Source organism: Haemaphysalis longicornis, unplaced genomic scaffold, assembly GCF_048455015.1.
Source record: "Haemaphysalis longicornis isolate Haplotype H1 unplaced genomic scaffold, Haemaphysalis longicornis Haplotype H1 scaffold_7, whole genome shotgun sequence".
NCBI classification, from domain to species: Eukaryota; Metazoa; Arthropoda; class Arachnida; order Ixodida; family Ixodidae; genus Haemaphysalis; species Haemaphysalis longicornis.
In genome coordinates, this window is record NW_027526422.1 from 107,685,562 (window position 1) to 107,965,641 (window position 280,080).

A 280,080-nucleotide genomic window follows, 5' to 3' on the forward strand; every position below is an offset into this window, starting at 1 on the left:
CAAAAGAACGGCACTTAGCTTTTCTTCCGCACTACGCGTGGTTCAGCGCGCAAAGAAGCTGAAATCAAACCGCCCACTCGCAAGGCAGGTAAGCGTCGAAAAGGTCTGAAATGTTTTGGCTCAGGAAGAAAGATTAGATCCCTACGTAGCCATACCGATTGCACACGCAGCGATTGCTTGATGGTGTTGGACGTTACTTTGGGTACCCACAATCGATGGTGGCCGTACCCAGGAACCAAGACCATTCGCGATAAAGCGTTCAGCACAGATATGTGGTACGAGAAGCGAGACGACCTCGACCACCGAATGCAAGACCACAGGCGCCATAATCCTTTTATTCGCATGTTGCAAAAAAAATGGACTTTAACGACTCCTCATAGTCCCACTTTACCCACTATTATTACCGGTGTTTTTTTTTTATTCATCCCTTCCTTTTTATCTCCTATGCGTTTCTCTCCTTCCCTCGTTTTAATTTTTTTTTTCTCACCGCAGTTTTCTCATGTGCGATGTGATTTGCATTTGGAGCATTTGTATATTGAGGGGATTTGTTTTAGCAAAGCGGGCTCCAGCGCAAGCATCGGCGCCACCCAACGTCACGGCATACGCGAAGATGCTTCGTATTGAATAGAGAAGCAAATGAATTGATCGTGAAGCTGTGGTTTTATATTGTCTGCGAACGTGTAGACGATCACGAGAAAGTGACACTTCCACGCATGCTTAGGGGCACATGATTCATTGAACTGGTCATCGCAGGCTCTAGCTTCGTCTTGACCTTTACCCGAACGACGCCGAGTAACGCATCTTTCCTGGACATTACCCTACTCACGACCTGCTGCTAGTGGCGCTATAAGCTAATAATAGCTGCTCTTTCTCTCTGCTCTCTCTTGACAAGAACCCGGACGCAGAGAATCCCCGTTTTGTTGATGTACTCAAGAATTTCCGGTGTGTTTACTTTATTGCTCCAACAATCAAAGAATGCCTCGCGTTACTAGCAGTCACAGGAGTGTGTACACGCGTTGCTAGAACGGAAGGGCCACATTTGTGCATAAATCAACACATTGTTTGCAGAGCACAGTAGACGGGCATTCATTTCGCTTTCAGTACAATATTTGGGACGTAGACCATTTCAGAAAATTTCGGACGCAGAAAATATTCATTTCGGACGCAGAATATATTCATTTCTTTGCTATAGCTTATACAGTTGTATTGTCCAGGTCCAGATATCTTCTGTGCGGTGTCGAGCTGTAATAAAAATAAACAGGGGAGGGGGGAGGGAGTGGTAGCGTAGGGCGCATACTTAAGTGGGTTGAATTTCACAATAATGAAAGTGCCGCTTTTAACCAATTTCTTTCAAGACAATCTTGAACACTTTCATGCTCTGACTAAATCAACCATGTTTACAAGAGTCGCTTGACCAGATTAGTTGTATATAAAAGCAGCACGAATGCCTTTACGAAGCGTCATGGCGCTATGAAGAACACTCAGGAACATTCCATATGATTTCCTTCACACGAGAAGTATGTCTAATTTTCGACCATTTTTCTTAGAAATTTTATACTCTATAAACTTCTGATCGATTGTAGGGTTTCATGCGCTGACGCAACGCAGGTGATGAGGCGTGCCGTAGTGGAGGGCTCCGAAATTATTTGGACCACCTGGGGATCTTGAACGTGCGCCGAAATCTCGTGCACACGGGCGTTTCTGCTTTTCGCCTCCATCAGAAAAGCGGCCGCCGCGTCCGGGAATCGAACCCGCGACCTCGTGCAATCCGAACGTTTTCGACCATGCCGGAATGACGCAATCAGATAGACGGCGGCTTCTTAACGCGAGGGACCCCGGTTCGAGGTTGACCACGGGAAGCATTTACATTTTTGTTCACCTTACATACGATTATCGCCATCTTCAGCAAAAGTTGGTTTTCTTGCAGAGCATTTTGGGTATAGTAAATATGACGTCAGGGAGGGCGCAATGCTTCACGTCAAAAAAAGACGGCCGCTGAGGAGCCTGTCCTGAAACCACCAAGGTTAAGGAAGGTGGTACGAGCTGCGGCGAAACTTATCAGGCCATGCCCAGTTCCCTGTTGCCATTCGTAGCCTCACGGAGAGAATGCTTCGCAGGTAATTGTAATCGCCAATATAAAAGGTATGGCAAAACGACTTCGATTGATGCCCATTGAGTAAAGGTACCTTAAAGCTTTGATAACGACTAGACGTGCCTGGGAGCTCAACTACATGGCAATACTTGCGTTAATTATCACTATATCGTCCTGCTTTTTCGTTACGCCTTACAGGTTTAGAGTAGGTTCACAGCGCAACTGATGAAACGCTAGGATATAAGAGTTAGCAACTGGTGCTTCTAAATTGATTCAGCTTTAAAGCAAGTCTTGTGGTGCAGTTTCAACTTCCCACCGTGCCCATAGCGGTGTAAATTCCCGTTTGGCTGTTCGGCGCTGCTCTAAGTCAAGGAATAGGAAGAGGAGTGCGCTCCAAAGGGTAAGAAAGAGGAGAGGAAGAAGACCGGGAAACAATTGAGGCTAGCAGGAGCTCATTTCTTGTAGGTAAAAGTTTGCCTTGTTAAATAAACGGCGTTTACCATTTACTTGTGGCCACCGTTGCAGCCGAGGAACGAGACACAGCTCGTGCTTGCCGACGTGCACACATACTCCTCGAACAATGATGCCCCGAAGGCTATGAGCGGTTTTGCTACAGAGAGTATAAAAACCTCTTCGATGCAAAGCTACGAGTAACATCGCTGGGCACATGTGTGTGTTCAATGATGTGATATATCTTTCGTAACGCCGTTTTGAAGTTCCGGTGTTACGTGAGAGACCAGTGATCGTAAGCCAACATGTCTCTTATCTGTTACTGGAGTAAGGACGTTGTGGTAGGTTGTTTCATTTGTCACAAGCCTTTACTGTTACTCACACCTAAATTTCATCTGTTGATTTAACTTTAAATTATTTCGATTTCTGCCGTATTTTGACCGAGTAGTGAGCGAAGGTAAGCAGCTTTCGCCTCGGATCGGGACAATTGCTGTTGCATACCCTTCGTATCCAGTCCAACTCTGCGAAAGTACGCCATCCCCCAGAACATTCCTGCTGAAAAGAGCACAAAGGTTCTGAAGGGTGCCCTTCAGCCGGGGCCGAGCATCAGATGCGCAAGGGAGTCAAGCCGGCCCCGTTCGACGTGATGGGCGTCCGCCTCGTGGACGTTGTTCGCGCCAAGAACGAGGAGCTCACGACCATTCAGTGTCTAAAGATCCAACTAGACGAAAGACCCAACGATTGATCTGCTGTCCGGGTGGATCTTTCATCTCGTTGGATATTCAAGCTCGGTTCGATCTTCAGTTTTGGTGGATCTTTCATCTAATTGGATATTCCGGCTCTTCGTATTAAATGAACATCCGAAGCTCTCTACAGTTGCTTTAAATGCCTAATTCAGCAACCTAGTCGCAGGAAAGTCTGTGTTTTTTGCTTAATATGGTGCTAATTTAAATGAAATATACTCCAGGCACGTACATGTTTTTGTGAAAAACGTTCCACGTATTCAGGAATGCTATGTTTCGAACAGAAGCTTAACGGAGAGGAAACGACTAGCTCAGGATAAAATCGGACGTCACCCTCGTCCTGACTAGAGAGCGCCCAATACGGACATTTTGTTGCGGATGTGCTAAGTGCTGCTTTATGCTTGGGTGTGCGTGTGCATGTGTGTGCGAGCGAGATGTTATTTTCTTCTTACCAAGATGCCCCAACCGTATTCACAATATGAATATGTTTCTAAGAACGAACACATATTTCTTCTAGTCGCACGCAAAATGAAGCCAGTGGGGTACAAGATGGAGACTAAGGGGGCAGCACCCCCGAGCTTCCGTTTTCAGGAGCCCCCAGAACCATGACCATTAAAAATCCTGAGAATTGTTTCTGCTCACGTTGGCATCGGAAACCTCCTGCGGGGCCTCAACCTTGAATTCTCCTATACGGAAGCAGGCAGTTTCGCACCTTAAACTTGACATCTTTGGCATTTATTTAGGCGAAAGACTCGCGTTTGGCTCCCGTCATTACGGTGCAGTGCGTTTCCTGCGTGTTTCGTCACTGCATGCAGGGAGATCCATGAGAGATTCGCTGCATTTGTTTCTATGGAATCGAGTAAACGTTTGAGTATCTGCCTTCCACCGTGCTATTTCTTGTTGATGGGAGTGCTATTTCCAGTTGCATATCGACTCTTACAGGGTTCGCTCCAATGACAATGTAAGCAACGTGGCAAATCAATACAAGGGCCTTCACGATGGCATAAAAGATAAGAAATATTTGGCATCTGTGTATTGTTGCCTGTAGTCATTTGTTGCGTGAAGTGTTGATTACCCTGTTGAGGCAGTGAAATTCTTCAGTCTAATGTACAAACACTGTGCTTTATTTTCTGAATTGCCAAAAAGCAAAAGTTGCTTTCTAAACAGCCTCGGTCGAGGGGGCAACCTTGCGTTTTCAAAAGCCTATCGCACAAAAGTAGGTTTGGGCAGGTAGATACTTCCAAACAAACTGCGGCCGATTCCAGACGCATCGAGACATGTGTGCGTTGACTAGCCCACGAGGACGGAAAAACATGCTACACTGGCATTGAAGCACCGTTCATACAAAACAAGCTGTCCACGCTGATTAGGTTATTCATGGCAACACTGTGTCATCAGATTTTTATGTGGTTGGATAAGCCGATTGTTTCGCTCCGTAGACGTCTGAATTGGGCGACTGGTTGATTAAGAAGAAGGGGATGAGGATAAGTACGCAAAACAGAAATCGCACAGCTGCCAGAGGAGGTAAACTTTGCACAAACGCCAACTTGGCAGCGAGATTGACATCTTACTCCTAATGGCAAAATCCCCAAAAAGACGGATACGTAAAAAATGTATGGGGCGCAGCTTAGCCTGCACCGACGTTACAAGTTTGGCATAGGAGCATGACACGGTGTGCACTGCTGCAGCCTCGTCGTAGACTGTGCGCGTTACCATAATCAGAATGACTGGACAGGTCGCAGAGGCTTTCTCTCTCTGACGACGTGCAAAGCCGCTAGGTGGCAGCATGACGTAATAAAGCTGTAACCATACGAAGCCCTGCCACCCGATACTCACTACTAGTGGCCACGATAGGTTACCCACGACGTGAGAGATTGGATATTCCGACTCGGTGGATCTTCCGTCGCGGTGGAGTTTCAGCCTCGGTGGATGTGAGGACTAGATTGGAGCTTCTGAATCAGTGGAGCTTCCGCCTGGTTTGATCACGTTACCGATTGCGTATTCCGATTCGGTGGATTCTCCGTCTCGTCGGATCTTAGGGCCACAAGCGCTCGTTGACGAGCAATAACTTCGCTCACAGCAAGCCTGCGCCCAGTCCTTCCAGACTACCAAAAAGAGGCCACATGTACCTCCATCTGTGTGGTCACTTCCCCAGATATTACGAAGTATTACCGAACCGAACGACATCGGTTCCATCACCCCCACCCTATACTCCCAAAAAACGCAGAATCACTGCCCCACCGACTACAACGCAATACTTTCCGTCAACCACTACACGTCAATGCTTTGTTCCCTACTCAATTGCCTACCACACGCAAGTTCTGTTTTCAATCTGGCACTCTTCCTTGTGACATTATAGAGTGCAAGGACAACCCTTACCTCCTCCTCTTATAGCCCCCTCCCACCCTTGAGCAATGGGCTGGTGAGCAGCAGCGGTCTAGACGTCCACATACATTTGGATACCAGAGCAGAGGCGGCCCGCTAATAAAGTGGATTACCCGCCGCGATGGCTCAGTGGCTGCTAAGCTCAAGGGTGCGGGTTCGATCCCAATCGCGGTGGCTGCTTTACAGATGGGGGCGAAAAGCGAAAGCCTCCGTATGTCAAAACGTCCGCGCATCATAAAGATCCCGAGAATGTCCAAATTATTCCGGAGCCCTCCCCTACGGCGCGCGCCATATCCAAACATAGGTATAGCGCGTTAAGCCTCCTAATCAAATAATCCCATGAATCCCTAGAATAGGGACCCCTCCCACTGCTCCACTTGAATAAACCGTATTTTACTTCAATTTACTACTACTAACAACTGAGGATCATAAAAATCGAAGCCCCATTCTCAAGATAAAGATGGTTAAAACGCGAACCGTTCTCTCTGGCTGTTCTGTTACCAAAGTCAAAGCCAAATATATAAACGGCTTCGAATGCGTCAGAATGGCGGAAACAGATAGACGTAGGCTTCATGACGCGAAAGACGGAGGTCCGGTTCTGACTTCGGGAAGCACGTTTTTTTTTTTTTTTTCTGAGGCAGTTGATGTGCCTTCGCTTATCACGATCATCGTTTTGTGACAATCATTGTGTCCATTTGACTTTCCTGCAGTGCGTCCTGTGCGACATCGAACGCCAGCACTGAGGCATAGCAAGTTTTGATTTCCAAAAAAAATTGAAGTGAAATGAGAAAAGGCCTAGCAAATTAATGAAGTGGGTAGCCTAAATGATGAACACAACACAGCCCTCAAAAAAGCCTTGTGGCTGTTGGTTTGCAACGTAGTCCCCCGTTTAGGGTATTTTCTCGGCTATCGCGTGGTCCTTCTCAAAGAATCATGACACTTACTGAACCAGCCAATGAGCCCAGTGGCCTCCTGCTCTCTGAGCTGCCAAGGCAAAGTGCCGAGTAGACGCCCTACTCCTTCGCAATGTGAAGGTGGAAGGTTCATTTCAATTATTTACAAATTGCAATAACCCAGTTTTTCTATTTTTCAGCCGTCGGGCATCAATGTGTCATCCGTTGTGTGCCTGCTGTGGGCCATGGTCGCTTGATTTTCAACACACCGCGGTAACCTTGCCTCATGCAAATTGCGGACGTGGCGCACTGATGGAAAGTGCAGAGGTAGCTTTACGTTGTTGCCCAGTGCTCCCGCCACTCATGATCACGTGTGGCGGTACACGGGAATGAAGAGGATTCGCTATTGGGCGTTTCGCAAGTACACCTGTGGTATGATAGTTGGAACTGCGACGACCGCTACGTGCACGACCAGATATGCGAGAAGCGTTTTCCGTAATCGTCGCAAGAAACTGAGATTAAAAGCGATGTAGAGCCCCGCCCCGCCCACCACCCCAATGACTATTTTTCTTCCTGTCTTCCTTTTCTCCTCTTCCTCCTTTTGTTTCAGCCGCCGCTGCGCTTTTCTTGCATTGCCTTAGGGTACTTATTTTGTAATTTGACAGCATATCCAGCGGCAGAACAGGTCCAGCACGCCACCTCCGCCGTCATGAGCGTGTACACATAGAGCACCGCAAAGGGATATCAAGCAAGGGTCTTCCTAGAGTGCCGTCCGATGGCACCGTAAGAACGCGCCACTACAGCGACATCCATCGGCGTTTCGATGAAAAAATGACATATCTGGGACTACTTCGCCCTCCATTAACGTAACGTAACGTCAACTAATCTAACAGAACCTAATGAACTGAATAAAAATTAGTCACAAAACTGAAAACTAAATTAAGCCATGAAAATTATAAATGAAACTCAACTCAAATTTGTGCACAGCGCGAAATGCAGTCGTCTCGGTCACACCGCATAGCTGCTGCGTCTAAGACGTGATCGGGTTATGAACGAACGCACGGCGGCGTGGGCTTCTCTGCCCTTGTCTCGCATCGCATCGACGCCGGCGAGCGTATTGCTGTAATTCTTGTTTGAACCTGCCGCGCAAATGTCAGCGATCGTAAGCCTGTGCGTCGGCGGTGCGAACTGTGGGCCTCCGCGATTATCAGTCCCGGACCGTCCGCTGACTGCCCAGGACGCGATCCGGTGCTCAATTTTTCTATGTATTCCTACGGGACCTCGGTCCGAAGGCAGTCCTCGGACTGCTCGCGGGCCGTCCAGGACTGGTAAATCGAGGAGGTCCTGTGTCGCAGGAAGTGAACGCGTCATCGTCGTGAGCACGACGACAAGCGTTGCTTTGGCGTCATCTCCGAGCGCGTCACCATCACCCCGCATGTCTCACTCCCTCCCCTCACATTTTCTCCGCACTTTCCTCCTGGTTTTAGGGGCGAAGCTCCTTAAGGCGTGGGTCTGTCCATTCTCGACGTATGTATGTAGCCACCTCTAGTTTAGTTCTTGGATTGTTTACTAGATGGCGTGGCTACCTCTAGTTTAGTTCTAGGATTGTTTACTAGATGGCGTGGCTACCTCTAGTTTAGTTCTTGGATTGTTTACTAGATGGCGGGGAGCGTTGTAATAAAATCCGTTCGCTGTTGGCGCGCGCTCGGAGTCGCCCGATGGATAAGGCTGCAGATGTGCGAGCCCGCGAGGCAGAAGCGCTCCGTGAAGCTGCGCGACGCCGCCGCCAAGATCCTGCCGTACGAGAGCGGGAGGCCGAAGCGTGTCGTCTGGCTGCGCGACGACGCCGCCAAGATCCCAGCGTTCGAGAACGAGAGGCCCAAGCGTCACGGCAACGGCGCGAGGACCCTGCCGTACGCGAAGCGGCACGGCTGCGGCGCGAAGAGGATCTCCAAAACGTCAGAGAACGGGAAGCGGCGAGAAAGCGCGCGTATCGGCAGGCAGACCCCGATGCAGTGAGAGCTCGTGAGGCGTCTGCAAAACGCATCAGGCGAGCTCAGCCCCAAGGTGCCGACGCGCGGTTTAAGCGAGACGTTCTAGACGTTACGTTCGGACACAGATGTAGTGGGCGAACTTTCACTGAAGAGTCACGGTTTTACCGATGATTTCCCCTCAGGAGCTTCGCCCACTCATCATCATTCACCCCGTGGATATGCTGTGAATTTGTTTTATTTTTCGTCTGTTCTCGTTTGGTTCGCTCGATAACGCGCACAACACCGCTTTCGCACTACAGCAGCAAGTGCCAAAGTGCTGTGCACTATAATGTAAAAAAAATTTAAAGGAGGCAAGATAGGGACTCGAACCACAGCCGTTTAGAGGAAGAAGATAAGGTGGAATCTCTACACCACAACGGATTTTTTTTCTTTGTTGTATGCCACAATGGCAGACCATCTAGCTTTTTCAGCCCAGTCATAAATATTCGAATGCATTTGGACTGCCCTCTAGACATCACTGTAACTCTGAGCTGGAGTGCCGTCAGAGACCACTGCAGACATTGGGATAAAGCAATTACTCATGCAGCATGTCGCATTTGCGCCTCCTCAAATTTGCAGCTCACATAACCTGGCAATCAATTTAACGGATGCCTCAGGAAATATTCATCAATGAATTTGTCACCCCATACCTCTGGTTGCATCTGATTCCTGACCGCACTCGGCCAACGAAGAGTAAAAAACGTTACCTGGCAATTTCCCTCGGCAAGAGACTGTAAACAGCCATTTCCAGCCTGTATATTTTAATACACGTGCAACCAAGGGCCTCTACGCGTTATCTAAGGAGAACGCGTTTTTGCACACTCTTTCGTAGAACGTTACCGTTAGGTCAGTCGGGCCAAAATTTCCGTGCAGTCTCAGATATGACTTCAGTCAATCGTATAATACGAACGATGTTAAAAGATACAGCCAACACTGCCGCGAATCGAACCCCCCCGAGAAACATGTGCTGATCGAATATTCATTCACTCACACGTTACCTCCAATTTATTGGTCGCCCCATCTATTTCAGGTACAATTTTGTTTGTTTATAAAGTTTGGCTGAACTGATTCCTATGGTCATTGCAACTGAAGTGCTAATACAATACAGATTGAAATGGGGCATGAATGAAACTCTAGCATCCCTTCTTAAAAAAACTTTTATAAGCAAATCCATGTACGAACGATCTAAATGTATACCGATACATATTTCATGAGATACAGGTACAATATTGCACTCCTTCGTGATCTATGCGTGTATTGCGTTATTTAGAACCCTTACGTTTTCACGATTTTCAAGTAAATCTTGCTACACAAATTAAGTCATGGTTTCCCGCGCGCGCCGTGTGCCCACAGATCTTATCGTAGCTTTTTGGTCGACCAACCGTTCTAAGGGCAAATGAATTAGCTTTTTGACAGCACGCCATCGGTCCAACTACTATAAGAAAGCTTTCCCTTTAAAAATGCTCGCTTTGGGCTTTGAAGAATGGTTGCGGGTGTTTGGGTACTGTGGCTCAGAAATTAACGTCCGGGCTCACAGATTTATATGAACGCCTCTAGTTCTGTCCGTACGAAACTTTTGGTCTAAAATTCCAAAGCATATCTCCGCGCACGCGCCCAGGGCGTGCTTTCTTGGCGTGCCTTGAGCAAAGCATTAGTCGACCACCGTCGCCCATGCCATCCAAGTCGCCATTAAGCTCTTCAGCGGCCTCATGACACCGAAATCGTGCATCGCACACTGCGAAAAAGGGTCGTAGCTCTAGTGACGTCGCGAAGTGCACAAGACTCGAGCGCCGTGGCCTTGGTTTTTGTTACCACAGTCCACGGATTTCTAATGTACTTTCTCCCCTGTAATGTAGAAACTACCCGGAGTTCTACCCCTTGAGTACCTTGTGTCTGGAGTGCGGCAAACAAAGACGGGAAAGATTTTCTTACTTTATTTTTTGTTCTACTCAACACGCACCACGCATTCATAGCCAACGTCAGCCTGGTACATACGAACTGAGCAATGTCTTGTTTCAGAACAACCGTATTACCTGTATTACCTGTGAAATACGCAAAACTGAACAGAGATTGTAAGCAACACTACAGCGATATCGGGGAATGTTATCATTCGTGAGACGGAGATCCAGCATGTGTAATTCACTACTTAACGAATTTGTGTATTATACGGCGATGTTCACTGGAGAGCAACCTTGTGTGTGACCACGTTAGATACGAACGACTGTCAGTACCGCATCACCCCCTCCCCTCGGCACAATCACACTGTTTGGCACAGCTGACAAGACGCGTACGTCCCGGCTACTGGCGCAGCACTCCGCTTTCTATACTTTCCGCCTGTCAAGACCAACCTTCGAGGTCACACCTCAAGGTTACAATAGCAAGGCATCTAAAACGAATAAGTCCTTTCCAGCTTGCAAATGCCGCAGCGCACGCAGCAAGTGCCTCTTGAAAGCCACAAAGACGGGGTTGATTCGCCAACGTAATCACAGTCCAGGCCTGGCAGAATGGGCACTCCAAGCAGGCAGCCTGCTTGACGCCGGCCGCAGCAGTTGCTTCTCCCTAGTGCCTCCTATAGGTCGGGCTCGGTGTACCCGAAGCCGAAGCCATGGGGCGCTTTTTGTGATGGCGTCGTTCCCTATGCGGATTGTCCGAACTACCCGCGTGGGAGCTGAAAGAGGACGCCCCGGGGTCATCCTTGTCACGACCGGACTTCCCGGATGGTTCGTTGGTCGGCGGGCTCTCCTCGAACACTTTGATCGAAATCGACACCATCAACTGCGAGAGGCATTTGAGAAAATCTCTTACTTGAAGCACTAGGGTGTTCAAATTTTACGGGCTTTGAACCGGGAACTTTTCACAATGGCGAACGGAGGGGGTGTGGAACTTTTAGTAACCGTTACAGAAGTTAACTACCTTCCTCAGTTGTGGACGCGCAACCGCTACCGACAATAGGTGTGAGAGTGCCGTGCTTATTTAGTAATCACTGTAGCCGATTTACTTTACGGTTACCTATATCCACCATCGCTCGCCAAACGGGACATAGTCGTGTTTTCGCCGAAATGTTTAGCGCACGTCGTCTTCGCATGCAGCGCAACCATTGAAGATGTTCTAGGTCAATGATACCCTTAAGCCTGGTAGGGACGGCTACGGCTTTTGGAAGCGATCGCGGGACCACCGTCATGACTATGGCAAAGCGCTGTTATATACTGAGGTAGAGAATTTGCGGGGGGAGCGCTGTTGCCATAGTAACTCGGAGTAACTGATCTTTGAAGTCACCGTCGGTGCGTGCTCCGCGAAGGGAGTTTCTTTGGTTCACGAGAAGCTGCGATGCAATGATGCATCCCAGCATATAGCGGTACCTATTTACGGGTTCTGTAACTATTGAACGTAGCGTCTTAGTAGTCGCAACAGCGTAATGTTGTCACAATATTAATTGAAGTAAATAGCAAAAGTGAAGCAATATCGTCACTTTACTTTCGTATCAACAATATTACCGTATTATCAACGCACGTGTGAACAATATCACCATAACCCTTATAATCTTTATCGTCCTTACATTAATCTTTCATAGCGAGCTAGTCCTCTTTAGTCGGCTGACGTCATCAGTCACGTTAATGATGTTCTCTACCGTTACAGGAGGAGACGTGTCTGGTTTCTTATAGTGAACACTTTCTCTTCCATTGCCGTATGTTCGCGTGCCCGTGTGTTCACGCACTGCGCGAAGTTTCCTTACTTTTGCGCTGACCAACTGAAGCCTTCACTTTAGTTGGCGTATTTCAGTTATGTTCATCAGTGTCTACAACTGCAGCTAAGGCAGATGTAACTGCGTTGTAACGGAACACAAGAATTACAACTGTGGAAACATTTTTTTTTTCCAAGGGCTTTGCCATTAATGACATCGTTTATGGCAAAACTGATCTCGTGGTATGTTATTGGTACAAAGTCGCAAGTCTGAAAATTACTGAGTGGCGGTGTTTCGCGCAACTAAAAAACGGAAGAAATGTCCTACGATGTAATCTTTGGACCAACTAACATAAGCTCATACAACTACAATGAGCACAAGGGGCGCAAATCGTATATGTACAATACGCCCACTGAATCCAGTGTTTGAGTAACCCTAACGAACGAATTAATAAATAAGGGGCCTTAATTTTATCTAATTTCTTCGTGCGGTTTGGCCATCAGTTGTAGGTTGACATCCAAACCATAAGGTGTGAACGAAGTTCAATTTTATGCGTATACTTACCGCGAACAACTTTTCCCAGGCCGTGATTACAAGCGGTGTCATAACCTTCCCCTCCTCTTCCTTCAAGACCTCGATGACGGCGTGGCCTAGAGACTGCGCGGGACAAGTCGGTGTTACAAGATTGACGGGGGCAGCGTCACAATAGCAGCCCACGAAAGAAACGCCTCAGCCAGGCTCCTCGTAGAATCGCTTTTGATACAAACGACAGCAGATATGAACAGCCGGGCAGAGGTATACTTGCCCCGGTATCTACGCACGATCACTGCGACATATCTTGACAGCATCAAGACGACGACGTCTTGACTCGCCTTACTGTGATCAAGAACCCCGTATGGGACATCAAACATAAAAATTGCTCATTTGACTTGGTCGGTGAAGGCACCTTTACGCAGCGGCCGAATAACGTTCCTGAAGCGATCCATTGCGCGTGTAAGCTTTGGATATTGAATTCAAATCTTCAAATTCTAAAACCACTTTTTTACTTGGATGATTCATATAGGTACAAAGTTTATGTTTATATGCGAAAACATTGTATCTCCAACAAGTCGAGGAACTTTCATATATTTAGACGTCAGCTCGCCAGTCTCGTCTATGACAGCACCGCAGTGGAGGACCTGGGTTTGAAAGGTGGTGGTATATTATTACTGAGCAAGCAAAGATCCCTGTTCGTGTACTTGTTTCCCGTATACCGGTATTACTATCCTCTAGATGTCTCCCCCATGCTAGAACGGTTACTATTCTGTCGCCCACAGTGCATCTAGTTTATAAAAGGGGTTAACAAAAACATGTTTCTTGGAACTGCATTGTCATCATGGGCCGAAATCTGGTTGAAACAATCATTGCGCAATACAACACAAAAAAACGCGCCTCACCATCTCAGTGTTAAAAAAAAAAATTCGGGGCATAAATGAGTGGCGGGCACTTCCAAGCCACTTTTATCTCGCCCGTGCTTTTTCAGCTCTTCACATCCGAAAGCTAGTGCGCTGCTGAACATCCCCGTACCGTAGCTTCCACAATCGCGAAATGCCTGATTCGGCCAGTACGTGGAAGCAAGAATTCCAGGTCCTCAGCAGAAAAGACGCCGGGAAATCGCTGAAAGTTGCCAGAAAAGTCGTCACCCTAAGTGAGTATTTGAAAAGGAGCCACAGAAGTCGCCATTTCATGCAAGGGGAGGTACTTTTTAACTACCCTCGGGGTAAAAAGGCAGAAATCATGAGAAGCGGAAAACCATTATAACGAATTTAATTCGTTTGCGGTGGGGAAACAAAGCGACACTCTACAAAAAAGCTAAAATATGCAATTTTACGTAAAGAATTATAATATTAATGTCTTAGAACGGGCGTTCACTCCACACCATGTCTAACCACTTTCGCTTCCTCTTTACATTCCCGTGCTTAATATACATCGTCATGAACGCTTCCCACCACTCTGCATGAAATATCATTTCCTCTTAGACTACTGAAGTATTACACTCCAATCGGATGGTGTTACTTGAAGGCTTTGACGCTATTAATAAGTCACACATGAGGTGCCAAATATTAAAAAGAGCAGGGCATATTGGGATTTTTGTCGGTAGATAGCGTTGCACTGTGCTGTGTTTGAGTGACTGATTCGTTTCGACTTTGCCAGATCACCGCCATCTGCCGAAACGTTTGTTCAGTTGTGTCTTTTCAGTTTGTCTCAATGGCTGAAGTGCACTGAGAGGTCATGTAAGGCACTTTTTTGCGAAGTTTGGCGTCGGAAGGGTCGGAAAATATATGAAATCATCAATCCTCCAAGGCACCAGAAAGCAGCCAAGTCGCCGCAGTGAAATGTCCGTCGCCACGAGTCTCAACGAGTCGCCAGTTTGGCGACAAATCCCCAGACCTGGCAACACAGCGTGGAAGCTATAGGGTTTGAAGCAAGACCAGAAAACAAGACCCACCAGATTAAGTGAAAGCCCAATTGACAAATAAATTGGCTGATCCGACAACCTGTTGGATGATCACATGCCCTAGGCTTGTTCCGGAAGTACCTTACAGTTGTCTCAATCGTGATGCAGAACTTGTAGAATAAAACCAACAGCCGCAAGAAACAAGCACATAGAGAAGACGGCAAGGACAGCGCTGAAGTCAGTGGAGTCCTCGTTGTCCTCCGTATGCCCTTGTATCTTTTTTGCGCTGCTTTTTCTCCGATCGTGTATTAATAAGCCCAGTCTTTCACGTCAAACTTATTTCTTGGTAGCCCGTGGAAACGTTCAACTACGACTACGCTCATCGCAAAGTAAAAAATTGGCTCCAATCCACTCTGTGGAGGTGGTTGTGAAGAGAAGCTTTAAACGACACCCACAACAATTGCCCATCCGGCGTCACTTGAATTCACACACGTAGCTATACAAACAGTGACACGAGAGATTCTGCCAGCCGTTACTTGGAATCCGCGGGGGCGGCTTCCCGAACGCAGCAGCATCGGCCACGGCCGGGCTAGAGCGGTGGACGGCAACGCCATAGGCCGGCCGTGCGTCGGCAGAAAGAAAACGGAGAGGAGCTTCTTTCGAAGGGTGAGGCAGCGGAACCTAGCCAACCTGATGTGCTAACTCTGGGCTAGACAACCACGCGACACAAGCGCGGACACCGAAACAATTCGGCATGTGAGCTTAGTGATTCCCATTGATACCCATTTAAATTAGTTTAGTAAGTTTGAGAATGGCGAGAGTGCTGAGGGAACTTTTATAATAGCTCATTATCAGGACCAGTTGCACCTTTCGCCTTTTGTAATACCTCTTAAAGCACAACCGAATTGCTGTTCCTAAATTTACAAAACGGAGACCCATTCGTGGCAAGCCGTGCGCAAAATTCAGCGTTTTTCTAGCGGCCAGATGTCTATATGTGGTTTTACACTTTGTTTTCCTGCCCTTCAAACCACTCCTTAATGTATCTTTGCCGTACGACGACTAAATACCATTGGGTCCGTGTTACCGAGGAGGTGCTGTCGAACAAGTTAAGCCGTGCGAATGAAGCGCGGAATGGACACGAAGCTGCGCCAAAACAGGTCCAAAACAACCGTCGCTAAAGCAGACGACAAAGCCGTGCCGCCGATGCACCCACCGGAAAACAGGCACATCTGCGCGGGGAACGCCGGGTAAATTCACCGCGCCTCAGTGTATTTTAGCTTGCATTTTGTGTGTATATACCCGGTCTTTAATTCTTCGTGTTCCGATAGCACGAGACGGCCGCTTGAAAGGAAACAGGCGTAAAGCGAGTGGAAAATGAAGACTCGCGTAAAACAAGGGGGTTGCATCATAGAAAACATCAAACGTCAACGCATTGACCCAGTACAGCGTTTCACCTCCAGTTGCATCGGATGAGCCAAGCTTTCCGATACCGTTCACGTCTGCTGCCAACGCAAGTGAGCTCGCCGCTCCCTGCGGCTGGACCTAGTTCGTGCGCAAACCGCGTTGACACTGTTCTGCACTAAAGAAGAGCTGGTGGCACGCCAAGCTTTTGCCGATAACGACAATGCTTCCTTGGCGAAGACGCCTGCTACTTCGCGAATGTTTTATTTTCTCAGTGTCGGCCTTGAAAGCGGTGACGGCGATCGTCGTACCGAGTTTCTTCATCGTGGGAATGGACGTTCTCCGCAACCCTATTGTGTGCGCTACGGCACCAAGTGCGGAACGGCGTTTTTAACACTTTCGAAAGGCAAATCAGTATGGCTTTGAAGCGAAGCTTCTTCTGTGAATGTTGGAAGTCATGCATCGTGATGCAGTGAATCCCTTCACATTTGTTTTTTGAGGACAACTCTGGTATGAACGTTTTTGTCATGTTTGGATAACCCGATTTCAGTGAACGTGGTGTCAATATATTGAGGAAAAAGTAACCTGCGATGTTCTTTTAAACGGATCTTGACAAACTTGGTGTGGTTCTTTTCAAGAAGAAATTATTTGCTGGCGAAAGCTGTTCTTCTTTTGATAAACATGATAGTTGATTATTTAGGCGACATGTCGGCTAATTCCTGTTTTGAATCTTGCCAAATTTTAACATTCTTGCTGATCAATAGAATAAGTATATAAGGATTTTCTCAGCTTTTTTTTGTGCATCGAACCTTTAGGAAGAATGACACACTATAAATCAAACTTTTATAATAAAAAATTTCCACAAACCCCTGTAAGGAATGGCATATTTAAATATTTTATTTATGCCATATATTTTGTCAAGACAACATATCTGAAATGTGGGCGCAGATTTGGGATCACATGCTTATGATACACCTACACACTGATTGTTATCAAACTAGGCCTGTAATTTAAAAAATCTAATTTTAAGACCAATATGTCAGCTCGCTAACAACCGTTTTTAAGAAATCGCTGGTACTTCAGTCCACACCAGAACAGGAGGGCATCGTTACCAAATACGCTACACGGCTTAAAGCCCTCCACCTTTAGGGGCAATGCTAGGGGAAAACCTTTCCGAATTTGGAACGACGGGCCTTACTTTCCACCCCCACAGTGCGGTCTCATGGAGCTGCTTCAATAAGTAAGAAAAGTAATCGCACTAGGAGAGCAAGTTCTTCATCCAGAGGTCGACATCAGCACGCAAGATTATGCCCGTCGCACTTTTGCAAGGTCTGTCTCTCGTGCGTCTGTCACGCATGCCAGTGGCGCATTAGGGAAAGTTTACCGTTAACGGACGTGTATAAGTGTACACAATGATATTTCTCAAAGAGGTAAAGAGCTCGACATTTATGGCTTGAAGATCACCTCAGAGCCTCAAGTGAGATATCAAAAGTTTTATAACTAATTGTAGATCATGTGATGGTTTGATGAGGGTTCAGGCATAATTTAAGATCACGAAACTGCTTTTGCTGATAAGATGTAGAGCTATTTGTAGCTAGAGTACAGTGTACTCTAAAAAAATTCTGTATGTTTACGTACAAAACCTACGTAAAAAAACGTAAGCTGAGTCAGTGTTTCGGAAAACGGAGTGTCCGTAATTCGGCACAAATCATTTGTACGAAAACGTAGACAGTTTCCGTTTTAAGACAACGCAGGAAGTTTCCTTAATACACCAAAAAGAGTGAGGAAAACCAAACTAAATCTGGCTTAACTGAGATAAGAAGTTAGCAGAACGTAATTGCGTAATCTGCAGTCGTGATGGGGACCTCCTAAAATATTGTCTGTGGTCGCCGGACACCACCGCTTGCTTCTTATAAAGTTCTACCCAAAATGTGCTTTTTGGTTTGACCGTGAAGTGAACGGGGCGAGTGATCCAACAGCATGCTAAGCGACGCCGACGCCCTGTTAGCATTGTATCCTTTCTGGCCGCGATTTCCTTCGCTCCTTACCTGGAAGTGGAACGGAGACACTCCCCGCCTCTCGAGGTGTGCGATGGCATTCTTGCGGATGAGGGCTTCGAGGAGCTCCGGGTCGCCCAAGCTGTCCACCATGGAGCTAAGCTGGTAGCCGACCGCGCAGCCATGGGCGCGGAATTTGGGGTCGTCGGCGAGCTCCTTCGTTGATTTGCCGCGGAACAGCGGGAACAAGTTCAGGTACTCGGGGTATCGATCGAACATTGCCCCGAACACGACCACGCCGTACTCGTGGTTGGATTTGGTGAACTGCTTCCAGGTCTCCTGGACGGCGCGGCGCTCGCGTTCTGTCATGCCTGTCCGAGGGTCCGGGACATCTTTTCCCAGGACTGCCCCCATGGCGTGCCTCTTCGGGATCTTCTTCTTCTTCTTCTTCTTTTCTTCTTCTTCTTCATCTTCTCTTTCTCACCCAACGTTCTTCGCCACAGAGACTGCGTTCGCGTTTTCCCCGCCGTCAAGGAAGTGATGATGACCGCGGCTATGACATTTATGATGAAAGGTCTGACGCTGCATATTTGCGGCATATATACCAAACTGTATGATTTTATGGCAGTGATAAAGGACGGGAAAGTGCAAAGGCAGCGTTGTAGCCGGGTTAGCTATTAGGTTCGGCTCACGAAACAAAACTACTCGACGACAGAAAAATAGTGCTTGGCTGTTATATGGGCGGTCACAATGTTCACACCCTACCTGTATGGTCGGCCATTTCGAGTTGTGACCACCCCTGCTTGTGCTGGCCCAAATCTTAACGACCCTTCCGGCCGCCTTGCATGGTGAAGCCTAAAGCTTGAGGACTTCAACGTTACCATCGCGTATAAATCCAAGAATCGGCACAGCGACGAGCACTGTTTGTCGCGTGCTCCTGTCGAGAGGACTCCTATTGATTCTGGAGACGGCGGTGCGTTCCTCGGTGCCACTGATGCTTCGGACCTTGCTCAGAAACATCAAAACGAATCCGAGCTTCAGCCACTCATCGAGTACCTCGAGAGACGTAACTCGATTTTCCGAGAAGCTTCAAGTGCTCTCCTTCGACATTCTTTCTCCATGGCGGAGGCTAGGGCTGCCCGATAAGGTTCACGAACCTCGATGATTGCGCCGTGGCCGATGAGGTGCGAAGCTGGGGCCAGGACGGGGATAGACACGCACACTCCCTCAAATGTTGCGTAGTGCCAGAAGCTATGTGACGACCCATGGTTAAGGATGATGGATGATCTATTTACACATGATCTGCGTGACAGACAGATAGAGAGAGAGAGAGAGAGAGAGAGAGAGAGAGAGAGAGAGAGAGAGAGAGAGAGAGAGAGAGAGAGACAGAGACACAGAGAGAGAGAGAGACAGAGAGAGAGAGAGAGACAGAGAGAGAGAGAGAGAGAGAGAGAGAGAGAGAGAGAGAGACACAGAGAGAGAGAGAGAGACAGAGACACACACACAGAGAGAGAGAGAGAGAGAGAGAGAGAGAGAGAGACACAGAGAGAGAAGAGAGAGACAGAGACACACACACAGAGAGAGAGAGAGAGAGAGTGACCAAACCGGTAAAATAAATACCAAGAAGTCATCGTGAGCAAGTGCTGTGGACAGCGACTCTGCGTTCAGTGAAGGGGAGAAAAGAGTAAAGGTGGAGGAAAGGAACTTCCACAGTCGTCTAACCAGAACAGGACGCAGCATGTGTGAAGGCCAGTAACCGATATACGTCTCTATCCGTCATGCTGCGCAGCGCCAGCTCATTGCCGAAAGTTAACGCATCAAAAGGTTCAAAAATGTTGTACCGGTCAGGAGGATGTAAAGGTACCCCGTAAAACATAATATTGGCACACAATATTTGTAAAAAATGAGCACCAGGACCGGTGAATTAAAGCAAAGTTGGTATTGCGTTCGCAGTAATCCTGGTCATCTTCCTCGCGAAATAAATTTGTCACGCGGATCGATCAGGACGGCTTGGGCCAACGTTCAGTCTCTGCCTCCCTTCGACTCCCGAGAAGGGGCTGACAGTTATCGCTTTGACCGGGGCTATAAATCAACGTTCGGTTAGCGGCGCCGTTCTCAGGAAACTTAGCAGCATAACTGCTTGTGGTCGATTGCATCACGGACGGCAGGTAAAGGGCTCGAAATGTTCTACAGGAATTGTGCAGCAGATTAATATGGCACGGCTTCCCCCCCCCCCCCCCCCCCCCCCCCTAGCATTACAGCGTATGCTCTCTACTTTGTCATTACAGAGCTAACAGCGGCCACTCCGGCGACGAAACGGGGAACGTAGTGCGGCCACTTATTAGCGCTTTAAAACACGTCGCCGCAAAAGTGGCACCAAAACTAAATCTTGCGGTTACACAAAAGAAGAACATTTAAAAGTTTAAAATGATCGCGGAACAGCTCACTCGTAAGCAAGTCTTATTATAGCTGTTATATACCCGGTGCGACAAGCGAAGGTACCCCGCTGGGCGGGCAGAAGGTGCCACCACATCAACGGCCGTGCAGTTGGCGATTTCGGCTCGGGGCACGCGGTGTACACTCATCTTCTACACCGTAAAATACCGCTCAAACGACCCCCCCCCCCCCCTTCCCATATGCAAGCGCCCTCCCCGCATTATCCTTTCAACAGTGATTACTCCATAGTTTTCTTGTGAAATGTAATTTTTTGTTTTTGCTCAGCTAATATTGGTGGTGAAAACTGGGTTTGTGCACAGTTTCAAGTATCGCACGTTGTGCGACTAAGTTCCTGAGCCACGGAAACTATCCCATACAAATGCATGGGGAGTAAGATTTGACAGCGAATTACACCAAAAATATTCAGAATACTCGACAATCCTTTTGGCGTTTCATCTTCACGTTGACTTCTTGCTTTATGCCAAATATCACTTTCCTGGAGTGGTTTTGCGAGGTTCCTGAGAGGTCGAAATTTTGAGCGAGAAAGCTGGGAAACCACTTCCCAGCGACTCTCTTATGGTCCAAACCAGCGAAACCGAAACCGCCCAGGAACACTTCTGACTGCGCTCTTGTCTACTCCAAAATACTATCACAAGGACACATTGCCTAAGTAAATTCTGCCCATGCTCGCTATTTTGTTGCCATCTGACAGTGCAGAATCTGCTCGTGATTTCATGAAAACGGTGGTTCGTGACATGCATTCGTATACAAAGAAAAAAGTGAAGTCGTGGAATGGCATCGCCACGCCGAAAAAAAAAAACATGCACGCGACATCTCGCTGCTTCGGTTGAGATCGAAAGATGATCTGCGAGCGGAACAAAAAGCCGCCCGCCCACATCTTACCACGGTGGAACTCGAGTAAATGCGTCGCATAGGGGGGATTGTATTGCGTGAACGTTGCGTAATTGGGTAGTTTGTGGTTACCGTTCGGCTGTGGGGAGGGTTTCGTCTTTATTATTCTTATTTAATGTTTCGTGATTTTGGGACACAGGAAGGACAGGTGAAGGTATTTTGGTCATTATTATTTCTTTTATTCGTTGGTGCTGTCGTTGTATTGAACGGAGAGAACGACTGCTTTATGGTCGCTAAAGTGGACTGTCAAGGGATCGTTGAGCAGCGGTCGTGCGTTGGAGTAACTGGTGAAGACGAGGTCGATGCAACTGCCGTGGATGGTGGTGGGTTGCTTGTTGTTGTTGTTGTTGTTGTTGGCGGTGGTGGAGACGCAGTGCAGGCCGTGGCGGGTCCCCATGTACTTGACCAACCACTCGTCCTTGCGTATGTCAACGACGGAGCTCCGTGGTGGGACACGAGTAACGTGGATCGAGCATCAACCAAGGATCGCAGTTGACTGAATTCCGAGCGCGCGCTCCGCCTCTTATATAAACAGGGCGCGCAGTAGAGGGGGAGGAGTACGGGAGAGAGACGCGCATGCGCACACTTCCGTACACAAGCGCGCGACCTTTCCACGCCCCCCCCCCCCCTCCCCGCGCCTTTATCACGCAGCTGGCACGCCGCTAGCACGCCGCTATCACGTGTACACCTGCCGCCGTTGCTGCTGAGCGCGACGGAGCGCACGGGGTAACTACTGCGGATGCGCGCACACTCGCGCGCTCCCTGCCGCACCGCCGCAGCTGTTGTTCAGAGCGACGAGGCGCACGGGGTAGCTACGGCGCATGCGCGCGCAGACGCGCTCCTCCCGCACCGCCGCAGCTGTTGCTGAGAGCGAGGAGGGTACGGGGGAGAGACGCGCACCTGCGGAGTGAGCGTGTGGACGGCGCCGCCATCAACGACGGAGGACCAGGCGAGCCTAAGAAATGCTCCGCATTTAAAAGTGCGAGAGTCTGCTGCAGCAAAACAAGCTTTGGCGAAAGTTGAGCTAGGGAGAGCTGGTGTCCAGTGAAGAAGTGGATGGCACTCTTTTTAAATTTCGTTAACGACAAAGAAGCGCAGGGCGTGCTGTGAGTAACAGGCTTCTGACTGAAGAAGCTGTTTAAATAGCGCACAGCTTGCAGCTCGCAAATTTTGTTCTGTCGAACCGGTACATCAAGCGATAGAAACAGTGGTTTGGCGTTAGAATGCGTCGTGCCACCAACGGAAGCCAGAGAACGCGAAGATTTCTCGGAGGCAACAAAGGCATTTCGTTCCGCCATCAACGCCCTTTGAACACGCTACGGGTACACCGCGTGTTCAACATATCAAAACTGTACCGTGCAGTTTTTAGAATGGATTGTCTGGCTTACACGACCAACAATGGGGTTGGCGAGAACACCGTGAGAATTGCCAACACTGGTTGCAGTAACGGATACTTCGCAGTCTCCGCCGTCTTTTTAAAAATGTATTTCTCTCCAATGCACTGCATTATTTTTTTTCCGGGGGTAGGGGGTAATGGGGGTTAACATTTCCGCCCCTCCAGTTTGAATCACGGGGCAGCTCCGAACAAGGATCTCCTCCCCAAGATTCCTTGAACTATCCCCATGTCGAGGGGGCGGAGTAGGGCACTTGCTCGGTATTTTACGGTATATGCACCGATAAACTATCACGTTTCCACGGGGAGCTGTGGATTCCCTTGCCACGGTTGTGCAACACCGCCCCCCCCCCTCCCCCCCCCCCCCCCCCCCCTCCGGCCGGCCCGTTATAATCGACTCATGGCTACCTCTATCAAATGCTCCGTTAAGTCAGGGCCATGTCATCTCTTCCCCTCTGGTGGTTACAGTTTTTAGTACTTTCTCTTCCAGTTGGAGGAGTACGTCCTGTGCGTAGAGCTTTGCTCTAAATCCGAAGGCGGTGTGTGGGAAAACGGTATTTTCTGCATGCCGTTCTGGTGTTATTCTACTTGTATTCATGTATATTTGGTGAGGCAAGACGGGGACTAAGTTTGTCTGAAATGTTCGACCTCGACCTCCTTTCCTGGCTTGGAAATATCTACTCGCACGTAGCTAGAAGGTTCAAAGCATTTTTTTGGCCTAAGGCACTATGAAGCAGTGTTGCGGAGTTACCATTCCGGAATGGGAATGACTCCGGATTCATTCCACCTTTTCGAGACGCCAGAATGGAATGGGAATGGAATGTGGACAACGCTTTGAGGAATGGAGTGGGAATGGAATTAGGCTCCTTTTGCCCGGAATGGAATGGGATTGGAATGGTGATTTTCAGACGACGGTGTTACCATCGCTGGAGCCTTCTGGCTACTTAAGTAGTCTGTGGCGACGACTGCGTTGGTATATCTCAAAGGGAGCAGCGGCGACGAAAACGAGAACGCATACCCGGCATCTAAAGAAACTGAATCCGCGCAGCCTGCCTCAGCGCGTTTGAAAATGAACTTCCAGTCGCGCAGGTATAGTGCCTATAAGTATATTTTAGGCACTATAGCGCAAGCGCGCATGGCCGGTGGCTCCGCTAGGTCGGCTCTTCGTGCTTCGGAAGGCTTTTTGAGGCATAGCTTTCTCTTTACAACACTCCGTGGCGCCAATGGCAGACGGGCGTCTCAATGGCAGGCGCACTGTGGCCAGGCCAGTAGGCGGGGAATAGCATCCAGAAGCAGAAGCCGCGGTGTTTCTCACCGCAAGGTGATGCTGCGAAATCCTGGAGCTAACAATACAAAGCGTTCGCGTATGAAACATGAAACAGCGAGTCTGCTTGGCGTTCTCCTTCCACCCTCCATACCTAGCGCGCAGTGAGTAGCATTGCAGCTTGCAAGCCGACCTGGTAGGCATGTCGCGGGAATACGGGCCAAATTGTCGACCAAATTTCCGTGCCCGACACCAGCCAATGTGAGCGTAAGAAGCGGGCTTCGGATATGTTACTGAGCTTTCTACCTCCAAGCTCTGGTAGTGGGCAGCTGGGATATAACATTGCACTAGATATTTTTAGACAATTGATTGATTGATTGATTGATTGATTGATTGATTGATTGATTGATTGATTGATTGATTGATTGATTGATTGATTGATTGATTGATTGATTGATTGATTGATTGATTGTCAGGTTTAACGCGCTGACGCAACGCAGGTGATGAGGCGCGCCGTAGCGGAGGACTCCGGATTAATTTTGACCACCTGGGGATCTTCAACGTGTTCCGAAATCTCGTACACACGCGTGCGTTTTTGCTTTTCGCCTGCACCAGAAAAGCTGCCACCGCGGCCGTATACCGCATACCGGCCGTATACGTATACCGCAAAAGGGCAAGGCCAGGCCGCACACATGCGGCCAGGTCTTACGTTCGCTTTTCCAGCTTTGAGCGGAGTGCGGGATCCATGTCCGTGGTGTCAACAATGATGGAAAAGCTTTACGATGCTTAACATGAAACCTACGGTTTCATGTTTTTGTAGTTTCTGTTTTTGTAGCGTGCTGATCCACGAGTATAATTACGCATTGTCCATCGTACTTTTGTTGAATATTCCCGAAATTAACGCAGACTGGCTTTTAACTGGTGGTGTTCAATATCTGAGGTATAATGGCAAACGTAACTGGCGTGCTGTCAAGTATGAGTGCTCCGCTGATTATGTAAGCTCACAAAACTGATTTACAGCGTAGTGTGTAGCCATAACATGAACATCTGAGGAACCGGTGGTTATGGAGACACTGCTACTAAACTCAAGGCAGTGTAACTACAATCGGCTCCATGCATACGCCGGTTCCGCGACGCTGGCCTGTCCAAAACACCTGGCGCTTATACAGACCGAATATACCACACTAAAATCGCGTCAGACACATTTACATTCTCGTAAACACACCCCATTTGCGAACAGAGTGACTTCTCCACATAAACATGGATTTCAAATGCCCACAAACGGTAAATCTCGGTCGTCAACGTGCCCCAAAAGCCGCGGCGACAGTGCGAGCGGGACGCGGACTCCCGCGGCTGCTTTCTAAACGGGCCGCTAGGGGGATTTCAGTGGCGCCCCTACAGGCCGCGCTCGAGGCGTATAAACGTAGTAGTAGAGTGCCTCGAGTTACGCGCGTCTCCGCCGTTCGGAAGCGCTGGCATCGAGGCACCAGGCACGGCCGCTCGATGGAAACTAGACCTAGTTTCCATCGAGCGGCCGTGCACCAGGCCTGGAGAAGTGGAACGCGATAAATTTAAAATGACTTGAGGAAACTTCATATTATCAAGCGTGTTTGATAACCAGTTCGGTTAGTTAAATATTAGCCAAGTACGAAAACATGTTTCGTAGCTTATGGGGACAATAAAAGTGAATCCAAATCTGCGGCATTGCAATACGGGCTTTCCCAATAAATATGCATTTTAAAGAAAACAGTAAGCAATTATGGCCAAAATTAAGAAAAACATGAAGTAGTCACGATTTCGTAGTGCTTTGAAATGGTGTTTCGAAATTCACGCCGATCTTTTCCTTAGTTCTGACCCTGCATTTTCTCCACTACCTTTGCGGAAAGGTTATTTCTGTAATACTGCGCTTGTCTTGCAACTCCTTCTTCGTCTTTGCAAGCCTGCAGTATTGCATATGAATGAAATAAAATGATTTACGAAGTGTTTTCCCGCCCAGCCCTTATGTTGTTTCATACACTGCCTAAAAAAGCAACACCAAGAGCCATATTATCGGTAACATGTACTTTCTCCAACTTCCTTTTTGTCCTTGACGAAATCGCAATCTTTTCTCTGTAATAACCTATCGCCCGAGTGTTAAACTCCTAGAGTTAGGTCTGCGTGCCGGGGAGCTAACTTGTACATTACAAGGCGACATGCTTAAATACTAGCTGATCAGCTAGTATCAGTACTCGAGTACTGCTTTTTATTAGTTATAAGGAAAAATTCTACAGCAGCCAGGTAAATGCTACCTATGAATGAGACTGTTTGGCTGCATAGGGTAATTTGCTAGCAAGCTCCTTCTCGACCTTGTGAGCGAAACGTTTGTGAAAACTGAGCTTTAGTTAACGTTCACTCGTGCATTATTGCTCTTATCACTAATATTGGATCTTAGGATAGCTATCACGGATTTGTGCGTCACCATGAATACGTCTTCGTTCTACTTGACCACCGCATTCCCCGTCCGCTAAGTTGCGGAATCTTAAAGCAAATTACGCGATTACCAACGAAAAGGGAGATTGGACGCGTGAAACACGAGATGGGACACTTTTGGGAAGGCGCTCTTTTATTCGTTGACAGCAGTAGTCTCCCTCCGGAACGAGTAACAAGAACGCTAGAGTAACAAGTTAGACCAGCCACTGAAAGTATATTTTCCAAGGCAAAGCGGTGTTGAAGGAAACAAAACAGCAGAACAAGCCGCAAGGATCAGTCCTGGGCACGATGGGACAGTACGGAAGGGGCCAGCCTTTCCGCATGTCTCATCAAAAATTGGTGCTGTTTTTTGCAAGACAAGATACTTAGTCCCTGAAAGATTGAGGATACAGCTTATCGCACAACGATAAAGTACCTACTATTGGCTAACAGCTTTTTCCTCTACATCCATTATTACAGTTTGAATCCATTAAAAATACGCTACATTGTCCGTTCTGCGCGTCCAGAAATAGCGACGATTACATAAGGCAACACTGCGCTCGAGGCCTTTCTGTGATAACTAGTTCGGTTGTAAAAGGTCTGACAAAGGAAGGAATGTCTAGAGCAAAAACAATATTTTGGAGCCTGCTTATTACGCGGCTGAAGACGGCAAAAAAGCAGAAATTGTTATTGTGAGGACTGGACGGGAATAATTTAAAAACACATAGTGGGTCATCTCTTTTTTGTTTTCCCGTAGAAACGCACTTAAAAAATTCGCTCCAATCCACCCTGTGAAGGTGGTTGGAAAGCGAAGCTTTAAACGGCACCGACAACAATTGCCCATGCGAAGTCACTTGAATTCACCCACGTGGCTCTAAAAAAGTGAAACGGGAGATTATGCAAGCCGTTACTTGGAATTCGCCGGGCGGAGTCCCGAACGCAGCAGCGCCGACCACGGGCGGGCGAGAGCGGTGGACGCCGCCACTGTAGGCCGGCCGTGCTTCGGCAGAAAGAAAAGAAAGAAGAGTGTCATTCGAAGGCTGAGACAGCGGAACCTAGCCATCCGCATGTGCTAGCTCGGGGATACATCACCCCGTGACACAAGCGTGGACACCGAAACAATTCGGCGTGTGAGCTTAGTGATTCCCATTTATACCGATTTAAACTAGTTAATTTAGTAAGTTTGATAATGCCGAAAAATCTGAGGGAACTTACAGTCGCTATTGATCAGAACCAGTTTCTCCCTTCGCCTTTTGTAATACTTCGTTAAAACGCAACCGAATTGGTATTCACCAAATTAAAAACGGAGTCCCATTCGTGGCAAGGAGTGCATAAAAGGTAGTGCTTGTATAGCGGTCACATGTCTGTATGTGGTCTCAACATTATGTTTTCGTTCCCTGCAAACCAATCTTTAACGTATCTTTGGCGTACGACCACTTAATTCGGTCGTGTCCATGTTACCGAGGAGGGGCTGTCAAACAATTTAATCAAGCCGTGCGAAGGAAGCGCGCAGTAAATGCGAAGCTGCGCCTAAACAATCCCAAAACAACCGTCGCTACCCGGGTCGCGCCGATGCGCCCGCTGGCGTGAGATCGCGGGTAACGCTGGATAAATTCCCGGCGCCATCTAAACTGTGCTCTTTGAGTGAAAACCGCCCTTCCATCCGCAGCCGTGCTGGGAGTTTCTTGTCCCGCACGCCACGAAAGAACCGTTGGCTGGTATAGGTAGAAAGCTTTGCTTTAAAACTGACCAGCCCTTCCACTTTCTCAAGGACGACGATCAGCGAAACTTTAGCGCTGACCGGGGCCCAAGTAGTGCACGAAACAAAACACGCTTATAATTTCTGATTGAGCATATGTCCTAGTTAATTAACTGAATAAAACTTGCAAGGGCTAGTGTGCGGCCGTCCATTCGCATCCCGTGGAAGCCCATGCTCTGACACCAGACCGCAATTAGACATTAACAACTTAACTGCGAACCACATAATTCTGAGAAGTGAATGCAACTGTTAAACCGTTTTCTCCTCTAATTGTCTTAAATTTGGGGGAGGGGCGTAGTTTTAACAAAGCAAGGGGTACGGCCGTTTCCTACAATCACACTTTCTCTATATACGGCCACGTATTGAGAACATACCGGAGTTCGGTAACATTTAAAACTACACTGTAAACAAATCATGCAAATTACACTCGGTGAAATGACACAGCCATCTCAGCGAACTATTTCGGTATGATATTAGAGCTGTGCATAAGTATCTTCGACAACGGCCGATGTCAGTCTGTCTGTGCGGCGCGTCTACACGAAAAGAATTATCTCTAGCTTTTCGTGAATGCTCTGTATACCCGTCAAGCCAGTATAGATATCTTGGAAAAACTCACACTTAGTATAAGCTAGCTGCGAACCTTAAGAGGTAGTTCCGAACGTGGTTGCAATTCGTTTGTGCTGTTCGCTTCTAGATCACTTAGAATCGCATACTGTATGTTACTGCAAATCTGAACTGTGAATGTTTAAATTAATCATTGTTTTCTTTATTACATTTCCAGAGAGTGAGTTATAATTTCCGTCCTGTCTCGATTGTAAGCGCACAATGCACTGCCAATTTTTCCTAGCATTGAAGAGACATTTTTTTGTTGAGTAAAGGCTCCAGATCACTCTGTAAGCCACCACCCGTAAAATCTCAAGCACCAGAGGCCAACCACCCGTCGCGAGTCACTTGTGGAAAATTATCTCCTCCCACTCATATAACATGTAAACGTAACCGGGATCACAAACGATGCGTGCACCATCCGAGCATTGAAATTTACTTCGATAAAAACTGCTCACAGTTGGCGCCTATGAGAGAAAATTCTAAGATTAATAGAGATATTGACGGCAGATGCCCCACCCGCAAAATGTTGAGGCGCTAAATTCACGCCATCTGGCAGCTCAGTGTCTACGTGGCAGCCTGTTCTTTTTGCTGCACCCAGGCCTCGAGTTCATCTTTCTGCCCCTTGTTGGGTGCCATCTTGCCACACGTATGCCTCGAATGCACGTCCTGGTGTGCAGGTTTCCCGTGGGCGCCCTTTCCACATTCCGCCTTCTCGTCAGGGCCGTTCTCTTGCGACGATTTGCAATCAGACGCCATCGCAGCATCCTTATTTGGCGTCACGGCTGCTAGCCGGTTGGCCGCCTTGAGTGCAACGGAGCATTCGGTCTGTTCGGTAGCTGGCTCCTGGGGGGCGTAAGGCTGCTTCTTGGAAGAGCCAACATGGGTACCGGAGGCCGTGGCAGCTGTAGTACTTCCGGTGTCCAGTGCAACCTCTTCGGCGCGGGTCGACACCGTGGAGCTGGCATCAGCGCCCTGGGTAGCCGCCTCTTCGTACACGTCCTTAATGACGGCCACGAGATACTGCTTGGAAAAACGGGCAGGATGAATAGAAAGGGCAGGGCAGATTACCCGTCATACGTACTGTAAGTACCGCTCCTGGAGTTGTAGCCAGAAAGCACGAAATCAGGAATATACGCTCCGATGAATCTTTAAATATACGATTGCAATCAACAGGGTCCTTGAGTAATGAACTCGGTGGCATCATGCATCGGTTGCAGGCTGTGAGTGCTCTCTGAAAGCTACACAATGGTACGTTCCTCGAGCAGGCCTGGCTCCTCCGGCCGCTTTTTGGCTCCGATTTTGGCTCCGATTTTCCCTATACAATTTCTGAGAATGACGTCTGCCATGACGGTGTCCGCATAGGACCGAGGCTTTAGAGATGTTGTGTCGTTTTACTTCAGCATCGCGTGCTACCCGAAAGAAGCTTTAAATTTCAAGTGTTTAAATACTTCTATGATTAGACGGTTTCCGTGTACCAACCACGTAACATTTTGAGAAAGCTGCTCATACTCCTCGTTCTAAGATGTTTTTCAGTACCCTTATGTGTCGGCTTTCAAATTACGGGGCATTCTGATAACTCCCCAAGAATTCGAAGGCGATAGCTTAGTTGGATCTTCTGTTGGTCTGCTGCTGACGTTCGTGTTTCTGTCTTCGGGCTGATTCCGTATGTTTACCCATAGCCCGCGCTCCCTCCTGACAGCGGTTATGATGAGTGGCATTTCGAGTGGTTCTAGCCTTTTTTTGCTTTGGCGTACTTTCTCGGTCTTCGCCGGCCGTGACTAGGGTATGGTCCATCGTCACCGATATCGACATCAAATTATTCGCTCATCCCAGGCAGCGATGTTTACAAAGCGCGTCTAGAATCTTCTGCGCATTGTCGCATTTTGTCAGAACCCTCCCCTGGTGCTGCTGTGGGAATGTATGTGCAAACGAACTCTTCAGAGCTCAGAATCCACTTTCTGCGGCACTATTTTTTATCTTGGTTTGTATTTTTGCGCTGTAATCAGGATTTCGTTCTACCACCTAGTAGTAGCTTTGCACGTGCGAGAACTACGCTACTATTTAAAATCCGTAATAATAGCGTGCCGATTTCTCAAGCGTGCAGTGTATTCTGCATTTCGAAGAGAGGGTTTACATGACATCCTTCTCAAGGAAATAAAAAACTGATGAGCGAGTCGTTAATGAGACGAAGGGCCAAAGGCTGTTAAGTTATTTACTGCCGAAGCAATATTCTTCCATAACTAAATCTCTAGCCTCTGAAGTTACGAGCTTGGCGGGTTCTTGGCTTTCTTGTAAGACTGTACTGCTACCACGGAGCAAGAATTACTGCTACGCAACAAAGCCTACTAAGTTTTAGGGAGAAGAAAGAACTACGTGCATGCTTTGCAGCATAACAAACATATAAATGCCTAGAAATCTTTGCCTCCGTGCGCTGTTGCCGTGAGTCTGAAGCTAGGGGCCAACGGCTGCTCTATTTGAAAGCACGCAGTGGAATCCGCGCTTCGAAAGGCAGACAGACGGGCGCCACAGACTCCTTCCAAAGCAACCCCTCCCTCAGTGGGGGGGGCTCAAGTTCTTTCAGGTGTAGCTTTGCCTATTGCTTTTATTTATGTTTCTGTGCTTTATCCACTTCACCATGCATGCAGCGTCGTGAACGCAACACGTCTTAAATAAAGCAGCAGTTGGCACCTACTGTCAGACGCACAGCCTGAGCGCCCAGTGGAATGTGCGCTTCGAGACTGAGACGGATGGGCGCCACGGATTTCTTCCAAAGCAAACATTACCGCAGTGCACAGGGGCTCACGTTCTTCCAGGTATAGCTCTGTCTATTGCTTTTACTTATGTTTTTGTGCTTTATTAGCGCCCACGGCATGCAGCGTCGTAAACATAATACTAGTCTTAAATAGAGCAGCCGTTGGCTCCTAGTGCCAGATGCACGGCCGGAGCGCACAGTAGAATCTGCGCCTTGAGACGCAGACAGACAGGCACCACAGCTTCCTCCCAAAACAACCGTTACCGCTGTACGGGGGTTTAAGTCCTTCCAGGTATAGCTAGGTGTATTGCTCTTATTTATGTTGTTGCGCTTTATCGAGTGCACACTGCATGCAGCGTCGTGAACGTAACAGTAGGCCTGGCCCACGTCGAAGCAACACCTCATCGTATCCAACGTCGACCCAGACAGAACTTTCGTGTCTTTCATATACATCGAGCTGTTTTTCTTCTTATAACTCCTCTGCTTTGAAAACAGCTCTTGTTAACGCTTCTCGCTTTAATCAATCTGTAGCAGTGAACTTTCGCATTTATACTAGATATTTTGCTAAACCTGCCAATGTTCATGCCCACAAGTCTGTACCCTATCTTTCCTGTTCAAATACAAGTCTGTCTTTGTGATTGTTTCATTCAATGCTCTGTCTCATTCTTTCCGCTCTTCTCGGCAAAAACCGCGCGTCAGACGGCCACCCCCTCGCCTCGGGTGCCCTGTAGGTTCGGTGTAGTAGTTTGCTCGCCCGAGTTGACCACCCACGTCTTGACAGCGCATGCTCGTAAGGAAATTGTGACAGAGACAAAGTCTAAAATCAGTGGGCAACCAAGGATTCCCTTACAATAAAGCTTCACGTTCAACGATCGTAGTCGTTAGACAGAGGAGTGCGTGATTATCTCAACGTTGTGAGTGAACTGAGGGGCATTCTATAAAGGATAAAACCTCCACATCCAACAATGTATCCCACGCAAGGCGTATGCCTTCTTGGATTCCGTACGGCACGTAAAAAGATAAACACAGAGAACGTGCACAAACAATCAGAACACTAACCTCAGTGAACATCCACCAGGCTTTGACAACATCTGCCGTCATGGGCCGGACATCCTTGGCCCGCATGGCGTCCACGATGCAGTTACCCATCACCTCAAAATGGGCCGGAAGGACGCCATTGCGCTTGAGGTGCTTTAATGCGTTCCGCCATGCCAGGACCTTCAAGGCTGCAGCATCCTCGAGACTGGCCACCATCGAAGTGAGGTGGTAGCCGACGGCGCAGCCGTGTGCTCGGAAGAGAAGATCGTCCTTCAGGGCCCTCAACGGCTTGTCGCGGAATTTTGGAAACAGCTCCTGAAGCTCGGGCTGCTGTGCGAACATGTATGAGAACAGGAGCGCGCCGTACTCGCGTTCACTGGTGCAGAAGGTCTGCCAGGTGCTCTGTACAAGTTTTACCTGGCGCGGCGTCAGACCCGTCTGGGTATCTGGGGCGTCTGCTTTGAGCGAAATGTTTCCCATTGCCTGGTGTATTGATCTAGCGGGACCCCAATGTCACCGGTTTCCCTTCTCTGTCTAGCTGGACGGTGGGCGTTGCAGGGCAGTTATGGTGATGATGATTATGAATGTTGGCAGCACGGGGATGACATCGCGTTTCCCTTCGGTTAGAAGCCCACCACTTCCTGTGCGCACCCAGCGCCGTCTAGCGGTTCCCTTGAAGCACTCCGCCTATTGTATTGAGCAACTGGTAAATGAAGATTGGTGCTCGACCCCGGTTCCCAATAGGTACAATCCAGGTTTTTCAAACTAACGGTATGGGATATAGACTCTGGTTTAACCCAACGTGTCAACAAGAACATAATTTATTCAATGTAAAATTTTCTATTGGCTAATTTTACGCACCTTTTCTGCAAATAAGGGTGTTTTGCAATCTTTTATGTCGGTTTCGGCGCAGGGCCGGGCATATTAACACGTTCATCTAACCTCCTGCATTTTACCGGCAGTGCCTGGCTTGTACCTATCTCGCAACGAAAAAACTGCGGCTTCCTACCTTCTAGTCTTGTCTCGCCGGAATAGAAAACTCTGGTTATTTGTGATCCCCTCATTAATGGAGTGTGCGCGCTTACACTCAAAGCTCGCTGGGCTACACGATTATATTAGACCTTGTACCTTGTGTAATGCCATTAAAAGCCTCTGCCTGCTCGCGAAATCCTGCGCAACTTCTACTCTCACTTCCAGGAAAATGAAGTGCATGATAAAGACCGGCGACTGTGTTGTGAAGCATTAGGGCCAATTCACTACAGGGCTCGGCATGGTTGTAAGTCCATCGTTATCTTTGCGAGTTGAGCACATTCTAGATCATCCCCGAATATGTTTCTTCGTGGCCAATAGTCGTGGCGTATATGAAAATGCCGCAGGCGGCATCGTGTGGCAGTTATGTGAGATCAATGTAAGTTCTGGTGTCATGGTAAGGAAGAGTGAATATATTACAGTGAGTAAATTTTTCGCAGTGCCAAATGAGGTGGTTGAAATCGGCTGTGATGGGGTCATGACTATAGAGACATAGGTGCCGTTTTGTGGATAATACAATCTTCGAATCGTCTCTGGCGCCGAACAGGCGCCGGTGAAGAACCTGTTCAGGAAACTCTCTTCTGGTCAGGTTACGCTGGGGAAGGAGCTGACGTGACCTAGAGGTGTGAGAGGCTCGAGGCGTAGTTGTTTCAGTTTTTTTGCGTTAACGGAGTCTTATGGCGAGTGCGAGAGTAAGCTCTTCATAGGGACAGTTAGGACAGGGATGGTCCAATGAGGATGGCACCGGGGGCCACCGGAGTCCGTTGGGAAGAACTCCTTCAGTGCAGACATGTGGACGTCTCGCTTTTCATGGCGGTTGGTACATGTCTGGTGGCCAATCAACGCTAACCTGACAGCCTGATGCGTGTAGCGCAGAGATTTAAGTATAATGGGCTGAACATAAGAGTAAGTGGGCCTTGGATGAGAAGGCCCACTTGGGAAGCTTTATAGCAGTTAATAGGGATGCAAAATTTGTAGAACGGAGACGCTGTGTACCTGGTCGCGAGGCCGTCCGCTTGAGGGTGTATTTGACAAACCTGTTCGCCTAGACGCCCCCCTGCGTTCGCTTCGTTTTCGCGTTGTACTAGAAGAATCAGACAACTAATAAACGACGTGTATAGGTTGAACCAGCACGAAAGATACCGAACTATCCTTATTTTCGACAACATTGGTTAGACTTGACCTAGAAGAACATGTTGCAGGAAAAAGTTTTCGGTTTTACGCAAACATTGCAATCACTGGGGCTCAAAACCAGGCCGTCAGAGTGAAAACCTATGACTTCATTCCTATGCCATTGAGGCTGAAAAGTGAAGCCTGTTAAGCAGTTGCTCAGGAGAATAGAAACACTGGACCAAAAGAACGACTAGATGGCGCTATTCGATTTCAGTTCGCCTTCCTGAATGCACTGCAGTGTCTCGTATCGCCGTGAGGGCGAACGCATACTCCGAAGGCATACTGTACCCTCTAAACTGGTTCATCCACTGCAACACGGGAGCTTCAAAAAGGTTTTATGTCCAACAAATTTATTCTCGAAATTCAGGTTATAGTAGACATTTACCCCTGCCGTGTTCGCGTGTCGTGGCTCCAACGAAACTGCCACGCCTTAAAGGGGCCGAGCAGACAAAATACAAGTTTGTTTTATTCGAAATACTAAGTGTTTTATAGTGCCCCCAACGCTTGCCCGGCAGCATGCGATGCCGTATTCAGTGAGTAATTAATCAATTTAGGTTAAGAGTTTGATTCTCCCGCAGGAAGACGATAGGTCAAGGGGGGGAAGCGGGATTAGAAGGTTTGCAGTTTGGGACATCTTCCAAACTGGGTTATTAGACGGGCGTCGCAAGCTAAGGATGCACGCTTAGTAGTGCCCCAGGTCAGGTCTAACTCGCAGGAGTATAGCCTAGTGTAAAATCATTCCGCTACTTCCATTACCTCGTCCAAGTTGTGTGTAATTTTGCCCTGCTCGTATCTGAATGCGGACCTTCCTCTGTCTTTGCATATAGCTAGCTTCTTTTTAGTTACTCTTAAGCTTCCTCATATTTCCAGCGTTTCTCCCATCCCTTCCATGTTGTAAGCATGAATTTCATTCGCCTTCTGTTAATTAATTTCGAGAGCTCAGCTAATTCAGTCTGATCCGCCATGCTTAACAGTTTCATGTTCTAACGCTTCGAAAGAATTCCTTCGTTGTCTGAGTTAGTTTTCCAGTTTGTTTCCTGCAGTCTACTTTTTTCACATCTGCTGCTGATTCTATAATTGCCATTGTTAGGTCCTCCCAGGTTAAAAGCTCCAATTTGTTGTGAAGGGTTATTTTAAAATCCTGCGTCCAGGCTCTCCTTGACTACATGTGGATTTCTTACTTTTCACAAGAGTCGTTCTTTCTCTTTTCAGACTTACTTTGCGTCTTACCATCCTGTGGTCGCTGCTGCGAATCTTCTTTAGCACCTCCTCGTCATTTACAATACCTGGGCTGTAACTTAAAATAAAGTGAATTTTGTTTTTAACAGAAAAATTGTTGAAGTTTGAGCTTCGCCCATTAGGGTGCGCAAAAAAAAAATACCAAGAAAAGCCCCTCCGGCACGGGTAGGCGGTGAAAAGCCTCGACCATGTATGACGTCATCGCGCGCGCCGGCACCGCTCGACCTTCGAGAACACTCTGCCCAGCGTTCGTGGTGTGATCTTTAGCGTGCTCTTCGCTTCGCTGGTTCGAGTAAGTTCACGTCTGAGGTGGTAAGCAAAGAAAAGCTCGCGCTACAGACGGTGAGTTTACGAAGCCAGTTGCCACCGGTTCTAGTGCGTACTAACGCTGTCCGCTTCGTAAGAGATGTGAAAGGATCCGGGACTACCAGTCATGGAAAACGTCAAGCGACAGGATTTGAAATTCATCAGCCGGGTCTCTTATGAAGGGATAGACGGGATGACAGAAGAAGAGAGTCACTCCCAAAGAAGACAAAGCGCGGCACGAAAGCCGCCGCGCCGCTATTCGAGAACAGATGCGACTACTTTGGTGCAATTCAGAATATCGCGTCGGTGAAGCGGCGCCGACACGTCAGCGAGTTGCCGAAGATCCAGAGATACGCGCTGGCATACTTTGTACATACTTTAATGGCCGAGTGTTCATTGCTCCTTGTGGGGCTAACGACAAAGCCAAGCAGAAAACTTGACCGAGTCTCGAAGCGAAACCACGCAGAAAACTTGGTTGAGCCTCCGAGAACACAAACTCAGCCGAACCAAGAATAAGCTAGGTGGGGCCGCCGGCACCGCTGCTTCTCCATCCTTGCACCACTAGAGCCAGCTGCGCCAATTCTTTTTTGACTATTTTTATCCTTTCATTACTTAAGTAGCCATTCTTAAGCCCTGCCCAATCCCGCTGTGCGGGTGCGAGCCACTACATTAAGAAGAAGAAGAACAAGAATAACAAGAACCAAGAACAAGAACAAGAACCAAGAAGAAGAAGAAGAAGAAGAAGAAGAAGAAGAAGAAGAAGAAGAAGAAGAAGAAGAAGAAGAAGAAGAAGAAGAAAAAGAAGAAGAACAAGAAGAAGAAGAACAAGAATAACAAGAACCAAGAAGAAGAACGAGAACCAAGAAGAAGAAGAAGAAGAACAAGAAGAAGAACAACAACAACAAGAACAAGAACAAGAACAAAAACAAGAAGAACAAGAAGAAGAACAAGATGATGATGATGATGGTGATGATGATGATGATGATGATTATGATGATGATGATGAGAAAACCATCTCTACTACGGAGGTCTTAAATTTGATTACCGATGCAGCGGTACGATCCAAATTCACAGCCTCTTCAGTTAGGGTTGGTCCTTGCAGTTTCTGGTGGAATGATGAATGCACGCGAGAGTACAGACGTAGAAATTCTACGTGGAAAAGGCTGCTTCGCAATCAATGCCCTGAGAATTGGAGTAGTTTAAAATTTATTCGTGCAATTTTTAAACGAACTATTGCTGAGGCTAAAGACTAATATAAGTCACATCGGTTTTTTCTTCTATCAGGCCCACGGAAAAAAAAAGCACCCTGTTTAAATTGTTACGCAGTTGGAAAGTGGCTCCTCCAGATCAGAATTATGATTTTGTTATCAATTCTCCCGATGAAGCACAATATTTTCTCAACCGGATCGCTCTAGGACTGTATACACGCTTTACATCAGCGGTGCCATCAATTTTTGCTGGATATGGTCAGGATGACTTTGAGGAAGCCACTCTGGAAGATCTCTAGAAGGGATTGCGTCTAGCCCCTGACTCGGCTGCAGGACCTGATAACATTGCAGTTGGCATTCTGAAACTCCTCTTCAGCGAATCCCCCGCCTGCCTACTACACGTAGTTAATCACTCTACGGCATTCTTGGGCTCCACCTGAATGGCGGGCGGCTAAGATTGTTCCCCTCCTTAAAAAACAAGGTTTGGGTTTTGCAATTGATAATATTAGACACATTGCCCTCACATCGAATTTAGTAAAACTGGTAGAAAGAATTCTACTCACTCGAATTGAAAATATCCTGGAATGTCACATCTTAAGCCCCAAACAGGTAGGTTTCAGTTCGGGCTGTTCAATAAGGTCTGCCCACATTGTTTTGGAGAGCCGTATTCATTTAGCACGCTCACGAAGAGAAGTTGCCGTCCTGGTCACCTTGGATGTCGCCAAGGCTTACGACAGCGCTGAATACCCAAATTCTGTTTAATACGCTTAAGTGTTATCCTTTCCCGAAATACATTATCTCATGGATTATCAATTTTCTGTCTAATAGAAATTTTTTTGTCCACAGCAAGGTGTGTCCTCTCCAGTATGCAGTCAAACCCGCGGCGTTCCTCAGGGCTCTGTTTTATCCCCAGTGCTTTTTAACGTTCTGATGAGCTCTATCCCAATACACCCAGACGTTCCGCTGTACGTTTACGCCGGCGACATCGCTTTCTTTGCATCAGCCAAAGACATTCACTCATTGTATCAACGTCTCCAGACCTATCTATGAGCCCTACAGGCTTGGCTAGATGGTCTATGCTTGAACTTGAATGTAGACAAATGTGCTGTCCTTGTCTTTTCGGTGGATGGCCCAGTCTCCATTTCTCTTATTTACCACCAGCAAACCATTCGCCAGGTCAATTCCCTAAACTACCTAGGAATAATATACGAATACACTTTAAATTGACCCGCCGCGGTAGCTCAGTGGCTAAGGCGTTGCGCTGCTGAGCACGAGGTAGCGGGTTCGATTCCCGGCCGCGGCGGCCGCTTTCTGATGGAGGCGAAAAGCAAAAACGCCCGTGTGTACGAGATTTCGGCGCACGTTAAAGATCCCCAGGTGGTCGAAATTAATCCGGAGCCCTCCACTACGGCGCGCCTCATCGCCCGCGTCGCGTCGGCGCGTTAAACCCTACAATCAATCAATCAATCAATCAATCAATCAATCAATCAATCAATCAATCAATCAATCACTTTAAATTGGCGTCCGCACATTGACTACATTCAGAGTCCTTCAATGCTCTGCTACATTGCTTCTATAGGTTCGCGGTCTATTTCACTATTGGGAGGCCTCAGTCACAGGAAATTTAGTATGCGCCGTGACACCTTATTAATGATTTACCGAATGTACGTCCCTAGAGAAGGCAAGCGTTGCAGGGGGCGGCAGAAAGTTAGATGGGCAGATGAGATCAAGAAGTTTGCGGGGGATAAATTGGTCACAGTTGGCACAGGACCGAGGTAATTGGAGAATAATGGGAGAGGTCTTTGCCCTGCAGTCGGCGTAGATAGGCTGGTGATTATGATGATGATGATGATGAATGTACGTCCGACTAATTCTTCAGTTTGGATGTGTGCTGTTCTCAGGAAGCGCACATTACAAACTTCGGCCGCTGGTAACGCTAGAACGGCAAGCCCTCAGACTATGTCTGGGTCTTCCACGATGTGTGCCAATAAACGTTTTATACATGGAAGCTGGAATTTCAACACTAGCCTCCCGCCTGCACGCCCTCACTGTTGATGCATTCCTAAGAGTTATGGCGTCGTCCTTATCCAGACCGCAGACTGCCTTTGTAACATGGCCGCCGTTGTTTTTCAGCAGCCCATGGCCCCGGTTCAAACGCCCACAAGTGATATTGGTACAATTCTTACTAGATCCGTTACGTGTGGCCCTATTATCTGTTGCCGTACGTAATCGTTATTTCTCATCTTTAAATGTAGCTTTCGATGAAATTTTGCCCAGGAATGCTAAATTGCTCTCGTCGAATCTCTTATCCGGCCTTTTGCAGGATCACCTTACAGGTTTCCCTTCTCATGTCATTATTGCCACTGATGCCCTCCATCCGAAATGAAAAGGCAGGCGTGGGTATTGTTTCTCCCTATTTAGATTGGGCCTTTTCCCTCCGCCTACCTAACTTCACTAGTTCTTTTTATGCAGAATACTTGGCAATTATCTTAGCCCTTCGAAAGTTAGATTCTGCTTAACAACATGTAATAGGGATTACTGACTCTCAGTTTGCACTGCTCTTTCGTCCCGAAATACATCTCCTCTACGTCGAGCCCGCAATTATTTATTGCCTGCATCAGTACGAGAACTTCGTTTGGTGTGGGTTCCTGGACACGCTAGCATATGGATTAACGAATCGGCAGATACGTTGGCGGGACTTGCATTGGGTGGCCCAGTGGTGGAAACCCTGCCACCCATACATTTCCTCACTTCGGCACGTTTTCGTAGATTAGGCCTCCTACAAAGCATGGCTGAAACGGCATGCGTAGGTTCAGAGCGTGAGCACCTCCGGTACTCATGGTAGTGCCGGATTAGTCAATCATGAGAATGTGAAGTTAGCCTAAATAACTTTCGCTGTGGCGTACCAAATTTAAAGTATTATTTGCACCGCTGTGATCTGGCCCCCTCACCCGTTTGCGCATTTTGTAATGAATTAGAGACAATAGAACATTTTTTTTCCTCTTCTGCATAAGATATCTGAAAAGATTCCGAAAAAGATATCTGGAAAGCACTTCTAATCAATTGGCCTACCCAATCTCTGTTCCTCTATAATATTATCATTCGAGGCGAAAGTCCTGGGTTTTTGCCGCGGGGATCTTTACCGCGCTGTACAAACATTCATTTCGGAATCTCGCCGTCTTTCGTGCTAGCCATTAGATCAAGATGGCGGGCTGCTCTATAAAACACGCCAGCGCCTGTACTCACTGCCTTCCCGCTCACTTCCTCTCCTTCACTGCCGTATCTTGCTTTATTTCTTTACGTACTTTTCACGACTGTCTTTCTGTATATCTTTTCCTCATTCATTAGTGTTAATTTTATAGTTGGTGCGTCCTCTCTGCTGCCGCACCTCATTATATCTGGCAGTCTGCTTATTATCTTTTTTTTATTCCTGTTTATATACACTCCTTTCCTAACCGAGTACTTCGACCATTCACTTTATTTCTTTTATTCTCGAGTCCAGTTTTTTTTTCCCTCAGTTAGCACCCCTTTCCTGGCCAATCCCCCTGAGTGGGTATGCCCGTGCCCCGCTGTGAGAGGGAAGTGAAGAGAAAGTAAAGAGAATTTGTTATAACCCACATATCATGGCGCAGCGACAAGTGATAACAGCGCTGCCCTAAAAACAGAAAATTGTCCAATCAGTTTTCTTGTAACATGATCATTCTGCACACTGCACAAAAATGTTTGGTGTAGGCAACAAGCTATTACAAATCAAGTCACACGAAGTTCACCAGCGTTCAAGGAAAGAGTTCATAAACTGTGCTGAACACAGGGGGGTAAAGAGAATTTATTGTAACCCGCGAGAAGAGAATTTATTATAAAACCACATATCAGCACACAGCGACTAGTGGTAACAGGGCTGCCCGAAAAACAGAAAAACAAAATCCAATCAGTTTCCAAGTTCTCCGGGCAGTCAACACTTTGCACGACAAACCCACATACCGGTGATCAACGAGGCCATGGCACCATGTAAATGTGCCTTTTCTTGCTTCAACCCAACTCCTGACCCGATCAGGTCCAGCGTAGAGAGCCGGTGGGTACTTGAGTGTCACGCAAATTATGACACGTCTACAAACAGCTTCTCCTTGTGCATGAAGACGGCTGAAGCGGATAAGGATCGTTCCACAAATCTTTGAATCATGTTAGTTTATTTTGAACCGGTTTTATTCATTATACACTTGGTCTGCTCCAAGTTTCAATCGCCACCGCACTTTCACAGCCCCAAGCCCTCAATCAGACCCAACTCCACTAGACACGTGCTCCTTACACGCGCAAATAGCAACGTATTCTCTAAAGACTGGCCTAGCACGACTAGTATGAGAGCGCCATCGGTGACTCTCGTGCTGGCATCATTTAGCAATGGAAACAATTCAGACCCCGACCTACGACTGCCTCTACCAAATGACATCGAGGAGACATCAATATGAAGAAGTGCTTAAGGGATTGGCTTTCATTTTCATCCTTTCTCCCCTTACCCACGCTAGGACCTCTCGTCTCTATGTCTTAATAAATGTTTTTGGCTTAATCAATCACTGAGGTCATACCCAGCTTTCTCGCTCAAAATTACAACCTCTCGGGAACCTAGTAAAACCACTGTAGGAAAATGATATTTGGCATAAAGCTAGAAGCCAACGTGAAGATTAAAACGCTAAAAGAACATTTCATTCTGGCGATTTGTTTGTGTAATTCGCTGTCAAATCTAACTCCCCATGCATTTCTATGGGATAGTTCCCATGGCTCAGGAACCCAGTCGCGCAACGCGCGCGACTTGAAACTGTGCACAAAGCAAGTATTCACCCAGAATATTAGCTGTGCAAAAGAACTTTTCATTTCGCTAAAAAATTGCAGAGTAATCACTGTTGAAAGGACTTTCATGAGCGGGAAAGCTGCACATGTTTTACCTTTTGGCAAAAATGGAGTTTTGTGCCGATCGTCAGACAAGAGCTGTGTCGCTGGCCTTCTGAAATGCACAATTTTCGCCTCTCATCAGGTGAGCGAGTTTATCCCCCACCCCCCGCACACACCTTGCGTGCGCGAAGGCCATCATTCGAGGTGTTGATGTCCAGATGACAGCTCAGGAGGTACTTGGGCAGTTTCAGGTTACAGGAGTGACCTCAGTTTACCGTTTCAGCCGTGTTGTAGAAAAAATCAGGGTCCCAACAAAATCTGTCATCGCTACATTTGTTGGGATCGCATGTCAGATTAAAGTATGCCCGCTCATTTACCGTGCGGAGCCTCTCTCTCCCCGGCTCCGTCAGTTCCACAGCTGTTGGCGTTCTGGCCACATAACGAAGGCTTGCAAATCGTCTCCCCGGCGTCGTGCATGCGGTGGCCGTCATTCTGTCGGCCTGTTCTCTGCCCAAGATGACAAATGTTGGTTATGTGTAAGGGCTCAAGAAGTCAAAGTTATTGAACTCATGGATAGACGTCGCGGCTTGCGCGAGGATGCTGTGACCATTTTCAAAGAAAGGGCACATGGTTACACTCGAGTTGCAGCCAAACATTCTTCATCACTCACTGATCCACACGTAGGAAGCACCGTTGTTGCGGTGGTGGAAAAACCAGTAGCCAAGCTCCAACAGCCTTCCCTCGCTACCCAACTTTTGCTTCTCTTGATGCAGCGGCTGCTGAGAAGGGGATGCATTCAGTAATCACCCAGTTATCTGCAACCCGCTCCGCTCCTGTGTACGTCTTCACCCCAAGTGATTTCACAAGTGTCCACCATCCTCGACAGGCCGCTGCTCACAGCGGCAATTAGCACCTCGGATTCTGTTAAGAAAGTATCGCCTACTCTCACTACTTTCGCGCGTAGATCAGAACCTCTCACTTGCTCTGAGGCTGGCACCTCGTCTGTTCATTGTCCTACGGTTGACACAGAGTATTTGCGCCCCCCACCCCCCATTCCACCTTCTTCAGATTCGTACATAGAGCTTCAGGCTTCAGCTGTTCCTCAGTCTAGTACACGTTCGGGATCCCCTGGTGCAAAAGCCCTAGAAGTGCAGCCATAAGCGAAATACAAAAAAGGTAACTCTGTTTTAAAGCCCGAGGATCAGATATTGGAGGCTTCAGTTGCTGCAGCGAGTCGCTCCGAATCATAGGGGCTCTCAAAGTTCTTCAGTGGAATTGCCACTCTGCTTCAGCCGGATTTGCGGATTTACTTTGTTTATACTCCCAATTTTTCCCAGACGGGATTTGCTACAAGAAACCTGGCTGAGTCGAAACCAAGTATTTGGTCTTTATAATCCCTGCACCTTCAGACTAGACAGACCAAACCGAGGAGTCGGTCTGTTAAATTTTATTTCGACAAAGTTTGTGCTTAACGCGAAACTGTCATTCCAACTTCAGCCCCCATACTGTAAAATTTTAGTGCTGGAGTCTAAGCTACCTGCTGGTCTCCCCTTCCCATAAGCCAACGCTTACTTTCCTACAGGTATCATTTATTCGAACCACTTGATTTGGCTATTGCTTCGGCTGTACCTCCAATTATTTTTTCGGGAGACTAATTCTCACCACGTTACTTGTGGCTTCCGGATAGATTCTTGTGGTAATCGCTTGTTGGATTGGATTACAAATAACCATTTAACATGCATAAATTCGGATTCTCTAACCTACATCAAGGACGTAACGCAATCTGTTTGGATTTAGCTATATCTTCTCGGGGTGTTGCAGTGTCTTCTTGGTCGACTGTTGACGGCAGGTCTAGTAAGGACAACATCCCAATAGTTTTTGGCATCGTGGGTCCCGTCGGCTCAATTAATCGCCAGAGCCGATCTTTTGTTAACTATATGAGGTTTCAAATCTATCTTAATGAGTGGTGGTGGTAAAAACTTTATTTATCCAAAGCTGTTGAGAAAGAGGCACCGGCTGGGAGCACCGGCACACTACAGTCGGCCAGGAGCCCGTGGGCCCTAGCGGCGAGTTCGGCCAGCTGAATCACACACTCTTGAACTTGTCGGTCGGACCTGAGCAGAGTAGCCTCCCATTGCTTTACCGTGGTAAAGGGCAGGGACAGAGTAGGATGGAGGGGAGGGGGGAGGGGGGGGGGGGGGTTTCGAGGGGCACGCGCCCACTATGTTGTGGAGGGAAGCAAAAGGCGCGCCGCACCACGTGCCCGTGTGGCAGTATCGCGTGGGGAAGTGTAGGTGGCACCATGCGGGATGCGGGAAGATGTTAGTCTGCAGTCGACGCCACTGCAAAATTTTCTCTGGCCACAGAAAAGCAAGCTCAATGTTCGACAGGTCAGTCTGCACAACACTATTGTCATGTAAAGTCAGTTTGTGGAATTGGAGGTGAGAAACCGCCATACAATAATTTAGTAGAATTGGAGGAAAACTATACATTGATGTCACTGTTATGAGAATAGGCGCTGGACCAATCTTTATACGGGTTAACAGGGCAAGTGCCTAGCCTCCGAAATGTACGCGTGAATGACCGCAACCACACCTCCCCGACAATCCCCGGGATGTGGCCCCAAACTAAAGCAAAAATATTTTCACGTGAGAACTGGGGGTGCCACTCAGGTGTTGCGGGTTACTAATAAAAAAAGAAAAAAGAGTATCGATAGTCCCTGTTTGATGCATACTTCACAAGCCTATTTTTTGGATGTCCTAACTGCATACGCGCCAGTTCCCGTGGTACCACCGGAGAGGGACATTATTCAAGGAAGAAGAGCACGAAATGAGACGGGCCCGCTTTTCTCGTGAAAGAAGAAGAAGCCATGCGCCATGGCTGTGAACATCACCGGAACGCTGATCGTAGTGTTCTATTATATCGCCATTGTCTCCGTGGGGGTGTGGAAAGGACGGAAGGCACGACCACCAGTGTCCTTGACTCGCAAGAAATCGGATGTCCCAGACGACTATCTACCTACTCTATACGCCGCCAACCGCTCCGTGTACTTTTCGCTGGGCCTAGCATCCATGACCGCGACGTCGGTCGGGGGCGGCTACATCAACGGGACGGCCGAAGCCGTGTTCAACTACGGCCTCATCTGGGGCCATGCCTCCCTGGGATCTGCGCTCAGCCTGGTTGTCGGTGGATCCCTTTTCGCGGGAAAGATGCGTGCCACCAACGCGCTCACCATGTTGGACCCTCTGCAGCAGCGCTACGGGACATGGATCGCTGTTCCGCTCATCGTGCCCGCCATTTTGGGGGAGTTGTTCCGGACAGCTTCAGCCCTGGCCGCGCTGGGCGACACGATGTCCCTCGTGATACAGGTCAACTCCAACATAACTATAGTGCTAACCGCCTGCATCATTATTTTGTACACGTCGCTGGGAAGCCTGTTCTCGGTGCTTTACACCGACGTCCTTCAAGTGACCACTACTGTCATCGGTCTGTGGATTTGCGTTCCATTCGTCATGAGGAATAGCGCTGGGGCACGCGTTGAAGTCCCATTCAAGGACTTCATGGGGAGAGTGGGCGCCACGGACGTGAGCCAAATCCTGGATCAATTCTCTACGGCCATCTTCGGCGGGATTTCTTGGCAGGTGTACTTCCAGATAGTCCTCAGCGCGCAGACCGCTTTCACGGCCAAGATGCTGTCGTATCTGTCCGCTGTTGGTTGCTTGGTCCTCGCCGTCCCTCCGGTGGTCATCGGGGCAACTGGCAAGAAAACCAACTTCACCGCTTTTGGCTACCCCGGCCCTTTCAACCTGCTCGAGGAGCACCGAAAGGACGTGCTCCCGTACGCGATTTTTCACATGACTCCACAACTCGTGTCCGTTATGGGACAGCTGGGGATCACGGCCGCCGTCATGTCGTCCGTCGACTCGTCCATGCTTAGCGCATCATCTCTGATCTCCCGCAACATCTTCCACCTCATTTTCAAACCTAGCGCGACCGATTCCCAGGTTTCCTTAGTGCTTCGCCTAATGTTAATATTGGTGGGAACTGTGGCAACACTACTGGCGCTCAGCGTTCGTTCAGTGTTCACTCTTTGGACGCTGTCTTCGGACCTCGCCTACGTGCTTCTGTTCCCGCAGTTTGTCGCTTTCTTCCACCTCAACTCCTTCACGAATGCGTACGGTGCCGTATCTGGCTTCGTCGTCGGTTTTGCTACGCGTGCGCTGTGTGGTGAGCCGGGGCTTGGAGTTCCCGCGCTAGTCCGGCTACCGATGTACGACGCCCAGAGGGGCCAGCAGTTCCCCTTTCGAACTCTTTGCATGCTTCTGGGTCTGGGAAGCCTGGTCTTCACGTCTCAGCTCACCTTTTCGCCTTCCGCGCTAATCTGCTGCCGAGAAGCCTGGACATTTGGCAGTGTTGCAGTGATGCGCCCTCGCAGGGGATTCGAGTCGAAGGCGAAGCAGCCAACCTACCAGGTTCAGCACAGCGTACAACTCCGGTTGCTAGGACGCCCAAAACTGCCCCCTCCATGTCGATGACACCAAACCAGGACGCTTTGTCTAGAACGCCTCCTGATGCTGCTCTTCCGGAGGCACTTGCGGACGGCGGCAAAGGGAACGTCAAGAAAAATATGGAACTGACGGAATCGTGCCCGGGTTCGGCGGTGCTGGCGGTCGGCGGAACTATTGGTGCGAGTACCCCGGTAACCGGTGCGAGCACTGCGGCAACTGGAGCGGGTACACCAGCAACAATTGGAGGCACCTCGGCAACCATCGCGACAAGCTCTGGAAAAACAACGCCCCTGGGAAAGGCGCTATCGAAAGCAATTCTCAAGTCGCCGGCACGCACAGATCTGTCGCAAGGGTCCAGTGGTAGCACCGCCGTCAAGAGGGACAGGAATCGCAAGCGGTCCATTTCCAGCAAGCAACGTCGCAAGAACAGCAGAGTTTTTCTTGGATTGTAGTGCAGTTACCTCTGCTATTTTATTCCCGTTCGTTTGACCTCGGTTCGGTGCCGTTTCCTGAGGGGCACACGCAAAGACTTTTTCTAGTTGGAAGTCAGAAAAGGTTTCGGTTTTCCAATTTTACTTCCATTTGTCGGTATTGCCTTTTTTAATAAATTTTGTATTGTTACTGTGCACAAAACGGAATGTATGAAGCGTTATGGAGCTAGATGCACTAACTAGTTTCACTAACTATGGTAATGAAACTTTCTTGCGCGCATTTTTTAACTTGAGCTGTGGCTGGCGCAAATACGGGTAATGCTTTTTACGTGTTCGCATTGAGCAACCCACCAACGCGAGCGTTTAAAAAAAGCTGACGGTGAAAACATCTATCGCTCGCCAATAGTGATTTGGATACCTTTGTGTGGGGACACCTTATCTGTCACTCGTATGTATTATCGTTCTCGTGACGGAATGAGAACAGGTTTGATGCAGCACGCTAGGATGTGTATTAGTTCGGGCCCGACGATAGAGAGACAGAGAAGCGTTTATTTGAGCTTGCTCAATCCACGAGGTTGAGCAAAGAGCCTTCGCTATGGATGCCAGGAGTTGCTGCACGTCCAGATGGCCACTGGCTAGCAGGTTCTCCCACAGCTCAGGGATGGGATGAGGGGATCGGAGAGGTGGAAGTTTGGGATTGCGCTCATACTGTATTACTATATAAGGTAGAGCTCCGGGTTGGGAACAAAACTGGCATTCAGTAAAGTATTGCGTTGAAAATATACCATGCAGGCGAACTGGATGAGGAAAGGTATTGGTTTGTAGTCTGCGGAGCAGCGATTCTTCCTTGGAGAGTGCAAGGTGAGGGGGAGGAAAGTTCTGTCTGTCGGACCGGTAATATTGCGTTATGTCTTGATATGTTACGAGCGCGATTGACGATGCGGTCTCCTCGGAAGCCTGGAGAGACAGGGCGCGGGCTTGCTGATGAGCAAAGTTGTTGCCCGTCAGTGAGGAATGGCCAGGAATCCAGATATTAACTTTCCGGCGGGGTTAATGTGGTGATAGTAACTTTAAAGTATAAGGGGCCAACCTCCCGGCTAAGAAGCTTCTGCAGGCAGCTTGAGAATCCGTAATAGTGATTAAGTACTTCGTACGTATGAGGGCTAAGGCGATAGCTAACTCTTCGGCAACCCAGGTTGACGATGGGAACTGGTGACTTTTAGGGGCGAAGCTCCTCTTGCTCGGGCCCTGTCCCGTCCCTCGTTGCTGCTGTACACGGCAAAATGATGATGATTGTGGCAAGATCCCCCTAGGGATTGGCCAACCAAAGATTGGCCGAAGAGGTCAAAACGTTCAACGCGTTCGTTGCTACCCAACAAGGAGGAGAGGAAGAAGAGGTTGTCGTTCGTCGCCTGCGAGCTCAAGACACGTACCGGGGGTACGCGACACAAGACGCTCTGCAGAAGGCGACGGCCAAGGTGGCTAAAATGTCACACACCGAATTCGCCAACTTACCCATGGAGATTCTCAACGTCCCAAACAAGCCCTACATAATCACCACAAACATCGACGTCGTCGACGGGCTTGTCAGCGGAGCGGTGGAAAGCTTGACGTGCCGAGTCTTTATATGATGTGTGGGCGAATGTTTCGCGGTTTTACCGATAAGCATTTTAGCTTCGCCCCTCTCATCATCATTCACTTCGTGGAGATGGCGGGATTTTTTGCTTGCCGCTGTGTCCCCCTTGAACACCCCTTGGCTGATATGGCGGGAAAATTATCGTCTTCAGATCCGTCATGGGGAAGAACGTGGGCTGAACATTTGTAAATTGGCTCCACGTAACCCAAACGAAATTCTCTTTGGTTGGGATAGCTTAACCTGCCCACTTAGGTCAATTAGCCAGTGATGCGGCTTCCCTACAGTGAACATAGGCGGCTGTTTATGATGATGATGATATTATAGTGATGACGGTGGCTGCAGATTTCGTAAGCTCGCAGCCTATTCAAAAAGCGTTAGCCCTAATGCTGCGTTTTGGCGCTTAACGTCGCCATTCTGAACATGCGTCTTGCCGTACTACGCATTCGACATAGCTTGGCATGTCGTTATGGTCCACCAACTTTAAGGTAAAGGGTTTTACCAAGTCCTACTTGGCTGACGTTAACATGGCCACCCACTATTCCCTCAAACTTACGCAAAAGGATTGGCCAAAGACAACGACAAACCGCTCGGTGCTCATCACCAATTCCCAAGTTGCACTTTGACTGCCATGTCAACATAACAACGCCGCTTACAGATTAAATGTATAGTTCATTTCACAGCTCGCGTGCAGCACAGGGGATGCCACATTGTTATCATTAATCCCCGCGCATCAGCCCATCGAATAAACCGTGAAAAAGCGACAATAGGCGTTCGGGTTTAGGAAAGGGGGGGGGGGGGAAAGAAGGGGGCGGGGCTTGTGTGATCCTATGTTTGGCAGTTGGAACGTACAGGGCGCTATTCCGTTGCAAGGCAGGTACATGCCCGGTTGTTCAAATGCGATGCAAAACGTTGAAAAAACGCTTTGATATGCCGCGCCCAACATCTAAACCGACATAAAAGATACCAAACCATTTTAACTAGTAAAAGAAAAAGCAGAATTTGGTCAAAACAACATTTTACAAGAAACATTGCTGCATCTTGCAATTGTCGTGCGAGGCTGGAGAAACAACAGCCACCGACCGAGTCTAGCCCGCTTACGTCGCCTCCCTCCGACCCACCCAAGGTGGAATACCCCGTCTCAACGGCCCCACCCCATAATTCCATTTCTCAACCGACCAAAAACATCACGTGGGCAACACAACAGCTTCTGGCTCTCCGGAAAGGCCCTATAGCGACCGGCGAGCCACGGGTACGCGGCACCGAAGACGACAACGATGAAGGCGGGAGTTCCGCATGGGGTGGGAGCCCACGCGCATGCCTGGACGACCCTGGGCTCTCGTTGTTGTTTTTGTTGTTCCTGGTGACTTGGCACATACCCACGTGAGGGATTGGCCAGGAATCGGACGGGAGAAGGGCTATTGCGCCCGATTAAAATACCGGAAAATTATAAAGCTAGCGATTTATACGAAGAAAGAGAAAATAGAATTGATCGACCAGATTTAGGGGAAATCCCCAAGGTGGAGTAAGTTTCTGTGAAGGAAAGTTTGACATCCACCTAAATGCAGCCGTACGGCTACGAAGGAAAGCTATACAGCTTTCTCGGAAACTTCGCAGTTGAAGAAAAATTCGTCCTGGTCCAGGATTGGTTGAATGTTGTAACTAGAGTTGGTTGAATTGGTTGAATTGGTTTAATGTTAGAATTGGTTGAATGTTGTAACTAGAGTTTGGGATAGAACAACTGAGCTTTTTGGACCGGAAAAAGTACATGCAAGTATCAAAGCTAACAGGGCAGGCGCCTGGTCTCGGAAACGTATGGGCTCTCCTGGGGATGGGCATTCTCACGTGACCTGGGTATTTCGTTAGCTAACGCCGCTGCGAGAAGGTCGTGCTGGGCGCATGGCGTCGCGGGAGCTTTTTTCTTGGCATTTTTAACAGCAGAGCTGCTTGAGCTTGAGCTTGGTCCATCGGCGTCAGTCAAAAAATTTCCCCGCATTTCCCCGAGGGGAAGAATGTGAAAGTGCGAATGCACGAATTGAATTTGCGCGGTTCGGTAATGTTCGCGAAAGAGAGATCACACACACACACACACACAACTACAAAGAAAGAAAGATGCATTTATTCACAGACACCTATTTGTGTTGTCGTTGTACTTGATTGCTAGAGCGGATCTCAGCTTTGAAATTTCGTGTCAGTACTCCTTTAAGCGGGTGCATTAGCCCTTCTCACGCCCAATTCCTGGCCAATCCCCCACGTGGGTATGTGCCATGCACAGACACCTATTTGTGTTGTCGTTGTACTTGATTGCTAGAGCGGATCTCAGCTTTGAAATTTCGTGTCAGTACTCTAGCCCTTCTCACGCCCGATTCCTGGCCAATCCCCCACGTGGGTATGTGCCATGTCAGCGGCCAGGCAGCGCGCGCCCATCTCCCCCCGTTGCCAAGGATGACGAGGAGATTCCTGGCCAATCCCCCACGTGGGTATGTGCCATCTCCCCCGTTGCCAAGGAAGACGAGGAGCGCGCGCACCCGCAGCTGTTGCTATGTGGACGGACGGCGGTCAACGGAATTCAGGGTCGCTTATAAAGTGCATTTGCACTTAAAAATCCCGTCATTGCAAAACGAGTTGTGATGACGGAGTTTCACGGGTAGACGGTTACTTTTCCGCAAAATTTCCCAAGCCGAGGTGTTTCAGCTGGTTTGTTTGCTTCACTTATCCTACGATGGAACTCGACGAGCTCATTTTTAGCCGTCAAGCTTTAATTCTCTTGTTGTTAGAGCTCCTTTACCACTCCCCTGCGCCTCAGTTGATTTTACGCGTGTTTCTTCAGCGGAAGCCATGTTGCAACCTGAAAAAACAGAATGGGAATCAATCGGCGCTCTGTGCGTTTGTTCGTTTATTTATTTATTTATTTATTTATTTATTTATTTATTTATTTATTTATTTATTTATTTATTTATTTATTTATTTATTTATTTATTTATTTATTTGCATACTCTCAGAATCATTATGGCGTTACAGAGAGGACAGGGTACATGCTACATAAAATAACAATAAAATAACACGCAAGTAGTGGGCGAAAATGGCAAACAACCTCAGGTTATACAGCCAAGAAGTGCAGTTCTGAAAGTGAATGATCCCTGATTGAAACAACACAGGCAGGAAGGTGGTTCCAATCCCTTCTGGTTCTCTGTACAAAAGAATCATAAAAAAGGTTAGACCTGCATTGGCGTAAGCCAACTTTGAAGTCGTGGTCTATGCGAGATGATAGGTAGCTAGGACGAGTGGAAAGACTTCCTTTTAACATTACATTTGTATAAACAAATTTATGATAGAGTCATAAACCAGATAACTGCTGACGGGCCGAAAGACCTGGAATATGTAAAGAAGATTTCATTTGTGTGACACTAGCAAAACGGGAATAATTTGAAAGTATAAGTCGTGCTGCGCGATTCTGGAGTTATTCAAGTGTGGAAATGAGAGTGTTAGTTGGTGTATCCTAAACAGATGATGCGTATTCTACTTTTGACCGCACCAGCGTTTTACAGAGCAACAGTTTGAGTGCGGTAGGTGCGAGAGAAAAGTTTCGACGCATAAAACCAAGCATCCGGTTGGCATTGTTGGTTATGTGCTGCATGTGAGGGTGCCAATTCAGGGGATTAGTAATGTAGACACCAAGGTATTTATAAGACCTGACGGGTGATAAAGGCAACTTATTTAGGAAATAATCGGGGTCTTGGGGATTAGTCTTCCGTAAAATTCGCATTGATTTGCAATTGTTAGTATTACGTTTCATCATCCATCGGTCACACCATGCAGAGATGTTGTCAACGTCGGATTGGAGGCAAGAAACATCGGATTGGTTAGTCATTTTTCTATATACCACGCAGTCATGGTCGAATAGCCGTATGGAAGAAAAAACAGCTTCAGGAAGGAAATTATCTATATAAGAAATAGGAGAGGGGATAAAACTGACCCCTGTGGCACACCGGGGGTAAATGGGTGAAGGTCGGATTGGTAACCATTGATACTGACATATTGGGTACTGTTATGTAGGAAACATTCAATCCAATTCAGTCCGTTGGCGTCTAGGTCAAGTTTGCTCAGCTTGAAGAGAAGAAGTTGGTGGGATACGGTGTCAAAAGCTTTCGCAAAATCGATAAAGATGGAGTCAATAGGCAATGAGTGATCTAACGCTGAAAATAAGTCATTGGTAAATGCTATTAATTGGGTTTCACAGGAATGATATTTGCGATATCCGTGTTGGTATGGCGCAAAAAAGAAATTTGATTCAAGGAAACTAATAAGGCTAGAATAGATTATATGTTCCAGGCGTTTACACGGAACATAAGTGAGACTAATTGGTCTGCAGTTAAAGGGAGAATCAACTTCACCAGACTTGTCCACTGGGACCACCACTCTTGCCGATGCCCCACTCTAAAGGGAGGTTGCCACTTCGTCAAGAATGAGACAGGCCCGTAGCCAGGAATTTTTTTCGAAGGGGGGGGGGGGGGGGGGGGGGAGGGCGGGGCCCAGGGGGGCTCACTCGCTGTAGGCCTTGACTATGTCAAGAAAGTACCCATTTTCAGAAATTATTTTCCGTAAAAATAGCAGTATGTAAATTATTTGAGTTTTTAAGTACTATTTACTCTTTTATATCTTTAGTATGGAAAGTAATCTACCAAATAGTACTATATTTGCATACGAACAATATGTCTCAAGAAATGCCGCTAATAAAAAAATACTACGTTACTCTGGGCCAAAAATAAAACTACGAATAGCCGAAATATTTTTTGTACGTTTTTATTTCTGCATATAACAGGGTAAAACCACTGCGGCACAAATAAAGTGGGTTGAGGCGGTGGAAGACGGGGACCATGTCCACTCCTTTGAGGTGGGGTGGTCTTGAGGCGGCTTTGGGAAGAAGTGGCCAGGTCCTTCTTCCTTAAAGCACTAAAGAAAGGCCTGCCAGAGCGGAAGTGCGTACGATGGGTCGATGTGCGGTCGCAGATCGATGTGCGATCGCGGAGCAAACTCGACATAAGAAATGCTGATGCATTGTATACGCGTTCTATTACGCTCTCGCACTTATGTAAAATTGCACAAATCTAGAAAGCTTACCTTCGGAAGCTTGTTGAAGTAGTTCATCAGTGTTGAACCTTGCCGCTTCTTTTTTGTGCTCATAATGAGGAACGCAGGGAACACCACACAAAGGAGGGCAGATACGCGATATATTCCGTCCCAAACACGGGCTGAACTGCAGTGCGTCTTGGCCTCTATTGCAAAGGATCTCGCCACTGAATTTGAGCCGGGGGCGCCCTGTGTCGCTCCGTGCCGCGGATTTTCCTTGGTGGGGGCGGAGAGAGAGAGAGAGAGAGAGAGAGAGAGAGAGAGAGAGAGAGAGAGAGAGAGAGAGAACAACATTGTTTAAACTCAGGGATCAAGGGAAGGGGGAGGGGTGGGCCAGAAGGCCGCCGCGATTGCCAGTGCCTGGGTGGTCACTGTTGTGAACCGGGGTAGCATGGTTGAAGTTGACCGCGGTTGGTGTCGTTCCGGAGCATGAGGACCAAGTTGAGGGAGAAAGAAAACTTTATGTAGAAGTATTTACATTCTTGACCAGCGTGAACAGGCAGTGCCGTAGTTCCGTCCACTTTCTCCCGCTGTTATTAGGAACGCACCAATCACAAAAATCCATGGCGCTCATACTCTCGCCCGCACTCTCACACAGAGAGGGAACGTTTCCCTCTCGCACACGTGAAGGTCTGGTTGACTCCGGTGAGGCAATCTGCCTAAGGTCGAAGCCCTTCGGACCACCGATGTTGAAGCGTCGGGAGGACATCTGGGATCCCTTCTGGTATTCTGGCATTGGCGGCTCATTGAACAACGGCCTTTACAGAGTCATCAGCCACACCGCAAAGTCCTGGAGAACGATGCGCGGCACGTCCCCAAAGAAGCAGACAGGAATGTCAAGCCTGCCGCCAAAAGTGAGGTGCCGCATGAAGCCTTTGTCGCCACCTCTTCGGAACGTTTCCGGTCATTAAGGGGGCATTCGAGGGCGCTTGGGTGGCCGAGAGGGCCGCCGAAAGCGGATCATGTCCAGCAGCCGCGGCACGGGTCGTCGACGCGTCATTGTGTAAACGACGGGATGCTCCTCGCCGATGAGTGGGGTGAGGGGAGGGAGCACTCGGTCGATGGCAGGCTTGGGTGGTCGACCCCAGGACGGCGAAGACTGCTTTTGCGATATCACCTAGACCTGGCTTGATGCCTCCGGATCACGCAGCGCCTGCTGCCAGGTGGATTGGGAGGGAAGGGGTCTGCTGCACCCTCGCACAGAGAGTGAAGTGCTCGTCGTGGGCGCCGCAGGCTGGGCATGTTTGGGGGTGAAATTAATGGTGTGGGTGGTCCGAGCGGGAGAGCCGCACGGGCAGTAAAGTCGGTATCGCCCGCCCTACTCTGTTTATCAGGCGCCGACTGTCGCATGCGGCTTCCTGTACTCTTTTCTGATGCTCCGGGTTGCTTACGCGGCTTACGCTGAGCATATCACGGAAAGATATGCTCAGTTTTGCACATGGTAATCTGCTGTAGACAAATTTCTTGATGCAGCGGGGTGCCGAAAGCCCTGCTGCTGAAGAACACCCTCGCTCCCCTTTCCTCACAAAAATTTCGGGGGGGGGGGGGGGTGGGGGGGGGGGGGGCCGGGCCCCTAGGGCCCCCCCTCTGGCTACGGTCCTGCTGTGAGAATATGTAATACAAGATAATGGTTGAGTAGGCTTCCATGCTTTTTATAAACTGGTATAGTTAAGTGCGTCGACACCGGAGGAGGATGAGAATTTGGCGTTACGAATGAGGTTAGCGATACCTTCTTATTCAATTGTAATAGCATTCATTTGTTCAAAGAGTACGGTGCACGAAGAAGGAAATGTTGTTAGTGTAGAATCTGTAAACGATAGGGAAAATGTGTTATTTAGTACGTCAGAACATCGGGGACAGGGCACAGGTGTATCATCCGGAAACGGAAAAAATGGTCCCGGAAAAAATGGTCCCGGAAAAAATGGTCCCGGAGAAAATGGTCTCGGAAAAAATGGTCCCGGAAAAAATGGTCCCAGTGACCATCTAGGAAAAAATGGTCCCATGGCCCAGCCAACGTGTTTCCCTTCAAGTTAGTCCGATCTGAACCGATCTGATGTTGCGGTTTAATTTTGTCCCTTTGCGTTTTAGGTAAAGGTTTGAGAAAGATCGAATGCTTTAATATTCCTATTAGGGGCCGAAATTAAAGCCTTTGGAGGCTAAAATCTAACAAAGAAAATTGGGTGACCAGACAGACGGACGGACGGACGCTTTGATGGATGGATGGATGGATGGATGGATGGATGGATGGATGGATGGATGGATGGATGGATGGATGGATGGATGGATGGATGGATGGATGGTAGGGCTGAGCGTGGATTAAATATTTTAATGCAAGTGATTGGATTAAAACCACACAACCGACTCCGAGGCCTGGAACCGTCGGTTTAGTAGCTTAGTCGAACACAGCCATCTCAGTGTCTGGAAGGTCATAGAAGCTCTACGCTGCAAGGTTTCGTCAGTATCGGTGAAAATTGCACAAAAAGCCGTGGGAGCTCCATCAAAGAAGCGGACAGCGTCGTCTTGGGTCTAGGACATTTCGGTGCAAGGCATATCGGTGTAGGACGTTTCGGTGCAGACATTTCGGTGTACGTACATATCGGTGTATGGATACCGTTTCGCTGCACGGGCACCTCCGTGCGCAAACATTTCGGCGACCGAATTATCGTGTGCTTGCTTGTTTGAAACAGCCATTATATTTTTATTTTCGCTTAACATGGGTAATAGACAACAATCTAGCGCAGCGCTTGCATTTTTAGATTGGGGCCGTCTTCAATTTTTTCCGGATATTTTTAGAAACTGAACATTCCTATATTTTTCTTTAATACCTCGTCCATTTTAGCAAGACAAACGTTCTTGGTTCGATTAACCGGCTTTACTCGAACAAGACTTTTTTCGTGCCTTGGCTTCGGGACCAATTTTTCCGGGACCATGTTTTCCTACCTTGGATTTGGGACCATTTTTTCCGGGACCATTTCTTCCGGGACCATTTTTTCCCGGACCATTTTTTCCGGGACCATTTTTTCCTACACCCACATCATCGGGTAGTCTTAATTGTACGTCATTGGTTCGGCGCATGGTAATCACGTTCCGAAATTTCCGTGGATTAGTCTTTAATAGATCAGGAAGGGTTTGCGTAAAAAACGCGTGTTTCGCGCTGCAGACAGCCCGTTTGTATTCTGAAGCTGTGGAGAGATAAGATGATAGTCTGTTGCTCGACATGAAATGCTTGTAGCTGTGAAAGAGGCGCTTTTTTTTATTAAGAAGGCATTTAAGCGGTGGGTTAAACCATGGTGACTTGTGCTGTGCCAACCGACGCAGTGGGATGTATTTGTCCGTTGGTGTTTTAACTATATCTTTGAATAAGCACCAATTATCGTCAATGCTACTCTCCCAGAATTGCGGGAAATATGAATTGTCAAAGTTCGTTAATTGCGTCAAAATCAACCTTACTGTAATCTCTAATCATTTTATAACACTTAATTGGACGTGGTATAGCGGAAGGAATATTGAAGTGTATAACCGCGTGGTTGCTTAAACGGGGCAAAACAGTTAGTGACGAGATGGAATCCGGTACCGTAGTCAAAATTAGGTCTAGGACATTGGATGAGGAAGTGGTTACGCGCGTAGGTGTTTTTACAATTTGTGACAGATGGAACGTGTTACACAAATCAATAAATCCTAGACATTCCGAGGAACCACTGGTTACTGTAGGCTGATCTTCTCTCTAAATTGCGGAAAAATTAAAGTCTCCCCAGAGGAAAATTGGAGCACTAGGATATCTCATAATAATTTTGTTGAAACGAGCAGGTCAGCACAAAAGGTATCAGCGTTGTTAGGTGCCCGATAGCATGTGCAGAACACCGCGGTCTCTGTGGTTCACAGTGATGCTAACTGAAATGAATTATAAAGATGCGGGGACGGTGATAGGAATGGAAAATGATACTAGGTCATTTGATACAGCAATCAGGGTTCCTCCGCCGACGCACTCGCACCGACGGTCACTTCTGTACACGTTGTAGCCTTTTTTGCAAGTAAACAACTCGCAGTTGGCCAATTTACTGGAAAGCCACGTTTCAGTTAATATGACTACGTCGGCTGATCAAGTATCTATCAAGGAGGACAAAGAATCACGTTTATTTACAATACTTCTGATGTTGGTGAAAAGAAATGAATAGTCGTGTTTGCGTTGCGCCTGAACAGCCGAGGTTTCCTAGGACAATGATGAGGGTGGTACAGTGGCAGGAGAGGGTGGTACAGCTGCAGAAGAGCGTGCATTATAGCCTAGCGAATGGCAGACGAGAATTCGATATGGCCAGTGGTTCCGGGTATGTTTTGAGCTGTCACTTCACACACAGTGTCAGTTTGCACTACATGTACATAACACTTTTTGTTAATGTAAAGTTTGTCGTACTTTAGGTTAAACTTCTGTCCACTAGAGTTACCAAGCTCAAGGAGCTGCGTTCTTGAAAGCCTCGTTGACTTGCAAAAATCCTCTCGAAAGGTTACACCACTGCCTTTCAGTTTGGATCGCTGGGACATAACTTTATCCCTTGTTTTGAATGCAGCAAAATTAACAACGACAGGGCGGCATTTGTTCGGGACGTATCCACCTAGCCTATGTGCTCGCGCATGCCTTCGTCATTCAGCTGCAGCGAAAATGTGTTCGAGAGAAGGGTCCGCAGTTTTTCTTCTGTTTAGGACCATGTCTCGGCAGGCGTGTCAGTTATACCATGAAAAATAAGATTATCTCGTCGAGACCTATCCTCGTGATCCTCCAAGCGGGACTGAATGGCGGCATTCTCGCTACTCACGTGTTTTGCAACAAGGCGTTGAATATCGGTTGGAGCAGGAAAGCTCTCTAGCGAGCTTCCTTTAACTCTACAGCAGCTAGTCTGGTGTTAATATTTGAGACCCGTTCTTCGAGCAGTTTCTGACTATCCTTGACTTCATTCAAGGAGGAAACCACTTTTAAGTGCCTTTATTCCATGGTTCGAGCGAGGGACTTTATGGTAGCTGGTACCTCAGTATTGCTTCCATTTCTTTCATCGGAACTATCGTTAGAAGGGCCCGGATTTTGCTCCACATCATAGAGACTTGGTCACCCGAACGCAATCGCGGGCCAACAACAAGAGCGTATTAGGGCATAGGACAAGCAGCAAACACCGGTTACTATTGCGCTTATAATTCAGTGAAAAGGAAGAACTAACCCGTGGTGTAATCAAAAAGAACGGTTTGAGCCACGTTCGCTCCATCGCTGCTTGCCCATGCCCAGTCTATGTTCCGCATTCCGTTGCCACCGTCAGAAGGTCAATCCGTAACGCCTAGCACATGCCGCTTTTCTTGTCCAATTCACCGCTTAAGCACCGAAGCGTCTCTGTGTTCCTCTCTATGAGTTCCATGTGGACACTCGAACGTCGAGGGGGAACCCATGAAGCTAGTCACCACGACGTAGCCTTGTATTACGCCGATTCCCGTTTGAGGGAAGCGCGTTCCAAGAAGGCGCGACTAGGGCGTGGCGCGTTTTAGATGCGACGCTGAGGGGAGCATCTCTTGCCGGCGGCCCTGTCCTGCGTCCGTCGTCGTCGGCGTCCCCGTCCGCGTCCGCACAGCTGCGTCTCTCCTCCGCTCACCCCTCTCCTCTCGCCGTGATAGCGCGCCCTCTCCCCCAATATCTGTGGCTCGCGCAGTGTGGCGCGCTCTCTCACTCCGCCGGTGGGCGGCGCTGCGCGCGGCGGAAGCGCGCTGTGCGCATGTGCAGCGCCCTCTCTCTCCGTGGTCTCCTCTCCTTCGGGCGCGCTGCGCATTAAGCGGAGTGCCGCGCTCCGGCCGGTCTATCAGTCGACGGTCGTCCGCGCTACTCTCTCTCTCTCTCTCTCTCTCTCTCTCTCTCTCTCTCTCTCTCTCTCTCTCACTCTCTCTCTCTCGCATTACCCGACGATTGCTCACGCAATTCAAGTAATCGACCCAACAGAAACGCACAATGGAACCCCCTTCAGCGTCGCATCACACCAGGGTTCCCGCTAGGGGAGGTGGGCGTAATTTTTTCACTGCTGTCTCTCGTTCCACTGCTGCACCGGTGGCTACTAGGGGGCAAGCAAATCCAACTACATTACTTCATCGCGCTTTTATTTTATTAATCTGTATTTCACTACAAAATTCATTTATTTTTCATTTTAGGCTTTCTTATGAGCTTTTTGTTTGAAATTTGCCTTCCTAAATAGCAATTTCTGCCCATTTCTGACATCGGTGGCAGACAATGCAATCACGTTAATAAGGCCGACTGGCAAAAAAAGAAAGCGGGTGATGGAAACGCGCCACGCTCAAAGTAATTGCTGCTCGGTGCTGTCGAAACCCTCCGTCCGCTTTCAGATACCAAATATCCTAGAACCACTTCAGCCTGCTTACGTGATTTGAAGGCGAAATCTTGGCGATTCTTAATAACAACTGACACATTGTACCTGCGATACTTATGAACAACTCGTAATTGTACTAGCGATAATTCTGAACAGATATATTGCACTTGCGTTTTTTTTCCTCGCTTTCATTTCTTTGTCTTTCCACATGAATTTTGGCATTACTACGACCGGCTTCTTTTCTGCGATACCGTGTTTGCGTCAGTTTCTTCCCTTTCATTTCGTAGTGAACTCGTCAATAAGAAGACTGGCACACCCCACCTGTAATTGCGGTTCTGCGCGGCTGGTGTGCACCTGACCTTCTCATGTGCCATCACGTCCATGTGTCATGCGGCACACATTATTCTACAACTTTTACTTTTCGACTTCATAGTTTTATGAATTTGCAAAAACCCGAGCCCATTCGCCCCTCAAAGCTCCAAATTGAAGGCAAGTCACCCAATTGGGCATGTGCTCAGAAGAAAGAAAGAGTAACAACCACAGCTTTTAAAATTTGTTGCCTTCATTTCACTTTGCTCTTCACAGCTCTTGTTCGACGAAGCTTTTTACAGTCGGTCGTTTTTCTTGTTTTTTTTTTACTTTATACCTTCACCCTCCTTCTGGCGTCACGCTGTTTCTTTCTGTAGCAATCGTCCCTTCACAAGCTTTGCATGTTCCGCCCCCTGCCAGACGACAAAGATGTCGGACAAAACCCGTTCAAATGCCTAAAGATCCTCTCCGATAATAGGCACACGCCGTTCATTAGATACCATCATGCGAATAAAGTTTTCGCTAGAATGGCGCAACACACAACGCCTCAAGAGAAACCGTCTGCCGCGCTGACAATAAATGAAGCACGCGGTCATCCAACGCACATTGGAAAGTTTTGCTAGCGGACGATAACTGAAGAAAACTGAAGGAAGGATAACTCGATGGAAACCTCCTTTTCATTAAGTGGTCGCGACTGAAGCGTACGCTCCGGCTGCAGACGGATAAACGCATGGTAGAACCTGCGGAAGCCATGACCGGCTTACCCACTAAGAAAAGGCGAAAAACATATCTTGAGTAATCCTATTTCACACACATCGGCTGACTGTCGACTGGGGGCGGTCGCTGGTGTGGTCGCTACCAACGCGTCCGTAGAAGGTGTCCGTCGCGTAAAACCGCAGCGCACGCAACACTTGCTCGTCGGCAGTCATGGAGGAAAAACCCCCTCAAAGTCGCCGCAAAGGGGGTCAGGCGCCAGATGGCTGCACAGCCAATGCATAGTACTTTCGAGAGGCGAAAAAGGGCATGAAATTCCTCTTCCGCTAAAGAAAAAACTCTCTTAGGATAGATATATGCCTGTTTGGCAACCCTGAACAATGAACCATGCCGAAGCAACGCCAACGCGAGCGTCACGAGTTCAACTCGGCCGTGCAATATCTCTCCCGTGTTTCCTCCGAGTTCTCGTGTCAATCACACACACACCCAGCCCATTCGTGGCGCGGAGTAGCGACCGAAGCCCCACCCAACCATGGCTGCCATGGCGTTCACTTTGCCGGTGGGGTAGCGTCGCAGCCGCGAAGTCACGTGCATTTGATGCTCCGGTAATAAAGCTTAGCAGCAAAAAATGAACGAATGAAGTCCTCAGGTCACCGTCAGTCAAATGCTGCCACAGTCGCAGAAGGGGGGGCTGGTTCGAACGAAGAGTTCGTTCGGACCGATAGGCGACACCGAAAAAATGGTGTCACCTATCGTTGAATTCTGCTGTAGACTCCAAGAGTTGCAAAATGTATTTTTGTATAGCCTATTTTATTTCTCAGTCTGAATTTCTGAATTTCGGTGAGGATTTTGCGAATGCCAATTATAAACTTGCTAACTGTTATTGTGAAGCGATTAATAATTGGTGATACTGCTTGACATTTTTGTTAAAAACTCGAGACATGTTCGCCTCAGAATAAAAGTACATTCCTTCTTCACATCCTTCTCTCCACTCACCGAAATAGAATTATGCTTATTTATTATGACGGAACCTACACTAGCCTTCGTCTATTGGCCCACTGCAAATGTGAAAAAGCATTGCACGTCGTTTCTAAATAAATCTTAAACAACCTTGAACAAGAGTAAGGCTTGGTTAATAAGCAGTTTTTGGAGCGCAAAAGGTATACACAGTGATATTCCGCACGGGGATTTTCTCCTTTTTCGGGAAATTTCTGGCTCTAATTCTGGCTAGAAGGGGAAAAGGGAATGTTTAATAGAGGCGGAGAATTTTATGAGTCGTGGCGTAAAAATAAAAAGAAAACAATGCCAGTAAACCGGACCTCCCATCATTTATGACTTTGTTTTCTTTTCAATTTAAAAGGTGCCTTCACACTTCGTCGGATTTAGGTTCAAATATCTGTAGTCGTGTTCCCGCAAGCCAAAAGTATCCAAGACCACTTCCAATCCAGTTCATACAACACGAGGGTATGATAGCTATAGAATACTCCAGCTAGTAAAACGTGAAGCGGAGGCGCCTGAAGGGATGAAACCTGTTCGCATGTATTGCTGCGCAATATGCAAAAAGTATTTCGGGTGCGCCTTGGTCTGTATGCTGTCAACAGGAGATGGCGCCAGCAGTCCCGGCGCTAATCTAAAATTTCTTCCGTTGCCCAACAATGTCTCGTTTGTTTTTCTGTTTTGTTTTGTTTTTTCATACGGGCAGTTCTAACTTAGAGCTTGATCATGCAAAGTAAGCATGCTGTTTACTACAAAACGTGAGAGGCAAAGTCATGTGCTGCTCTGCGGCAGATGCAGTGGAATTTATTTCATGCTGAAGCTCTCATTCTCTGAACGGCACCTGCAACCGGACAGCGAAATAACGTAGGCACAGGTGGCACTGGCTAAAAAGGAATCCACGTAAAGACCTATCATCTGCAAAAAGAGAAGGCCGGGAAATTCGCAGAAAATTCTTGAGAGACCTTGAGAGAGAGAAACAGGGAAGTTGTGAACCTTGAAATGAGAATTTTTTCCCCGGTACGTATCCTCACTAGGTATAGACGGTTTTTTCAGTGCAGTAGATTGCGGACACCAGCTCGCAAACACAAAAATAACAAAACAAAGCAAAATAAAAAAGATAAGTCAAGGATAAAAAGACGTCAAGAAACAAAAAATATGCCATGTTCAGTAAATGGATATCAGTGCACTCGGAAAAAAGATATGATCCATTTAATCACTGAACTTCGTTTTCCACGTTGACTGTTAGCGTTTTCTTGAACTTAATGGGGTCACGTTCAATAACTATTAATTCGGGCACATTATTCCACTTCTCTATAGCAACAGGCACAAACACTTGGTTGAAATCATTGGTCGAACCATGCAGTTCGTGTTCCCTCATTGAGTTGAATGGGTGGGGTGGGGTGCGCGTTGGTGGTAATTGTAATGAGTTGGGCAAGTAGGAAAACTGAAATACAATTTATAAACCAGACAGAGTCGTGCGATTTTCCGCATATAAAAGTGTGGGGAGGGAGACAGGGGAACTATATGATGCCTGAGATGCTCGAAGGAACGCCTTCGGAATAGAACGCCTCACGGGAATAGAACAGACCGCCTGGTGCTTAACCGATACAAGAGCATTTGAAGTTTCTTGGGCTTTCCAAGTTACACAAGCGCATGCGAGTTTAGCGCGTACAAAAGTTGCCTATGCCATTTGGCAAACTGTATAGTAGGTGCATGAGGGTCTTCTAATCTATGCATGCTGCAAGTTTTTGACTGTGATTAGACCGAGGTACTTTGATGTCGATGAGGGCGCCGAGGTGCCTGTAAACCGCCATTCGTGGCGAGTCGGTTACATTTCGTGGCAATCGGTTTGTGGCAAGTCGGTTTAGCGAGAATTAAATAGTTGGCTTAGTGTGTTTTCGGCGAACGGTTGAGTTTAGTCAGAGATGTGTCAGTACATCTCTACTCGTTATAAGTCAGTTGAGTTTAGCGAGCATTAAAAAGTCAAGTTAGTGTGTTTTCGGGTAACGCGCATAAATGTACACCTAGAAACGTTAGGTTTCACCATTCATACCGAGCACCAGTATTCAGATAGGTTCAGGTTATTCTGGAGAAGAAACCGAACTTGTTCATTGGAACTGCGTCCGTAGAGAACTAAGTCATCTGCGAATAGCCGGATCCATGAAGAAATTCTGCACGCAAATTTAATCATGTGAACTAGAAATAGAGGTGGGCCGAAAAATAAACCTTGCGGTACACCGGAAATCAGTGCAGTAGTGCGTGTATGAAGTCTGGCGAGAATAGTAAACTGAGGCGTATTTGTTAAAAACTAACCTACTCCATGATAACATCGACGAATGCAAGCCAAGGCACGAAAGTTTACTGACCGGTCCTTGGTGTGGTACGCGGTCAAATGCTCTTGGAAATTTTGTGTAGGTGGCAATTACCAGGCTCAAAATAAAGTTTTCAAACAACAACTGTTTGAAAAAAACGAAAGTATAAAATTCAGCCTGTACTGAGATGTTAACGCGAATGGTTTCGCTTGGAAGAACGCCGGCGAATTCTTCGATGGTTTCCGAAAAAGAAATTTTTGGGATCCAATGGAGCGGCCTTGCTTGAATAAAATATGTGCTTGCATGGAATGCAAGGTTAGCTCGCCGGAGCGATCGTTGTATGGGACAGGTTTGTCGGCAGCTTTGTACACTAAAACAACTTTGCTCAGTTTTCGATTGTCTGAAATGCTGTCTTGAGAAATAGGGCGAGCGAAAATCATTTACGAAATGTGGCACAAAAACCGCGTTGGGAGCTTTCGGTATCGGTGCTGGGACATTGTCAAGACGGGATGCACTAGATGGCTTCAGGTCATTGTAGCGTAAGCTACATTGGCCGAGGTTGAGCAGTTTCGCGTGGACCTTGAAAGGCCGTGCTGCGCAAGCGCGAGGAGCATTGGATTGGATTGGATTGGATTGGACTGAAAATGGATTAAATTGAATTGAATTAAATTGAAATGTATTTGATTGGATTGTAAATCCAATCCAATTGGAGTACGGGTGTGTAGAGAATTGGGTCTGCACATTCGCCGGTCTGCACATTCCAGAGGAGTGACGTCATAGTCGCTGCAAACGCACTGGCGCCGGTGCTTGCCAAGCTCTGCGCCGTCGTTGCGCAGTAGCAAAGTCTGACGGTGCACCGGAGCCGCTTCATAGTCGTTTCGCGTGGCTCCTGGAGAGCCGTGCGGCGCATGCGCGAGGAGCAGTGACTGGACTGGACTGGACTGGACTGGACTGGAATGTATTGGATTGGATTGGATTGGGTTGGATTGGTTTGGAATGGAAATCGTTTTAGCAGCAGTAGGCATGATAATCAGCTAATCCTAGACAACCAGGAAACCTAAGAATAACCAGCTGAAACTTAGCTCACGCTACGTCTATCCTCGCATAGCCGAGCTAAGCCACTGCTAACTTTTGATAAACTTTATGGTACTTCCTGTAGTTATTCCTAAGGGGAGAATTTCGCATAAACTGATTCTCAGTGGTAACGCAGGGTATTGTGGCAGGAATCACAAGTGAAGACAGGTGAGAGGTGTGGTTTAAGATGTTTGGAAACTGATAAGTGGAATGAGCGAGCCGTCCGAGTTACCGAGACAAATACTATGGGTATGGCTTTTTTGCATAAAGTATAGTTCCAACACTTCCTTGGGTTTGTGCAAAGCATGATGAAAATGTCTTCAAAAGTTTTCTTTTTCTTTTGAGCGCCTGAGCCATCCGGTGTATTCACGCATTCTTGCAAAATATCTTTCCATTTTAAGAAATAGGGCGAATATTGGCCGGCCCAAATAGGCGCTGGTAGCTATAAAGAATCGTTCGTGTCCACTGCTGCAGCATCAAGCACTTCGCACGGGCGCGCATCACAATAGGTCGTATTCTTTTGCATAACAAAAAAAAGTTGGGTCTTGCGTGCCGCAGGAACACCTGGCGTGTGCGACGTACTTTAGCAACGGCTGCGGATTCAGCCGTCCGCGGTTCCTTACGTGTTCCGAAATCTCCTACGCACAAAAATGTCTTCCTTTTGTTTTTGTTTTTCTTTTTACCCCACATCAGAAAAGCAATTTTCCCCGCGGCCAGTCATCCTACCCCTGACTACGTATTCAGAGGCAAGCCGTTTAAACCTCTGCCGTCACTGCAAGTTTGCGTTCCTGTTCATTGATGTGTGTCCTTTGTCTGTGCAGAACCTATTTCGCCCATGTATAGCGACGCACAGAATCCTTTCTGTCCAACGAGATAAAGTGAAGGTGAACGACAAAGGAATACAAAGTTTACGGAGAATACCACTGCGCATGACTTACAAACCCACAGTTCAATGTCTGCCTGAATTTCAAGGTAGAGTGTGGACAGAGCTATAGTGTCTCCGACCATGTCAATAGCGTAGTTGGCCAGCTGCGTTTCCCAGAAGCAGAAGTATTTTTCTTATTTAGTCGCGCTTGTATTTTTCGTAGGCGTCGTGACAAGTCCCCTCACAAGCCCAGTAGGTGGTTTGGTGCAACGTTAAGTCGCTCATTTCAAAAGCGAAGCGTGGTTTGTAGCTCAAAAATAGATCTGTTGGCCGTTTTGTTTGTTCTTTGTACGGAGGCACGACAGAAATATATCCTTAGATCATGCGTGCTCAAGTGAAAAAGCTACTAACAGTGCCAACACAGTTAATATCTATACTCGCCCAGAAAGAAAAAAATGACAGATGGCCCTATAAGGCTGCGTACAATACTGCATTAAAATATAAATCCGCAGGCGGGTCTACGATTGCGCACGAACGTGTTCACCACCGATAGGCTGGAAAGCCTTGAGGTCGTCTGCCCTCGTTATTTCCACTTCTCCTGCCCTAAATTTCTTGCGAATCATAATTTTTTTCATGCCTCGATCTTCGCCAGGAGCGCAATCAATCGGTACTTACTGAATTAAAACGATGGAGCAACCTCAGTACTGCCCTATTTTCGCACCATAGGTGACGGCACCGTTGGAGAGTGAAAATGATCACGGCGTTACCTACGCTCTCGCTCTAGAGCGAAGTAATTCAGTCCGCTAAGGCGAGCCCAGGTAGTTGCCATGAAAACCAGAGTGAAGTTTACACCTCTCTTCTTTTTTGTGTGCTGCGTGAGAACGGGAACCCTCGTTTGCGCCAGAAAAGGAGATTGGGAAGAGAATCACGAACGTCATGACGACGTGTCTTGCAAGAATGCCAACGGGGAAGACGTCGACTGGTGAATATCCCGCGCTCACAACTCAGTCAAAACTCGCTGAGATCCTCATCGCCGTACGCTTTTGGTCTCAAAGTGCTTGCCCGTAGGTTTGACGGCGAATTTCAGTGTTCATCTGTTCAGTACCCCGACCAATTTGTCTCGTTTTGAGCAATTTTACAGCAGAGCAGTACGCCACTGCTACTCTCGATTGCTGCATTGTGTCCGTTGTCCGCACATCAAAAATCTTTGCGGCAGAGCCAACTTTCTCACGGATGTCGTGTGTAACCCTCGTGGAAAAGATTATACTGTAATTGACCGGTAAAACGACTCCAACATCTCGCGGATTTGTTCACTTATAATTATTTAGCTCTAAACTAAACTAATAATTAAACTAAGCGTTTAAAAATTCAGTCTGCAGTCAGTGCCGGGTTTCGACTGGAAAGAGAGAGGGAGAATGAGCAAACTTTATTTAGGAAGTCAAGTCCGAGCCGCTAGGATATTATAAGCCCTAGGAGGAAGGGGGTGTTCCACGGCCCCAAAACACTAAGCGGGATTGGCGGAAGTGCACAGAGAGTTACAATGTGGACAGCCAACAGACACCACAGGGTGGCCTGTAGATTCTTGAATGGAGAGGCCTGCAGCTTGACCACAAGTAGGGAATATCAGGGTGGAAGGGGTTGGTGGAAAGAAATGTGGGAGACGAGATGGCCCGTACACAGCGCCAATATGTGTGTTCATTGTCCGGATAGCCACCGCATACCTGACAGTGCGGACGAACTGGAGACTTCTGTATGTAGTGGAGAAAGAGATCACAGGGGAGGGACAATGCATGCGCCTGTCCTATGCATGTAGCGTGTCTTCGTGACATGAACTTAGATGGGGAGGGAAGTGGAATTCTTGCAGTCTGGAGGTTAGCGAGGTGTTCTCAGCGCCTTGTATGATGCAGTGCTCTATCCTCTTTTGGATTGTATTCCTCAGGCCCCGGCTGACGGCTGCCCGGGGAATGAGCGTCGCGGGTCAGAGCGTGAGCTTGTTCATTACCCTCTATGCCTTTGATGGCCAGTGATCCATTCGAGGAAAACGTGTAGGTGGGGATAAGCTTGCATGTATGTTGTCAGGTTAGTGTGGACAGGGAATGAATGACATTCATGGCGAAACTTCGTAGTTGTCCCTGACTGTCCGTGCGGACTGTAATATTCTCGGTCCGATGCTGGTGGTGTATAATGGCTTCTGCGATGGCTTGAGTCTCTGATGCTATGGCAGAGGGGAAGTTGACGTGTTTCACGAAATGGTATGTTCCGCGAAACAAACGTCCGTGTATGTCATTGGGGAGAGAGGGGAGGAGGTCTGATAAGTTGAGCGCGAGATGCTCTGCGTTCTTGATCTGTGGTTGGACTCATGTGTTTTGGTATGGATAGCACTTTGATACTTGGTGTGCTTTCCTAGGGTGGCGGCGGGGGGTTACAGGAGATCGGTGGGGTACCCGAAGGCTCTAAGAATTTTCCGCCCTTGTATTGAATTTGTCAGACGGTGGTGATGAGATTCATCATAAACTGAGGCTTTTTGTTCAAGAGTGTTCTGGAGGGCAGCGTTCGTAATTAATGCTGTGGGGGCGTAGACAGGCACTCCCATTTTTATGCGGATGCATTTTCCGATGGCCGTTTATATTCTTTGGCTAGTTTTATAGAAATTTTCCGGAAACAAATTTATGTCATTGGACTGCTCACGTCACTACATATCTGTGGGAGAGAGAGAGAGAACAAACTTTGCTTTCCGCAGGACCCAGGTCCAGGTGCTGATTTCAGTCTTCAATTCACCGGGTCCACGTAGTACTGCAGAGTGTCCGGAAGGATCCGGTGCACATGACCATACAGAGCTTCCTGGGCAGCCTGGATGTTTACTGCCGACGGTGGAGACAGCCAGAGCTCCCAGGAAGTGATGGAGGCGAGGGATGGGGCAAGAGATGGCGGGGTGCAGTCCCAATAAGAATGAGGGACGGATGGGTAGGAAGAACAAGTGAGACAGGAACGATGGCCAGGGCGCCGATAGATACTGTGAAGAATGTGATGGGACGGGAATGAAGAGGTTTGAGCCTGCCGAATGAAGCACGCAGCGTCACGAGTTAGACGGGAACTGGGAGTGGATACAGGGTATACGTGATAGGCTCTGGGAGTGCAATTGATAACGGCGGGAAAAGCGGGGCTGAGAACTGTCCGGGAACCTTGGACAACACACCTCGGCGAGTATGTGTGAAAGTCCTTGTTAGGCTTGACATTGGGTAGCCGTAATTGAGCGATAAAACAGCGCCGAAAAACAGGACGACAGGAGAGCACACGGACACAGCTCTGCTAACAGATTGAAGAGTCTTGAAGATACAATGGAAAGGAAAGAGAAGAGAAGCCCGATGTAGAAAAAATTGACTGCAACACGGATTGTAGGCTGGCCAGTGCTCTCCTGATGTCCTGGTTTTTGCGCTCCTTATCGCTATTTGCGTTGCAGTCAATTGCAGTTAAAAACTGCGTGATTTCCGTTTACTGCTTTCCCACGAGCATAGTCACTACACGGCACTCCAAAGAGTCAAGGTCATTTACCCTCGTGTTCAAAAACGTCACTTAAGTATGACTTTTGCTCCTGACACTTTTCGGGGCCTTAACGCGTTTCAAGGACCAAACTTATGCCTAAAAGATGCCTTCTCAGCAACTTTATGCTCTTTTCAGCACTCAAAATTCGCAAGAGGGTGCTAGCTGGGATACTGTACCGGGCGACAACGTTCTTATCTCTCGCCGGCGAAGACGGCATTTAAAATTGCTAGCTTGTCTGGGAAAGACAAAACTTTTCGGTTTCTGGCAGCATAAATAATCACCGACAAACGGACGCTATAGATAGCACCGGAGACGCGCCACTACACGCCGGCAGGCAGGCCTAGCACTTAACCGACACCGCACTCACACGTGGAAACGCACGGTAGTTCATCATCATCATAATCATCACCACCATCACCAGCCTATCTACGCCCACTGCAGGGCAAAGCCCTCTCCCATTATTCTCCAATTACCCCGGTCATGTGCCAACTGTGACCAATTTATCCCCACAAACTTCTTGATCTCATCTGCCCACCTCACCTTCTGCGCTCCCTGCCACGCTTGCCTTCTCTAGGGATCCACTCTGTTACCCTTAATGACCAACGGTTATCTTGCCTGCGCATTACATACCCTGCTCACGTCCATTTCTTCTTCTTAATTTCTACTAGTATGTCCTTAACACGCGTTTGTTCCCTGACCAACTCCGCTCTCTTCTTGTCCCTTAATGTTACACCTATCATTTTCCGCTCCATTGCCCTCTGAGTGGTTCTCAATTTAAGTTGAACCCTCTTAGTGAGCCTGCAAGTTTCTGCCCCGTAGGGGAGTACCGGTAAGATGCAGCTGTCATACACTTTTTTCTTCAGGGACAATGGTAGGCTGCTATTCATTATCTGAGAATGTCTGCCGTATGCACGCCATCCCATTCTGATCCATCTCTGCCTCATGGTTGGGATCCGGGGTCACAACTTGGATAGGTATATATATTCATTTACCACTTCCACTACCTCGCCCCCTATCCCAAACTGTTGTGCTGTCCCAAGGTTATTGATCATTTCTCAGCACGGTAGTTAGCAGTGCGCAAAGAATTCACCAAATTAATACACTTCTCCAGCCGAATTTTCAGAAAAAGGGCAAAAAACATTAGTTCATCAGCGTAGCGAATTCGTTACATCAAGGTAAACCATTGCAACGCATTCGGTACATAGAGGTCGTAAACACGTGAGTTTCAATGAGGATGGCAATGGGGAATTGAAAAACTTCTTTAAATTCAGGAATTCGTTACATAGAGGTTCCTTACATCCAGGTTTAACTGTATGTGTGCGCTGGTCTTCTAGGCACCCCTGGTCACATTCGACGTATAGGCATTGCGCGGCACTTGTTCGGAAGGCTCCTGACGAAAGGGGAAGCCCCAGGTGCAAAACTTAGTCGAGCATTTTTGAGGTGGTTTTTGAAGCTGACCCATATACAACGCTCCCATAGGCCAACCACGACTTCACGAAGCTGTTATAAAGACGCAGCAGGCACATCTTGTCTGCGCCGTAGGAGTGATGGGAGATGACTTTTAGAATATTCATTGCCTCTATACATTTTCTTTTGAGTAACTTTATATGTGGAATAAATAAGAGCTTTTCATCTAGCACAATGCCTAAAATCTTCTGCTCCTTTTTCACAGGCACAGCTATTCATCAACTAAACTGGACGGTGCCACTCTCATGGAGAATACTCCTCCTCTTGGAAAATAAGACGCGTGCTTTTAGATTTAGCTTAAAGCCATTTTCGTCTGCCCATTTTACAGGGTTGTTTGAGGCGAGTTGTACCGCCGTTCACAAATAGACAGGTTACAGGACCTGAAAGTGATATGAACATCGTCTACATGAATGGAGTGAAAGATCGCATGGGGCAGGGCTTTTGCAAGTGCGTTCACCTTAATTATGGGAAGTGTACAACTAAGTACTCCACCCTGAAAAACACCGTTTTCTTGCATATGCAGTGCACATACTGCAGCCCCGACCCTTATTCTAAATGTTCGTTTAGACAGATATCTTTCAAGGGTGTTAGCATATTTCCACAAATACAAAAATATTTTAGGTCCCGCAGGATGCCGTAGCGCCAAGCAGTGTCATGCGCTTTTTCTAGATAAAAAAGTATGGACATACAATACTGCTTGTTGAGAAAGGCATTTCGTAAATAAGATTCAACAGCGACAAGTTGGTCCGTTGTTTATCTGCCCGACCGAAAGCCTGCCTGGCAGCTGTCGAGAATACCATTACATTCCAGAAAGTATAATAACCTTCTGTTGATCTTTTTTTTCGAACATCTCACACAAGCGGCTGGTCGATTGATTGATTGATTGTAGGGTTTAACGCGCCGACGCAACGCAGGCGATGAGGCGCGCCGTAGTGGAGGGCTCCGGATTAATTTTGACCACCTGGGGATCTTTAACGTGCGCCGAAATATCGTACACACGGGCGTTTTTGCTTTTCGCCTCCATCAGAAAAGCGGCCGCCGCGGCCGGGAATCGAACCCGCGACCTCGTGCTCAGCAGCGCAACGCCTTAGCCACTGAGCCACCGCGGCGGGTCACAAGCGGCTGGTCAGGGTAATCGGACAATCCTTTCAACACAGAAGGCACCTTTTCCCTGTTTCAGCAGTAGCACCTTGATAGCCGGTTTCCATGGCTTAGTAAAGTGTTCAGCATGCCATATTCTGCTAAATAAAAAGAGCAGAGTATGGGTTGTGTCTTTATGAAGGTGTTTGATCATGGTATACGTAATGTTATCTGCACCTGGCGCCGAAGTCTCGCAACCAGCCAACGCATTCACGGGCTTGTAAAGTGAGAATGGAGAGTTGTAAGAGTCATTTGATTGCTTGTTGTTACGTATGGCCTTCCGCTCAGCCGCCTTTTTGTAGTGTATAAATAAATGTGCTTGTGTAGTGGGAAGAGCTTGAGACGTGTTCGAAGTGTTGTGCCAACGCATTTTCCTGGTCCTCTAAAATGTCCCCACTGCTGTTACTAAGGGGTCAGCTATATGCACTTTGTCCCTTTGGTTTTTTTATCCGGTTCCAAACCTTTCGAGTATCTCTAAAGGAATCTATTGCAATTAAAAATGGCCTCCAGCTATTGCTTTTGGTCTGACGGCGCATACGCCTTCCCATGGCTTTGGTGCGCTTTAACGATACAAGGTTGTCCGCAGTGGGGTACCTGCGGAGAATGACCCACGCCTTAGGCCGCGTTCAGACTACCGTAGCATCCGCAGTAAGTGGCGTATTTATCGTAATCTGTGCAGCCGCCAGAACTTCCGTATACGCAGCTAGCAACCCATTATGTTCATATTGAGCCCTTCGGTAAGATACGTATTTTGCGACCTGTCGCGGGTTCGATTCCCGGCCGCGGCGGCCGCTTTTCTGATGGAGGCGAAAAGCAAAAACGCCCGTGTGTACGAGATTTCGGCGCACGTTAAAGATCCCCAGGTGGTCAAAATTAATCCGGAGCCCTCCACTACAGGGCGCCTAATCGCCTGCGTTGCGTCGGCGCGTTAAACCCTACAATCAATCAATCAATCAATTTTGCGACCAGCCAATCACCACTCTGGGGCAACTGCGTTTCGCATTTTTAATCATGGCGCCGATCAGCAAGTGGCTGTTAGCGGGGATCGAGGCTCTTAAAGCCCAAAATGAGCTTATCATTGTCTACGCGCTAACCGACGCAGATGCAGGCGTTGTAGAACAATGTGGGCTCGTCAAATCTTCCTCGATAGAGTCGTTGATGAAGATTTCCACAATCTTTTTGCGCAGCTGAGGACTGGCGATAGTGCGTTGTTCTACAACGTTGCATCGGCGCATGCCTGCGATGGTGGTCACCGGATGAAAAATAATCTGGGGTGGCCGGAAGGCCCGTGACCGGAAAGTGAAAACCGAAACTGCTCTGCCCATTGGCTCCGCCGTAACAGTCGCATCTGAGCTTGTCGTAGAAGTTGCGGACCCTTCAACATTTACGCCCCTGCTGGCAACAAACGTTGCGTACTTTACGCTCAATGCATCGATAATCTGAACAAACTCATTGCATTTTTGAGTTCACGCTTACGATCCGTACGAACGATGCGTACGTAGCGAACCGTAGTCTGAACGCGGCCTTATTCTGTGCCTGGCGCGATCATCGACACTCTTCATTCCACCAGGGCGACCTTAGGCTACTTGTGTTACCAGAAGTCCCGGTGATGGAGTTCTCTGCAGCGTCAAATATACGTGCTGTGACAAGGCTACAGGCTTCGTCAGCACCCAAATGTTTTATAGAAGTGCGTGAGAGTTGAGATTTCTGATTAAGGTTCTCCCAGTGCGCAGCGGTTTCTTTAAACCTTTTAGTTGCGCTGAGTGTGTACGGGTCTTCGTCTAAGCACTTCAAGATTACTGGGAAATGGTCACTTCCTAACGGGTTTTTATCCACCCGCAACTCAATGACTGAAAAAAGGACGGCAGAATCGATTGCCAAGTCTATGTGTGAGTACGTGTTGTGTGTGGTGTTATAATATGTTGGTTGTTCTTATTAAAGAGGCAAGCACCAGAAGATACTAGGAAATTTTCTATTATAGGGGCACGGGCATCAGTTCTCCCAGAGCCCCAGAGTTTGTTATGTACATTTAAATATCCAACTAAAATAAAGGTTTCAGAAAACTCATCCACCAAGGACTCGAATTCCGAGGTAGACAAATGATAATCCGGGGAAAGTATAAAGAACATTTAGTAATCAGCAGATTAAAGATGATCACGAGAGCAGCAACCGCCTCAAGGCTGGTGAGAAGCCTAATGAAATGAAATGGGGTGGATTTTTGGGCCGCAATGGCTGCCCCGCCAGACGAATGAGCAAAAGCCTCTCTATCTTTCCTAAGGAGAGTGTATTGTTTGAGAAAGTTACTTTGCTTGAAATTCAGGTGTGTCTCTTGGAGTCAAACAATACTGAATTGATGTTTGTAAAGAAGTTCATATAAATCATCTAAGTTTTTCATGAGACCTCTAAAGTTTCATTGAACTATGCTTTAAACAGCAATTGTGGGTTAGAAATAATAAAAATGTAGTTGTGTAGTTGCCTGTTTTGGTTCATGTCAGTAAGTCTTATTTAGGTCCTGTGATACGAAGAGCTGCCAAGAGTGCTGCGGCGTTCATTTCATGCCTGCTGTGCAGGTTGAGACGCCGAGGCACCCATATTCTCGTCTGACATTTCAGGTGTCATTCGAGTGGTATCCTTCCGACATCCACCTCGTGGATTGGTCCCTGAAGTGGTCGCAGGCTTCGCAGGTGGAACCCGTAGTGTGGGAGGGGAAGGATTCTTTGTGGGGCCCCCTGTGTTCACTGTCTCAATGCCCTCAGATGTCGTGGCGTCCAACAAAGCTGGACTGGAATGGCGGGACCAGGCCCAGCTGTGCCCGTCGCCACACCCTCCACAAGCTCCGCAGAAGTTGCGGTGGGGTGCTGGGCTGTGGATGGCAACCAGGCAGGAGAAGGAACCACCAGGGACTCTGCTGTTGAGGCAGAAGGGGGTGGTGGCCCCTCTGAGGGGATTAAGGACAGCGACGCATCAGCTGGGCTGCACAGTGTCGCAGCACCAACCAAACGATGCCCAACTCCCGGCGGGTGGTGTCTACATAAGATGCGGCCGAAAACGTGCTTTTGGCGTGCCTCTGGGAAATATGTTTTCGGTTACTTTGATATGTATGATCTCCTTTTCTTTCTTGAAATATGGGCAAGATCGTGAGTATTCAAAGTGTGAGACACTGCAATTTCGACATTTCATGAGTGCATTTTAGCAGTCTTCAGAAGAGTGATCGTCTTGGCCGCATTTAGCACATACGAGCTTCCCACGGCAAGCTTGTGTGCCATGGCCGTAGTGTTGACACTTAAACCATGACCTAGGGTTCGGAATTGCCAATTTGTTCTTGCTTTAGGAGGTTCACGCTTTGTTTTTTTTTTCTTTCTTTTTCGCATTACCTCAACAAGGTATCAAGAGGGCATATTTTTGGCATTGCAATCTTTACCAACAATGTTTTCAATGCACTTGGCAATGAAGAATACTGACAAGACAGCGATTGGGGATTTTTTGTCCGCTGAGTGTACTTGCTGATGTTTACTGAAAGTTGCCTAAGGTGGTTCGATTCGGAGTACTTCCATGCGACCCCTTTTAGGAGGTCGATCAGGGGTTTTTGGTGGAATGGAGAAAGTAGCCATAGATGATGGAATCAATTCAGTGGCAAGGCCAGTCGCCTACCTCCGAGCACAACAAAGGAACGTGGCTTTGCAGCACACGCTAACTGTACGTTGCCACTATAACCCTTTGCTTGGAATATGAGGTATCTTTGCACATGTAGGGTTAACCCTCGCCGCATGGAAAAACGTAGAATAAGGAAGGAGGGAGATGACAGGACAGGGCTAGGAAAGGATTTAGGGAAGAAAAAGAACTAAGATGAGGACAGGAAAAGGCGACTGGCTGGTTCCCAAAAACAACCCAGGAAAATCACACTGTACGTTAAGGTGTGGGCGTTACACTTCAACGCTTTATGTTTGACCTAACGTAATGCCGGTCGCATAGCGATCTTCTAGTGACGCGCCAAACAACGTTATACTCATTGTTTACATCATCATTATCATTATCAAACATCGGGTACGGGCTTAGTAACGTCAAATTCATTGCACGTCAAGCTGCGAATAACGGTTAACTTCTTTGGGCGTCAATGTTTTACGTTGAGCCTGACGTCAGGCCGTCGTATACCCGCGCCACCTTTCCCTTTTTCTGCAAGCCCGGAATTAAAAAAACCTTGGCTATTACCATGAAGCGCATTCTGGGTAAGCAGACTCACAGCATTCATAAATCAGCAACGTTAAGGGCGCATTCCCTTGAGTGAACAATTTGTACTGGGATAATTTTCGTACTCGCAATTTTTCGGACTCGCACGAAACGAGAAATTCGTGGGTGTGAGCTGTAAACCGTTAACGCAGTGAAAAGTGGGGACGGTGCCTGCACTACTTCCGGTGTTGGAAGAGAGGGATTCGCTGACACTAAACACCAGCTACCTTAAACAAAACAATTACCCTTTTAAACTTTGCGAGATTCCGTTCCCCTGTTGGTACACGCCCGCCGCTTCCTGCTCGCACCCAGCGCCACCTACTGGTTCGCTTGTAATATTTCTATTGGTTTGAGCAACTGCCACAAAGAACTCCCCAGTTCTGCCTCAGTAGCCGAACCGCCAAAAAAAATTTTGCAAGTACCGTGACTTTTTACTATGAAATGTTCTCTGGGCTCAGTATACACATTCTTTTCGTAAATTATGGTGGTTTGATATCTTTTAGGACGGTTGAGGGGTGTGGCGCGGTATATCAACACATTTAACCCTCTGCATTGTACCGGAACTGCTAGGCTTGTACCTATGTCGCAACAGCTTATCGCTTAACCTTAGCGACAACTTTCTGGACATGAAAGCAAAATGCCGAAGCGCACTGGAATGTTAAAGCAAAGCATATGACTGTCGTGCGGCGGTTTCGCGGAGGATGCGCAAGTTAGCCTTTTGACCGGAGACACACCCCCGGCGACACACCACTCGAAGCTCATCGCGTGATTCGCCGGGTCCGCTGTCGGAACTGCGCCGAGGGCGTCTTTTTCAGTCGTTCTGCCCATATGAGCGGCGGCCGCCCCCGCGGTAGCGCCAGATCAACCGATCGTCAGCCGACCACCCCCGCAGTCTCCCACGCATGCGCCGCTCGGTCGTCTCGGGCTACGTGACTCGTCTCGCGCCTGGTAAAGAGGAACGGCGTCGCCGTGAATGAACGCCGCGTTCGCCCTGGAGAACTATGCGCTCGCTGGGCCTCCTTCTGTGAGCGTTGCACGATACCGAACGGATTTGAGCTGTGGTCGGCAGTACAGCTACATCAAAGATTAACCGAGCGAGACCAAGACTCAACCAGACTAAGCCAAGCTTTTGCTTTGCATATCCAAGATTATCTGAGCTAAGCAGCAGCCATTTTCTTTTTTTTTTTCATTTTGAATTCGAAGTGCTTGGGTGACATCCTTTCGTTGGTGTCCAATGACCAAGGTGGCAGCGACCTGGCCCGAAGCCATAGAATAGTAGAGGAGTCCAAAGAAAGAGCGAAAATGTTGGAAGAGTAGCAAGCGCAAATGCGGTCCCACAGAGAGTTTGCACCGGTCCGAGTGAGCCGTCAGCTGATGCACGTCGCCCCAGGTCAGGTCGGGATGCAATGCCTCTATACGGCGTCCTGCGGAGCTATACAGAGGAATTCTAGGCGTGGACATGGTGGCGTGTTTCGATTGCCTCGTTAGTTTGCATCCGGTGTTGGGTAGTTAAAGAAAACAAGGGACGCCGCACCTTCTACTGGTGATAGAAGTGATTTTGTACAACAGCGTCGTCGGAAGATTGTCGGCACTATGACGGAGACTGGCGGCCAAAATAGATGAGCAGCATTTGCGCGAAGATTAGTTTCAAACCTTTATTCCAAAACAAAGCGGGGGGGGGGGGAACTCACTGTTTAATCACTGTTTGTCTCTCTGGTGTTTCGCGTAAAAACGGGAAACCTCGGAAGGGACAGGAGTGGGGAAAACTGAAGCTGAGGAACTACTTCCCCATGTATCCTGTTGAAAACCCATCTAACGGTTATTCTCTGAAATGCCAAATGGTGGCGACGAGACTCAGCGCGATGTCATAAAATTAGCCTTCCAATGTGGAAGCGAATACCAGAACGTCGAAAGCTATCCATTTTCTTGGCAGCCAGCCTCGAAATTGGCTCGGACGAGATCACACCTCTATCAACGGGGTACACCCTGTGGCATTCATCTTATGTGGGTGCATTTTATAACATTAACTAGTCTCGTGCAATAAGTATAAACTTCATTGTTAAACTTGCAACGAACACTGGTGATCTGTAGGGCGACGAAGCATGAAGACAACTTATTAGTAACAGGTGACAGACGATAGAAAGCCAAAGTTTTTTAGCATAGACCGGCGAAGCTCCCGTGAGCTCCCCATATACGGTCAATGTATCGAAAAAAGACCCCAGCTTATTTGCTCCCTTACTGTAGGAATTACGGGTTTTCTTGGCATGCGTCAAGAGGCAGGCGACGCACCACGGCATCTAATGCAATACTAAGTCGCTAAAAGCATTTTCAATGTACCTTTTTTTATTTCAGAACAAGTTTTATGATGCTGAAATAAGTCCTCAAAAATTTTTATGCACCTTTATACTGTCATTCTTCCCCCAGTACACGCCGGGAAATTGACATTGATCATTACCACTTGGGTGGGCGGAATAGCATACGGGCATCACATTCTGAGACTGAAGTTCGCAACTGCTATGTAATGTAGAATTCTGACAGCAGCTGTATACGTATACGTGAGCCGCACACGTCACGGTTGTCAATGACTGGGGAAACAAGCCATTAAACTGCACTGACCCGCTGATGCTAGCAATACAAAAAATGACCTCCTTTATTCATATTACTGCCAGGTTTATTGCCTACAAACCGCCAAAGACGAAGCACGGAGATGAAAACTTCATCGCCACTGAAGGTGACGAACTGGCGTATGTCGACTCAGTGAGTGGCGCTGCAAAGTATTGGACTTTTTTAGACGAACCCGTCGATAGCAGTGGCAATCCTGTCAGCCGTACTTTGGCACCGATCTACGGACCACGTAAGGATGAGGTGAGCAGGGCAACTCTATCGGCTTTCGATAGGGGCATCTTTGTGGCGGATCACAGTCGCTATTAGAGCTTCTCTTATTACAGCTTACCTAAATGCTTGCAATGTAACAAGTTCACTAAATGGCAATGCGTGTCGTGCCATTTTGGATGAAATCTCCGCCTGCTCTGTGGAACCCTGCAGTGCAGAACGTGATGCTCCCTTTGCCTAATTGCAACGCGCAGGCTACGGTTTCAAGGGGCATCGCCTCTGTCAGTGGCATAATATGGTCAGTTGGGCGCCCGGATTTTTCTTTCTTGTGCACTGCCGCAAAGAAAACCCCTGAAAGTATTTACAGTCACTGCTCCAAGGGTGTCTGTCAGAAAGATCACACCTATCTCAGGGCGATATAAAGTTTGGGCGGTTACCTACGACTGTGGCTTATTGTGCCTTTTGCGGCAAAAACTACTAAGGAGATCAATCAGTGAGCCAGCCAGTCTACGAAGTAACTCTTTTTTTCTTTTGCATAAAGTGAAGCCTGATCGGTAGGCTACCTTAGATAATTTGTAGGTGCAGTGAAACTGTCACAAAGTCTGTAACAAAAAAAAATAGAATTTTTATGCCTCTTCTGGAACCCATGCCTTTATGTAATTTAAGCATTGAGGTTGATGATGTAAGTGTGCCACCTGTATAGCTGTTTTTTTATACCTCAGGGTGAGTCATTCTTTGACATTCAACGCAGCCAGTCAGACAGACCAGGAAAGAAATGACAGAACCAGCGTGTCCCCTCTAAAATTTCCTCTTTTCTATAGCAGTTCATACCCGCTCTTAGACTTGGAGATATGAACCAACTTAACTGTAAGACACCGCGTTTTTCTGAACAGTGTTTACAAATCACTATTCAGCCGGGCTCATGCAGGACGCTCTGGAGCAAAAAAGCGGGGCTATAGTACTTGCACACAATTCAAGCGCGTGCGGACCTGGCATGAAAGGCGATGAAAGTGGATGCTCAACGCTGGGACAGTAAAAAGAAAGAGGGGACTGTATGCGCTCTGGGTGCGCCGACAACACGCTGTTCCAACTTAACACAGTACCCCTCCGCGCGATGCCACCTTTGTCGTATAGTGCTCGGAGGGACTTTATCATGAATGGTTGGAATGAATGAGCATAGATGAGGAAAGGGGTCCCAGTCTGGGCAGTGACCACAAGCGTGCCACCTGAGTTTTCGGAAACCGGAGGGTGAAAAGGCGGGGGTGAAGGGGGGGGGGGGGGGCAAAACCGGACCGTGCGGGGCAGTACCCAAAGTTAAGCAGTAAACAAATTGCGTCTATAGCCAAAAGCATAGCAGCTGACATAGAAAGAAATCCTAGAGAAATATGGGAGTGCGACAGGCTCATCAAAACTATGCAGGAAAAAATGATCTAGGCAGAAAGGCCAAACCAATGGAAAGGGAAAAAACGCCAAGGAGCTGGTGGAATGTTAAAATTAAGGAGGCTGTAGAGAAGCGTAAAAAGGCGTCTAGGGAGCACAGGCAAGCCAAAAGGGCAGGGAGGCAGCAGGACGAGGCGGACCTCAGATGAGAGCAATACAGCCAAAGAAAAGTGAAAGTGCAACTGTTGGTGCAAGAGAAAATAAAGGGTAACAGCGAGCGATGGGTGGTCCGAATACGAGGGAAGGGCGGAGATGCACCGAAAAAGTTTTGGAACCATGTGCTGGCGTTAGGAAAACGCACGGTATCCATATAGAAAACGGAGAGGGGCAGATGCTCAAGGTAGAGCAGGCGTTGGCATTTCTTAATGAAATCATCATGGAGAAATTCTGTATGGTGGATGAAGCGGGCCCGCAGCATCACAGAGATGTCACGGTGGAGAGGCCGGAGTGTCTGGAGATAGATGGGGACAAGCTCAAGTGGAAAAAATCACGAAAAAAGGTCCCCAAAATTACCGCAGTACGCACGAATGGAATGCCGATGGAGTTGATCAACCAATTGATCAACCAAGGCAACACCGGACACGGGGAAAACGAGCAGGATGAACTTAATGTACAAGGGCAAAGGAGACAGTACTAAGCTGAGCTCATATACAGACCAGTGACCGTCAGGTCAGTACTGTACAGGTTAGGAATGCAGGCAATGAAATTTGAGCTAAAGCAGTAGCTAGAAGAAAATAGGATACTAGGGGAACTTCAAAATGGGTTTCGAAAGAAAATAAGACGAGACGACAACCTATTTGTCGTAAGCCAATGCATAGAGGTGGCGGAGATGCAAAACCGACCTTTTGTGATGAGCCTTTGTGGACATTAAAGCGCCGTATGATAACGTAAACAGGGAGCGGCTATGAAATATCCTGGAGGACGAAGTAATGGGGGTAGAATTGATTAACTTATTCAGGGAACTATACCGGAAGAACCAAGTGCAAGTAGTGTGGCAGGGGGTAAAATACAACAGGCCTGTATACACCTACAATGGTTTGAAACAAGGATGTGTAATCTCTGTAATGCTGTTAATCATCTACATTGCGAATTTATAAAGGGAGCTAGAGGGAAGTAGGCTGGAGTTCGATTTATCATACATAAAAAATGAACAGGTGGTCGAACGAGTTCCAGGATTAATGTATGCAGACGACATACTCGTGATGGCGAACAACCGGATAGGTATGCAGGGCTCGATGGATATGTGCGGTGAAGAAGCGACGCACGTAGGGCTATCCTTTGGGAGAGAAATATCGGGCGTCGTGGTCTTTAACAACTACATGGAGCACCAAACAGTATCAGTGAAACAAGTAGAAATACCATGAGTAAAAGAGCATAAACATTTGGGAGTATGGCTTAACGACGGCGAAGACTACACGCATGCGCATGAGGCTCACCTTAAGACGAAGACGGAACGCGGCTATAGTGAAGCAAAAAGCACTGGGGGTCTACAACAAATACGAGGTGGTAAGAGGAGTCTGGAAAGGGGTCATGGTACCAGGACTGACTTTCGGAAATTTGGTTACCTGCATGAAACCAGAGACCCAAGCGGGTACGGGGGTAAATCAGAGCGCGGTAGGCAGACTGGCCGTAAGGGCCCACAGGAAAACTACGAACGAAGCGGTACAGGGGGATACGGGCTGGTCGTCCTTCGAGGCAAGGGAAGCGCAAAGCAAGATAGTGCTTGAGGAGAGAATACGTGACATGGAGGGCGAAAAATGGGCCGTGAGAGGGTTTAGGTCCCTCTATATCCCTGTATGTGAGAAGCATGGACACGTGGTGGAGAGGGAGGACCAGACAGCTGACCAAGCTGTACGGAAAGTCGGTATAGGGGAAAGCGGGGTATTCACAACAGGTGAAAAGCAGGTAAAGCCAGCAGAGACGACGAATTGGGCGCAGAGAATGGAAGCGGAAAAAAACTGTGTTCGGGCGCTTATAAGACGGAGAAACTGGTAATCAGGGAGGAAGGTTTCTATGGCAATACGAGAGGCAATGCATCGCTCTTCGAAGCACGGGCGGGGTTTGAGAACACGAGCATACACGGCTATCTACAGGCAACCGGATGAAATATGTGTCCATATTCCGGTAGAGATCTGGAAACTATAGAACACATTGCCAGGAACTGCACAGAGATACCACCGCCGCGGGGCGATAGGGGAAACGACGTCGGCGGAGGCTTTGGGATTTGGGGTGAGGGGGAGCAGCCTCAACTTCAGGGCCATAGAGATGACGAAGAGGCGGCTGGAATGGTGGTGGAGGAAAAGTAGGGAAGAGATGGGTATGCAGGCGGAGTAATCATACGGATGAGAATTTAGAACGGCGAGGAGTGTGAGAGGAGACCATATTCACACGATCAATCAGGTGATAGAGAAGTGCGCTGAGTATACTCAACCCCTATATATAGCCTTCATAGATTATGAGAAAGCATTTGACTCGGTCGAAACCCTAGCAGTCATTCAGGCATTACGGAACCAGGGGGTAGATGAGCATTATGTAAGAATACTAGAGGATATCTACAATGGGTCTTCAGCGACCATCATCCTCCATAGGGAGAGCCGTAAAATACCTATAAGGAAGGGTGTCAGACAAGGAGACACAATCTCTCCAATGTTATTCACAGCATGCTTACAAGAAGTATTCAGAACGTTGGATTGGGAACAGGTGGGAGTAAGGGTTAATGGAGAATACCTCAGTAACCTCAGATTTGCTGATGACGTTGCCTTGCTAAGTAACTCGGGGGACGAATTGCAAAGCATGCTTTCCGCACTGGGCGAACAGAGTAGAACCGTGGGCCTGAAAATTAATATGCAGAAAACTAAAGTAATGATCAATAACCTCGGGACAGCACAGCAGTTTGAGATAGATGGCGAGGCAGTGGAAGTGGTAAGCGAATATATATACTTAGGCCAAGTTGTGACCCCAGATCCCAACCATGAGGCAGAGATAATTAGAAGGATCAGAATGGGGTGGGGTGCATATGGCAGACATTTTGAGATAATGAATAGCAGCAGCCTACCATTGTCGTTGAAGAAGAAAGTGTATGACAGCTGCATCTTACCGGTACTCACCTACGGGGCAGAAACTTGGAGGCTCACTAAGAGGGTTCAACTTAAATTGAGAACGACTCAGCGGGCAATGGAGCGGAAAATGATAGGTGTAACATTAAGGGACAAGAAGAGAGCGGAGTGGGTCAGGGAGCAAACTGGTGTTAAAGACATATTAGTAGAAATTAAGAAGAAGAAATGGACTTGGGCAGGGCATGTAATGCGAAGGCAAGATAACCGCTGGTCATTAAGGGTAACAGAGTGGATCCCTAGAGAAGGCAAGCGCTGCAGGGGGCGGCAGAAAGTTAGATGGGCAGATGAGATCAAGAAGTTTGCGGGGATAAATTGGTCACAGTTGGCACAGGACCGAGGTAATTGGAGAATAATGGGAGAGGCCTTTGCCCTGCAGTGGGCGTAGACAGGCTGGTGATGATGATGATGATGATGATGATGAGAGGAAAGAGAGGGGGAGGGAGCGATGGGAGTTTAAAATAAGGGGGGGGGGGAGCTGGGGTAAGGCAAATCTATTAGGTTAGCTAAGAGTAGGGCAAGTAAGTGGAATAAAGCAGACAAGTCGGTTGCTGACAACCGACGCCCCGATTCAAAGCGAGAGCCACTAATCATCATCATCATCATCATCAGCTATGGCCCTCACTGCGTTTGAGCAAACCAACCGGTAGGCCGCACCATATTCGCTTGCATCTTCCGCCGTTCGGGCAGTGGGGGAATGAGCTTCTCCTTGGTGTGACTGACGGTTTCCAAGCTCGTTCAGACGGAGGGTTCGAGAGCCCTCAATCAGCGCGCCTTTTCAAAAATCATGCGCAGATCGCGCGTCGTGCAGTGACGTCTAGCGCCTCGTGTGCACTGCGGAATGCCGCTGCGTTATAGTGCTTAGCTGAAAGGAAGCATAACTTAACAGATGGTGCTTTTATAACGTGCATCCCACATTTCTTGCGTTAACCGCACGTGGCCAAAGAAACCATACTTCCAGAAGGCTACCACCTGCGTTCTCGCCTGACGCTATCTGGCCAGCATCTGTCCCACTGAGGACGACTTTTGGGCGCACGTGTGTCAGAGTGCACGAGACAGTATCCAAATACGACCCTTCGGGTTATGTCCCTATATTCTCCAATACCGCTGTCAGCTAGCCAATTTTAATTACTTTTAGTAGACAATACTTGACTTGGCGACGCTCAGCTGTACTGTAAAAGCCTAAGCCTACACCATGTTCAACCGCATACCTTCACAACTGACTGACTCGTGCGACAGGCAATCGCGATATTTGATCGCCACTAGAAGCAATTAATTTGTAGGGGTGAATGAAAAGCGAAGAAGACAATAGCTATCACCAAATGTTTATTGAAATCGCTCTTGTGACATCGGTGAACGAAAGAATCTCTTAAGCTTGAAGGGCGTTTTTTTGTTTACCTTATTGACCGAACGCAGCAAATGGAGAATATAAAGTTTGCTTCGACACTGGATGCATGCGCATTTTTCAGGAACGTCCTACGTCGCTGCCCACCTAAGCCGTGTTCGTTACGCCATGCTTCATTTTATCAAATGTTGAAATGTTCTTACTTAAAATGCGTAAGTAAAACATATTGAATATTTTTACCTATTACAGAGGATTGCTTACGCAGTTTATAATGACCAACCTCCGCATCGCTCTCCGGGAACCAAAAAGGGTCACTCGAAAGGTACACTTTTGCGCTCTTATTTTTCAATGTGCTCACGGTTTCTACCTATTCACATGACTTGCATGTGTGACTGCAGTAGTTTAAAGGTGCATTTCAGTTGTTTCTGTCATTGCGTTGCGACTATGAAGAAATGAGGAAGGCCCAATTTCAATTACATCTGTCTTGTGGGGATGCTAATGTAGGCCATTGTGCAAACAGCAATGTTAGACTATTTTTTTGTGACAAAGTATTCGGTTTCATCTACAGCGAGTGAGTGTGTTGCCATAGAAGCTGCGTTGCGCCAACTGTCATCGTTTGAAAGGCAAAAAGTCACAATATTCAGCGATTCAAAGTCAGCCCTTCACCTATTGCAGCGGGGTATACCTGTTGAAAAGACCTGTCAGCGATCCCTACTTCTACTAAAGCGGATTAAGCATGAAGGCTTCACCATGCAATTCCAGTGGATCCCGTCGCACGTCGGTGTAGCGGGAAACGAACATGCTGACAGCTTAGCCAAGGACGCCTTATCTTCTACAAGGACGGTGCAAACGCGGTGCGATTTCCAACGCATACAGAAACAGACCGTTCGCGAGCACTTCAGGCAGCTGTGGCGACCAGTACATCAACCAGTCGTGACGAAGGGCCTGAAAAGAGCCGAAGCCTGTCTGCTCCACCGCGTAAGAACAGACTCAGCCCGTACACCAGCTTGGCTACATAAAATCAACATTGTTTCATCCCCTTTGTGCCCCTCGTGCAGTGTGGCTGGTGACATTGATCCCTTCATTATGAACTGCTCCAAACCCAACCCTGAGCGGACGAACTTTTTTCGTGATCTCCAGAAGTTAGGAGTGCCCCATGCTACATCGGAGGACATTATTTTTCCTCGGGACCACTGGATTGTGCGAAGAGATGTGTCTCATCTCCTACTCAGATTCTTGCAGTCCACAGGACTAAGTGAGGTGTGGTGACATTGCGTGTCTGTTATTTTAGGACTAAGTGATGTGTTATGACTTTGAGAGATTTGATATGGTATTGGGGACGATTAGGCGGAGCAATTGCCGGCAGCTATGCAAGGCTAAGTCCGCCTTATTCAACAATACTTACTACTACTACTTCGGGCCAAAGCTCTAACTGAGCTCACTAGACAAAAATTTCAACCCTCTTCCCTTTTGAAACTCAACTACCTGTGAGTGTATTTGCTTGCGATAAAATTTTTGGTGTAGTCAAATTCGACTGTATAATCTTTCCGTCATGCCCATCGTATACAATTCCGCCGACACATGCCCGATTTAAACCGAAGCTATCTATGCCTCACTGATGAAGACCGTCCCGTCATCAAAATGCACTGCAGGAAAGCCAACTCTTCATGTGGGTTTCACAAAACGATAATGATGATTAGAGAAGGCACATCAATCGCTTCAAGAGAAAAAATTATCAGTGCCTTAGCTCGGCTATGCCAGGATATACGTAGCGTGATTATTCTTAGCTTGCCTGGTTGTCTAGGATTAGCTTGATTATGATGCTATACTGCTGCTTCAATGACACACACATGGTATACACATTATGTGACACATTTATATTTATCAAGCGCCACCAATCGCCCCAGAACTAAGCTGGTTCCACAGGCGCACGCCGGTGTTGCTGCGACGCACGAGCCAGAGCCATCGGTTCGACATCCGGCCACCCCTCGCATGATCTTCAAGTGGACCGGGCCGCCACGTGCGAAACGGAGGTCGGCGAAGACGCTGGGCTCGCGGGGTGTGTGAGAGACGGCGGGCAGCGAGAAATGTCCGTGTGACGTCACTGCTCCTCGCGCATGCGCAGCACGGCTCTCCAGGAGACACGCGATACTTCTCAGTCTCGGTCAGTGTAGCTCACGCTACAAAACAATTCCCGCTCTCGGTGTCTAGCCCCGATCTCTCGCGTTGTAAATCCGACGTCTATCCGATCGCGCCATTCCGCCACGGTCGAAGCAATTTGATTTTTCAACTTTGACTTTGACTCAGGTTTCATAAGGGAAAACCTCGCGTTTAAACCATCTTTCCCTTAAGAAAGGGGCTTTGGTTTCTTGTCCCTTTTCCCTCACTCATAATTTCGAGGCCCTTGATGGCAGGAATAACGGAGTTATTTCCCCCGTTATGACTGCCGGCTGTCAGGAAAACACAGTTGAAGACCGAGTTGAAAATTGATAAGATTAGCTAGCCAAAGGCACGAACTCATCCAAACAAATTACAAGCCCTTCATATTGTTACGCATAGTTACAAACAAATGACAAGCGAACACTAAAATATGAATTGGAACACACGAAGTCGAAGAATATGTGGTTCGTGGAGATCACATAATGACGCGGTTGTGGTACATGTATTTGGAAAGTCCCACTTCGAAACTTGCTTGCTCTTATGAAGCGATGCGACCATTTGACTTGGACAGAAAGGACTTGCGCTATTTGTGCGTTCCGGTTTATATTTTCCCGTTTGCATTTCACGTGTCCATGGCTGTACGTCCCAGATATCTTTTCAAGAAGCCAAGATACTTGACATTTCTTAAATTTGTGAAATGTTGCATGCTAAAAACAATGTTTTTGTTGCTGATTGCAACGCATAATGTTTTTATTTTGCTAATAAGTGCACTTAAAATGGACATGAAAGCGACAAGTTGGGTTTATTGAAGAGAATTTTTCACCAGAATAACAAGTATGTCGATTTTAGTGCAAAGTTCGCACAGTTAACATAGATAAGAAAGAAAACAGACAAGGTGGTATCGGCTCGCCTGGCAAAATTTCTCTCACTACCCATGTAACATCACAGGGACCGTTATGTGCGACTGGCGGAGGCCGACAAAAGCTCTCGCCGATATATAGATGGTATTCGTTGAAAAGTTTAGCGGTCAATTTCTTCGCTTGGCAACACTGAAAACGGCCACAGACATGGCCGATGCGCCACGGACATGGACAAGTACCGCCATCCCGCGGAGCCCGACGTAACGAGTGACGGCGCACTCACACGGTTGCATGGAGGAGAAGAGGGGTGCCTGATCTGGGGGCCGTGCGCACAACGTCGCCTCGCTCGGCCACAGATATGGCGGCGCACTCGCGTGGTTGCCTGCATGCATTCCACGCCATTGAATACCGGCCATAGCACATATTTGTCAAATTAGTGCATCTGCTTTAGTTTGATCGCGCCATTTGAAAGATTGCGTGGAGTTAACGCACACATCACTCCGCTTTTGGTAACTTTTCTATTGTCTTCGCCACTGACCTTGTGAAGCGCGGGATTTGAATATTCGTCAATATTCGTGTTTTTTTTTATGAGAACCACCTCTTAAAGGGCGACAAGTGAGTGGAGCGAGTCATTAAAGTCTAGTTCTTTCGAATAACACGAAGTTGCATGCTGTCTTCATCGTCCAGTTAATGCGATGCCAGATTTTTACACTTCGTGTCAGCAAAGTATTTACGCTCCGTTAAAGTGGCCATGGAGATAAAATACAACCGTGTTCACTATGAAAGCGCTAGCCTCTGGTATCTTACTCGACTGAGTCAGCTGCCGTACTGGAGCCGCAAAAAAGGTTTCCTAACCGAAAAAACGCGAGAAAGATAGCAAAATGTACAGGTTTAATTTGGGCTACGTGATGTCAGCAGTGACACAAATGGCGGGAAATATTTTAAAAAATAATTATCAGTGTGTTAAATGCCCGTACGAGTCCAAGTTAGGCAATAAAACAGTACTACAAGTCTCACTACAATAGCACAATCATGTTTCTTAGCGGTGGCTTTGATCGGCGGCCGCCAATCACACGAACTAGATGCTGTGACGTCATAGAGGTCTCGCCAAAAAAGGATAGGGAGTCGCCACAGCTTCAATTGTTTCCCTTAATATCTTCATTATTTGTTGGAAGTTCGCGACAAAATGTGCACCGGTGTTATCGGGTTATCGGGGCGAATCAGTCTTTCTAATGAAACAAACTTGTATCTATTTATCACAGCCCCTTTGAACTGAAAGCTCGGAAGACGTTGAAGTAGGAGAAATTCGTATACGCCGTATAGTTTGTGATCGGCTTTATTTTTACTATGGTACGTTTTGAGGTAGAACCCACGTCCTTCACTTTTTCAGGCATCCTGATGGTCACCCAAAACGGAGGCGTCGTTTGGCTTCAGCACAGCGTGCCACGGTTTCCGTCTGACCTGGATGATGGGTACGAGTATCCGTCAAGTGGACGCAAGAACGGCCAAATGTTCTTCTGCATAAGCTTTCCCCGCAATGCGTCTGAAACCATCGGTGCGTTGGCTGCCATGACATCAATGTTTCAGTTAATGATAACGCGATTTCACATCTCCAGGATCTTTTTATTGCGTGAGCAATAACGACGTGACGACAAAAGTTTCGTGTCGATCCGCGTCGCTCTGTAACAGAGCGACGGACAAAGGAGCACAGAGAGATAGAGTGGATAGAGAACGTCTAGAGAGTCGCCTTCGGCGCCATCGCCAGCGAGACGACAAGTCGAAGCGCGCCTTGCCACCTGACATCTGCATCGACGGGTCTTGTGAATCCCGCCACCATTTGAAAGCGTTGTAGAATCGACTCAGGATCGATTGATTGATTGTCTGATCGACTGATTGATTGTCTGATTGATCGACTGATTGATTGTCTGATTGATTGATTGATTGATTGATTGATTGATTGATTGATTGATTGATTGATTGATTGATTGATTGATTGATTGATTGATTGATTGTAGGGTTTAAGGCACCGAGGCATCGCAGGCGATGAGGCGCGCGCCGTAGTGGAGGGCTCCGGATTAATCTTGGCCACCTGGGGATGTTTACGTGCGCCAAAATCTCGTACGCACGGGCGTTTTTGGCTTTTCGCCTCCATCAGAAAAGCGGCCGCCGCGGCCGGGAAGCGAACAATCGACTCAGGAGCCAGTGAGGGCGGCAAAAAAAAAAAACAGGAATGCCAATGACTGCGACGAAATGCGGATACTCGTGGGCAATAAAATGAGCGACAAGCCACCAATTCCGCTGCTAAAGTGAGCACAGGTGATTACCGCTGAAACGGTAATAGCGCTCAGCACGGTATTGGCACTCAGCCTACGAGTATTGGCATACAAGGGATGGACGAAAACGCCGCGTTGCGGCCTCCTGAAGCAAAAGCAAAATGTGCGCATCAGACCGAGCCTTACATTTGCGAGGAAGAGGAACAAGATGCTCACGCGTTCCTAATAATCCACCCATGAACATTCAATTACAGTAGACTCTCGATAAACGGAACTTCAAGGGACCGGAAAAATTAGTTCCGTTTAACAGGAGTTCCGTTTACTGAGATAGATGTGTAAAGATAGAGATAGATGCACTCCTGAGATAGAGATAGATGCACTCCTGCCTTGGCAGCTGGCAGTATTGACCAAATAAATAAATAAAAGTGCACATTTGTGTGCGTACGCACTCTTCATACCATTTCATGGAACTCTAAGCACTAGGAGGTGAATGTAGCTGATAGGTTTTTAGAAAGCACGAAAAAAAAGGTTTAGGCACAGCTTTCACAAAGTTGATTTGGCAACAGTTAGTCGCTGTGCACTACAAAATGCATCAATTATCTTTGTTTGAGTCCTTGAAACTGCGTCTTCACCGAGGTTAGAGGCGTCAACTTCGCGAGTATTATGAGCCACCGAATGTAGAATACGGCAACGCGGCAACGCGGCAACGCGGAAGGGCGAATAGCACCACGATGGCACTAACAAGGCATAAGGAGCTGAGCCCTATAACCTCAGCGTGTTGAATCGAGAACAAACGACTGGAACGAGAACTGCGATGTTGCATTCGTTGCGCTAACACGGCTGACCACTAACGAGACGAGGCTTGCGAGGCCAACGAGGTAAAAAAACATGGAGGAAGAAAAAAAACGAAAACGAAACAGCCGGAACCGTGAAAAGCTGATTCTCATCCCGATGGGTTTCACAAGAAATTCCATTTCTAGTTCCGTTTATACGGTGACGCCGAAATTTTAGTTCCGATTACCGGGAGTTTTTTTTACGTTATCTGAATACAAAACCAACCAACTTACAGTCTACTGTTCCGTTTAAGCTGCAATTCCGTTTAAGCGATTTCCGTTTATCGAGTTTCTAATTGGGTTTTTTTTCTGATTTTCATACGCTAAGTGAAAAAGCATTCACAAACGACCTTCCCCCGGGTATGCCAGGTAAAGTGCAAGCTGTTGACGCGCAGCTGTGCGATTACGACTCTGGTGAAAATATTTCCTGCCCTAACCTTTGCCATTTAAATTTAAAAGATGAAAACAGAGCATGGTCATGCCATGCGTGACTGTGCGCGCATAGGTCTGGGCAGGACGTCGACAATCAATTTTCCTGACCGTATACAAAACCGTCAATGTGCAGAGAGTCAATTAAATCGGAGATAGGGCACCCACTGCACCTGTAAAGCAGGTTAAAACAAATCGAGTCATCGTTGCTTACGAAAAGATGTGTAAAATTGATATAGACATTTTACGCAAAATCACTTGACCTTCACACTCACTGCGCAGTTTTTTATAGCGGCCTCGTACGAGCAGTCTAGAGCTGCATGTCTGCTGCCCCAGCAAGCCCCAGCCAACTGAGCCAACCCGTACGGCCCCCCAATTTACCGGGGTGCACACATCCAGCTCTTTTGACTTGAAACCACCGCAAAGCCCTACTCCCTCCCCATCGCCCTTCTCTCCAAACTATGGCTTTGAGCCTTTACTCCTGATAAAAATGTTGTTTCTCCTCCTATGGCAGTACCCCATAGCCACGGAAGTTGAACGGCGAGTCACTTGGTCGAAAGAGTGTTGCCGATGTTGCAAGCCAACCAGTCTATTCCGCTATGTACTTGCAGGAAGAGCCAGTTCTGCGCCTATTAGGAAGCTGAATGTCGCGGGGAATAATACTACATTCCCGTCATACTATACAGTGAGGCACTTCCTGGGCCAGTGCTGGTTAATCTCTATGCATATATGTGCCTCATGTGCGTGGCCGTGCATGGGTCTAGAGCAGCCACGACACATATTTGTGGGTTTCTATTTCCAGCTGCGGCGAAATCTGCCACTCGTGATGCACTTCGCTTGTGTCTCTTACGCCCTTGAATTCGAATAGAATTGAATCTTGAATTTGAATCGAAATGAAATCGAGATTGAATTGAATCTTGAATTCAAAATCCGAAATTGTAACCGGTTATCAACGTGTACTGGCGGCCCAGAAGTTATTACTCCCGCTTCAGAAGCAGAAGAGCCTGGAGCGGAGTTCTCAGTTCTGTCTGACGTATCACATAAAGGCCCACTTCTGGTTGGCTGCGAGCACACCACAAGTACGTGACGCAAGACAAGAAAAGCTGGGTTTTGGTGTCTGCACAGTGAGGCAGGTTAAAAGCCTCGCAAGTGCCACTATATGTCATTATGAAAGGAACGCGAAATGCTGATCTTTAAAATGGACACAACTCTGTATTGCTCCGGTGGTTTCAATCCCACGAACTTCCGAAATTCCCGAACAACCTTCTTTTCTAAATCCGTTCTCGACAGCGCAATTTCCCGTCATATATTGGCGATGGACACGTGGCGACGCGCAGGACCACACGCTGTGGAGACACTTACCGAGAAAAAGAACTCCCTATGGAAATTCTCACCTTATTCGTCCCGGCAGAACCCGTTTATTCATTGAGCTGTTGTGATGCCAGCTGCAAGCATTCTTTTCGCGCAAGAATGGCGGCGATTGCACGCACAAAATGGGTCTGTCGGGGCTGATTTCTACAATTTCAAGCTGTCCTGTGAACTTTTGCACGTGCACAGACGAGCAATACGCAAAAAGAAAGCTTCTATTGTTAAATTCAAAGCCGATGAAGTTTCCGAATATGTAAATGAAAGGAAACGCTCGATACTCAAAAATGCTAGTCGAGCAGGCGGATATGGTAGCAGCGTACGCTGGTTTACTTGTGTAGGTTGAAGTCTGCGTAGCTAATAGGCGGGTGTAGACTGAACCGTATATTCTGTGCCCTACCCGTAACATACGTACTGACTAATGTACTAACATACGTACATACGTACCGCACATACGTACGAACGCTATATTTTATGCGAGCAGTACCACCTTCCCTATCCCTGAGACCTTGAGTCACCCCCCCCCCCCCCCCCCCTGAATAAGGAATCATAATAATAATAAGGCGAGCAGTCGCAGGTCGCACTGCGAGAGCAGCGAAACTCCATGGCGAGTTCGGGAATTAACTTAGCACCAGGAGCGCGCCGTCTCTACCTAGCGAATTTTCGCCACGCTGGCGCCCATTGTCGCTGGCTGTGATGGCCAAATGGCCATTTATAAGCCGATCGTGCTTTTGGAGGCTAGTGAAGCGGCTTTCGCAGATAAGAATAGCAGGTGGTGCGTCGGTCTACGGAGAACAACGTAGGAGACGCCACTCATATAGCAGATATTTTTATGCGCCTGCGCGTAGCATGTTTCGCCGCAGGACACCACGATAATGCGCTGACATGCCTATCGGTCATCGCTCGCGTGACATTATTGAAATTTTGGGAGTATGTACAGGTGCACCATGACCCACAGTCCAGAACTCAACATGGGGTTATCAAAACTCAAAGAAATGCGCCCCGTAAAATAGTCGATTGACAGCCCGTGCTGCGAAACGTCCGTCTGTCCAGATTTCGGCGCACGTTAAAGATTGCCAGGTGGTGAAAATTAATCCGCAGCCCTCCACTAAGGTGATCCTCATAGCCCAAGTGTAGCTTCGACGCATTAAACACCACAATCAATCAAAGTGAGATAGTAGTGTATTGACAGCCCTCGCTGTAAATGACACCATGTCATCGTGAGCACCACGCCATTCTTATAACCTTACGGGAATATCACGTCAAGCGAACACGAAATTTATTCAAACTGACGTCACATCTATACCCTGGGGTTTAGCCCCCTGGTTGAAGAACCACCGACATCGAAACCGAAACTGAATCCCCGGACACTACATTCTTCCTCGTGGCATGATTAATCCGTCCTTAAAGAGCGCTTGTAGCGTATAAGTGCAGGGCCATTTTGAATTCTCTTAACGCTAAGTTTGAGCCTTACTTTGCAGCTCACCATCTTCGAGTCCAGGCTGCCAACGTGTACCAGGTGCACAAGCCAAAGTGGATGGATCTAAAGCAACTGTATGGCACGCAGCTCGGTCTTCTACTCCTGGGGAAAGCGATCAGGAGCGCTCCACGAGTGATAATCAACAGACTGAAAAGCAGGGCAAACAAGGACGTCCTGGCCATTGCCAAGTCTCCTTTCTGGCAGCACGGTATGCGCCTGCACATTTATCCAGCGTGTTCCCCACAGTTATCCACTCTGTGCCTACATCTTGTAATTGCGAACAGAACTCTTTAACTGACCGCTCTTTGAACAAAAGAATGCAAATTGTCATAGGGAGTCATTTTCCGCGTGCATGTACAGTACAGCAACAGGAACGAGCCTTGAGTTAGTTCATTGGAACCAGTTGCACTTCCAATTGGTTCAATGGTGTTTTGGACAGGTCCAATTGGACTTCCAGTGGTTTTTCTGGCTGTGAAATTTGAATGCACCCGCGCGTGCTGCCAATTCCTTTTTATGGGTTACTTTTCATGAACCAAACTTCTGATAAGGCGAACAAGTTTCCACGGCCCCTTCAAGTTTGTGTTAAAGGTCAACTGCACTCAAAATTTTAACCTCTTGAAAACTTTATTTTAGTATAGTCTGCTTAAAAATGCTGAAAGATACAAAATATGACAGCTGAAATACGCGTATCCTCCGGGCAAACGACCACCAAAAATAGGCGATTTTGAAACCAAAATTGGGAAGAGCGCGGTCATTACGGGTATAAGCTGGAGTGACGTTGCAGCCAGCCCATCCGTTGGAGCCGGCTGCGGAGCGGCTACAAGCGGCCGACAGACCGGAGCAAACCTACGCGCAACGCTTCGCCCTCGCAAGAGCCCTAGGAGAAGCGCGCCGAGCTGAGTTTGGCCAGTTCTCCTGGCTGGCCGCAGGAAAAAGCGCAGGGCCGGCCGCAATGTCACTTACGCTTCATGGCTGTTCGCGCTATCCGCCGACAGGTGCAGCGTCGCCTGCGACGGAGCTATTTTAAACGTTTGTAACTGATCAACACCGCATTTCACGGGGCTACCAGTCATGTACCAGTGGATTTGGTGGTACGTACTGTACGTTCAAAGTAAATTTTTCCGAGGTGAAATTTCAATGGAGTTAGCCTTTAAAGATAGTTTTCTGTATTTGTATTCACCTGCGCTGTGTGACACATGGCTCAAAAAATATGCCACGAAGCCACACGAAGCCACAAAAATGTGCCATGAAGCCACACGACAGGTGAACGCCGAAATCTCAAGTGGGCGCGTTAGACTGGACCGACGGTCTGTGGCCGCACATTTCGTATTTTCTTCGCCTTGCAGATATCTACAAGCACAAGGCGAGCAAGCTGGTGTACGATGACATCGCCGTCCAGTCGTGGCAGAGCGGTGCCGGCGGCGCTCAAGACAAGGACTGCCGGGGAGATTATGACGTCACGAACGTGGATGAACTCAGGCTCCAGTTCGGTGACGGCAGAGTTATCGCCTTCGGGGCACGCCAGGACCACAGCAAGTGGCACGTGGCGCTCAGAAGAGGTCTTTTCTGCTTCTCCACCCTCAACAGAATGGTGCGTAAAGCGATATGTGGGATAAAGTATGAAGCTCTTTTGTCATCTCTCCCATACGGACTTGCCAACTAAGCATTTTAATGGCCGGAGTAGAAGCTTAGATCCCGGCTAAGTTTCCAGCGCCCGCTAACCATCTGCAAACAGAAGAGCGCGCTGTCAATATCGCATTGGGTGAGCACTGAATGGGCGCTGAGGATGCCACCACTTTGCAGATGTTATAACAATAGCCTTTTTTAATAAACTGAAGCAGTTTTGTATACGCAGGATTTATTTTCGGGTACCAGCCTACCCCCCCCCCCCAAACAAAAAAAAAAAAAACAAGTGGGCATTAAAAAAGATCTGAATATTCGCAAAAATCCAAAACGAATTTGAAAGCACAAAATACGTTGGGATGTCGAAGGTCCTTCCACGCGTTTTTCCCAGTGAAATTGTAAATAATCCGAGCCTCATGGTTGAAGTAGATGCCCGATATACTTCAACTTCACCCATCGCTTGCCACAAAGCTGTAATTCTGGCGGCCTCTATTGCCTTATTTCGAATAAGGCAGTCAGTAGCCCAGCAGGAAAAACTCAAAGCCAATCCGCCCGACGCAGTTGGATGACCAGCGAAGCCGTGACCGCCGTGGAAACAAAATTGCCCCATTCATTCTTCTTTACCAACGATGGTCATGTTGTCCTAGTTGTCGCGCTACTCGCAACTGCGGACACATTCTTGGATGTCAAATCGAGGCGAATGTGTCCGTAGGTGGTCCAGTAGGTTGGATCGGTGCTGCACAGCAAGCTAAATGTCTGCAACAGAATTTTTTTTTTTTTTTTTTTGAGGGGAGGGGGTATGGGAATCGTCGGAATGGCGGAGTCCGAAGGAACACAAGTCTCGCTCAAGCCCTAACTAGAAAATTATCGGAGGGGGATATATGGCTACGTCCCTGGTCTCCAACAAAAAACGCAAAAAAGCTCTCCTTTTTGGGTGCCGCCACATCCACATCTGCAATCCCAGCGGTAGTGTCACTGCAACTACCCACAGTAAAAGGACACTTGAGCGGCCTGGGAGTAGTGGGTGACAGGGACACGCCTGCCGCGGAGAGAAGGCGCGTCGTATGCGATTGGCCGAGACGGGTGATGATGTAAGCTTTGACGAGCAGGTGTCGTCCTGGAAGAGAGGCGAGGAGGGCGCCGGCGCCGTCAGGCACGCGAGGAGCGCAAACGGCTCTGGTGTTTCATCAGTATTCGCGGCGTTAAGTCTGATTGATTGATTGTAGGGTACGTTATAACGCGCCGACGCAACGCAGGCGATGAGGCGCGCCGTATTGGGGGGTTCCGGGTTAATTTTGATCACCTGGGGATCTTTAACGTGTGCCGAAATCTAGTACACACGGGCGTTTTTGCTTTTCGCCTCCATCAGAAAAGCGGCCGCCGCGGCCGGGAATCGACCCCGCGTCCCCGCGCTCAGCAGCACAACGACGTTAAGTCTGCGATGCTGGCCCAGTTTTTAGCAGCACATGTCTGTTTAGGCCGACACATATCCGCCCGGCGGATACAGAAAACCCAGAGCGCACGTGCGGGCGTGCTTCGGGGCGACCGCCCGGCGTCGTCCAGGCTTCCGCGTGTGCTTATGCCACATTAGGAGCTCCCGCCTTCGTCGTCGTCGTGTAGCGACCGGCGCGCTACGGGTCCGCCGCGCCGAAGATGACGGCGATGACGAATCTTTCAAGTCATCCCTTCACAATCCCCACGTGGAGAAGGATACCGCACCAGCTGACGAAGAAGTGGGAGAAAAAGTGGAGTGGAGGACGCGCTACAAGAGTATTTGCCCAACGCGGCTGTGCCGACGGAAGACGACGACGAAAGGGATGCCGACGATCGCTACTGAATAAAACGCTGTGCGTACTTTAATGGTATTTGCTTTACAGTGCCGTCCAAAATGGCTTTCTCCTGGGATCCGCTGCTGTCAGTGTGGGGAGAAGCGAGGTCGGTCCCCAGCTCTGCTGTTTCTCCAGCCTTGCACCACAAGTGCAAGCTGCGCCATTTTTTTTTTTTTACTAGTTCTTTTAAGGCGAAAGCCCTACATGGCCCATTAAGCAAAAAATGGCGTCCGGCGTAGGCGTGACTGTAAAATGGTCCGAAAAATGGCCGAGAGCGCAAAGGGAATAAAATTAAAGCAAATAAAATTTGGTGGCTTCGGATTTTAACCGAAAGTTTTCGGAAAGAACATCCGACATGCATCTTGAGCACGATAGCCGATCCATGGCCGCAACTAACATTAGGTGGACCTAGTTTACGCGTTGTAGCATTCGATTTAAAAACATCTTAGAGACAGGTCTACCGGAATAAATTGGTCATGCTAATTACACGAGATAAAGCACAGCTACGCTGATAGCGTGCATGTAAGGCTGGTTAGGGCGATTGGCTCTCGAGAACATGAAAACGATGCAAATGGAAAAGGATGAATACGAGGATGATGACAGAACACGATATTTTCACCGGTGCAGCGTCCACTGCAATGTAATCTCGTCACTACGTCGTCGTGATTGTGTATATTGACAATGCTTTCCTCTGGGCTGTACCTACTTGGTCTATCGACGACAGGTCATGGTAGTAAAGTGACCATGTGCTTTATTGCTTTCACAATACAATTAATACCCCATATAACGAAGTCACCAGGGACCGTGAATTATTTCGTTAAATCGAGAACTTCGTACAATCGAGGCTGTCATTTTAAAAGCGGTTGATTCCATAAATTCGATGTCTAAAGGGAGGTGCATCCCAGCAGCTACCATATACATCGTAATTTCGCCGGCCGCGGCGATAATTTAGCAGTGCGCTAAAAGTCCGCGGTGAATATATAATATAAGCCAGGCGGGGCTTGCCCTGAAGTCGTCGCAACCCAGCAAACGCTCCTAACAAAGCGCCTTTGATGCGTAGCATTCTTTGCCGAGTACCCTCACAGCCAGGACCGTGTAACGCTCTGCATTTCCACATTAATGCCAGATTTCACGCAAGTTCCACTTCTAATCGTTATAATCGCGTAAATAGAGATGATTTGTTGGGCAGGATTTAGAAAAACCAAAAAATTTGGCTGGAAAAAACTCACACTGAAGAGAAGCGGCATAATGCAACGCATTAGTAGATAATTCTCTGAATTTCTGGAGAATTTTTTTTTTGTTGTACCACTTCCCCACTGAGCGGAACGTTCTCTTTCCACAACTTCTCGCTCGAGGTAGGCTTTATTCAACTCAAGTCCGCCGAATTGGCATATGGCGTGATTTCCCTTGAAGATTGTGGAAAACGTGCTGACCGGGAGTGCGTTGGCTGCGGCTGCGGGACTGCGGAGTTTATCTCTTAGAGCTCCTGTAGAAAGTAAACTAGATGCCACGTTTCTTTTTTTTTTTTTTTTTCCCGACGTGGCGCAGTAATTATTTTGGCGTCCTCAAGAAACACATTTGAAATTGGCCCTTCTTTAAATGTGTCTGTTTCTCGAAATACTTCGTTAAATCGGGAATGGCACGGAATCCCTTTCGTTTTTTCCAGTTCTAAACGCATTGAGCCGTATAGGCACCTGGGGGGGAATCCGAATTTGTTCGTTAGATCGGGTTTCGTTAGATCGAGTTTTGACTGTATAACCAATGAACAGTCCTAGGTGTATCTCCTAATTTTTTGTGCACATGGCCAGTTGCCTCCTTGTAGTATTTTTAACCTTCTCCTCCTCTTGGTTAAGCTAACGCGCAGCGCCTCGCGACAATAGGCGTGCGCGGAAGGTGCTTTGCTGCAGTAAAACAGCTCACTGGCTGGACTATCTGTAGTGCAGCGGAGAGTTTTTGTGCGCAACTTGAGCGGCTGTTGAGGGCTGTCTCTTCAGCGTACATCGTCAGCCGCTTCCCATTGTTTCTCGCCTTTTCCACGTCCGATCCTTAGCCTGGTACGGACACACCCGGAGTCTCGCACTACGGTCAGGCAGCATGAAGGACGGAGTGCATACACACAGGAGATGCAGGCTAGACTATCTGCAGTCACAGTTGACAGTTCAATTCAGTGCACAGGTTGGGCTGCTAAAGGGGTCAATCTCTTGTGCCCAATCGGTTGAGGCTGAATAATTGCTTCTACTCTTGCTCTCTACCCTATTTCGGGTACGCGCGGTGTCTCGCGCTAAAGGCGGAGCATGGCTGCAAGTATGCACACAGGAGATACAGACGGAACTTAACGCAACCAGAGATGAGTTTTAGGATCAACAGCTTAGCGGCTATGGGCGGCAAATGTGTACATTGCCGGTCACTTCCTGACTTTTCTCTGTCCAGATTGATGCCCAACTTCCTTCTCGTGTAGCGCTCGAGACGCCCATTCGGCCTGCACGGCTGCAAGAGAACACTTGAGACGCTAATTGCGAACTATCAGTATAGTCACCGTTGAAAGTTTTAACTGCGAAAGACGAGACTTTTCCGGGTGCTCTTCCCAATAAATTATTCGCACCCGCTTCGGCGGCTATCTGTCCCCTTATAAGATCGCGGGAAGAGCTAAAGCTCCTGGTGGATGTTGAAAATCGAGGGAGGCAAACTTAATTCCTAGCACGCTGCTTTAACGCATCATAGTTTAGGAGTAGTTCATGTATATAGTTCCGACGAATCAGAGCCCCCATTTAGACATTTTAAAAAAAGTTTTTCGCTGCGTGGATGTACAAAGCTGTCGCAATTCTGGAAAACGCGTTTCCACATTGAGGTTGAGATTTTAGCAATTACAACTGCTTTGGAATGCACAGATGCACTTCAGGCCGCTGTCTTAATCTTATAACCTTATCCACAAATTTTTTTGCGTGCAGCCTGTTCCAACTAGTCGTTTTTAAGCTGATGTATGTGTTCGTAGAGAGGCACGAAGTGGTTACAATATTCCTGACTCAGTACACTGCACATATTTGCACACTCTGCAAAACTGCATTCTTGTGCACTACCCACTATTTGAATTTGACAGCACAATGTGCTTAAACAACAGGTTGTGCATAGATTCCAGACTCTCCGAACTTCATTTTGGTCCCTTACCCTGTGACTTGGCATGCATTAATTCTAGTTTCTCCAGGGGCGGTATTCTCGTAACTGTCCCTTTTGAAAACGTCCCTTTTGCGTCCCTTTCATCGTGACATACTTCCGGTTAAGCAGTGGATGTTGGCAGCATGAAGGGAGGTTGGCAGCAGGTTTGCCGCGCTTGTGTTACGTCACTTCCGGTTGTTTGCTTTTAGCCAATCAGGGCTCGCCGAAAGGGACACTTTTGAAAGGGACACAAAAGGGACAAAACTCGAGAATACCACCCCAGTTCTTACCTCCCAAGTTTTTGTTCTTGTCACGGACGAAAACAGTGCAGTATTCTGACGCCAGGGCTCCATCACATAACGACTAGGACAGCTGCTACACTTCACTTATACTATGACCATACTTATACAAGGCAATTTTACGCATGCCTGCGTACGCCATTTGGCTTTAGACAGACGCACGTACAATCAAACTGCAAATCCAGGCACAACTGCTCTACCGGGACCAGAGGTAAAGCTTTAGCTTTATTCACTTGTAAGTGAATAACCACGGAAACACCATGTGGAGAGATAGCGGAAAGGGCAGTTGTTGATGTTTCAGGTTTAGTCTTCTGGAAGTGTGAATGTCTTGTTCACCAAAAATTTTTTGCTTAAATCCTTCTCCCCTCCAAAATACAAACATCGCTGAACTTAAGGGCGTATCTCTCCCTATTACGCATCTGCAAGCAGAGGAATTGCTTCCAAATCTGTGATTTGCCTAAGAGTGAATGTAGTTCCTTTTCAGCACAGAAAAAAAAAACTGTTGTCATTACAAAAAAAAAGGTACAACCCCGGCTCCTATGGCATCAAGCTTCTCTACATCCCAAGTAGCAATCAAGGCAACAATGTATATTTAGTCTCAAAACCCACCTGTGGACTACGCATTTTTTTTTGTTCGTCTGTGAATGTTCCCTCTCAAGATTGACCAAAATTTTTTTCTCTTTTCCAGCGGTCGCAGTTTAAGCGAGGAGGTGAAATCACTTGCCTCTGGGATGAGGCCGTGGCTCAGCTTTTCAGAAACAGCATCGGAAGTCGGAGCGAGTGCAGCTTGAATGAGTAGCTGCTTAAAAAAAAAAAAACATAAACGTTGCAACAGCCTCCGTGTCTGCATTTACTGTCTGCTTTGCTATTAGGTCTCCCCACACAAGGTCTTGTGCGGTGCAGTATTCATTGTAGCAGCATAAACTTCTCGTTGTGAGATTCTGGAAATTTTTAATGAACATCCAATGTACATCCAATTTCGGATGTCCGAGCGGACGTACGAAATTGTTAAATCCGGACGTCCCACGGACGTACGTGGTACGTTCATTGGCGCTGAAATGGACAGCCTACAGACGTCCGCTAGAGCCTGAATGGACGTACAGTAGACGGCCGACGAACAACCAGTGGTTGCTTGGGAAGATGCCAACGCGCGTTGTAACATATTCCCGTTGCTTGCGATAGGTGCTGGAACAAGCTACAGAAGGCATCTGTTCTCATTCAATCCAACCCAGTCTAGACACAGTGTGACTTCAGCATGTCCATTTTATTTCCCAATGGTTACCCCTGCTTCATGGCCAACAGAAAATTAGTGGGGGCGACAAAAATGAGGTGCGCCACACGACATGATCCACTGTATTTAATGATGATGTGAAATAGCTCCTGTACAGAGATTCTTCATGAGTGACAAAGACGTAGGAGCCTGGAAGTCAGAGAAACATGGGTCTACATCTGCCAGCGACCTACCATAGCTGTGCAAGCAGCAATACTTTGAACCAATGCACTTCCTGCACACGCTACATTCCAAATGCTACTTTTAACCACCAGTGAAGTTAATTACGTAAACTACTGTCAGGGCCACGGGTGAAAGATTTCACCCCAGGCGGTGTATTTCCTTTGCAGTTATGCACCGGTTAATCCTGTAGTACTCATTATGCGAGCAAAACAGATACAATGCGCTTCTGTATAACCATTACTGCAGAGAAGCTGCTCTTAAGGGGGGACATTGGTCTTGAGGACATTTTTGTTAACGTGCTTCAGATTTACACATTCAGTGTATTTCAACATCCTGAGCACAAATATGCAGTCAGTTTTCGTCTACAGGCTGCAAGTTCAGAGCTGTGCAACATATTATTCCATTCCGTTTCGGGCAATTTTTCCATTATTTGCCTATAAATTACTCGGAACACTTTTTGTCCCTTCGTGCTCTAGATGGACCAGGGAGTGCAACTATACCACAGCAGTAATTTTAGCACTGTTTCTGCAATTTCCGTAAAATTATTAAATGTCGGGTGATCAAGTACCTATGTATTTGTAAAACAAACAATAAAAAATTGTGCTAGTAAAAGGAAATATTTTTGTAGCTTTATTGCACTGTTCAGTTTATAGGCTTTCGAATAGAGCAAGGATGATAGAAATCTGATCAGTACATCCAGAGGTATTGTACCCAACAATTGACCTCGAGGGAAAAAATTTGGCTCTGAGAAAACAAGGCACGAAATTTGGAAACACAGGCAAAAATGGTCATTTAGGAGACTTCAAAGAGCGACAGCTTTGTAAATGCTTATAGTACAGCCATAAAATTTTGCGGGTACATTCTTTGGGACCTGTAGACGGCAAATAAAATTACTACAGAAAATTGTTATGGGAAAATTTTTGTTCCTCAAGACCAGTGTCCCTCCTTAAGAACCAGCTGAATTAGAAACTGATTCCTCGACTTTTACATTTTGTTTTTCCTAATTGGATAAAGTGGAATAAAAAATTCCCAGACATGAACACCCACTCTTTGTTCAGTAACAGAAAAAATTTTAGGCACATGTCCGAAGAATTTTTAGCCAAGGTAGGGAACGGCTCATTTAGAATGAATGGCTGGTATATATGTCAAGTTGCATGGCCCAAAATAGCTGTAGCAACTAGGGGTGTGCGAATAGCTATTTTTGGTTTTTGAAGCAAACAATGATTGTCTGCATAGTTGTAAATTGAAGTGAATATCTTCTAATCGAAGAAAATATTTTGCCAATCTTAAAAAGAAAAGTGGAATTTATATTTCTATGAAGTGGTTATTGAAGCCTGCTTGAGAAACTGCAGAATGCTCGCTTTAAAGGAATCGTATAATTTTTCTACTATAAAATGCACATACCAAGTGGTACTATGACATTTTATATGGGGTCAACTTTCATCTCATGCGGTAATCTCAACAACAAGTGTTTCAGTATTAGTGAAATGAGTGTACATATTCTCAAAAGCCCCCATTAACAGGTTTTACTGGGAAAAAAAACCTAATTAGTAGACGCATTAACGTTCATGTCACTTCTAGGAAGGACACAACACACAGGGCAGAGTGGGAGATGTAAAATATTTGTCCGATGTGTAAAACACCCACCGCGATGGCTCAGTCGCTAGGTGTGCTACTAAGCCCAAGGACGCGAGTTTCATCTGACGTCGGTGGTTGCTTGTCAGATAAAGGCACAAAGTGAAAATTCCCCTGTATCGAGATTGCGGTGAACTTTAAAGATCCCCAGGTGGTGGAAATTAATCCGGAGCCCTCCACTATGGCGTGCCTCATAGTGCCTCGCGTGTATTCAGCACGTTAAACACCTAAAAACAGGAAGCTGAATCTGATTTTTTACAACCTCATAGGGATGCCCTAAGGGCACTGTGGTATCCTTCACTTTGCAAACGGGTCAATTTCATCTTTGTAAAAAAAAATGCACCAGAAATGTCCTCGCGTGCGTACAAAAGAATCTTTAACATGGGTTCCATAAAGGCCATGTCACGCTCAATATAGCCAGAACTGAAAATTCAAGAAGACTTAAGACAAATTGGCACGAGTGCATGATAGTGACAAACATGCACGGTCCCCAAACTAGCTTCACAAGTGCCATGGTGTCAAAGCCTTGTTGTCCTGACAACTTTATCTCTGTGTAGAGGAGCACAACAAGCTCCCCCGTCTTGCCTACGTCCCATACAGGAAAAAAAACAAAAACATTACAGGCCTTAAAAACTTTCTGACAATACTCCCTAACGTGAAATTTGTGCGCAGGGCAAACTGCAGTCTTTTGGGTGACCTGAGGCGTCTCAGGAAGTGACTGTCGCATCAGCAAACGCATGAAGGCACACGATATACTCCAGCATTGTCTCGTACCACGTCGCCAGGACGATCGCAGCACGGGAGACGATGTCTTGCGCCTTTCACCATACTTTCATTCTCCACTTTCCCACTCACTCTATCCTCGGTGTCCCCTTCATTCTCTCAGTTATCTCGCAGCAAACCGTTACCGGAGAGAACGTCGTGCGTCGCTTCAGCATACCACCCTCCCCCTCACACTTTCGCCGTACTTCACTCCTCTGCTTTCCTGCCTGTTCTATCTCGTTTGTGTTCTGTGCCCCCTTCGTTCACTCGGTAACAACGGGGACGATGGTGCCGCGAAAACACAGGAGAGGGCGCTTAAGTGCTGCACTTCAAAAACTGTCAGCTTTGAGCACTTAGAAAACTGGGCAATTGGACAGTACGTAGCTAGGCTATCTCATCTAGAGAGCATTGACGAGCACAGCTGGACGTGGCTATGCTATTCAGATGTGAAAAGAGAAGCACGAAGGCGGCATTCGCCCTACGCCAAGGAGATAGCAGGAACTCAATGAGTGCCTTCCTCTCAACCGTTAGCTGAACGTTACTGGTGCCTTGTTGGAAAGCCTGTCGATGCTATCGCAGGTGCTCAAAAAAGTGCGATACATTCGATGTCCAGCTAGTTCGGATTTAACTTGTTGTAGAGTATATTTTCACCGAGTTTGTATCAGGGCATTTCCGGTCAACGAAAAAAAATCACATGTATACAGGTTAACCGAAACATGTGTCTCTGCATTTTCAAATAAGGCTATTCGATTCAATGTCGAATGAAATATCGCATTATTCGCGTCAATATTTAAAGGTTTCAAATATTCGCACACCCCTAGTTGCAACAGTAGGTCAGTGCCACAGAGAAAGTCAAGCCAGCGCACCAAAGGCAACCATTTTTTAAACGAGCAAGAGTAAAACATTTTGCAGTCTCACCACAAGACTTCAAGACAATTGTAATTTGCAAAATGACAATGAAGGCCAACTCACCGATGCTACAAGTGCCCTTGAATTCACAGGATCTAAAAATGGAACCGCTCAAAGGTAGGCTCTCGCAATGCGTGTAAAACTTCTGTGATTGTGCAAAAATGTTTGAACCTTTTCCCTTTTATCAAATGCTAACTCCTTCTCTATGTGATAATGTTACTCCCTAATTACGTCTGAGCTAAACCACATACCATTAATTATGCTGATCGTACATCACCACTGTGCCTTACAACTGAACCCCAACTACGGTCACCTATTTTGTACCGCTGCTATCACTGATAACTTAGAACAGGAAGGATTCTATCCTGTTACCTTGACTCCAGCTAAACCCACTCATCAAACACTACAGCTGTGAATCATGTCTGATCCTCTAACTCAAGTTTTCCTTTTCTACGTTTAATTGCACATCACCGGACTGAAGACACAAAGAAAAAAAAAACACTAGCACTTTGCTGACACTGCTCCACTATTCATATGAGCAGCAAAAAACAGTGTTCGACACTGTCATTCCATAAAGGCACTTCATTACCCAGCCCCGAAATATAGGGGCACAAGCACTCCCTTTAAACGCTCTGTGAACACCTGCAAAATCACAGTACCACATCTCATCTACAATAAAGCTCTCAATTCCTGTGCACATACTAGAAGTTGCTCATCCAGTATTCGCAAAATACGTCGTACGTCGCACAGAAATATTGAAAAATGATGACGTGCATCAAATAGGCACATTCAATATATACACAGTTTCATCATGACCTATTTCATTTCAACAACAAAAAAAGGGGGGAGTAATGACCAGACAAGAATGACACAAAGCAAAAAAAAAAAGGACAATATATATTGGCAAACTAGTCCCATCACCGAGAAAGGGTCACGTACACTGAGAGAATTTTACACAGCTAACCTAGAGCCCTGCCGATACAAGAAAAGCCATTTATAAGTTCGTGCGATTTGCAACGACCTGTGCTGATTCAACAATGTGGCATGGCAGTGGCAACTTGTGCTATGGGGTCGATATAAATGTTTGATCTTAGTCAGTTTCACGCAACTTTCAGTAAAGTCTATTGCCAGCGCAAAAAACAATCTCTAAAGTGTTCTGCATGACTCCATCCCTTCTCATTCAATTTGTAACCAGCGCCAATGCAGATATCAGCAACCCGCCAACGTATTAACAGTACACAAACCCAATTCTCCACCGATAGCTATTCTGAGAACAACCAGGTAGGTGAAAACAGCCCCCATGCTCCCCAACGTTTGCAATGACGATGAAAAGCAAGAAAGCCTTAAATAATGCATGAAACGTGGCTTTCATGCAAAACGTGCTGACCCAGTTATGTTCAACATGGCTGACGTCGAAGATTAGAGCGAGAGCTTAGAAGCATGAAGAATATCTCTGCCATGGGCTAGTTATCCAACTACAAGCAGGCCCCAGAACATAAGAATGAAACGGACCTGTCACAACAATGCCAACAGCATTCAGCCCATAAATTGCAGCACCGCTCTCAAGTACTCTCACCCACAGTCAATGTAGTCAAAAAAAAACAAAAACAAAACAATATCAAAAAACCTTCAACAAAAACCGTCACGCAATACATTGCCAAAAAAAGGAAATAATAAATGGTCCATTTAGCAGGCACGTGACAAAAAAACATGTATGCAACAGCACTGGGTTTTTTTTCTTTTGCACAGCAACCCGTGACTATACGCCGACACAAGGTACTCATTTGACAGACAAGCACTCTGCCCACATCTCGCACTACACACATCTGCATACTGTAAACCTCATTAGACTATCGCCCCCACCCCTGCGCTGACCACACAATGACATATAAAATACAATTGACCCCTTTGAGGGTCGCAACAAACTTACGACAGATGCACCGGACAAAGATCGTGTATATGTAAAAAGAAGTCTCAGTAAAAAACGACATCCCAACACCCTAGTGACAACAACAGCTACAACACAGTAATGACTTTCATCCTTGCTTCCCCTGTCAACGGCCCAGTCTCTGAAGGAAACAAAAAAAAGGTATTCGTTCTTTGGCATGTGTCTTGCATAACGACGATGGAAGACCGTGGAGTGTGTGCGCTTGCAGCAGCTGCAGTCCCTCAGGTCGCAAGCTCTGGAAAAGCAAAGCACGCGCATTCAGGCTTGCATCAATGTTTACCTAATGTGGCCGACACACTTTTAAAATCTAACTCCTGACGGTTGTCATGAAGTTCTAAAGATTTCGGGGGAAGCTTAAATTAAACCCGACATCAATATCACCTTCCTGCTCATATTTTTCACTCGTTTGTTTGCTTTTTTTCCCGGCCCCAATGTTGCCAACGACCCCTACCTGTCTTGGGCATCTCCACATTCTGTCGGATCTGGCTTTGCAGAGTGTTGAGGTCTTGCTTCAGGGAGTCTAGGCACACCTGAAGGCTCCCAAGGGGCCTGAAAGGCAAAAGCTGCATTCGGGAAACTGCACGCACGCACGCACACACACACATGCAACTGATACAGGTGATCAGGCTCCGGAGGACATTACATGCCGTATTTTCGCGCGTATAACCCGCCCCTGCATATAATCCGCGCCCCTACTTTCAGCCCGCTGGAAAAGAAAAAAAAATCCTTGCGTATTGCCTGCACAATTGACTCAAGAAAAGCTGCACCAAGGCTACTGCTTAAAAGCAACACATCACATACTACGTAGACAGAAAAGGCGTACTTTTAGCAAGTAGAATACAATGACAGCAAGGCGAAAGTCACAATTCACTAATAAAATTCAGTTGTTAGAGTGCGCTCGTCCTTGTTTTTTCCTCCTTGTCCTTGTATGTATTGCGCAATCGCTGCCATGGAAGGCCGAGCTTCACGACACAACGCACACTGCCGTGACGCTGCACTAAAACCCTGCGTATTATCCGCACCAATACTCGCCCACTGCAATTTTCGCATTTTTGGTGCGGGTTATAAGCGCGAAAATACGGTATCTGCTGGCCACTTTTATCTTTCTGGTGCCTCTGCTATCATCGCACAAGGGAAGCAAGAAGGCAGTTGCATGCAAGGCCAACCTGGATCTTTCCCAAATTGGTCATCATAAAGTGAAGGAGTAAAAAGGCTGTACCTGTTCTCGTTATTTTAAAATATACGCACTTGAAGTTTCCACCGTGGTAATATTTTGGCACGCTCACAAACTACTCAATTCCCACCCTTGTGGTTCTGATCACATGATAGGCCGCACCACTGCACAAAAGTTTTTGATAGCCTATGACCTAAGTACCACTTCACTTTATAGGGCTTCCCAATCTAGGGGGATCAGACGGTGAAACTTCACCACAGCTTAAGTTTAGCTTTGTCGCTACAAGAATAGCAGCCATATGACGTTGCTGCTTCAAAGCACCAACATTCTGTTTAAAAAAAAAACCTCTAAATATGTGTTTCTTTTAAGGCTTCGCATTTTCAGAGTTTGATTGCACTAGACTAGTGATAAGCTATCGAACTGCTGCCAGAATTGTGAGTACAGCCTTAATTGTGTCAATCTGACCAGTACGCCGCAAAATATTGAGGGTGACAGCTCTATACGCGTCAAGACAGTTTCCGAAAAAAAAACAGGGAAAGTCGCCTGGAAACGTAGGTGAAAGTGGCAGCTAAGAAAATTTCATAGTGGGACAGTAAAGCGAAATATTTAAAATGGGACTTCCATGTTTTTATTCGTTGTCATAACTTGTTGATTATAAATCAATATCAGACACACAATTTTTTTTTGTTTTGCATTGTTTTTTGCGAAGTGAGCGAAGGGTAATTCAGGCCTACCTGCTGGTGGGTTGCACCGAGCACTGCTGGAGCAGTTCCGTAATGTACGAGTCGTCGTATTCCGGCGTGGCGTTGGGAAGGGCAAACTCCGTGGTCTCTGCCAGCTCCGTCAACTGCCTCTGCAGCTCCTGCAACCAGATCACGCAACAATGTCAATACGAGGGGAAAATTTTGGACTGCTCTCAGGTAAAAGCAAACTAACAACTTAGATACCGCTTACAGGCTTGCAACTTTTTCTTTTCAATTTCGTTTTTGGCCCCTGTAGTATTTTCCCATGATAAATTCATTGCAGTATGCAAGGCTTGTCGAAAAATGAATACAGGTTGCTACTAGACTAGCTGGATGACCAAATTGTAGCTGTTCAATCTTTTGAGTTTTAGTTGAACCTCCTGATGTAATAAATGTGGTCCTCGGACTTAACATGCAGCTATATTAGTCCCCATGAAAAACCACTCTAGCAAATGAACAAAAATACAATAACGAAAACTTCCTTTTACCTGGAATTGAACACCACGAACAATAAGATGAACGAATCTAGGCGATTGGGTTGGTTTTTCAAACTAACTTCAATCAGAATGAAAGCCAGTATTTTATTTCGGACTTCAGCTCATTTGAGCCTGCCTCGAAATAGGTTAACCTGGCATGCAGTTATTACATGCTAAAGGAAATTTTTGCACAACTTTCCTACCTAACCACTTTCTTGAGGACAAAGAACTGCTTGTGCATGCACGCACCTAGTCCACAGCCAAATTTATGCATACCACTTCTCAGTGCCAGCTATGATGACAGGACCCTGGCAACGTGAGGTGCACATGTTACGTTGCTACAACTTTGCACTTGCAGTTTATCCCGTACTTATGTGTAACATGGTAGCTCTGAGAAATCGCTGGTAGAAATCATGGAATTAACATCCTTTTCAAAACACATTTTGCTTGATTGGCCGTCGAGCGGGGTGGAGCTCTCATAGAATGCCAAGTTGTCATAAAGCTGGCACCGTACTTCCATAACCTAATTTGTTGTAGCAAGAATTCCTTTCCTGTACCGGTTTCAAGCACATTGAAAACAGTGGCCTTCAGGTGTAACGATCCAGATAAAATAGTTGTAAGGTAACAAACAATCCCTGCATATTGTGTTTCTTTTCTTTTCCTGCCACTTCAAAAAACAAAGTTGCTTACTTGCCCGCAGTGGCTGGGAGCCATTAACAATCAAATCCTAGGAACCGACCCTGATATTCACTATCAAGCTTGAATTTAAGGTGAGCTTTGTTTGATGATGCTCTCTTTAATATAGGCCAGCTGGCAGCTTTTTTAAGGCACACAGATGTCCTGCAATGACTTTGACCAATCACACACAAGAAAGAAAAAAAGAAAAAAAAAATCAAATCCCTTCTATCTATAGATGACAATGGTCGAAACGCCCAGCTTTCACGCGTGCGAAAACCAAATGGTGAAGTGCTGAAGTCAAAGCTGCTGCAATCCAAGTCAAAGCGTCAACAATCAAAGCGCAAACCACCCGAGAGTCAAAGCCAAAGTCAAGACGTCAGCAATAAAAGTGCGAACCGCCTGACAGTCAAAGTCCAAACTCAAGACGACAGCAAACAAATCCCTCACAAAAAAAGCGAAGCCGCCCCCCATCGCAGACCATGTCGGAATGGCACAATCGGATAGACGCCAGCTTCGTGACGCGACGGACCCAGCTTTGATTCTGACCACAGGAAGCGTGTGTCATCACCGTCATCATCATCATCAAGGGCCCTCCCGCTATCTAAAGTTGGCTTTCCTGCAATGCGTCTTGGTTATGACACTGCGATCAGCGAGACCGAGAAAGGTTCGCTTTAAAAGAAAGAAAGACAGAAAGAGAGAATCAACAGTAGCCCACCTTGCACTGCGCCATGCGCGAGCGCACGACATTCTTGAGCTCCTGCACGCGGGCCTGTAGGGTGAACTTCTCCTTGCGCACGGCCATCAGCTCTGCCGACAGGCCCGACAGCTGCTGCTGCGATTCCTGAGGGGAGGGGAAGAAGGCAGGGCTGAGGATTACTGGATGATGTTGCTTGACCAGAACAACTGCACAGGAGCGTGCAAAACTTGCTCCGTGCAGTCTGTGCTAGGAAACGTCACACCCAAAGGCCTAACTACAGAGAAGCACATTTTTGGGGATGTCGTCTCATGACCTGGCATAAATGCCAAAATGCATGTAGACCTGTACGCTTGCTGGCAATATGCAGATGTCTGTTTTCTTGGCAGATCCCATCAGGGTCAAAGCAGTGCGGCCATCAAGCATGCTGGACTTTGTTGGACGCCCTCGTTAACAAAGCAGGGATGGGTGCTTAGGATCAAAAGGAGGCTAGGATGGGGAGAATGCGGCATTGACGGTGACCAAGGGCTCCAAGAAGGCGCATACCTCGAGTTGTCGACGCAGTCCCGAGACCTCGGTCGCGTGAGTGTTTTCAACCAGCTGGGCTTGCTCTTTGAGGGCCGACACTTCCTGCGTCTTCTCCTTCACGTTCCAGCTCAGAAGCTGCAGGCAGGAGGAGGAGGGGGGGACAACATGACACATAGGCAGTGGCGTAAATCCAGAAAAATCACAAGGGGGGACACATATCTTGCCAAGGCGGCCATTTTGTTTTGTGCTTTATTTTCATTTATATACAAATTACTATCGTGATTTGAATTAAAATAAGAAAAACGAGCATGCTTTCATACCTCACGTAATTGCACTGTGCTATTGCAGACGTTAAAAAAAGATCAATAAGAAATACTCTGTACAATATGAGTACTGATCACCTATGACATGTTTCCTAGCTTTCGACACTTCTAGAGGGTCCAAAAACGAGAGCGCGGTTTTTGCACGCACTGACAAAGTTTTTCAACAACCCTGGCAACGTTATGAGGTCTATAATGTCTTGATGAACGTGTGCCAAAGCCATGCAGTTGAGGCGTTCCTCCCCCATCGTACTACGCAGCCATGTTTTCAGTCTTCTCAAGGCACTGAACGATCTCTCTGCTTCACAGGAAGAGACCGGCATCACTAAGATACTCCTGAGAACACTCTCCACTTCCTTGAAATACTTATTAGTGACAAGCAGTACTTATAAGTATAAGCAGTACTTATTAGTGACAAAAACAACAGTTGTTTTAGCTTTCAAAGGTAAATGAAAGATGAATCTCAAGGGGGGGACACTTGCAAGGGGTGTCCCCCCCAGCCCAAACACAAGGGGGGTCAGGACCCCCCTGACCCCCCCATGATTTACGCCACTGCACATAGGCACAGGATTACTGTGCTTCCAATTCCCAGAGACCAGCAGAAAAATAAAATTGAAGGTACATTTCAACCTGCCAAAAGCACAATTGCTTCAATTGGAACCCATTTGAAATGCCATTGGTCCCAATTGATGGCAGGTCCAATTGGGTCTCCAATTGTTTTTTTTCGCTGGGAGGGAGGGTCAAACAGAATTACAGGCACAAAGCTGCAATAGCAGCTACATGTTTTTTTTGTGGTTGTTTTGGTAGGAGGCTGCTAGGTGATTGTGCCAACAAGATCCTGTGACGTAAGAAGACTGCGGTGACAAACTTGCCAGTGAGTCGCCACTGGTTTATCCGTTTATCAGCTGCTTCCCTTTCAACGTCTTGCTTAGTTATTGGAAGCTTGCAATAAAGTTAGTGTCTTTGCTACTAGGACAAAGCAGTCCTTTAATTAAGCAAAACTTGAATTTTGTCACCATGGCCCCTTCAAAGCCCCCGAGGATGTTTCAACATGCGGTAGTGGCTTGCACACACTGGCGTCCTCGTTTTCTGCCTCAACTAGGAAAAGAAGGCATCATGAATGGGATAGGAACGCCGCAGCTTTTTAAACCAAAACACCTAAACCCAGTAAACCTCTAAAAAAATGGTGAAACCCAGCATTTCAAGGTGCGTACACAAAAGGAAGAGATGCAAAACCCACACTTGCCGTGTGTGTGTTTTGCATATCTTTCCTTTGCCGAGAACGTACCAACGTTACGTAGTAACGGGTACCAAGAAAGTGTAGCTTTGGGCAAAATTGTGTAGGCCACCCTACAAGTGTCTCTCCGCAAAGAATTTGTAGCACAAGAGTAATGTTCAAATGTAATGGAAATATTTTATGACAGCAAAAAAAAATTTCCCCGCATTTCCCCGAGGGGAAGAATGTGAAAGTGCGAATGCAGGAGTTGAATTTGCGCGGTTCGGTAATGTTCGCGAAAGAGAGATCACACACACACACACAACTACAAAGAAAGAAAGATGCATTTATTCACAGACACCTATTTGTGTTGTCGTTGTACCTGATTGCTAGAGCGGATCTCAGCTTTGAAATTTCGTGTCAGTACTCCTTTAAGCGGGTGCATTAGCCCTTCTCACGCCCGATTCTTGGCCAATCGCCCTAAGTGGGTATGTGCTAAAGAAATTAGGAACTCTTCTTGGCCAATCGCCCTAAGTGGGTATGTGGTGCCGACGGACGGACGGCGGTGGACGCGTGATTCAGATTACTTGGCCAATCGCCCTAAGTGGGTATGTGCTAAAGAAATTAGGAACTCTTCTTGGCCAATCGCCCTAAGTGGGTATGTGGTGCGGACGGACGGACGGCGGTGGACGCGTGATTCAGGGTCGCTTAAGAAGTGCATTCGCACTTAATAAAGGTTCTTTCGCTGGCCTTCTGGCATAAAACATTTCAGTCTCCCTCAAGCCATAAGAAAGTATTTTGAACACTTTGTGGCATAGTAATTTTACAAAGTTTTGACAAAGACTGTACACAGAGACCCACCACCAGAGTCCTGGGCTCAGCACTGCAGCCAAGTACGTACCCACAGGCCTGGCACTGAACTCTTCTATGTACATTCTTTAACTACTCCAGCCAGGTATGTACCTGCACCCTTTGTGGTGGCTCAGTGGCTAAGGCATTGAGCTGCTAAGCACAATGCCTTACCACTGGCTAAGCCTTAGTTTAGGCAGTCTTAGCTGAGGCAGTGGCTTAGCCTTAGCCACTGAGCCCAAGGATGCGAGATCAATTCCGGCCGTGGTGGCTGCCTTTCAAATGAAAGTGAAAGCAACAACGCTTGTGTATTGAGATTTTGGTGCACGCTAGAGACCCCCAGGTGGTCGAAATTAATCCGGAGGGGCCCTCCACTATGGTGTGCCTTGTAGCCCAGGTGTGGCTTTGGCGTGCTGAACCTCACCACCAATCGATCCCCCACGTATGTACTCCCAGCCCCGAGACCATTCCCCCAGCGTTACCTTCATCTGCTGCTCGAGTGCGGGGTCCCGCTCGTGGGCGTTGCGCAGCTGCGCCTCCAGCTGGTGCCGCACAGCCTGCGAGGTGGCCAGGTCACCACGCAGGCCTTCCAGCTTGGCCCTCACGTCGGCCAGCTGGGCCTCCAGGGCCTGGGCCCGCTCCGCCTGCGCCTGGGCCTCTACACGACGCGCGTCCGCCGACTGGCTTGCCTCAGACAGGCCCTGCTTCAGGCTGGCAAGCTGCCGCTGGAGCTGGCCACCTTTCCGCTTCTCCTCAAAGATCTGCAAGGGTGTGCCAAAACACAACCGCTGAATACGCACGCCTGCTTATTTGTATCAAAAGTGGGCATCTCAGATCAGTGGGCCGCATTTAGGCAGCCCTGTCGTAAGCTGTACGGACAAGACCAATGTTTTGTATGTCCTTTCTTCCCCTCCCCGCTAGAGTCAAAGCAAAAGGTGTGTGCATTGTATTCCAGCTGAATAATTTGATTAAAAGTATAGGTGCACATGGTGCCACAATGTGACCACTTGGTAGGTGCACCCACCTGTATAGTTGAAAAGTGGCTATTTGGGATCGATGAGCCTGCGCTTGTGCAACGCTGGTGTAGTAAGCAAAGTTGCACCAATGTATTGCATAGCCCTTCCCTCTCCTCTCTTTTGATTTTAAAAAAGGATGTGAAAATATTTACAGATTTGTATTCCAGCTGAATAATTTGATACAAAGTTCAAATTTTCAATTTCGCAAATAATTAGAAACTCCAAAAAGTTCACTGTTTCTCTGAACTTGTGCCACAGTCCTGCAAGCCTAACCTTCTTGTTTCAAGCCAACCTTACTTGCAGAGACTCCTTTAGTAAAACCTACATTCTCTGTAAAACCTACATTCTCTACAGGAATTACTGGGACACCTAAGAACTCTTTATGATGCAGTGAATGCGATACCCCTACACAGTCGAATTTCCAAACATGTCCCCTTATTAATATGCTCGTCCTTTTTCTCTCTGTTCCCTTTTCTTATTCTCTCCGTTACTATGACCCAGTGCATCAACAAGCAATAAGGACACTTAACCCAAACAAGCTTTGCTCCTCTCTCTTTGCTACTTCTGTGGATAGTATGCTCAAACCACTTGTGCAGGCCTCAGAACACGTCTCTTATACATGTTTCGAAGTCCACTTCCACAACACATTTACCACGACCACCATTAGTCAGCTAATGTTAATGACCTGCGGTGGTGTTGGAAATGCATGCTCATCTTGAACTCTGAAGCCCTGGGCTCAAATCCTATTCAGACAGAAATTTACCAAAGTTAATTCTCAACTCAATTAGTTTACTTTTATTCTCCTTTCACCGTCGACCACTTTGTACGTAGTCTCAATGTCATACATCGCTTTATATTTGAAGCGCAGTGCTTCGAATATAAGGCAGGGTATGACATACATATGCGGCGATTTTTTCTTTATAATCGAATAAATATGGTAATGCTTTCACTTCAAAAACATCAGTTTCCTTGCCTCCCCCTCCCTGCCACCTTGTTGTTATCGACTACGACGACACACCTGCCCGTCTGCCGGCGAAATTCACAAGACTGAGAACGCGTTTAATGCACGTGACACACATGAACCAACAAGAAGTTGAAATACAGTTGAACCTTGATATAACGAACCTCGATTTAACGAAATTCGCGATATAACGAATTTTTTCAAGTTTTCTATCAAAATTTTGCTAAATCCATGTATTTTATCTCGATTTTACGAAGTAATTTCGTGCGGCGCTTTCGATTTAACGAAGTCATGGCAAGAAAGGAAGAACGAAATTCCGGTCGAGGCACATTTTATTTTGCCTCTCAGAGCCTACATTGAAAACATTCAGTACTCACATTAACTCTTAAAAGGCTAAAATGAAAGAAAAGCGGTGAATTATGCGGTTGACAACAATTAAAAGCGATGAAAAAAGCTGCTCATTAACCGTTAGCGGTCATGGACGGTTTAATAGTGCGGCCACCATTTTAACGTCTCCATCATTGCCTACGCCAGCGCCCTCTATGCTTAGGCTGCCGAAGCCTACTTCAAGTGTTTTTTTCATCGCCTCCAGTATTTTTACAGGAGGCGATGGTTTTTTTCTACGCATCCTTGCTCACGGTGCTGCTGCTCTAGGTTGTGCTCGCTGATAACCACATTATATTTTGTTCGTCCATCAATCGATGAGTCTTATAAGCAGCATGAGCACTCTAAGAGAAAGAAAAGTGTTCCGAACAAGAGCCCGAGGAAGTGTTGGTGAAACCGAAGGCCACCGAAGTGATGGGTGCCATCGACGTTCTGCGGAGGCACGGGGGCGCACGCGAATGTTTAAGAGCAAGCCTTGTTAACGCTGTCAGCATGCGAGTGTCACGTAGCCCACCCTGGTCAAGAAACGCCAAGCACTGCTTACGGACTTCTTCACTACGGCTTGAACATCGAGTGCTGGTGGCAATAAATTGCTCTCCGAACGTGGTCAAAACGTGTTCCTTAGACAGCTGCGATGTGGAGAAATCGGTTTCTTTAGGGCTCAGCGGGCATAAAAGTAATTGCTTAATCAAATTTGGCCAGAAGATATTTAATGTAAGCTTTCCGCTTTTGCGGGAGCACGTAAGCACTACTCCACAAAGTGAAGCGGTCCGTGTGTACTCCGCTCAACTCTCAATGATGGCTTTATCTCTAGTGTCGTGGTTGCATCACGCGCCCATACTGCAGAGCCTTTGTGCATGAAAAAAGTCTTTCGAAAGCTTCTTCCGCTGTTGGCCCGCCGCACCCCTCAACGCCTCGCCTAAGCCTACCACTGAACGGACGAAAAGAGGCGTAACTTCGAACCAGCACCTCGCCTGGGTGAAGTTCACGGGGCATGGACGCAGGTTCAATTTACTAACAGCGGCGTTTAGTAGTGACCGAAATGAAAAAAGAAAAAGTGGAAACCTAGTGTTCTATCATATTTAATGAGGCGTTGCAGAAAAAGCACCGGTTTTACGATGACACGAACTACTGTCGGCTATCCGAATTCCATTGCCTAAGTGTTGAAGCTCTTCAGTCACACAATTTTCGCAGCCAGTTTTAGTACAAATTTCGGTTTAAGTGGAGAGGTAACTACATAGTCGTTGTTTCTGAGCGATGGGCAAGGTTTTGAAACCTCAATAACTGGTTAAATTAACTGTAAAATCAAAACCTCGATTTTACGAAATTTTCGCCCGCAAGTACGACTTCGTTATATCGAGGTTTAACTGTATACTGCATCAAGCTGCTAGATATCAAAATTTCACAGACTGAGCACCAAACCAGCCTGCACCAGACTAATGCAACATCCCCGCTGCACTAGTTCATTAGGTCGCCACCAGGGAGTGCACACAGTTTTCTCTTCTTCCAAGCGTTAAAGATCAACCAAAGGCCCTACATGTCACCTAACTGGCTAAGCAAGGAAGCGTTTGAGTGGGTCAAGCTGAAAGCCTCTCCCGCTCACCCTCTGCCGGAGCTCCTTGCTGAGGGTGCGCTCCTTCTCCAGCTCCCTCTGCAGGTCGGCCACCGTGGACTCGTGCAGTTCCCCAGCCCTCTGCGCCCTCTCCTGCACCTGCTCCAGCTGGCACTGCAGCTGGGCCGCCTGGGCCCCCTGCTCGGCCAGCCGCCGCTCCAGCTGCTCCACGCACGCACCCAGCTCCTCCTGGGCTCGCACCGAGCCTGCATTCCATCAATCCATGGAGGTCAGGTAAGAGCCTCGCCTCACAAGTACTATGGTTCAGTCGTTCAGTTCCCTTTAGAAGCTTGCACAAGAGTGCATAAGAACGAGCACAGGCTGTTACAGGTAACTTCTTCATGATGAGTGCCTTCTCGAAGTAAAAATGGAGACACCGACCATAAAAAACTTAAAAACTTAAAAAAAAAACTAAAAACTTTAAAAACAACAAACAAGACGTTTCGGCTTCGCTACGGAAGCCTTGTTCACAATAAAGCATCTTGTTTGTTGTTTTTTAAAGTTTTTAGTTTTTTTACTTCAACGTTCCCCTGACCACACGGGCTTCCGTCAAAGCATCGACTTGATGAGTGCTTTTCACACTCGCTTTTTACACTCTTCACACTCACCCTACTGTTTCTGCCAGTGGGTTTTTAGGTTTACACCATATAACATGTTTTATAAAACTTGTCTGGTATCAGAGAAATGTCTAAAGAGACCAACCAATGCCATCGCTTCTACTGGCAGTTTCGTGTAGCGATTCACAGCGCCACTACAACAGGGCAGCGTCTTCTCCTGCCACTCTTCCCTCACTGGATGTGACCACGTTTATGGTTCTACTTTTATAACAGAAAGCATCCCTCTATACAGCAAACTTGTGTGACAATGTTTCACAGATGAGAGGGTGAACTTGTCTCCACTTCATCAGGGAGGCCATCCTTTACAAATATGTCTGTCCCCTCATTTCACGGAGGGCATAGATTGTGAAACAAAGCCTAGTGATCAAAGGCCTCAGCAACAACTTTATTCTACTTAACTTGGATTGCAACACTCACTTCGTGTCGCACTTCGTGGCACATTCCATTCTTTCTGCCATATTGGTTACAAATACAGGGATGCTCACACTAAGCACAAAGCAATTAAACACATGGAAACGGGACGAAGAAGCTTACAAAGGCAAGTTTTACATTTTTAACTCTACTCGAGGCTCCCAAATGGTGACCTGAGAACCTGTAAGGGTACACGGGGCCCTCAATTTTTTTTTTTTTTTCACCGCATTTCTGGTCAGCTCTCGGCAGCACTGAAAGGACTCCACTTAGCTAACAAGCGTGCGCATCTTCCTGGTTTCAGCACACAGCGCACGCTCTCATGTTGGCTTTCCCATGCGGCAGTAAAACCTAAACACTTATAAAATGTTTCTAAAAAACTAGCTGCGAGAAAAACCCTAGTGATGCAAGAAACGCTCTTCAACACCAAGTCACGCATTGACAGCCCCCGGCCCTTTACTTCACTGCCTCCCTCCCTTGCAGGCATGCTGATCCAATTTTTGCCAGTTTGTAAAAAGACCTAAAGGGTCGATGAAGACAAAACACAGCTTTGCTCAATTTGACAGAATTAGAATTTGGTAACTCACTCAGGGTCATTACAGAGATGAAAAATGTTTTTTTTGCCGAAAAACATGGAGGAAATGTTTAAAAATTTTCGAATTAGGTGCTGCACTGATGTATTATGGGCAAGAATAACAATTTCTGTGAGCACTAACAGCATTCAAGCGATACAATCAAATGGAACTGAAGTCCTCTCCATTACAATCACCCAATCGTGTTTCTTGGCGGTGGCCTTAGGTCGGCTGCCACCAATCGCACAAACAAGATTCTGCAACGTCCCAGCAACCTGGCCAGAAAAGGCTTGGGAGTCACCACTGCCTCATCGGTTTCTCTTTAACATCTCGGTTATTTGTTTAAAGTTTGTGACAAAATTGGTATTACTGACCACCGGTACAAAGGAGTCTTTCTAACGAACCAAACTTCATGGCCAAGACCAGTAGAGTAGACAGCATGCAGCCCTCACCAGCGAGCTTCCCTTGCAGCTTCTCCAGCTGTAGCTGCAGCCTCTGCACCTCCTCCACCCTTTCGTCTTCTTCCTCCGTGCTGCCGTCCTCGGTCTGGACCTCGGCGCACACCCGCTCTGGCTCTTCCTTGGAGGCGGCATCCCTGCCGGAGGAGGCGTGGCCGTTCTGCAGCGCCTCCGTCGCGCTGGCCAGCTGCAGGTGGGCCAGCTTGAGCTCCTTCATCTTCTCCCGCAGCTTGCGCGTCAGCAGACGGATGTTCGACTTGTGCATGCGCTCCTGCTCCCTGCACGCACGGGGGGGGGGGAAGGCGCATTCAAAGACATCGAAAGATGCTCTTGATTAAAACACTGCCGCTTGACATTGACACTACCTCTTGATTCAAAGACACTACCCCTTCATTAAAACACTACCTCTGGGTTAAAACACTACCTCTTGGTTCAAAGACACTACCGTTTGATTAAACACGAACACGTCACCAGGCACAAGAGAGAGTGTGCGATAGATGTAGCGGGGCAGTACTGGTCCCACTGCCAGCACTACTGTTTATTTGGAGTCCCCTTCTTTCGAGGACTTCATCTTGATAATTCTCAGTCATCACACCTTCCCATCGGTGCACTGCCCAGCAATACACAAACAAAAAAAAAAAAAAAAACGGCTCCGGCTTAGCTCGGCTATGCCCAGTTATGAAAGCAAAAACAAATGAATGAAGCCCAGTTTGCCAACTGAATGATAAGGCTGGTCGAACTTTCCGTACTGCGAGCACTCACTACTGTCATTTCGTCAGTTTCCAAAGCCGTTGTCGAAGGTGAGGCGGCCATTGCCACCTCTAAAGCTTGTCGGCGACATCTTTGCATCCTCTCGAGGAACCACCCCATCACACAACTCCTGACCTGAAGCACTGACCCGGCTATAGCGAGAAACCACAAGGTGGCATTGAGAGTGGTGCAATCTCCCTTTGAAGCGATCAGTGAGTAACGTGGTTAGTCACATGGAGACAGGCTCATGGCTGCGAATCGCGTGGTGTCGCTTGAAGGTCATACTGTCATGGCGAAACTCGGTGGACTATGCCAACATGGCTTTCGTCGTAAAAATATCTCGTGGAACATGTCAGCTCAACAGATCCTCCCATAACGCCTGTGTATTTTGGGTGAAATGCCTAAGAAACGACTGATTACCATTGCTTGGGGCTACCCCAACCTTGCCGAAATCTTGCCTTGCACAATCACGCTGAAAATTCGGGGTACTTTTACTCCAAATGGGATTGGTAAGAACACAGAATACAATGACAGGTGATGCAGGTATTCACAAACGTGCCTGTGCATGCCCACAGTGCAAGAAACCCTCCTCCGCATGTTTGCGCTAACAGTAGAAATCCCCCTCACTTCAAGTTATCTTCACTCCTCAATACCACCCACACTGTATTATTGAAGAGGCATACCGTATCTTTGCGCATATAACCCACCCCTGCATATAATCCGCACCCCCACTTTCAGCCCGCTGGAAAATTTTAAAAAATCCTCGCATATTGCCCGCACATTTGATACAGGAAAGGCTGCACCAAAGCTATTGCTCAAGCAACCCATCACATACTGTGCAGACAGAAAAAGCGCACATTTAGCAAGTATAGAATACAATGACTGCAAGGCGAAAGTCACAATTCACTCAGTGTAACTGCACAATTCACTCAGTGTAACTGCTCTCGCTAGAGCTATCACTTAAGCCGCAGTCCTCACTCTTGCACACAAGGTCATCTTCATGGCACAACGCACAGTGCAGCTTCACGGCACAATGCGCGTTGCCATGAAATTGAACTAAAGGAAAAACTCCACGTATTATCCGCACCCCTACTTTGCCACTGAATTTTTTGCATTTTTGGTGTGGGTTATACATGCGAAAATACAGTAATCACGCAACATCCCCTCCCCCAATGACAATGAAGCTTTCATCATCATCACCCATCATCATGTTGCTAGCACCTACAATGTATTTTGACATGCATACATCATGACATCGCCACCTCCAAAAACACCTCTTTTTTGTGAACAATGATTCGATTACGATGATGATGATGATGACATGGCACACACACGGCTCACCTTTATTATAGAGCATGATGCAGGCCTGGTTCAAAGCATATATTTTCTACTAATGTATGAATATCACAGCCTTCCCATCCCCACCGCGATGATCATTGCAATATGCTTGTCATTGATTCTGTGAAAATGATTTCAAGTGAGCCGACTACCCTACCCCTAGCAAGAGACAGTGGCACACGAGTACGTGGCAAGGTAGAACAACTCACCACTATTACCCTCGAGGAGCAGCATCCCAAAAGATGCGCCCATGCACTCCGTACAGATGGTTAACCAACGAAGCTGTAACGTGTGCCGGTGTTTAGGCGTGTGTTACTCCTCAAACGATTCAATAAAGTCTTCCTCATTATACGTTACAAGTCTGGTTCTTTCCTTCATTTCCGTACCAGTTGTGGTGCCACTCATTGTGAGCTGCCTGCTCCTCCGCAGTAAATATGACACATAGCTTTCCCATTTTAAAGAAACGTGTGGCCGGTGTTTGCCACTGCCACGTTGACACTGCTATTGCTTCAGCCGTGATTCCCACAGTAGCTAGCTGTGCGGGTGCCCTGCTGTGACAGAAATGAACCCATCCACACTCGCTACCTTTACTTCTAACTCCTCTCTGATGGGTTTTTTTTTTACATGTCTCGCCGAAGGAGTTTTCTGCGTACACCGGACCACCATATTTTCCCTTTCAGCTAGCCATATCGTCACACAGCCAAGAACGATGGAGGGTTCTTTCGGTAAACAATGTTTATTGGAGCGAACTCGTGTTCTGCAAAGAATTTAAACAAAGCACAGACGTAGAGCAGCAGTCGGCGAGTGACGTGCAAAGACTGCATCGGCGAATCGAACGCTGCGGTGGTTCCCTGCGGCCATTTATCTTTCTGCAGCAATCTTTTGGGAACAGACTAACTAGATTGAAAATACTCGCGATCAAAGAAGAACATTCTAGTCTAACAAGGACAGGGTGAAGCTATCCCCCTATCAAATGATAGCCCATGCAAAATACAAAAGAAAAGGAAGAAAATGCGCTTTACTTCGAACTTATATGCGCAGACAGACGCTGGCAACAAAACGGAAGGCATAGTTTGTGGCAACATAAAGCTCCGCCTTAAAAAGGCGGCCGTGTGGCCCTCCCACCTGGCGGCCATGTCCCGGGTGGCCAGGGTCTGCTCCAGCTCTCGGACGCGTGTCTCCCAGGTGGACTGGTCGTGCATGCGTGGGGAGGCGCCCTGGACGGCCTCCTGCAGGCTGGCTGCCCAGCGGGTCTCCTCGCGCAGCAGCCGCTGCTGCGAATCCTGCAGCTGGCTCTGCAGCACGGCGTTGCGCTGGGACAGGGTCTCCGCATCCGACTCCACGCGCTCCAGCTGGGACTCCGCCTGCCGCAGCGCCTCCTGCAGCGACGAGTAGCACCACAGAGAAGGGTGAAAAACGGGTGAGGTTTACCACCTGTGAAAGCAGTTACCACGAGCGAAAGGTCTGGTTGGCTTGGTTTTACAAAGACTATGCACATCATTGTTTAATGAAAGTTGAGCTAATACAGTCTAGTTCCCGTATAACAATATTCAAGTGCCAAGGAAATCCCATCATTATAGTCGAAAAAGACGAAACAGAGCTCAAAACATTTTATTCGCATGCAAGCAAAGTCGTACTACTACTTATTTGCGGAAAAGATGCCGTAGTTAGTCAGCTTTGTTTGCTTCACGCGAAGCTGGCACACATCTTTTCCAAGAGCATCTACACGTGCTTCACCTAGCTGAGCGAGCGCAGTGGAAGGCCCTTGGCGGAAATGAAATCCCTGACTGACTATATCATGCGTTGGGCCTCCTGCAAAGACACTACCTGAATAAGCTGCGCAACCACGTCGCCAGATTTATCACTGTCACCGCCGTCCATAGCACATATCCGCGCAACCATCACCCCTTCAGTGACACCTCTGCAAGCATCACTGCCCAGCATACAGCGCGCATGTTTCTTCTCCGCAACTTACGCTGTGTACGAACAAGACAGCATGGGCTTCTCTTGGTTTCCTCCTCGCCCAACAGATTCTTCTCTCCCACAGGGCTACAGAACCAAAGTGTGCCCCCCTCACTTTTTGCTTGATGATCTGCTGCACACTGATTACAAGGAGATTCCTTTTGTTCATCTAGGCCGTTCAAAGCCTGTAATGGTCCCATTGGTAAGTTTTGCAGTGTCTACGCAAAACTAGTACAAACTCTACAATGAATGTTTAGCAACTGTAACTAGCTAGCTAGCCAAGATATTCAGCTCTCTATAGATCCTAGAGTTCAGAAGTTATTCCTCAGTGCCTTATTAACGCTTCCAAGCTTTGAGATCTCAGATTCTGGGAATTGGCAAGCCTGAAAGAGAGCTTGTATCTCACCTTGTCAGCCTTGTGCCGCGCGGCTGCTTCCCGGGCGTCGGCCACGGCCTTCTTGAGGTCGGCCTCGAGCACCCGTACCACCCCCTGGAGGTCGGCGCACTGCTTGCGCAGCTGGTTCAGTTCCAGGGACTGCGCCTGGAAGCGGGAGCTCGACTGCGACTCAAACTCTTGGCGGGCACGGGACAGGGACTCCTCGGCTTCCGACAGGCGCTCACTCAGGGAGGCCTTCTCCCGCTCAAGCTGCTCCACCTAGGAGAAGAGAAGAGGGCAATGGGGGGGGGGTTTAGGGAGAGCCTAAGTTGGATTTCACTGTGTCCCGAAACTAAGTTGGGTTTCACTGGGCACATGGTGTATGGCGGAAATATGTTGTGGTAACGCCAACTCTACAGTAAAAGCTAACCTTGGCACAGAGCCAGCTCAAGCGAATGATGGCCTGATCCACCTGCTTCCGGTCTCAGCATTTGTGTAACCAGACTAGACCCTGTTCATCATGACGTCACGTGATTTGTACTGGGTCGCGCAAGAAGAAATGTCACGGCTACCTTGCGGACATTGTGAGGTTGCTAGCTTTGAAAAGTTTCCACTATGGGCTACTAGAAAAGGGGAGGGGGGTAGTGTCTAACAAAAGAGAGTGACGTCACTCCCGGTGCAGTGCAATGAAGCAGTAGTGGTTGCAGAACAAGTGAATTCTGAAAGTGTGAGGGTGCTGGCTGGTTGGTAAACAGTAATGTTCACAGCGCAAGAAATAGACAGTAAACAGAGAAAAGGGCAACGAACAAGCATTGTTTGGCGTCCTTTTTTCTCTGTGTTGTCTGTTTTTTGCACCATCCTAGTTAATTCTGGGCGGAAACAAGTAGAGAATGCACTAGTACTTAAAAAATCGTACAGCACAAACAAACGGGACAGAGAACTAGAAGAAAACATGTAGGAAACAGACAGCCACCGACTTACACCTGTGTATTTTTCAAATGTCCAAGAAAATTTATATGAGGTATCAGCAGCGAATGTGCACAGTTACAAAATTAAAGGAACCCATCTAAAAATTTTGATCTGTTTATCAAACAGTGACAATGCTGGTGTGCTTGTGCATTTTTCCCTCGCTTTGTTTACGTAAAAGGCTCCTATTATCTCTTTTGTTTTTATCAGAGGCTTGCTTCAGGAACGTTGTTTTTTGTAGTTGTGGGGCACGACCACACCTTTCACAACGGTTGCACACGTGACCGCCTACACTGCTGTGTACTGCAAGTCGATGCTTGCGTGCTCAGTCGTCGAAGCATCATTCTGTCTGTGTGACATAGGAATGCCTGTGTGAGACAGAAGTGGTATCTCGTGTAAACAAGGCTGCACGTTTACACAAAGGTGTCCTATATTTTGCCTTCAAGTCAAACTATGGGCCCACTGTGGTGGCTCAGGACCTATGCTGTGACGCTGAAGTTCACTGCAGCCCGGCTTCAATTCCCGGCCATAACAGCGGTTTTTCTTACAAAGGCGTCAAACAAAAACATCCGCACTAAGGATCTCCAGGCACTACATATTAATCTCTCGCCCTCCGCCGCGGCCCACCTCATAGCCAAGGTGCAGCTTTGACTCATAATGCTGTAATTTCAAGTTTCTGAAACATTCAAACTGTGGTTCCTGTATGGGGACTCGCATCGAAAGCTTTCAACACTTGTGCTTAGCAGTCACAGCCCCAGCCTCTTATCAAATATTTGACTTTGACCTTGAATTGACTTTTATCTGACTTTACTGTGATTCGACTGCAATTTAAATTTAATTTAAATTGAACGACCCTCCCAACCCCACCATGCCTAACCCAACCGACCAGCCCCAGTGCAAATCTCTTTCCCCCTTCCCCCAACTAAACCTGTTGATTGACTGACTGATTGATTTATTGTAGTGTTTAATGCGCTGACGCTATGCAGGCGATTAGGCGCACCGTAGTGGAGGGCTCCGGATTAATTTTGACCACCTGGGGATCTTTAACGTGCGCCGAAATCTCGAACAAGCTAGCGTTTCTGCTTTTTGCCTTCATCAGAAAAGCAGCCACTGCGGCTGGGAGTTGAACCCACGTCCCTGTGCCAGTGCTCAGCAGCGCAACGCCATAGCCACTGAGCCATCGCGGTGGGTCCCCAACTGACCTGTGCCGCCTTGGCTGCCTGCTCGGTGCGTATCATCTTGAAGTTCCCTTCGAGGCGCGCCAGGTTCTCCGTGAGGGCACCCAGCGACTCGCCCACCACCCGCTTGTCCTCATTGGCCGCAGCCAAAGCCACTTCCAAAGCCGCCTGGGCTCCACGCAGCTCCGTCGCCCGCTCCTCGCTGGCCGCCAGCTCTGCCTGCAGCCGCCGCGTCTTCTGCGTCTCTTCCCGGAGCAGCTCATCCTGGTTGCGCCGGCCCAGCTCCGAGTCGCTCAGCCGTAGCCGCAGCCGCTGCACCTCCGACACCAGCTCCGACCGCTCCCGCTCCAGCGCCGACAGGGCCGACAAGCGCTCCGACAAGGTGGACTCGGCCGCCCGCAGCTGCTCTTCCAGCTCAGCGACGCGCAGCTTGACGGACAGGTCACCACTGCTTTCAGAGGGCGCGGCCTGCACGTTTTGGAAAGGGGGCGACAGAAGATGGCTACAGGCACTGGTCACAAGAAAGAGTGGTAACATGACCACGTTGAGCTTAGTCAAAGTAACGGAGTGGACACGACAAGTACACCTTTTAACTTCCCTACAATTTTACTGGTTGAAACTTGGAATGCTGTGCATCCCAAAGAATAGTTTAGGATATGGTGCTGAATCAAATGCTTTCTAGAGATGAGGACGAACAAAAAATTACACCATCTTCCCGAGGGGAACCCTGAGGTGATGCAAAGCATTGCAGAGTTCCAATCCAATCCAAGCCAAGCCAATCCAATCCAATCCAATCCAATCCAATGCCCCTCGCAAGAGAGTGTTCGCTATCGGAGAGGAGAGGGGGTGAGCAGCTGGCGCGGCGAGGAGAATGGGGGAGAAGTGGACGCCAACAACGCCGGATGGATGCAGGGACAAGGCAAGTGAATGAGACATTGCGTCGCATCTAAAAATATCCAACCTGACTTCACTTGCCGAATCATAATGCAAGATGGTGCACAGATTCCACTAATTGCAGCTTTGCCAACAAATCACTCCTAAAGCTGCGCTGGCTGGCATTTGCCACATCTTTGTGAAAAGTTACAATGCGTTTAGTATCATCCGCCCTGATAAATGGAATTCAATAGTAGCCAGGACGGTTTGCAGCAGGTGACAATTTGTAAACAAAAACGTCATTAAATCTTTCACTCTCCAGGAATTTGAAAGTTTGAATTATAAGTGCTTGTGCACACAAAAGTGTTTGGCACTATACGCATTCACTTCAGGTCCAGTTGTCAGACAACAAAGCAACTGGAAGTAATACCCCTGTCACACGGCAGATCTAATGTCATTTAGAGCAGATGTCATTCCCTCTAAATGTCATTAAGTCGGCGCTACACGAGATACCGAATGACATCTGAGGCGAATGATATTTAGTGGCTAACTGATGTCCGGAAGCTTATTCAGCAGCCAAGTGAGTAGCCTTGACAGCAGTGGCATGTCACTAGACAACAAAGTTCAGTTATAAACCAAGAAATACCGTTTCTAAAAACTGTTAGCAAAGTTATGTTGTCCCCTTCACGTTGTTTTCCAAGTAGAGAAAGACAAACAAGTACTGACAAAAAAGAAAATCTCGTCCCCAATGCGCGCGCTACCCTAATACAAATTTTTTGCCGAGTCGTCTCAGCTTGTGATGTCAACCGATCTCACCTAAACCGGAGATTTTCTTATTTTTACCTAAAAGAAATAATCCTTTGTTATGTTTTTAAAAAATATTACGAGTTAAATCATTATAGATGCACTTGAAATATAATTTTGCAATTTTGAGAGCTCGCTGATCATCACCGCAGCCACTATCAAATGACATTTGTTTCGCCGTGTAGACCTGCACGGCGAAACCGAATGTCATTAACAGCTAATGTCATTCACTTTGAATGACATTAGACTTGCCGTGTGACAGGGGTATAACTAGACTAGCCACATCGGCTTATCTTACCCTCTGAGACTGCTGAGCGGAGACAGCTGCCGCAGCCTCAGTGGCCTCCCGACTTAGCGCAGCCTCCCTCTCCAACAAATCGGCTTCGATCTCCTCCAGCCTCTTCATCAAACTCTCCTTGTCTCGGACCGAACGCTGCCGCGACTCCGTCAGCTCCTGCTGCAGCCGCGCGTTCTCTGCCCTCAGGGCTTCCGCAGCACTCTCGAGGGCGATGCGCTCCGCCTGCACGGTCACGTGCTCCTTGTGCAGCTGGTTTCTCCCCTGCTGGCTCTCGTGAAGCTGCTCGCGGAACCACTCCTTGGACTTCTCCAGCACCTGGAGCTCGTTGAGCAAAGTCGCCCGCTCCGCCTCCATCTGGGCTCGGGCGCGCACCGCCGACTGCCCCTCCACGTGCATCTCGGCGATCTTCCGCTTGAGGCCCTCAATCGCGCCGCACCGCGACTCCAGGTCCACTTTGAGCTCCTCCAAGGCCACCTTGAGCTCGCGGTTTTCCGTGGCCAGCACGGACGCCTCGTCGTGCAAGAAGCCCGCCTCCGACTCCTTCGAGTGGATCAGGCTGTCGTAGTCGCCGACCACGCGTCCGTACCGCACCGACTCCATCTTCAGTGTCTGCAGCTCCTGCGCTAGGTTGGACTCCCGCAGCGCGGCCGCTTCTTTTTCCTCGGCCAGTTTTTGGCACCGCGCCTCGGCTGCGGCGGCCCGTGTCTTGAACTCCGACTTGGCGTCGACGAGCCGCCCCAGCTCTCCCTGGAGAGTTTCAAGCTCCCCCTCGAGGTGCGCTTTCTCCTTGAGGAGCGTGAAGAGGTCCAAGTCGTCCGTCTCGACACCGACATGCATCACGGGGGTGCCAGTCGTCACCGACACCGGGTCCGTCTGCGTCGCGGCTGCCGCCTTCTCCGCGACGACAGTGAGCTGAGAGAGTCGCGGCACCATCATGGACTTGAGCAGGCGGATCTCGTCGTCAACGTCGCTGACCCACGACAGGTTCGACTCCGTCTCGGAGCAGACGGATGCGGAGTCAAGGTTGTCGGCGTCGAAGGCCTGGTCTTCGCTGGGTGGCGGCCGCCGCCAGTAGTGCACCGACGGGATTTCCCGCCTGCTGATGGTTGCAGGGCTACGCGGCAAGAACGTGGGTGGCTTGCTAGGGCCGTTCGTAGGGGCTGGTGACCCTTGGTGGTTGCTGGTGGCGGGTGAGCTGTTCAGGACGGTGCGAAGCCAAGAGGCACGTTCGTCCACGGAGGTCACTATGCTCTCGGGAGGGTACTCGACCAGTTCTTGATAAATAGCTTCAGTCGGTGGTGTCGGCTTTCGGGGAATACCTGGAAGGATGTTTTGAGGCAAGCAGAACAAAAACATGAGTAGAAACTCCAAAATGGGAATTGGAAATGGGAAATGAGTAGAAACTCCAAAGGGTTTTACTTAGCAGCTTACCCCTGCACATACACTCCATACCGGGAGCGAGGGCTATACATATTGCATCACTCCACATCCATAAACTGCTCTCTCCTAGGAGAAGACATCACACAACTAGACAACTGTGCCCCTCCCTGCACCACACTATTTCACAATGAACCACCCTTGTGTGACCAGGCGTGGTACAACGTAGGATGCTGTCTATGTATACCTATGGAACATATCATGTTGCACATTAAGGGCAGGCAAATGACAGACAGATTTTGGGAGTACGTAGCCTAAGAATACTTGCACACTGAAATACAATGAGCAAGGATGGCCCCACTCACTCACGCGTTAATGAGAGATGGCCTACATTTCAATGAGCGTGACCAGAAGGATCTGTGCACGGCATAATTAGATGATGCACTTCTTGCAGTGGATTCGAATACTAGGACAGCTGATGTGACAAAGTGCAAAAGAATAAAGTGAATACAATGAATAAAATAAAAAACCCAAGAGCCCTTAAAAAATCAGACATGCCCAGAGATGAGAAAGGGATGTGCCAGTAATAACAATAAGGATGACAAAGTAGGCAAGACCAAAAATGCGTGGTTTATAGCCGGAGAGACTGCAACTTGATGGCATATACAAAACTCCAAAAACATTGATGCTCTAAGGCACATAAGGGAACCATGCCTAGTCTAAATGAACATCAAACTCATCTATATGAAGGCTGCATTTTCACTTTTTAGAAGCTTTGCTATTAGTGATGCTCAAAACAATAGTACATCGAGGGGAAGGTAAAAAGTAGCAGCATCAACTAGTATACTCAGCATGCTCACATTTCCTGATTACAAACTAAAAAAGAAGTCTTTGCCCATGCTGACAAACAAAATAAAGACAATGACGCCAGTGCTTATTTTGAACTTTCGTTTTATCTGCTCTGAAAAGCCTGGAGAAGCAACAGTGCACGAAGTCCTGCCTGAAACTGATGACTACCTTACAGGCATACAGGTTTGGATAGGCAGGCATGGTTTTGTCAACTGCAGACTACCGTATTTGCACAATTCTAACGCACCCCCAATGGTAACGCGCAGGTAAGTTTACGCAGGAAAATTAAAAAAAAAATTACTTCACACTGATTCTACCGTGCAGATTTAGAACTGGATTTTGGGAGGAGCTCGTTTCCTTGGCAGCACTGCTGGCCGCTTTGAAGCCCATTTTGGCTTTGCGCCTGATTGTAATGCACACACACATTTCAAGGGTAATTTTAGCAAAAAAGGGTGTGTGTTAGAATCACGTAAATACGGTAATCGAGCCGGCAAGTAGGCAGCCAGCCTCCCCCAGACGTGGCCACCTCCAGAGCCGCCGCCAGGACTCACCAATGGTGGACTGCCGCACAGCGAGGGCGTCGGCTGCCTGGGCCATGCACTTCAGGGGTGACGGGGGCACCACCGCCGTGGTGGCGGAGGAACGGGAGGAGGCGGCCACCGGGTGGGCTCCCGCCCGATGCTGTGACGACCAGTGCACCCGCGAGTGCTCCTCGATGGACTGCGCCAGCTGGCTGCACAGCTCGGGGTGCTCAGTGGCCACATACTCCGCCACCTGCCGCCACGGGGGGGGGGGAGCGGGCAACAGGCAACCGGGAACGTGTTCCGTCAGCGAAATTTCGTGAGAGAACCGATATGAAAGAGCGCCATGTTCCGCAACGCGTTAGATCAACACACAAGCTTCACTGCAATACCACGACAAAAACTAATAACGGTCCAGCGAGATAAGATCTTGCAAGATCTTCTCAGTCCTGAAACAGTGCACTACTACTTGACTACCCAGTGATGTTCCATACTGCAATGTAACTGAACACCTCCTACAGCCGCGCTGGCATGGCAAAGCACTTTCTGCAATTGTATCCCAACATTTTTAAGTGTAGGGCACTTTAGGGGCTCGCCTTGTTGTCGTAGCTCGCTCGTTGGACCCAAGTAGAGCCACACGGCATTCCGTTGTAGTGGCTGTTGTCACGGCGTAACCCAGAGGCTTTGAAAGCCAAGCGGTTTATATAGTCATAAGTGTTCGAACCCCATGAACCGCTCACGCTTGTCATACATCTCTCTGTTGTTCAGCGCAAAGAAAACTGTAGGTACATTTGAGGCAAAATATACGCAATTAACCGGCAGCGCCCGCATTCATTTAGTTAGGAACGCTGGTTGGGTTGGTTTTTACCATAGCAAGCGAAAAAAAGTGGCAGTGCAATGCCGGCACGTGTGGGAGAAAAAGCAATCACAAAAAGAACAGAACTCCCACGCGCACAGTTTCAGGCAGGGGGTGCGCGAGCACTGTGAAAACGGGAAACTTGAAATGTGTTGGGTGGAAGCAGTGAGCAGATTAACAGCCCATTATGGCGAATCGCTGCTCTGAACTTCCGACAGCTTTCACATTGAATGGAACAAGTTTAATTTTACTTTTTTCAGCCAAACCGAGATAAAGCCAACCCACAAACACCTGCACTTTCCACACTTAGTTTATGGACATTCCCAAGATGTAAGCGAACTATCACGTGGAAGCTGGAGTAGCATGCTTGTTGCAATACACACTGCATTTCACAGCAACACCTGACCCAGCACTACAGTGTCAGTGCTAACAGTGCACTATGATTATTTATGACTAGAAAATTATAAGTACACTAGTCAATCTCACCCCTACTATAGCAATCCTGCCACAGTCAGTAACACTGTAAGTGGCGCTGTCAGTTTTCATTTTTGTCAGCGTCGTAAGTAGTGCATCAATGATCCTACACCAATTATACATTAGCAAGGTTCCACTGGGGAAAACAAAATCATCATGCACCCCTCCATGAAACGACGACGATGGTTGAACGCAAAGCTTTCTTTGGTTGTCACCTACGTTTTCCAAACCACTTCGACCATTTCAAAACCAAGCAATCGGATAGATGCCGGCTTCAAACGCAAGGGACCCAGGTCCGATTCCGGCCACTGGAAGTGTGTTTTCCTTTCACTTTGTCATTTTTGCATTACAGACACCATTAGTGAGAACTATAAAGCTTTGTTTGAATACCAGCTGGCCTGGTTTGCTAAATTCGATAGTAGGAAGACCTAGAACCTGCCACTTTATTGCGCATCTCACAGCTTCCCCTCTGTAACACATCGTCTCACAGGCTCCCCTTCATACCAATACTATTTGCACTCTTGCACTCTTGTTGCACATGCTCCACTTTTTCACCCCTGTTGCACACCACTGGCTAAATGTCGAGTCATGCTTAACACCATTTTCTATGACTGCCAATCGAAATGCACAAGGCCCCCGCTGAATACCACAGTACTTCAACAACTGGCCACAATTAGGTTGCAGGTCAGGTTGAGTAGGGCAAATCAAAATTAAGGGACGGCAGCTCTACACAGGGGCTAGCTAAAGAGAAAATGTGCTCTGAAATGTGTGCCACACAGTAGCTTTAAAAGGTGGGTCTGAAGCTGCACACCTTTTGATAACAAATGCCTCAGTTTTGTCTGTGCTAATTTGGTCCTAAAATATCCACTTATAAACAATGAGTAGTTCACGAAAGAGTGCAGGCAGGGCATTCATTGGAAAAAAGCCTGGCCACCTCCACTAACACGAAACCTGGGGAGAGGCAAAGCATGCAGTGTATAGTAAGTGTATGATGCAGTTTTGATGATGCAGTTTCGAAGTTATGATGAAGTGTGTAATGCGGTTTTGATGCTGAGCGCTAGGCGTCTTAGTCCTTGGCGCTTTGGCATTTTTGCTCACGGAGACGAAATCGTTGGGTGGTAGAGGTATACAGCTTTGCTATAAAAGTCTCGTGACTTTGAAGCAAGTAGCATTGTAGCACAAGGCATTGGAAAACAAGTGTGTTGGTGTGTTCTTTTAGTACGCGTTTTTGCCTATGGAGATAAAGCATTCTAGCGCGGGGCATTGAAAACAAATTTCCTGTGTGTTCCTTTAGTACGTGTTAAGTTCTAGCATGAGGCATTGGAAAACGAGTGTTCCGGGGTTTTAGAGCTGCGACCACACAAGACACCGACAGCCCGAGCACCTAAGGCGCATTCACCGAATAACACTTGGCCCACCCACAAGCTGCCAGCGCTAACGGCTTCCCGTCTCCCCGAGAAAGAGCAAAGAGAAGAGGGCTGTTATATGCAGGGTGCAAGAATGAAGATGCGGCAGCTAGTGGAGGATGCTGCTGCAAGTGCATCGCAGCACTTCCCCAGCAGGGGGCCACAGTCATGCGAGGAAGCAGTTAGTCAAGAGGCCCACACGAGGTGAGATGTCGGGGTAGACTGGATCATCCAGCCGCGGTGGCCCTGCCCCGGTGTCACTGGTCAGGCTCGCTGCGGCCACCGTGGGCGGTGGGGGTGGCCCCGGTGGCACCCGTGCCCTGCCCATGCTGCCCACCGAGCTGGCCACGCTAGACCGACGGCTCTGCTCCGACTCAGCTGAGGAGAAGGAGGAGGGGACAGGAAGAGAGGGGGAGGGAGAGAGAAAGAGGAAGGACAACCAAGGCCACCTGTTAGTGGCAGTTGCAATCAAGCAGCATTCCGAGAAACTGCAATCGTGAAACAGAACTTGCAGTGAAAACACAGCCATTCAAAGGAAGCATTCAAGTCACCCGAGCTTTAGGTAAGATGTCAGTCATCAAGCGAGCTGCCACGGTTTCATGCTATGCAGCCCTAACCTGGCAGCAAGTTGCGAAATGAACAACACATGGTGAAGGCGATGGGGGTTTTTGCTCCTCTGTATGGTACTGCCGCCCACTTCACCTCTCCGCACACAGTGCAGGTGCAGAAGTATACAGGACACTGAGGAGGATGTTAGCACATCCCTTCCTCTTTGCGTACACCTGCACTTCCTCAAACAACACCCAATCAGCAACAGATGTGACCATCCCACACAGCCCACAAATGCCGCACCACTTAGGACTACTTCAGCATGAAGCATCTACATCGTCTGAAGCGTCATCATCTTCAGCGTCAGCATCTACATCATCTGAAGTCTGAAGCATCTACATCAACAACAGCCACAGCCTCAGTATAGCGAAAGGTGGCTGCCCACACGAGTACACCACAGTCACCCGGCCACAAAATTCTACAACACTACTAGGCACTCAGCAGCATTCGATTGGACATTACTGTTTTTGTATTAATGACTCATAGGAGGCACTGAGGTGTCCTCAAACTTTTAAAGCGACAGCTTCCTCAGTGTGACTGAATAGACTGGCTGGTTGACCGAAAAGCTCTGGCAACATCTCTGGACACACGGCACGTGCATGAAACTGGGCTTCCATTGTGTCAAACCCCTTACTTGAAAATTGCGAAAAAAGAATGGTTCTAGATAAGACAGTGCATGCATTAATCATGAAGAAGGAGTACAATAGTATATTTTCATCTCATAAACCACGTATCAGTATACATTTAGATCATTTGTAGACGCGTTTACTTAGTGCGCAAAAACTCGTTGCATGGGTTCATTCTTTGTTTGCGATTTGGGTCTTTGAACGTTTGACGGTCAATTGGACGCACTTTGAGCGAAGGCTTCGACGCACTTTTAACGCAGTTTCGATGTTAGAAAACTTTCACTCTTCTTTCAACTTTCTTTCTGAAGGCATGGTAAAGTTTTTTTTCATTGGTCTTTCGTTTCGTATCTTCCATTCGTCTCGCTGACCAGCAGTGCCACAATCCCAGCGCACTACTTCGGGGTGCAAAGCTATTTCCAGGGCCACATGGACACGGGAAAGCACATGAAGGAAAGAGTAAGCGGAACAGTAAGTCCCCATAACATTACAATCATGGCAGAAGCAGCTGCTTTGACAAGTAAAAAAAGTGAGACAGCAGACGAGGTAACGCAGAACGGAAGCAATGCCGTGGGCAACATTTTTCTTCTTATTGAGCACAAAATGAAGCACTACCGAGCACGAAGGGTGATGGACGATGAGTAACAAAACAAAACATCTAATTCAAATGTATATTTCGTTTTGTTGCCCTTCTCGTCCATCGTCCTAGTGTTCGGTGGCGCTTCATTATCGCCTCAACATAGAGTACCAACTGACCTCCTTTGCTGCTTCATTCATTTTCTTGTTTGTGTTGCATGCAGCGTTTAAAAATTCCTGACGGACAAATTTTATAATGGCCGTATAGCTTTTTATTGATAAAGCAACTTTAAATAATCTTATAATAAAAATATTACTTTTTTCACAGCAACAGGCAACTTTTGAGCATGTTCAAGAGCGACGCCATCTAGGGTTGGCACACTTCCCAGCGTACTAATGATGTCGCGCTTGTGTGGCAGAAACTTATATAGTATACACATTAGCGCCGTACTATTCCCCTCTAGAATATTCTAGCACGAAACTCCATGGTTCAAACAGCACAGTGTCTGTGGTTACGCCACCACATTTAAAAGCAACTGCAAGACTGTTTCAAGTTCCGATGGTTCGTGGTATTGGTTTTGTCATCGATTTCACCTTCTCTACCCCATCTGTTGCACCGTGATTAGCCACACACACTTCAGAGAAATAGATAAAAAGTACAGTGGAATCTCGTTAAGCCGTACCTGCACTAACCGTAGTTTCTTTTTATACGCAGTTAAGCCGAATCCCTGACTCTGTTTCCCTTTAACCTAACGCACTCGGATAAACCGTAGTGCCGGTTAGTACGTACTTTCTTCGCTTCCCCGTCAGGTACGGTTTAAACGTACATGTTCAAACGTAGAGTGCCAAAATTTACTAGACAAACACACAGTAAAGGGACGAACAGAACAGTTGACTTGCAGTAAAGCTTTTCTGAAGGTAAAAAGGTGGCCTCCATTGCTCACCGAGAAAGGACGAACCAGACGTAGCCGAGGTGGACTTGGCTGAGCGCATGTCGAGGCGCGGGTCGACCACGCTGGCCAGAGGGTCCATGTCCTGGGCGTGGTAAGGCAGCGACTCTGCCGCCTGGTTCACTTGCTCCACGTTGAGCTCCAGGTAAGCCATGGTGGCGCGCACAAACGAGCCAAGCCCAAGCCGGCCCAAGCCAAGCCGGCGCCCCCGCTGTGCAGGCCGCTTCACTCACGAGCTGCTGCCACGCGCTGCATGCTGAGCTGCCGTGCAGCGATATCCTCAAGCCTGTTCCCAGCACCTGCGCCCTGGAAGATGAATGTATTGCAGAGTCAATTTTGCCTTCAAAAAACACACACTGAGCCACACTGTAGTGGAGGGCTCCGGATTAATTTCGACCACTTGAGGATCGTGTGCTGAAATCTTGGCACACGGGTGTTTTCGTTTTTCGCCTCAACCAGAAAAGTAGCCACCGAGGCCGCGATCGAACCCGCAGTGTTCTTGGGCTCAGCAGCCCAAACGCCTCAGCCACTGAGCCATCATGGCGGGTGGATTCCACCTTTGGAACCCAGGCGAATAAAGCTGTTACGCCGATATAGGGCGATGCCTGCCTAATGTAGACAAATGGGTGTGAGGTCTCTACAAAGCTTAAAATGCCAGCAAGTTTATTTAGTAAAACCCTTGAATGAAACTGCTCAAACTCGGTGACTCAAATGGCGCTGACGTAATGCATACTAAATTTTTGCAGCTCGATCTTTGAGAATTGTACAGCGCACATTTCTTCATTAGTTTTTTTTTTTTTCCTACCAGGGTGTTTGAAAAGTTTTAATTTGAAAGAATTAAATTTCTCCTTAAAATTCAGCATCGGTGTGTGGTACCTGCATTCTGGGCGATTTTTATTGACACTTTGATAAACATACAAGGAAGCTTAGAAAAGTGGCAAAAATTTGTCATGGTGTCAGGCTGCAGTGGGTACTGTCATAATGTTATAGATACATCATATCTTTATGCATATCGCAATCATTTCAGTAGATGCCTGGGGTGCTCCACAGAAAGATGCAAGGGTAACCAACGGAGGCATTATCCCTGCCTCACAGAAAATCTAACGGCATTCAGTCTGTTAATGACTTTCCAGGCGAGTGAAATTCGGTGATCAAATCCATTAGGGCAACACACTCACATTAACTTCTGGCACAAATCCGCATTCCCAAAGTAGAGCACTATAGTACAGCAGGTATGATGGCATTTACCGATAATATAAAGAATCGTGAAAATACTGAATTGTCCAAGTAGTGTGATACAAGCAATTCAAAGAAGAAATTAATTTTTCTTCCCCATTTGTATGCTGTTTAAAGCATGGTGACCGTGACCACATTTCCCATAGTTCCAGCATGGTAGTGTTGTTGCCTCAACGATGGCAGATAGTTCCTGTCGTAGTCTGGTGGTCGATGACAGTGGTGATAACTATGGGCCGTTTGGTGTTTCAAGCTTTCAATATGTATCATAAAAGTATGGCGACCATGATTGAATAAGTTATGCAGGACTCAAAGTAAGTCCTTGCCTTCGATCCTCTCACATGCGAAAAAGTGCTTCTTGCTTTCACTGCTGGCTTCTTACTTGGGCACGTATATTTCGCAATATACTTCTAATATATATATAAAATTTATAATAGTATATTTAATATAATACAAAATAATATATTTAATATATTTCATTTATATACATGTAGAAAGGCATGCCCATTTTTAATGACATCAAGTGTGAATGTTATTTGCTTGGAATGACAATAAACCTCCTGCTAGACAGAAATGTAACCGTACCCGAAAGAGAACCTTGGCTGAGGCATTCTCTGTCACCACGTTCAACTCCCGGCAAAACACACAACTAAAATTAAAACTAAAACAATGACGACTACTGGTAGCACTTAGGCAATGCAGGTTTTTGGATTATGACATCAAAAGATTGAACCGAAAGGATATGTTTCTAAAAAGCTTCCACATATATTACTGTACATTTCAATGCCGTTTGCTAACTGTTAACTTAAGACAAACGTTTAACTTCCACTGACCCCTTTCAGTTTTTTTTTCGTGACATCACAAGCAATAAGGCACGATAGATTGTATGGAAAGCAATCATTGTTTTGCCGCTTTTGGTATTTTTTGAGTTAGCAATCAACTTCTGCTTCTGAAAGTTGTACATTTCTACTCTCAGCACTGCAACTTACTGGACCAAGCCAACTTGTTTTTACACTTTGGCGTCAACCCTTGGTCATGTTTATCCGATGAAGGAAAAACTCTCAGTAATTTGAAATGATCTTTATTAATTTATTATAAATATTTGCTCATGCTCAATCTTCACAGGGACCTCGCAAGCCATGCTTTGTTGTGTTTCACATCACGGCGATAGCAGTACTCGCTCGTATAGTTCAAAATATCTGCCCTCATCTCTCTGACATAATCGGTGTTGACATTTTGGAGGTTGCAGGCGGATACAAATTTTCATTTGTTCCACCTATATTGATTCCCATTCTGTCTTTCACATAGCTGGTCCCAGGAGCAATTTCAATGATTTCGAACCCTCAACCTATACCAGCTCCGAATGGCAACTGAAAGGTCAACAACCTCGTGGTCTTTCCTCTGCCTGTGTGGCCAGGATACACAAACAAAAAGAATAGATATAGCTTCTATGCACAATATTGTTACCGGAAAGAGGTGCAAGGTATGCACTACGTATTTACAAGGCAGCAGCGAGTGCCGCAAGAGCAAACGTAGAGGCCACTGACATGAACTGCTCAGGCCCAGTCAACAACGTCTTCCTTTTTGTCAATCATCACCTTGACATCGACATGGGAGAGGGATATTCAAATCAACTTTCATTCAAATTCAGATTCAAATCAGCTTTCAAAATCAACTTCTTTATTTCTTTGTAGATTTTGATGAAAATTGGCACAGCAACTGGAAATGCTCCTGCGATAACAACATAAAAATTTCGAAGTAATATTTTGAAAACTTCCTCATTTATAAAATTTTCTTTCAGTTCAGCATGTACCGAGCTTGAGCGGCGAATAAAACACGATAGAAAACTTGTTAGAAGTGCTTTGCATTCCCAAATAAACAGACGAGGTCGTCACAGTCTTAGTTTTTTTTTTTTTTTTTACAGCGCAATGTTTTTCAGTTTTCAGTTCGTTAGAGGTCAATGCACAACAAGCATGTTGACTGTGAACGACTACTTGAATAAAAAAAATTACTTTACAGGTAATTACAGATGGGCTTTACAGGAGGGCTTCACAGGTGGGAGATAGTTTCTTTGCTATTGTGGGAGCTCGATACTGCTAAAATTCATTCAGGGGCTCCAAATTAAGGGAAAACCAAAGACTGAATAACTCCTTGTTTTAATTGAAAGATCACACTATTCAAAAATACTTTGGCTTTTGTTTGACAGAAAGCGACACTTCCATTGTTCAGAAATAAACAAAGCTGTTTCGTGTTTCTGCTCCTTTATAATGTCTCTTGAAGTGTCCATGAGGTTGGTAACTTGTTGCACGAATGCAAGTTGATCTCTTGGTGATTCATGACCCAGCTAGGCATGTCTTGAGAGGGAGGAGTTTCGGTATTGAGTCACTGACAGGCAAAGGGAGCATCTAAGGCTGGCTTAGATCAAGGAACAGGTGGGGTCCGACTGGAGTTTCGTATGGAAGACATGTTTGACTTAAGCAGGGTGTACGTAGGTTTGAATTTGGGGGGGGGGTATCTCAGATGAGGCGCGCCGTAGTGGAGGGCTTCGGATTAATTTTGACCACCTGGGAATCTTTATAACAGGCGCCGAAATCTCGAACACACGGGTGTTTTTGCTTTCCGCCTCCTTCAGAAAAGCGGCCGCCACGGCCAGGAATTGAACTCGCATCCTTGGGCTGAACAACACAACGCCTTAGCCACTGAGCCACCGCAGCGGGTGTTTATAGTACAACTGAAGGGAGAAATTGAGCATGAGTGCCCTCTTGCTTGTTGGAGGGCTGATTTGGGGATTGCCGCAAGTTTGTAGCTGGCAACTCCGAAGAGATCGGGGTTTCCACTTCAAAGTGACCGTGGCAGGGCTTAGGACATAGGGTGTTTCATCAGACACTTAATCGAGCGTGTGGAGCACTTGGAATTAATCATAGGGCAGCCTGGAAGTCTGCGTATTTTGTTGGTGAACGGGGAAAGTTGTGGGAAAGATTTGAAAAGAACGTGCAACTTGGACAATTTGAAATGACGTGTAATAGTGGGGTTACAGAAACTGCATGAATTCTTGTTGAGAATTGTAACTGAAGAATAATTTGCGACGAAATAGACACTTTGCTTCACCTACCAGTGCCGCACCTCTGCGTTAAGTTGGCAATGTTTGCATAACGTTGCGAGGTGCAATCTCCACACCTTAAAGTGGGAATATTTATTATAGCGCGAGCGCGAACATCGAATGTCTATAGAAGGAGAATAAAATAAAAGGCGCGCTATAAGCACTCATCACACTTAATTTCACCAACTGTCGTGCACGCCTTTTTTTTTTTCTTGAGAAGCACGCGGGAATCAGCAATAAATACGCAATTTGTCAAACAGGAGACAAAACTACGTTAAACTGCAACGATCAAGCTCGAATACGCCACTGGCATCAAAGCGCGCGGTTAACGGACGATCCAGTGAAGTCGAGATAGTTTAGGATCGCGGAAACATGTCTCGGGAAAACCAATTCTCTATGTTACGTTTCAGGCGATAGTGCTACTGCAACAGCGCACACACACCGCTGGCGCTAGGGAGGTGTTGAATGCACACGCATTCGGTAGATCACTGAAAGTACGCCTATCTCGCTGTCGTTTACACTATCGGCCGTGGCAATGAGTTGCTGGTTACGAGTTGAAGCCGATCGGGAAGGAATTTGTTCGATTCGGGAGAATTGGCACGCGGTAAAAATTTCTGTACAAGTAGCGCGTCTTGCCTTACGCTGCCATCTGCTCGTGACATGCCACAGCCGGTCGTAAATTATGGCATCACATCGGGTCTTGCCGTTTTTCTTTTTCTTTTTTTTGTTATCCCTACGCCTGTCTCGGGTCCAACGGGCTTGCCTCCCACAGCCGCTGCGTGCCGCATTTGGTCGCGGCGATGAAAACGGTAATTAAGACGTAAATACAGGACTCGTTACCTTCAGCGTGTGTGCGCGCGGCACCCCATACTGGGAGCCCAGCGTATCCTTGGCCGCGCCTCGCCGTAGGCGACGTGGATCAGAGCAGCATTTGGCAGCCGTCGTTGAGTGGCTTACGCACCTTGATCGCACTCGCAGATTGCTTGGAAAAGTGTGACGGAACGTCCACAATCCTCGCGATGACGGATCCAACACCGGCGGCCGTGCTTTAGGGCGAAAGAATGACTTCGCCCCGTTGTTCCATAACACAGGATATGACAGACGACATTATGGAGGCCGACGGCTGTTGCGCTTGTAGCGCCGCCTGGGGTAAAACTAAACCTTAGCTACGCAAAAGTTAACACAAAAACGAAACACCTGGGGTGATCATTTTTAGTTCATGAACAATAAATGCATCATTAATTTATTAAAAATAAGAAATAATAGCCCACTTTGTTAATTTTTGAGAAATTTTAAATATGGTCTATCACATTCAACCCACTCTTTCTGAACATGAAGGAAAGAACCTCGGAGGAAATGAACTGTGGAAAGAGCAGATATTTCTCTGGATCTTTCTTCCACGCTCCTGAACCAGTTCACAGCAGTTCAGTGCATTAGTATGCCCAGCTGCCCGGAACTTTTTTCGCCTGCTAAAGTCTGTACCATTTACCTTGGTGTGCACCCCCTGCAGCAAAAGTATATTGAACTAGAAGTATTCTAGTTCACTATAGCAAAAGTCTGGAACAAGCCGAGCACTCGTTCGCACCGCCGGCTAAAGTTCACACGCCGCGTGCTGCGCTACTGTTGTCTACTGAAAGTGTTCACTGAAAGCTCTCCTCGTGTTCGAGCGATATCGAGGATACTACGTACACTAGTAGACACGCGCGGTGATTTATACGCGTCATTGGTCCTTTTTGCAGAGCTAAGGTCAGCAATTTGTCATCCAGTGAGGTAGAGCCATGGCCCATGAGTAGAAACAACGCCGCTGTTGCTTCTTCACTGATGGCGCATACCCACGTGCGGAAGCAGGCAGAACACGGGGAGAAAATTCTGACCGTCCTCTTCAAAGTTACATGGTGTGCCATCCGCTCTTCTTTAGCAAAACTACGAGCTGATGGAAGAGCTTGATTGCATTGTTTTTACGTTCTTACTGTCCTTACCAAGTTCTCCGAAAGGATTACAAATGCATGCATGTAAAACCCTGTGCATGTTTCCAGCTGCAATGATCGATCGAGTCAGGTTTTATGCGACCCTGCTGGAAAATCATTTGATGTTCTTTTTTTTATTTTCAAACCAATGTATTTGATGACGGTTGTTTTCAATCATGGTAAAACTGCGCAGCTAGAGGCAGGACGCAAAGGAAGAAACACGCATACAGGACATGGTAAAACAGCGCAGCTAGAGACCGTCATGTCTCCAGCCCGCGCTGTTTTACCATGATTCATTGCTCCAACCAACGAGCCCTCATTCAAGCACTGACAAGTTTGTTTTCATTACCGAGATACTTGGAAATTTCTGACGGGCTGAGATTGTGGCTTGTGCTGGCCATGGTGGTGGCTATCGCTTCTGGCTACGGCTTTGGCTATCATTTTGTCTCCTTTCTGTCGACCGTCGGGCAGCGCTAAGCCTAATTATAGCCGGCGAGACGCCAGCTATGCACCGCTAAAAAGAAACACATTTCTCGGAGGCATGCCGCGGGGCAAGCCCAGAGGCCGGCGGGAGACCGGCGACGTAGTCAAGTGGCAGATCATCGAGCTCTGGGAGGCGGGCGTTAAGAACAAGAGCGAGATCGCGCGCAGATTGCACTTGTCGTGGACGGCCGTCAACCTCTGGGTGCAGCGCTGGGAGAGCGAGGGCCACCTGAACGTGCGTCCCCGCTCGGGCCGGCCGCGCACGACGTCCGGCGACGACGAGACGACCGTGAACACGTACACGGCCTTCTACGGCACCGGCACCCCCAAGACGGCCGTGCAAGTCAAGATGGAGCGCGCAGACGATCGGCTCGCCCCGCCTCCGGCGTTCCCGGCCGTCACGCCAGCCTGCGGGGACAACAACAACGCCGCTCCTTCCGGGAACGGCCCGTTGCCGCTGCTGCCCTTGCGGCAGCTTTCGGATCCCAGCTGCTTCGTGAACCACCAGAGCGCCTTCAAGCGCAGCTTCGAGAACGGCGCCGATCCCCACCACCCGGCCGAGAGGCACGAAGAAGTGGTCGGTCTCGACCCGCCGCCTCCCCAGCGGCTCAGCCTCGCCACCCAAACGGACGGCGTCAGCACGACGCCGCCGTCCGAAGTCGCCGGGTAACGAGGCCCCAGGAAGTGCGATCAACTTAACTTATTGTGGGAATTTCATTGTTGCGTCCGCGCTGTGATTGGTGCGGGAACGAACGAAATGACGCGCGCATCGCTAGTCGCGAGTAATCTCGCATTTGCACGACGACATCGTGTCACTCGATCAAGGGACGGTGAAAGTGGTAGAGGTGGCGAAGCCGCTGAAATGCTGACTGCACGTCGGATTGAGTGGCCGTAGATAGCGACACATTCCAAAGTGCTGAGTTTCGTGGTTTGTACTACAGTCCCCGTCGAATGCCGAGTAGTATTGTGTAAATAGTGTGCATGCTTGAAGCAAACTTGTCAGAATTGAACGTTTTTCTTTTTTTGTGGTGGCCAGTCATTTTAGAATGGTGTTCCTCGGTGCGAACAATGTAGGTCTTTTTTTGAGACATAAGTACAGTCGGGGACTTAATTTTGCAGACCACGCGAGCGCGTGGCAAAAGCCACCGATGCGCGCTCTGGAGGCCCGGCGCCTGTTGTCGAGACCGCCGCGGCGCGCATGCGCGTCCTGTTTTACTCGCAGGCACGCCGATTTTCTCGCTTCCTGCAGGGGTGCTGCAACGGTCACTCAAGCACCGCATAGCGACGCCTTTGTAGCATTCCTTCTTCCAGATGTCACATTTGGGGCCTGACGTGACGATTGCGAGTGCTTTGGCGCAAGTGCGGCTCGCGTGCTGATAAACACTTGCGCGTGATGTTTTATTTGTTTGTTTTGTGCTTTATCGTTTATAGACGATGAGACTAGCGGCTTGCGAACGGCGTCCCCGAATGAAGCTCGTACGAAGCACAGCCTCACGGTACCGCGCTACTGACGACGAAATGCCAGCTATATGAATAGCGAACCTTTATTCACCTTGTTTATTGTGTAATTTGGCCGTTGAACAAATATTCCAGCTCGATCTCCGCTGCCCAGTAAGTAGGCGAATTGCAAGTTTGATTAAAGAAATCCTCTGTTTTATTTTAATGTCTACTTCCTTACTTAAAAATGATTGTAAGGCATACCCATATGTATTGTCTGTTCGTTCGGCGCGTCGGCATTATTCAAAACGGCACCTCGGGTTCCCGTCGAAGAACGCCATAACCTTATTCGTTACTTTTCGCCGTAATAATAATGGCTACTTAGGGCCTTTCGAATGTGTTGTCAATAATGAACGGGTGTTTAACCACTGAAAAACAATCAGCTTGTCCTCCTGCTTTCTTGCTGACCTTGTCCTTCCGCTCCGCTGGGCATCTGAAAGGTGGATTTTTTCTGATGGAGGCGAAAAGAGAAAATGCTCAAGTGTGTTCGGGATTTCGGCGCATGTTACACATGCCAGGTAATCAAAATTAATCCGGAGCTTTCAACTACGATGCGCCTTATCGGCTTTGTAGCATCGGAGCGTTAAAACCTAATAATCAATCAATGGAAGCCGACCTTGAAGAATTGCTCCGGCCTTGAAGCAATTCATCCCCGTAGGAATGAATTCCTCGGCTAACAGCATCTCTTGGCCTATTAGTAAGCCGGCAAAGGTCCCTTTGAAAAACAGCTTCTTAAAAGTAGCGAATAATTTTACGGCATTCAATGTGAGGCCGAGGTGCCATTTTTACAGATGTAACGGGCAGAGCGAACAGACAATTTATGTGAGTACGTATTTCTATCATTTTTAAGTAATGAAGTAGTAAGCAAAAACATCGAAATAATTTTTTCATCAAACTTGCAAATCGCCTACTTTATGGGCAGCGGAGAGCGAGCTGGAATATTTGTTCAGTGGCCAAATTACACAATAAACAAGGTGAATAAAGGTTCGCTATTCATATAGCTAGCATTTCGTCATCGGTAGCGCGGTACCGTGAGACGGTGCTTCGTACGCGCTTCATTCGGGGACGCCGTTCGCAAGCCGCTAGTCTCATCGTCTATAAACGATAAAGCACAAAACAAACAAATAAAACATGACGCGCAAGTGTTTATCAGGACGCGAGCAGCACTTGCGCCAAAGTCCTCGCAATCGTCACGTTAGGCCCCAAATGTGCCATCGGGAAGAAAGGAATGCTACAAAGGCGTCGCTATGCGGTGCTTGAGTGACCGTTGCATCACCCCTGCAGGAAGCGAGAAAATCGGCGTGCCTGCGAGTAAAACAGGACGCGCATGCGCGCCGCGGCGGTCTCGACAACAGGCGCCGGGCCTCCAGAGCGCGCATCGGTGGCTTTTGCCACGCGCTCGCGTGGTCTGCAAAATTAAGTCCCCCACTGTACACTATACGTGCGTGTGTTCGTGTGCGGCGTCCCGCTTATTGCGGCTTTTATTTATACAGTACATTTTTAGCGCGCCGTTGCTTAATTGCTATGGAATTTAGATTGTATTGTACGTCATTGCCTGTGCTGTACTCCTACTATATACCCGGTGATTTTAATATATTTACACAGCATTGTCAAATAAATGTGATACCTGCTCAGATCTACGTTCATCGCAAATTGCCTAACGCAAAGAACTCCAATTCAGCAATAAACGCGCCCAAACTTTGTAAGTGGGCAACTAAGTGACACTGCGTAGGTTAAAAAGAATCGCAAACTTTGTTTTTTAAGCTATTACCAGCTATTAATCAGTATTACTTAGTTTGCAAACTGTTACTCCATGCAGAAGACGTAAAGCTCCTGCTTTACTAGCACGTTGAAGCAGGCAAAATAAAATCAGTCCAGCGAGCCACAGGAAAGCTTGCTGTATAGTTTCATTTGTGTGGAGATATTCCAGGTCGTCGGGCCGATGCAGTGAGGTCATTGAAACAGACAATGGAAATTTTTTTTTTTGTAACACATTTGGAAGAACACGTCAACGTGGACAATTTATTGAACGAGTAAACACACCATTCAAGCAAACATCAACAACAACTTATTTAGGTCCACTGCAGGACGAAGATCTATCCCACTGACCTCCCTCCAACCGCTCCTGTCCTGGGCTGCTTGAGACCATCCTTTATTCGTCCTTTCATCGAGTTATTGGCCTTCCCATTCTTCTAGTCCTGTCTCTTGGTACACTGATGGTCGTCAAACATGGTAGCCCACGCCCATTTTTTTTTTTTTCATTTATTCCAGCTATTGTTTTTATTTATTTATTTATTCATACTGCAAGCCTGTTCAAATGCTCATACAGGAGTGGTACAGTGCAAAAAATACGACACATCTCTTCGAAGTTGTTTAGCATGCAAGGGCTAATGGCGATGTATATTTCTATTTCACAGGTCAACACACTTTCATTAATAATCAGAGTTAAACAATATTTCAACTTTTGCAACAAACATGTCCACAGAACGCACTTCAACAACTTTACTAGGTAATTTATTCCATGTGTAGTAAATCCAAGCATAATAAACATGAAAACACAATTGCATTTTATGTTTGGCAAATTTAAACGAGCTCGAGTCGATTGCTGCAGACAACTTATTTTAGGAATAAATACCACGATAAAATTAACATATAATGAAGGAGTCGGTAATTATACACGGACTTCCATGTTTAATTTTGCCACAAGAATTAAAAGTATTAGGAGTTTCAATACTTAGCGAAATTTTGCATATTTGGGCCGGCAACAGAAACGGGAAGCCGCAGAACACGAGCGAAAATCGTCTGCTGCGAGCCGCTGAGCAAGACTGGGACAAACAAACAAGCAAAAATGACACAATCAAGGCCTGACAAAATGCAAAACACTCGTGTAAATAATAATGTTTACATCGAGCCCTTTCCTTCCGCCAAACTGAGATTCCGCGCTAGGCAATTATTTTCACGAAAAGAAAGCGGAAGACATCAGAAGCGGAAGAGGTCAGAAAACGCCGCCGGAGCGTTTACGGGTGGCGCTGGCGTCGACACGGCCAGCGGCTCCGTCTGCGAGGCTTTCCACGTGCCGGCGGTTCAGTGCAGACGATATGACTCTTGTGGGTACCCTTGAAAACGATCATGCAGCCAAGTTACTGGCCGGGCCGGCCCTCCAAGAAACGGCCGTTAACGGTGTAGACTTGTGCGTCTCCGTTGGATGTGACAACGCGTCAGGTGAGGCCCTTTTTTGCTCGGCTTCTCGCGTGAAGTGACTCGGTGTTCAGCGCAGATCACATGTGCCTAGGCCGCGTTCTCAGCGCTATCCGTCGCGCGACCGTTTTGTTCTTTTGCTCGTGCGGGCGAAAAAGAAGCGAGTCTACGTTGCAGGGAAGGGAGGAAGGTTTGCGACTGTTGCGTCGGCTGTCAGACGCAATTGCGGGCTTAACTGCTTCTCGAAGCCGAGCCGTCGTGCTGGGCTACCTTTATTTGACCTTTTCCTCCGAAGGTTAGGCCTAGGCATGTCGGCACTTGCGCCGTGCTTTCGTTTGAACCTCGCGCTGCACATTTGCCCGATTCTCGAGATCGGCTGCTCGTGTGCGCAGGTAAGGTCAGTCCGAGTGCGGCCCGACTCATTGCGGACCCTGCAGACCAGCGGGAAAATCGGGATGCGGGCTGTGTTTGGGGCGATCGTACAAACTTTTTTTTCCGGAGCCTCTCCTTCCTCTCACTCCTCCGTCTTCTCTCAGCTGTTCCGCGACTCTCTTTCCACGGCGTTGGTTTCCAACTCTTCTCTTCCCCTCCGCGCGCCGCACCTCGCTTTTAAATGTCGCGGATATATTTTGGTGGCTGGCCCATCAAACGGTGCGCGCCGGTTGTTTCGGCCCACGAGAGGTGCGCCAGGCGCAGCATGTTCCCGAATGAATCAGCGACAAAACTGCGCTATCGAGTCGCGTGATTTTGCGTCAACTGGACGACGGTCGCACGGTGTTCAAACCCGCGGCCGCCCGTTTGTCCGCCACGAGGTTTTGCGGAAGAGCAGGTACGACGCGGTCGTGCTTATCTCCGTGTCGCCGCGATTGGCGTCATAATCTCCCGTCTAGCGCGCTTCGAATAAGAGAGAGAAGGAAAAAAAAAGGGAAAAAAGCGAAAGGCGGCGGCGAAGCGAGGGGGATAACCAGCGTCTTTGAACGCCCTGATGCAACGCTGAAAGCCAGTGGTCGTTTCCTGGCACTTTCTATTGCTCCGGGACGATTGCGTGGTGGTCTCCGAAGGCCGCGAGTAATATACTACGTACGCGCGTACGCGCTGTTACTTTAGTTTCGCCCAGTGATTGTGGCAAGGTGCAATGGTTTCGCCCGGAATCAAAGGCGCGTGACTGCGCGTATTGCGTCGATTCGGGCGCTAGCGAGGAGAGGAAAGTTCGGGTGACGCTGAGGCCGTCGATCATCCAGTCTCAACTTTTTGTTTTTCCCCGAACTCGCGCCGGTAGATAGACTCCGTCCCGTGAAATATTAATCCAGTACGAGTCGGCAAGCAAGCTTCGATCGCGGTCATTTCCTTGCGGCTTGTTATTTCCGCGTCGAGTTACGGTAAGAACAGCCCGTGCGGCATTGCTTTCGGCCAACGGGAAACTGAAACTGTTGGGAGGCGGGGATTCGGAGAGCGGGGCTCTAATTCACGTTGAAGCGCAGTAGGGAAACAGTGAACTAGAACTGATTTGATTGATTGTGGGGTTTAAAGGAGCCATGAAGAGAAAATACAACTTCGTTTAATTTGAAAGAACAACGATTCAGTATCTCACTCAGCTCCATCACAGCCACAAAAGATGTTTTTTAACGAAAAAAAAGCAAAAAGTACTTGAAAACTTTCAAATTTTGCGCCAAAGTGATGTGTTATTAGCAATAATGACGTCATATGGGCCACAAATAAAACACAATTTGCAGTGCGTTAACTGCACGTTAGCATTCAAGTGATGCGGTCAAATGGAACTAGATGCCCCATTACAGACGTCCAGTCATGTGTCGTCGCGACAGGTCAGTTAGGGGGCCGCCAATCGCACAAACAAGGTTCTGTGACGTCATAGAAAAGTTACGGGAAATTGGCTAGGGGGTCGCGACTGCTTCACACGTTTTCTTTAATATCTCCGTTATTTGTTCGAAGATTGCGATGATATTGGTAATATTGTTATCGGGAATAAGCAGTCTTTCTAATAAACCCAACTTGTATTTTGTCTTCATGGCTCCTTTAACACGCCGACGCAACGCAGGCGATGAGGTGTGCCGTAGTGGAGGGCTCCGGATTAATTTTGACCACCTGGGGATCTTTATGAACTAGAACTCACTGTAAGTAGGGCTGTTTTGCCGAGTTTTTGATTTGACGCGATGTTCTGTCTTTATTGTAGCGTGGTTTCGTTTAACAAGGCTGTTTATTTCGCACAGTTCTAAACCTATACGCTCTGCTTCAGCGGAACAAATAAGTTTTGTTTTTTTCCTTTCGCAAATTTTTCAGTGGAGTTTGCTTGTGTTCTCTTAATAGCTTGCGAGCTAGCGGGTTTTAAAGGACGAAAAACTGCTGATGTGCATGGCTTCTTGAAGCTGCAGTTGCGTAGCAAAAACCAAACTTGCACGTGTCTGTGTTTGGTGAAGGACAATGTTTGTGCTAATTGGTTAAGTTTTTATAAGGATAATGTTCCAGGTGATCGACCGTGTTTTCAGAAGGGTAAATTTTGGATAATCAATACTGTTCTCACAAGGAAAATGTGCTGCATAACCGATCCTGTGTTTTCACGAAGATCATGTTCCGCCGAATGGATCCTGGTTTCATGAGTATAATGTTCCGATGTTCCGCCTACATGATCCTTTTTATGCAACCGTAAAGAATGTTCCGCCTACATGATCCTTTTTATGCAACCGTAAAGAGCGAGGAGTTCTTTAATGGACGGGCGAGGTCAGCCGGGCTAGCCATCCAACTTGCTAAATCAGGGGGGGGAGGGGGGGGGGGGGGGGGTGAAGTTGATATGAATATATATGAAAAGATCTCTCACGTATACATGACTGTTCAAACACAGAGGCGCACATGAAAAGCACTCGCACAGTCAGGCGAAACAGGTAATATGTTCTGCCTACTTGATCCTGTTCTCACAGTGACAATTTTCTGCCTAATCAATCCTCTTCAGGTTCATGTGTATAAAAGGAGCCTAACTGAGGCTTATGAGGAACTTGGGTAGCAGCATGGCATTTAAATAAAGTAGGCTCTCGATAAACAGAACTTCAAGGGACCGAAAACGTTAGTTCCATTTAACAGGAGTTCCGTTTACTGCGAGAGATGTGCTGTAGCGCAAATTTATGTGCGTATACACACTCTTAATACCGTTTCATAAAACTCTAAGCACTAGGAGGTGAATGTAGCAGATAGTTTTTCAGAAAGCAAGGAAACTACAAGAGATTTAGGCACAACATCCACAAGGTTTATTTGGCAACAATTAATCACTGTACACAAAAAAATGCATCAGTTTGTTTTGTTTTGTTTGAGTCCTTGCATATTCAGGATCAGGATCTTCAGCAGCTGATGCTCATGGCAATGGGTCTGACAAGAAGTTCCATTTTCGGTTCCAAATACACGGTGACGTAGAAAGTTTAATTCTGATTACCGAAAGTGTTTTACCTACAAAACCGACTGACTTACAGGCTACTGTTACGTTTGAGCTGCGATTTTTTTTAGTGATTTCTCCGTTTATCGAGATTCTACTGTACTCTCGGTGCTCTTTTAACTTGGCTGCAGTGCATTAGCCGGTTGGCCTATTCATGTAGGATGGAATTGAGTGAAGGTACCTTGGGACGTACAGGTAAATAGGCGTACAGGTACCGTCAAAACTAAGTGGAACACAGGCTCATACATTTGCTGGAATTTATCGTTCCGGAAACTGCCTTGCTGCAATGTAGTGCATTTAATGGAGTCCTCCCTACAGGAAAATGCTTTCTGTAAGCCGGTAATGGCTTTCATGAAGCCAGTAAGACAAATATTTTGCAATATTCGGAGGTCCTTGTTCCAGTTACTTATGATGGCACATGTACATGTGGACAAATTTGCCCTGGCACCTCAGATAGTGCAGAAAATTATTTCGTGGAGGATATCTGAAGTTTGCTGGTTTTTCTGGTTGAGGTAAATTGAAATTCACATCATAGGGAGGGTGCAATTTTCAAACATCGTAATTTAAGCATTTTTTTATAACGACAATTTAGAACAGCCTGTTATATTTTTACTAACCAACTTTATGGCTTTTGAAAAACAGTGAAGAGCTTTGCAAACTTTTAGGATTTCACTGAAACAAAAAGGGAACTACAGAACGGCTAAAACTAAACCAGGTATTTGGTCTGGGCACACAGAGACACATTATATACTTCAAGCTGCAAAAATTAAAAAAAAAGGTAAATACAATGGGCACATGGCAATGAAAATAATACAAGTGCACATACGAGAATAGGATAGCAGAGTGCAAGGACATAGGGAAAACTTTATGGTGCATTAAATGGTATGCAAGATTAGTGTTTTGAGGTACAAGCTCAACCACAGTACACCAGTTGTGGCCATCATCATCATCATCATCATTAAGGGCCCCTTGCGGGGTATTACTTAAGGGGAGGTCTAGTTCGAAATTCCACAATGGGTGATGGTCGATGGTGCAGGCAGGTTCAGAATGAAATGGCAGCAACATTTGCAAATACATATATACGTGAAGGAACTGTAACAACAACAAAAAAAGAAACTAACAACTGAAATTATCTGTGATTAAATGTCTGAATACTAAGGGGTCACGTTTGTTGACTGGTTTTGGGCAGGTTATTCCCATCTTCTATGGCTCAGGCTTTTTGGCTTTTTAATCTTCTATGGCTCTTAGGCTTTCGCAGCTGAGGCTGTTTGCCACGTAATGTCATCAAGTTCATTTATTCTTGGGCCGCGGGAAATGTAATTTCTGTGATGGGGGAATCATAAAATGGCCGTGTACAATGTGTTTGTGTGCCTCATTGAAAAAAACGTGGAACTGTAGGTGGTATCCTTTCCACTGTGGTGCTGCCCTACAACCAGATGTTACTCCTGCGTTTTAAATTGCCGGCTGTAGTTTTTCTTATTGAACGTTTGTTACAGGGCGCTTTTATTTCAAGTTTTCTCCCTAGCTTCCGCTCATAAATTTGATTTTTCAGAAATATCAAACTAAAATGTCATGAAGTAGTGTTGGCATTGCATCATTATGTGTTTTCTCTCTTTTTTTTTTCTTCTATTCTTTGACCGTTGCTAAGGTAAAGACTGTGCTGACTTCCATCCTCATGGGCTGAGTGGTCGTTCTGTGCAGCAGCAGATAAGAGTTACCCCCTGACGAGCTACTTTTTGACGTTGTTTCAACGGGGCGGATGCCGTGGCAAGATACCTTGCGGTCTGCCTTGAAATGTTTCCCTGGGGTTGAACTTGCATGAAGCCTGATGATCCTAGCGTACTCCTTGGTTCCTTCACGCTGCTTATCCTTATCTGGGGGGACATTGATGTCATTTTATATAGATGAGGGAAGACTGTGTTCTACATTCTCGAGGCGTGTTCTCTCGGTTCGTCGCATAGTTTATTGGTGGGGGGTTGCCTTCTGAGATAAGTGAGGAGGTGGAGGGTGATGCCCTCCTTGAGGGCGGTATCTTGCACAGAGGTGGTGAATCTGCCAGGGCTTTAGGGGGACTCACCTGTTGCCATTCCTACGAAACTTACTTCCCGAACCACAAGCTTAGAAACAGTCGTGCACCAATACGAAACGTTTTGCACATATGTAGAAATATTCGCGATGGCCTAGCTTGCTTATTTTGTCACTAGTGCACTGGAATAAAAACTTAAAATTTCGCTTGCTAGACAGCTATCGCCTTCTAGTGGAAACTCTATAAACCTAAATATATTTCGAAAAGAAGCAAACCAGGCCAGGCTGTTATGAACATTTGTATAAATTTGTAGGAGTTTTTGAATGGGTACACAACGCTTTTTAAGCCCATGGTTCATAAATGCATGATTCCCATAAAAATGTGATCAGTCGGGTCCCCTTAAGCAGGCCGCTTCTGTCTGTCTGTCGACATCCTGCAAAATTTGTTATGGTAAGGCGTGTGTGTAAAAAATACATTTTTGTATTTTTAGTAATTATATAGCTTATTTGAGCGAAGCGTGCATTAAAAGTGGTGTCAGTGTGATTCTCACGAGGCAACCTTTCGAGTGAACCAAACTTGTGTTTTGTCTGCGTGGCCCTTTTAAGGTGTGTCTGTCCCTGAATATCCTTTGGCCTCACGTCAACATCTGACTAGGACACAGTAATACGCACTTGGGCAGCTTGGGCGCTGCCATGATCAATGAATGACAAGGGTGTCAGTCAGTATCTGAGGTGTGATGGCACTTGATTGCGTAAGTGCATTGCTATAATATGGGCACGTGCATAAACGTGGCTTACTAAGGCATCGTTGGAATGGTTTGGGGCCGGGGAATTGCAGTCTGTGTAAGAGGACAAGAGGGCATGTTGGGTTTGCAGCACTGGTCTCTGACACACCTGGTGCACATAAAAACTGGCTGCGTCACACTAGATAGAGATGCAGAGAACCTCATTAACTCGGACCTCTAGAAAGCGCAAAAAAAAAGTGCAAATTGTCTGAATGTCGAATTATCGAATGAATGACAAAAACAGCTCATTTACAATTCTATGCATACCTTTACTTTGCGAATAACTGAGCGATGCCCGTTTGTCTTTTGACGGGTAGCTGGATGGAAGTAACAAGCTTTCGGACGTACAACAATTCAAGCAGAGAAAGAGTATTGGATGGATCATCGTAGCAGAATTGTTCCAGAACACCAAGAGCATCTGCAGCTTTTTTTGCAGCACAGTATCGCACGGCGGGTCCTCCTTATCGCGCGCGCCCAAATTTTCCACACTGAGGGCACCGTTGATGATCTTGTCAACGGGAGTGCAGTCAGCATGGTGAACTTTGGAGGGGAGCAGGGGAGGTGTTTGCTGGCCACAATGTAAGCTCGCATCCTGCCTACCACGAGGGAGAGAAGGTGTTTCGAGAAGGTGTTGGTCTGAACTGAGCCGTGCGCACTTAAACTTGTGCAAATTAACGAAGGTCCGCGGCCATAGGGCAGTGTGCATTTTCGAAGGAAGGGAGTAGGAATGCCGAATTATATGAATTCCAAAGTTAACGGGCAAAATTAACGAGGTTTTCCTGTATAATATTTGCATCCACCGTAAATCACATTTTTAACAAGAATTGCCACTGCCTCACACGAGTATTAATCTCCGGTGCATGCAAATGGGAAATCACTGCCGTAAATGTGGCGAATAGCTACAGTGGCGAGGCGACACGCAGCTTCTTGTCAAACGTGCCGCTAGAGGAGGGCTTTTACTCCTGCCCCTCTATAGAAGCAGCGCTCACGTCAGCGAGTGTGTTGAACTCTATGTAGGTGAGCACTGGTTGCGTAATGTTCCCCGTAAGCCCCCCCCCTGCCTTGCTCGACACAGTGGCAGCTGTTTCCTGGTGCGCATGCATTGTGGATTTTTTCCCGGCCAGGCGTTAGCTGATGAGCGTCGCGCATCGGTGAAACTGGGCCGTCGGCAGCAGGTGTGTAACGTGCGGGCAGGTGGAGGATGCCGTAATTTTTTTTGTGCGCGTTCTGCCAAGAAAGTGTTTCTAACCCCTCGACTAATCCGACTGATTTTGTCACCCCTTTCGTTTTGGTAGTGCTTTCCACTTTGGCAGTGCAGTACCTTTCTGACGTTTGTTCAAATTGGGTTTTCTTGTCATCTTCGGGTGATGTGATCTTTTTCTTCTTCTTCTTTTCACTCTTTGCTTTCAAACTGCGACTTACCTGCTGTCAGCGTGTGGCCGCTGCTTGCACGTTGCTTGTGTGGGCAGTTTTGATAGGGAGCGGCTTCAGGGCTGTCCTCCTGCTAATTGTCTTTCCTCCACCCTCAGGGTATGGGCAGTCGATCGCTTTCCAAACAGTGGAGCAGTGGCTGTTAAAATGAAATCAAGCCTTAAGACTGCAGGAATGTTTAGGCAAAAAAAAACTTGGAATTTTTAGGTAGTCCAAATAAGCAACCTAAAATTGTGTGTGGGCATAAGGGTGGATTGGCCAACTGCATGAATAAGAGGAAGCCCTTTTTTTGGTTTTTTTGTCGCTTTTTTGTGTGTGTGAAAAGCACTGGCAGAGCCCCATGGCACACATTTATGCTTGAGAGAGCACTGCTTTTTTTGTTTTTTGTTTTGGCTTAAAAAGAGGGTACTCACACTGGAGGAATGCAATGCACATGTCAATAACAGCTCACCACTGCCCCTTATCCTCGTGGTAGTCAGTGGTGGATATGTGATGGGGGTAGACGGGGGTAGATCTGGTAGACAGTTGTTGAAGTGCAGACGATGCAAGTTTAGTTTGTTCAAGAGGCTGCCGTGGCCCAATTATGACACCAGTTTTATTGCAAACTTAAGACAGATAACCGAGATATTACGGAAAAGCAGACCAAGCAGTGGCAACTCCCCAGTCATTCTCTAGCTATGCTTAGTCTAGCTCTGTTTTTAGTCTCAGTGCTGGCCTCTGAGTCACTCTTGCCCATATTACGTCACTGTAGCGAAAAGTTATTCAATATTTCTCGCGTTCTTTCTTTTTCCGTGGCTTGATTTTAGCTGAGTGAGAGCCACCGTAGCCTAGTTCTTTCAAATTGAACAAAGCTTTGTCGAACAAAGTCGTGGCCAAAATACACCTTTCTTTCGTTTGAAAGAACTAGGCTTCAGTCCTTCACTCAGCTCCATTCCAGTCACAAAAGACGTTTCTTAACCGATGAAACGCAAGAAACATCGAAAAACATTCAAATTTCCCACTACGGGTAAGCGTGATGTCATATGGGGACAGCACTAAAAACAATTGGATCAGTGTGTTGAACGCACGTTAGCACTCAAGTGATGTGATCAAGTCGAACTAGAGGCCCCACTGCAATTGTCCAGTCATTTCTTAGCGGTGGTTTAGGTCGTTCACCACCAAGCACTCAAACAAGATTCTGTGATAATGTCATAGCAAGGTTGTCGGAAAGTTGCTTGGGAGTTGCCACTGCTTCACATGTCTTTAATATCTCCACTACTTGTTTGAAGCTTGCAGTAAAATTTTTGTTATTGGGACAAACCAGTCTTCTTAATGATCCAAACTTGTACCGTATTTTTGCGCATATAGCCTGCCCCTGCATATAACCCGCACCCTTACTTTCCGTCGACGAATAAAATATATATATATCCCCACGTATTGGCCCGCATATTTTATACATGAAAGGATGGAGCAGTGCTGCTACTCAAGCAACATTGCACATTTGTTTATGCAAAAGAACTTACCTAGCTGATTACGTAACTAGAGGACTTGCCGCATACATTTGTTCACGTTGGTATATTGCTGAGCTGTGGGTGCAAAAAAAGCGCTGTCAATGGGATAACAGTGGCTTAGTCGCTACTGCTGCTGTAGAGGCCTCATGGCCCAATGCACATTGCGGTGAAGCTGCACTAAAGGAAATACCTCGCATGTAATCTGCACCTCTACTTCGTCCCTGAAATTTTCGCATTTCTGGTGCGGGTTATACGTGTGAAAATGCGGTATTTTGTCTTCATGGCCCTTTGGAGCATCCCTTCAAAGTGTCACCCCTTTGCATCCGCTACACATAGCACAGGTAGGCTAGTAAGTATACGTCTCTAAGACAAATACAGACTGGAGGGTAAGCAGGTCGAGAGGGGGGAGCGGTAGAAGGAGGTGACCAAAAGATGCCATTGTCTTTGGGGTCTACTCAAGCGTGGCTGATGGACCTGGGAAGCCGGCAAGGTGTCTGGGAGCAGCAGCGGTCATGCGTGAACATCTATCATTCAGCAAAGCCAGGACACCTGACAGAGCAGTTTTGTTCAGATGCACCTCCTTTTGTATACACCTCCTTTGTTTAGTTTTTATTTTATTTACTTTTATTTAGTGCTGAGAAAAAATAAAATAGGAAATTGACCCTGTTTGTTGTTCTGTTTTTGGTATAGAAAACGAAATAAAGTATCCTTCCTCGTATTTGCACAACAGCAAACAAAATTCGCCATCATCACCTTGGTTTCAGTTTAGCTGGAGCTTCCTGTAAGCAGTGCGTGAAAATTAGGTAGCATGGCCGTGGCTGGCATGGAGTGCCCCAGGTGTTCTGCTTTATTGCCCATTTGTGATGAAGCAGAACGGCATCGTGTAATAGCTTTTTAATTGGCAGCCTTCTTTTTCTTGTGTGCGGGCACTTGGAACTCTGTAATCAGAGGATTCGTCTTTATGCCACAATTATGGTTCTTTCTCTCGCACATTTTAATAGGGGCTCGGGTAAGGAGCTGTTTTACGGCTGGGCCTCACCGGGAAACATCTGTTCCGGTTGCTTGCTGGCTGGCTTCCGATAGAATTTCATCTCCACCTTGCATTGTCATTTTCTTTTAATTTTTTTTAAGTTCACGGTTGTGCATCCAGCTTTTGCACAGGCCTTTTTTGTTTCTGACAAGCTCTGTGGAAAGCAACTAAAGAGAGGCTTAGCTGCTGTTGAACAGACACAATTTATGAATGCTCAGCGGCCCAGTTTAATTTGAGTCGTTATTCAAAGTGCTTGTGGTGTGTAAATGCAGGAAAGGTTTTGCAACACGGCATCCAGTGCTGAGGTGAAGGGGTATCTATTTTATCTCTCCTTTTTAGGTTTTTGTTTTAGTGTATAATGTGCATTTGCCAGGGGACCATCGTTGCTAAGGTACCCATCCTCTTCTTCGAATCACTACTTGTGGACAGTGCAGGTGAAATGCTTCGCTTTTCAAATTCGGTCACTAAACTCCTGGGCTTCTTTGGGAAGGGTGGCTGCCACGTTTGTGTGTGTCTCCTCTGACCCTCCTTCCTGCCTTCTGTTTTTATTTACCCGCAGCAGAGTAGCCAGGGCAGATAATGCCCATTTGACTCTCGATTGCAGCATCCATTGTAAGTGGGAGACAAGCAATTTTGAATGCTTGAATGGCATGGACAGCCGGGCAGGATGCATTAACCTGTAACCATACACATCTCTCTCATAGCCGAACAATTGTTTCATAAAAAGAAAATTGGGAAAAAATTTGTGCTGTAATTTCGGAAATGCAGTAATGCCTTGTTATAACAAAATCGCTTTACTTGAAATATCGCTTTATTCGAAATTTCTTCTTGTCCCAACCAAAACGCATGTGTTTTAGGCCGCATTACTCGAAGCGTACGAAGAGCTGGACCTGCTTAGAGCGAAGTGGCGACACAGCGGCGAGTGAGGCACTTGGCGGGTTAACAAGCTGGTGTTTCCCCGGCGATTTTCTCGAGTCAGTCATGCTCGATTCGCGCCATCCGACTTTAGACAAGCGGTCCAAATGCGTGGTAGGGGGATTTAATTTAGTTTTACACTGGTCAATGGCGTGGATGCGACGGTGCGCAAACAACTCGAAGCATAGAATTAGCAGTGTCGGCCGACAGCGGGGTGCCGAAAAACTCTTGTTTTCAAACTTCACGGCTGCACACCTCAGAAAAAAAATTGCCCGGTGATCATGCAAAACCCTAGTGCAAAACCAGTCGGTTTTCATGACTGCGCTGTGTACCCACAATGAGCGTTAATCATTGTTGTAATTGAGCTCAACAAAAACAACTTCGGACTCGAGCCACGGAATATGCAACCCTTTCCAGCTCGAAACTCTGGTAGTGGCCACTGCCTTCTCTTCTTCATTTGCTCTGCAGTCTGCGAAGCGTTCGGACGCCACTGCTTGGTCAAATTAGAGAAGGGGTTGCTCGTGCCCTGCAAGAACATGAAACAGCCAAATTTTTCTGCCTTTTTTGCAGTTGAATAAAGTTTTGCTTCACAGAATGCATTGTGTTTGATTCCTCCTAGTTGTGGCACAGTTAAAGTTTAACTACTTTAGCTTTTCTCGAGTGGTTGTTTATATCGAAATATCGCTTATAACGAAATTTTTTGCTGTCCTGCTGTCTTTGTTATAACGAGAGATTACCGTATATGTGTTGGTCCTTGTAGCCTCACGCAATGATTTCAAATGTATGGCGATGGATCTTGGGGAGAAAAAAAAAATTAGAACGGACAACACTCGCAGCACAAGTGCTGTGTTGTGTATTTTTTATCTGTCCTGTCTGTTTGCAGGCTGGTTTTTTTTTTTTTTTTTTTTTTTCTAAAACGAACTAGCCCAACTTTCAGTGCTGCTTCAATGGAGGAAATGCTCTTTACTGGGTTATTATTTTCGTTATAAAGAGACATTGGTGTTGCTTGTTTGTGGTGACTTCATGGGACGTTTAATTTGCGAGTGCTACATTTTTCAAGTGTAACCATACTTCAGGGTGAGTCTCCTGACACCAAATTTCACGTGGTACTGTGGAGAAGAAACGAACAACGCGACTTGTTTCCATCAGTTTGTGCTGCTATTCAGAGGCTTTGGGAGTGTTTTGTGAATGGGGGGGGGGCTCAAGACAAGTGACAACGATGATTTCATGGTTCTAGAAACCAGCGTACATTTTTTCACCATCTGAAATACATAGTTCTTTTCGCGTAGGTGTTTCACGTAGGCCCCAGATTTCCCAACTCAATCTTGCATCAAAGCCCATATATTTTTGATAACAGCTCCTTATATACTTCAAACTTCCTATGGAATGCCATTGTTACGGTTATTATTTGTTTGGTTAGGGAAAGGTAATCGTACTGTCTGCGTGGCCTTGTATCACACCTTCACGCTTGATACAATCGACATGTTGAATAAAATTATGGAAAGGAGATCATTTACTCCTCCTTACTGGAACAGTAAAACTCTAGTGATAGTAATGTGACAGTAACAAGTTACAACAAGAAAGGAATTATGTAGTGATTAGCCTTTGCAGATAGGTCGTAAGCTGTGGTTACAATAGTATTCAGCATCGCACCTTGGACCTCTCCAGCGAGTTTTTTTTATTGATTTTAGAGCCGTGATGTGTGCCAGAACCAGGGGGACTGAGCCCCTTCTTTTTGGCAACAGGGGTGTCGAGGCCTTCCTGAATCCCCTCCTCCTCCCCCTTCCCCCCCCCTCTTTTTTTTTTAGTCCTGCTCACATAGCACTGTGTGCTGTCTTCAGCTGCTGGATTGGAATAGTGCGTTGCTGTACAGAAAGTGATAGCCGTCATGAGCGTACGTGAGTTGGTGTGGTGGTATGATAATTGTGCCCAGACTTGGTAATCTACAGCTAGTGGGGGGTCCGTAGTGATCGTTTGATACGGGGGAGTGGGGGTGCAAGTCACTCTATCTGTAGAAGGATGGCAAGTTCTGCTTGTTGGTGCAAGTAGGGCCAGTTGGACAGCTAGTTCTCTGCCCTTTCTTGAAGCCAGCTCACTGCCATGGACTTCGCGGCGATCGCGTGACGACTGACTTGTCCACTTTTGCCGCCTGGCCGTCTAAGTCGCGTCTGTAGACAGGCGTGAACGCAAACGCTGCAGGTTTTGACCTCGTTAGCGGCTCCTCACCGAGAGAAACAATTTCCTTTACGCACAAAAAGAACACAAGTGCCGGCTCAGACCCTGCTGACTGAGCCGGGACTTCGGTACTATCTTGCGCGCCTGTATACATGTCCACTTGTTTGACGGGGCGGACGCGGCAATCTCCGAGAGTCATATAAGGGTTCGTGGTCCCCCTGGAGCGAGTAGTCGAAAGAGGGGAAGGGCAACGGCTTTTTAATTGCCGAGAGCGCCCACAATCTGGACCAGGGGAGTGGGCCTCAGCAGGATAAGTGCGACTGCTGCGGTGACGGCGGGCAGCTCGCGCGGGCATATCTCCTGTCGTCCTCTTAGAGCCGGCTCCTGTCTCGGGCGCTGTTCGCGCCTTATCTCTGGTCTGGCAACCCCCCTTCCTTCCCCGGTAGCCCTCGTTCGATGCTCTTCGCCCCTCCCCCCGTCTTGTCAGATTGTGCCTGGAAGTCCTTATCTGCGTCGTCGACGAGAAGCGGCTTGGTGGTTGTGTAGTAGCGTCGGGGCGTCCGCGGCCTGGAATAGTCGAGCGTGGTGCATCTCCCAGTGGATGCTTCGGAGAGGAGAGCCCAGGATGCTCTTGCTGGTGCCGCTCGAGGATGGCACGAGGAAGGCAGTCTACCTGACTCAGGGATGCCTCTTGAAGCTGGCGGCCGCGGGCGACTCGACACCCGGCGGTGAGGGGGAACGGCGCCAGGGGTCGGAGCTGTGGGCTTTAGTGACGAGGCTTGCGTGGATGTGAGCTTGGTAGTATCGTGCACCCGAGAGTGAACTGTGTGGGGTTGTGTCCGCTGGTCTCTCTTTATTTGCCTGCCCAGAGCAGTTCCTGGACAGCCCGAAACTGCTCCCGCCATAGAAATTTTATGGGAAAATAAAATCCGAAGCTGCTTGGAGCTGCTCAGAACTGCTCTGAGCAGGCAAATTAAAGAGACTAGAAGTGTGTGAGTTTGATTCAGAAGGCCGCTGCGGGAGTTTGGTTGCTCCTCGAGCATCTGCTTGCCGCGTCTGTGGATGTTTGTTAGATTGTATGGTAAAGGAGGACTTGCGTTTGGTGTGGCGTGTCTATCCTAGTGAGTAGGGTGGATTGAGGCAGCACCAAGAGCTCTTGTTGTAGGGCCCGTCTAAACGGATGTACAATATTATCTTGACGGAAAAAAAAAAAAAAAATGGGGCGGGCGTCTATATTATCTCGATGGCGGGCAGCCAGTGTTTTTTGGCGTTTTCTTATCTGCTGCTCTTGTATACTTGTGTGGAGTGCTAGAAAGTACAATTGTGGGGTCTTCATTGTTCAGTTCTCGTCGGACTCGGTGGTTGCCTTATTGTTGCTGTGGGGTTGAAACTTCAAGAGCTTAAAGTGCCTTATCTTCAGTGATTTATACGACAGATGTAAATAAGGGCTTTAACCTTATGAGTTCTGTGTGGCATCAAATATTTTATTGACAGACTTGCGTGTGTAGATTGCTTGATGTTACGCGTGTAAAGGTGCGATTTTCTGACTTTTTTCCTTAGTCTAATGTGTGGTCCGCCCAGCATTTTCAAATCCTGGAATGCTCAGGATTTTGGAAAGAGTGGTTCTGAAGGATCTGTGAGAGTTCTTAATCGTGGAAATAACCTTTTGCCTTTGATGAAAATTTGTGGGGAACAACATAAGGTATATGTAAGCTGCCCCGGTTCAAAAAGATTGGGGGGCCAAGCAGTGTTTGCCTAAAAAGACACCAGATTTCCAAATTTAAAATGCAGTAATGTTTGCTTGTAGCAAACATTGTTGCATTGTTGTCCATGTGCACAGTAACGGGAAACTTGAAGATTCCCATCGTCTTGGACGAAGTTTGGTCAGTCAGGGGCGTGTGCCATTGGAAAATGAACGCGCCGGTGCTTCAAGCCTAGGACAGTGTTGTACACCCACAGAGTAGTAAATAGCTGTAAAGGCATTTTTGGCAATGCTTTACAAACTGGCTGATCAGTTCAGCCAGTGAACAAGCTCAATTATTCACTGAAAGAAATTGAAAGGCACTGACAATCGTTATTTGTCATGTGTATGTTCTCTGACCCAAATGAATGAAACGTTACTTCAAATGCGGTTTGTCAGAGGGGCTTTCCTGGAAGCGTGATACATTTATGGGGTTGTTTTTGAGCTCCAGCAACATCTAGCGCTGCACAGCCACCACGATAAAGGCTGGCGACCGTGACAATAAACTGCAGTTAGAGTGCCTCGAATATGCAGGTTAGTGGGCGGGGCCGAGGGTGTCCGCTTGCGTGGAAACGGCGGTGATGCCAGTTCCTAAAGTACTGATGTGCTGTGTCCAGCAGCCAAATGTATGCACGTGCATAGGTTTGGCTGCTGTGCTGTTTGTTCCCAAGCCTGTCTTTCTCCCTGTTTCAGGAATACTTTCATCTGAAAATTTCTTTGGGGACAGCACACATATCGGTGTAGCTCTGTCCGCAGAAAATCTCCAACTGAATCATCCGCACAATAGTGAAGAAGCATTTAGTGGGTACACTAGACCCAGTCTGTTAATGTTTTATTTGGTTCGTTGTGTTGAACCGCCGACGAAATTAACCAGAAGACCATCTCTTGAATGGTTAGTACCAAGCAAGAGACCTAACTTAAAACAGGCACTCGTCACTGAGCCTTGTAGTGGTTTCTTGGTCTCCATCAAGCTGCTTATGCAGCTTTTAACCAGGAAGCCACCCAGTTTTATCTGGAAATGAAAATTGAATTGAATTTATTTGATTTGATTTGAAATTGATGCTTTGAATGCTGTAAATCATTTTGAATTAACAATATTGTACGTTTTCGATTTGTTATTTCAGAATGGGAATGTTAGGCTGCAATTTTAATTGGTCCCTATTCACTCAATTGTGACTCGTGCATCGTGATCGTTAGCTCTCATATGCACTGTCATGCTTAATTAGCTCTCCCAGCCATAGTAATCGAGCAAGGTTTTTTAAGGGCACTACTAACACAGTTACTATGCAACTGAACAACAGAATATCTATTAGTAGTGAGATCAGGCTATTCCATTGCTCAGTTATTAAACAAAAAAAAAATTGCGCAAGCACAGCACACACCAATAAAAACGCAACAGTGAATAGTCAACCCAAGGGTCACCACTCAGTGATTCAGGCAAATGTCTAAAACACAAATTCTAAAATAAAGCAAATTCAACAGCACGAATTCTTAATCGGCGAAAGTTCCTGAAATGTCTGTACCGACAAGCTGTTTACGGGCATGGCAATAAGCCAATATCCAAACGGGGATTCTTTATAAAAAAGGGAGACTCATGTGTGACAACAAAAAAACAGTGCTGCATACAACCTGTTGAATTTCTGTACTTGGCTGTACCGTTTAGGCAAGAAACTGTGCGAGGAATTCCACTCTGGGAAGGTGGATGCAACGATGCTGTTTAGCACACGACAGAGGTGACAAATATCTCTGGCTAACAAATGCAGGGCCACAGTTAGAAGTATTTATTTGTTTCACTTTCTTCGTGTCAGTTATTTTCGGCTTTTTTATTGTATTGGGGGGCCATTGCTCAAATTTACTTATTTCAAAAATTTTAAACGTGGTTTGTTTTAACAAAATTGCAAACGCATTATTTTGCTCTGGTCTTCCTTATGATATTTGCTTAAATGTGAGCAGAAACATGTGCTTCTATTCATCAGAGGCTTGTGCACAGGACTTGACGTTTCATTTTATCCTTGGCAGCACCTCTTCTGTCAATCTGGCGGTCGCTTTTCTGATGGAGGCGAAAAGCAAAAATGCCCGTGTGTACGAGATTTCGGTGCACGTTAAAGATCCCCAGGTGGTCAAAATTAATCCGGAGCCCTCCACTACGGCGCGCCTCATCGCCTGCGTTGCGTCGGCGCGTTAAACCCTACAATCAATCAATCAATCTTCTGTCAATCTCATGCAACCGCATCAAAGTTAAATTGTACACTTAACAAATAACAGCGCATTAAAATGCGAAATTAGAAAGATCGATGTTAATACGAGATGATTTTTCATAAAATATCTTTTTAAATTAATTTATTTTTGAGCCCCTCCTGTTATTGTAGGCGAGCTAGATTTCAGCTGTGTAGTTAAGGGGGGACACTGCTCTTAAAAAAACTTTTTAAATTTTTGAGTAAACTCTCTGAAACTTGCCGGTCTTGCTGCTTTCCCCCCACTGATTTCAAATGTGGCATTATTTTTTTAGTTGGCCAATTAGTTACCGAGATAGCGAGAGATAATTAACCATTTCTGGAGGAACAATAGACAAAACAGTGTTGGTCATAAAACTGTAATCTTTACATTTTCCAAGACTGTGAACCCTGGTGAGTGCAATAACGGAAGCAGCGTTTTGATGCATCACTTAGAACTAATTTTACAGCTCATTAAACCTTAGTGGCACCAGCGGCAGGGAACCATTTTGAGTGCCCATTTCAAACACTGAAGTTTGAACATTTGAACACTGAGGCAAGCTCCAAAGATGGGGGAAAAGCGCATGGCATTTGAGTGTCTGCGGTGACGCGGAGGGCGTTCATCCACTGTGTAGGCCTCGGCTAATGATCGCTACATTTCCAAGCCGTCCTGGGAGGCTTATCTTAGGCATTTTACAGCTGACAACATGGCAGAAGCGCGGTACGACGATTACTGAGATATCGAGAATGCCCATCAGATAACGTCGGATGTCAAGCATGTTGTCTTACAGAACCGAAACCGAAACTTGTTTGAATGCTAATCGTGGGCATCGTCCAATCACGGTGCGTCTCCTCCCGTCGTCACAGCGTTTAGTTAGTGCGGCCGCCGCGGGTTGCCCATGCTAGTTTTTCTTCTTTCGCGCTTTATAAAATAATTACAGACTTGTCAGCCAGATGAATGATGAAAAGTGTGTTAACTTGAGCCAGTCTACGCAGTGCAAGTAAAAACGGGAGCTTGACAAATTCATTTCAATGTCCCAAAACGGGAGCTTGACAAATTCATTTCAGTGTCCCTTTAACTCCTGGTCATGGGTTCATTCCACAGCTCTTGTCGTAAGCAAAGTGATACCGTTTTGTACCTTAGCATATTATTTTATATCAAAAAAGCCATTGATATAAACCGATATGGAGCCTTCCAATAAAATGCAGTCATTACGGAGGTTTCAAACCTGTATGGCTCATTCCTTAGCGTACTGTTCCTTACCCGGTTTTCCATTCTTAGCTACCCAGTTATCTGCACTGTTTGGGGGTGCTTCTCGCATAGGTCGGCGTACTCACTCGTGAGTACACTCATTTGTACTCATTTGTACTCAAACTCACGAGTGAGTACGATGATGAGTGATCACACACCCAGAAAAAAACAGTGAGTACGATGACGAGTGAGTACACGGGTAAGTCCACTACTCGTGAGTACAGTACTCATGAGTACACTACTCATGAGTGTGAGTACTCATGAGTACAGTATTCATGAGTATGAGTACTCATGAGTTTGAGTACTAATGAGTATGAGTACTCATGAGTACACAGTACTCATGAGTATACAGTACTCATGAGTACAATACTCATGAATACTGTGTACTCATGAGTACTGTGTATTCATGAGTATATGCACTCCTGAGTACAGTAGTGCAAACACGTTTTATCACGAGCTCTAGTCTGGACGCGCGTGTACTAGTCGCAAACATTTAGCGGTGCCGCTGTGCACCTTAACTGTCAAGCATGGTAAAATTACACAACGAAAACTGCACCTCCCTCCTTTCCCGGTCCCTGTTTGGCGCTGCAAGCGTTTTTCGGCGGTCGCTCGCAAAGGGGTCACGGTGAAGAGGGAAAAAGGAGGGGGTGAGGGCCCGGCGGGAAACGCGGCTGCAGTTGCTCTTCTCTGATGGGACTTGTTGACTGCCGCAGTTATTTTTGTTGACGCGGCCTCTGAACGCGTGGCGGCTTCATTGCGCTTGCTCCCTTCCAATTGTTTTAGGTGAGAGGCGGTGGAGGCTGCTAACAACGCACGAACTAGGCGTACTGAAGTCTCTCTTTTTCGGTCTTCAGAAGTTTCCGTAGACGCATGTCACGCTGTGTAGTCGTTTCGTGAGCCGAACCGCTCATTTCAACAGTCGCAGTTAATTTACGTAACTCGCGTCAAACCGACTGCGTGGTTTGTAACGTTAGCTGTGCGTATTCAAGCGACAGTTTGGCTGATGTACGTGCGCCCATATGGTTTTATTAGGTTCCCGTTTTGAAACATTTTGCTCAGGTTCGCTAGTAAAATGGTCTCGTGTAGTGCCATTTACAAGTGAGCATATAGCCCCACCATGCACTACGGCGTGCAGGCGCGGCGGTGGAATTTGCCCCAGCAATGGAAATAAAATATCCGAGTACACCTAAGCACGTTTGTGAGTTGTGAATTGGACATCATAATATCCAGTTCAACGTGTGCGGCGCCTTGTTTAGCCTCGCATATTTTGTCGAAGAGCTCTGTCATCTTGCCGCTGGAGGAGCGTTTTGCTTTCGAATGGCTTTACTTTCGAGTGGAAACCCGATTCGCCGCTTCTCGTTTATGCCACCGTGTAATGAGGGCGCTGACGATGATGGTGAATTTCGGTGGTTGTAATTTACGGTGGTTGTAATGTAATGTAACTGTTTACAGGCGGGGCGACCACCCCTCGCTAGCAACTATACCGCGGAGTTTAAGCTCGCACTGTGAGTGGCCTCGTGAAGGAATTGTTTTGAATTGATGAACGCCAACGCCAGACGCCGGGATTGTCGCTTAAGCTCCTATCTTGGAACGTCTCGTAAAACATGTGGATTGCACATAACGACGTCACCGCACTTTTTGATCGATCGCTGTCAGCTTCATCCGCGTTGCTCGAGATAAGAGCTGCAGATTTCCACTGTGCAACCAACCCACCAACACGGCAATACAGTGACGTCAGTGCAAGCTATCACGCCTCCGAAAAACGCGTCTACAAACTTTGTTCTGAGTACACAAAGCACGGCAGAGCAGTTCTACGCTGCTGTAACGGCTGCCAAGTACCGGCAGCAACTGGGTGCACTGCGGCCCTCGACTGCGACCGATACCCTCTCCACCCCCCCCCCCCCCCCCGAACACACACACACGCACACTGTTGGGACTGGTCCATTCTAGCTCAGTCACCACTGTTCGATTCACTTCACTTTATTTCCTTAAGACCCCACAGGGGGTGTTACATAAGGGGCGCGTTGTACAACATAGATACAAAAGCCACAGGTTAACAATACAGATGCATAGATGTTGCGACGTTGCCCTGCTCAGTCCGCCATCGACGCGGCGCAGAGGAGAGCGATGAAGTTGTCGAGCCGACGGTGATTTTAAGCTGCATTCATATACAATATATACAAAGGTAGCAAGAGCGTTACATAGCTCGCACAAAGGCACTTCTCAACTCAGTGCCTCCGATGAAATGCCGCCGCACAGCCGCTGCTTCAGGGCTGGTTTTATACCCCCGGGGTTCCGCCGCAGCCGCGTGCAGTTCGAATCTTTCCAATCAGTACTATCACTGGCCGCAGTTTGAATCCGGCGAATGCAGGCGAAGTGATTGCGTCAGCCGAGCCACGAATGGGAAAGGGGAGGCGACTCAGCAGCGCCGTCTCCAGAGTCTACTCGTCGCTGCGTGTCTTTTGCGGGCCGGTCGTCCCAAGCATGATTTGGTGTGGCCGTCTCGATGGGAAAAGGAGAGTAGACTCGGCGGCGCCGTGTGCCGCCAGTTGCTGCACGTCTGCCGCGGGCTGGCTGACCGAGGCGCGAATCGGGCCCACCGTCGGCGCGTCGCCAGGTGCAGCAAATTTCTGTCGGGCGCTCTGGTTAACCGCACACACACGCATAGAAAAATTAGTAAGATCAGACCCGTGTCGGTTTTGGCCTAGCTGTTAACGGAAATAGACACAACGACGCGTAGTGCCCGTCCTGTCCCTTTTTCGCGGCGGGACCTCCCTCTTTGGCTTTTCGCGCGCTAGCCGGATTTCGTCTTTCTGTTTATCTCTTACTTTGCGGGCTGGCGGCGGTTGCGAGGGGTACGGTTGCGCAATGTTCACAGAATTCGGAACAGCGGCGGCAGCGTCTCTTTCCAGATGGTTTTAAAGACGATAGCCTTTCTTTGGCCACTTGAGCGCGACAATGTTGGCCTGTCAGTCTGTCTGTCTGTGTCCGTCATAAAGATAATTCATTATTGCAACTTAATATCACGCCCCGCTGTACACATGGGAGCTACTGGGGTCGCCGTTAAGTAGCTTCACGTACATAATGCGCCCTCTCTACAACTGGCCAACTGCCCCGCGATTCAGCCGCGATTCAGCCCGCGATTCAAAACGCGAGTGCGTACGTCCCGTTTCGCTCTCTCCCGTGTACGTGCCTTCGCGCAGTGGGAAGCCCTACGACAATGCACCGTGTAAGACGTTTTCTTCTCGGGCTCCTCTGTCCTGATGTATATGTAATCTCAGTATTTCTAATTAGTTAGACATTTTATTTTTTTCCTGTTTAGTCTTTCATTCGAGCCACGACCTAGCTAATATGTTGCAGTCGACAGGATCATGATTTAAGGCCACAGGAGGACGAACGGACGGACAACCTGGACGGACCGCACCACGACTACGAGAGTGCAGCACGCAGACATGGGGCACCGATGCACTCCACGCCAGCGGTGGTCGACACAGTGCTGACTTCAATGGAACGCTACGTCCTATGCTCTACGAAGAAACAGCAGTTCGTGAGCGCACTACAATTACGAGGGCTACCCTGCTCTGGCCGTAAGGACGACATTATCTTGCGTCTTCTAGAGGACAACGAAGAACGTCGCCATCTCTCCAAACGAACGAATGTGCCAACGCTACTTCAGGCTGCCTCCGACAACAAACGGCAGATGACCCTGCAAGCGACGCTGTTTGAGAGCAGAAGGCTGCGTGATGAACGAGAAAGTTTTCTGAGACAACTGGCGAGAGTCGGCTGCACGTTTTCCACGGTGCCTGGACTGCACGAGATCCGAGCACAGGCAGAATGCACGACGCCACGCACATGAACGAGACGACGCATGCAAAATTGTGATTTCGGGCTCACCTGACGTTTCCCAGGTAATCGCCACGATTACGGAGACGCATCGAAGGTCAGTGCATTTCTGGCGAGATCACGAACACACGTTGCTCTGTTACATCGCCCACGAGCTACATCGCCCACGCGCAGGTCATTCCAGCAACGAGCAACGAGACGCGCAACGTACGCAGCGCGCACGAGCCAGAAGGCACCACGTTCCTGGCACCCGCTCTTCCGCTACAGACGTACACGAACGGAACGCTGAGAGCACGGAACGCAACGGAGCCGGTACGTACATTTTCCGCACGTGCTGTCCCGGCGCGGGTCCACGCAACCAACGACATCGCATCCGGATTGGTGGATATGGCCACGACAAGCGAGCAAGACGCACGGCGCCCGAAATGCACCATACGTAGCGAATGACCGCACCCCAATTATAGGGGAGTTTAATAGATAAAACGAGACGCACAGCGCACGAAACGCACCAGAAGTGACGAACCACATCCAACTTGAACCAATAGAGCTGACCACGGAGAACGAAAGTGCACAGCGCACGGAACGCCACCAAGCCGCAGCACACACGGAGGAATCTGCTGTTCGCGACATCCTCCGCTCCCACTGCAGATGCTATCCGGACTTGGCCAGCGAATAACCGCAGAAATCACCTGGCCACAAGCAACAAAAGACCCAGCGCACGCGGTTCAACCCTACTGGAAAGTACGAGCTCTCCGACACCCGCTGCTCCCCCTCGAGTCCAGCGGACGAACGACATGACACTCGTGCAAGTAGGTCCGTCAACGAGCAAAGACACGGCCAGCGCACGCGGCATGTCCGAGCCAGAATTAACAAGATCACCGGCACCCGCGCTCCGATCGAGACTCACACGACAAACACCATTTCGTACAAGAGGACGCAACCGCGAGCAAGCGGACTCGCGATAAACGGATCCTGCTTGTATGGGAGAGATAGCGATTATAGCATTCTCGAAACAACGGGCAAAAGACGAGGTCTTGAGCGACGACACGGACACGGCAAGAACGGCAACGAATGAACCCGATCCAGACGAAGCATCGAATGCCCTGACGATGAAGTCACGCTTGCGACGCCGACGAATGTGGGACCGAACGGACGGCACGAACTACGCCCGCTTCCCCACCACAACGGTTTCACTTCCGAAACAACCACGGCGACTGCGAGCACGGAGCCGCAACGACTTTGACCGATCAGCCATGCCACATACGAAAACGCCCCGCTACCGCACACTAAACGAAAAGCCAAACGGCTCCCGCACCATACGCAACGCACGCGTCAATTCAAGCAACGTCCTCAACGCGCCGAACTATGCCATCCCTACACAGCACAGCTCGCCACCGGACAAACCAGACGACTACGCCCCCACATGCATCAAGCACGCGACGAGCTACACGAACACAATCGCCGACGGAAGCGGCGCAACCAACGCAACGCTGTAAACACTGTCAAGTTCAGGTCTGACGAAGTAAATCCCACGGCACACACACAATAAAATCAAGCAGATTTGAAATTCACTGAAACTCAACAAGACGAACACCCTATTAACGAAGTTTCTAGTATCTGGAACAACAAAAAACAAACGCCAGCATCGAGCATCTGTGAACAAGCGGACAGTGATCTGGATACGAATGGACGTCAATCTACGCGAACGCTTCATTGTGCCTGGGGGCAGGCGCATTTCGGATTCAGAGCACGATTAGGATACGTATCAGCGCGCCCGGAAACGAAAACGGGCGACAAAAGCTGCCACCCGAATAGACGCAGAAAAACGCAGTTTACGGCCACGGCCGCACCGACAAGCCCCGAGCTCCCCTGAGCCCGACCCTGCCTGAGAACAAGACGAGACGCCAGGCGCAACGCGAGTGCTTACGTTCCGTTTCGCTTTCTCACATGTACAGTGTACTTGCCTTCGGACAGTAAGTCGCCCAACGACAGTGCACCGCGTCAGACGTTTACTTCCTCTGTCCTGATTTATATGTAACCTGTGTTTTTCTAATCAATTAAACAATTTATTTTTTCTACTTAGTCTTTCATTCGAGCTACGACCTAGCTAACAGTGCAGATAAGTTGATTATTCGTGAGTAATACAAATTGAGTACTCATGAGTACTGATTGAGTACTCATGAGTGCAAAATGAGTAGTACTCGTGAGTGCAGGATGAGTAGTACTCGCGAGTGCAGAATGAGTAGTACTCATGAGTAGTACTCATGAGCAGTAGTACTCATTGAGTACTCATGAGTACAGAGTGAGTACTCATGAGTACAGATTCAGTACTCATGAGTACAGATTGAGTACGAATACTCGTGAGGACAAATGAGTTTGAGTACAAGTGAGTACGATTACAAATGAGTATTTGATGAGTGAGTACGAGTGATTTTGTGAACAGACGAACTTTTTGAGTCTGAGTTTGATTGAGTACAGCGTAAATAAATAAAAATGTGATTGAGTTTGAGTGAGTTCTTTCTGTTTTGCCGACCTATGGCTTCTCATGAGTTGTGTTCCTAGGCAAGAGTTTCTTATTAATGTTATGGAGATCACGACTTGAAAACAATCACCAGCAAGTAATTTTAGGGGGTACACCGATGTCCTGAACCCGCGCTGGTTTCTGCCGTGCAGAGTCCAAGCCGGACGCAATGACGGCCGAAGTGGATGCGGCCAGTCTTGGCTCGGCCGAGGACAGTGGCAAGGGTTCCTCGTCGTCCACCTCTGAGGAAGAAGATGCGGCGGTGACCAACAAGTCGAGCGCGACCACCACCACCACCGCAGAGACTGGTGGCCAAGAGCTGGTCTTCATCCAGGACACGGGCTTCAACGTCCGCATTCAGGCACCAGGCCTTGAACCCTTCGACATTCAAGTGAGGGGTTTACAAGTGTAGCTTTGCAGTGCATCTCTTGTTCCACTTATAAAATAAGAGCTAAGCAAACAGTGGGCCATGTTTACTCCTTTGCCAGTGCTTAGCTTGTTTTATAGTGGGGCCCTTTTTGACCCCAGGAATATGCACTGTGCGAGCAGTGCACCCCTGTTCCGCTTATAAGTGGAACAAGAGCAAAGTGCATGGTGGGCCTTTAGTACCTCATTGCGAGGACTTACGTTATTTTATAACGGGGCTCTATTATTGACCCCTGGAACATGCACTGAGAAGCAGTGCAGCTCTTGTTCCACTTATAAGTGGAACAAGAGATGCAAGATGTCCTGACTATCAGGAGAGAAAGAAACTAACATGATTATCAGGCAAAATTTGTCAAACAAGAGGAGTTTTTCAGCCTCACCGCCCTTGTACTTGTTGGGACGCCCATTACACCTAACCTGGGCCAGTTGTGGTAGCTCACTGTCCAGGGCATTGCAGTGCGAGGTCATGGTTCATTTCTTGACCGCAGAAGCTATCTTTGTAACGGAGGCGAGAAATCGAAAACTCGCATGTGTTGAGATTCCAGTGCACTTTAATGAACCCCAGGCCGCCCAAGTTGCTTCAGCATGTGTAATCACAGGCAGGTTCAAATATTGCAACTTAGTGGGTGGTGTTTGTTATAAGCAGGCGCAACTGGAGCCACTGCATAAGCTAACTTGGAAACTAAGTGTGGTCACACAAGTTAAGTCGAATGGGTGAAAAGTGCCGAGCTCTCGAGGTTTGCATGACAAACGGGTCTGCATTTTGCACTCTTGTGTTCTCGTGGCTGATGCATTCAAGATTTAAAGTTTTGACGACACCATTAGTGTAATTTAGGACTTGCATTGTGCTTGGCCAGTGAGCATGTTGGAGGATTTCAATCAACTTTTTGGCTAATAATAGTTTTCAACGTATCCGTAGTCACCTCATAGCAGTCTGAAAACGACCGGATCTACTGGTGGCGGTTTGGGTGGCAGCCTTTTAAGCCACCCGGTCGGAGGAAAGGAAAGAAAGGAAGGTCTGTGTGTGCTGCCTGCTGTGCAGGTGAGCTCGATGGAGCTGGTGCAGGAGATCCACCAGCTGCTGATGGACCGGGAGGACACGTGCCACCGGACCTGCTTCAGCCTCCAGCTGGACGGCACCACTCTGGACAACTTTGCCGAGCTCAAGAACATCCCCAACCTCAAGGAGGGCTCCCTCATACGGGTCGTCGAAGGTGCGCAGCAGCAGGGCTTTTCTTCTTTCTTTCTCCCTTCCTTCTCTGTTCGAGCCATCACGCTCTGCTTGACGGCTCATTCAGATACCCGTTGAAAGGGGCAGGGCTATCTCCGAACTGTCTCTTTTTTGCGCTGCCAAGTTGGGGAAACTTAGAAACCGTTGTGCGTGACGCATACTACAAATGCACTCGCCAGGTGTGCAGAACGAAACCATTTGGCTGCACCTAAGGGTATGTGCAGAAGTGTCTGGCTTTTGGCCTCAAGGCAGTCTAGCAGCCATCTACACTCGGGTGCAATTTTAGAACAACAATGGAAGAAGTTGCCCCTGCGCCTTATCACCGCAGCTGATGGTTCCTCTTTGCGATCCGGAGAGTGTGTTACTGCACGTATTTGAACTTGACATGAGTCGTTTCCGTGACTTTTCGAACTTACTCAGCTTATAAACTGCTGCAGCAATGACACAAACTATGCGAGAAAAAGCGGACAGAGTCGCGCATTAAGTGCAATCTCCTTTCGAGACACGCGCTTCAACACCCTGGTTTCAGAGTTTCGGTGGAGCGATACAGTACATGAGCTATTGCCGTTTCCGGCTTCTATCCAAGTGTAGCTGCTTAATTAATGCTTGCTGGTGTGCTCTGCCTTCCTTGTTTTTCCGGCTGTTCCACACTTGCAGGGAGGAAGTTGAGTGCGATGCTTTGTCGACTGCCTTCGCACAGGTGCGCACGCGGCGAGGTTTCTTGTTTTGTGGCGGCAGTGGCTAGAGAACAGTTGAGGTCTGCTTCTGTTGGTAGGCGTTTGGTCGGGGAACAAAAGAAAGCTTTTGTTGCATTCCTGTGCTCGAGAGGCCTCCTCTATGCTCTCGGGAAGGCTCATTCTGTATGCCACCTGCCTGCCTCCGGCTACATAAATCTTGTACGGATATTCTGAGAATTGTCTGCTGATGCGTAAGCATTCTGATGCTTCTTCTCCAGTTTTCTTTATAGCGAAATTTGGGTATCAATAAACATATTTGGCTACTTTTGGGCTATGTTGGGGTACTTTTTGTCTATGTTAGGCAACTTGTTTCTTGGGTTCCTTTTTGTTTTTCGCTGTTTGTTTTTACAAGTGGTCTACATTTAAAGTATTCTTACAATGAGATGTCGTAACTTCAGCAAAATTATGCATTTCTATGCAGGCATAGAGTGTACACTGTTGGTGCTTGTAAACAATTTTTTGTTTTCATTTGGTTTTTTGGGAAGTTTTTATTTTTATCTTCACTGTGTGGTGGACTAGATGGGATTTTTTATTTTGTTGGCTTAAATTTTTGTTGTTTATAAATTTCTTTTGACCAATGATCTCCGTTAGCATTCTTGCGCAGATCCAGGGCGTTACACGGTTGGTGCCCTTGGGTACTCGGCGAAGAATGCTTACGTGTTAAAATTGCAAGAAAATGTTGCACCGTTTTCTCAGTACTGCTTTGAAAAGGTGGGGGCCTTTATTGAGGAGTCTTGATCTGTTGCGGTGGCCCCATGTGCAGAGCCGTACACTGTGCGCGAGGCCCGCATCCACGTGCGGCACGTGCGAGACCTGCTCAAGTCGCTGGACGCTGGTGACGCGTACAACGGCCTGGACTGCAGCTCCCTGGCCTTCCTCAATGTCGTCACCCAGGGGGACATCCTGGGTGAGTTGTGGCTGGCTGCAGCTGGGTGATTGTTTCGTAGTATGGGTAACGCACGATGTGAGGGGGCTACACCCAGAAGATGGCTTGGCCATGGTGAGATAGGTTCACGCGGTGTTGTCAGTCGGTTGTATCGCTAATCAATGAGCTTATTGGGTTCATCTATTTGGGCATGCATTTAAGGTTTGGTGGTTGGCAGCATGCGGGAAATAAATCAAGGTGGGCTCAACTTTTGGTTTTGCCTGCTCATGAGATGGAGCCCCTTTTTTGTTGAGACTTGTGTTGTTAGGGCTGAGGCTAAATGGGACAGCCCTGGCCTTCTTGGCTCGCACCAGATAACACCAGTCGTGAATAGGGAGAAGTGCTGGTGTGTTTCTATTTGTGTGCATTTTATGAAACTTGTACATTCCAGGCTAGTGAGACAATGTGTGGGGAAATACCTCATGAGCTACTGTCTTTATTTTAGTCATGGCTAGTTGCTTTCCTATGTGCTTTCTAACTTTGTTTGGTCGTATCTTTGGCTCTGAACTGTGTTCTTTGGCGCTGGTTTGTAGATTTCATCTCTCATTTAATTTTTGTGAGCCTTAGGCATTCTGTTTGTGCCTATATGAGGCGTAAAAAGAGTGTGTCAGTGCTGTAAGCCAACTACTGCACCGCAGCAAGTGACCTTTTTTGTCTTGTGTGTGCCCCCACCCCGCTGCTCCCCCCATGCGCCGCAGAGAAGAAGAGTCGCGGGGAGTCGGTCGACTGCACGCCGCCTGACTACATCATCCCGGGCAGCAAGGAACCGCCGCCGCTCATGCCTCTGCTGCCGCAGGCCAAGGACCAGAAGGTGGGCCTGCATTTTTACACCCAACCAGGGCCAGTTGAGGGGCTAGGGCCCTGAGGTTACTGACAGGACAAGATGTGGTGGAAAGGTGTCGTTTGGGGAGGAACTACCCTATGTCGGAATGAAGGTTGGGATTTTTCGCTAAAAAGTTTTCCGAAAAGTCACCCCTCGACCTATATACTGGTCATTGGCTGATATTTTTACCCATTTCTCAGCTGCAAAGTAAGGGGGTCAACCTATATTCCGACTAACGTGGTTGTGTTGGCAGGTTTGGAGCTACTGTAGCTGTGGAAGAACTACGTAGTTAACTGCCTAAGTGTATGGGGTTTCCTGTATGTTCAAGAGCATAGGTTTTCAGTACGTTTCTACGTGGTCAGAGCTTATTTATAGCCCTCCACTGTTACGCATTTTTTAGTCCAGGTATAATGCCATAAGGTGGAATTAGTGTGCGGTACATGTTTACAAACATTGGTTGTTCTGTCTGAAAAGTGGTTGCGTTGTTCAAGTGAAGCAGTTGCTGTGATTTGAGCTTTTTCTCCGAGTGGGCCTGAGTTGTTGTTAGTTGTTTTTGAGGAACTCAAAAATTAAAATCGTTATAAAAATTGCTTCAGTTCATTGCTATCAAGTTCAAAGTCAACATGTTGCCGTTTATTTTATACAGAATTTAGCGTACAACTGTTAAAACAAAAGCTTCTTATTCACTCCTGCAACGCACTTCTGTGACTGCTCTTTGTCTGTTGTTCCCACAGACCTACCAGGCCCTGAAAGTGCTGACCACCAGTGGTTGGAATCCGCCACCCGGGCCGAGAAAGTTGCACGGTGAGCTGCTTCTTCACCCTACGGCTAGAACCACGTGACTCTTACGTCAGCTTGTGGCATTGTTCAAAGGGAGGCAGTTTGGGTCCCCTCTTGCGTTCGCTAGGCCACTCAAGCGTGGCATGGCCTCGTCAGTCGCTTTTTTGCCTTTAGCCTTCTCAGCGGAGACAGTAATTGTGTAACAATTGCCACGAATGAATACAAACTGAAACTTAAAGTGAATTTGTGGAAGAAATACCCTGAGCAATAAATGAATTATTCTGCGAGCCATATAAAAAAAATATGAGTACAAGAGCCGTCACGGAGTAAATTAAAACAAACTCGACCTGATTCTAGGCCTTGGTTTAGCTGTTGTGATGTATGTTGCCGGTATTGCTGGTATAACACGGCCTCTAATGCCTCGCAGGTGACCTGATGTACCTATACGTCGTGACGCTAGAGGACAAGCGGTACCACATCACGGCCTCTACGAGGGGCTTCTACATCAACGAGTAAGTCGTCGAGCGTGTGCCATTAATTGTGCGTATGTTTTTCGACCGTCATCACTCTTCCAGTGTGCATTTCTTCTGTTGTTGCCTCCCTGATTGCAGGTCAACAGAGGAAGAGTTCAACCCGCGACCCTGCTCTCCAAAGCACGTGTACCACTCCCTCGTCGACCTCCTTAGCCAAGTAAGAAAGCAAGCGTTAACATTGGGTCGCTCGATCGAGCCGTTTGAAAGGCCTAGCGCAACGTGACAATATGAAGGCCGCGTGGAAGCTGTGTTTTGGGGCGAGGTTTAAACGAAAGTGAAAATAGCATCCCTGTTTTTGCTGCCATTTTGTGGCCATATAAGCGACAATGTGCAAGTTGGTTGGGACCTGCAGTAAAAGCAGGGCGGTAGAAGTTGAGCCGCTTGAAACGCTGTCACAAGTCTGTTTATGGACATTTTTTGGCAGCTGGTTTGCAGCTGCGTTTGCAGTCTGCGTTTGCAGCAGTATTGCTAAACAGAGTGGAAAGAACATCGTCATGTTTGGACGCTCTTTTTTCACTGTGTTAAAAAGAAGCTTCAGTGCGTAATGGATTCATTTGACCTGAAGTTTTCCCACAATGTTTTGAGCAATATTATTTATGAGTACACGTACAGTGTTGTGCAGTTAAAACTTAACTGTTTCTGCAAAAGTAGTTCTAGCAACTGCTCTCATTCAAAAGAAGATAGTGAAAATGCAAATTTGACGTGCGAAGTTGTCCATCTCTTAATTGAAGGTTACCGAGACTGATGTGTGTGATTTGACGGTAATGAGTGCCGCCTCTGTCCCCCCCCTGCAGGTGAGCAGCTCGTTCAAGCGCAATTTCACGCTCATCCAAAAGAAGCGGACCCAGAGGCACCCCTTTGAGAGGGTGGCCACCCCATACCAAGTCTTCTCGTGGATGGCACCGCCGCTCGAGCACACCATTGATGCCATCCGGGCTGAGGATGGTAAGGGGCTGCGGCGTTGTCCCGTGCGTGTAATGCTTACAGTTATGCAGTCGCCATCTGCAGTGGGATATTAGCCTGTTCTTGACGCGAATTTTGAAGCTTTTGTCACTTCTTTTCATCTTTTTTTTTTTTTTTCCTTTCCCTGTCGGGTTTCCGTGTAGACATGCCAAGTAACCGTAGCCAGTGGTTAGTGGTATCCTGTGAGTTCACTCGTAAGACCTCTCTCTCTCTTGCAACTTAGTTTCTGTTGTATTCTGAATAAACGAAGATTCAGGAAAAAAATTCAGCATCTTAGTTACTGACTGGAGGAAGTTAAAATAGAGTAAGCCAGCCATAGTTGGGATGGATTGGACGCTGAGGATTCTCTAAGCGTTTAGCAGGGAGTTTGGGTCGATGTTCTGAATGTTCTGTGCATCTCAGTTGCAACACCTGTGTGGGGCTGCTTAGTGCTGCGAAATTTTTCTTTTTGACCAATTGAACATGTTGGTTATTTTACAAGTTGTGAGGAATGTTTTGGGCTGTTAGTTTGCTTAAGCATTCTAGCGATAGCATAGTGATTTCTGAACTTTAGTCTGAACTCAATGCTTATTTTATAAGAACAGGTGTGCTAGTGGTCGGCTTATCAGAAGCATTTCATTGTTGCTTTCTTTGCTTTGCCATATCACTTGACAAAATTTTTTTGCTATAGTCAAATGCCTGTGCATGTAAAACAAATCCAGTGACACTGTTACGTATTTTTCAAGTGGTGCTTGAAGCTGCATGTGCTTGCCAAACGACCTTGCATCATAGGAACAGAATGCACTAGGAAGAGCTGTAATTGTTTTTCAGCACACTATGTTCATGGATAAGGAAAGAAATTTGCATAGAAGGCCTCATAGCTTAGCTTACAAATCATAAGGGAAAAGGTAGTTTTTCCTGTGCATCTGATGTGTAGGGCCGACAACGAGTTGACAGTCTGAGTAACAGGATGACATTGAAAGAAAGTGGGTAAGATGTATGGGTTGGTGTGAGATGATGATAGAATGTTTTCGAGGGCAAAGAAGGGATTTCAGCGATGCCGGACAGGATACGGTTTGAAGGTATACAGGAGAAGCTTCCTACTGCAGTGTATATCTACAGTCTTTGAGAAGGACCTGCTGCTGAGCAAGTTGGTGTGAACTTTGTGACATGTTTTTAGCACTAAAATGCAAGGAGGAGGGCTCAAGAAAGAACACGGTTGTTACAGTAAAATCTCGATGATAGGAATCTCGCAGGACCGTGAAAAATATTGGTATAAAAAATATTCGTATCATCCGAAATTCGTATGAACCAACACAGACCAAAAAATAGAGCACTAAAAAAAAGTTTTTGTTTGTTTCTTTCCTTACTTTCGCGTGAAGAAATTTCTGCTTTTTTTTATAACCTCCATGTTACCGAGAAGGCCTCTCTGGAGCGCACAAAACTTTGCACTCGTCTCCTCACTCGCGGTGTGAGTGTCCTCATTCGTGTGTGTGGGCTTTTTTTTTTTTTTTTCCTTGGTGTTTTAGTGTTTAGCTTGTATATATTGCACATATATGTCCTTGTTAGACCTGTATATATGTATCCTCTCCTTCCCTGTATCCTCCCTTTCATGTACAACTGTGTTCCCCATTCGCCACACCCCCCCACACCAGCAGGCATTCCGGTGTCCACCCTTAGGTGAGACGAACTACGCCTGCTGGTGGTCTTTCCTTTCCTCGTTAACAACAAATTCATTCATTCATTAATTCGCCGGGACTCCACAGAAATTCGTTTCACCGAGAATCATATCATCGAGATTTCGCTGTAGTTAGTGCCACTCCTGTCCTCTTTCTTGTGTTCGTCATTTTTAGCGCTAAAACCGTGTTGCAACATACAGTCTTATGATCATCATGCGCACATTTGTAGTGTCGTACCTCATTTCTGTGTTGTACATTTAAAACTTGAATGGCAGCGAGCCATTCTTTGGTCAGTTGGTTTGCGTTGCGTAGCAGTTGCAGTGTTTGTTCTGCAGTGTTTGTTCTCAGGGTGGCCTTGTGAGTCGTTAGTTGACAAACGCATCCTCCTTCTGTTGCAGCATTCTCGTTCAAGCTGGGCTACGAGGAGCACATTCCGGGGCAGACGCGCGACTGGAACGACGAGCTGCAGACGACGCGGGAGCTCCCCCGCAAGACGTTGCCCGAGCGGCTGCTGCGCGAGAGGGCCGTGTTCAAGGTGCACAGCGACTTTGTGGCGGCGGCCACCCGGGGCGCGGTGGCCGTGGTGGACGGCAACGTGATGGCCATCAACCCGGGCGAGGAGACCAAGATGCAGATGTTCATCTGGAACAACATCTTCTTCAGCCTGGGCTTCGACGTGCGCGACCACTACAAGGCGCTCGGCGGCGACGCGGCCGCCTTTGCCGCCCCCGCCAACGACCTGCAGGGGGTGCGGGCGTACGCGGCCGTGGACGTGGACGGCCTCTGCACGCTGGGCACGGTGGTGGTGGACTACCGGGGCTACCGCGTCACCGCCCAGTCCATCATCCCGGGCATCCTGGACCGCGAGCAGGACCAGTCCGTGGTCTACGGATCGGTCGACTTCGGCAAGACGGTCGTCTCGCACAAGGACTACCTGGAACTGGTCAGTCTCTCCCTCTTCCCGCGTCTCCTCTTCTGTGGTTCCCTGAGAGAAGGCGGTGAAGTTAGTTGTTCGTTCACATGATGGAGCAGGGACAGTAGAGCTCTTTGATTATCAGTCTCGTGTAGTCGTGGCAGATAGTCCTCGGGTAGCTTGAGGACTGTCCTCACTGGAAGAATATGTGGAAAAAACAAAGGCTATATGCTCTGTGGCAAATCCAAGACTGGTAATTAAAGGCAAACACTATCAGTGCTCATTGTTAGAAGCTTCTGGAGGGAATAGCCGGTATTCTTTCTTTTTTGCTTTCTGGTATTTTTTTTGTCTCAAAGGAGTACCTGAACAATTTCCGAGGCGCTGCCTTGGTGCCAGTTTTCTGAGGATGGGTACTTGCACTTTCATTTCAGCTGAAGACAGCAGGAAAGTCCCTCAAGATACTGCCTCACAGGTGAGCGCTGTTAGAGAAAGAAGTACCGTATTGTCACGCGTATAATCCGCACCAGAAGTGCAAAAATTTCAGTAGCAAAGTAGGGTTGTGGATAATACGCGGGGTTTTTCCTTGCAGCTTCACGGCAATGCGCGTTGTGCCATGAAGCTGCTACGCAGTAACACTGACTAAGCCTTCCATGGCAGCGGTTGTGCAAACCACACAAGGACAAGGAAGATAAAACAAGGGCGAGCGCACTCTAACGACTGAATTTTATGGGTGAATTGTGACTTTCGCCTTGCAGTCTGTGTATGCTACTTGCTAAGCATATGCTTTTTCTGTCTGCATAGTATGTGGTGTGTTGCTTGAGCAGTAGCTGTGGTGCAGCCTTTCCTGTATCAAATGTGCGGGCAATGGGCAAGGAATTTTTTTTTTTTCTTTTCCGGTGGGCTGAAAGCGTGGGTGCGGTTTGTTTGCAGGGGCGGCTTATACGCGCGAAAATACAGTACTTAGTTAGCAGCCATCTTTACCTTTCTGGAATGGGGACTGACTGGTCACCCTTATTTCTCGCAGTGTAATCAACGAAAAGGGCGAAGAAGTCGAGCTCTGTTCATCAGTGGAGTGCAAGGTGGGTCTCAAACTCCTTTTCGCAATTTCTGTCTGCTTCGCTAGTAGGATCGACAGGCCATTGCACACTTGTACAGTTCCTCTGCTTGCCTGCATTGTGTAGTGCAAGCTAGTGGCCCGGGCCATCCCAGGAGGCATTTTGTTATAATTTTTGCCAAGTTCAAACGAACCGCTTGTGGTTTTTCAGGTATGGGCTGTCTGTTTGAGAAGTGGTATCGCAGTTTCCTTAGGCATCCACAGAAACGACGACGTGACAACAAGAACAGCTTTGCATTAGAGCTGCAATGATCTGAACTCACTGAAGTTTGAATTTTCTAGTCTGTTTTATAAGCGTACACTTATAATTATGCATGCAGTTCAGGGATAGTTTACTCTTATTTGTGGACAGCTCCCTCCATGTCTTATCCACCTTGTTGCGCATTGCGGGAGGTCTTGTGGTGCAGTCACTGAGCGATTGGCAACAGTGGATCAACTCTTCCCAAATGAAAAAAACTCTTCCCACAACAACAAAAAAAAAAAAGTTCACTTCTCTTGTGTCTACAGGGCATCACGGGCAACGACAACAGGCACTACATACTGGACCTGCTGCGGACGTTCCCTCCCGATGTCAACTACCTCATCTGTGAGTGACACCCTCAACCTTGCACGCAGCTTTTGAAAGTATTGTCACTTCCCTGTGTAGGTTTACCATAAATAGCACAAGGTGAGGTTTGGGGACAGTGAAACACGAAAAAAAAAAGAAAGTTTAATCTTTGTAACTTACGAATGACTTGAATTCGAGAAAAACCTTTGCAGTAAAGCTGCGCAAAGGCTCCATACTTTCAACGCTTGTGTGGCTTGCTGGAGTCGTACAGACTCCATCAGGGCAAATTTGGATGTAGCACAGTTGCCAATTTTCTCTGCGGCTATAATGACATGCTTTTTTGATTATGGCCGAGAACTGCGTCTACGTCCTGGCATTTTGTTGCTTCATCATAAAAATAAAATTCAAATCCCCTTCGGTCTAATGAGGATGATGGTTGAAACACTAAGCTTTCTTGCACGCGAAAATCAAATGGCGAAGTGCCAAAGTCTAAAAAACCGCTGCAATCGAAGTGCAACCTGCGTGCGAGTCTGGTTCAATCTTGTACGACAGCGAAGGAATCCCTCGCTAGTAAGCTGAGCACGTCCCAGCTATCGTCCACCATTTTGGAACAGCACAATCGGATCGACGTGGACTTCGTGCTGTGAGGAACCCAGGTCGAATTCTGACCATGGGAAGCGTTTTTTCGTGTGTCATCATCATCATCTTCATGTGCCCTCCCATTAAGTAAAGCTGGCTTTCCTGCAGTGCATTTTGGTTGTTACGACACTGCCATTAGTTGGACCAAGACAGCTTCGCTTTAAAAATGCAGTTTCTGAAAAGACTGCATTTTGTGTAGACAACTTGTGTGCTACCAAGGATCACAGTCGTTTAAGTCGGCACGTAATGGCAGCCAAATCCATGTCATACCTAGATGACAATAGTGATGTGGAATTGACGAAACCAAAACATTGAGATTGATTCATGGCTGATAGTTTTCTTTGGGTAAGAATATTGTATGAGGCGGAAGCTTGGGATGCTAACAATTTGGGAAAAATCATGGTAATATGTGCAAGTTTTCATTAGAGGTATGTGGAAAAAGTTTAGCCCCCCCCCCGCCCTTTTTTTTTTTTTTAGGAGCTTCAACCTGGTACCTTTTAAAAAAAGCCTTGTGTTTATGTTCTGTTTCTGTTTCTAGCATGCCATCTGCAGGGAGCCAGATGTGCAGTGTATCGCTTGTTTAAATCTGTGCCTGTTTCTACTGGGACAAAAAGAATTCTTAGTAAATTTGAAGCACAGCAGAAAGTGATCAAAAACACCCAAACTTCACTCATTGTCACAGTAGGGCAATTTTACATCACTCAAATCAAGCTACATGTATAAGAGCTGCACACCCTCAACTCAGGTTCTGAAAATTCCGAAGAAAAAATGTTCAGCCGTAGATTGTCGCATGACTGACTGCATTTTTGTTTCTTTCTTAATTTGTTGAAATGGGTGCAATGTTGCTGCATTAAGTACCGCTTCTCCCATGTTTGGACAGAGATGGAGTCTCTGATGCCTTGCTTATCAAATTTGTTCTTGGAACAGTTTCCAACTGGGTAACGAAGTTTTAATAATTAGAAGTTGAGTGTATGTCAAAACTGTTGATTATTTTCACAGTTATGTTTTGGTTTATTCTGACCGTATCGCAGTATCCCGATTGACTATTTCTCCTCCCCCCTCTTCTGCAGTGGACGGTGTAGAATTGTGCAAGGAGTCTCGGGCAGCTGGCTTCCCCCGGGAACATAAGCACAAGCTCTGCTGCCTCCGTCAGGAGCTCATCGACGCCTTCGTCGAGTGAGTGCTCTTTTTCTTTCTTTAGCTGTATGCTTTGCCCATGGGGCATTGTTGGAGCTTAGCAGGGTTACTGCGCGTAACAACTGTGAAGGCCCGTTCACACTTGTGATGAAAGCAGTGTGATTTCTGTCGCTTTTGTCGCCTGGCACCGCTGCCATCGCACAACGACAGTGATTGGTCTGGACCAATTTTTGTCGCCGCCGTTGCGACGTCACTGTTGACGCGGAAAGAGGAGGCGAGATTCTCTGGCGTCATATCCTTCCAAAGCGTCCGGCTGCTGTGTCTCCACAAACCAAAACTTTCGTGAAGTCTTGTTCTGAGCGGGAGACAGTAACAAGAAAGCAAACAATATGTCGTCGCCGTCGCTCGTGTCGTGTGCAAGTGTGAATGCCAAGGGTGGTAGTCTCTCCAGTGGCGACGTTTGCTTTCGTCGCAAGTGTGAACAGGCCTTCAACTGTGAAATAGATGAGGGGTTCTTGGGGGTGACCAAGCTGGCTCTCCAGCGTAGGCCACCACTCTAGCTCCGGGCACATCAATTGCGTGTGCTGCCGTATTTGTGGCAACCCAGAGTTTGCTGATATGAGAACACAATAGAAACTAGTTCCGAAGCACAGCCGTTTATTTGGGATTTCCCTAGACATGTAAGTGGGAAGCTTGATTGCGTTTGTACTTCACACCATCCCGTCATGACCGGAACGATGGGAGAAGACTGTTCCCGACAAAGATAGCCCACCTGAGATGCATCGCATCAGTTCTCTCCTCGGAGTGATCTCTTGCGCACACATTCATCATTCCCAGATAGCATGCAAGAATGCGTGTAACGGCACCGTGTGACAACACGGTCTAGGCGCGGTGCGTTCCTTCCAGACTGCTCGTTGCGAATGGGGATCACAGATCTCGACAATTCCCACACAAGTGCGAGATGACTGAAGCTGCTGCTGAGACTTGATTGATGAGGCGCATGTTGAATTTGGCTAGTACGTGACTAATCTGTGTCCAAGGATGTCTTTTTTTTTTCCCCTCCTTTTTTTTTTTTTCTTTTCTTTTTTTGGAACTGAACCACCATATAGACTCTTCGCTCTCAAACACACCTGCTAGTCTTCATTTCCTCCCACGGTGTTTCAGCATGATATGAAAAGCGCTCGTTCCCACTTGGTAGAACTGCATTGTGTCCAGTGAGTGAAAAAGTGCGTGATTCCACTCTGTGTCTGGGGGTTGGGCTGTTCTTTTTTCTTTCTTTTCTTTTTTTTTTCCTCCTTTCCCAAGTTTCCATGGAGATTCCTTCGAAATTCTTATTTCGATATGAAGTTAAGCTTCATTTGCCTTTTGCAGCAAAGCAACGAGCGAGTCGGCCTCTCTTCCCTTTATGTGCTTTGGTGAGCCTGGGGAAAGAGTGCCCTGGCCTATCTCTGCAGTTGTTTCAGTAAATGCCATTTTTGGAGAGGAGGAGGAGGTCTTTGGGGAAACGTTCTGTTCCGCGTTCCTTTTTTGCCCGTTGTTCCCAGTGCGCGGTATGTGCTGTTCATGAAGCTGGCCGCATTCCACTTGCGGAATCTGGACAGCAACAAGCAGCCCGCTGTGAAGGACGCCGCCGAGTCCAAGGTGAGCAGCTTGTGGTACTTCATCTCACTTCTCCCTTAAAAAAAAGAAAGAAAAAAGAGGACTTTGGACCAGGGAAGCAAGTTCTGGCATTGGAGGCGACAGAGCAACTTCGCAAGAGACCGTGCTATGTCAGTGAGGTTGCAGCAGGGAAGAGCACCTTTGGCATGCTCCGCTGTTGACATCAGTGTTTGCGATGTTAAGGGGGGACCAGGCTTTCAAAATCAACTTTCTCATTTTTTTGTGGATTTTTGTGCATGTTGGCACGGTAAAACTGCTTTGAAAAAACGGTTTCCAAAGTTGCAACATAGATTATCAGAAGTCACCAGGGTTATAGTCTTTCGTGTCCTTTTGAACACGAAAAACGAGAGGCTTCTGGGAGGCGTTGCCTTGAAATTGAAGTGCCTTTTGCAGGCTTTTTCGGAAAAATGACCAAAACATCGTTTGTTTGAAAGCCGCCTATTCGGCTTCTATGTTTCCTATTCTGTGTGTGTGGAAAGTTATTCTGCTGCAAAGTTTGTTCTTAGCCCACCTATTGCGTGAGACGGTCTACCAGGCCGGCATTTACCCGCACCCCAGTCATACAACACCCCGGTCATGCGACGCTTTCTCGCGGTCCCTTGAAAGTCATATTATCGGGGTTCCACTGTATAAGTTGAATCTTTTTTTCAAAATTTGTAGTCTCTCAAAGTCATACCCCGCCTTATATTCGAAGCTAAAAATTATACTTTTTTTCTTTTTTGTCTCCAAACTGCACCCTCACCCTATAATCGTGACCGAATAAGTACGCTACTTCGACACGCACATGCATTCCCCTTCTCGTTACGCCAATCGTTCAGCGAGTTGCGCGCATTCCGTTCCCCAGGGGGACTCCAAGGAGGGGTCGCCAGACAAGGAGGCCGAGCAGAAGCAGCCCAGCAACGGCAAGGAGCCCAGCCTGCTGCCTGGGGAGATCCGGAAGACGTCGGTGGAGCGACTCACCAACGGGGACAGCCACGCCACCACCAATGGAGTGTCCTCCGAGGGTGAGCAGTGGTGACCTTTCGATGACCGGTCATTGACTGACTGGAGGTCAAGAAACGGTCAATCCGTAGGGCACTATTCAGATCTGGCAGCCCACACTGATTCACACTTATACTATGGTATTGGGCTTATAGTCATGCGGGATGATGAGAAGATGGCTTTGAGGTTTGCTTTGAGGTGTGAGGTGAGAAGATGGCTTTGATACAGGCTTTCATCCAGGTAAATGGGAATTCTTCGAGTACTTACTTGTCTAAGATTTCTTTGCATGGAACGCTTGGATTGCCGACTTGTAACGGTTGAATTAAATTAGGTTGCTGAAAAGTAAATTGTAGAAGATTTGAAAACGAGGTTCGTGGCACATTAGAATGAGGCTTGGGAGAACTCGACGTAGCCTGTTTGTTGTCATTGTGATTCATTTTGTTTTTCTCTCTTCTCCCCTGTGCAGTGGAGAGCCAGAAAGATGTGATAATGAAGGCAGCGCGGGGTGTTGGCTCACTCAAGGACACAGGTGAGGGTGATAATATGGCCAACACATGTTGAGGAGTCCAGAAAAGCTTTCTTTCTTTTTTTTTTTTTTTTTTTGGTATAGAATGCAAAGCTTAGTTTTCAGTCTTGGTCTTGGGTGACATCCAGTTACCTCTGCCCAAGCGCCTACGATTCTGAAGTTCAGAATAGGGGCTGGGAGCTGGAGGAAATGACAAAATGGCAGTATTTGATTGTGCATACTTTCTAACAGGCGTTGTGATAATGGTCTGAAAATATATTTCTGGGGCAAGCGATTTGTGCGCAGAATATATGCTGGGCACCACTGTGTGACAGCTGAGCCGTGATTCGTTGCTGGTGCCGCTGTGTTGGCACTGGACGTGCATTGTGCTTTTAAAGACGATAGTCCTTCTTGGGCTGCTCGAACCCGGAACCCGGAAATTTTGGTCTGTCTGTCTGTTTCTCCCTCAATTCAGCCGCCCAGCCAGGGGTAGATGTTGAATGAAACGTTTTAGATGCAATGCCATTTTAAAGATATAAATCTGGTGGCAGTGTTCATACTTGTCAACATTGTTGAGCCAAAACAAAACGTTACGCATATCTGCAGCAAAACATCAATGCACAAGTGATATTTGCAGCGTTCTTTTATTAAAAATACTCGCATGCTTGATTTTTGCGATAGCAAATGAAAAACTACAGCCACTGGAGGAAACAATTGGCCATAGAAAAGGAAAAAAACACCCAGCCGAGTGCGCTGCTCGGGTACTGGTGGCGCTATCTGGCAGTGGCCCTGGGTATACATGCTTGTGTGTTTCCCATGGCCAGTGCCAGTTCACACCACCAGCGTCGGCAGAAGTATCTGCGCAGGTGCGTTCCGCAGTTCGCATTTCCTTTCTCAATTGCTGTGTGCGGCAGCGAAATTGTACTTAGTTGTGCATCACTGCATACATTATGTGCGGAGTGCACATAGCTCTGGAAAAGACTGCGCCAGATGACGCGGTTTTCCACCCTTCAGTGATTGTAGAAGACTCTCGTCTTTCGATGACATTTGCAGCGAAGCTAGCAGATTTGACCAATTTTTTTTTTTAACCAGTTTTCGTGTGGTTTGCTAGCTTCAGTAGATGTCAGTTTTTCGTTTAGCTGGAGCATTTTTTGCAGTGTTACGGCCTCCTGCAAGAAAGTTATTGCAGCTTGCATCTCCTTTTTTTTTTTAATTACGGATTGCAATACTTGCGTGTACACTTCCCCCTCCTTAAAGGAGTACTGACACGAAATTTCTCGCTTTCAGTTTTTATGCTGTAAAGAATACCTATTGGCCTAGTAATTACGAAAATCGAACCGAAAGCCGTCAGCCGCCAACACAGAATTAATTATAGCACGTTTATTGCAACCAATTTCAAATTTGGTCACCGCGCGGGAAAATGGCTGTTTGAAGGCCAGCCTGCAAGCGGGAAGCCTTACGTCACGGTCTCACCCGTGACGTCAGGGATGTTTTTCTTTCCTCCATGCGTTCGCCGCATCGTCTGCTACGATTGCACATGGTTCGCGACTCACCCGCGCAGTCGACATGTCGTCTGAATCTTCAGACTCGGATGAGTCACTGCCACTCGACAGACAGAACAACCTTATTTGGCCAGGCGATTAGGCCGGCGATGTCTTTGCCGTCGTCCGTTTTTTAATATCACTGCGGCTCGAACCGGCGCAGACCGTGATAGCAACAGCTTGTCGCCACTCTTCTAATCAATCTGATCACGAAAAAGAAGCTCTACATGCGAGAAACTAGATGTTAGTGTGTTGAAAATTGTGCTAGGAGTTGTTATCAGCGCTGAATTTAAAAGTGGCGTTCAGATATTTGCCGCAATGGTAAGCCTACGCTGACCGGACGCGGGGGTTCGGCGCTCCGACCCAGCACTGTCGGCACCACGGTGCGGCGAGCGGCCGAAAGATGGCGCCACCTGCGCGCTCGAATCAAAACAGGCCGCGGCAGATGTCTTGGTCACCGATCGCAGAAACGGAAATTATTGCCAAAATAAAGCTTCGTATGCGAAAAAGGGGATGATAGTGTGGTGAAAAGTTGTGTAAGGGATGGTCATTCGCAGTTGTACAGATACCAGCGATCAAATAGTCGCCACGATACTAAGTTCCCAACACCCAAGGTGACCCGTGCAACCCCGAGCCCGCTGGCTTGGGCGACAGTTCTTGCGGCCGCCGGCGTGCACGAACTCCACGAAGTCCACGTTTAGCGCTGCATGTCGTCGCGTGGAAAATAATGCATCTTGGCGTCGTCGTCGATTTGCTCGGGCAGGCTTCCACGAGCAGTACTTCGCATACCGCGAGCTTGCCATAGTTTTCGGCACCAGTGCCGAACACCATGCGCCGGCAACGAACTGAAGAGCAAAGACGTCGAACACGCAACGTTTACAAGCATTGCTCACACAGCTACGCCCACGTCTCCTGCCCAAACGAATACCACCGACAACAGCAGCGCAGGATACCGTTTCCGGTTCTGAAAACGACTATATGACGTCACCCTGAACCGGCCAGACACGTAGGCCAATGTTTCGTCACGCCGAAAGCGATTGCGCTAGTGCTGCCGATTTGTGGAAGCTCGCGGCCTGGACAATCAAAATCGATTTTAGATGTGATTCCGGCCTCGGATCGCTGCAAAAATTTCTGAGAGGCATCTGTACAAACTACTGAAGCCAATTATATCATTTTTTAGGTATCAAAATTTGGTGTCGGTACTCCTTTAAGCGTCATCGTCGTCAAAGTTCTTTGTCTCCAGATAATAGAGAGTTTTAGCTGATTGTTTTTGACGCTCCGCTACGCTCCCGACGTCCCGCTCAGCACAACCGGAGCGTCACCAGACAAAAGGCTTTTAGCTAAGCGATAACCGTATCTCCCTCAACGGGGAATGATTCACGTGACTGGTCGTTTCGCATGCGCCTGTAAACCAAAACTTCAACCTAAAGGAAACAAGAATTTGTATTTGGTCGCCCAAACAAAGCAAAATACTGTGTTTCTTGGCCTCATTTAACCTTTTTTTGTATAATGTAGTCGCTGAAATGGTATAATTTTTCTAAATAACAATAAACAAGCCGGTAAACTTTGGAATAGCCAAGCCAAGGCTGTCTTTCTCGGCGCTGCATAGAAGCAGCCCCGTGCTTTGGTCGACGTTTTTCGCTTCCGTTCTAAACATCTTAGAGGTGTGTTCCACCATTGCCTATTCGGAAGCGCTTTCGCGGTTTCGTCGGTCGTGTTTCAACAGAAGAAACGAAGTTCGCCGGAGTGCGCTCGCATTGCGGGGGCAGCCATGTTAAAATTCCGCCCGGTAGCGTAAGCTGCCGCGACGGTCCGCTAAGAGGCCCCGGTCAGCGGAGCGGGGCCCCGCTCCGGTATCGCCGGTAGCGTGCTAGCGTGCCACGCATGCGCAATGGCGCTCCCGCTTGCTATCGGAGTGGATCGGACCGTCAGAAACGGTCAGCTAAAACTCTCTATTATGTGCTCCGATTCACGCTCTCTTGCCTTGTGGGTCTGCTCTCTTCTCGCAGAGTTTGAGATCCGGTTCAACCCAGACGTGTTCTCGCCCGGAGTGAAGCATGCTGCCGACGTGAGTGCAGTTGTATTCTGATGCCACCTCTCCTCTGTCGACGTTTGAGACTGAATTTCAGTGGCGTTGAGGTGGGAGGCTGTAAAAGCAATAGTAGCGCAGTCATCCCTCCTTTCATGGAACTCGGTCCTCACTTTGCTCCTTTGCCTAGAAACTTGAAAACTTACTCAATTGCCTGTTAAGCCATTGAGTCAGCAATAGCAGATGTGGCAGCAAGTGCAGGCTGTGGTTTTGTATAAGGCAAATGCAATGAAACAATAAATATGAAGCAATTAGAAAAAAGTAGCTTTTAGCCATTGCACAGATAATAAATTAATGTTCTTTTCCTTATTCTTTTTTCACATTGCAGTAAATAGAACTGACATCCTGTTGGACTTCAAAAAAAAAACAGCAAAGTAGCCAGCATTGTTGAATTCTTCAGACGGTGCCTTCTCAAGTCATCTGCTTTCTTGCCCTTGCAGAAATTGTAATGATGCTTTAGATGACTGCTCTGCCACATTGCTGGGGTGATGGGAACACAATGTTTTCACAGTTGGAGCTGTTGTTGACATTGATTAGTGAAAGGCGTGTTTCAGGACTGCCAAATTGTAAAAAAAAAATCTTGTACTTTATCTCGTACTGTGAGAGCAAAATCTTCAAATTTTTATTTATATTGGGCCCCAATTGTTCTGCCATATTTACTTGCATATAAACCGTAAAAAAAACTGACTTTTTTTTTATCCTCACATAATGAACGCATGTCCCATTTTCAGTCGTAAAAATGCTTGCAACAGCGACGTTTTATAGAATGCTGTCACCGCGTCATTTGCAGGAACTCTGCTGCCGTCTTGTAATCACCTCTCCCACTCTGTCATTAGCATCATCATCATTGCCACCATCATCCTATCTACACCCACTGCAGGGCAAAGGCCTCTCCCATAGATCACCAATTATCCCTCACTCTATACTTGGAGGCAACTTTCTGTGGCAGTGCAGTCAAGGCCACAGAGCCGAACCCCGCTGTTTTGCTGCAGTTCAACAAAAATAATCCACTGGCTGTAACCTCAGCAGTTTAGCAATATATATTTCTTGTGTTTTAGCCTTAGATTGATAATGCCGCTAAATTACTAGCCAGAATATGTGAAACAGAGAGCATTACTTTTTAGGTTTTCGGAGTTCTTTTGGTTGCAGCCTTCACCACCGGCGTCGCATGGGTTCTCTTTCGAAAAAAAAACATGGTGCCCTTGTCGACGGCCTTCAGTAGATTGCCACTTCATTCTCTGCATACGATTTCTAACAAGCTCGAGAAGCAAAAGCTGTCAAAACAAACGGAGCAAGTGGTTTGCAAAGTGTATGCCCAAGTGAGACTGATGCAACTGGGACTCTCCGTCGTTTCCGGAATTTGTTCGGTTAGCCAGCTTGCCGGCGTAAGTGAGCGTGTGCGTAAGCATGCGTGCATGCTGCTCTTTCGGTATACTGTTCTCCCACTATGTAAGCACACTGCACATGTCTATGGTCGTGGTCCCAGTTTTCAGCTCCACAAGAGTTCACAAATCAGTGCATGCCCTCAAAACTGCAGTGCTGACAAAATTCACTTCACTTCTGGACTATACGGAGTGGGAAGGTATCGGCCACGTCTGGTCCGAGTTCTCCAGTCAAAGCGTTGGCCTGTGTTTACAAATAAATGAAGCGTGGGGAAGGAGACGCCGATATGCCCGCATGCTCGGTGATTGTGGTTCAGCGCACTTAACCACGGAGCTCATGTGAAGAAATGAACTGTAGCAAATGTGTATCTGTTACGCCGAAACTGAAACAGAAACCAGTTTGTCGGGACTACTTTGGTGCAGTAACACAGAGCAGTTAGCCCCTCCCCCATAGCTTTCTCTCCATTGCCACAGAAAGTTGTCCCCAAGTATAGGCACGAAACCTGCTATCTGCTCCTTTTTGGGGCAGCAACGCGAGGCATTTGGCCCCGTCTTCTTGATAGGTTAGTGTGCTTGCAACTGGTGGACGTAGATAACTCCACATACAGAAAGCCTTGAGGTGCAATTTAGCAATCCTGTTTTTTCAGGTTTTTGAGTCTCTTCTGATGTGCGGTAGAACTCGAGGTTAAGCGAAATTTCTGGTTGTCTGGCATATTTTGCTTAAAAAAAGGGGACGTTTTCTGTAACTGGACACGGGGTCAAGCAGTAGTGGCTGTTAATTTGCACGACTTCAGTTTACAGCGGCGTGAAATTTGCAGATTGTAAGTTTGGAAGCTGGCTACTGCCATGTGCAAGGAGACACGAAGCTGAAATTGCAGCAGAAGAAAAAAAAAATATATTGTGGACATTCTTGCTTTGCATGATGAGAGCGACCCCGAACATGTTTCAATTTTTTTTTTTTTTTAAGATAAAAGAGGTATGTTCTTGGTGGGAGCAAATACAACATTCCAAATTTCCAGCTGTTTGGAGGTGGAATTATCGATGTGGTTTTGTCAGTGAGCCATCAGGATCACTTGCTGGGGCCATGCTTTTGATATTATAGCAGAATGTGTCGTTTGCCTTGCACCTCTGATAGCTGTTTGTTTTGATGGCTCTTCACATCGACTTTGTCGGCATCAGTGAGGCCTGCGTGGTCGCAAGTGGCAAAGGCCCCAAAGCATAGCAGGGGGTTGACATCTAAGGCTGTGCAAAACGGGTGTTTTTGTGTGTGCTCTGCTTATGCTGATTATTAATCGTGTTAAGAAGGAGCATTTTATTGTGGTCGCGAGAAGGTTGTATGTGCTAACCAAATCCTTCCGAACAGGAGTTAACACCGAATTTCTCTATCTCTTCCCCGCTATGGGCCCCTTCCCACAGGAAGAGCAGCTGAAAAAGGAACGCCGACTAGTCATTGAAGCGGCGGACTTCCTGGTCTCCGAGCAGCTGCCCGCATTTGTAAGTGGCCCAAGCTCCACTTGTCTGTGTGTGTGTGCGTGCATGCGTGCGTGCGCGTGTGCAAAGTGAAGTGAAGTGGGTCGTGCCCCCTCCCCTCGGCTGTTATTGGATAAGGCTTGACTCGAAGAGCAGTTCAACCAATAACATAGTGCTTGGTCCCGGCCAATGCACACCTTCGTTCAATGGCCTTGCCGGCAGTTTTGAGAACTTTGCCGCTAGCAGGCCTAGGAAGAGCGACCTTCTTCGTGGGGTAGAACCTGTTTCTGTCCTTGATGGCCCCCAACCTCCTCCCCTCACTCTACGTGTTGTTTCTAGGGGGTGTGGATGCAAAAGAATACTGTGGGTCTCCTATTAAACGACTTTCCCTGAACTACACAAAAACGTCATGTCTAGTCTGTAGCTTGCGTCATCTCATCGCATAATTTGCGCACCCCTAACTTAGAGACCCTAATTTTTAAATGGAAAGAAAAAAAAAAAATGTTACTCCCATATTCTGTCCATCCTGTTTTGTACATCATTCCGATTGAAGGGCAGGGCAAAGAGCTTTGTCATAGAAGAAAATGAAATACGTAGTTGAAGTTTTTGGCTTGCTCTGTTGTCATTATACCTTCCCCCCCGCCCTGTGTTGGCGCAGGTGAAGGATTGTGCGGAGCACTCGTGTTCGCCCATCGATGGCATCACCCTCACCGAGGCCATGCACAGCCGGTGAGTGTGGGAGTAGAGCAGTGGGGGCTGGCTCCAGAGCAACACGCTCTTCACTACGCCTGCAATCGTGTCATCTGAGGGGTGGTATGTGCAACAGGGCGATACCTTACCCTGCTGGATGTGGATTGAATGAAGATCTGCTAACTGCCCAGATGTTTCAGTGATGTACCTCACACTCCCTCTCCCCCCCTCTCTCTCTACCCTACAGGGGCATCAACATGAGGTACCTGGGCCGACTTGCCGACATGCTGGCCCCCATGGAGCAGCTCAAGTACCTGCACGTAAGCTCCGCTTTTCGTGGCATTGAGGGAATAAGCGAATTTGTGCAGGTTAGGTGGATAAACTTTGGTAGTCACAGGTGAGATCATGGTGGTTCTCATTTGTAAAGGCAAGAGAAAGGCTCCAGATGCCAGGGTTTCCTCTCTAAAAGAGACTAGTTTTGCCTGCAGGTTCACACGCGTGCACCTCATCTGCCTATTCTTAGCGCTAGGATCACGCTAATGAATATTGCTGCTGCAGTGCGTGCCCACATCCGTTAGGCAATGAGAAGCATTCAGCTGCTCGTTGCTGCAGCGCAAGATTTCTTTTAATTTTTCAGAATTCTGACGTTTCGTGGCCTCTGTCTGGAGCTTTTTTCAGCCATTCATCACACACAGTTTTATCTCAGCTGAGTAGTGACGTGTTTACATTTAGCTGTGCCGTTATTCATCCGGTCGCCACCGACATCTAGTTCATTGCAGTTAGTTACCACCTTAATTAAGGGTTTCAGTAGTGAAATCTAAACTTTGTTGGCCTGAACTGTCGGACTACAGGGAAGGCTTTCATTTACATCTGTTGAGTAAGTTTTTTTTTTACCAGAAACCAGTACTTTAGTATCATATACAGTGGAACCTCGATAATACGGCTTTCAAGGGACCGCGTGAAAGCATCGTATGGGCAGTGTGTCGTATGATCAGGGTATGGATAAATGCCGGCGTTCTCGCGCGACAGGTGGGCTGCGAACTTATTCAGGCTACTATATTCGGTACATTCTCGCATAATTTGCGAACCTTTAACTAAAATACTGAGTTTTAAAAAAAAAACATGCCTATTTTGTGCCCCCCTCCCCTCCACAGCATCGGCGCTAGCCCTCCAGCCGTGCGCCTTGCGCACGCGAGATAAGCTGAGAAGGCTGATGCAGCCAAGCAAATTGAGAAGGGAAAAGTTGGGAGTGTACTTGAGGCCAAGTGATAGGAGCAATAGTACAGGGCTGCCATAGATAAAATTCGGGAAAGAAAGGCACGGAGAACAGCATGGTTTTGAAAGACTAGAAAGGCACGGAGAACAGCATGGTTTTGAAAGACTGATAAGGAGGGAGGGAGGGAGGGAGGGAGGGAGGGAGGGAGGGAGAGAGAGAGAGAGAGAGAGAGAGAGAGAGAGAGAGAGAGAGAGAGAGAGAGAGAGAGAGAGAGAGAGAGGAGAGAGAGAGAGAGAGAGAGAGAGAGAGAGAGAGAGAGAGAGAGAGAGAGAGAGAGAGAGAGCATCGTATCTGTTTTTGCGTTTGTCGGCTTGATGGGAGCTTCAAATTCGCAGTTCGCCAGCGACCACATCAAGCAGCGTCAAACGGGGGTTAGGAATAAAGAAGGATTGGGACAAGGCGGTGAAGCGATGTGAAAGATGGAAAAAAAAAGCTGGTTTATCCCCACCAGGGTCTGTTGTAGGAAGCGGACTGCGTGCACCAGAGCGTTGTATAATTGGGGTTTCAATGAATTGTTTTTATGAGGAGTTTGCCAGGACTGCAGTGATTTGTCGTAAGAAGCGGGTCGTCATAGGCTGGGGGGCGTATCATCAGGGTTCCACTGTACTTTACATACGATCACGTCTTAATCATTGCTGCTTAAACATACTTTTTCATGATTCTTTCTTAAACAGTACTGGGCCACTTTGGAACCACTGTCCACCGTATATTGTCAAGACACGATATCCAGTTAAATGTAATGCTATAATTACAAATTCTCTGCTGTAAGTCTTTTTTTGTTTGTTTTTTCTGCAGTTAAGAATTCATGCTGCCGTTCTCTGTTCTTATTTCATTTTTTTTTGTCCCCTCTCTCGCTGGATGGCAATATTGGACGCTTGAACGGCGAGAGCCTTGTGGGCAAAAGTTGTCTTCATTCGGGCAACGAGGATTGGAGGGCAAAGTTGAAAACTATATAATCTATGACAAGATGAAAAACGGAACGAGGTCACACCAAACAGGGTTGTGACAAAGATTCCAACACGAGTACTCAAACCGGCAGCATCACAGCTCTCTAGCTCTTCAACACGTGCTTGCTTTGTGAATGCAGTTTACCGAGTATTTATAGGCCCCGCATTCCAAGTGTCATAGGTTTTTTGTGAGGCGCAAGAGATTACAGACTGCAGTCAAATAAGAAATGGTTCAGGTTCAACACTTCTAAACGTAGTTTTCGGGAGTTGAAGGAGACTATGCGCAAACAGCCCAGCCAACACGCCATCAATGGTGAAGCAGAGGCTAAGTGGAGTCAAAGCAGCCGTGACACCTTTGCCTAGTTGTGTATTTCACTTGTGCTGAAGCATATGCTCAGACGGCCCAGTCAGCGCTGAGCAGTCCTGTGTAGACAAGGCAGCTGTTCCACCCTCGACTAGTCACATGGTACCATAGTGTTGAAGCTTTGAGTGAGCGAAACGATAAGGCACAGCTCGCACACTAGTGGCTGAAGGTCGCTTGCGATTCAACGAATGACCTTGAAAGGTATAGCGTAGCAAAACGCAAGTTGACCACGCCAGCTGTGCGCTGAGGTTTGCGTTCCGAGCTGGCTGCTGTAATTTCACCTCTGATCTCGCCGCCTACACGTGCCACCACTGTAGGCCTACACTCCTCTGCTTGTATCTCTCCCGTGTAGCCCACGTTTCTTTGGACCATGTAGCTTGCCTGCCTGCTCTTTCGAGCACTCGTTCGCCCATCTCTTGGAGGATGTCTGCCGAGCTCCTGTGGTTGACTTGCCGGCTCTCTGGCTGCCCCCACTCTGTTCGGTAGCCTCCTCTTGGCTGTCCTCTGCCCGGGCGCAGCGACCGTAGTTGCGTCGCCTTTTCCTTGCCAACGCAGGCGGTGGTGGTGGGGGAGCTGCTGACGCGTTCGGCCAAGCACCTGCTGACGGGCTACCTGCAGGGCGTGGACCCCAGCAACATGGCGGCCGCCATCAGCCACTTCCTCAACTGCTTCCTGGCCGCACCCACGGCCAACGTCCAGGCGCCCGTCTCCTCCGACGAGGTAGGGGCTTGGTCGCTTGCTCGCTAGTTTGCTTGGACATTGCGATGTGGAGCTTTTGAGCTGCTGCTGCAGCAGAGCCCGAAGATTCTGCGTTTGCTTTCTTTAATGCGTGAGCATTCACTCCCACTAGTAACAAGTCCGTCCGTTCGTACTACGGGGTACAATATGCTTCGTAACTAGTGTAGGGGCCCTCCATAAGTAGCACACAGGCCATATGGGGTGCAGTTTAACCTCGTTATAACGAGCACTGATATACCAAAGTATCGGCTATGGTGAACTAAATACGAGCTTGGTTGGTCACGCTTTATATTTCAATGACGCTTATTCTTTTATAACGAAACTGGACTGTGAGAGTCGCTTGTAGTATCGGATATAACGAAGAAATATTTGACCAGGATGCTGACGAGCTACTTGTAAAAACCATGTGGCATATGAAACTGGAAGTATGAAGGCCCTTTTGATCGTAGACACTGTGTTTGAAAACTCCATGCTGCTCAGTGCTCTGACTAGTCACCAGATGAAGAGATTACACCCTTCGTCAAATAAATAAAGACTCAGGCCTGTTTTGTCGAGTGAACTTTCTTCTGTTGTAATTTCATGTAATAGTGTTCCTGTTCATTGCGCATGAAATGCAACAAGCAGAAAGGTAAGGGATACCTTGTTTGTAGTGGGTTCGAAGCATATTTTTGTGCAAGCCAGAGTGTCGATTTGTTAGAGCCAATTTTGACCTCTACTGTTACAACGAATATCGGAAATAACGAGCTAACTTGCTGTCCCATACTACATCGTTATGACGAGGTTCATCTGTATTCTATAGAAGGCCCTTTGTTAGTAGAAGGCCTTGGAGCCTGTAAGGCAAGTGTTCATAGAGGTTTCATGGAGATGATCCCCAGGGAAGAATATTCTAGCACTATCTGACAGTTGCTATTAGGAATTTTTGGACAGTTTTTTGTTTTGTTTTTGTTTCATTAAAATTGGGGGGATGTTGCTTATGTTTGGTTGTAACTGTTATCTTTGTCCTTGTAACTGCCTTATAGTGTGCTTTTTTATATAACGCTTGATTGCATTGCCTCTGGTATTGCTCTGTGCGCAATTGGAGCAGCCATTTGCTCTGTGGAACCCTCCCGACTTTTTTTTTCTTCTCCTGCTTGCAGCTGAAGAGCAACCGTAAGAAAGGCAAGAGGAAGGGCAGGCACAACATCTTCTCGGTGCAAGGTGCGTACCGCCTCCTCGCCCACTTTCCACTGCATCGAGATTTGACATGCCTTGCACAGCTGTGCAGCTAGGAAAAAGAAAAACAAGGGAGCTTGGCTGCGTGTCGAGGGGGAATGTTGTGCGATGTTTTTAGATGCTGTAGTGTGAGGGGGCGTGGGTTTTGAAAGGCAGGATGCTTTCAGTTTCAGCCAGTCCTCTCACACTTGTGTGGTGGGTGTCCCACATCTGGCATTCCTTGGGTGTGCTCTGGAGGTTTGGCTGTTGCTTGGCAGTAGTCAACGCACCCTTTTGGTTAAGGCCGTCAGGTTCGTGCAGTAATGAATAAGAAAAGAAACTGTAAATGGCACAGTATGTTTGTACTACTCTGAACACCGCGTCACACAATAGACAGAGACAACGAACTATGGGGAACTGCGGGAAAGCGGCTACAAGGGTGGTAAAAGAGTTCGAAGTACAAGGACATTCAAAGAGTAAAGGGCAAAGAGTCCAGGAGTAAAGGACATTCACTTGCACTGGTTCGTCCCTGGGGCACCTCTGACCTCCGGAGCACCATCGTGGTGTGTGGTGTTGCGCGCACACCACGTTCTTCATTGAAGCTTAACTTTTCGGCGTCCACGGTGGCCCAGTGTGTTCCGAGCTCCCACTCGGCCCTCCAACATAGCTCTCTTGGATGTGCCATTGTCCTCTTCCGAGACCTGGAGAGACTACTTGCTTGCAAAGGGGAGGGCCGGGGGGTTTCAGTAGTGTATGACACCACTGGGGCATGTCACAGGTCCGGGTGCTTGACCGGCATGCCTCAAGGTTACACCCTACACCACCTCTCTTCCTCCTTGGAATCACCTACACAGTTGCACTGGCAGCCACTGATTGCGCAGTGCCTTGCGTGAGCTCAAGCCCTTCTTTTGAACACTTGGCACAGTAGCACAAGTAAATGACCGTGGTGCCGTGTGCCATGCATCTTCTTCTTCTTCTTCTTCTTCTTCTTCTTTTTTTTCATTGCCATCGCATGACCTTCCTTTTCGTCCTTGCGATTTCTTCGCATGACAGGGTGGCTCTCATGTGATTCACTAGGTATTATAAGCACACTTGTGAATGTACAAATGGGGGGAAAAAAATACTCTGGGTAATCTTGATTGTCAGGTAAGTATTTGGGCAGCCTTTAGTGTGTGCAAAAAGTGTTCTTGGGCTGCGCGAAGGCCTTGGTCTTGATTGAAGCTTCCCTTGTAGTATAAATTTGGTTTTTCCAATGAAAAATAGCTCTTCATGAGTCAGTGGGTGGAGGGGACTTGTTATTCGTGGGTGACCCTTTGGCTACTCTCTCTTCCCGGCAGTGGCGCATAATGACCCCATGTATGTGGTGGTGTTGCAGACGCGAGCGAGTGGGCCAGCCTGAGCCCGCGGTCGCTGTGGGAGCAGCTGAAGGGGGAGCTGCGCTCCTACTACGGCTGGGAGCTCCCCGTTTCGTCCTCCAACGGAGGGGGCTGCCCCGACGAGTACCTGGAGTCCCTGCGCCTGCACAAGTGTGCCTTGTTGCGCTCCATCTGCCTCAAGACGGGCCTGCAGCTGCTGCACCGCGAGTACGCCCTCGAGCACCGCTCCCGGGCACCTTTCACTGAGGACGACGTCCTGCAGGTACTTAACACTACCCACTGCTCTTGGCGGAGGAACAAGTCGAGGGGAATGGATTCGAAAACTAAGCCCTTTGTGGAGGATGAGAGGAACTTGAGACTGGTATGACGACGATGTCTTGTTGGCGCAAGGGCACCAATGGGAGTAGCGTCCCCGTTGAGATGTGAACTTCCCTTCTTGAACGTCCTTCTTTTGTGAACCGAGCGATCGCCACGACGCCTGTACTACCTCCGTAGGTGTTCCCCGTGGCCAAGCACGTGCACCCGCGGGCGACGGACGCGTACCACTTCTACCTGACGGGCCAAAGCAAGATCCAGGCGGGGCTGCTGCGCGAGGGCTACGAGCTGGTCAGCGAGGCCCTGAACCTGATGAACAACGTGTACGGGGCGCTGCACCCCGAGGTGGCGCAGTGCCTGCGGCTGCTGGCCCGCCTCTGCTACGTCATGGGCGACCACCTCGAGGCCATGGCCTACCAGCAGAAGGCGGTGCTCATGAGCGAGCGGGGTCAACGGCGTCGACCACCCGTACACCATCACCGAGTACACCCACCTGGCCCTGTACTGCTTCGCCAACTCCCAGGTGACCACCACCCTGAAGCTGCTGTACCGGGCGCGCTACCTCATGCTGCTCACCTGCGGCGAGCACCACCCCGAGATGCCCGTGCTCGACGTGAGTCCCTCCCCCTTTTCTCTCTGCCTTCCCAGCCGCTCAGGGCAAAGTGTATAGCGGCTTTGTGTGGGCCCTTTTAAATGCGAATGCATTTATTAGCCGGGGGTTGTCTTGCTCCGTTGGCCGGCGTGCGCCTGCATTCCTCCAGCACAAGCGCACGTGAGCGCGCGCCTCGTAGTTCTGCCTTCGTCGTCGTCGTAAATGCGAATGCATTTCTTAGTCGGGGGTTGTCGTGCTCCGTCGGCGTGCGCCCGCAGGTGTTATCTCTCCCCGCTCCTCCTCGCCCCTAGCAACAGCTGTGGCGCGCCTAGCAACCGGAGCAGGTGGTAGCTCAGGCGGGAGTAGCGGAGGGCAAGGGGAGAGGAGGAGCGCGCTCGCATCGCAGAGCTCGGGCGGAGTAGCGGAGAGTGAGTGGAGAGGAGGAGCGCGCTCGGGCGTGTGAGGGCGCTCGCATCGCGGAACTCGGCGGGAGAGAGAGCTTGCGTGCGGGGCGGGCGTGTTGCGCGGGTCTCTCTCTCCTCTCCGCGTACCCTCTCTCCGCTCGCTGCGCTCGGAAAATGTATATAAATGCAGTGGAGCGCACGCCTCTCTCCGTTACTGCTTGCCGCAGCGCACTCATCGGTGCACCCAATGCATTCGCATTTCCGCACGATCCCCTTCGGGGAGGTGGGGGGAGTTTTTCTCATCGGAATGCTGATTGTGTGTAGGTTGCCATCTTTCAGTGTTGCAATTTTATGGGGACTTTTCTCCTCCAAACTATACTCTGCGTGGTAGCAGTTGTGCTTGCGAACAAAATAATTATAATAGAGAATCGCAACTTTGTATGCTGCATATTGGGCAGCTGTTGAACACATTTAAAAGTAGCTCCTTATTTTGTTGTGCTTCAGCGATGTCCGTATTGCCTTTTTTTTCTTCTTTCTCTCTCTTTGCAAACAAATTGGGCAGGTGTGTAGTGCTTGGACTGTAACATTGCGTGTTTCCAGCTGTTATATCAAAGGCTGTTTCGTGATTCAAGTTCAGTGTATCTGGGAGTAACTGAAAATCTTTGCTGTTGGGAGTAATCACTTCACAGCTAGACCACTGCTAGCCTGCACGCTGCCCTTCACAAACTGGTGGTGTGTTGTTTTATTTCTTCTATTTTTATCGTAGTTATTTGGGTAAGTGCCCACAAACAGCATGATGCCTTCATCGTGGTGCACAGAAGAAATAGAGGAAATGAAGATGTGCGCAATAAAGAGAAAGAAGGGCATAAAAAATGAAAATAATAACATAAATGGAACAAGCAGCCCATTATGACTCACACATGACTACAACACAAAAAGAACACACTCGGGCTGTAGACGCATTTTTAACAGCTTGGCCAAAAGTGCGGTAACAGTCAGAGATAACCAGATCAGGTACCTCAAGTGAGTTGTAAACGAGTTGCGTTCTTTAGATAGGACTTTTATGATTGATGGCTAGATAAAATAGTAGCGAGGAACGGCATTGTGTGGGGACACGAAAAATTGATGGAAGTTAGCAAATCGGCAGAGTCAATAGCACCATGAATGAGCTTGTGAAGAGAGCACATATCGAGGAGTGTTCTTCTGTGTGCTTTTAACCCAATGTGATCAAGTATTCTGTCGTACATGTAATATATTCTCCTGAAAAGGTGACGATCATTATAGATTCGAACAAATTTTGTCTGGACTCATTCCAGAGACAGTCACAAGTATTGAGGAACAGAGTTCCGTACAACTGAGCAGTATTCTAGTGCTACGTGTGTCGGTGGTCAGACTGAACCCTCTGCTTGGAGTCTTGGGCGTGGCAGAGTTTGTGGGCACAGTGGTCTGTATCTCGCTTTTCCCTCTTTGTTTCAGAGCAACATTGGCCTCATACTGCACGCTGTCGGCGAGTACGACCTCTCACTGCGCTTCCTTGAGAATGCGCTCAAGCTCAACATTGCGTGAGTCCTCTTCCTAATTTGCACTCTATTTGACATTGATCGTGACTAGGCCTGCTTCTAACGGGAGGGAAAAACTAAGGCCTTCAAACTTAAAAAAGGAAAACAAAAGCTGAGAAAAAGAAAACTGCAAAAGAATTCAATTTTATGGCCAATTTTTATTTACAATGCACAGGTGCGAGAAAAACCTCAATATTTCCCAGCGAACATCAATTTAACAAAATCCCTGATGTGATGAAGGTACGAGGAATAAGTGAAGTAATGTCCCTTAGAAAACATGTACATTTAATCTTGATATAACGAAGGAAGTGTTGCTGCAATTTCGTTACAAAAAAAAAAAAAAAACGTCCGGGCGGAGGGAAAATTTCTACGTGACAATGACGGCGGAAGAGAATGGGTCTGCAGTGCGAGCAACTTTATCAACCAGTATGAACGGGCATCCTTGTGGGGCTAGAGGGCCCTCCTCTCATTTTCTTTTCCTTTTCTTTTTCTAGATTTGTCACCAGCAGAGGCTCTCCTTTGCTGTGACGTAAACTTGTCGCAACTTTTCTCCTTATGCTTTGTCCTGAGGCAAGGCATAGGTGGTGCTCCTCTGTCTACGGCAAACTTGTGTTTGCAGATTTCTCACAGGGTTCTAAAGAAATAGAGAACTCGAAACTCACGGAGCGCTCTTTACGCATGAAAATGCTTCCCGCGCACGTTAGCCATACACCATAGATGTACACCGTGGCAGGCAGCGTTGGCATTGCACGCACGAACCGAAATAGGCAGCTGCCGCTAAAGCTCATCATTGCTTGCAGAATGGAACTCGTGGCGAAACACAGTTATCGAGACACTACCACCCACAGTGAGTTGGGGCTTGCAAGCTAAGGAATGCGTTAACAGTGAACAGGTGCTGCTGCATTGTCGCGAAAGATGCAACCAAAGACTGAAAAGAATGAAATTCCAATTGTGGGGCCACTTTACAGGCCAGCAGGCCTACTACATGTGTGAGCTCGAGTTATCGCCAACAGTGCCTGTGGCTCTAAAAAGTGTTGACTGTGCCGAGGGGAGGAAATATCTCGCTCAAGTGTCCTAGCCAGGCTAATACCTGGGCTACACAGCAGTTTCAGAGGCCTTTTGAGGGCCTTCGAACCAGTTGTCTATCGAGCGGTGCATTGACTACCTTTTACCTGACTTGTAGTTAAGCGCTCAACTGTCAATTGAAAGTTGCCATGTAGAACATGCATAATCTGTCATTTTTAATGGTGTGTGGGTTTGGAAGTCTGGCTTTGCAGGAGTGGCATACTGGTGTGTAGTAACTGCGTGGCGGTAGAGCATGGCAGGCCTCACACGACCCTTTCCTCCTTGATCAACTGCATGTGCAGGTTCTACGGCAGCCGCAGCCTGAAGGTGGCGGTGAGCTACCACCTGGTGGCACGCGCACAGTCCTGCCTGGGCGACTTCCGGGGAGCCCTGCAGAATGAGAAGGAGACCTACGCCATCTACAAGGCACAGGTGAGCAGGGAAGGGGAGAGGTGGTGGCCACGCTGCTCTCGACTGACGAGCGAGCTGGTTAGGGAACACTCACTATTCCTGGCACTCCAAGGAGGAGAACCCTGCCAAAATGGCATTGGAGGCTGACTTTTTGCTCTGCACATTTTCCAAAGGACCTTTTTTGTGCACGTCTTCCTCGCCACATCCCATCCTTTCTCCTCTTCCTCCTCCTCCTCCAGCTGGGCGAGGAGCATGACAAGACGCGGGAGAGTTCCGAGTGCCTGCGGCACCTGACGCAGCAGGCGGTGGTTCTGCAGAAGAAGATCAACGACATCTACAAGAAGAACACCACCGCTGCCCTGCCCCCCATACAGGTGGGTCGAGGTCACTCTTTTCTAACAAGTGCAGCACAAACAGCACTCCGAGACGGCCTGTTGGAAGAAGGCACGGGATCTCAACTGTTGGAAGTTTCGGGGGTTCTTCACGCCTTGTTTCATGCACGGGCAGGAATTTGAAGAACATAGAGGCAAAACTTGATCTAATGAAACCCAGTTTTACAAATTTCCCAATGTAGCCAACAAATTTGGATTCCCCTGTGGGTGCCTCTCAGCCCAATGCTTTTATGAACTCAAAGTGACGAAATAGATTTAGCGCCATTTTTGATTCAACGAAGTACTTCAAATTCCGCGAGCTCTCAAAACCAGCCACGAGGAACAGCTTTGTCAGCTTAATGAGGTGGCAGCAGAACTGAGCTTCCACAACTGTCTGAGCGCTGACGCAGACACCGACATGACAGAGGTTTTGACTGATGAAGAAATTGTACAGTTAGTTTCTGGCGCACAAGGGGTGTAGGAGGATGCTGACGACCCAGAAACTGCTAAGCTCTTGTGTCCGCTTCAGGCCAGGTGATGGGCGATATTGACTTGCTCAGATGCTTTGCTGGGGCTCACGAAGGAACTGAGGACGCGTCGAACGTGCTTGCATGTTATGAAAAGTCTGTACGCCCATTGCTAACGAAGCGCACGCAGGCGAAAGTCACAGGCTTTTTTTGCTAGGAAATGAATTCTTTTTCTCCAGAACCCCTAGCATTTTATTGTTATTCCACTGTGGACTAAGCTCATTCGTAAATTATCGGCAGGCAAGCCCCGCCGCGGTTGCCACAGTTACGACGTTGTGGTAGCTGCTGAGATGTGCGTCCCTTTAGACATAGAGTTTATGGAATCAACTGATTGTGATATGACAGTCCCGATTTTACGAAGTTCTCAATTTAACGAAATAATTTACTGTTCCCGGTGGCTTTGTTAGATGGAGTTATTACTCTAGAACCAGCCCATAACTCATAACCAGCCCATAACCCATAACTCACAAGACATAACTCACTAGACAGGATTGATGGCCAACTTTGACCTGTCCCCTCTGTGGTTGTGTCTTTTGAGCTGGTTTTATGTCTGTCTTGTCTATTCTGTGCTCGCGTCTGTGCATTTTGGGCTGGTTTTATTTTCTTGAAATGATGAGCGAACAGGCTTAGTCTTCCTACAACGTAGGTAGCCCATTATCTCGTTAAAATAATAAAACAAAATGATTAGCAGCACCATTTATGAGAGATTATGGCCTTGATTTGGCAGCACAGTCACGTGAAAGGCAATTTCTCTCTCTCTCTCTCTCTCTCTCTCTCTCTCTCTCTCTCTCTCTCTCTCTCTCTCTCTCTCTCTCTCTCTCTCTCTCTCTCTCTCTCTCTCTCTCTCTCTCTCTCTCTCTCTCTTTGTATGTGTGTACGCACGCACACACTCACTTTCACACACACACACACACACACCTGCCCTGCTTCAGCAAAAGGCAAACCAACTCTCTATGTTATCTTTCTGTTGGAGGGAGATGGCAGACAGTGTGTCCATTAGTGCTCAGCTGTGAAGTTGCTCTAGTCCTTGCCTAGGTATTCTGGAAATGCCCTTTTTATCCAATCTGGGAAGCCAGTGTGCCATTGTGAATAGCCATTATTCATGTCACTTGCTGCGTGAGCTAATTTTCGGTGGTTTTTCAGGACGCTTTCTCTCTGTGTTAACACTTCCTCGTGTTCTCTTCTGTTCTCTGTGTTCCAGATCCAGGCACCTTCCCAGAGCAACGTCCTCGAGATGCTCAACATTATCAACGGCATCCTCTTTGTACAGATCAGGTGCGGAGCAGAGACCGCCTTTATTTATTTATTTTTTTTCTGGCTGCATAGTGATTGCCAATTGGATTGCTGTCTGTATATTTCGAAGCTGGTAGCTGCATTCCATATGGAAGGATTGAAACATGTTTGCTTGGGCTACATTCTACCCACTATATTTTGGTTTGACTCATTTTGTTTTTATTATAACTAGAAATAGTGTGCTTAGCCCAGTTGGCGTATGTGCAGTTGACAGCACCTACCCTTGTGAACAAATGCAGTGGTTACTCTGCTGTAGTTTTCCGCGACAGCCGCAGCTGTGGTAGCATTCATGTCACGTTCATGGCATTGAGGAGAAGTCTTGAGGAATGTTGGAGATTTTTAATGACGCGTAAGACCCTCGAGTATTTTCGTGTGCTGCTTGCATTCCTGTTCCGAGTGCTTTCCATTCGTGTTAAAGTGTACCTAGCGTAATGCACATACCTGACATAATGCATGCCTTGGTGTGTGCAGCGTTGTCTGTGAATTAACTGAACTCCACATTCATTTATTTATTTCAAATACCCTCGCAGCCTAACGGTCATTAGAGAGTGGGAACTAAACGCGGATAACTAAACGACCATCACCACTTAAACTTAACGTCTCGCTTTTTTTTTTTTTTTCCCGTGCCCCACCCAGTCCCCAAGACATCGAGAACTTCAAGGCCGAGTTTGAGCGTCGACAGCAGCTGGCCGCAGCTGAAAAGGCCAAGTCTGCCGCCGCGTCTTCCGAGGGAGACGGTGCCGCCGCCACCAAGGATGCGTCGGACTCTAAATCCAGTGATGCAGCCGATGACAGTGCGGTGAATGGTGAGAAAGAAGAGGCCACCAAGGAGCCGCAGTCGTCTTCCGAGGCCACCGGATCGAGTGCCGCCGTGTCCGACGCGCCCAACCGATGAAAGTGACGTTTTCCCGTGCTCGTTCGTCGACATCGCTGCCGCGATCAGAGAGGCACACCTCTCGACAGTGAGGACTGAGAAGACGTTTTCTGCTGGATATAGTGCCCACCACATTGCCTCTCTCCCTCCTTGATCACCCGATTGTTTTTCTGTTTTTTTTTTTTGTATACATAATTTGCGAGTAGCATTGTAAATTGCGTCAGCTCTACTTTGTGTTCTTTCTCACTCCCTCTGGTTTTTTTTTATTATTTCTTTTTTCATTTTCTGTTTCTCATGGTGAGTAAAAGTAATCATGTAGGAAATACTTAGCGAATTCGCCAAATCGAGTGTGTATTTTTTTCTTTTTTTTTTGTGAAATAAGTGAGAATTTTTTGTTTGTAGTGTTCTCTTTTTCCGCAAGCATGCTGTGCATGTGTTTTGGCTCAAGTTGAAGGCTTCTTCCCGGTAGATGCAGTTTTTAACCCACAGGCCGTATATACTTTTTTGCTCTTTACAATAAGGCCATGCCTGGTGATCGGCGTACCGTTTTCTCTTTGTGACAAAAACTTTGTGTGTGTGTGTTTGTGAAGTAATACTTTTGACGGGTCAATGAAACGTGCTGTGTTTGTGTGCAGCGAGCACGTCTTGCAGTTTGGACAAGTATAATACGCATTTGATGTGTACAACGAACAGGCCAGAGAACTAGTTGTTGGGGCATAATGACTGACCAGTGGTTGAAGTTGTTCGATGTTGTTGTTACTGCTTTGAGAAAAGCTTTTGCCAGATCGAGTATTTTCATGCTTGTAGTGTCAACAGCCTGCAGTCTGCTTGAGGGAACACTTTAACTTTGTATGCAAGCATGGAATCCTGGGAAGGCCATGAAAGATATAAATGTTAAGCTACTATACAACATCGCTAAGCCTTTCTAGCACTATTTGAGTGAGAGCTGGGGCGTTCTTGGCGTGCTTGCTGGGGCAACAACAAATTATTGTTTGAACTTGACCCGTCCAGGGATGTATCGGTCCCTTATTTTGTGGAGAGCTTGAGTGGGTTAATGTGTGCAGGCAGAAATGAGCTTGTTACTGTAACGCCAGACATGTTGGCTCTAACTTGAGGAAAAATATTTTTTGAATTACCTGAAGGGTCATTAAACTGCAATTCGAACGGTTTCTTAGAGAAAAAAATTTGCAAAAATGGTTGATGCATTTTCGGGAATAATTTAATAATGAACAGAGCTGGAGAGGCTCATAGTGCAATGAAAAGCGTTATATTGTAGCTGCTGCTGTTGCTTTTGCAGTCACTTTTTACGTTTGCAGCGAATTGTTCCCAGTGCTTTGTTAGGCGTTTGCTGTTGAGTGACACGATAGAGTCCTACGCGCTTTCTGTTGGAAAATGAGCTTGTTTGTTTGGGCGAACGTTTACAGGCGGTTTGAGTGCAACATCTGTTTTCTGTTTGCAAGTTATCCGTCCTCACTGCAGCTGTGTAGTTGGAGGGTCTCGCACTCGTCTTGCTTTGGAAAGTGTATATGGTTGTTGTTAAGGCGGGGAGAGGGCTTCGCACTCCACTACTATAACAAGTTTTGGACTGAAGCGGTCAGAGTCACTAGGTCAAGTCATTGTGAAGGATATCTTTTGTTCAGTATTGCATACATCAAGCAGAAGTCTGCATGACGGAGGGCTTTAGGTGAAGACAGGTCACCCGGTAAGCTTCAGCTGCTGACAAAAATTGTGACCCCATATAAACCATCTATGCAAAGGTCCTTTTTGCACAAATCTAGGGCATCGACTTCGACGCATCATCGTTACGCCAGACTATGTGCACTGCTGCTTGCATTCCAGTTGGCAACGGCAGGACAGTCAGTGGCAGTGCAAGTGTAATCGTGATCAATTTATGGCGGCAAATACAATTATACAAATCTTAATGCTTTGTGCTCAATTCTCGGTGTCGACGGGAGAGAGTTTAAAAAGTCAGCAGCGTACTTTTTTGCCAAGCTTTTAACTTTACAAAGAAGGCTTGCGGCATGTTTTGGTAGACTGTGTTAGTTTCCATAGCTCATTCTCTCTCTCGACCTTGTCTGCGTAGCCTGTTTGTAGAGCTAGTCACACGCCATGGCCGGCGAGACAAGTGAAGGAAGCTGGTGCCTTGCCCTAAATGTCTAGACAGTGATGCATTTGAGGGGCCTTTCCGTTACGTTGTGTATCTTGTCTAATGCACAGTGTCTTCCTTTCTGCACGACCATCGTGATTTGTCGCCGGGCAGTCATTGCAGTGCAGGAGGTGTTAGCGACTTGAAGGTGCTGGTGTGACGAGAGCGTCTTGAGGCTGCTAAGGGGCTGGTATGCACAGAAATGCGCCACTTTTTCTTTTTTTTTTTTGCCAGGTCTTGCATTTTCGAGCACTTAGCTGTGCGTAAACCATGTCGCTCATTTGCGTGCCGGAGGGAGCTGTGTGTTAGCATCCTCGTCGCTCACTGGGCTTGACTTGGTTCAGCCACAGCACCGTTGGTTTTACGCACTGAACGTTCAACCAAGAGAGAGCCACACTGTTATCGGTGCAAGTTTCTTGCTTTGTGCAACACTGGGGTGAGTCTAGAGGACCACTTACTTGCACTGCTGCTCCCTTTGTCATGCTGAAGTTTAGAAGTGTAGTCATGTTTTGTGTTGGCCTCCGCCATGTTTCCTTTTTCTTCATGCCACCGTGTAACATCTATTCTTGGCTCTTTTTTTTAAACATTCAAAGCCCTCTCATCAGTGTAGACATGCCACCAGAGCAAACAACAGAATGTGGGTGCTGCTATTAGTGCATGTACGCCCCCCAAAGTACAAGTTGCAGCAAGAGACTGCCATTGTTGGGATGCAGTGCTACGCTTAAGAAAGAAAGAAAGAAAAATGCTCGGTTTAGCAGTTCGTCCGTTCCTTGGACAGCGATCGAAGAAGGAAAAAGGCTGAAAACTGAACTTTGAAAAGCTCGTTCGATAGAGCCTTCCCCGAGCGGTTTGTGCATGGAATTTAAAAGCTGTGGCTGCCAACAGACACTTTTCGGATGCCGAAAGATGCGTCAGCATACATCAGCATACATGCTGGACAAAAGGAACAAGATCGTCGTAGCTTTATGTAGACTGCACTTGTATTTAAAGGAATGGCACTGTAATTTGTAGTGGCTTTTGTGCCGGTCATTTGTACTGGGCACGAGCGGGCAAGAAGGAGCAGCGTTTGGCCAAAGGTCAACTAAACAGCTAAACCTCCCCGTCGATGTGCCATTGCGAACATAAACGCCATTTTGTGGATGCCTTAATTAAATTAGGTAGCATAACTCCCCCCCTCCCCTGTTGCTGCGCTCAGTTATATATATATATATCCCATTGGTTGGCAGGTAGTTGTTGAGTATTAGCGATTGCGTAGAAGCTGGGCTTTATTTTTCTCCCCCCCCCCCCCCCCCCCCCCCCCGCCCTTTCCACGGTTGAATAGGTCCTAGCATTCCATGTGGTTTTTTCATAGAGAACAATTGCCTAGCGAGTTTCTTGTACAGAGAAAAGAGTCGGCCTGTAAGGTAGCCATTGTTTACAAAAATAAAATGTTGCACCTGTGCTGACCGGTCTGTCCGAGTGAGTTCTTTGCACTCCACCTGGTGGTGACTGAATTGAACGAAGTGTACGTGGTGACGGGTTCACATTGTGGGCCATTAAGGAAGACTGCTATGCTGCCCAGTACACCTTGAAGCGAGTGGAAGTTTCTGCTTTCCAGTCCCTTAAAGGGACACTGCAACACTCTTTGAGCAGTGCAAGTAAACCTGCGCGACATTTAGATTATACTGCCAGGAATACCTGAACCAAGTATTACACGTGCACGTGAATCAGTCAGGAAAAACCAACCGCGCTCTCTTCGATTTTTCTCATTATGCACCCCTGGCATGGCCTAAACGACGTCATTACGGCCATGGCTGTCCGATTGGCTGTCACTGGTCAACTTCGTAGCTTATTTTTCGCATTTCCTGTGACGATCCGCTGTCGTCTGCCCTGTGTACCGACCTGTGTACCAACCTCTTCTATGCCTGAACCTGTACACACAGTTTTGGCGTTTCTTTTGTGTTTTGAGTGCATGCAGAGTTTGAGCGATGAACTCAATACTTCCCTTTCAACCGGACCACTCGACAACAAATGTTTATTGCTCCAAAAACGCCCTACCAGCCTGAGTGCGCGCTTGCGAACAGGCAGCCATGCCTGCTTTTTTGCGGTACCAGACTGGAAATAGACCCCACAATATGGTGGCGAAAAGGAGAAAACTCCCCGGCCTGTGATATATCGAAGGCTGGGAACGCGAGCCGCCTCCCTCTCTGGGAGAGAGCACACTTGTCCGCGGTCGAGTTGAGAGGGAACAGCTGTGCGCACTTTCTCATCGTGCATAGTTTTGGCGATAATGAATGGATTTTGATAATTCTTGCGGGAGGCGATTGCTAGGACAACAGACTTTACCCCAAAATACATTCCGAGTAGTCGATGGCAAGTGCTGCAGGGCCCCTATAAAGAGGCCATTAGGGTTGCAATGCAACTTTGTTCAGATTGACGGAATAGCCCTTGGTAACTTACACCCCTGCCACATGGCAAATTTAATGTCATTCCCAATGAATATCATTAATTCGACTTAATGCCATTTTCTGGACGTGCTGCTACACGGCCAAAATTAGTCGTGCAAATGATGGCAGTTGCGATGGGTAAAAACTTGCGTAGAGAAAATATTTCAGTAAGCCCTCCAATATTTGCGAAAACTGAGCGAGAAGAGCATAAACACCTTTACTGCACTTTTGAATGCACTTTAAGCGCAGTTGCAGCAACTTATTGAACACAGTTAAACATGTTCGATTCCCGGCCGCGGCGGCCGCTTTTCTGATGGAGGCGAAAAGCAAAAACGCCCGTGTGTACGAGATTTCGGCGCACGATAAAGATCCCCAGGTGGTCAAAATTAATCCGGAGCCCTCCACTACGGCGCGCCTCATCGCCTGCGTTGCGTCGGCGCGTTAAACCCCGCAATCAATCAATCACAGTTAAACATGAGCCAAGCTAAGTCAAGCTAGCACTCAAGCGGGACTAGCAGTTTTCTTTTTTACAACTCTATTAGGCTTGTTGCATATGAATAAATAAATGACTAAAAAATTATACGCGTGTAAAAATATTATAATGCTACTGGCAGTCTGTTTTGGGTGGACGTTCCCATGTAGTCTGGGGGGTCAAGATAAGTCCCTAATGTCATTTTGATCGAATGTCATTACATTTTCTCGTGTGTCAGCAATCAAATGTCATTTTGAACGAATGGCATTGAATGAGAGTGACATTAAATTTGCCTTGTGTTTATTTCAGCCACGGAAATAGTTTTTTAACCATGATGAAATTGCAAGAGACAGTGAAAACTTTTGTATGTCACGTTACACTGGCATAATATTGACAGGTTTGATGCAATATGGGCAAGCACTAAAGCATAGTTAGCACACTAGTGATACGATCAAACACAACTAGAGGCCCAACTGCAACCGCCCAGTCATGTTTTTTGGCAATGGCTTGGGTCAGTGGCTGCCAATCACACAAGCAAGATTCTGCGATGCGAAAAATCACCGGGAAGTTGCTACGGAGGGGCCACTTTTGATTATGCTTTCTTTAATTAGCTCAGTTATTTGTTTGAAGCTTGCCACAAAACTGGCACCATTGTTGTATAGACAAAGCAGTCTTTCTGATTTGTATTTTCTCTTGAAGCTGCTTTGAACCTGTCTTGCCAACTTTCCTCATAGTGGGCTTGCTGTCCCATTTCACACGCCAGTTTTACCCCTGAAAGCCTGTCCAAATGCGGCAAACAGCTTGCTGCAGAAACCATCACCCTTGTGTGAAATGTACCCTGGCAAAACAGTAAATCGAGACTTGATGGAAAGCGTTTCCTGAATGACCACGCCTAAATTAATAGGTCGTATTAAATGGTGAATAGAAGGTGCTCTTTATTTTGTGCACCTGTTGTTTTATCTTCTTAAATACTCAAGTAGCTCTGAGCATCGGGAATACCTATAAAAATGTTCCCACAATGCGCAGGTTTTATCCAGAACTCTGGGTTAAGCTTCATAGGGTATGCCCTCCTGGTGTAAAGTACACAAGAGGGTGTGTCATGAGGTTCCCTTTTTATTCTTGGCCATTTTCTTTGGTATAAAGAGAATGGTGCTACCAGTTTGTTTTCACAGATACCGTATTTCCTGGTGTATAAGTCGCGTTTTATTTTTTTTTCTGAAATTTTCGTTGGTGCATCTTATCCACCGGTGCGACTTATGTATGGAATAAATCCAGTACATGGAGGCCGCGCATTGCCCGCACTCGAAAAGGTGCCTGTGCGCTGCGTGATGTCAACGCACGTTAAGACACACAGCTCTGTGGTCTAAATGAATGAATTATTTGTTAGCAAGTCGGAGGAAGAAGGCTGGCTTCGATGTTTTTGCCTAAATGCTGTCTGTAAGTACATGCCATCTGCGTGTATCAATAAACCATTTTTGAGACGTTAGTTCTGCAGTGTCTAGTCTTTGGACGGTAGATGCACGTGTCTAGCACTGCTTACTGGAGGATGCGTTCAGAGGCAGCAGTCGCCACAACCATGTACTTTAGCCTCACTTTCTAACGAACTGATCCTCTATGAGTTTACCTAATTAACGAGTGCGTTTTGTACACTGGTGTGTCTTATATACTGGTGCAACTTATATATGTTCTTTTTTCAGAAAAACTGTCTTTTTGCGGGGTGTGCGACTTATAGACCGGAAAATACGGTAGTTTTTTAACTGGTTGCCAAGCAAGCTTGCCACCGGGAGTGAACATGCTTGGAGTAAACATGAAATTTTTCTTTGATAATATTTCGTTTCACTTTTAGGAGGATAGAATATTTGGAGGCACGCAGATATTTAAGGGAACTGCAGTGGTGCGTAAGGATTGCTCATGTTAGAGCCTTGTCTTTCTCGTTGGAGAGTCCAGGGCAGAAGTTTGCCACGTTGTTATCGAAACAGGCGAAAGCCATCTAGATTAACGCGAAACCTGAATGTGCACAACTATTTCACCTTTATGCATGTTCATAAAGAATGCCCTCATTTTTCTTCTTTCCAAGCAGTTATGCTGGACTGAAACAGTTTCACAGGTAAAAACAGTATGCGAGTCACAATGAACATTTGGTCGTCGCAATTACGTGAAAAGATTTGAGGCTTTCAAAACTTATGCCCCAACACCATTATATACATTCGATTGGCGCAATTAGTATGTGGGGTAAACTTGTGCAGCGTGGACCCCTTTTACACAAGCCACTCGACAAGTAAACCTTGTAGTCGCAAGTTTCTCTGTCAATGTATGGTACACAGTCCGTCAGTCCATCAAAGCCATCAAATAATTGCCAGGAAATACATTTTGTTGTACGTAAATAAGGCAACTACCAACACTAGCTTGTACAACTGTTCATCTTTGCAGCACAAAACAAACAGGACAAGGAAAAAAGAACACGGGAAAAGCACCTCAGCTGTTGTCCTGTGTTCCTCCTCCTTTTAATTGTCCTGTCTGTTTCTCGCTGTCAAGGTGGACATCTACCAACTCGCCCGCTTTTCAACATTACTACAGAACTGTTGTTCCTATACATATATGTTTAACTAGAGCAAAAGGAAGCATTTGGAAATTAACGGTGTGAATTAAAGCTGAGGTCTTCTTAAACACTTTTGCGCGCCTTTTTTCATGGAAGAAAGCTGCATCAAAAATGTGGCTGCCCTTTCAACGAAATTCTTGACGTTGAAATTTGGTGAAACTGGGGAGGTATTGGAGCCAAAAGTTTCAAGTGCAAAGACAGAAACATTACGCTAAGCCTTTTAAGGTGGAAGCGTTGGGTCTTTATGTTTTATAAAATGTGTGAAGCACAAAAATTCATATCCCCTCCATCTAACGACCACAGCGGTCGAAACAGAGAGCTTTCTTGCGTGCGAAAACCGAATGGTGCAGTGCCACAGTCAAAGCCGCTGCAATCAAAGTCAGAGCGGTCAATGATCGAAGTACAAACTGTCTGCGAGTCAAAGTCCAAACTTGGACGATAGCAAACGGATCCCTCACGAGAAAGAGCTGAGTGCCCTCCTCCTCCACCTATGATTGTTGTTCGAAGTGAAGCGTTCAAATTCGCTTTAAAGGGGCTGTGAAGACAAAATACAAGCTTGTTTTATTCGAAAGATTAGGTCTTCTATTGTGCCCCCAGCACTTGTCTGGCAGCAAATGATGTTTTATGCGCTAGTTGGTGAAATTGCACCTTGAAACCTTCAGAAAGCGCAACAATAAAAAAATGCGACACGAACACGGGGAACACAGGACGAGCGCTTTCCTATGCGCTCGTCGATCGTCCTGTGTTCCCTTTGTTCGTGTCGCGTTTTTTCAGTGTTGTGCTTTCTGAAGGCTTCAAGATGTTTTATTCACTGAAAAGTTACACAATTTAAGCCGAAATTTCAATTCTCCCGCTAAATCGTGTGTTTTGTGACGTCAGCGGTGACGTATTCAGGGCAGGTACTTGAAATGAATGCTAAGTATGTTGACTAGGGCTTCAGTGAACAACGAAATGTTTCTGTAGCTTCGTTCACCGGCCGTCTTTTAGATGGCGCCACCATATTGCTCAGGCCCGCTGTCCACTTTGTTTTGACCAGATTTGCACCTGGCCTATTTTTGTTACGGTTGATAGTGATCGTTTCGTGAAACATTGGGTATGTTGTACAAGCAGAGTCACAGAAGACAATGTTACTTATGCCAGTTGGCCAGTGTAAGGTCAACGCACCGGTCAGCCATGCAGCTATAACTGGGATAGTGCGCGAAGTACGCACTGGTGCTTCTGTGTTTATGTGTGCCTTCATAACTTCCACTGTTCATCCCACCATCCTTACTAGTATAAAAAAGAATGTGCAATATAAATTTAAGTGCAAATAGCTTGTTTTGCAAGCTTATAAGCCCTGCTTAACTTCCGTTTTCTTTTTGCTGGCCTCAGCCAATTGCACAGCTGCCCATAATACGTCATTGGTTCTAGTGCGGGAAAGGAGCTAGTGGGTCGCATGACCATTCTCTTTTGTTCTAAATATATCGCTCATTTTAGTGAAGCTTGCACTAATATTGGTGTCAGTGTTAGTCTAACGAGGCAATCTTTCAAATGAACCAAACTGGCATTTTGTCTTCAAGGCCCCTTAAAAATCCACACTGCTTCGACCGTGTTGGGATGGCACAAACGGACAGACGTTGGCTTTATTGCGTAATTGTTCAGTTCCGCCTACGGGAAGCATTATTTTCTTGTGTCATCAGCATCATCGTCATCATATGTGCCCTCATTGCGTAAAGTCGGTGTTCCGACAGTTCGTTTCAGGTAGCGACACCGCCATCAGTCAGACCAAGATAGCTTCGCGTTAAAAATAGTTGTGAGGTACATAAGCTTATTCAAAAAAAGTCGAAGTTGCTCGAGCCGCGGATCGCACAGGAGCTCGAACATCTCAGGTTCCGTAGGAAAAGAAGCCTCTGCCAAACTCACTTGTGCAAAGGTTCGCTGACCTCATTTCGTTGTGGTGTTCCCCCACTTAATCGGTACCTATGTCGGGCAGATCCAACAACCTCACCCTTGTGCCACTTAATTCTCCCATGAAATTGAATCGGATGAACATTTCTTCCTTTTTTGGCGCCGATTCTCTCGTCATCGAAAAAGGCTGCTGGAGGCTCCCCTGTGACGTCTTGGACTGCCATTATAACCCTGCCAGTGCATTTTTGTCTTTTGGGGGCACGAAGCTAGGCCACTTCCATGGAGATGTTTGTCACGCCATCCATTCCTTCATTTCAGAGACGGCTCGTCTGCCTTACTAAAAAGATTCCGATCAGGCTTCCTCGTTCCTCTTTCTTTTCCTATATCTCTCTTGAGTCTAAGTACCAAATTCTTCCTTTGGCTGTGCTGTTTTGCCTTATCTGGTTCTTTTTAATGAAAAAAAATCTTCTTGGCCAATCCCCCTGATTGGGTATGTGCCAATTTATGGGCCACCACCACCACCACCACACCGGGATGGCGCGGGGCCGGGAACGTGAGCCCGGGATCGTGCACCAGGAAATGGAAACAGCTAGCAGAATGGAAGGAGGGTAGGAGGTGGGCTCTGAGGAAGGGCAAACCAAGCGCGCTCCGAGAAAGGAAAACAGCTGCGCCAAAAGAAAGTACTATCGCAATAAAAAAAAATAGCAGTTGCTTAGCTCGGCTATGCCAGGATATACGTAGCGTGAGCTAAGGTTCAGCTGGTTATTCTTAGCTTGCCTGGTTGTCTAGGATTATCTTGATTATGATGCTTATACTGCTCCTTCAATGACACACACACGGTATATACGCCTTATATGTGACACATGTATATTTATCAAGCGGCTCCGGTGCAGCGTCCCCAACCGCCCCAGAGCTAAGCTGGCTCCACAGGCGCACGCCGGTACGTGTTGCTGCGGCGCACGAGACATCGGTTCCACACCCGGCCACCCCTCGCATGATCATCAAGCTTGTGGACCGGGCCGCCATGTGCGGAACGGAGGTCGGCGAAGACGCTGGGCGCGTGGGTTGTGTGTGAGAGACGCCGGGCAGCGAGCAACGTTCTGTGCTCTGTGTGACGTCACTGCTCCTTGCGCATGCGCAGCACGGCTCTCCAGGAGCCACGCGAAACTGCTCAACCACGGCCAGTGTAGCTCACGCTACAAAAAGGCGCCAACACGAAGCTGAAGCTCCTGGCGATGACGATGGCGAGCGGGACAAGCTTTGGAGGGTGCCGTCCACGCGGCCGCTTAGTTCAACTTCTGGTTCAACAGGAAGTTCAAGAGCAGTTCAGGAGATAGGTACAACCAAGATTTCGCCTTCACATTCTTAGAAGGTTCTGAGCATCCGCCACCAAAGTTTGTAATTTTTAAGATGCCAGGTTCAGTGTTTCTCTATGCGTATACAGGTGAAAACCGAAGCTATTTTGGTACCATTTTTTGTTTGTTTTGCATATCGGAGCAACAAGGTCAATCATTGACTGCCTCCACTACTCTCAACAATCACGGCCGTTACAGCAACATGCGTCAGCCCGTAGTTGTGAAGAGTAATCGATGACGGCGTTTCTGGCCGCATACTCCGCAAAGGTAGGAGTGGGGTGTGTGTGTCTGTGGGGAGGGGGGGGGAGGAGGGGGGCACATAATCGGCACAAATAACCTACAGATGCTCCTTCCCTCATGCAGATTTGCGTGAGGGAGGCAAGGGAGGCAGCGCTCCTCAGAGCAAAAGTACGGGTTTAAATTTCGCGCCAAATGTGAACAGCCAAAAGTGCTCGGATACTGCATTAGAGTTTCATATTAATATAAACTGTATAAAACTATGAACACGGCGTGGACGATAATAAAGAACGCGTGCCCAGGAAGATGCGCACAGCGCTATTGCAGAAGAGTAAAATTAACATTGAGAATTACCTTTGCCTCAATCATTTTTTATCCTTAAACCTATCTAGAAGCTCTATAAGGCACCGGATTAAATAAATGTTGATCAGATGCGCAAGCGGAAAAACGTTCGGAAATGTTGCCCAAGCGACGGTACGGTTTCGATTGATTTTGGAGTCTCGCCAGACCTATGCGCCAGACCAACCGCCAGACGGGAGATTGCGAGAGGGCGAGAGAGACAGCTTTTCTTTCCTGGCACGGGCTGGCGCTGCGGCTGCGGCGCTGGAGTGGAGCATGGGATTGTGGGAAGTGTGGTGACAAACGGATGTAATTCTCTCAAAATCTGCATTTGGGAATGAATGAACTCGTGAATACCCCCAGGTGAGTGCGATTCGGACTCCTCCGACACCCTTCTGCACTTCCGCAAACGTCCCGTTGTTTGGAACGAGCGCGTCCGTCGGAAATGCTTCCGTGTGATCGGACCGACCGCTTGATAGGACTGCCGTCTGCCCTAGGCCTAAGAGCTAAACGGGCACCCAGCGATGGGATCTCCGTCGTCGGTGCGTGTCTTACGTCCCCTCGGCCGCCCATATCTGCACGGCGACGTCAGAGGTGGTCCGTCCGAAATTCGCCCGACGTGTCCTCGCGATACGATGCCTGTCACTCGGAGGTTTCGTTGCGAGCGGCGGCAGTACGGTTGCTCGCGATCAAGGAGACGGCTGCTGGCAGCCTACGCAAACAGGAATTGTTTTCTTGCTCATTCCGACCGCGTGCGAACAATCGGAATTTCTCGGCCAGTGAACGACGTCCTGCCGTGCTCGTTTCCAAGGCGCAGCTGACAGTAGACGTGCGACTGGGTGGTGCGGGAGCAGCATTTACAAGTGGTGGTGGGGGGGTAGAAAGAAGTGGAGACATCGCGTACTACGGGACGCACAGACAGCTACCTCCTCGGCGGCGGCCGATTCGGTCTTGACGTCACTCGGATACGTTAGAGCAGCTGTTGGCCGTATCGTGCCAGAACGAGCAATAACACTTGCGTAACTGGCCGGCCGAGGTGTCCCGGGTCATCTTGGGGGAAGCAAAAGAGAGGCGCTCGCGGCGTTTGTCGTGTTCGGTTGGGGGGCCGGCCCGTAGTCTACGCCTAATTGCGACCGCGAGAGGCTTTGACCGCGCGGTAGGCGTGCTAATGCGGGACCGGCGGGTCGAAGTTCCGCCCCGATCGAGGGCGGCGTGCTAACTTTGTCTCGTTCTCTGGCGGTGTCAAGGTGGAGGCAGCAGCCTTGAACCGCCGCCGTGCCGTGCCGACTCCGTGCTCCCTCCCGCCGACGAAGCAGCCGCCCGGATTAGACCACGACCCGCAACAACCACCCGTACTATGAAAATGGTGCTGTCACAAAGGCAACGGGAAGAGCTGTGAGTATTCCCCGCTCATCGATCGTCTGCGAGCGTGTTTGTTCGTTGTTTTCTCGGGCTGTCTGGAAGCCCCGAGCGGGCTGATCCGCTCGAGCGAAAAGACGTGCTTTCCGTGGGAGCGCAATGACTCTTGTGTTGCGGTCTCGCATGACTGGACGCGGTCCGAGAGTTGTGGTGGTCGCTCGCCGCAGAAGCGGTGTTTTCTTCGCCGCGCGCGCGAGCGGCGACCTTTTTTTCCGGCGACTTGCCGCATGCCTTTCGCTCGCCGGAATCGGCTTGTTTCGCATGCCGTGGTGCTTATTCCCCAATATTGACTCCAGTCATAGGAACACAGCGGGTTTTAATGTTTTTTGTTGTTGTTTTTGCCGAAACCGGCTGCCGAAAGGAAGGATTAGCGACAGACTTAGTGGGGAGTTGTTGGTTTTTGGGGGAGACTAAACTCGCCATCGGCTGCGTCGTGTGCACGACGCAGCCGACTCTAAATTGTCGTTGCTCACGCGTGAAAGGCTGCGACGCAGCGGGAATGCGTTAACCCGCTGAGGTAGAGGGCAAGGAGGGGGATAGTTTCTGTTGTCTGCGGCCACTGTAGGGCCGAGAAGGCCGTGTGTTGTGTACAGGGGCTGTTTCTCCCTCCACAAGGTTGTTGTGGGTCGCGCGAGACGCGATTGCGCGGACTCCTGCGGCAAAGCTGCAGCGGAGCATTGTATGAAATTCTACCCCCCACCTCTCGGTTAGACTTGAGGGCACGAAAGACAGGTAGCCTGGCAATCCTTGTGCAATTGTAATTGTCATGATTAAAAACTAGTTTGCTTAGGTTAAGCCTTCTCAGTGTGAGTTTCTGGGAAAGCATAAGTGGGACGTAATGTCCACCGGAGTGAGTAAGCTGCAACAAAAGCCAGTTTAGCTTCTCCAAATGTTGCGTCTACGGTCGTGGTTCTGCTGGCTGCTTCTTCGTCCTCTCGTGCTGGTCACTTCTTCATTGTTTAGCCTCAAAATCTTGACGTGAACTGAATTTCTGCGTAATCAGATGTGCACATTAGTTTTATTTCTCTAAGCACCGACGGCCTTTCCCTGGGCATGATAACAGGCAGCGTGTGTGATGGTTTAGTGGAAGCACATGCAATAAATGAGACCCAAAAAAGTATGTAAAGTTTCTTACATTTTTTTTTTCATCCATCCGTTTATTCATTCCCAGTTCATAACTTGCATATCCGTCACCAATGTATGGGAGTCTATGCGAGTTATGACCCTCCTGACGTTGACAAGATCCTTATCGAGAACCTGGTGTAATGGTAGATGTTTCAGCGTTTTCTAGGTTCTTTGCAAACGGAGCATGTATACATCATACTCACATCTTGATTATGCACACACAGTGCAGTTGTTTAAAGGGAATTGGTGAATGGTTAAGATGAATTAACAAGCACCCTCACACACAGTACAGTTGTTTTAAAGGGAATGGGTGAATGGTTAAGATGAATGAACGAGAACCCTGTTAGTGCCACAAACACAAAACAGCAGCACTTGAGACCGGAGCGACACAAACGGGCGATTTAGCTGCTCTAGTCGGCTGGAGTTGCTCATGTTGCTGCCGTTACGGTGACTGAGGCGATTGGTGTCGACCAGTTTTTGTCACAGCAGAATATGTAGGTTGACATCGCAGGATTCTGAGAATTTTACATTCTGCCAGAGTGCCTAGATATCTCCCCCTCTGGAGGGCCCGCCGGCCAAATGGAAAAGTATTTGCCGCTGTGCACGTCAATTTCTGTTGTGCCTGGTGTTCAAGCGCTGCTGGAAACAACTGCGGTGTCATTCCTCTTGGGGTCAAGAATTGACACGGGTGAGCGATAACACAATTCTGTTAGGCCAAGGCCACTTGCTGTGTAAGGTTGCGGACTTTGGTGCTAACTTCAAGTGCTGAGCGCTTATGTACACGTATGCCAAACTCTTGCAAAACCTGGTTCCAGAGCCAATTTTGCACAACCATAGGCAAACACTACTAGCAACAAACAGGAACCGAGCGAATCTCCAAATTGGGCATCTTGCTGGCAGCACACAAGCTGAAGCTGTCGCATGCCCATGTGGAAAGAACCAAAACATTGCCATAATTGGAAGCAAATTCTCATGAAGCTTCGTAGCGATCAAGAATCAGTGACAAGAAAATAATAATGAAAAAGAACTTAGCCCGTGTTTGCGCACAATATTTGAGCACTTCAGCTGTACATTGCTTGCTTTGTGCTGTTCGTGTCGCCACGTGGGAAAGTTGAATTGTGTGGGCAAATTTTGGGGCCTTTGTTTTGAGATCCTCTTAGCAGGAGTGTGCTTGCGAGTGTAACAGTGAAGCTTGGAAGATGGTCGGCAAGCAGGAGACAACACTTTGAATGGGGATATAGACAATTGCCTTGTTGAAATGTGGGTGTGGCTGAGGCTGCCGCTTTCCTCATTCAGAGTGGTGCCTCCTATAGATGGTATTCACTGAAAAACTTTAGTTGTCAATTTCTTCGCTTGGCATCACTGGAAACGGCCACGGACATGGCGCAGCTTGTGCCCCTGCACCTGCACGCAGAGGGAAAAAAAAGAAACACTGGCGTGCGTCGTCTGCTCCGTTTCAACCCTATTCTCAATGGTGGCGTCAACAGAGATGTTATTAATCGCACTCACATTGTAGTCGAGGCATACTTTGCGTTCAGTGGGGTACAGTTTGGAACGTCCAACACAAATGATGTGCTTAACACGGACAAGTACCGCCATCTCGCGGAGCCCGACATAACCAGTAACGGCGCACTCACAGGGTTGCCTGCATGCGTGCCTCGCTAGTGAATACAACCTATATCTTCGCAGACTTGGGGCAGGGGGCTTTGTGAGCAGGTTCTCTCGAGGAGCAATGTCCTCAGGGGTCACTTGAAGATGTTGGGTTTCTGCTGCTGTGGTGTGATAGTCCAGACAGTGATGGCCGGAGTAGCAAGAACTGCGCCATTGGTGTCTGGATGATGATTGCAAGCAATTCGGAAATTATCTTTCAACAGAAAGGCTGGCATCGTTGGTGGTGTGTTCAAAATTTTTTGATGCGCATTGTTTCTGGGCATGCGCCCATAAACCACGCACATTGGGAAAAGGGGGAGGCACATAACTGCCGAAACTAACCCCTTAAAAAAATCAAATTTTACCTGTTGTTGGAAGAGATGAGTCTTCCAATTTTGCCCTCAACTGCATTAGCAGTCATATGACGCACCTATTGTCACGCGTAAATGGGACATGGGAGCACCAGTGTTATTGACCACCAACTCTGCAGGCACGTATCTCTAGCTGGAAGCCATATATGGAATTCTTCATCAAAGCAGGGTGGTTTTGGTTGTTCCCCTCTGTTTTTTTAATGTAAACATGTGCCCTAAAAACGTGTAGCTGAAATGGTTCGTATTTTAATTCTCAGCAATATGGCTAGATGTCAAGGGTATGTGGGCTTGCCAAAACAACATTTGAAGCACCGTTGTGGCTTTTTTTTTTTTTTTTTAAGTTCGTGGTTGGTTAGCGTAAACCACTCTGTATGCACACACACCGTGGTGGCGTGGAAGCTTATGGACCGTTTTTCTGCAGGGCAGGTGGCGCAACAGCTTGCCATTCACTGGTCATGTTCGGCTCATAGTGCCAATCATTGTATTTATTACTGGGACGGGCAAGCAGGCCCGGGTGTTTAAGTTTGTGGCCTGCCCTTTGAAGACTCTAATTTCTACACGTTCTTACTTGTAGGGGTGTTTTTTTTTTTTTTTCGGTTATCCAATAAAACCCCGCAGGAAAAGCAGCATGCCATAGTCATCAATTAAAATGTTGGTCCATCTTTGCTAATCATCTGAATTAATGTAGTTATTTTCTCCTGTCCACCAAGGAAAGTAAGTACACTGAAAAAACAAAAGGAAGAAGGTTCACTGAACTTTTGATCTTAAAATCAAACATCATGTCTAAACACACGCATATATGGTAATGTAGTCACATTTTTTTTGTGCCAAACCTTGATTTCTAAACTTGCTAACTTGCTCCATCCATGGGCTCGGACGCCTGTCTGCAGTTTCTTAAAGGTCTGGCTCCATTCACACTGTTATTCAAAAAATTTATGATCACACAAATGTGCAGTACCTTTAAACTCAGCCATGTTTTTTTATTGCGTGTCTTGTAAGGTGAGAGCCTTAAATGCTTCATTCTACGAAAAGCCGTAGTAGTAGTTGTTTGGTCAAGAACATAGCTGCCACAAAATAAACAAATGAATAAGACACATGTGATCTGTAAGAGTAGAACATGTGTCCCCAAAGTAGCAGCCGATGTACCACTGGGCTACCTCAGCACATTGACGGCAGTAGAAGAGAAGTTGTCGTTATTGTTCCTTTCTTCGTTGACATGCCGACTTTGGCGATTTGCCAGGAATCGGGAGCTTTGAGGGGCTAATGCGCCTGCTTCACAAACTTCACGATACTACAAATTGGAAACCAAGGTTGCGGAATAGTGTATCTTGCGGGACACCTAACGTGCCTGCATGTGAGTTTGCGATGAAAGATGAAGAAATGGAAGCCAAGAGGTGCAAATACAATGGAGGAGTAAAGTGATAAGTATCACCAGGCTTTCTTTTCAAAGTATGTAAGCAGACTTCAGTGCCCCGATAAATTTCTTTTTCATGCCTACATGATTTTTGCAAAATCATTGACACATCTGTACTAATGGTGTCGTGTTTACTGTATGCCTCAAGCATCCTGTTCACTCAGTTTTCAGTGCGTTCAACTGTGTTTTTCTTTGTTCTGGGGAAGAGTGCTTGTTGTTCCCTTTGTGTTTGGAATAACGGACGCCACAGTGGCAGGTCCTCGGCTGATACAGTGAGATAAAGAGCACAAGCCTCTGCTACTTCGTTGAACACTTCCTCGTCTCCTGGCCATGTCAAAGGTGCTTGCTTATTTGCACAACATTTCTAGGGAGACTATGTGTCTTGCCAAGCGAAAGGGCAGATGTGGGAACAGTATTGGGATGCTTTGAAGCAACCTCGGCGTGTGTACAAGGAGGAGCTTTATATTTTAATTTTTTTTGTGGCCATGTTTTGAGCGAGAGAAAAGCACCAGGCTCAAAGACAGGCATTGGTGAGCTGCTAAATAGCTGGGCTATTATTGGTATCCCCTTTCTGGTGGCTTATTTTATCTATGCAGCGAGTTCTGTGAAAACTTGAATGGTTGCCGCAGAGACCTGCATTATATCCCGTTCTGTACAATGAGTGTTTACGTTACAATGGGCTCCACTGTAGCTGAGTTTATTCTAATGACCAACCTGTTGAACGCCATAAAACTGTGCAAAGTACCTAAGTTCCTTCGAGAATTCTTTGAGCGGGGGAGACATTTACGGTGCCCAAAAAGAAACGGCAAAATGCTGAATGGACACGCTGCTGTCATAAAGAAGGTGGTTCATGAACATCGGGTCGTACGGGCTAGCTACTTAGGCCAAGCTGAGAGGTCTCGAGCAAAGAACCTTTTTGGAAGCTGCTACAAGGAAATTCGCTCTAGTTGTGAGCCTCTAAAGAGCACCTGTACATTCCACGTCGTCCCGCCCCGCTGTTCTGCGTTGCTGAATATTTCAGTCGTTGTGGATCCGTGTTTGTTGGTGTTGGAATTCCCTTTCGAGCAAGCTGCCACGTTTGTGCAGTGGTCCTATACTGTTGCTATTTTTCTTCCTGGACGTTTGAGGCTGAATCCCGCCACGGTGGCTCAGTGGCTTAGGCATTGCAGTTCTGAGTTTGGTTTATGGCTGTGGTGGTCATTTTTCTTCTGATGAAGGCAGGAAACAAGAGTGCCTTGTGTGTCAAATCCTTGACGTTCTTCAAACAATACTGAAAGAAAGGGGGGCTCGAGATTAATCTGTATCCGCAACATGAACCATATACAGTCGATCCTGGACATATCGAACTCCAAGGGGATTGCGAAATAGTTCAGTATATCGACAATTTGAAATGTAAGATACGCCCATCTGAAGCTTATCCGAAAGCTCTGCACATCACTGGGAGCTTTCCAAGATCGTGACAAGCGCTAGCTTTTCCCATTTGCTCCTTAAAGCATGGAAAACACGAAACTCAGCGTGACAACCGCCATTCTGTATTTAGCACAAAAAAAAGTCAGTGAGTTTCGCGTGCTTTATCTTCTGCATCATGAAGTTTACCAAACTGCCTTCAAGCTTACTGACACCATTCGAATGAGAAACCCCTGCGCCATCCACTGCGCCCCCACGGCCACGAGTTACGTTGAATGCCGACGCAAGCTCGGCTGCCGTAGGCAGTTGGGAACGTCGTCAGGGTCGCTAATGAGGTCCGGTTATCCGGAAATGGTGATCTCCACCGCAATCACTGCATCGCTGCGATCCACCACAGCTGCACTTCGTTGCCAATATCTACGAACTTAGTGCTGGTGCAGCACGCGAATTATGCATTGGAATGCTGGCAGCTCTCTAATTCACTCTCGAGGCACTCAGCGCCGTCGTTTTTTGTAATCTAACACCTCTCGACTGAAGCTGCAACAAAGCCGCTTTGCGGAACCAGCCGAAGGAACACGCACGCGACATGCTCCAGAACAGCTAGGCCGCGCTGCCTTCGCCTTACGTGAGCCTGCTGCGCAGTGTCGTGCTCAAGCAGGCTACGAGGAATTTACAATTTCTAATGCCTCTGCAGCCGACGACTACTCTTCACCTGTCTAATGATGTCCGCCTTTGTCGCTAAATCCAAGTTCTTCCATTCTTTTCGCGACCGTGGCTTTGAAGATTGGCCGCCACAAATGAAACCAACACGCGCCACGCCGCACCGGTCTCCATGCCAGCAGAGCCGCCTCTGGGTCCTTGTCGGTTTCCCCTTCCCCCTTCGCATCCAATCGCACCTTGCATTTTCATCATCATGAGGCTGTCCCCATGCTAGCGAATCCAGCAGGTCGAGGAGGGGTGTAAGGCATAGAGTTTCTTAGTAAGTATTGAAGGCCACCGAAGCGACACGACGCGCCAGAAGTAACCATCACCGCCCACAACTCCATCAGGAGAAGCGCACTTTGCAGGGGCACTTGTGGTGTGGCGTTCGCTATCTGAAATGTGACTTTGAACGAGAGTTCAATACACGCGTACAAAAGTACTACTATACAGTCAAACCCGGCTATAACGAACCTGGATAAAGTGAATTATGCAATAGATCGAACAAAAATAATTCGGTTATGGAAATACATGGGAAACATATTCCTTATAACGAAGTTCACATCCGATATATCGAACTCTGGGCGCATAGAATGGCCGCCGAAATGCATGATCTCGGAGCGGCGATTGAGATGTGGATTGGCCGCGACCACAAAGCAAGAGCCGCGACTGAGACATTGTGCCTTGCACGGAGCGACGTGACGCCCAATACCTTCCGTAACTGGTTCCGACGCGCGGGACTCGCGACGGAACCCGCCCTGTCAGCGAGTCCGAACCAAGACAGCAGCATCGGTGAACTGTGTGAAGAGCTCGCCAGCGTTCCCGATGATGTCGCTAGTGAAATCCGTCCGACGCTTATAATGAAGCGCTTTCGGCAGTCGAGGTGCTCCGCCAATGATTCTTAGATTTTTGAGGACGCGGACTCGAACTGGTGCAAACAATGTTTCGTGTAGAGAATGCTATACTAGTTGAAGCCGCCAAAATGAAAGTTAGAACAAAAATCACTGCTTTTTTTTTTTTTGCAACGTTGGCAGTAAAGGCTTGGAAAGTAGCTTTATATTACTTGCAATAAATAAATTATTTTGGGTATGGCAATGGCTACTTTACTGTGTTCGTTTCTGCATTTGGTGATGGTGGAGTTGGGCTGGGGGGGGATCCCGCGGATTGCGAACTTGTAACAATGAGTTCATTATAGGCGGGTTCGGCTATATCGAACTATTGGATATATCGAACTAATCGCGGTGCATATTGCAGTTCGCTATAAACGGGTTTGACTGTACTGTTGCATACGGTTTCCAAGAGGATGCTTGGACTCTTCGATATATGCATGAATTCAATATATCCGGGATCTGCTGTAATCCCAGGTGGAGCTTTGATGCAAGAAACAAAGATTTGAATTTTGAATTAACTGCAAAGCATGTAGTGTTTTCTTTTTTTTTTTGCCTGAATTGAAAGCTTCATGATCTTGGGAGCCCTGACTTGGAAGTTGCTGAACATTGTTTCTGTGGTCCAATATTTCTGTTTTGTAATGTATTTTGCAATTTGGTGTTAGGGAAAAATTAACTGTAGGTCTTTAAATGGTATGTATTTAGGCAGGGGTGGAACGCAAAGCAAATTTGTTTGCATTGGCTCTAGCGGTGTGCATGAAGGACATAAAGCAGCCTTATTGTGTTTGCGTTATTTCAGTCTTTATACGGTCTTTATTATATTTGTCTTTATTATACAATAGTCTTTATGCTCTTTACTGTGCTGGGCATTTTATTTTTCGGTCAACTCTTATTTATTTGAAGTCGTTTATACGGAATTTTCGGTTAATTGGAAGTGATGTGCTGGCCCCAGAAATTTGTCATGCAATCCCATGAGAGGTGTTGCTTGATAATTTGAAGCTAAAACCCATTACATCAGTTAATTGGAAGTTATTTCAAATAAAAAGCGTCAATGTGACCATCATTTTTTGATGAAATACAAAATTTTCAAGTGTGAAAACAGCGTCGTGTTCTGTACTGGTGTCGATGCCATAGCAACTGAAGCAGTGCACAGTTCCTATGACCTCTAGACCTCAAAACATTCGCTGTTTTGCGGTCTTCAACTTTCTTTGTTACACACAGCACAATGTGAGCAGTTTTTGTAATGAGCACTTCGCGCTTCGATTTTGGCGATGTCACAACTATTGTGGAAACGCATGTCGTGTGCTTGACTTGGTGATGAAACTCGAGATTCTTAATGAAGTCAAGCATTGTCACTAGACTGCAAATGTGTTGCAGACTAGTAACATTCGTGCTTTATCGTTGAATTGGAGGTTCAGTTACTCCGCAGTATTTTGTGGTCCCCGTAGACTTCGTATTAATGGAAGTTGACTTTGTGAGGATTTTTTTTTTAACCCAAAACCCTTGTGCGTAGCGCCGGCTCATCTCGTGTATTCGTTTTACAAATAAAAAAGGTAGTGAAAAAGGAGTTCAGTACAGCCAGCGGTTGTGGGTTTAGTTTTCAGAGTTTCTTGAGTGGGTACTTCGTGGTATTTACTGCGAGTATGCCAGAAAAGTAGCCATTCAAGCAGCTTACTTAGAAGTAATGGTTAAAAAAAGTGAATGGGCTAACTGGAATATTCTTCACGGCAGTTTTTTCAGCCACTTGTTGCACCGGGGTCTCTTTCTGGCACACACCCTATTTGCGTATTTATTTATTTATTTTGCGTGAGTGCTTTACGAGGTGCTTCCTGGCATGTGTTTAAGTGTGCTCTCTCCAAGACAGTTTTACGATGTGCCACAGTGTCAGAAACGGCAGCTAGAGGAGGAGCGAGCTGTTCGCTTTGCGCGCGGTTTGTGTGTAAATTGGAGCGGTGCCTTCTGAATTACGCTGCCTCCAGACAGGCAACACGCTCCTTGCGTGGCATCATGATAGGGGTCGCAAATTACTCCTAAACGCTTCGGGGCAAGCCCTGTCTCTCTCTCCCTTAGCAGTGAGGACATTTTTTTTTTCTCTTTTCTTTTACTTCGTTTCGAGCCTCGTTTCCCGGCCATTGTATGTGCCATAATTGGGGGCCCATTATTCATTGTCGGCGTGCGTGCATGCGCGCGTCGTCCTTGCCTCTGCCAATCTTTCTCTGGCATCTCCTGTTCCCTGGTTGTTTTACTTTAAAAGTGGGCTGTGAGCCAGGTTAGCCACCCCGCGGGTGAAACGGTGGCAAATTGTCTCTTGAGGACAATGGGACACTGGCCCAAAGGGGGGGGTGAGATGCCTCAGGCCGTGCACCTTTGAGCATCGCCAGCCAGCGGCACCCTTTGTGGCTTCCTTGTGGAGAGGTCGGATCGCTGTAACAATGGAATAGTGGTGAGGGGGTTCCCTTGCATCTTTGTGTTGCTTTGTTTGTGCGTGTGTGCAGTGTGGCTGTGTCTTCAATGAATGAGGGCCTCTTTTGAGATTTTGTGAACTGGAAAATTTCTTCTGTTTGTCGTTGATGTCCATGTCAATAACAGTGTTTGAATTGTGTCATCGGTGAATGAGAGAGAAAACTTTTTCGGGCTAGGCATTGCAGTGAAATGGGTAATTAACTAAGTTTGTCAAGTAAGAACCCAGTTCTTCAAGAGATGGAGCCTGCCTGAAAAAACTATGTATGATATGGGTTACTAACTAAGCCTGTCGGTTAAGCACCTTTTTTGTTCGCTTAAGAGGTGGAACTCATCGAAAGTGTAACCATACTTATTGGCTGCTCCGAATGAAAGTATTTCTGTTCTAAGCTACTTACAGATGTAATTTTGTGTGGCCTGGGAAATGTAACTAATTATAATTACAACTATGCCTGCTGGTTTCAGTGCTTCTTGCGCAGTAAAAATGGCCTCCACATCGTTGAAATCCTACTTTGTTAAAAAAAAATGAAATCTGTGCAGATTGAAGGAAAATGCCTCGTATGCATTGTGTTTTGCATCACAGTTAATGTCTGTTATGAAGCAGCTTAATTGGCACTAAAACGTGGGCCTGTTAGTGAATAAAAAGGTGCCTTGAAGTGTCTCTCTACCTAAATTGAAATAGGCAGATTTGGGACAAAACTTCTTGCATATTTTGACAAAATTGCCGAAAGTAATGCCTTTTAAATAATGCTAGATGAAATCCACGTGGGATCAGAGAATGAAACACACTAATGACTACACCTTATATCTTGTTGCCTAAAAAAAATACCTCTACGCAATTTGCCTGGAAATGAGAAATGTCTAGCATTATCACGTAAAATGTTGCCTGAAAAGTATTTTTGCTACAGCGCTATATAGGAACTGGTTCTTTGTCTCCGAGTGTCTGAAAAACATTGGGGTATAGGCAGTAATCAGGGGGGAGGGGGGAAATATAGCAGAACTTTGCAAACTAATGTCCATAAATGAAAGTGATGCCGCTGCGCATGTTTTAAAAGGTTGGGGAAAAAAAGTCTCTCTCACTCTCTCTTGGCTTTCGTGGGGGCCAAGTTCATTTATGGAGATCGTGCGATTTGTGGGACCACGTGAGGTCTGGGTGGCCTCACCATTATTGGGGCTGTGTTTTCCAATTCACAGACAAGTGCTTTAGGGCTCGCAGTGTGTGGGTGCCCTTAAAGCAATAACTTTTTGTCTTTATTTACATTTACATTTATTTATTACTTTTATTTATTTTCCTTTGGGGAAGTGAGGGCAGTTCCGTTTGATACACCCTCTGTTGTCTGGGTCTACCTAGCACTAACATTGCCTTTGCAATCAGTTGGACTGCATATTAGTTAGCAGCTCTTGGAGCAGACCTATTTACCAGGGAATAGTGGCAGTGAACATCGTTACAGGTTTTGGGTGTAACAAATTCATGAAATTTTTGTTGTTGTTTTATTTATTGAAACATTCAGCCATGTTCTGGGCTATTCCAGGAGTGGAAGATGATGATAATACACATAACAATGTGGTTACAGGATGTGTGGAACAAAAAGCGCATTTTTGGGAGTGCATTGATTGCAACACAAAGGCAAATACAGATCATTGGATGCGTACACACGTGCTTTTGATGGTTTCAGGAATGCCGTTTGTAGGTAACGTCCTTCCCGTTGCATCTGATAATTGGTTTCGTTGTTTATTGCTCTCGGAAAGAAGCCGTATCTACAGCAATTGTTTAGCACCACTCATGTTTCTTTGCGGTTTAAGCTGGTTCCTTGTTGAACTTTTTTTTTCTGCAGTGAGCCTAAAATGCTAGGAAAAAGACATACATGCCGCTGTGGCACAGGCCTCTTTTTTTTTTTTTTTTTTCTCTCCGCCCAGCTTATGGTGGCGCTTCATAGCCGTCTAAGGGAGGGCTTAGTGGCAGTTCAGCGACCGGCTGCATGAGTCATCCCACATCCTGTGGATGCGGTCGGGAGTTAATTGCTGTGTGTCGATGTGTATCGCGTTGGTGTTGGCAGGCAACGCGACAGTCAGCGAGCTTCTATATACAGTTCCTGTTTCCGGTCAGGGGCACTACACTGTGGTACAAGTTTAGAACGGCAGTATTTCATGTTGTCCGTCACTCCGCTGAAGCTACATCAACGCGCCTACATTTTGAAAGAAGGGTGCGCTTAATGCGTGGCATTGCCTGCTTTTTCTCACTTTGTCATCGCTGCAGTAATTTATGAGCAGATTAATTCCGTAAAATTCACGGATATTACTCCTGTCACTTGTGTAATGTTCAGCGTACTTGCAGTAACACACTCTTTGCACCGTGTGGAGGAAGGCACAGGGGCAACTTTTGTTGTCGTTTTTAAGTTTTAAGTTTTACCCGAGTATAGTACCGTACTTATCAATTTGGACATTTCTTTTTTCAAAGTTGGGTTATGGAATGAGGTGGTTTGTTTGTTTTCCTAACGCGGTATTGGTTGACTGAAAGGGGGGTGGTGAAGCATATATTATTAATGCAAAAAGTATCTCCCTAGTTCCTGGAGTTGCAGAAGAGACATTTCAGCCAGGAAAAGTTGATCCCACTCAAATGTGCAGTCCATTTTTTTTTTTAACTTTTTGTGCGGGTGACAGGGGTGGAACTGCTGCGCCAATTGCGCCATTGTGCGCCAATTTGCCCTGCTGCGCCAAGCTGCGCAGAAACGGCAATTTGCGCGATTATTGTCCATTGAGAGCATACAACGCCAAATTTAGCCGAGTCTTGTCGTCGTCCGGGCAACACTGAGCGCTGGCGACACAATAGACGCAGCCGCATCCATGCCATGATGCCGCATCCATAGCCACGGCAGTTCGGTGCACTCGTGGTTTCCTCGTGGAGTTTATCGCAACGTTGTTATCGCCGCGGCTTTCCCGGAAGCTGTCACCAGCATGAGTAAAAGTACTTTGAACAGTTATGTAGTGATAAAACTTGAGGCATGGCCTCTGGAATTTGCAGCTGCTCGAAGTAAGACGAACGGCCCCTTCGCACATCCTTCGCATCAGTAGTTTTTTTATTATTATTATTGCACGAGTACGCAGTTACTGTGGTGATTGAAGTCTAATTTTTCGGGACCTGCACGTACCGAGAACTGCGAAACCGCAGCGCGCTTGGGCTATTGTACGATACTGAGCGCATGCGCACGCTCCTCTTGAGTGTTGCGGCAGCCGCTAACACTTTCCTTTCCGCTGTCGAGTGGGTATTGTGGGTATTTCGACAGCTGCGCGACACGTGCGCGTTAGCGTTCCTCGGTGGGAGTTTTCGGCGCGCACGAACCCTGAACTTACGGCCAGTGACCACAGCTCCGCTGTTAATAACGGCCCTTCTGCATCAGAAGTTCATTCGAAGCCGAATTTTACACGCTGCTTTAATGAAAGAAGTGGTGGTGTGGAGCTAAAACAGTTGCGTGCAGCGCGCCACACAGCTGCCGTACTCTTTCGCGCGCCAACGAGGCCCGACTCTTCCGCGAAAGCGGGCGTCTTGATGGGATGCCGTGCCCGCTTTCGCCTTCGTGTCTACCACGAAATGAAGCGTCGTGAAATCGCCATCTTCGTTCGCTGCCTGCCTAGGCCTGCCTATAATGCCTGCCTTCTCGGTCGACGCGGTAGCGGCAGCTTGCTGCGAATACGGCACCATATTGTACGGCGCCCCTCTTCGTGTTGGGGAATACCGATGCGAGACGATGCGCGCTCGGCGAGCGCCGCGCGGGTAGGGCACGTTCACGACGCCTGATTTCAAGGTTGCGGCGACGGCGGCAGAGGGGCGGCGCACTGCACGCGATTGTTTTAGCTCGAAACTACTTTACCAAAAAATTAAAAAAAGCAGCCAGCGTTAGTAACATAGTGTTGATTATTATACAAATAAAAGCCAAAAAGTCGCTACATTTAAAGGAATTGGCAAAAGCAGGTTTCAGTCCCGAGTAAAAGGTAATATCAAGGTGCCAGCTCCTATTTGATTTATTGCGCTCCTTCTGAATAATTCTGGCCAATTGTATTTTTCATGCAGTTTTTGGATTAGTTGCTCTTAAAAGTGCGCTCAGCCACATTATTTAAGGGTGTCAGTGTGCTCCAAAAGTGCTCCGAAATAGCCCCTAAATTGCTCCAAGCCTGCTCCAAAATGGGATTTTTGCTGCTCCAAAGCTGCTCCAAAATAAGACTATTGCTGCTCCCGTGCCTGCTCCAAAAAGCTAGACCCTGCTTCCACCCCTGATGATGCATTGATAGGTTCGAGTGGCACAGATGTCAAGGGGGGACAAGTAAGATTTTTTTTTTCCAGAGAGTTTTGAAATTGGAGGAAAACTGCTCCTAAGGGTTGAAAAGGTGGTTGGCTGGGCAAACTTAATAATTAGAAACCTTTTCGGTGTGCAATATTGTGAACATGTGGGGAATAAAATTTGGAAAAACTAGTGTGTCGCTGAAGCAAAGGCCACTGACGCAAATTCTTGCCGACAAGGTTCCCTTTTAATGAGATCCTGTGATATTTATTCGAAATTTGTAAAGTACAGTGCACCTATGGATCCAAACAGTTGACTGATGCTATTTGTTGCCACTGAGCGGCTGGCATACAGGAACTTTTCATGGTATTGCAGCGATGGTAATTTATTCTTAGGCACATTCATGTCTTCAGCTAGATCCTAGCTCCCAATCTTCCTTTTTTTTTGCCAATGGTGTATTCACCTGCTTTTTATCTCCGGTGCATTAGGGGAATCTTTTGTTACCCCAAACATGGTGTCATCACTGACCTTGCGTGAAACAGCTTTTGCGACCTTTACATCATCATTATATGTATTTTTTACATTAGTTTTTCATTGTGGTGATTGTACCCGTAACATGAAACTGTTATTAATTCGCCCAATCAAAGAACACCAAAGCCGGGGTGCTTTCAAAATTGTTGGAAAGTATAATATATACGTGGTGTTTAGCTAGACTTTTTGTGTATGGTAGTTGTTTCTGCAGATTAAAATTAACCTGACAATGCATATAAATTTGCAATGTGTTCCGTTCTGTCCCTCCTCTCCTTATTTTGTTCTTGTTGTGGCATTCGTACTTTTGACAGGGAAATGCACTTTTTGATGTGGAGCTCCTCTGTGAGAATTACCAAGGTATTGAGTATGACTAGTACCCCGGGGACATCCATTGTCAACATTATTTCTTGGGATTTTCTAGCTAATTCTTTTGAGTTCCCGTGGAAACATCCTCAGGGTGATACTGAGCGAAGGCATTTTGCTTGTGCGTGAGTTCCCGTGGAAACATCCTCAGGGTGATACTGAGCGAAGGCATTTTGCTTGTGCGTGTGTTTTGCAGGAACAAGGCTATTGCCGACTACCTGGCAACCAATGGGTTCATGGAGGCTCTGGAGTCCTTCAAGAAGGAGGCGGACATGGTGGGTGCTAGGGCCGGCCAACACTTGGCTGTGGAGGATGTGGTGTGGTAAATTGCGACAGTGGAATAGAGAACTTAAGATGATGGAATTACATAATAATTTAAGCCCGCCCCTGATCTTTTAGTTCAACTTAACGTTTCTTTGTCTTCTTATCTCTAGGGAAGTGTGTGAAATGGCAGTTTCGAAAGGTTTAAGTGAAATGATGTTGGATAAAATCAGTGAGGCCGACTTGAAAGGCTGCTTTGACATTCATTGTTCAAAATTGGGTGGCTTCCACGGGTGCAGGTTCTTTGTGAGAGCTGAATTTGCGAAAGCTCTGTGTTGTGCTTGTTCAGAACAGTGAAGAGCAGGGTCGTATATGTACTTCTGGTGTGGTAAAGAAGAATTTCAAGAACTCATTTTTGCATTGAGTCGAGTTGCTGGGAAAAATGGAACACCAAAGGAAGGGCTTCCTGTTATCAATAATTTTTGCTGCTTTTTTTTAAAAACGAAAACCTGATCAGAGCATTGCAAGTTTTACCGAACTCAAAGTTTTGTGCATGTGTCTGTAAGCACCATAAGCTCATGAGGTCTGACTGCTCAAAGTTGTTTTTTTATACCTCGTTTTTTTTGTAACCTTTGGAAAACCATTTTTCTTTGTACGGCAGCCGGGCGACATAGACAAGAAGTACGCTGGTCTACTGGAAAAGAAATGGACATCGGTGATCAGGCTCCAAAAGAAGGTACCGTCTTGCTTTGTCTCCAATGGTGCTGTGTTCATGCTGGGTCAGCCCAATGATTTTAAGGTGGAATGCATCCTCAAGTGAAATTCTCCTGTTCATATACTGACTATTTGTAAGAAAGCATCGTTGGGCAGAGTGTCCCTTCTAAGCCAGGCAAAGTTATGTGTATATGCGTGTGGGTTGGTATACTTATTGGTTGGTATAAAGCTGCCAATGGGTTGATATAAAGCTGCCATGTTAATCAGCAACGGCAAGGTCATCATCAACGCGAGGGTTGATGATGACCTTGCAGGGATCTATGATGTCGCGTGGACTGCCCAGCTCAACTTGTGCGATACTCCAAGATCCGTAGCCCTTTCGCTTGGAGGACAACCTGCACGTGAAACCTATTACGTGTAGTGGAGGATGTAGTGGTCTCTGCTCCAGTCCTGCAAGTTGGCTGCCGGAAGCTGCCCACGGCCACTTTTGGTGAACCCGATCGATGTGCTGCACTCTTGCTGACAACTGTGATGTGCTCCAGTGCAGTGGGCCATTTTTAGCGTTATTGATGATGATGGTGATGACCTGCGCCTGCGCACCCTTAGGTGATGGACCTGGAGAGCCGGCTGGCGGAGGCGGAGAAGGAGTACATCTCGGGGGCGCCCAGCCGGGAGAAGCGGTCCCCCTCGGAGTGGATCCCCCGGCCCCCCGAGCGGCACGCCCTCATGGGCCACCGGTCGCCCGTCACCCGGGTGGCCTTCCACCCCGTCTACTCCGTGGCCGTGTCCGCCTCCGAGGACGCCTCCATCAAGGTGCCCCTCTTTTACCTTACCCCTCTCTTCTCTACCTTTGTTTGCCCCAACTATGCACCTTTTTCTACCGCTTGTGCCATGCCTTACCCACGAGCATCTGTGCGTCTCAGCGTCGCTTATGGTCCCTTGGTCATTAGCTCGTTTATTAGGTTGTGCCATCTACTGCATTTGGAGCAAAGCATGCCTCAAGTGCGGTCAGTAGTAAGCAGCCCAGGCTGCCTTCTATGTCAGTGCCAATAAGTGGCTTACCTGTCTGCTGAGGAAGCGGCGGTTATAGCATGTTCACCTTTGGCAAGGCCGCAGCAATACTAGATGATGCTGCTTTTTATTGTTTTGGGCAAACCCTTTCTAGTTGCCTGGCCAAACATTAGGTGAAACTAGGTTCGGGCTTCTGATCTTTCTGTTAGTTTCTCTCTGCACTCACTCGCCCCAATCCTTCCTCTGCCCCCAGGTGTGGGACTACGAAACGGGAGACTTTGAGCGGACACTGAAAGGCCACACGGACACCGTCCAAGACATAGGCTTCGACCACACGGGGAAGTATCTAGGTACGTCCCCGATTGGTCGTTTCGGGCACTTCGTGGGGGGAATGTGCCGCTGAGGATTTGCTGCAGTGATCTAAACTCTGGCTCACTGAGGTCGATGACGTCTGACGATTGGTAGCACTGCAGTAAGCGCCATGGGTTGAGGCCCACAGTTTCATTGCGAGTGTGTGTCCTTCGGGCTTCTGTTGCTGCTGACAATTTTGTTGAAGTAATGGCCAGTGTCTTTTTCTTGGTGAATGAACTTGACCGGCTGTGTGTGAGGTAGCCATTAGGAATGTAGAAATGCCGTTCTGCACTTAGCGAAGCTTTGTTGCAGTTTAGCTTCAATTCTGAAGGGCCTCGCGCGTCGTGTTGTCTGGGGGGGGGGGGGGGGGGGGGGGCAGGTATACGAGTATTGCTGCCTGTTTGTGTGTGCCTTTTGTTGGTACTGGTGCGTTGTTCAGATGCTAAGAGCGTGTTTCTGCTTTGGAAGAGGCTGGAAGTGGTTGCTGCTTTACATTAGAGAGGCCTTGTTTGTGTATGCACGTGTGTGTGTGTGTGTGTGGGGTTGGGGTGGGGCTGCCTTTTGTTTGAGATTGTAATACTTTAAAGCACCTTTTGACTGTGCTGTGTGTTCAAAGGTTGTATCTCATTGCTCTGCGGCATATTTTACTCGGTTTCTAAACTTTTAAACTTGGTTACCTTAACTGCCAATAATTGGCTACTTCGAGAGGTTTTACCTCGGACCTCTGAATCCAAAGTCGGACCTTGTTGCTGTGCCTTGAACGTTAGGCATTAATTTTAGATTGGCAGTATGAATTTCTTCGCATTATTACTGCAATTGTGCCATGCCTTGTGTTAATGCACGTGTGCACTTACACTGTTTCGCCCCTTGGTTTTTTCCAGTGTCCTGCTCTGCCGACATGACGGTAAAATTGTGGGATTTTCAATCGTACGAATGTCTTCGAACCATGCACGGTATGTGTGAAGTTTTGGACTCCGTTACGGCAAAGTTTCATTCATAAACTTTATAAGGGTCTTCTGGCGGGGCAGTAGCTGCCAAATTGTCCTCAAGTTGTAAAAATGCTTGCGCTGGAGTCTAAAGAAATCTTAATGTAGTGTAGACCATTTATAACGTAAGTGCTTGTGTGAGGAACTGGATATAACAGAAGTTTTTGTGACCACCGGTTTGCCTTCCATACAACTCGATGCTTAAGCGTACCGCTTTAAACGCAGTTGGCCGAAGCGCAATATCATTAATAGTGCGTTTTTTTTTTTTTTTTGGTGGGTCCGCTGGTCGACCGGCGCAGCTGGGGAATTGTTTTAGTACCGCGAGAAAGAAAGAAAAAGAGGGAATCAGCCATCTGACGCAGGAATCAGCCGTCTCCTCTATTCGACACACAAAAGAAAAAAATAGGCGTCCTTTAGTTCACGTCCTCTAGTTCACGTGTTCAGTTTCTACTTGCGTGATAACCAACCACAACTGCCTTTGCTTGGTGCACCTTGGAAGATAGCAGCCCCTGCTCCTCTGCCTGGAGTAGTTTTTATTAGACCATTGGGAAGATAAGCAACCACCCTTTTCATTTTTGAACATCTGGAGATAGTGAGCCGTTTCGCCCGAGGTTTCCACTACTTGCACGTTGTGCTGATAAGCAATTCCCTTCGGCATTGCAAATGCAAGGCGCCAATGAAAAAAAAAAAAAAAATCCAGCTTGCTTTTTTATCTCGTCTTGCTGGCATAAGCTGGGCTTTATCCCTCCCTGCGGTATCTGCTCTTACAGACGCTAAAAAACGCAGTCTTCAATGCAAACACAAACTATAAAATCCACACTCGCAGTTTGTAAGACATTGTAGTAGCTTCTGATGGGGACAAAAAAAAAACACGAAATAAAGACTGTGACTGTGCCTCTGTTTTTAGGTGGTGTTCGGTTGAGTGATGATAAATAAGGATAGAAAGGTGGGTTGCATTAGAGTCGCGCATGTTTTGTTTATAGTGCAGATTTCTGCGGCTCCCGCGACGTACGTTATAAGCGGTCTACACTATACTATACTACACAGGGTAGGCGAGAGTATGATTGAAAAAAATTTCAAATGGCATGTGTTTGACACCTTCGTTCAAGTTAGTCCCCCAAAATATTGTCCAGGTTGGTCTCTTATGGGGCCATCCTGGTTCTAAACTGGTGTACTTTTCGAAACAGCAAGCACTTTTTTTTTTTCCTTGTACCATTGACTGGCGTGTGTTTCGTGTTTTCCGCAGTTGCGATCTAAGTTTCCCAACAGAGGAATTTCTAAACCAAATTTGCACTCCCGACAGCACTTGTCACCCCGACCTCATTGTGGTCGTCCCAACACGTCCATTCTAGTCGGGGGTGCAGGTTTGATGCGACAGCTGAAACGGAATGTTTGGGGGCTCTGTGTTTTTCATTCTAAAGTTATGACATCCAACATTCTGGGAATTCTTCCAATTCCTCGTATGACTGGACGAGGCTTGGTTGGCGCGATTAATTGCACCATCAGTCAGAGGGAAAAACAGTGTCTCGCACAACTGTACACATTTTTTCTGGCAACTATTTTTGCACAGACAGGAGAGAGAGAGAGAGGTGTGAGTGGCACGTGTGTGACTGGGTAATAACTTTGCGTCACTTTTGTTTTGTGTGTGTCGGGAGAAGTTGCGTGGTCGTCAGGATGGCGTCCCAAGATACCGTCGGTTATCTTCCCTTTGGTCACATATGTTTTCTCCTGCTTCAGTTGTGCGTCCTGTTCAGGTCATTTTCACAAGTAGGCAGGGAAGGAAGTTTTTGAGGCTTTCATGATACGCATCAAAGGGGGAAGGGGCATCAGTGCACTGTCTTCAGCGGTTCGGACAAAATAAATGAACTTTTGTGGCAAGGGATGCTTGGTGTACATGGGTGATAGGCGATTCCTGTGTGCGTGTGTCTGAATGGCATGACCTGTGAAACAGGCCTTGCATCACAGGACGTGCCTGTGTGCTATATTGCATAACTGGGGTTAGAGCAAGTGTGAGGGATGCATTGTTTTCTGTTTCCTGTGTTTTTTTAATGTTCCTTCACTTATCCTGTTTTTATCTGTTTCCCTGATCCTTTTCGTAGTAAAGGCCAACTGCGCTCAAAATTTCAACCTCTTGAAAACCTTATTTCCGTATAGCCTGCCTAAAAAACTGCGAGATACGAAATGTAACAGCTTGAATGCGCATATTTGCGGCGCAAATTACCATAAACAAAATTGAGATTTTGAATCTGAAAAGCATGGGTGACCATTACGGCCCGGCTAAAGTGACGTTCCAGCTGGCCCATCTGGGGTGAATCTCCGCGCAACACTTCGCCCTCACCGCAACCCTAAGAGAGCGTGCCCAGTGCAGCTCGGCCCGTTCTCCTGGCTCACCGTAGAAAAAAAGCAGGGCCGCATAGAACATAAAACGTGCAATCTGAGAATGTGACTTCCAGAAAGACTATTTTTTGGTCACTTTTCGCAATCTGATCCCCGCATCCCAACCGAGGTGAAGCGCTAGCGCATGTTTGGCGTCTTTGTTGTTCGCTTCGTCCTGTGCAATGTTTGCTAACAAACTCCTTTCCTTTCCCTCCCTTTCCTTTCCCCTGTCCAGGCCACGACCACAACGTGTCCTCGGTGTGCTTCCTGCCCAGCGGTGACCACGTGGTGTCCTGTTCGCGGGACAAGAGCATCAAGATGTGGGAGGTCTCCACAGGGTGGGCCTCTCTCTCTCCCCTTCTTCCTCCCACTGCGCTTGTCGCCAAAGCTCTGGCACGTTTTTACCCCGTGCAGTCTTGCAGTCTAGTAACTGTGACACTTGGACACTTTTTGGCACTTTTATGGACTCTTTTGTGCAGGTGATTGAACAATTCAAGCAGGCTTGCCATGCTTGAACCATTGAGAGGGTTATATGAACTATATTAGCTTGATTCTGTCATTGTCATGAGAATCAAGTGCATAAATTCTTGGAACACGGTTATGCCCGTACTCAAAATGTATGGGGTGGCCACTTTTCTGATGCAGGCGAAAAGCAAAAACACCCGTATGTACGTGGTTTCGGTGCACGTTAAAGATCGCCAGGTGGTCAAAATTAATCCGGAGCCCTCCACTGTGGCGTGCCTCATCGCCTGCGTTGCGTCGGCATGTTAAACCGTACAATCAATCAGTTAAAATGCACGGGAAGTGTGAGGCAGGTCGTGAGCGGTTGGAGGTCCGTGGAGGAGGCCTTTGCCCTGCAGTGGATGTAAGAAGGCTGACGATGGGGGCGGTGGTGATGATGAGGCCCTGGCTGCATGTGTGACCCCCACCCCCCCCGTTTCCTCGTTGTCCTGTGCAGCTACTGCGTCAGGTCATTCACAGGCCACCGGGACTGGGTGCGGATGGTGCGGGTGAACTCAGACGGCTCGCTCCTGGCCAGCTGCTCCAACGACCAGGTGGGTGGCAGTGGGAGTGGGGAAGCGCTGTTTCGTAGACCACAGTAACACCGTATGAAGCTGCATACGTATAGGTCAACCGCTTACGTTCGAGGCACACTCAGAAGTGAGGGTTTTTATTTTATTGGACAGCCCGTCTCCTCATTCACGCAAGTTGTGCCGCTTCTCTGTGCGGACGGCCTCCTGTGCAGCTGGAAGCAGCCGCGTACGAACCTCTGCTAACAGTCCGCCAGGTTGCAGTGAGCGAGTGGTGTGCTTCTGCAGCCTGCTCACTCTAGTGTCGAAGCTGTTGGATTTGAACACGATGATTTTGATTGCCTTCTGTGTAATTACTTGTGTTGCCTTCTGTGTAATTACTTGTGTGCTCAAGCATTTAAAGTGCGGTTTTCATGACTGTTACGTGAGCAAGCATCGATCAGTGCAATAAAATGGTTGTATAAATGTTAAATGTCAGTACTGCTTAAGCTCTTTGTGCATGTGCGTGCATGTTTCTGCTATTCATATGCCAGTATTTACGGCGTTTCTCAATGTATTGTGCATGCCAAAAGTGTTTTGGTCACTCGGTGTGCGGTCTCCTGGCCCCGAGGGACACCCGTAGGGAGGGGTGCTGGCGGTGGTGGTGACAGCCCGGCTGTTGGCAATCCTTGCAGACGGTGCGCGTGTGGGTGGTGGGCACCAAGGAGTGCAAGCTGGAGCTGCGGGAGCACGACCACGTGGTGGAGTGCATCGCCTGGGCCCCCGAGAGTGCCCACCCGCACCTGCTGGGTGGCGGCGGCGGGGGTGCCGGCAGCGGGGACAGCAACCGCCGGGCACTCACGGGGGGCACCACCTCGGCCACCTCCCCTCCCCCGCAGGGCACGGGGCCCTTCCTGGCCTCGGGCTCGCGGGACAAGACCATCAAGCTCTGGGACGTCAGCACGGGCCTCGCTGTCTTCACCCTGGTGCGTGCTTCGATGGGTGTCTTGGGACGTCTGGGATGGGGAGGGATCGGAGACAACGTCCTCGTTTTCGGGTGTACAGTACCATATTTATTTGAGTATAGGTCGACCTTTTTTTTTTCCGGAAATATTACCCGTAATTAGCCATCGACCTATATTGGCAATCAAAGGAAGCAAAAGTACCGAGCTAATAGGGTTCAACTGTCACGCCCGCCGTTCGGTGCCGTCGTTCTTCAAGCAGCGCCAGCTGCATAGTGACATTAATATGCGCATTTGCAGTAACTGAAGTCACCGCGAAAATAAAAAAAAATAGCATTAAAAAATCTAATAAAAGCATTCGGAGATACCGCCTAGCCGCCGCCGCCGCCAATCGGCTGTCACGCAATACAGAAAATTAAGTCACAGCAACGTTTCTGGTGAAACGTGCTTATTAATATCAAATTATTTTTGTTAATCATAAACATGAGTATAAAGGTCGCGTTGACATCATCTTTCAAGCTGTCTAGTTTGCAGGCTTCGTATGGGGCTCGTAGCCGCGCGTAGCCGTTTCTCGCCAGTCTCGCATCAATCTTTGTTGTCTTTGTTGCTTGTTTCTCTTTGTGCCGCCATCTTTTCTACTTGACGGTTCGCACAATCTTCCCTGTTCTGTGGTTCGCATCTGCTGTTTCGCGGTTCTGTTACGATGTCACCAGAGCTACACCGCTGACTTTAAGCTTGAAGTTATACTTTTCGCCGAAAACTCCAACAACTGCCCTGCTCAACGCGAGTTCGACGTGAATGAGAAGCTGATTAGGGGTTGGAGGAAGCAGCGGGACCGACTTTTTGTGTGCAACGGGCGGCGTCGTGCTTTTCACGGCCCAGCCACTGGGAGGCACAACGCCCTCAAAAAAGAAGTGAGGCTTCACGTGGAAAGGAGCATGCAAAAGGCCTGAAGGTGGTCTGCAAGGACATCCAGACCAAAGCCCAGCAGTTGGCGCAGCAAGATGGAATCAGAAGGTCAGCATTCAAAACGAGTCGGGGCTGGGTCCAAAAGTTCATGCGGCGCAACGGACTGTCCCTTCGTTGTAGAACGACAATCTGCCAGCGTTTGCCAGCAGAATACGAGGAACGGCTGGTGGCGTTCCAGCGGTATGTGATCCAGCTTCGCTGTCAGAAGGACTACATCCTCGGACAGATGGGGAACGCCAACCAAACCCGGTGTATTTCGATATGCCCAGTCGCAGTACAGTCACCACGAAAGGAGCCAAGGACATGCGCCTGCTCACGACAGGTCATGAGCACACGCGGTTTACGGTAATGCTGTGCTGCACAGCAGATGGGAAGAAGTTGCCGCCCTACATAGTGTTTCAACGGACGTTCCCGCTGCATCTGGCGGCTGCTGACACGAGCATTATCTAACTTCGCTGCTGCGCTGTGAAAACGGTACACGCAGCTGTATTCCTTTTTTTATTTCGCCCAACAGACAATGGAAAGACGGTGCTTTTTCCATACCAAGGTTGATCACAAACTCTCGTAACTTCTTCTCACTGCACATACGTAGCCCATCGTAAGGATGCGCAGCAGGTACTGAAAGCCATGCACTGTTTTTCCTACTTCATCACAATCGTACAGTAATGAAATTTGGCAGGCACGCTAGTAGTTGGGAAACTTTATGTTGCAGAGATGTAGATGTTCCTTAGTCTGGGAGCCCAAGTGACAGCTTGGCAGTCTCTTGATTTGATTGATTGTAGGGTTTAACGCACCGACGCAATGCAGGCGATGAGGCGCGCTGTAGTGGAGGGCTCCGGATTAATTTTGACCACTTTTGATCTTTAACTCTTTCAGTACGGCACCATAGGCCATCAGACGCCGGTGTCTGATGATTTCAAACGTCCCGCGAAAGCTAAAAACGGCACCTGTCGGACAACTAACGCCATCTGGCGTATTTATTGACAAGTCATTTTTCGATTTTATTATTTCTTGTTGATATTTCGTGTGGAGAGACCGCGCCAAGAGTGAAATTTGAACCCGCGATAGTGGCGAGTTGTGTGAAAATGGCGTCCACCGGTCACGGAGTTCCGATGATTTCAAACGTCTCGCGAAAGCTAAAAACGGCGCTTGTCGGACAACTAACACCATCTGGCGTATTTATTGACAACTTATTTTTTGGTTTTGTTGTGTTTCAAATGGTTTCAATACTGCTCACGTATGTAATTTACAATTTTACGTCATTTTGCAATTTTACGTGTGGAATTTTACAGTCATGAGAAACTTTAGCGGTGTACGCCACTTGTTGAAAAAGAATTTGGGGCAGGTAAATTTTTGTTGCAGTCGGCCTTAAAATGCACCTTTGAGAGAACTGCTTTCTAAAGTTGTGGTAGCCAGTGTGACGGGCTCCTTGGGGCCTTTAAAGTGCTCCTTGTGCCGAGACAAATTAGAACACTGAAAGATAGCACGCCCAGTTAGGAAATCGTTTTAAAGCGTCCAGGCCGGAGAACCAATTGGATTGCTTCACATCATTCTGTTTACTTTCTCTCTCCACCGTGCACATGCTTTCTCAACTTTTCCTTTGCTCCCCCCCTCCCCTGTTGCTCAAGTGACATACACAGAAAACAGTCTGAGCCACGTAAAGTCTTTTGAAATTGTAAACGCACCCGGTGCCTCCAAGGGTTGCCGCTGCACCCTATGTGGCACCACAACCGTCTGTTGTTGCTCAGCCCCCTCGTTTCCCCTCGTTGCAGGTGGGTCACGACAACTGGGTGCGTGGGGTCAAGTTCCACCCGGGCGGCAAGTACCTGCTGAGCTGCTCGGACGACAAGACGCTGCGCGTGTGGGAGCTGGCGCACCAGCGCTGCTGCAAGACCCTCGAGGCACACGCACACTTCTGCACCTCCCTCGGTGGGTCCTGCACAGCTCCCTTTCCTCTTGATCTCTTCTCTGTCTTCTCTGTCGGCACTTGAGTCTACTGATGCTCAGAAATGTGCTATGGGGACATCCTCTTTCTTCATGGTGCGCGTAGAAGGCATCTGAAATACTGGGGAGAAGAAGAAATAGAGGCAAGCAAAATGAATATAACTGTGACACCAGAGTTGAACAGCAGTAAATGGGAAATAGAGAAAAATGAATGTTACAGTGTAATTTCAGACGTTGATATAAAGGGCGCAGAGATGGTGAAAAAGTGAATTGACTGGAGATGTTTATTGGGTTACTCCATTTTAAGGTTTTGATACAGTCGGGTCCACTTATAACGATACCACGTATAACAATATATCGGATATAAAGATGAACAACTATGGCTCCGCCCACTTTCATATGTGTTCTATGATAAAATAAACCGCTTATTACAATGGTCCAGTGCCGCAATAGTAGATATAGCAAGTGAATCTGGTTACAGCGCGCACCGAATAATCGAGCTGCCAGTGGCACGCGCTGCGAGTAGCTATGCACCTCACATCCCTTCCACCCTTCAGAAAACGAGTCGACTGCACCTCTTACGAGGAAGTGAGAGGAAGGGGAGTGCAGTTTTTCTTCCAAACCCCCCTCCTGGCGCCACCGCTTTTGGCATCGTCCCCACACCCACTCGCGAACTCGTGCCGCTGACGCCGCTCGCTCGCGCATTCACCTAAGCTCGCCTGTTGTGTCGCGTGTGCAACGTTTTGAATTTGACTGGGGGCATTTTGTAGGCATGCTGTAGTCAGTCAGGGCCCATGATTTGGAAGCGTCCGAATGCCTCGCTGAAAATGTGATCTTTGCCTGGATACATGCCGCAGACAGCGCTGACAGTGATACTCTGACAACGCCGTTGAGCAGCCTGCTCAGGTAGTGTCTGCGCAGGAGGCCCTGTGCATGATACAGTCCCTCAGGGTCTTCTTTTCGCCGAGGACCTTTTGCTCAGCTAGGTGAAGCATCTATAGATGCTCTTGGAAAAGCTGTGCGCCAGCTTCGCGTGAAGCAAACAAAGCTGACCGACTACAGCATCTTCTCTGTAAATGAGTAATAGTACGACCTTGCTTGCATGCCAATGAAATGTTGTGATCTCTTTTTTTTTTCTTTTTTATTGCGCAACCTGCTTATAGCAGTTATCGTTAATTCCTTGGCACTTGAATATTGTTATAAGTGGACTAGATTGTACCTTGGACTATAGATGAAGGAAATTTGCCAAGCAAAGAGAAATGAGGTTTTTGTTGTCTTTCCAAAATAGGGGTTTATGTGCAATAGGGGTTTATGTGCATAGATACGAAAATGTTATTCAGCACCATTGTACAGAAAAGTTTGGAAAGAATTTTACGTGCACAGTGAAATGGATGGCTCAAAGCCAAAACAAGGTTGCTCAACTGGCACAGTGCCAACATTTTAGGGAAAACGTAACCTTCAAAATGCTGCTGTGGTATTACTGAGAGCAGCATCGGCTTGTAACGAACAAAACCATTAACAGGGCATTTTCTGTGGACTGGTGCAACATTTAGTAAGTTCCTCTTTATCGTAAGTTTTCATACTTCCATAGTCAAAAGTCTTCGCAAAGCTAGTTTTTGAACATGGTAGCAGTTAAAAAAACAAGTGTCCCCAAGGTAAAGCCTTGAGGCACACCTGTGAAACCAAGTTAGTATGATAATGGCTGTAATTCTGCAGTAAGAGTTTAGGAGTTTAATTTTTACTGCAGGGACCATTGCAGTTATTGTCGTTGACAGCTTCTGTTAGGCTGCAAAGGCACCGGGCTAATGTGTGTGAAACATGTAGTGGGACAGAGAATCATGTGCTGGTTCTCACAGTGCAAAAGCTTGCTGGCATTTAAGGGGGGACGTGGCTTTCAAAATCAACTTTTTTATTTCTGAGAGGATTTTGATGAAAATTGGCACAGCAACTGGAAATGCTTCTGTGATAACACCATAAAAATTTCAACATAATATTTTGATAGCTTTTTTATTTATTAAATTTTCTTTCTGTTCCGTTTGTACCGAGCTTGAGCGACTTATAAAACACGATAGAAAACTTGTTCGAAGTGCTTTGCATTCCCAAATGAATGGGCGAGGTCGTGACAGTTTTAGAATTTTTTTTTACAAAACAATATTTTTTAGTTTTCATTTTTTTAGAGGTTAATGTGCAACAGGCATGTCGACTGTGAACGACTATTTGAATAAAAAAGTCACAAAAAACAAGTCTGGAAAACCAAAAGTGTCACGACCTGAACTGTTCATCAAGGAATGTAATGCAAGAAACGGAATCAAAATAGACCCAGTGGTCACGAAGAAATCCCTGGTACAAGCAACATAGGTGGCAAAAAAAAAAACGTTTTGAGAAAACGGCTTCCGAAGTTGCAACATAGGTTTCACTTATCAAAAGTCGTCACGGTTGCAGCCTTTCATGTCCTTTTGAACATGGGGCTTCTGGAAGGCCTTGCCTTGAAATTGGAGTGCTTTTTACAGCCTTTCTCTTTCCAGAAAACATCATTTTCAGCTCCTCCGTGAAGAGTATATACCCCCTTTGCAAACCAAACGGAGTCCCGGGAAGATGGGTTTCAATGGGCTTTCAATGCAAAGTAGGTTAGCTGGTTGGCTGTATCGCACTGGACAACCTCCTTGAGCAGTGTTGTCACCATGGCAACAAGTTAAGCATTTTTTTACTTAAATTTGAACATTTTGGCTTTTTTTATGTTTTATCTTGCCTGGCACAGCAACTTAGTACTCATACGTGCAGGTGTTCATTGCCAAAAGTTTGCATACCACAAGGATGAAATTGAGCTACTTTGAAGCTTGGTAGAGTATTCTGCATAACTCCCAATTTCAATGCAAGAGCATATTTTTTTACTACTTTTGACATTCAAGGCATCCAATATTTCTCGCAGCACAGCCAGTATGCCCTAAGCAATTGTATCAATAATTTCCCTAAAAAAATCACTGTTAAATGCTGCCACAGTAACGTACATTTTTAACGCAGAGAGCATATTTTTATTCCTATATTACTAACTCAAACCTGTTTGCATGATTATTAGAAGTGCAGGGGAAACGTTGCGCAAGAAAGGCGATCCGGCTCGCGCACATCGCAGCGCACGCTTACCGCGACATATCGAACTTTGATTATACCTGATATGGCTGGTCAGGTCGCTTTTAAGATTAAATCTAACGTCGCAGGCATTAATTACAACTACTGCCGTTCAATCGTAACCGGTTGCCCAGTCATGTGATGCTCCAATGTGCGTCGGCTATGCCGTGCGCGCCGCAGCGTTTGACGCGTCGACCGTTTCTTTCCTAGGCTAGCGAGCCCACAGTCAAAACACAGCAATAACTAAGCGTGTAAACATCGCAAATCCGACTAAAAGTTCACTTCACGAACCGCTATCGCAAGCGCGCACACCGCGTCACCCTCCAAGGTCTGGCGACGGTAGAGTCACGCGCACCACGAAGCGTTCGATGACCTCCGCCTTTCGAGCCACACAACTTCCCGTAATCTGGCTCGTTATCTCTGGTATTCCCATCGCGATAACGTGCGTGTTGAATACCACAGATTGAACAGAAACTCGGCCGAGCGAAGCGGCGAAAATGAACACAATCCGCTCGCTACGCAGCTCAGGCGGCCGCCATCTTGCGTCGCGCCCGCGACATCCAATCAGGAGGGTCGTTGTTCTGCGCCCCGACCGGAGGACCAATAGCGCTTCAGCATCTATTTCTAGCTTCGTTTGTGTGTCGTTTCTTTTCTGCCGTTTGTGCGTTTGTGAATGAACGAAGATACAAGAGACGAGCGGGACCGGAAAGACGATCGCTCGGCCGATCTAACCATATCAAAATGGCCGCGCCCGGTGGCACCGTTGCGGAGATAGAGCGCTCCGAAAATTGCCGTTTTTTCGCCCTTTTGCGCTGATAGTTTGTCACCGCGCCTGACAAAAGTATTTTTTTATGCCACTTTGCGACGCTTTTCGGCGTAAAAACTTTGCAGACGCACAGAATAGGAAACATAGAAGCCGAATATGTGGGTTTCAAAAAAACGATGTTTTGGTCATTTTTCCGAAGTTGAAAGCCGCGTCCCCCCTTAACTCTATGGTTACAATAAACACCTTGCTTACAACAGAGTGTTAAGGCGCGTCCAGTTTTTGACAGTCTTGGGTTACTGTGCAGACTTCCACCGCTCAGCACCGTACGTGGTGACCGGCGGTGTCGACCAGACGGTGAAGGTGTGGGAATGCCGCTAGCCACGCACCGTCACCACCATCCCTGAGCATGGCCACGACGGTCGGGAGCCCGCAGAGGGACCGGACGTGGCAGACACGCGGCTTCGCCTCCGATGGAGCTTCACGCATTCGTTTATTCTCGACTGTTTCGTTAATGGCTGCGCAGTTATTACAGCGTGTGCTGGCATAGGGAATACTACTGGCGTGTTCTGCTTCTTCCACTGCTGCCGAGAGAGCCGCGTTGCGCTCGCAGCCGTGCCGTAACTTGCGCGTGATTGTTGCGTTATCACAACATGCACACTCCCGGAGCGTATGCTGGCTGTGCGAGAAAAAAATAGAAAGCATTAAACAAACACGAATGCCCTGCAGTGTGGGCTGGGAAGGGAACGTCAGGCGGGCTTCTGAGGTCTGTCGCAAAGTTAGCCAATGGGGTTAATGCGAACTGAACGAAATATCGGTCGTTTTCTTTTTTTTTTTTTTTAACACTGTTGGATTTGGAATTGGCGCAAATGCTGTGAGCACAACATGGAGCTCATTTTTTAAATGTTTGTGTAGTTATTTTGAGGGGGGAAGTTTTCGTGGAACGGGTTCTCTTCTGCTGCGAGCAGAGGGTAGGCCGCGGTTTCTGGCTGCTTCTGTTTTCGTGTAGCCTCCGTGCTTGCTGTTCTTTCAGTTTCGGCGCTGTTGCTGGGTTCGTGGGGACAGTGAAGCGAACCCATGCCTCTTGCGCAGTGTATGATGCCGTTGCCTTCAGCTCAAGACTTGAATGTGTGCCCTTCCCTGGACGGGCTTAGGGGGCTCTCAGCGTCGTCTTCTTTTTTAAAAGCTTGCGAGGAATTGTAAATATAGCCTGCGTTCCTTTCTCTATCCTGGGGGCCCTAGCGGAGAAGCTATGTAATAAACGTGCGCAAGCGCTTCTCTATTTATGCGCGTGCTTGCGTCCTGCGTTTGCTGCTGCTCCCCGGTTGAGTGCTTGGACGGTGGGAAGTGTTTTGTTTACACGAAGTACGTATACAAACGGTTTTTAATGTTTTCCTGGAGGGGAGGCTGTGGGGGGGAGTAGTTTGTCTAGTTGGCGACTGCGGTGTTCAATGCCTTTGTGAATTCTGTTGGTGTCTGCTGTGTTTTCTCCTTTGTTTTTATTGTGGTGCCATTTTTTAAACGAATCTGTTCACTCTTGGCAGCATCACTGGTCCATCGCGTGTACTTGTCAGCAACCAAAGCAACGCTGTACCACTTTAGCCAGTGCATTGGTTCAGACACAACTGCATTCGCATGTAGAGAGATGAATTCAAACTTTCCCACGCAATGTTGCTATCGAAGCAAATAAAAAACAATGCTGCATTTGAAATTCCAGCAGCTAATTGACTGTGTGTGTGTGTGTTCAAGTCAGTGCGGAACAGGACAAGGCATGCCGGGTAGGTTCCCTCGCCGGCTCGGGGCACGGTGACCCTTTCGAAGGTGTTTCCTCAAACTTTAAGAAGCAGAGTTTTGAACGTTTCTGGACATGAGTGCACTGTGTGTTGCGCACGCTACATTCGCATTGGCAAACCCTAGGGTGTGCTTAACCATATTGGTGACGTAGACCACAGAACAGCATGTTGCGTGGCCTGGGGCACAGAGGACACTGCAATTCTGCGTAGTAATGCGTTACAAGTCCTAGCTCAAGATGCTAATGTCTGCCACGTGAAAGCGTCCGTCAGCTCAATGCAAAGCTTACGGTCCCTCCTAAACAGGGTGGAAGTGTCGCGAGCCTTTCGATGCGTAGTTCTGCTGCCAGTAACGCAAGTTCCCGGGACATCCCATTAGTAAATTTTCGTTTACTAGCAGACGAGACCAAGCGAGCATCTCGAGACTGTTATATTTCCTGGAAACGTCCGATGCTGTAGAAAGCCAATGTATCGGCAAATAAGGTTGCTTTGAGCGCTTTCTTGCCACAAGCCGGTGTTTTCAAGCGAAATGGCGAACAAGTGTAGATGCCCTCGCCAGCGTTCGCATTCGGTCTTTGTCGAACAGTCTCTTTGCCTTGCCTGTGGCGTCGTGGCACACAGTTTTCTCGAGTTTCGCATCTGTGTGCGCAGCTATGCCTTGCATCTAGGCATGGTGTTGCGACTGGCGTTGAGTTGGTCTTTGCACTCGGGTGTGTGCGTGCTTGTAGAAGCGTACAAGCATGCCCTGTTGCTGAGTGTGTGTGTGTGTACCAGTGCATATACCTACAGATATTTATTAGGAATGCTCGTGAGTGACGAAGGCGTGCCGCTGACTCTTGCACAGTTAACTGGAATCATCCGAAGAATGTTTGCCGCAGCTGCTGGGTTCCCTTGCAGTGTAAAGCTTGCGTACAAAGAGCATTCCACAGGTCAGATTTGCATTGCTCGCTACGGCAGTTTTGTGCACCCAATGCATCGAGTCTGCGCTTGTAGCTTAGTCAAATTGATGTTCTATCGGTGGGATGACGGTTAAATCATCCAGTTAAATCTCAGAAGTCCACTACGGCGCAAGATTGCAAGGAGCCTGACAGGCTGGGCTAACAGTCCAGCCACTCTTAGAAAGCACATCAGCAACTGTGCAAGACCCAGCATTGCATAGAAGCTGCTGCTGCTGCTGCTGCCTGTCTTTTGGCTGGCAAGCGACTTCTTCCACATGGAACACCGTTTCAGTTTCAAGTTTCTCGAAGGTCTTGCTTTCGCGCCTTTTTGTACAGTACTTATTATTATTGAAATATATACATGTGGCTGTTTTGAACTGGTGTTTTTTTTTTGTTTCTCCCACTCATTCCTTGCCTTTGTTTGGTGAGGGGTGTGATGCTTCTTTTTCTCCTGTGTGCAATGTGCGATCTTTAGCCTCTTTTTATTCCACAAAGAGCAGCACTGAGTGTTATCCATCCATTATTGAGTGTTTTTTTTCTTCCGTCTTCGTTCATTGCGCCTTCCCAGTCTGTTTAAAAAAAAATGCCACTGCTGTGCTGCTGGATGTAGAAATGCCGAATAAAGAGACACTGATGCCAGCATGCGTTGTTTCTTTGGTGGGGAGCCGTGTTTGTGCCATTGACATTATCTGCTTATCGCACGAAAAGGGTATTGGCCATTTGCCGCTGGTATGCCACACGCTCATATCGCGGTGTGAGGATTGTGTAAGCTACAGGCAACGACAAAGCTACCAGGCAACTACTGATGGATTTCCTAGATTTAATGGCCTTTTTTCATTACGAAACTTCCTGTCTCGCGTAAGCAGCCTGAAAAGCCTTAGCTACAAGTGCAACTATTGTATCTATACTGCAGTAAATGAAGCATGTAGATGTTTTAATGTTTATGCGTATATTAAAGGGGCCACGGTGACAAAGTCCAGGTAGGTTTTTTTTTTCAAAAGATTCTTTTCTGGTACCTTTAGGGCTTCTGCAGCCAATTATGCTTTATTCTTTGAGGAATCGAACAATTTGAGCCATCAGCAGTCATCGCATCTGCCACTGTGGCTCAGTGGCTAAGGCGTTGTACTGCTGAGCACAAGGACACCGGTTTGATTCTCGGCCGTGGCGGCTGCTTTTCTGATGGAGTCGAAAAGCAAGAACGCTCGTGTGTATGACATTTCGGTGCGTGTTGAAGATCCCTAGGTGGTCAAAATTATTCCGGAGCCCTCTGCTATGGCGCGTCTCATGGCCTGCATTGCGTCGGCGTGTGAAATCCTACAACCAATCAATCGGCAGTCATTTACTGTGGGCAGGTACCAAAAATGAAGCTTGACTGAGGCTGCCGTTTTCTGCTAAATGTGCCTTTGTCTACCATTTGCCTTCCTACGTACTTACTACGTACGCGTACCTAAAATATCCCCGCCTGGACCTTTGCCTTTACTGGGAAGGCAACGCTTTGGGAAGCTAACCCAGCTTCTTGGAAAATTGCACCTTTGCCAGAAACTAATACAAACTTGATCTGTTTTCTCTTAACGTTTTTGCGTATACCTGTCTACACACATGTGATTTCTGCTCAATTACTGCTACCGATTAGAAGTGGCCGACAGGCAATAGACCTCACTGGAGTTCATCGGATAAGCAAGACATCAAAGCCTTTTCGGTAAACGGGGCACAGGTGTTGCCCTTCTTTCACACCCTAACTGGAGAAATGGCCACAGTAAAAAAGAATTATTTGCAGACATTGCGGTCGTTAACACTTGCAAGTACCCCAGTGTCTAGATTTTATGTTTGATATTTGTGTATGACTGCAACAGCGCACACAGTCTGAGGGTGTGCACAGCAGACGGCAGATTCTTCCGGGTTCTCGGCGTTTTCAATTACCATGGAAGATAAATTTGTTGCGTGGCTGTGGTACCTTTACTAGTGCTGTTTTTTTTTATTGGCCGGTGACAGCGTGAAAACTGGACGAAAACACGAAAAAGGAGACACACAGACAAGCCCAGCTTACAACACTCCTGCTTTTTTTCATTCCTGGAAACGTGTTTTTCCTCTCACCACTGCGTATTGTGTCTCTGTTGTGGTGTATTGCCCACTGTTTATTATCACATGCATATTGCACAGAATGATGACAATTTGAACTTGTTGTTCCGTTTAGTGTAGTGCAATATATATTTCTTCATTTATGAAGTGTCTCTTTTATGTGGCTTGGCAAGATGCGAACACACGACAAAATTAGTAACCGTCTGTAAACGGTACTGGTAAATTGCAAAATCACATTTCAAGAAAAGTATTTTTTATGCTAAACGCATGCGGTCACCAAGCCTGAGAATGATATATTAAAATAATCACTAACCAATTCATCAAAACGCCAGAATACCGTGCCGATGCCTGTCGCCGTGAGAAGCGCTTTCCAACCATGCAAACTACCCGCTGAAATCTGTCCGCGAAACCGCAACCGAAAGTTAGCAGTTAGTTCTTTGCCCACCCGCTTGGTGCGCTAACAGTCGATTCGGCCGCAAGGTTCTATGGGAGTGTCATGTCTTACTAGTATTTCTTTCTCTATGACTTAAGTCTCTTAAGTGATTTGAAGGCGACAGTCAGTGATTATCGCATAATTCTTCACCGCTGCATCGTGTTTGCGGTGCAGTAACGTTCTCCTGTCATGCGGCACTCATCCGGATAATTGTTTTTTCATTCCGGTATGGTACCGGTTTAACGCTGTGGTTACTCCACTTGGCTGCGGCTCTGGTGACCCACCCTGGATCAAGTCCTATTCGAACGCAAATATTTTTTATGTATATTTTATTTTCTATTTTCTTTTTACAGCGGCCGTAATTTTGTTTCATTCGTGTAGTCGCCATCAAATACGGTCAGTATTCGCGCTTGATGAGACAGCTATAGCCTTCGCCGTAAGGAGAATATCGTGTTTCTTATAGATGTGCGCGGAGTCGTCTTTTTTCAAGTTCTCATATCTTTCTGAAAGAAACATGAAAAAACTTGTTTTTTTTTTCACGGCGCCCACAATTTCGTGAAAACTTACATCTCTAGTCTTAACAGCTGGTTCAGTTTAGGGAAGCGCCACGTGCCTATTTCGGCGTTCCAAGCTGCCGCTCCAGGCCGCTTCACTGACTTCAGTGACAGCGCTGTGATATGTGCTGTACCCCCACTTGTTTCCAAATGAGCCATTGCTGGCCATCCCCCAGCGTGAACGTGTATCGTGGCGTCTTAAGAGCGTGTGATAGCATTGTTAAGACGTTTATTATTTTTAAATTGTCGATGAAACAGGGTATTGGCTGAGTCATATAAAACTACCGTGTGGCCACAAGTGAGTGTAGTAGTGTTTATTCGGAGACATGAAGAAGCGCAGCAACGTATGCACGAAATAAATTTAGGGGACGCTTAAAGGGGTCATGGAGACAAAATACAACGTTGTTTTATTAAAAAGATTTCGTGTTTTATTGTGCCCCCAACGCTTGTCCAGAAGCAAGCGATGCTTTACTCACCGAGAAATTAATCAATTGAGGTTAAAAGTTTGGTTCTCCCGCCAAAACGTGTGTTTTCATGACGTCTGCAATGGCAACACAAGAACAGGACTTCATTCTGCTGCGGAGCCTTGTTTAACGTTAGTCAACCTAGATGGAGCCACCATACCACGGCGGCCTGTTTTCTGCCTTTACGTTGTGTTTGACTGTATTTGTACCTGACTTGTTTTTGTTAAGATGGAATAGAATCGTTTTGTGAAACATGATGTTAGCTCGACAAATGTTTTCACGTAAGACACCATGGTTTACGCCAATCGGCCAGTGTAGTCTGAGACAATCCCAAAGCGCTGCAATGCTTTGCAGCGAAAACAAGCATAGTGCGCGTAGTACCAACAGCAGTAAGCATCGGTACTTCTATGTTTACGTGTACTTTCGTGACTTCCACTGTTTAACCCACCATTCTTACTGTTATAAAAAAGAATGTGCCCTACATTTAAGCGCAATTACCTCGTTCGGCAATCTTATAAGACCTGCCTAATTTGCATTTGCCTTTGCCGGCCTCAGCCAATCTCAGAGCTGGCACATATGACATCATAGGTTCTGTGGCGGGAAATGACCTAGTGGTTCGCATGGCCCTCCCCTTTTTTCCTAATTATATAGCCTTTTTTGAGTGAAGTCTGCGTTAAATGTGATGTCAGCATGATTCTAATGAGGCAATCTTTAGAATGAAACAAACTTGTGTTTCGTCTGCATGGCCCCTTTTACAAGCATCGCAGCATTTACGGGTCGAATGCTTCATCCGAGCTGAACCAGATATCGATGAGCCGTCCGCCGTCACAGAATACGGCGACCCATAAAACGTTCTGCAGTGGTATACACTATTACACTTTTTAGGCGAGGGCGCCGCCATTTTGCTTTTCCTGACCAGATGCGAGCGCTGTCTGAGAAGCGACCGCCACAACCGGCATGCTGGGCTGTTAAGTGCTCCGTTCTTTCTGTGCCTCCGTTCGGTGTACGCGCGTTACTCAGTGAATCGCAGTAGTTTGGCCTTAAGCTAGCGGCTTCGGAGCTTTTTGTATGTCTGCCGTTTTGTTTCTATCACATGGGGAAGAAAACAATAGTGGATATTAGGTCCTAATTGGCCGCTAGCGTAGGCGATGGCAACCCCGGCGGTTACAGCAGTAAATGGTGGTGGTGGTGCCGGTGGCCCTCCGCAGTTCCGCGATGCAAATACCACCAGTATGGCACCGACTGACATGATAATCGATATGGGGGAGTAATTTCAATGCCACCTTGCTCTTGATATTCACCGATTAATGTATACGTAAGTGCTGACGTCGGATGCGGAGCGAGCCCAGCCTGTATCTCGCTGGCCCAGCTCTCGCGATTAACTATCGACGCGAGGCAATGAGCACGCCGTTGACATCGCGATACAATACGATCCTTTTGAACTAGATTTATGACGTTTGCTGACGTGTAAAAGCTAACTATACGAAAAAATACTACACAACAGTCAAACTACTATTCTGAGGGCGTGATTATGATTGGCCCGAATCCGCGCAGCGTACGCGCACTCTCGCTCGGTGACGATCTTGTCTGGTACACCCCGAAGTTGTGTACCAGAAATGGTTTGCTTGACAAGAAATGGCTGTCGTGTAATTGTAGTACTTTAGATTCCGTGATAACCGATTAGGCTGATGAACTTCTGATAATCGTGTCCATTAAATTCCACATCTATAAAAGTAAAAACAAAAAATAGACACTCGGAAAAAATTGCGTTTTTGACTTGGCCTCCCGCCTTAAGCGCCACAAAGCCTCATTTATTATTTTTCAAGGCAATGTGTTTCCCGGTAGTCGATTTTATTGCCCATCCTGTGAACTAAAATGAACCAGCGAAGTACCATAGATCACGAGCGAACACGCACGAGCACGAGCATAGAGCTCGAACGAGCGCTGTTGGCAAGGCTTTTTTTTTTGTCCGTACGATTCACTGAGGCAATCCAACACGATGTATTAGTCTGATGCAATTTCTTAATGCATTCACTACGCTTGCTTTCTAGGTATACCTTCCGAGGAATAATTAATTTGTAGCATATTTTTATATGTAATAGTGAGGCTACTTGTTTTTTTCATAACAAAAAAAAATCATGGACACCTCTGTCTAACGATGACGATGGTTGAACGCGAAGGTTTCAGGTGATGGCTTCTTTGGTTGGCCAATCCCACACTGCGAGTATGTCCTCTACTCCGGAGGTATGCACCACTTCTCTAAGCAACTCTGGGGTGTGCACTCCTTAGGCCTAACGTTTGGGATTTGGGGTCGGAAGATCGCGCATCTTGTATTTCTGAGCTTACATATGGACCTGTAAGTATAAGCCCCTTTCTGGCGTAGAACATCCAACGATGAGCATGTCGGCCCTCTTTAGCAAAGCAAAAAGATAGTATCCACGTGTAATAAATAAAACGGTCTGATTCATTAAACGAACAACAAGGTGGGAAATACTGCAGGTTGCCACAGCGAGCATCATTAATGCCAATACCGGGAGGAAGTCAACAATAGTACACACACCGCATTTCTGGAGATCTCAAAACTCTCGCAACCACTTACTAAAAATTTGTTGACTGTACCACATTGCACTTTGAAATATCTGGTAGTCAAGGTGACACCCTCCTTTGTTGCAACATCAGTCCTTAAAGATGGCTGTACAAGGTTCGAGAAAGACGGAAGCCATCAGGCGGTATGCTCCTACCCTCCTAAGCTACACTCGTGCACTCGTATACAGTGCGCGCAAGTGCAGTCGCTGCGTAGAAGACCGTGATGCAGGTGCTATAGAAGGGCTGGTTGGAGGGCTGGTTGGAAGAAGTCGCACGGCACTATTTTTGAACCAGGCTGAAGCGACACCTCGAGGCAGGGTCACCGAGGGCGCTTGGTCTTACGATCGGGGGTTCTACAAAGTATTTTTACAGTGTTGACATTGCAAATAAACTTGTACTGTGTGCTGAATAAGGCCATCATAAAGCGGCCATGATGCATTCTAACAAGATCCTCCCGCATGCCCAACCGTCGTTGCGAACGAGAAGTGTGGTCACATTTATCGTTCTTTCTTAATTCTGCCAACAGTTGGGAGCCTTATGAACACAGTAGAGTGCGCATTCACCGTAGAAAGCGCCCCCTTGCGCAATGTCTAACTGTGCTTTCGGGGTCTATAAACACCAACTATAGCAGTGTCCTCCTGTGGTGGTGTCGGTTCTTCCCGAAGTCTTTTGGATGCCCGCCACTGCAGGATGCACTCAGCGGTCCAAACCAGGCACACAGCGAAGCACACCGCGGCCAGCAGCACGTACAGACCGATGTACGACTCCCTTCTGTCTCTGTAGTATCCTGCATAAGCAAAATAAAAGTTTGTTGAGGAAATGACATGTTAAACTGTCGGCTGCAGCAAACGTCGCTGCTACGTCTGCTACATATCATTTACCTTCGGTCCTGCAGTGCGGATTCTAACGCACAGTCAATTGCATGAATTTGCAAAACTGCGGTTGCGGTTAAGTTTTCGTGTAGAAATAAGCGCGACCGGGAATAAACGCTCTTACATAGATACGGAAATGGACTTCCTGAGCAGCCTCGGGACCCTTATTAAAATTTTCAACGACAAACCTGCTTGCTTCCTCCCCCGACTTTTGCGCTCCGGCGTACCCAGCAACGCCCTCGGCTCGACGTCCGTGGTGCCTGGCTTTGCCATAATGTGTCGCTGCGAACAGTCTCATGAAACCCACTCGTAGATTCGAGCAACGAGTCGAGCCTGACGATTTCTTTGAAAGAGGCGGGCGGAGCTGAGCGATTTCTAGAGCCTGCTCTGTCTTGTAAACTTTGGGGCGGCAGTTGACTGCCGATTTTTCTATTTGATTTTTTGGTTCGATTCCCGGCTGCGGCGGCCGCTTTTCTGATGGAGGCGAAAAGCAAAAACGCCCGTGTGTTCGAGATTTCGGCGCACGTTAAAGATCCCCAGGTGGTCAAAATTAATCCGGAGCCCTCCACTACCGCGCGCCTCACCGCCTGCGTTGCGTCGGCGCGTTAAACCCTACAATCAATCAATCAATCAATCAAAATCAATATTTGATTTTTTGTGCCATTTGGGTTTTTATGCCAGTATTCATGCCTATTTTTATTGAGGTGTCTATGAGTTCCTGTTTTATTTATATTTTGTTTGCGCTCCAGGAGTTGGGAACATCATTAGGTAATTGTAGGGAATTTTGTGCACGACAGCGGTTTTTTTCGCCGTTAAAAAACGTTCGTCACACCTGTGGCGTTACGTTTCGCCACGTGTCGACTCATGACTTGTGTGTAATCCACTTTGCAACAAAACCGAGTTGTTTTCTTTTAGGCATGTCGGCCATCGTTTTACAAAACTAATGACTTCATATGCACCACACGTCCTGTGGCTGAGTGCGCATTTTGGATCAATCATCCATTCAGCAAACGGTTCAGTATACTGAGAAAGCGATTCGTACGCCAACCGACGAAATCTTCAGTTTATCGGAGTTAAATGCCTAGAAGCGCAGTCAGTGTGGTTGCTTGCGGCGTGAGTGGCATAAAGACAGAAAAAAGAGTAACCGTAATGATATGACTGCAAAAAAGAGTAACTGTAATGTTATCGCCATTAAAGAATCAGACGCGTAAGCACTTTATTGCGAGGAAATTGCTCCGGTTACTTTTAAAGTGGTACTATAATCTTGCACGGGCGAAAAACACGTTAGGGGTATCTCGAGTAGACACTTTCCTAATACACCCATCGGCCCACACGGTGACCGGTTTATGTTCATAAATTCAGAAATGTGAATTGCAGGGAGTGATCAGCCAACCTGTTTCCCACAGAGAAGCAGACGGTACACGTAAACGTCTTTAAATTCGTGTCAATGCATAGATGGAGTGGAATATGCTATACCACAACACGCTCCACTCTTTTACTGCACCCCAAACCACCAAACGGTCTCATACGTTCCAGAAGTTACCCTGTGAAGTGGGGACGCTGATATTTGCACCAGCCTCTGAAATGGCAGATCTATGAATTTTTACACCTTCTAGCAAACAATGGATTTGCGTCGTGAGGCTGCACACGCACCAAGACGCACGGTACGCTGAACATCTACTAATTGATTAAGGTCCCAATATTATCGTCCCCACGGTACGTCTAAATCCGGTGCGTATGGTAGCTTTTGTTTTTGCCTAAATCAGAAGCCTACTCACTCACAAAGGCGAACAGACTGCAACTTACCAATAAGAAGAGGCCTGGGAAAAGCCACGATGGCGCAGGCGAGTGACTGGAAACTGGAGGCCAGCGGCAGGTTCTCAAGACCTAGGTAGTCGACCGTGATGACTGCAATGATCATCTGGATACTGCCGCTGGCAAGGCTGTATAGTAGGGCGACCACAACTAGGAGAGCCATTGATTTCGCGTATATGAGGATCACCATAGATGATGCCATCAGCAGGAAGGATACCGCCATCACGTCCCTCCTGCGCCATGGATCAAGGGACCACAGCGCTGAGTTTTGACAGGTGATACGAACGTCAATACTTCTACACCATAGCATCGTAGCTGAGAGTAGAATGGCGCTGTAATTCTTTTATATCTTGCCTTCATGCTCGTGAAATTAACTTTTAAGATCATCGCAACGATACGGGGAATTTGAACGAATATTTAGGGGTAAACGTTCGCAAATGCTTCAGGTGCAAGCGATAATCCTTCATTAAAAGCTGGAAAACAGGAACCACTTTAAGGGATAGTGCGGTGTTGACGCAAGTTTCATGTTTCCTGGTTTTTACCATTTTTACCTGCTGGCTTTACAGTAAAGGGAAGACGTGCAGTGTTGACGTTTAACAGCGAAGGCGTGGGGAATGTACAACATTAATGTCCCCTTAGAACCCACCCTCTAACGACGGGGTCTTCAAAACCGCAGATTTATCGACCTACCTGTCTGCAAGAGTAAGGGCGCCGTCTGTGATATGTTGCTACACGTAACTATGGCAGGCTGATATTCCTTCAAAAGAAAGGAGCAAATTACTGATCTTGTCACTCGCGAGCATAAGTTAAAAAATCGGTAATGGATAAAAAGAGTTCCACATAAAGCACCCCAAAAGCCCTTTTTTACACAGTACGATATCCTTAGGAGCTTTAAAGTAATATAAAAATAGTTTTCGTTTCATGACTGTTTTACACCAAGGTGCTAGCCTTTTCTTGACATTCGGCGCGGAAATGTGGTTGAAGCACAGAAAATGAACGCGACACAGCCCTTCACGTGCTCCCGAGGGGAATATACCAATGTTTTGGAAGGCCCATTGCTGGATCGTTGGGGGTGCGGGGGAATCTTATCCCAATCCCATGTGTGGCTCGGCAAGCTGTGCAGGCGTTGCTGCGGATTTAAACGTCCGCCGCAGAGCGTTTCTTGTATGCCACTCACCTACCGAGCCAACCGTGCTTTGCGTCGTAATTCGTCAAGTTTGCGCGCTCTAAGCAAGAAGTATACGACTGTACAAGAAAGATATGGAGCCTAACCACAGAGGAATTAGGTTGGTTACCCTACACAAGACAAGTGAGAAAGAAGTTTGAACGAGAAAGAAAGGGTATGTAAAAATTGGAAGTCGAGATCGAGAAGAGAGAAAAGAAAGAGTAAAGACAACTATAAATAAAAAATCATGGATGAAAAGACTGCCTAAAAAACACATAAATGAAGCTGGCCATACAATCGTTCAGAAAATTCTGTGGCCTCGAAAATGAAGTAAGACTTTTGTGGCATTGTGGGACTGCGATGGGTGCAGCCTGTGACATGAAATAGCGTCCTGCCCATCGCTTTCTTGTTCCGCCGGCATCAGTGCATCGCAGTAGTCATTCCCATTTCTTCCTCTTTTTCCAGCCTACTTGACCCTGCACTGTCTCCAAACTGTGGACGCACCGTCACCGTAGGCATTGGCGCCACCGTGTCGCTGACGTCACCCTCCGGCCTTTCCGATCTCTCGTCCTGTATTAAGCGTAGGAATTCTCTGCACAGCATGACAGCACCAACGGCGGGGCAAGAAGGAAGCTGGACCCGGTGGGGGAAGTCCTCTTGCACGGAAGCGTTGGGACCTAACTGGGGCCGCAACATCGTTCAAATTGTTGTCTCATATATATATATATATATATATATATATATATATATATATATATATATATATATATTGGTCGGCTTTCCTCTTCAAAGGACCAGTGCAGCATACAGCATAGTGAGGGAGACGACAGCGTGTTGTCTTTCCTTCACATTATTTAATTCCCTTAACATAAAATCAAAATAAACAAATAAACTAATCGAACGGAAGGGCAACATGGTATCGTCTTCCTCACTATGTATTATATATATATATATATATATATATATATATATATATTGTAGAACAGAGACGTACGGGACGAGGGATTCCGCAAGGACACATATCAAAGTTGCAGTCCTTATTACCAGTGCTGTTTGGCGTTTTAACAGTATTTTTTTATAGTGCCAAATGAGGTATGATTGCCTTTTTTTTATTCAGGAATAAATAATTGAAAATTCAAGTCGAAAAAAAATTCGCCGTTTTTTCCGGAAGCGGGAATCGAACCGGAAATTGTGGGTTCGATTCCCGCTTCCGGAAAAAACAGCGCATTTTTTCTAGACTTGAATTTTCAATTATTTATTCCTGCATAAAAAAAGGCAATCCTACCTCATTTGGCACTATAAAAAAATACTGTTAAAACGCCAAACAGCACTGGCAATAAGGACTGCAACTTTGATATGTGTCCTTGCGGAATCCCTCGTCCCGTACGTCTCTGTTCTACAATATATACATATATATATATATATATATATATATATATATATATATATATATATATATATATATATATATATATATATATATATATATACACGTCAGGGTGCTGAAGCGCAACTGAACAGAAAAAAAGAAATAACGGTTACCTGTTCATGCCGAAACTGTTCGACCCTCCGTTGTTGATATTGCACAGTCAATGCAATCCAGGCCTTTTTTCTTTCACGTACCATCAACTTCGTACCCGATCGCGCACTTTACCCTTCAGACAATTGAACATTATCAAGCTCTATGTAACAACAGGGGAAATGAATGAGCACCAATGTAGCAATGGTCTGTTGCTGCTGGAAGCGCGGGCTTAGTGCAAGTTGACCAAACGAAATGGCATCTTCGGCAGCTTGCAGGGGATATAAAACGACTTTGCCCTTCCCTAGCTGAAAGTTTATTGGAACAATCAGGCTGCAGGAGTGCTCCATTGCGCAACAGCGAAAGCTCACACCCAATGTGTGCAAACTTTTTGCATTTCATAATATGTTTAAAAGGTCCGACACCTGCAAATGGTTAATACTTGACAGGTGTGACCGCAGGAGCTGCTCAGTGGTTAATCCGTTTGCTGCTGACTACAAGTGGCCTCGATCTCCTTCCCCACGACCGTTTTTCTGGCATAGGTGGAAATTGAGAACGTCCGTGTATCGAGATTTTGATATACGTTTAATATTACCAGCTGGTTAAAATAAGTCTCCCGGCCTGAAACGTGAGCTGCGCCTCGAAGCAGTGATATAGCACGGGGCATGAAATGCGCCAGTTCTTTTAAGGTGTTTATACGGAAAACAACAAAAAAGAAAAGGCGAATCACGTTGTTTTAAAATAATATGCAAAAAATTAGTAAAACTGAAGAAGTAAAAAAAGCACCAAAACATGGATATTGCTCTATACTTTTCTTTGCCCTGCCCTTCACAACCAAACGTGTCATCAATGCGAAGGAAGTGAGTTACGTGGTCAGTTTTTGAGGACAGTACAGTGGACAAGTTCCGTTTTTTACAGATACAAATAACAACAGATATGTCAGTGAAAACTGCTAAGGTACGCACTTAATCGCTTGGCAAGGAACTGCAGCCCTCGACTTTGTCTTGAAAGCAGAAACAGTAATAAAGCAGATGACACGTGCAGAAAGGCAGGCCGGTACCTCACACTGTCACATTCGCCCAGCGATCATCTTTTCTGCTTGTTCTGCAGTTTTGTCTCTTTCTGATCTGCTTTTTTTTTGAAGGTGCACTTCTATTGACTGTCCAACTCGCTAATTTACTGCTACTACTACTCGTTCCGGAGAAGAATTGCTGTAGGCGAATTAAAGACCATCTACCCAAAAAAGTCCCATCTCATGCTCCGCGCGTCAAATTTCCCGTTCATTTTGTAACAGAATAATCTGGTATAAGATTCCGCAATGCAGCCCACGGAACGATGGCCGGGAGTCAGGCGCTACGATGACATACTGATTGTAATGCACACATCCGGTATAGCTCTCGCAAAATGAATTGCAGTGGTCAGAACAATCATGCAGTGACTGAGCGTTAACTAAAGCTTCCTTTTTACAAAAGTGTGGCTAGCACATTCGATAAGGTGACAGCTAACAAATTATTCAGGCTGACCAAATAATTGAATTCATTGGCAGTATTTATGCGCCTGTTGTAGGATTTTTCGGTTTTGTTACAAATATAGAAAATGTGCGCCATTGGTATTAAGCGGTGGTATTTGAACGCGCCAGTACACAGGCCTAAATTTAAGGCTTCAAGGTTAGTGTGATGGCCGATTCCATAGTGATGGTTGCGATTTCAACAAAAAAGGAAAGGGCAGAAAATATATCCCACCGTCATATCTCTTGGCGGTGGCTTTATGCATAGTCGCTAAGACAACATAGAGTCTGGGCGAGAAAGTAGGTGGTAAACCGTCGCCACTTCATCTGTTTTTCTAATATCTCCTAATTGTTTAAAGCTTGCTTTGCAATTGCGCCACTGCCCTAGGGGAACCGCAGAATTTTGAATTTTCGTTTGTATTCTGATTTGACTGTGGTTTTAAAGTACTAAATGTTTTTTTCTAGTTTCAGTGATAATTCAACTCATCAAACCGGTTCGCGAACCGGTTCCGGTACGTGGTTTTGTCGAACCGGAACTCAACCGGAACGAAATGATTTCGCTTGAACCAGAACCGTAACCGAACCGATATTTTTTCCATGATATATATATATATATATATATATATATATATATATATATATATATATATATATATATATATATATATATATATATATATATATATATATATATATATATATATATATATATATATATATATATATATATATATATATATATATAAATGTAGTCAAGAGAGGATAGAGAGAGGGCAAATGGAGACGGATACGCGTGAATGGTAGAAAACAACACTTTTAAAACAGAAACTGACATATCCAAGGCAACTGGATTACTAGGAAATATTTAGGTCACAGGGTTTTGAATCAGTCTAGGCTTGCTTTGTGTCTTCCAGGAAAAAGCAGTGATATCTTGAGCATGCATAAACCAGTGGTACCTGTGGCAAAACTTCCTGTCCGATATTTGGCCGGATGAAAGTTGCGCGATGATGTCGCCCACTCCGTTGCAGGATACCAGCAGCGCAGCCTGCCATTCGGGCAGTCCTTGGCCCATCGCGTGATCCGCAAGCGTCATCCCGTAAAGTGCGCTTACGGATGCGTACACAACGGTTGAGAGCGCGATAACGTAAATGATGGGCCTCTTTAGGAAGCCCAGCTCGCGACGGACAACGGACATAGGCGCTGCTTTCCCGGCAGAGTTGACACTGTTGACTTCTCCACTTCTGGTAGCCATTGACTGTTGAGTTGGACATCCTTTTCCGCCTGGTTCACCAGTGTAATCTTGTCCAGCGTGGGAACTCAAAGACACGCATTTCGGCAAATTGTTTCCAGGTGACGTCTGTGCTTCGGCATGCGCTGAGGTAACTGCAGCGCTCATTGCGTGTTCAATATAGTCACCTTTATGCGGTTTTTCTTCGCATGCAGTGTTAACAGAGTCTCGTGAACAACTATTGTACCATTTACTTTGTACTTTGCCATCTTTATCCCCGTTGACGCACTCTACGTTACCACTCGGCTCAGGCTTGCTGGCACGTTCCTCGGGTTTACTCAGAAAAATACACCCGGCAAGAGCGTTGAGAGTCAAGCCTCCCACGATGATGAAGGTTCCGCGCAGTCCGTACTGGTCGTTGAGGTACACAATGACGGAAGGGAAAACGAAGGTGGCCAGACTACTGCCCGCCCAATTGATCCCGCTTGCGGACGCCCGGTACCTGGTAACAACAAAGAAGAGCAGCGTGTACAACTGACGTGAGCGACTAAATAAAAATGGGCCTTCTTAGTTTGCGTTTTTCAGAAAGTGCACCATACAAAACCGGACGACTTCACAGCGATTCTGTCTACTGTTATTCTGAGAAGCAAGCCACTTACCTTTTGAAGTAGGTGTTAATTGCATACTCATTGGACAGATAAACAAAACCTTGGCCCAATCCTGTACACAGGGGAAATAATAATTCATTATAGCGCCAAAAATGGCTGCGGATGCGTCAATTTTCTTACCGCCGAGTATACCGTAGCAGATTGTTATTCCGGTGACATCGTAGAACGCAGCACAGAGAAGCACTCCAACTGCGGTGGTCATAACACCCGCCATAGCGACTCGGCGCACGGTGAACTTCCTCAATAGCAGCCCAGCAATGACGCCTGCGCACGCGCCGAGACACCACACGAAAGGCCGTCACATAACCACTGAAAGCCGCTCGCACGTCTGCAGGCCGAGTTGGTGAAGTGTAGGATCGCGAATGATCGTATTCTAGTAGCAGATCTATGCAATGCAATCCCTTGTGTTCCAAGTTGGCTTATGACATAAAAGCAGGAATTTCGAGCGTGATAAGAACGGCACGGAGCAAGAGGGCCAGACGAGCAGTATGCAAGAGACGGAATTTGAGATCGGCCCAACTGCAGACGTGTGCTGTGGCGTTAAACCTGATCGGCATAACCGTGGGAAACCGCGAACCAAGTAATGCGGCCTGGCAGAAACAAAATTGATTGATTGATTGATTGTGGGGTTTAACGCGCCGACGCAACGCAGGCGATGAGGCGCGCCGTAGTGGAGGGCTCCGGATTAATTTTGACCACCTGGGGATCTTTATCGTGTGGGAGAAACAAAAGCCACCGTGGCATTATTTGTTGCTGGTAGGGATGTCCTGGTTACATTTACTGGTAAGACGACACACTAGCGCCTCTCGTGCCGTACCCATACACCGGCAGTTGAGAAATTGGATAACAACAAGCGCAAATTTGACGTTTACTATTCACCACCGAGCCGGTGTGACGCAGATACACTTAAGCATCTGCATAACCGTGGCCTCTGCCTCTGTGGCAAATGTGCCATCTTCTCTCACATCCTACTGGAATTCCCCCAGGATGCCTTTCCCCTAAACACCTTTCGAAATCCGTGGGATGCCGAGCTCCGCAGCTCTTATTTGTACCTTCAGGTTTTGTTAATAATTAGGCCTGCGTAAGTGCATGGCCGGGGAGTAGACGCCACCGATATCTGGCACAACCTCAGTAGCACTGATCAGAGGAAACTATTTTCTTCTCTCCTTCTTCTGCACACCTATCACAATAAGAATCGATACTACGAGGGAGGGTCTTGCGCTGACACTAATGTGATAAAATGTGCTGCAAGACAAACGCCAATTAATTAGCCCCATACACGTGGGCGTTGCGTGAAAAGTTTTAGGGTACAGACTTTTTACAAGCACCATTATGAGCTTCCTAGAGCGCATGCGCACGGCGTAGGCTCACCGGACACGTTTGTGGAGGCTGCCAGAAGGTTGAAGGGCCACGAGGCTGCTTCTCGCGACGCCGCCATGGCGCTTACCAGGGCGACGAACATGACGCTGCTGATGCGGGTTATTATCATTGTCCAGAACAGGCTCCACGCGCACGCCAGGGCTACAACCCAACTTCGCGCTGTATCCTGGTACGGTAGAGCAGGCCCATCGGGAGGTCCAGCCGGAGGCGCCATGGCCAGGTGCTAAGTTTCCGCTTTTGAATGAAGAACGGCTGTCAGAGGGGCTGAAAGGGCATGTACTACGTTACCTGGATCATCGATACTACGTGACCAGATAGAAGTTCGACAAGATCAACAGAGGTATATGGAGCGTGCAGTGCCCTTTTCCGCCAAGAATGTTCTGTGACATACCAGAAGACGAGCACAATAGCTGGTGCAGCCGGTGAGGAAGGACAAAGTGCACGGTGAGGGTGACGGAGATTGCTTATGGATTAAGTACTGCTCCGAACGCATGCCCCCTAATCTCGCCCGCAGTATGATGTTCAGTTACCAACGTTTTGCACGCAAGTGTAGAACGGTCGTCGGATAAAAAAGGTGGGCTGAATTGTAATTTTTATACATCAGGTCGACAATGACGAGCACAGGCAGGGCTTGTAAGATTACGAGTACATAATAGCGTGCAGTAGATTATGCAGGACGCAGCCGTAACGGATAACGTACCTAGCGCACGTGAAGGGCAGCGCTCCAAAATGAGCCCTTAACGAGGAGTTTCCCACATGTGCAGCAAGGCACACGACTGCATTCCTGATTTCGTTCTATCAAGTGGCATTCCGAGCTGGAAAACAACGTGTACGAGCGCTGTCCGTCACCGTCTATATTTTTCAATGTCATATTTGCTTCCCACATGTCCTAATGACAAAGTGGGGCTTGCCTCTTCGTTAAGTTGGCAACAGTGATTTTAATCGCACGCAGCTTCAGCTGATCGTCACGTGGCCAATAGAGTGGTCTCTTTTAGCTTCTCTTGTTTTAGCATGGACTCTGTGTCAAGGGAGGCTGTAACCCGGCTTCAAAGTAGTCTTATTGGTGCTTTCACGTATGCTTCCGTCCATGCAGGTAGCTCTCACTCGCAAGAATTACATGGAAACTCTGGGAACCACTACAGCAAGCGACTTGGTTAACAGCGCTTTGAAATCGCATGATCGTAATTGGTTGGACTGTGTGTATCGGAAGAACAAGGTGTTTCTCATTGTAAAATAAAACGGTACAAAAATGTGCTGCTGCTTTTTGGTCTCGCAGCTACCCAAGCGGCGCGAAGAAATAACGCATGCCCGGTTTGTTGAGATGAATGCTGCTGCAGCGCAATTCCCTACTTTTCTATTACCCCGAAACGTGGCAGTTGTTTTTGTCTAAAGCTTCTCCGACTGCTGCGCGGAATTCAACCATATTCCAGACTTACGTGGTGTTATATTCGTCAAAGCTAGAACACTCGCGCCGGAACTGCTGTGAACCAAATTCCTATGCTCACATCTCCCTGGAGTAGCTCTTCTAGGTTACCTCGATTTTCATGACTTGTGCAGTCTCTGTGGTGAAGATGGGAGTCGACAGATTGATCGGCCGTAACTTTTGGGGGAGTGGGGATGAGGGACCTCTGGTTTGCGGCCAAGTAGATACGGCCTGAGTATCAATTTCTTGCTGACTGCGCATGCGTAGAACATCCCAGCAGGGTGTAGGAAGCAGCGATAAGGATTGTCCAGACTGAGATCGATCCGGACGAGACCTTCCAGCAGAGACCTGCGCCGATCAAGACGCTAACTTCGCCCTCCAAAAACGCTTCCGAAAGGTGAGGGTCAGTCGCGGCGAGGCCACTTCGACTACAATACACGGAGAACCATGTTAACTGGCGACGACTCGACGCAGAACTTCGGAAGCATCGGGCTTCTTTATTTTCGTGCTTACTCTTCGCAGCAACTGACACGAGGTTACATTGTATGGTCACCATTGCACTTGCCGGTCCAGACGTGATGAGAAATTGCCGCTCGGCTTCATTGATGGGACAAGCAAGCGCACGGCGGAGAATGAACTCGCGCTGGATGCCATTGTAGATAACGACACGTAGCAGCTGGCCTGTAGGTCCCCTCGGCCATGCGCGTAGTCTGCATGTATACATACAGGAATGAGCAGGATGGCTCTGGCCGACGCAGAACTGATGGCAGGTGCCGCTCTCGACGCTCGACTGTCAGGACCGCCGTCCAAGGAAGACGTCTGTCTTTGAACTTCGTGCTCACGTGCAAACAGGCAGAGGGAAGTAAAATACCGGCGCGAGCACGGACCGCCGACAAGCCATCTCGATTTCCGGCATGCACTGGCGAAACAAACAGTTAGGCTTGTGGCACCCGGCGGGCCCGTGGTCGGATGAAGAACAAAGGCGACACGACGACGGGAGAGAGAGAGAGAGAGAGAGAGAGAGAGAGAGAGAGAATACATTTATTGAGCGTCTAAATTGGGAGTGGTTCCTTATTCACTGGAGCCCATATGATGTCATGGCCGCCTGCGCCCGGTCGACCAGCGCTAGCTGGGTCGCGAGTGAGGAGCTGGACATCAAAATCTCCCATTGCTCTCTAAAAGAGGGGGTGGGGGGATGGAGGAGGGGTGGATTTTCTGAGCTGAAGTCGCACTCCCCAATTATGTGGCGGAGTGATCCTGTTTTTTTACAAAATTTGCATTCGGCCGAGTACTGTTCCGGGAACATGAGGTGTAGCCTTGTTGGGTGGGGGAAGGATCCAGATTGAATGAGGCGAAAGAGGTATTGGTGACCGGTTTCTAAGAATGGCTGCAGCGACACAGAGTTTCGAGTACCGCAAATGTGAAAATAAGCCTCTCATTCGAGTGAACGATGAAGAGATCAGATCGCGAAAGTGGTATTAGTATTAAAGCAGGATAAAACTCCATTCAAGCCCATGTAACTAGAGACCATTGCTAATTCTGAGTGGCCTCAACACTAATGAAGGATAAAACTCCATTCAGACCCATGTAACTAGAGACCACTACTAATTCTGAGTGGCATCAACACTAATAAAGAAAATGAGTTTAGGGGTAAGAAAATGTACGAAGTATAATTAGCCATTGGCCCTCCGAACCTTTTGCCCAATTTCCGGCCGTTGCGGTCCGCTGCGATTTTGCCAGTTTCTGGCCCCGCGAAGAAAACCACGAACTGTGCACGAGAAACTCACAGGATATTGTTTTTTCTTTTGCATTGTGCTTGCAACTCCTTTGCGGATATTTGAGCAGCGTGTAAAACCGCTCAAAGCACTCTGCTGCGAGCAGCGCAGGGTTTTTACTCAAGCTTTAGCAGAACAACATAGTTTTCCTGCTGCCCCCTTTCGTTTCGTGTCGCTGTAAACAGCACCGTCATTGCTGCTTCGGCCGGGAGCTTGTAGATGAAATGGCTCGTCCCCTCTAGCTTTATTCGCACTCCATACATGCAGACGGGCCCTGATTGTCACCTCCGGTCATCAGATCAGGCACCAGCTGTTGGGTGAGCTTGCGGCGGTACTGCAGGCGTCCCTGCGTTTTTCCGCCGTGATTCCGCAGCTGTGGGCGCCTCTAAATAAAAATATATACAATGAAAACCTCTAAATGTCAGGAAAAAAGCTTTCGCCACCATTTTGTTGTGTTTCGACGAAATGCGCTGCTCACAGAGTAATGGTCCGCACGGTGCTGTCTCCGCGGCCGTCGCGTTCTTCGTCAGTCGCTTCTGTCGAACCACTGTCACCACTAACTGATGGATGCACGTAATTCTCTTCCTCACGGAAGTCATCGTCGCTTTCGCGAAGTGCACCCCCGCACACCGCACACGCTGAGGAAGCGGCCATTCTCCTCAGCGAATAGCGCGCACGTGAAAACGCTCTGGAATCCAAGAAGACCGCGCTGAACGTTGTGCTGCAACATAGTACAAAAAGACATACCCAGCTTCCTTGCTCAAAATTCCGACCTCTCAGGAGCAAAGCAAAACCACTTCAGGAGAGTGATATTTGGCATAAAGGAAGAAGGCAGCGGGGAGAATAAAAGTGTAAAATGATGTTCCAGGATTCTGATTATTTTTTGTGTAATTCGCTGTCAAATCTTGCTCCCCATGCATTTGTATGGGATAGTTTTCACTGCTCTGGAGCTTAGTCGCGCAACGTGCAAGACTTGAAACTGTGCACAAAGCAAGTTTTCACTCCCCCAATATTAGCTGCGAGTAAATATATTTTGCCTTTCGCTACATAACTACAGAGTAATCACCGTTGAAGGGACTGCCATGAGCGGAAAAGTTGCGCATGAAGAAAACTTCAACAAAGTACACTTATTCCTCGAGAGATGGCGTATTATGTATTGGCCGGGGGGTCCACCACTGGAGAAGCCGGCGCTGCGATTGTTTCGCCGTCACTTGTAGGATCCCCGTTCCTACCTTGCTGCGTAGTTGGCTTGTTGCGCGTGACACTTTGTGTAGGACGCGCCTTCTAGGTGTATTTTCGTGCTAACTTTTGGCGTTTGAAATAAATCATCAGTGCGGGAAGCGTAGGTTGACCTCATGGGGACTTTACAACCGTTGTCAACTGTGACAGGCTGTTCAGAAACGACTTGAGCGCGGTGGCGTATGCCGACGTATTCGACTGAACACGGTGTGAGCGTAAGCTGCGGCTCGTTTCCCTGGTCAGCGGTGTGGGCTACGGCGACCGCGGAGCTGAATTTCTAGATTTCACTTGTAGTTCGCAAGAAATGGACGAAGCAGGAAACCATGAAGCGTGTACAGCTCGCAGAACCGCTCCGCGCAATCGTCCGCCGTGCCTGCCCGCCGGAGGCTCGAACCGACACAGGTCGCGGCAGCAACACCTTGTCGCCGCTTTTAAAATCACACTAATCATGGAAAAGCAGTTCCCCATTCGCGTAAATGTATGTTCGTGTGGTGAAAAGTTCTAGGTAGTGTCATCAGCTGTGATTTTCAAAGCTATGCTCAAATATCTGCTGCGATCTACGACTACCGGCCGCGAAGTCGGTCCCGGCCGTGGCAGGTATCTTGATCATGGATCGCTTAAAAGGAATTGCCACATATACAAAGTTCCACACACGAGAAAGGGGGTGACAGTGTGATGAAATGTTGTGTAAGGGACTATCATTTGCTACTGTAACGAGAGCGGCGATGAAATATCTGCTTTTACGTTAAGCCTGAAGTTCCCAACATCAGTTTCCGAGCATCTGAAGCCGGCGGCGAGCTGTTGGAGGGGACCCTCTTCTAAAACTCGCCGCGCGCAAGCGTGTTGCGTTTGGGTTCCCATAACGTCTTGGGGGGCCCCAACGCTTTACCCCACGACGTGTTCGCCTCGTACACGGCCGCGCCTTCTGTGACCAGTCGTGAGTTATCGAACTTGATGCTAGAGGAAGGCACAAGCTCATTGTGAACAGACCGAAGCCCATGTTGGAATTATCAATTCCCATGGCGTGGCCCTAATTAAACGTAAACACAGGCATGTCTAAACCCGCCCGAATACGTTGAAAACTCGCATTAATACCATTCATTCATTGCGGACAAGTTGTCTGGAAAAGTAAATATTCAAGCCGTACAGTACTTGTGCTCGTTAATTAAATCAGGGCATAAATTTAAAAAAATTGCGCCAGTCCACCCTGTGAATGTGGTTGGAAAGCAAAGCTGTAAACGGCACCCACAACGATTACCCATGTGACGTCCCTTAAATTCAGTCACGTCGCTCTTCAAATAGTGAAACCCGAGAGAAGTGAATTGCACTTAACCACACCCTTTATTACTTCAAAGAGATATTCTTGGTAAGGTTAAATCAATGATGATGCATGAACGGTGGTTGGCTGAGTTGTACAGGTGTAGCACATGAGTGGAAACGTTTTTATAAAATTAAAGGAAGATCAAACCCGGTTTTAGGCGATCTCACTTCTCCATCTCTGCCGCCGCGGACGGTGGCGACGAGATCGGCAGCCGAGACGGTGGAGGAGGACGAGAAGAAGTAGGAGGAGGAGGAGGAGGAAGTACCTTTATTCAGATTCCTGAACGGCCCAGGGAAGCCCCCACCAAGGGGGCTGACGCAGTCGCTCGCGCCTCGCTTCAGCTCCCTATTTATGCTGCCAAAACGCGGATTGACAACAGTGTCTGACCTAAGCACTGTCACCAGCGTCTGTACAACGACGAAAGGAACCACTCGACACCTGGGTGAGCCGCATTAGACCCCTGCTGCCCAAATTATCACCGACCGAGATTCGCGACCTCGCCGACTCCGCTAGGCCTACATGGTAAGCCTAGCTACGTCGTTTCGAACCAGCGCTGGCGCCTCGGGCCCGAGATGAACGACGCGCTTCCTCCTCACGCATCGCCAAGCAGCGACATGGATACTGACCCTGACAGCGGGCGAACCCTCCCGCCAGACAACCCGTGCATTACTGTTCTGAAGAAACGTGCCAAGAAGACCACTGCTACCGCCACGACGTCAAGCCAAGCCACCGGCCAACCCCAGGTACACAAAGCGCCGACTCCCAAGCCCTCACCCCGGGAGCCTCCGCCTCGTCTACCACCTACCAACTACACGGTCATCTTCCGCCCACGAGGCGGCCTCAACGTTGCTACCCTGACCACCACTGCACTGACCGAAGCTCCGTCAACCAAATGTGAGCCGCCGCTTCCGACTTTCTACCGAGCCGTCACTCTCTTGGTACAACCTACTCCCAATGTACTCGTCGGCGATTAACTGAGCGAGATAAAACTGAGCGAGATACAGCAACTGCAAATTTCAACTTCGATTGACGAGTTTTCTACGTATATGAAGCCACCACCGGGAACTTGTCGCGGGGTCATCCATGGCCTTGACTCTTCGATAAACAAGGACAATCTAGGAGCCTACCTTCAAGGCAACTACCCCACCCTCCTCCACGCGCGCATCATGGACAACGCCCGTTCCGCGCTTCTCACATTCCAAGGGACTCGCGTGCCGTTCTACGTGAAGAAGGGCAGTATGCTTCTCCGCTGCTGGCCTTCTCGCCGCTCCGTGCAAGTGTGCCGCGTCTGCTGTGAATTGGGGCACCTCATGGACGTGTGCCCTAGCCCTGACAGCCCAAAATGCCTCCACTGCGGACAACCGACTCCGTCAGCAGACAATGCGTGTATCGCTAAATGCCGATTGGGCTCCCAACCCCATACCACGGCGGGTAAAGACTGTTCACGCCGCTTCATCCCCAACTCGCCGACCAGCAAGACGTCCACCCAAGCCGCCGACAAGGTAAGTTGGTCTGCTCTTGCCTCTCGCGCTCCCACTGCTCGACTCCCTCCCCAATGCGACACAAAAAACTATCCCCCGCTATCCCCACTTACGCCACTATCCGGCACCATTCCCCCGGCACTCTTCGATCTGATCAAAAAAAGAAAAAACCTGCAACAACCAAATGCCGACGTCATACGCCGGGTAGAAGCCCTTGAAGCAGAGCGAGCCCCCCAGTCCCAACTACCCCCGCCCGTCCCCGTGGTTACCCGTCCCCTCACACGAGCCGACGTAGAGGAAATCATCGACGCACAATTTACGGCCCGCAGCATCCCACAAGTTCAGCAGCAGGTACAGCAGTCTACAGAATGCCTAAGCGAAATGATAACTGACTCCGCCAAAAGTATCTTCGATCTGCTTTCAG

General features: G+C 47.5%; 7 protein-coding genes and 1 pseudogene across 9 annotated transcripts; 5 read left to right on the forward strand and 3 right to left on the reverse strand.

Moving 5' to 3' along the window:
* Window positions 1-45,439: 45,439 nt before the first annotated feature.
* Window positions 45,440-47,098, forward strand: LOC144146471 (high-affinity choline transporter 1 pseudogene; annotated as a pseudogene).
* Window positions 47,099-67,682: 20,584 nt separating this feature from the next.
* On the forward strand, window positions 67,683-103,497 carry LOC144146795 (plancitoxin-1-like). Its single transcript, XM_077678730.1, has 7 exons — window positions 67,683-67,870; window positions 79,935-80,130; window positions 86,245-86,317; window positions 90,406-90,570; window positions 95,397-95,603; window positions 96,742-96,986; window positions 102,988-103,497. The coding sequence occupies exons 1-7, from the start codon at window positions 67,716-67,718 to the stop codon at window positions 103,096-103,098; spliced, it is 1,152 nt and encodes a 383-aa protein (XP_077534856.1). The 5' UTR covers window positions 67,683-67,715; the 3' UTR covers window positions 103,099-103,497.
* A 47-nt stretch (window positions 103,498-103,544) lies between these two features.
* LOC144146794 (uncharacterized) lies at window positions 103,545-143,978 on the reverse strand. 2 transcript variants are annotated; one of them, XM_077678728.1, is made up of 16 exons: window positions 143,793-143,978; window positions 138,493-138,804; window positions 135,940-136,118; window positions 133,035-133,257; window positions 130,258-131,576; window positions 128,307-128,750; window positions 126,169-126,417; window positions 124,926-125,179; window positions 121,707-121,990; window positions 119,649-119,863; window positions 116,167-116,445; window positions 113,318-113,434; window positions 112,793-112,918; window positions 110,915-111,042; window positions 109,458-109,555; window positions 103,545-109,241 (listed from the first exon to the last, which is right to left on the reverse strand). In XM_077678728.1, the coding sequence occupies exons 2-16, from the start codon at window positions 138,650-138,652 to the stop codon at window positions 109,228-109,230; spliced, it is 4,089 nt and encodes a 1,362-aa protein (XP_077534854.1). In that variant the 5' UTR covers window positions 138,653-138,804; window positions 143,793-143,978; the 3' UTR covers window positions 103,545-109,227. The 2 variants fall into 2 exon arrangements, with proteins under 2 accessions (XP_077534854.1, XP_077534855.1); XM_077678729.1 differs by having other exon boundaries at window positions 143,672-143,978.
* Window positions 143,979-145,250: 1,272 nt separating this feature from the next.
* Window positions 145,251-146,397, forward strand: LOC144146796 (uncharacterized). The gene has a single exon (XM_077678731.1). The coding sequence runs from the start codon at window positions 145,340-145,342 to the stop codon at window positions 145,949-145,951; it is 612 nt and encodes a 203-aa protein (XP_077534857.1). The 5' UTR covers window positions 145,251-145,339; the 3' UTR covers window positions 145,952-146,397.
* Window positions 146,398-163,714: 17,317 nt separating this feature from the next.
* Clu (clustered mitochondria protein homolog) lies at window positions 163,715-214,473 on the forward strand. Its single transcript, XM_077678732.1, is given in 31 exon segments — window positions 163,715-163,994; window positions 174,989-175,227; window positions 176,305-176,476; window positions 177,994-178,137; window positions 178,854-178,966; window positions 179,713-179,782; window positions 180,186-180,270; window positions 180,370-180,448; window positions 181,086-181,236; window positions 183,311-183,855; window positions 184,257-184,297; window positions 184,850-184,904; window positions 185,447-185,525; window positions 187,196-187,301; window positions 188,807-188,903; window positions 189,766-189,925; window positions 190,369-190,431; window positions 193,958-194,016; window positions 196,836-196,913; window positions 197,548-197,618; window positions 197,827-197,899; window positions 200,722-200,886; window positions 202,041-202,101; window positions 203,471-203,733; window positions 203,967-204,233; window positions 204,235-204,399; window positions 206,259-206,344; window positions 207,709-207,838; window positions 208,057-208,191; window positions 209,917-209,990; window positions 210,645-214,473. Coding segments are annotated over 31 exon segments (4,212 nt in total). The 5' UTR covers window positions 163,715-163,867; the 3' UTR covers window positions 210,904-214,473.
* Window positions 214,474-222,548: 8,075 nt separating this feature from the next.
* On the forward strand, window positions 222,549-254,253 carry Lis-1 (LisH and WD40 domain-containing Lis-1). Of its 2 annotated transcripts, none has more exons than XM_077678735.1 (12): window positions 222,549-222,706; window positions 223,591-223,738; window positions 239,143-239,221; window positions 239,869-239,943; window positions 240,528-240,734; window positions 241,186-241,282; window positions 242,165-242,236; window positions 244,881-244,983; window positions 245,604-245,700; window positions 246,351-246,641; window positions 249,359-249,515; window positions 253,727-254,253. In XM_077678735.1, the coding sequence occupies exons 2-12, from the start codon at window positions 223,701-223,703 to the stop codon at window positions 253,798-253,800; spliced, it is 1,290 nt and encodes a 429-aa protein (XP_077534861.1). In that variant the 5' UTR covers window positions 222,549-222,706; window positions 223,591-223,700; the 3' UTR covers window positions 253,801-254,253. The 2 variants fall into 2 exon arrangements, with proteins under 2 accessions (XP_077534861.1, XP_077534859.1); XM_077678733.1 differs by lacking the exon at window positions 222,549-222,706 and adding an exon at window positions 222,760-222,885.
* An 8,282-nt stretch (window positions 254,254-262,535) lies between these two features.
* Window positions 262,536-266,811, reverse strand: LOC144146472 (uncharacterized). Its single transcript, XM_077678419.1, has 4 exons — window positions 266,586-266,811; window positions 265,641-265,644; window positions 264,942-265,183; window positions 262,536-263,050 (listed from the first exon to the last, which is right to left on the reverse strand). Exons 1-4 carry the CDS (start codon window positions 266,809-266,811, stop codon window positions 262,854-262,856), a joined length of 669 nt encoding a protein of 222 aa, XP_077534545.1. The 3' UTR covers window positions 262,536-262,853.
* A 3,195-nt stretch (window positions 266,812-270,006) lies between these two features.
* Window positions 270,007-272,675, reverse strand: LOC144146473 (monocarboxylate transporter 12-like). Its single transcript, XM_077678421.1, has 4 exons — window positions 272,409-272,675; window positions 271,158-271,301; window positions 271,029-271,089; window positions 270,007-270,871 (listed from the first exon to the last, which is right to left on the reverse strand). The coding sequence occupies exons 1-4, from the start codon at window positions 272,629-272,631 to the stop codon at window positions 270,007-270,009; spliced, it is 1,293 nt and encodes a 430-aa protein (XP_077534547.1). The 5' UTR covers window positions 272,632-272,675.
* Between the last annotated feature and the right edge of the window lie 7,405 nt (window positions 272,676-280,080).

What these genes read in the sequence shown, in the direction of transcription:
- LOC144146795 (XM_077678730.1), top strand. Translation starts at nt 67,716, where the DNA reads ATGAAAACCAGAGTGAAGTTTACACCTCTCTTCTTTTTTGTGTGCTGC. An exon ending in AACGGGGAAGACGTCGACTG is followed by an intron (nt 67,871 to 79,934) that starts GTGAATATCCCG and finishes TATTACTGCCAG; the next exon opens with GTTTATTGCCTACAAACCGC. An exon ending in CAAAAAGGGTCACTCGAAAG is followed by an intron (nt 86,318 to 90,405) that starts GTACACTTTTGC and finishes TCACTTTTTCAG; the next exon opens with GCATCCTGATGGTCACCCAA.
- LOC144146794 (XM_077678728.1), bottom strand. Translation starts at nt 138,652, where the DNA reads ATGGCTTACCTGGAGCTCAACGTGGAGCAAGTGAACCAGGCGGCAGAG. An exon ending in GTCTGGTTCGTCCTTTCTCG is followed by an intron (nt 136,119 to 138,492) that starts GTGAGCAATGGA and finishes CCTTCTCCTCAG; the next exon opens with CTGAGTCGGAGCAGAGCCGT. An exon ending in CCGCTCAGCAGTCTCAGAGG is followed by an intron (nt 128,751 to 130,257) that starts GTAAGATAAGCC and finishes CAAAACGTGCAG; the next exon opens with GCCGCGCCCTCTGAAAGCAG.
- LOC144146796 (XM_077678731.1), top strand. Translation starts at nt 145,340, where the DNA reads ATGCCGCGGGGCAAGCCCAGAGGCCGGCGGGAGACCGGCGACGTAGTC.
- Lis-1 (XM_077678733.1), top strand. Translation starts at nt 222,789, where the DNA reads ATGCTTCCGTGTGATCGGACCGACCGCTTGATAGGACTGCCGTCTGCC. An exon ending in ATGTCTTCGAACCATGCACG is followed by an intron (nt 242,237 to 244,880) that starts GTATGTGTGAAG and finishes TCCCCTGTCCAG; the next exon opens with GCCACGACCACAACGTGTCC. An exon ending in CCAGCTGCTCCAACGACCAG is followed by an intron (nt 245,701 to 246,350) that starts GTGGGTGGCAGT and finishes CAATCCTTGCAG; the next exon opens with ACGGTGCGCGTGTGGGTGGT.
- LOC144146472 (XM_077678419.1), bottom strand. Translation starts at nt 266,811, where the DNA reads ATGTTGCGGCCCCAGTTAGGTCCCAACGCTTCCGTGCAAGAGGACTTC. An exon ending in TCCCAGGCCTCTTCTTATTG is followed by an intron (nt 263,051 to 264,941) that starts GTAAGTTGCAGT and finishes TTGCTTATGCAG; the next exon opens with GATACTACAGAGACAGAAGG.
- LOC144146473 (XM_077678421.1), bottom strand. Translation starts at nt 272,631, where the DNA reads ATGGCGCCTCCGGCTGGACCTCCCGATGGGCCTGCTCTACCGTACCAG. An exon ending in AGCCTCCACAAACGTGTCCG is followed by an intron (nt 271,302 to 272,408) that starts GTGAGCCTACGC and finishes GCGCGTGCGCAG; the next exon opens with GCGTCATTGCTGGGCTGCTA. An exon ending in ATTAACACCTACTTCAAAAG is followed by an intron (nt 270,872 to 271,028) that starts GTAAGTGGCTTG and finishes TGTTGTTACCAG; the next exon opens with GTACCGGGCGTCCGCAAGCG.